At 32.1% G+C, this 228647-nt stretch overlaps 8 protein-coding genes and 2 long non-coding RNA genes across 10 annotated transcripts; 5 read left to right on the top strand and 5 right to left on the bottom strand.

Annotated features, from left to right (window-relative positions):
* The first annotated feature begins 3917 nt into the window (after positions 1-3917).
* On the top strand, positions 3918-53997 carry LOC130899094 (elongation of very long chain fatty acids protein 7-like). Its single transcript, XM_057808843.1, has 8 exons — positions 3918-4113; positions 41708-41776; positions 43383-43573; positions 46589-46669; positions 50502-50558; positions 50625-50867; positions 51326-51490; positions 53346-53997. Exons 2-8 carry the CDS (start codon positions 41716-41718, stop codon positions 53553-53555), a joined length of 1008 nt encoding a protein of 335 aa, XP_057664826.1. The 5' UTR covers positions 3918-4113; positions 41708-41715; the 3' UTR covers positions 53556-53997.
* LOC130899097 (uncharacterized) lies at positions 16129-17288 on the bottom strand. The gene is made up of 2 exons (XR_009059970.1): positions 17127-17288; positions 16129-16729 (listed from the first exon to the last, which is right to left on the bottom strand). It is a non-coding gene; the product is annotated as an uncharacterized LOC130899097 (long non-coding RNA).
* Positions 53998-58899: 4902 nt separating the features above from the next.
* On the top strand, positions 58900-91131 carry LOC130898476 (elongation of very long chain fatty acids protein AAEL008004-like). Its single transcript, XM_057807812.1, has 8 exons — positions 58900-59474; positions 72586-72654; positions 82294-82484; positions 82572-82652; positions 85011-85173; positions 85260-85396; positions 85453-85641; positions 87851-91131. Exons 2-8 carry the CDS (start codon positions 72594-72596, stop codon positions 88028-88030), a joined length of 1002 nt encoding a protein of 333 aa, XP_057663795.1. The 5' UTR covers positions 58900-59474; positions 72586-72593; the 3' UTR covers positions 88031-91131.
* On the bottom strand, positions 87850-92480 carry LOC130898477 (uncharacterized). The gene is made up of 2 exons (XR_009059904.1): positions 92201-92480; positions 87850-91954 (listed from the first exon to the last, which is right to left on the bottom strand). It is a non-coding gene; the product is annotated as an uncharacterized LOC130898477 (long non-coding RNA).
* A 4430-nt stretch (positions 92481-96910) lies between these two features.
* LOC130898453 (translation initiation factor eIF-2B subunit gamma) lies at positions 96911-99364 on the bottom strand. Its single transcript, XM_057807778.1, has 6 exons — positions 99090-99364; positions 98718-99035; positions 98447-98662; positions 98105-98394; positions 97269-97498; positions 96911-97213 (listed from the first exon to the last, which is right to left on the bottom strand). The coding sequence occupies exons 1-6, from the start codon at positions 99247-99249 to the stop codon at positions 97057-97059; spliced, it is 1371 nt and encodes a 456-aa protein (XP_057663761.1). The 5' UTR covers positions 99250-99364; the 3' UTR covers positions 96911-97056.
* A 270-nt stretch (positions 99365-99634) lies between these two features.
* LOC130898777 (transcription elongation factor 1 homolog) lies at positions 99635-100429 on the top strand. The gene is made up of 2 exons (XM_057808284.1): positions 99635-99827; positions 100106-100429. The coding sequence occupies exons 1-2, from the start codon at positions 99712-99714 to the stop codon at positions 100236-100238; spliced, it is 249 nt and encodes an 82-aa protein (XP_057664267.1). The 5' UTR covers positions 99635-99711; the 3' UTR covers positions 100239-100429.
* Positions 100430-119009: 18580 nt separating this feature from the next.
* On the bottom strand, positions 119010-124744 carry LOC130898775 (uncharacterized). The gene is made up of 2 exons (XM_057808283.1): positions 124466-124744; positions 119010-120002 (listed from the first exon to the last, which is right to left on the bottom strand). The coding sequence occupies exons 1-2, from the start codon at positions 124542-124544 to the stop codon at positions 119491-119493; spliced, it is 591 nt and encodes a 196-aa protein (XP_057664266.1). The 5' UTR covers positions 124545-124744; the 3' UTR covers positions 119010-119490.
* Positions 124745-142106: 17362 nt separating this feature from the next.
* Positions 142107-155509, top strand: LOC130898772 (leucine-rich repeats and immunoglobulin-like domains protein 1). The gene is made up of 4 exons (XM_057808280.1): positions 142107-142706; positions 146068-146295; positions 147476-147769; positions 151005-155509. The coding sequence occupies exons 1-4, from the start codon at positions 142259-142261 to the stop codon at positions 151370-151372; spliced, it is 1338 nt and encodes a 445-aa protein (XP_057664263.1). The 5' UTR covers positions 142107-142258; the 3' UTR covers positions 151373-155509.
* Positions 155510-159073: 3564 nt separating this feature from the next.
* On the bottom strand, positions 159074-160396 carry LOC130898773 (protein disulfide-isomerase A6 homolog). Its single transcript, XM_057808281.1, has one exon. The coding sequence runs from the start codon at positions 160359-160361 to the stop codon at positions 159102-159104; it is 1260 nt and encodes a 419-aa protein (XP_057664264.1). The 5' UTR covers positions 160362-160396; the 3' UTR covers positions 159074-159101.
* A 6846-nt stretch (positions 160397-167242) lies between these two features.
* Positions 167243-169902, top strand: LOC130898774 (uncharacterized). The gene is made up of 3 exons (XM_057808282.1): positions 167243-167467; positions 167615-167960; positions 169630-169902. Exons 1-3 carry the CDS (start codon positions 167395-167397, stop codon positions 169805-169807), a joined length of 597 nt encoding a protein of 198 aa, XP_057664265.1. The 5' UTR covers positions 167243-167394; the 3' UTR covers positions 169808-169902.
* The last annotated feature ends 58745 nt before the right edge of the window (positions 169903-228647 follow it).

Below are 228647 nucleotides of genomic sequence, written 5' to 3'. Positions count from 1 at the left end.
GTGCGAAGTAGAATATAAAATACCTTTTTTATTTTGTCTTAAGAAACTTTCAAGTTATTTTTGTTTGAGAAAAAAAAATCATACAAACACATTAAGCACGTTTTTTTCAATTTATTGATATTCTAATATACATCGATAATCATTAGATAAAAGTTATAATTATTCCCATACATTATAAATTATTATTGAATTTTTAAAAATATTATAGAAATAAATATATCGATAGCACCTTGTATAATAGTGATAAATCTTTAATTTTAGAGGTAGTGGAATCATCTTAGTGTGTTTTTTACGTGTATTTAGTAAAAAAAGGTCATGGAAATACCGTTTCTAATGTTATTAAAATCATTTAGAAACATTATTAATGACTATAGTTATTTTTCTTCAAATCTCCATGTCATTAATATTTAGATTTTCCGGTATAATATGAACACGCACAACAAATCAAAATAGTTATTAACATCAGCAACAACTAATTAAATCATATTGATAATGTACAGGATACATACGAAAGTTTCAAACTTATCTATTTTTTCAAAATTTAGTTCTTATTTCGATAACATATTACGAGGGACATAAGTAAACTTCTACTTAAAGAGTTTAAAGAATTATTAAAGTTCCGTATAGAACTTTTAGTATCAAACTAGAAGAGTCTTATTAAGACATGAAATAAATAATGTAGAAGTACCACAAGGTAATGTATTGTGGATAATCCTTTTTCTATTTCATTTTCCAATGATACTCCATTATTGAAGCCATCTTTGATTATGATATTGCTTTAATAACAGTAAACAAAGATCACGAAGAAACAATATCATTCTATCTCAGACCATAAAGTTGATGGACCACTGTCTTGACCGAAAAAGTGGTAAAACATTTAATAGGGATTAACGTAAAAACGATCTTGTACAACTATGAACGAGTTTATACTCTATTGTCTGCTTTTAATGACTGAACTAGTAAGTAGTGCTTCTATTTTGATAGTTAATTGTACAAATAATCAAAAAAATGAAAAGAAAACCCCCCAATTACTATTTCTTTTATTTACTTTAATGTTTTGAGATGAGAAATGACAAATTTGAAGTGGTTCCGTTTTGCCTACTTCTAAAATCGATTTAGAAAGATCGCAATTGCAAAAAGTGCCATAATTAAGAACAAAGAACGGTTGGGTCACGTTTTTTAAACTCAGGTATCAAAGTATTTTATCATATAATTTACTTGAGTGCTTCAATTAGTAAGGAATTGAAAGATCTTCATTAAGAGATCTGAAAAATCAACCAACGACTTTTCTGAAAGTTTCTGAGTATTTTTAAAATTATTCTGAGTCATTGTTTGACCCTTGCAGGTATTATTGAGGGTCGGATCACATATATATGATTAAAGATGATGTATATTTCACTTTCTCAATTTAGTAGTTTCAACTATCGCATTCCCCTCGTTTTTTAGCACAGAAAAATCATCCGATTGCACTATATATTTTTTAAATCTTTGTTTTACTTAAGTACTACAATTTGTAAGCACTTGAATGATTGACTTCTTTATTGAGAGACTTGAAAAATCAACCCACAGATTTTCGAAACTTTAGAGTAACAGTGATGATAAAGAGTAGTTTAAAGAAAGATTATTACAAAGTAAATTCAATTGATACCTCGTAAAATACTAACAAAAAAATCTGGTATAACAAAATAATTTAACTCAATTAAAAAAAAAATAACGTGATTAGATAAAAAAACAAACATTTTTATAGTAATGTATTTGAAAGAAACTAATTTTATAGTACGTCATGATCAATTTTTACCGAGGGAACCAAAAAATACTGACGGTATTCCAGATAACCATCTTAATTACCAAGTATTTCAGCAATTTTATCATTACAATTGTCTTGTATCTAACTTAAACAACACCAGCACAGAGCTTTGTAATGGATATCAATTTTTGAATTATTTTTTATAGATAGTTCCACGTTCCAAATACTGGCGCTGACTGTTGTGTATTCAGTTCGTTTTAGAGATTATGACCACTATAAATAATAATTTTAGAACTGTAAATAAAGATGTGAGACTTTTACTTATTACTAACCTTTATCTTAACCCTCTAAATGACCATAGATAAAGCAATGTATGTATAGATTTGGGGTCTTGTATACAGTGCGATCCAAAGGATCTTTCCTTTCCCTTTCTCGCTGCGATACTAGAAAACTCAGTGTTTATAGGTGTTCCATCAATTCAACCCCTTTTAAAGAGTCTAGAACGTGGAATGGCTTTAATTGCCATTTGGTTATAATTTCCCAGAAGAGTCTTTGTCTGGCTCAGCACCTGTAGGTAGTTCCAATAATTGGTTTTGCTCCTATTTACGCATTATTTGCTAGATCTAACGTCTTCAAGTGTTTGTTGTTGCATTCTGCAGATCTACTCTGATTATAATTTCCCAGGAGAGTCTTTGTCTGGTTCAGCACCTGTAGGTAGTTCCAATAATTGGTTTTGCTCCAATTTACTTTCTTTTCTAGTGCATTTTCAGTTGTTTTGAGCTGATAACGCAGCTGATAACTAGACTGCGTATTCGATAAAATTCGTTTTCCAAACGAGAAACAAAGAAAGTTACATGTATCGTACCTCTTCCATCGTTCTTTATCTCCATTTTCTCAAATTACTTCATCAATTACCTGACAGTGGAACAAAAATATCTTCTACATTAGACCAGATGTTGTTAGCACGAGTTTTCAATAACGGAAAGTATATAAATCGCGCAGTCCAGTATTATTATGTCAATGATCGAATTATAATGTCATTTTCACGGAATGATATCAATCAATTAAGAAATTTGTCTGCTACTAGCAATTCTCAATCACGATGGAATATTACGTGGTGAAAAATCTATGAATCGCCTGCTCAGAAATCTAGTCGTTTAAGACGAATTGCTCAATGTAGAAGCCTCAAAACTATCAAGTAGTATTTTTTAGTGTCTGATCGACCCTCTGCAACAAATTCATGGTAAAACACACCGCGATTAACGAAAAAAACGATGAGCTTCGACGTCATATTTATAAATCCACGTTTCGTCACCAGTAATAATTCGTTCATTGAATGTACGGTTCCCAATTACGTTTTTAAGCATCTTTTTTTTGTTAAGCTCTAAGATATCAACACCACGACTTTAGAGCACCATTTTTTCGACTTTTTGATGAGGCTAGTTTTCTAAAACTCTACGATTTTCACTGAATGCTTTGTGTCTTTCAAATACTTCGTTCGTGATAAAGTAAACTCTCCCAAAAGACTTTTGCCACATTTAAAAGATTCCGTAGCTGTATAAATATAAAATATTTGTCTATTGGGCTCTATTATTATTTTCTCTTGTATAATTATTCGTTTTATTGTTGAGTTTGACGAGAGTTGTGCGGGGAAATTCAACTGATTTTTTTGACTATGTCCCGATACTTTGCATTTGACGACATAGGTATCGATTATTTTTATGAAGAAGCTATAATTAATCAAATAGTCATTGCTGCGGAGCAGCACGGGTCCTCTGGTCAGATTTAAAAGAGATTTCTTGCACGGATATATCAAAATTGGCGGTTATGGCTTTAGAAAATTTATCAGTAACGAATTTTCCATTTTTCAATGAATTCATGGATAGTTGTGGATAAATATAAATAAGTATATAATGATTATTACTCACTCTAAATTACCATGTAACTTTTTGGTTTGTTTATTTCATATTTTGTTTGTATTTATTAAAAAATTGGTTTTCAATTGATTTTTTTTATAATCGATTAAAATGAATATGCAATTATTCATAATTTTAATAAAACAAAAAATCCATTCACAAACCACGTGTGGCTTAGGTTAAGTCAAACAATCATCGAAAAAAAAAGAAACGAAGGTGGGGACTTAATAAATGCAACTTTGCTTTTATAATTTAAAGCTGGTGGTTCTTCGCGGTACGCTATTTGGTCGTTGCATTCGCTTGATTTTACGTTTGGAAGGATAAATAGAAAACTAGTCAAAGCAGTCGCGGATTTACTTTCATTTTCGCGATATACAAGGTAAACATTCGACAAGTGGATGAAGTTTTGTGGTTTGTAGTGTCAGTGGTTAGTTTCTCGCAACATATAAGGTAAATTATTCATTTTATTACATTATTTCATAATAAATCATCAATTATAATATACAATTAACTACCTAGGTAGGGTTAGAAAACTAATAAATAAATTATCACTTGAACATAAATATTGAAACTAAATCATTTCCCAATGCCCTTATTTCAGTTAAGTATTTTGATTTCTGACTAACTTAAGTTAGTTTTAAATAATTAAAAACTGTGATTATTTGTCAATATATACTTCCTCTATTTTCACGCACTTTTCAAAACATCTACATGAAGTTACTTTGCCACCAGAAAAATATGAAGCATCTTTAAAGTCGAAATTTCCTACAATACCCGTTGATGTTAAATATTTTACCCCTTAACTAGGCATTCAGCTTTGAGAACAAAAAAATAGTCGGAAAGGGTCAAATCAGGACTATATGGTGGGTGATCAATGCCTTGAAACCACATACAGTAGCCTTAGAAAGCGATGTAGTGTTGATTGTAACACCCCGGCTGATTTTACTGCGTCTTTTTTCGATAATTATTGTTTGAAGCAACTGTCTTAGTAAGTCATAGTAATATGCCGCGTTCGTCATCAATTTTTTGATGCCCTTCGTGACCCTTGCCTTGTTTAACGCGGGCTCTTCTTTCTGATGCTACGTCATGGAATCCTTTTTGGATAGAAATCAACTCTTGCACTTTTGCACTTTACAGAATTCCTTGCACTAATTTTTGTCCTTAGAACACTCTTTTTGGAAATGCTGGTGCTACAATTTCCGCCACTAATTCAAAGTTTTCTGAAGTAGTCCCTGCCAGTGAAACAGCTCAATCCCATTTCTAATTGTTCCTTCTTCTGTTTTGACTTGTGTTGGTGTTGATCCTTCTCTAGTTAAAGATTTTATAACTTCACGAAACTCAATTTGAGACATTTTTCAAAATATTTTGACTCGTTCGAGCTCTAGTATAATACAATAGATTGAAACGGCAAGTTGAATCTTTGTTTAAAGCTTGTTGAAACTTGTCTGACACTTTATTGACTCGCACGCTGGCGGAAAAATCTATAGCAAAAAATCTATAGCCTCCATTATTTTTTTTGATGAAGAAGAATGGAAAAGAAATCTTAAACAATCAACAGTAAAGAAAATACAAGCTCAAATACGTCAAAATAAGAGCTTCTATTCCAATCGTTTTTTCAAATCTCATAAGTTTTTTACTTGTTCGATGCTATCTTATTTTTTAGTAAGCGCCATTTTGAGATCCGATTCCGTGGCTATATCAGGATTTCTAACTCAAACTTTCCTCTTAAGTTCATTCCATACATTCTCGATAGTATTTAAGTTCGGGATTTTAAGCGAATCTTTCTCCAGGTCTTCTGTAGACTCAACCTCTTCGATTTCTAGCATCCAGCTACACTCTGCATTGTTCATCAGTCCAATTAACGTGTTCTCTGGCACTTCGTAGACGGGCTGGAGTTAATTTTGGACCAGCAGCTGGGCTTTTTGTCTCTATGTTAGCTGCCTTAAGTCTTGTTTTGACTGTCCATCCACACCTCGGGTTTCTTGAGCTTTTGTATGACTTGAACAGCGATGTGCTGGAGCCTCGTTTTCCATGAAAGTTTCCATGAAAATCTGGAAACAGCAGATGACTCGTATTCAGCGCACTTTATCACTTGTTGTATTCATTTGGTTTTGAATACGTCAAAATTCGAATTCAACAACCAAGTAATGTGAAAAAAATACCGTTGGGTTGACCCAACAGTCACGAGACGATTGTGTATAGTATAAACTTTCACCGATGTTGCCAATTCTCAATGTGATTCTTATATTTCCAATATTTAATTTTATAAAGAAAGAAAACAAAATATTTTATAATAAAATTGAGATAAAGACCTTGGAATTAGATGGAGCGTAAAAATCTTTTGTGTACAACAAAGATTTTTCTCTCAATGTTTGTATTTGGAAATTTCCACGCATCTATTAAAAAATAATTAACCTTTGATCATATATAGCTATTGCCTTGTTTTTTTTATTATAAATACTTTATATTTTATTCATTTACTTATTTCTTAGTGTAGATATATTATATATTAATAAAATTCACTTAAATATATGTTTACTTATTATATTTGGTATTTCGTAAAATGTCATAGGGATTTCTACGTAAAATTGTGTTTGCAAAACCAATTTACATACCAATCTATGTTCCGATTAAAATAAAAAAATTCGCAAGGACAAACTAGTTATTTCCAAAAGGATTTATATGATCGCTGTTAGATTTTTAAAGATCTTCATAAAACCAGACGATTAACAACGCTCAACATGCAACAAAATTTTTATATTTTATTTAAAATACATAAAATGGAATGTTACAAGTTTCAAGAAACTTCAACAACAATCTGTCACAAACATCTGTTTAACCGATGTGGTTGATCTCATTTTAATCGAAAAGTTGTTTACGATGATTTTGCGCGGAGTTTGAATTTAGATTTGAAAGTTTTTTTTTTCGAAGTCCTTCGTTTTACAGCGGCCTAGGTAAATTATTTTCCAAAATATATGCTAAATACAGTAGTCCAGCCTCTGCTTCTTTTATCAGGGAAGCCCTCACATCTGGAGGATACATTAAACCCTGATTGGGATTCCAGTTTAAACACGGGCTATAAACCATACCTAACCTAACCTAACTTCTGTAGTTTCAACTATTATTGGGCAGAATTTCCATGTAAATAAGCTCGTATCAGTACATTAATAAAACCCATCCTTTCTAGGGAAGCTGTAAAGTATGATTAAACAAAACCTATAAATCACATAGGTTCGAAAAACTAAGCAGTTTTTGAAATTATTTCAAGTTTATTGCACTGTAGCAAAGCTCTGTGGTCACAATAGCGGAAATACGTTGTTTGTGGTTCAGCAGCCATATTGGTGTTGCGCAGATCATGGTTCTCGATTGTTCTGTGGCGTCTTGGTTGATTAAGCTAGGTTAGGATTGTGTTCTATAATGGCGTGCACAATTATTTAATTTTGTTTTTTAATAAACGTTGTTTTTGTACATGTCCATCGTTGTTTACGATTTAAAATTATTTGAAACCTAATTTAAAACCATTTACAATATACTTTTCCTTTTTCACTTAATATTTCGGACACAACTTTTCAAAGGTAAATCGAATACTAGCATGTCGGGAATGTAATTTGCAAAAATATTTTTGGTGATGTAATATCAAAAAACCATAGTAGTTATATCAAATTGATAGGGGATGTTATGATTAATAAGTTGGTAATATGTAATTTACGTAAGCTCCGGGTAAGGATATGGTTAAACTGAAATCAATATCGATTATCCTGGGAACCCTGGGGACTTAGTACCTTATTTCTCGGAAGGTCTTCGGGGCGCAATTACCCTTACAGTAACCCGGATAAAAATTTTACTAAGGGATGTCGTTTGTAACCATATAGACAGCGAGGTATTTTTATGACGTCCTGGTCGAAGATGTAGAGATAGAACTGTAAGGAACTGTACCGAATGTACCGGGTGGACAATTAAGAACAGCCCTCGGCCATAACTCAGGATCTCAGGGCATATTTAAAAAAAAACATAAAAACGTAAAATTTTTGAAAATTTACTTAATTACGTAGCACTTTGTATAAGATAATTGAATTCTGCGCATTTTCCATTCTACAAGTTTTAGTCAATCTCTTCAAATAAGAGATGGGGGAGAGCGGGAAATTTTGATATGAAAAACGGTTCAAGTACGGTTCTGCTTATTCGATTTTTATAAACTTGATGTATATGTTTTGTATATTTTAAAAATTGTGATTTCTCTTGTAAATTTTAAATGGAAGCATAAAAATTTAAGCGAATATTTTAAAAGTGAACTAAATTAACATTATAATAGCGAAAACCGCATTTCGATCAAGTTCGGCTAAACAGAACCGGACTTACAAGGATTTTTTTTTTCAGAACAAGGTCCCACTCTTCCTCACCTTATTTGAAGAGATAGAATAAAGCTTGTGCAATGAAAAATGCGTAGAATTTGTTAAAGAATTCAATTATAGTATATAAAATGCCACTTAATTGGGTAAATTTTCAAAAATTTCACCTTTTTAATTTCTTATTTTCAAATACGCCCTCTAATTTTAGACTGAAAATTTTGAAAATGAATTTTACGTGTTCTCAAAGTTATTTTACGCACCCGGTACTTAATATCGGAAAAATATATGGACCAATAAAATACTGAGATATTTGAGGAATTAATTGAGCTGCAGAAAAACCAAAACAGTGGCTGGGATATCTGGATGAATGACGAAACAGCAACAAATATCTATAGGAAAGGAGTAGAAGGATTGGACGCTTCAAAAATAGATTACAAGAGATAGAACCAGACCCAAACACAATGATAAAGGAGGACAACGTCTTCATGGATTGCAAAGATTGTAAATTCGGAATTTATATGTCTATTACGACCTTGATTGATTCACTTTTCGTGCGAAAACTTTTTGTGTTATCCACTTCACCAACACGCTCAATTACCCCGGTTCAAATCCGGTTCGAGACCTGAGGACCCACTGTAGATGTGGTGTATATCCAGTATAACTTGATACCTGTTTAGTTTAAATATACATATACGTATATTTATAAATAAATAATCAACAACATTAAAATCACTGATTTATCCGGTTTTTGGCTAGAATTAATATATTTTTGATCTCCAAACGAATGTACAGTCTTTCTTTTTTCTTTATTTCTTTTTTATGATAGGACGTTTAGACACTATACTTTTTTTTCAAAAACAAACTTGCCTGTTTTAAAGACAACAACCTTGAAAAAATATTCAATGTCTCAAAATGAAGGCGTTCGTTGACCGCGCCAAATTAAGTTTTAAAAGGTTATAAATTACGGACGATGGTCAAGGTAAGCTGCAAAGTTGACGTTATCGAAGTTTCTAAATTTATCATTGAAGATAAATCTGTAAAACTCAATTTTAAACTTTGAGAAAGTGTCTTTAACGAATATACAAAAGTTTATTTGAAAATAAAGAATGTTGGCCCTTTCCATGTTGATGAACACGTTTCAAAATATTCACGTGTATTTAAAAATAAATGTATAGCTGAACAAATTTGTAGAAAGCAACTGGAAGATTGCAAACCTTTAAATTATCTGCAGTTGAATAAAATTTTAATGAATAATATTTATTTTTATTCAACACGATAATCGCTACTTTGAAACTTTATTTTTATTATACAGTTCAATTTATTTTTGATCTGCGGGAATAAAAAGAAATCATTGGGTGCCAAACAAGGACTATACGGCGGATGACTCATCAATACGTTGTTTGGATTGTTCAAAAACGTTTTTGATTGAACTGATGTCTTCTGCGTATGGTTTCCCTAATTTTTTCGAACATTTTTGGTAAACAAATGCTGGCGTATCATCTAGAATTGACCTTTCTACGTAACTTTAATGGAAAGGTAGCCATATGTCCAGTTATTTCCAAAAAGCAGCCGACCATTTGCTTCGAGGTTCTTCAATTGGATTTGGCTCGCCTTGAAAGACCCAAACAGTCGATTGTTTCAAAAGAATAGATCCTTGATTCGTTGCCAGTCACGATCTTATAGACATTTTTTGTTCAAAAACGTTTTTGATTGAACTGATGTCTTCTGCGTATGGTTTCCCTAATTTTTTCGAACATTTTTGGTAAACAAATGCTGGCGTATCATCTAGAATTGACCTTTCTACGTAACTTTAATGGAAAGGTAGCCATATGTCCAGTTATTTCCAAAAAGCAGCCGACCATTTGCTTCGAGGTTCTTCAATTGGATTTGGCTCGCCTTGAAAGACCCAAACAGTCGATTGTTTCAAAAGAATAGATCCTTGATTCGTTGCCAGTCACGATTTTATAGACATTCTTTGAAGTACCGTGATTGAATTTATTCAGAATTTCTTTGCACCAATCGATACAAATTTTTTTTGAGCGATTGTCAAATTATGCCGTATCTAACACGAACAAATCTTTTTGAAAGCCTAATTTTAACGCAATATTGAATGTATGCGAGTTGATCTAACGCTCAAGTATGCCTCAATCTCACGGTATGTCACGTGACGATCCTGATCATCACCAAAAATCAAAGCAAATTGATTAGCACACTGCTCTTAGTTTAATCCGCCGATTTTAGTTGTCCACCCGGTACATTAAACATGGATACACTATTATACCCTTGAGGGTATAATATCTTGAGGAAAATTCACCTAAGAAAGTAAAAACTAGGTTTGATGGGTACAGAATTTTGGGGATCCAAAAGTGTAGACAACTTACTGCTTTTCTGTTCCAAAATTTGAAAATATGACTTAGTTGAAAGCTATTTTATACAAATAGAGAAATGAAAGCTTATGTCGCCTTGTTAATTTACGTAAAAAGATTTATCATTCTCAAGGAACTTCCTAGAACTGACCCTCACGCATTCAAACTAAGCCTGTACGAATTTAATTCGTCTAAATCCTTTATGAACCTTGATTCACTTTTTTTTTTAAACAGGCCCCAAAACTATTTTTGTAGGTCAATGAAATATTCGAAATTGCAATTCATAAATTTTTATCTGATTGACTATGTCTAATCGCTTTAAGTATTTAACATAAATATTAGAGAAACCCGCATCGTGTTAATCACGTTTCATGTTTCAATAACGTATATATGTAGCAGTAGCCACAACCAGATGCGATTAAATCCATAGCCTATAATTATATCTATAAAAAGTCATTGAAAGACTTATGAAAATACGTGTTTTGTCATTGTTCTGATGATGGAATCTTCCATTCTGTAAATTCTCAAATACTTCAGCAACATGGATTCTCAAATTTTTTTATTTAAACTCAATTATTTTACATTATAATACGTTATTATTTGAAAATACGCTTTAATTCATTCTGATAATACAAATAATAGGAACAAATCATTTAATAAGCCATGTAAAAATCTAATAATTAATAACGTGTCCATAAGACAGCAGTTTCAATTTCTGCCTGTCGTATTCTTTGAATATCAACCAGCTGGTACTATGCCGTTTGAATTTACCGCGCAAATAATATCTTAACTCGCGTACATGGTTGCCAAGCTGTTTCTGTTCGATTCCGTAGATATAAAGTTAGAGTTACGAACTTTTATACGTTATTCGTAAATAATTAGAATTAGGATAATTGTATTACAAATACATTTGAAGATGATCAGTTTTTGGAATTTTCTGATGGTTATTTTTCCTTATAACTAAAAAACGATCAGAACTACAGAGAGCGTATGAAATTGAAGTTAAATATCTAATTTTTAATTGAGTTATCTCGGTGAATCTAATTCAAATTTTATGTCCTTAATAAATATACGAAAAATTAGAATTTTTTAACGGTAACGATCTTAATTAGAAAATAATTTGTTTTGTAAAAATCGATGAAAAAATTCGAGAATATAAACTAAGAAATAAGAGTGATAATTCTTAATTTGGGTATCAATAATGAGACATTTTATATTGAAAACAATTGCATGTAACAAATATTGTGTCGGCAGTCACGAAATGTTATTAATTTCAATCTTCGATGCCAATAATATTATTTAACATACTCGCAAAAGTACATTACCGGTTGAAAAAATATTTATTGAACGTGTTTTTTTAAAACTTTATTGAAATACCGAAATTTGTATATAAATATGTGAGGTGATTAATTGTACCTTGGGAACAAAAAATTATTTCGTATAGGTCATTCACAAGAAGACCTTCGATTGCAGACAGCATTATATTAAGAACAATAATTAGACTTTGATTCCAAGTAGGACGATTGTTTTTGAACCTAAAATTTTTTTACTGTTATCAAAGATGTTTATACAAAAAGATCGATTGATTTTTCCGAAGAATATTTATTATGCATTCTACAAAAATAAAATTGTTTGTTAATCTCCTGCTCCTTATAATACTTGTTTTGGAAATGCCGGTCTGTGCTGCAGTTTTTTTTGTTTTAGGACCCATTCTAATTGATGAAAATTATTGACACAAGTCATTGTAAATAACCTCCACACCGTCTTTCAGTGTGATAATAAAATTTCAATAAAATTGCTCCATGTCGTTAATTTTTTATTAAATCTCGTATAAAAATTAATTTCTATTAACAAATATTCTGACACAAAAACATTTGATTATATTAAGATTTGTTTTTTAAATAATTTTCTTTGGTACATTGTAAGTTTAGCCACCATTTTATGACATTTGAAGCATGAAGTTAGTAACGAATTGAATAACATTCTTTGTTTAAACAGATAACCACTGATTACACATTTTTAACTAAAAACTTGACGTAAATGTGCGAATCCATGAAGATACAGCTTTAAATAAAACTAAAGAAGTCCTTTAATTATTTTATTAAATCTCGTATAAAAATTAATTTCTATTAACAAATATTCTGACACAAAAACATTTAATTATATTAAGATTTGCTTTTTAAATAATTTTCTTTGGTACATTGTAAGTTTAGCCACCATTTTATGACATTTGAAGCATGAAGTTAGTAACGAATTGAATAACATTCTTTGTTTAAACAGATAACCACTGATTACACATTTTTAACTAAAAACTTGACGTAAATGTGCGAATCCATGAAGACACAGCTTTGAATAAGACTAAAGAAGTCCTTTAATTTTTTATTAAATCTCGTATAAAAATTAATTTCTATTAACAAATATTCTGACACAAGAACATATAATTATATTAAGATTTGCTTTTTAAACAATTTTCTTTGGTACATTGTAAGTTTAGCCACCATTTTATAACATTTGAAGCATGACGTTAGTAACGAATTGAATACCATTCCTTGTTTGAACAGATAACAACTGATTACACATTTTTAATTAAAAACTTGACGTAAATATGCGAATCCATGAAGACACAGCTTTAAATAAAACTAAAGAAGTCCTTTAATTATTTTATTAAATCTCGTATAAAAATTAATTTCTATTAACAAATATTCTGACACAAAAACATTTAATTATATTAAGATTTGCTTTTTAAACAATTTTCTTTGGTACATTGTAAGTTTAGCCACCATTTTATGACATTTGAAGCATGAAGTTAGTAACGAATTGAATAACATTCTTTGTTTAAACAGATAACCACTGATTACACATTTTTAACTAAAAACTTGACGTAAATGTGCGAATCCATGAAGACACAGCTTTGAATAAGACTAAAGAAGTCCTTTAATTTTTTATTAAATCTCGTATAAAAATTAATTTCTATTAACAAATATTCTGACACAAAAACATTTGATTATATTAAGATTTGTTTTTTAAATAATTTTCTTTGGTACATTGTAAGTTTAGCCACCATTTTATGACATTTGAAGCATGAAGTTAGTAACGAATTGAATAACATTCCTTGTTTGAACAGATAACTGTCAATGTTGTTACCAAATAATTTATCAATACTGTTATAAATTCATATATTTTTTTTCGTTAATTTACACAAAAAAAATGAACATTGGAGCAAAATAGTACTGGAATCGGATCTAAATGGTGTATGAAAAGTGTGACTTGGCCTTTATTCGATTCCTATCAAATAAAAATTTAAAAAAAAAACAACGACAATAAAATATATTAAACGGTCGTTAATTTTTTCTTTTTCCCCAACCCCAGTCCTGTAAAGGAGTAACTCCTATATCAGGTAAAAAATTTCCTACCAAAAATATACCCAACGAATCTTTCTCTTTCGAATACTGTCATAATAATGTTGATTTTTGATCAAAGTTAACCTAAAGAACAAAAAAATTATTTGAACAATATTTCTAAACGTATGTTTAAGAAAATTTAATCGATTTCATATTAAATATTATTTGTACTATTTAACTATTCAACCGTAACATAATTAAGAGTTGCATTATTATATTTGGCTTACTCGATAATTGATTATATTTAATGAAATTATAAAATATATTTAGTGAGATTTTAGAATTGAATATTATTAACTCGGTAAATGAATGTATTCCATCCAGTTGAGGTTATAATTGTTAATATTTAAAAATTTATATGAAACAACTTAAATGGTGAAATAAATACGGCAACGCCGCAACTGTCAAGTGTTCGAGATTGTACGATCCGCGAGGAGAGAAGAGATGATGAGTTAGTCGAAACCAAAATAACGAGATGGGATTCTAGCGTCAATATTCAGTATTAAAAAGTTATATTATCAATAGTATAACCACTAGTGGTTTAATTTTCGCGATAAATTTGACGATATATAATGTTACTGAATCGTTTAACAACGTATTAGACATTGAAAAAAAATTAGCCCAGACATGGCTTAAAAACTATTGTGGTAACTTATATACGTATCATAAACGATTATTTTTAGCAATTTCTTCAGTTTAATTTAATATACATATAATAATATACTTTCCAATAGTATATATATGAACCACACGAAAAGATATCGATTATGATAAAAAGTAACCGTTAGCAAACACCTCTAGATACTAGTAGCAATTTCGTCTAAAAAAATCTGTTGGGGATTAAGTTGCATAAATCTTCTGGTGATACCCTTGAAATACTTCCTTTATATCAATCCCATTTCTCATTTAAAATTAATAATTCAAGGTCGTTTACCAACATCTCGTCTTTGTACTTTTTAGGCAAATTGAATATCCGGTTTATCAATGAGACAGTAATCTATTAACTTAAAATCATTAGATTTTCGTTACCAACGGAATGAGATATATATTTTCGACTAATTTCTTAAATAATGATTCATGACACGACGTATGAACCAGATACCCGGGCACCAGTACCTCACAGCGAATCGACGTCGTGTTAACCGTGTTGAGCGACCTCTAAAACCCTATATATTTGGCAAATTTCATTATTAATTTCCACGGAACTCTAGTATACGACGTAGATGTCGCCTACCACCGAGTAATAAAATTAAACTAACCTCTTATTCATAATTTTTGTTTACAAGGTAAAGCGAGGGTCTTACTGAGTATTTCTGCTCAGAAATACATAAAGTTTTCCTTGACTATTAGATAAAACAAAGCTTTTAAAACAATTTTAACAAAGAATAATTGTGATATAGTCAATGCTTCTTATCGAGATGCTAGTTTTTACTCAAAAGCTGCCTGTATAGCCACATAGAAATGGACCTCTAAAAACGAAGAGAAATAACTTCAAATTAGACATAAACAAAAATGGTGGAAGTGGAACTATTTATTTACAGTTTTATTGGACTTTTGTGGAACTATTCGCTTTTACTCTAGTCTGAAAATTGATTATAAGTTAGTGAAATTAATTTGAACAATTATAATAAAGAACGAAAAAAAGTTATTGTGTGTATATTATTTGTGAAATGTCTTTGGTGTAGAAAATATGAAAATTTTTTCTTTAATTAAAGTAATAACTTGATTTTACGCAAGAAAAGATGGTATTATGATAGTAAGCAAAATAAATAAAATATTTCGTACGTAATTACATCATAAATGCAATAACCTGTTCGATACGCAGCTGTAAATAAAATTTTAATGCAATCTAATCATTATCGAAAGCCAGTGTCGTACTAGCTCTCACTTTGTACTACATTTTTATTATAATTATAAATTGAAATGTTTTAATGAATTCTGATGTTCAAAAACTATCATTTCAAGATGTGTGTCAATTATAACGGTTAATGATGTTAAACCAACCATTGAATTTAATTTTATCATTGAAATTTTGTAATTGATTCAATTCCTAAAATCAATTTGTGGGAAGTAATTAATTAAATTTTTTGACACAATATTACCTAATCCTGTACAGGCTAATCATTTTTTTGAAACTATAAAGAAACGAATAATACAAATATCGTTTTTACTATGTGGTTAATACATGAAAATTGATTTAAAGTATTTTTATTGTATCTATTTAACAACAATATAAAGAGGTAGATGTCGCTGCTCTGTTGCCATGTGTTATTTATATCCGTATTGTTTCTGTCGATCATTTCATTAATCATTTTCATCGTTATAAGGAAGTATTTGTGTGAATGAAAATTTAATATTCACATATTTTAGCTTTATTTTTCTTATAATTTGTTTAGAATATTACAATTGAAAAGGTATGAATAATAATTACGCTCCTTTGAACTTTTACCAAAAATAAAAAATATAATTCAAATTTCAAAGATCAAAAAGGTGATTGACAATAGGATGATTTTTATCTGCAATTGAATTATGTGAATAAAATTAATAAGGTGGAAATCAAACACATTTATAGTCTAGTTTAAGTAAATTCTTCTGACAGTAGACAAAGTTCTTGTCACGAACGCACACGAAGCACCGTTCCATTAGAGCAACGTAGAAAGGTCAATTTCTAAATGAAACAGCGGTTGATTCGATCAAATCACATGTACCTTAATCAGAATGGAAAAAATGCTTACAATTGGTTCAAACACATGAAAAATGTTTTGATTTTAATGGGGAATATTTTGAAAAACATTAAAGCCATATCCAATTATAAATTTTTGTCTATCTTAAAACCATGGCCCCCATATTTGATTGCGGGGACTGTAACCAGGATCAGGCTCGGTCCCACCCGGTAGAGGGCGTGTGTAGGGCCAGAGCAGGTGTTGTATGCAAACATTGTAAAGAGTAACTAGAATTAAATAGTATATAGTACATCTAAATGTTCTTGATCTTAGGTCTCTTATTTTTTAAAATAAGTTTTTTTAATTTTGGTAAAGACTTAAGAAAAGTCGAAACGTCAAATTTCTTCCAAAAATTATTAAAAAAACGAATTTTAAAACATAAGAGATCTAAAATCAAGAACATTTAGATGTATTAATACATCAAAAGGTCTAAGTAATATTAAATTAAAAAAATAGCATCTAACCTAGAATCTAGAATTTTCATTAATTTACGAAATTTTGACATTGTCATAATTATATATTAAATAAATTAAAACTGCCATGCTTAAAACTACAAGCAACCCTTGTACTATTGTCAAATAGAAGCTAAGTCTCAAAAATGGATGAAATTCTGGTAAAACTCACTTGAAGCATGCGCAAATATATTTCCCACAACTTCAAAGATAAATGCCGATTTCTTCAGGTTTAAATCACAAAATTTTCGTTTTATCCTCATTAGGACAACTTGTACCTATGTAATAATTCACTAATTATTTTCGTGTTGACATTTAGAATGTGTCAATTACAATAAACCTTGTAAAGCATCAACGATTGCAATGAAACATAACCTCATAATGGCCACCTTTACTTTAATGTCGGGTCACTAAGTTCGTAGTATGAAGAAATTCATCACCTTCATAAAAGCAATTTCGTTTTTTTCAAATAACCCAACAAAATGCAAAATGACACACGTTTGCTATTAAGCAGTAATAATACAAGGAACTTGACAATTGTTCGAAAAAATTTCGAAATCAATAGGCTGAGGTATTTTTCAGTCAGTATAACAACTAAATCTTGACCGTTTTGAAATATTGAATTGACAAAATCGAAATAAATCAATATGGCAACGTGGAAACAGCCCATTAGATCTGGTTTCAGTATTTGTTTGAAACATAAAAGGGGGGACAATTTATGTTGATAACCTGGTACATTTTCTATTTAGTTAAACGGCTGCATATAATATAAAGTAATTCATTAACATAAGAGGCAAATTTAAGTTTTTATTATTTGCGATTATTATAAAAAATTATAATTTATTGCTTATAATTAGACTTTATTAACTTTTCGACATTTATTTTTAAAATAAATTATCACAACAGGTTATCAAACAATTCTACCTATCAATTTAACTGAAATAAATCAGAGATTTAGTAATATTTGTTAATAACTACCAAACTACTCTAAAGGTGACGATTTGAGAGACAAAATCCAAGACATTTCGAAAGAGAAAGTGATTTGGTATGAAAATTGATGACAGACTATCTAAATCAGATGTAGAACAGCAGAAACATGAAAATTTCTCAAATAACCTCCAATTACGGGATGACTCTAATTACCAGATTTTCTTCTTCGAAATACTATAATTGTTTTAGAAGTATTCTGTTCACTTGAAAAGATTAAATGTTCTTACATGGTTTTATTCTTTAAATATCAATTAATCAGGTTTTCCCATCACCATTTGATGTATGTATTTTTGTAATAAAACTCTACAGTACGAAAATAGCAGTAACTATATTGATAACTTCCTCTGATGTAAATTTTTATAATAAAAATACGTATTTAAGTGCAGAGAAGAATAAAGAGACAAAGAAATAGAAAAAAAAAACGAGAATGCTACCAGAAAGGGACTAAATCTGGCAAATAGGGTGTATGTTATACCAATTCAAACTCTAATTCATTAATTGTGTCCGTTGTAATAATATATGCGTGAGCTGGTGCATTGTATTGATGAAACATTTTCTTTTTAGTTAAATGCCGTCGTATTTACTTGATTTCTTCGCTCAAACGTTGAAATAAGTTCCCATAATGCTCGCCGTTGATAGATTTTCTTTTTTCAATATAGCCAATGAAAATTATCCCAAAAAAAACCGACGCCACGACCTATCCTACAGATGGAACGGTCTTTACCTTATTTGGAACCAGGTCCTCCCTTTTCAGTCCATTGTTTTGATTGTTGTTTTGTTTGGGGTGTGAAGTGATGGATCTACGTTTCATCCATGGTTATGAAAAGGCGCAAAACATTTTTTGAAATGCTACTATGTCTATACTTTCAGTCGACGATCACTTAGTGCCGCTTTGTGAATTTTCTTCAATATTTCTGGAGCCATCACCTCATTTGGTCGACCACAGTGATGCTTCGACCTCGTTCAAACTCTTCTATCCAATATTTTACTATTGATAACGAAGGTCTTACTAACAGTCTCACCCAGAGTAGAATCAAGTTCAGGTTTTTTACTGGTTGAGCTAAGGCTTTTCAAATTAAAATATTATGTGAAAACTTGAAACATATGCTGTATAAATTGTGTACCTTCTAATACAGGTATTTTTTAAGTAACGACCGCCATTTCTAGGTCAAGTATAATAGAAAGATGTTCAAACAAAACAAAACAAAACTGAAGAAGAGAATATATACATAACAATTACGAAAAGAAAATGGGGTCTTAGACTAAGGAAACCAGTAACAAAAATAAGCAGAAAAGTATTTGATAATAATATAAAAGATGAAGAAAAAGATGCTGTACAAAAATGGATAAGAACCGATGTAATTAACATGGAAAGGGGTAATAGAAATAGTTAAAAACAGAAGGAAATAGAGATTTAGTTAACAAAATTTGACGAATATCGGTCTGTTTGTTTTAATACAGTTGCTGAAACAATGACAGCTCTACTGGGAGTTACATGATGATGATGATGGACGATGTTTTGAAATATCTGACAATTTCTTTGTATTATTACGATAACTGATGAAATGAAATAGTCAAAGAAATATCAATATACACGAATCTTCTGAAATATCTATCGAGAATTCGTGGAAAATATTAATATTAATAACAAATAAATGAGTGTATTGAAAAAACCAGTTCTATCATGATTTAATTGACTATTAGTGTATATTGCGTAGATATTTGATGAAGTAAAAAAATTTGAAACGGATTTTGATTGTTTTTTGTATTAAGATCCTGTCGTAATACGTAATATCAACAAATATGGGTGTTTGTTTATTGATTTCTTAATAAACTTAAAAATTGCATTCGTCAACCTTCGTTTTTATTAATAAAAAAATTTGATACTCCTCAAAAGTCGTTTGTGTGTCAAGGTTAAGTTTTATCGCAATTTAGGATATTTTTTAATTGCATCTTATTAACATTCATGATTGATTTGCTAATTTATATTATTTCTCAATTAGATATATCCTATAACTTCCATTTTCTTACCTCCCTACTTAATATTGCCGCTAACGTTTTGTCCTATATTTTCTTCCTACCTCTACGGTGAGAAAAATAACACTTTTTTGCCACATGAAAGCTTAATCAAAGGTTAAAAAGTTCGAAACTAAGATGCAATACCAAATCCTACGAAAAGTACGACTGTCGCAGTCCCTTCTGAGCTTTCCTCTGAGATGGTAGGTCAAGTACCCATGTACGCAGAAGAAAAACGAGAAAAACAAGTATACACAAAAAAAATGGCAAGTTTCCTCAATGGAATTTTCCAGCAACGCAATTTCAAGAAAATATTGAGATAGCTTTAGAAAGCACAAACTTAAATAATGAAGAAGATATGTATATATTAAAAAATTCTTAGCCTACTATAGAACCAAACAAAATTTCGATGTCAAAATATTTTAATACTCAACATGTTCCCATCTTAATTGGATACATTTATTACAGCGAACCTGCAACGTCTCTTTTCAAAAGAAATGTTTCTTCTTGCTCAGCAAACTAGACCTCCACAGCTTTTATTACCTCCTCGTTGAAAGAAAATTTACGACCTTTTAACCTTTTTTTCAGTTGAGGAAAGAGATGATAGTCGGATGGAGTCAAATCTGGTGAATAAGGGGGGTGTTCTAGTAATTCAAACCCTAAATCACGAATTTTTTGCATAGCAACATAAGATTTGTGTGCAGGGGTGTTGTCCTGCAAAAACAAAACACCTTTGGATAGCTTTCCGCGTCTTTTCTCTTCAATTTTTTCCCGTAGAGTGGTCAGTAATGTTGAATAGTAATCTCCAGATATTGTTCTACCCTTATCCCAAAAATCAATTATGATTACTCCATGGAAATCCCAAAAAACTGAAGCAAGAACTTTTCCACTAGATTTTTGGACACGAAACTTCTTAGGTCTTGGTGAACCAGAGAGTCGTCATTCCATCGATTGTTGCTTTGTTTTTGTATGGTAGAAATCGGTTTCAATTGAACGCGATTCTTCTACCCTTGCACGCTTTTGGTCAACATTCAAACATTTGGGCAGCAATTTTTCTCATGTCCAAATTGACGTGAACTATATGATGAACGCGTTCGTATGAAATATTCAGTGCTTCAGATATTCGTTTTAACCCAATAGTCTGATCTTGTCATGAACTGCATCGATATTTTCGTGGACTGACACAGAAACTGGCCTTCCCGATCGGTCATCATGTTCAATGGAAAATTTACCTCCTTTCAAGCTTGCAGTCCAATTTTTCACGGTCGCATCTTTTTTCTTTCAATTTATTGCGTAACTCTGGTTTACTTTTTTGACGTCAAACTTTACACTGACACTGAGTTATTGTTCGTTGCTATGGTAACGCAATATTTTGTTTATGCATGGAACTGGTCTAGGCTAACTAGATATCAATACATCTTCGTATTTGCTTCGAAATAATAGTATAGAAGGTTCTGATGAAAATATTTGGCTACTGGATAAGATATTTTTCAAATCCCCTACAATAATCTGTTAGCACTACTAGACTCCATTTCGTTTAATAGAGCTTTTCTATTAAGAAAATGGCCTGATGGAACGTTTCGTCCAATTCGATACTTAAAGCAGCCGAAGCAAGAAGAAACCCATACGAGAATCAAGCATATGTATTTGAAAAAACGTATGAGCGCTAGTCTTAGAGACGAGAATGGCGAAGAGGTTATTTAGCTAGTTGAAACTTGCGGTTAAAATGTGAAAAATGAAAGATTTTTAAATGCGAGGGTACATGACGCTTAGAGTTTCGCAAAAAATCCGATATCTCGTGAACGGATTAACCCTTAAACTAGCAAAATATTAACCAATGACTTTTTTTTCTTGTTTTCATGATTTCCCATCATTTAAACCTCAAGTAAGATGCCAGAAAAAAACTTTTTTTTCCAATTATGAACCATATGCCGGTTTAGGGGGTACTGAGATTCATAGTTGTTCAGATAAAAATTTCTAGAATTTAGCTGAATTAATTTTTTTACATTTAGATAATCTTTTTAATTTTTTTTTCTTCAAAATACGATACAAAGTTGACATATGCCATTAAATTTAAATAGTAATTAGTTTTGATTGCTTTTGTTATATGTTTTTTCTTAAATAATGGTAAAACAAGGCCCATGGCCATTCAATCATATCAATTAGATGAAAGCAATAAATTAAGACAACAACGCATCTTAGCTCAAAATAATTTTATTAAAAATAATATAATAATACACAAAATAATATAATAAATATCAATATAGTTCTCAAAAGCGTATTAATTTTGTTTAAAAAAAGGAATTTCAACTTTTAAGTAAACGGGTAAAGTATCAAATATCATACGTTAACAAAATGCATTTTCTAAAATAGAAAATCAGTTATCACGATTTTTCCTTTCCATAATTGCATTCAATACAATATTATGAAGCTAAGGCAATTTACCGCGATCCAAAAACAATATATTGTTTGTACAATAACAACAAATTAAATTTTTAGGATGAGACGCCATTTCACTGATGAGATTTTTGAAGGTTTTTGTTGATAAATGTTGTTATAACTTTCGTTTGACGTAAAACAGTATTACCAACACATTCACAATTAAATTCCCTTGCCCTGAGAGAAAAAACCAGATCCAAAGGTTTACCGCCGATTTTTTAAAAAAATATTGAACAGATGGTATCATATGTGATTCAATGCCCGTTTAAGGTTTAACATAAAAACCTGGAGTTTATCTCATTCGACTAAGAGCAAAAAAAAAACTGTTTTTATTGTAATTTCGAGAAAAATTAAACAACTAATGAGGAATTCAAAGATATCTGATTAAATGATGCTTACAATTGAATTGCAGCTTAAAATATGGACAATTTTGTCGAAAATAAAACTGGGGATTCAAAGTCAAAAGTTATTTATATTGAAAAAAAAATTACGATTCAATGAGCCCTTCGTTATGTTTAATAAAAGGATCTGAAGGTTCCAGAGGTTTCTATCCATTGGTAGAAATTCTGATCCTGAAAGTCTTTTTTAGCACCATGCAACAAAATTTTCTGCACCGTCTATGACATGTACCATGGATACTTCTCAATAGCCTCTAGTTTGTTCTTTTGAAATGAATTGGAACTTTTCTGAGTCGATTTCATTGTTATTTATGATGATATGGCAGAAATGTATTAGTTAAGCCAACAAACAAACTGTTCTAAATGCTTTGAAATTCATAACCAATAACGCTGTAAAATTTTTTTATTGTCCAGACTGATTTGTGACTTGATCGACCATCATGGGTTAGAGAAAAATATACACTCGTGTAGAGTAGTGTGTAATCTTGTCAAACTTCCATTTGGGGGGCCTAAATTGTTGAGAATACATTTGAAATAGCCTTTTGGCGTTAGCAGAACGAAATATTGTAGTTGGAAACTGTTTTTTTCGGATTCGTAGGAAATTTTGAGTTGAGAGACCTGCGCACTTTCTTTTAATAAATTATATAATGTTAATCTTTCAAAATCTGTCCTTATTTTCGTTAACTACTCTTAGAACTTTATCCACTGTATATAACTCATTGTGCACAACTCTGATGGCGCTTCTGTCGAAATGATCAATTGAATTTTTTTTCTAGATGGATACTTTTTTGGGTCAACTACTGAATGATTAGTTCTGTACTCACGAACGATTGAAGAATATTTGCCGTTTTCGCAATAAAGTCATCAACAGTTTTGTCATATTTTTCTTTCATTTCATATTTATAAATATTCACAATCATTTATTTTTTGCTAGGATATCCGTGACATTATACAACATAACGAAGCCGCGCCGCGTTTCGTCTGGAATGTTCACGTGATGATCATGCACTGATCATTGTTTTGGATCACGGTAGTGGGCAGGTTATTTTTTCTATTTAGAGGACTCGAACTAGTTTCAGTCGGTTTTAAATCGAATTTCGAGTTTGTTTTCGAAAAGTTTTTTTTGTTCCTGTGTTTGAAAACAAAAATAGTCGCAATTGAGTCCGTCCGCTGGAAAAGACTAACACCGATAAACATTTTATGCATTATTTTATCTGCGTATGTTATAAACTATAATATGTGAAATAATTTCATTATCACCTTGTATATTCTACGATGTAGGTAACCTATAAGAACAAAGAATGATAAAACATCGATAGTAATAATGGATGTGCCCAGCATTAATGTAATTACGATCTTACTAAACTATTTGTTAGACATTTACCAATTTAAATAAATAGACAATAATTTCCAATATCCAATACATTTCGAGGTAATCAGTGGTGTACATTAAACGGTATTTTTAAAAATCGAATTAGAATGAAAATTTCTTTCATATTCTGGATATACTCATATCTAAACCTAGACTTTTTTTGTGTGTTGGTAACCGACTTTAAACTTTACATACTCGTGAATAATTTTCGTCAACTGAGATTTCAACCGAGACTAGGACTCGGATCTTTGGTTCAAAATTCAAAGTTAAACATTATCATCCATCAAATATTCAATAAAAGTTTGTTGTATATTCTTTCCATGGCCGGATTAAGCTAGGGGCTTGGGGGGGCTATAGCCCCGGGCCCCAGGTCCAAGAAGGCCCCATTATTTGGAAATAATTCTGTATTTTTTGATGTGTTGATACCGCAAATCTAACGTATTGATATTATTTTGTGAATTTTTCCGGGTTTTCGAATTCATTAAGGGGGCCCCGTCATTATTTTAGCCCCGGGCCTTATAAATCTTAATCCGGCCCTGATTCTTCCATTCTTCAATAGCCACCTCTATGAGTTGGTTGTGATTAGAAACAGTATGACTTCGAATCCTCTTGTTGATATAGTACAATATATGTTCTATGGGATTCATATCCGGACTATTAGGTGGCCACTCTAATAAAGGGATCATGTAAGTAGCCACGTGGGGACGAGCGTTGTCTTGCATTACTGAAAAATTAGACCCAACAAACGAAGTAAAAGTTAATATTGGGCATTCATAGACCTCGTACGTATAAGAATCAATTCCGTATGAGTATCGAAGCAAATTACTCCCCAAAACATATTAAAACCACCACTAAAAGGCACTTTAGAAGATGTATTACAGCTGGCAAACCCTGCTTCATGCGAACGTCTTCTAACCGTTCGAGACACGTTGTATCAAAACGTTTTCTCCCTTGACCTGGAATTATGTCTTTCTTCCTTCCTTCTTTGGCAGTCATTTTTTTAATTGATACATTCCAAATGAACTTCCAAACTTGCAAGTAATTACAATCAACACCTTATTTTGTTTCAATCCTCTCTTTTTAAGAAAGTTTTAGTCTAAAACGAGGTTTAATACTGTCAAAATAAGATTGCGTCATATTATAGTAAACTTGAATAACAACTGTCACTGTCAAACTAGTTCCATGGCCTACTTTCAAAGAGTAGTGCGTTAATTTTGTGCAGCACTATATATTATCTGATTAATAAGTTAGTCCGGTGATTACAGCACAATTAGAGCCAAAACCCACGAAAATATGTCGCTGATTTTCTGGATTTAGGTAGTTCTCAGGATGCTCTATCGATACAGTGAAAATTAACATCAAATTTTTTGCCGCTTAGCGATATATTTTTGTTTAAATTTTCAAAATTTCGAATTTTTGCAAATAACGCGGAATCTATGCAGAATATCGAAAAAAGTGAGGGAATTAAAAATGTAGTTCAAAAAATTTCCTACAAAAAAGGTTCCCTGCGATTTTTTCCTAATCTCAAAATTACTCTTACAAAAAGCGAATTTTTTCAACAGTGCGTTTTTTACGAATAACTCAAAAAACACTTGAAATTTAGAAGTAAATTTCTGAAAAAAAAATACCGAGCAGGAAATGACCTTCGAAGAAGCTCAAATATGATTTTTCCTAACCTAAAATGCCAGAAATTGTCTTTTAAAATCTTTTTTGTTGTAAGTACTCTAAACTTAAGTGTGGGACAGACAAAGACAAATTGAATATAAAGAATCAATTGCAATCTAGTCGATTTCATCATCACTCTCGAGCATTTTTCCAAGAGGAATACCGTACCCATCAGGGTGTCTTCACTGTCTTCTCCTGCAGGACTGGTCTCTCGGTCAAAAAATTCTTCTTCCTCCAAGTTAACAGGAATCAGATTTGTGCATGAATTTTGTAAACACGACCTGCACAGGCTTTTACATAGCAGTCCAGCCTTCTTGTAGGTACACAAATTACTACCACATTTTTGGCAGTTCCAAAAAATTATTTTTAAGATATCTGAGGGCGCTGGTGGTTGCTTCATTGCTTTTGGTGACAAAATGTCTCCCATCCCAACTTTACTGGATCTAAGTTAGTATTGGAGAGCCATACTTGAACCTGGAAATACAATCTTAAGCAATGCAATTTGGCTGCACCTTAGGTTGGAGGAAGAGACCCTAGAAGAGTTATTTTCGCTAAGAATTGGTGATAGTTATCACCTCTCTTCTTATTGGCTCCTATCAAGGTACCCAATCCTTTGGAACCGATATTAACTGATTCTAACAATTGTTATCTGAAGGTGTAGATCTGCGAAAGAAAGTTGTTCGGTAGTATAAACACTGATGAGAGTCGATTTGTTGGAAGGCTTTAAAACTTCTCAATGCTTATAAAGGTCACAGTAAAACATTAGAGAAATAGAGAGATTATAAGCGTTCATACATTGAGAACCCCACAAACCAGATTCAAATATGCTAAAAATTGGAAATAAAAGACTCTTCAGTGTCAAAATTGGTCTTATTATCAAGAGGAAGCTTTCCAATTTTATGGTTCGTCATTTAAAAGTTTGAAAATCGAAATAATACATTGAAAAGTTGGTACAATGAAAATACTTGAAACTAAACTTTTTTAGTAATGGAAACCCTCGAAAATCGCAAAAAGTTTTAAGAAAAAAATGTCGTTGTGGAGCTCTTGGCGAGTTTTCAAATTTTTGATGGGAAACCGAAGGTTTTACGAACTTATTTGGGGAGGAAATTGAAGCTCGACAACTCAGCTACAAAATTTATGCTTTAGTTTCCTCGTTATTCTGCGAAAATGGAGCTGGTATAATCAAACTTGTCAACTATGAAAAAACCCAACATGCATTTTCTTTCGTCCCGAAATGTTGAGTTTTCGAAGAGATACAGCAGATTCTTCTTCAACCGAAGACATAATTTCCCTCAGACTCTACGTGGCTTACTTTTTAGTAAGATGTGACCCCGAAATTTGAGCGCATTTTACAAAGAAATGACAGCTCTTTGGGAAAAATTACAAGGAACTTTTTTTGTAGAAAATTTCTTAAATTACATTTTTGATTCCTTCACCTTTTTCGAAATTTGGCATAGATTTCGAGTTATTTGCAAAATTCGGAATTTTGAAAATTTAAACCAAAATATATCGCTTAGCGGCCAAAATTTTGATATTAACTTTCACTGTATCAATAAAGCACCCTGAGAACTACCTAAATCCACAAAATCAGCGACATAGCTAAATTTCGTGAGTCGGGAGCTGTGATCACTGGACTATTAAGGTTTTCTATCCCAACGTTTTCGTAGTGAATGTTTTTCAAAATAAATGATTCTATGAAACTTTATTGATGTTTAAACGTATTTTCCAAAATCACATTTATTCTATATAAATATTCCGAAACAATAAGTTTAATTAGGAAAAAAAAATAAAAGTTTCACTTATTTTATTATCGCAACTGGATTATGATGATCACTAAATTAATATTTTGCTGACGTACTCAGAAATAATTAATAGAATACGAAAAAACAGATATATTAATAAGGAATTTTTGAATTATTAATTAAAAAAATAGAGGGGGGCTCCGTATATTTATTCTAATAATTAAGGTGATCAGTTTGAGTGTAGTTTTTTTTAATAAACAGAGTGAGTACTTTATCACTTCAACTACATAGAAATGTTTATTACACTTCAAACTTTAAAGAGAAAAATAAAAATTTTAAATAACTCGTACGAGATGTAAAAAATTTTGAAAATAATCATTATACACATGACGACTGTTTCCTCTAAAAATTATGTAATTAGTCCATAGAAAAATCATAAATTTAAAAAAAAAACTGTGATTATTTCTCAGTATATTTCCGTATAACTATAAATTATTGTATCAAAACTATTACAATGATCGCATCTCTAGAGCTAAAAATTTCTCGAAAGAAACTTGGTGTGTCATCACCATTTTCTATTGACCTTGACCTAGACGCACTTAACAACTATTTCGTGAACGATAATGAGAATATTAGCTCTAAAATATCTCCAAGTCGTGATGCGCAATGTCTTCCTCTAGAGCTAACCATACTCAGCATTTAAAACAAATCTTCCTGCGACATCGATGGATTTTTAACTGAATTAGTTATTTTTAAATTTTTCAGAAGTGATTATTAACGTTTTATGCTTTCAAATGAACGGATCATTTGATAAAAGGCTTTTCCCTAGCTGTCTAAAAACAGTTATAATTGTTATATTGCATTGTTACCAATTTTATCGAAGATAATTGAATGACTAATGAAAAACTGTCCATTCTCTTTTCTTTTTAAACATATATTCTTGAAAGCTGAACAATTTGGTTACTTACTCAATAAATGCACTAATGAGGTTTGTTCTTGGTAGCTGCACCGGCAGAACTACTTCAGGATGTGTACACTAGAGCGTTATTTGTAACAGAACTAGCGCTAGTGTCGCTGTTCTTAGTAGCAGTGCAATAGAACTAGTGAATCCAGTTCACTGTACTGTTTGCATTAGGTCTAGAGTCACTTCAGCCAGTGTAGTGCAAGACAACAATCAACAAATGCTCCATTGCACCATATCGTTCTTTGTATCCGATATAACTAATTCTATACACTCATGAACTGACCTGCACTGGTCCAGTTCCAGTGCAGGTGCCAAGAACAAACCTAAGCTTCCTGTACTTAATGGAAAATATACCACATTTAATAATAAATTTGGTAAGGCTTCGGTTTTTTGTGACTTCGCTAATGCCTTCGATTGTATTCATCATGAAATTATGGTTAACAAATTAGAGTATAACGGCATCCGAGGTATTCGTTTAAAATCGTTTGTATCTTACCTTGAATGTAGAAAACACTTGTACGAACTAATGATAAAGTTTCCAGTATTTTACCAGCGTACCTCAGGGTTCAGTTTCAGGTCCAATTCTTTTTTTGATCACATTAACGATGTCACAGACTTACAAATTGATGGTAAATTCACTTTATTCACACGAGTGTAACTGGGTGTGGTCCAGATATACAACTTTTACATTATACCATTGCGATACTCAATCGACTCCACAGGAGCACAGTAATCTCAATGTGCTCTAACAGTAGAGCTGCCATACAAGCTATAAAAATGGATAGCGTTGGAGTGCGAGAGAGTCTGGTAAGCGATTGCTGGAAGATCCAGCTCGTTTGGGAGCCCGTTCACTTGGGAAATAACCGATGGGTCCAAAACCCATCCTTGGTGTGGCCAAAAGCGATGCCGTCGCGTCTCTGACCTGTCCACTCGCAAGGTGAGCTCGGTAGAGAAAGATAGAGACACCTGGAAAGAGACAAGCACATATAGATGGACCCTGTGTGTCTCACTTCAATTAAACAGGCGTGACTAGTGACCCGCAACTGCTATCCAAGATGCCATCTCCACACCACAGGCATCACGGACGATCCGAAGTGTCGTTGGTGTGTGGAGGAGGACGAACCGCAGACCACGTTATCTACGAGTGCCGTGGAATCACTCGAGCGCGGTTTAAACATCTGGACAAATCTCACAACTTGGTTAATAACATATAAGGGTTCAAGCCGCAGCGCCTGATTGGAGTGAAGCGCGACGGGTCTATCTGAAGGCTTATGTGCTCACCAGCTTCCTAACAGCCCACAACTATGAACTATAACATTCTACTATAAGCAAAGATCTTATTATTAGGTCTGAGGCTCTGTTTAAAATTCGATCAAATTTCTTGGTCTACATATTGACGTGACCTTCAATGGTCTGTATATGTAAAGATTTTGGGGAAAAAGTATCATCTGCTTGTTTTGCCATTAAATCTGTGTCTAAACAGCTCGGATTCTCGTACTGCTTTAACAACTTAGTAATCGTTGTTCGAGCCGCATCTTCGCCATGGTTGGCCTTTCTGGTAGTTTGCACCCCTTCGAAAATCTATCTTCAAATTACAAAGAAGAGCTTTTCGTTATATTTATGGCTTAAGTAGTAAAACGCATTGCGAATTCTATTTTAAAAACAACTCAACTGAGAGACATCTTCAACATCTTCAATGACAGAAAATTATTCAATATAACCGCGATTCCATGTCCCCCGTACAACACGTGTTTCCCCCCTAAAACGCGGGGATTTACAAAACCTAAATATAAATAATGAATCAGCAATACGGCATCACAATTAATGTACTTTTAAGTTACTTTTGGATCAAGAGCTATCAATTAATTCATGTATATCTTTTCTTGGTTCCTCATATAACTTTTTTAGTGCAATCTTGAATCTTTTTAGTGTATTTTCTTTTTCAATATCATCTGGTATTGTCTTAAATTGACGTATGAATAATAGAATTATTTGACTTTGACGTTTGACGTTTTCTAGTTACATTTGTAGGGAATTATATCTTTACAAAGTTTTCAAATTTCCAGTTTCGTTTCTTTTTCACTTAGTTATAGTTTTTTGTGATTAGCCGAACCCATTGTGACAGGAGTCATATAATAATTAGACCTTTGGTTCCCAAGCTTTTTTGATTCATACACCATCGAAATGTTACTGTATCCGGTGGATCCCAATTTCCAAATCTCGAAAAAAAAAATTAGATTTATCTATGGAAAATTGCGTTGCGTTTCAACGACTAATTAACAGTTTTCGAAGAAAAAAAAGGTTAAAATTGGTTGCTCGATACGACTAAACAAATTTTTGATTAGATTTCAATTTATTGTGCTGTGATTGGATATCAGAAAAGCAAAGTTGGCCTTTTTTGAAATATACAGTGACTCACAGGACAAGAACCAATCAACATTCACAAATTTTATTTAGAAAACTTCCCATTCGGAGTGTTAAATTGAATTATACTATATTTTCTTGTGTTGTAGATATTTATACAAATATATAAATTATTACACTATTTTTTATTATTGTTATAACAGTTGTAAAGTAATCAAAAGTAAACACATAACGTAATGTAACTTCTACAATGGTAATTACAAAAAAAATATTATTTTTTATACGACGCCATCTGAAAGTTGTTCGTTTTCAGTCGTATTCATTTACATACCGAAAGTTGCATTTTGAGTGTTCCATGTAGTGAAAGTGATAGTTCTGAACTGCAAAACACTTTCGGAACGTTCTGGAATGATTCTGGAGTGACTCTAGCCACTTCGATGTTGACAGTTGACAGTTTCACTTCGATGATTTTGCATAACCTTAAATTTTATGAAATTATTTGTTTTATCCGAAGTTTTGTCTAAATTAATGAATAAAAATGAATGATGATGGAAAAGAAAACATCAGCGATGAAGAGCAACGCGGCCGTTTTTAATTTGTTGCCGGATAAATCTCGTGCAAGGTACGAAAAACAGTACGAACTCTTTATGAAGTGGTGTCACCAGAAAAAGGCGGAAAACCTCAGTGTACGCCACGGCTGAAATACTACTTTGTTGGACTACAAATAACTATAAATGAGGGGGATTGACAGCAAATTATTAATTTGGCTTGAGTGTTGTAAGGAATTATCGCAAATCTCCTCGTTCTGTGATATTCAATCTGCCATTTTTTTGTTAATAATTTTGTAACCAAAAACATATTTCTGAAGCTACCATTATACTAGTATGCCAGCATCTCACTTTGAGTCGAATTTGTGCTGGGATGCTAGCCTCCCGGACTGCTATTTTATTTTCATTTTTTGCTAGTCGTCAATATGGCCCCAACGAATGAGATACGTTGTTGCTGTTGTTACTAATTAAGAAAAGAAGGCGTCGTGCAAGAAGGAAGTTTAGTGTGGACCCCTTTTTAGCTGTCCGTATGCCTGTATTTTACAATTGTTTGATGAACTGTGCAATAGTGAAACATGATTTTTTAATTACTTTAGAATGTCACTTCCTTCTTTCAAAGAGCTTCTGGGCTACATCCAAAGCGACATCTCTAAACAAGACACAAGATTCCTCAGACCAATTCCACCCGAAGAGAAACTAGTCATAACTCTGATCAAACTGCGTGCGCTCGCATATGTCAAATAGAGCGCCTGCTCGGATGCTAGCAGCCTAGTATAATGCGCCGCATTTGAACCATTGCCCCACAACCGATTTTGTGCATTCGGGGTTGAAAAAAGCGACCGGCTGCTCGCATTTCAGCATCCCAGCCGGGATGCACAAAATCCAGCCTCTGGGTGGCTGTTTTAGCATCCGATGCTGGCATCTGTAGTCTAATCGCTCCCATTTGATTTAATGCCCCGCTAACCTCCCAGATGCCAACATCTCGGATGCCAGCATCCTAGTATGTGGGAAACTCGATGCTGCCAAAAATTTTAATAGCCTCTTTCAATTATCACTTTCAGCTACTTATTAGTGCTAAGCTCGAGTAACCGACATTCTCCACACCGTTCAACAAATGTATTTGTGACCCATGGTGGTATTTCCATCGACAGACTATCTTGAAATCATCATGCAGTCCAATCAAATGTTGAACGTATGTCTGAATATCTTCTTCGAGGCATTCCACCTGCGACAAGTTTGAAAACTGAAAATTCGTGCTGTACAATATTCTCCTTCATAAATTCCAATTTACCAAGATAATCTGCAATTACACTCTTTGGTTTTATCAAATTGAGGCTGCCCCCCTTGTAATTGTAAGTTGATGTCATCAAATTTTTTGAACAAATCTGTCAAATACGTCTGATTTAATATTTATCAGGTTTTCTTTTAAATCAAGATCGATTCACTTTTCATTATGAAACCAGAACCAATAAGTAACGTTCATGCAAGATTGCAAGCACATACACCACAAGTCGTATTAATTTACACGTCTTAACAAGCGTTGTGAACGGGACGGCGTCCAACGCGTCTATATTGATAGGACAAGTCAAGCCAACATATTTTTTGTCATGCCCAACGTAGACCCCCGTCGAGTCTCCCGTGGTGGTCCACCTGAAGCACATTGGAAATCACGCTCATATTTCCATTGTAATTTCTTTTATTTCAAACTTTATATCGTTTTTGTTGACATAAGATCTACTGATGGTTTAATTCCCAAGTCAACGTAAACTATCTCCATTTTGTTTTTGATTCGTATTTGTCACGTCGGCGTCGGGTGAAGCGTTAGCTCACTATGGCACATTCAAATAAACATTCCACGGGCATTATTGATGCGGTTTGATCAAAATGAATCATGAGATGACAGTAAATGAGATCTGGATCCACCACTACTCCAGAAGCGAAAAAACGGTCAAGACAGTGGATTACAAAGGGCGAACCCACTCATGTGAATGTGTTTGTCTCTTGTTGAAAACTTATGAGGCAACCATTGTACGTTTAATAAAAAAAAAACAAATTTTAAACAATTGTTAATTTCTTGAATATGTTAACCGGTTATGAAAGATTACGTCAAAAAACACCAAAATCCGTGACTAATGATGAAAAATTATCATGCAGTTATATAAAAAACCCTTATTAAGTTACATAAACGTTTGAAAAAAAATTTAAACCCAACATAAATTGAAATATTCAGTTTTTGAGTTTTCGCAACATTTTATCTGTATGGAAATTGAAAAAAAAATAATTTTATATCGTTAAATACGTTTACTGATAGGTACCCCTTTTTTAAATTCAACTGATACGCCGCTGTATGCATTAGATGTGACTTTGATTGCAACGTCGAATACTATTTGTAAACTGAATCACACAGTTTACTTTGCGACATAAAAACTAATTAAAAACAAAGGTCAAGCATAGAGTTAACGCTGACAATGAAATTGACACTATTAAGAATGTTGAAAAATTTGGCAACAATGCAATAGAACATTAAATGTGAAAAGAAATTGGTTGTCACCAAATAATTAAAGCCGATTCATAAATTTGACTTTTCGTTTCGCCGTTTGACGTTCATACAATATTAATAAAAATTGAGGTTACTGCCGTTAACCTAAAAATTCTGTGTTTTTGTTTGTAATCCCGTATTTATGGGCGACAATGTAGCAAGCCGAGCTAAAAGACCATCATAAATAAACAAACAGAAAGAGAAATAACTAACGTCAAAATCACTAATAACAATATTAAACTCCTTTTAATTAGACACAAAACGGATTTTCTTGAACGAATATCAAGAAGTTTATCGGAGAAACGAGTTGACAAAAAAAATATTTCATATACGGGTTTGATAGCCCCAGGGTACATTATAATGGTCTTCTGCAGCTTTATATTCCATATTTGGAGTCTCCACCCCAACCCCATTGTATATACCAAACTACATTATCATTCGTCGCCGGAATTATCCGGAAATTAGCCCCGAAAACTTGTATTAGCTCAGGTGCATTCATGAAAATTTTAGGAAATATTTAGATAAGGTAATTTTATACTATCGCGGTCCCCTCGTTTTTTTGCTGTAGAAAATCGAAAAATCATCCGATTTCGATGAATTTTTCTTGAAAATCTCCGTTTTTAGGGCGAATTTATGTTACAAAATAATAGAAATATCTAACTTGAAGATTTTATATGATTTTCTTATTTAAATGTGATCATAAATCAAATAAAGATATTGTTAATATTTTTAATTGTAAAAACATGATAAATTAACATTTTTGCATAAATGTTTTTAATTTGTTGTTTTTTGTGTAGATTATGAAAAAAAAAATATAATAACTTCATTTGATTATTTGGAAAAAAGTTATTAACAGTTATACGTGAATGAGTGCATTTTCACGAATATTTTTTCGTAAAAACGAGGATTTAAAAAAAATTCATCGAAATCGGATGATTTTTCGATTTTCTATAGCCAAAAAATGAGGGGACCGCGATAATATAAAATTACCTTAGATAAATCCGTTTATAATATTTAAAATGACTGTACTAAGTTTCGGATTAAATATTGGGTTTTATTACCCTTACTTAAGTTATAGTTGAACCATTTTTTCACCCTTTAAACGTTACCACCAATAGCTATGACCTTCAATTTTCACACAAGTTCCCTCGAAAATCGTATTTCTTAAGCCAATTTGACTGGACTAATATATACACTATCTTGGTAATCTTGGTGTATGTTACTGATTTATTTATTTCCATTTTTCTGTCTATTTACTTGATTTACGTAAAACATGATGTGACATTGCTTTTAGCAATATTTCATCTTGATTATAGAGATATTTCTAATACCTGTTTAATCACTTTAAAATATTCAGATTATGACCTCCAAAATTCTCCTCGATTTACGTAGATCCTAATTTTCAGAATATATTATACGTAAATTATTCAATTTCCTCTGCAAATATCAAAAATAATAATTATAAATACATCAAGTCTTGAGAGAGAAAAAAATTATTTACATATACTTTCCAAAAATAAATAAATAATCGAGACTTCATTTGTTTATCAAATTACCAAAATTCAAATGTTAAATTAGATACACCTTCTATGGAAACATTTCTCCATTTATCTTTATACTTAGTAAGCATCGTCTTTTGTCTGTGATAAACTGTTAAACTGTTAATTTTTAACGATTCCACCTCTATACGTATCTAGAAACAAATAAAATAAGAGTTTATAGACCGGGAGCTAGATGGAGTTGAGTACAAAAATGTGAAGATCGCTCGCATTCGGTATGTGGTTTTGAGCTTTGAAAAGCATGCAGCATGTTTCAGAATGTTGCCAGGATTCGAATTGGTCCATTTCTGTTTTACACCCCAATTTTAGGCTATGGTTTGATATAAACGCCGTCGGCTGCGTACAGCGTCACGATGCTTATTATAAAAATGTTGACGTGTCAACACCTCGCAAGCGCCGCTGTTCTTTTTTTTCTGTTTCGCAGTTCGTTTTCCTGGTTGCCTTCGATAATACATCGCCTCGTACAATAACTCTATGTTCTATTCCTCATTTTTCAAATAAATGTTAACAAAATATTCGTTTCATTAAGTTTCACATAACCTAACTTTTTTTATTTTAGATCTCCTAATTTTCGGGCCTATGCAAATAAATTAATGTTGAAAATCTCCCAGTTTTTCCCTAGAATTATCTACTTCTGGCATTACCGATACCAATTGGGCGCTTCTGATTTCCTAGATTCTCAAAGGTTTTCGGTTACTGAGGACGGCTGATAGCTCTTGACAAAATTATGAGCACGGGTTTTCGAAATTTTGGAACTTGTTAATCAAAAAAATTTTGAAACGCGAATAACTCAAAAACTAAAAGAAATTTGGAAAAAATTGTCTTAACAAAAAATGTAGAGCACAAAATTTTCTACAAGAAAAGTTTTCAGTAATTTTTTCGTTGGAGCAACTATTTGTGAGTAAACCTCCTTCAAAGCCGAAGATCGGAGATGTAGAAAATTTTGTGCTGTACATTTTTTGTTCCAGCATTTTTTTTCGAATTCCTCGTAGTTTTCAACTTATTTGCAATTCAAAATATTTTTGAGGGTATTAACCAATTTTAAGGTAAAAATTTTGAGGTTAGGAACAAAAAATGGGGATACTTTTTGGTAGAGAATTTTGTACTCTACATATTCTGTTACAAATTTTTTTTTGATTCCTTATAATTTTCGAGTTATCCGCAACTCAAAATGTTTTAGAGTACTTGAACCCATTTTACGGTGAAAATTTTGGGGTTAGAAAAATCTGCTTGGAGACCAATCTTTAGAAAATTTTACGCTGTACATTTTTGAGCTAGTACTTTTTTTCGAATTCCTCGTAGTTTTCAAGTTATTCGCGATTCAAAATATTTTTTAGTATACAAACTAATTTTAACGTGAAAATTTTGAGGTTAGGAACAAATACTTGGAATACTTTTTTGTAGAGAATTTTGTATTCTACATTTTTTGATACGGCAGTTTTTTTCGAACTCCCCATAGTTTTCGAGTTATTCGCGATTCAAAATACTTTTTAGTGTATAAACCAATTTTAAGGTGAAAATTTTGAGGTTAGGAACAAATACTTGGAATACTTTTTTGTAGAGAATTTTGTATTCTACATTTTTTGATACGGCAGTTTTTTTCGAATTCCCCATAGTTTTCGAGTTATTCGCGATTCAAAATATATTTTAGTGTATAAACCAATTTTAACGTGAAAATTTTGAGGTTAGGAACAAATACTTGGAATACTTTTTTGTAGAGAATTTTGTATTCTACATTTTTTGATACGGCAGTTTTTTTCGAACTCCCCATAGTTTTCGAGTTATTCGCGATTCAAAATACTTTTTAGTGTATAAACCAATTTTAAGGTGAAAATTTTGAGGTTAGGAACAAATACTTGGAATACTTTTTTGTAGAGAATTTTGTATTCTACATTTTTTGATACGGCAGTTTTTTTCGAATTCCCCATAGTTTTCGAGTTATTCGCGATTCAAAATATTTTTTAGTGTACAAACTAATTTTAAGGTGAAAATTTTTGAGGTTAGGAACAAATACTTGGAATACTTTTTTGTAGAGAATTTTGTACTCTACATTTTTTGATACGGCAGTTTTTTTCGAATTTCCCATAGTTTTCGAGTTATTCGCGATTCAAAATACTTTTTAGTGTATAAACCAATTTTAAGGTGAAAATTTTGAGGTTAGGAACAAATACTTGGAATACTTTTTTGTAGAGAATTTTGTATTCTACATTTTTTGATACGGCAGTTTTTTTCGAACTCCCCATAGTTTTCGAGTTATTCGCGATTCAAAATACTTTTTAGTGTATAAACCAATTTTAAGGTGAAAATTTTGAGGTTAGGAACAAATACTTGGAATACTTTTTTGTAGAGAATTTTGTACTCTACATTTTTTGATACGGCAGTTTTTTTCGAATTTCCCATAGTTTTCGAGTTATTCGCGATTCAAAATACTTTTTAGTGTATAAACCAATTTTAAGGTGAAAATTTTGAGGTTAGGAACAAATACTTGGAATACTTTTTTGTAGAGAATTTTGTATTCTACATTTTTTGATACGGCAGTTTTTTTCGAATTCCCCATAGTTTTCGAGTTATTCGCGATTCAAAATATTTTTTAGTGTACAAACTAATTTTAAGGTGAAAATTTTTGAGGTTAGGAACAAATTTCGAAAATCGGAGTTGTTACACTTATTCAGTATCCCAAAACCTCCGAGAATCTAGGAAATCAAAACCGCCGAATTTAATTTAAGGTTTTAGCTTCAAAATCGCCTAATTTGCCTGTACTACTAAGAGTAATTCCGATCACTAAATTCGGAGCCGAACAGAGTCAATTCCCCCTACATTTTTTATCAATTTTTATAACCAGCGTTACTGAGGGTTAGGATTTTAATGGTTTTTTGCATTTTTCGACAATTCATTTACTTGTATACGTATTGAAAATAATAGAAATTAATCATAGTTGAATACAACTTATATTTCGGAAATTTATTTACGGTATTACTATACACCAACTACGTGGTATTGAACTTTAATAAAATTGTCTATCAAACAAAATTTCATGCAAAACACGTAAACTTGGCAATTTAAATCTTAGTAAGTAAATATTTACCGCGAAACTGAATACCATTTGATTTGATTTCGACATCCTGACAAGATTAGAAAGTGATTTTTTATTTGAGTACTTGTTTCCTAATTAATAATACATTTATTCCATGATTTTCTTTGTTTATATTTCCATCCAATACAGAAAACATAAGAAATTACGAAACAAACGGTTCGAAATATTCTTCTTTTTTTAGTCATTGATACCAAATGTAAAGGAAGCTGCACGTTATAACTATAACCTCAAATTTTCAATACCTTATACAAAAAACGGCCGTTAGGGCCATTTTTTGGATAGGAAACTGTTATGAAATTAAAAAATCCATTAAAACGACGCTTTATAATTAGTATTAAGTGCTAAAATACGCCAAAAGTACATTGTTTATAAATCTAAGAGTCGGAAATAGACCAAAAAGAATTACAGTTTTCTACACTACGATAGAATCAGATTAGTTTTACAGGAAAATAGAGGTGGCGAGGTTTCAAGTTATGTTATAGTTTTGCATATAATACAGTGAATATTGCGTGGTATTTGTGTCATTTCTAGACAGTACAGTAATAAATAGGACAATAAACAAATTATTTATAATACTATGAGGCTTTTAGGAAAATATAATATTCAAAATAACTTGGATAGTTTTATTATAGTAGCAACGTTATTAAATAGTTTTTCTCAAACAAGTCGGAAAAATATACACTCTAGAAGGGGGGTCTTGAAGGACGCAATACAATATTTTTCTTAATATTTTTGAAACAGAATACAATCGGCAACTGCGCCTCTAACTATGTGCTTTAAATTAAAAAAACTTATCGTGTTTTAGTGTGTTTTGAGCATTCGTTGGGGTTCTACTGGGACCCCGGATTAAGCGATGCTAAATTTGATACTAGAAGGTGTTTTATGCAGATTTGGGTTATAATGGGTCGTTTCGTATTTGAAACCACGAATGCAGGTAGTTCGCAATCAGAAATTTACTAGGAATCGGATGAAGAATATGAGGACGATATCAATGAACTTGTCCTTCACACCAACTAAGAAGCTCTTAGATATCACAATAATTGGAAAGAGAAAATCTTAACAAACGAAAACAGTGGTTACAGGTCGAGAAAATCGATTTAGATAGTTTCATAGGCATTCAGATCAAAGCTGAACCATTGGAGCTGGGGAGATGTAGAAACGAATCAACCCGAGGAATGTGGTCCACAAATAGGTCCATACGTCAATCGTTAATGGTTAATGAAGCGATTTTATTGATTTAACGATGCCAATAAACAAAATTTTTATAAATTCAAATTAGTGTTATTGAGTAAATGAAAATTTCCGACTATTATCTTTGGGTGTGTTGTTGAATGAAACTGTTTTCGTATTTACATTGACGTAAGGTCAATAATAATTTCAACAAAACAAAAAAAAAGAATCAGAGAAAACAAATTAGGAAAAAATTCCTTTTGGATACAAAGATTAAAACGAGATATTTGTTTACAGAAAGAAATAATAAAAAATAAGGAACACAAACAAACCCATTAAAAATTATAATGAATATTATAACATGTAAAAATATTTTAAAAAAATTCAACTAACTTCCTAGAACTGATCTCAATGTAAGTAAGTTTATACTTATTTCCTTATAAATAATACTATAAGTAGGTTTGAATTAACGATGTTATAAATGTAGAAAAATACAAAAATTTCACTATAAGAAGGACATTTGTTCAATATTTTTAAATTTATTCGAGAAATGACGATCTAATGCATAATGTATGAAATGATCCACGACGTTGCAACACAATCTTATTTACTTAATACTAATACCTTGTCGGGTGTTCAGATCGGAAGCATTATGTCCTGGAATAGTCACGTGACCGATTTAGCACCGCAGCTTCACAAAAACATGAAGCTTTCTTCAAAATCAAAAAGCTTTTACCCCGTTACAGCTTCTTATCTTCTACAAGGCCCAGATTCGTCCATATTTAGAATATTGCTCGCACATTTGAAGCTCGACTCCCAAGCATACTCTGAAGATGCTCGACTCAATACAGGAGGGAGCATTTAGACTTGTAGGCGATCCAAAGTTGACCAGAAATTTGGACGGCTTAGAACTTAGACCTGTTTTAATGATACTACCACTGTAAATGTTCTTCCGAGACCTACTCGTCAGGCAAACCCCCAAAAAACAATGCAAGTGGAATTAGCTACCAAGGCACGTCTTTCCCGAGCACTACAGCCTATAGAATTTCAAGACCTATATCCACAGGTATCATCACACGTCAGGCACCTCTCGAATTAGTCGAGTGTAATGGGGTTTACCCTCTGAAGTTTTTTTAAATAAGAAAAACCTCGTTTCGAAAGTCATTTACAAACCAAGATACCACTCGTAGGGTAGCCATTTTTAACCCAAACGCGGTTTATTTGTGTTCTTTTCATAATAACGCTTATAATACTTGATCAAAAACTTTCTAAGGGCTAGTATTTTTAGTTGAAAAAGTAGGAAAATGATTTATTTTATGTCGTATTTTGAGTTAAACACGGCGGCCACTCTCCTGAGGCCACACTGTCTCTATCGAGGTAATGTACCTCATGAACAAACAAATCTAATCAATCGAAATCCCTGCCATCCAAGTCACTGGCAAAAAAACTTTTTTTTCTTTGTAAAATCTTGTAATGTTCCTTGCTCTCATGGTCTAACAATATGTTATGATCAGCAACTACCCTTTTCATGTTTATTTACAATAATGCTAATTGGGGGTGACAGATCCTCATAAAAGGTTATCAACTTGATCCTCTACTATCAGTTTAGTGGAAAATTGTCGATTTTTTTAGCGAAAATCACCTATAGAAAGTGAGAGTTTTCGGCTGGGATTCTTTGAAATAGTATGATGGGACTTTTATTAATGTGTGTGTTAAATGTTTTTCTATCATTGGTATTATATAGAAATACAGAGGAAATATTTCTCAAAAAGTAGATGTTTTCAAATTTCTGATATTAAAAATGGCGGTGGCGTAAATTGAATTTTTTTAATAGACAATATCCATAAAAAATGTCATTTACACATTTTGTTAACGCTTTTTTTATTGTTTCAGTTATAATAATGGCACAAACAATTAGCAATATAATTAACAGTTATCATGACTTGATGGACAATAAAAGCGGTAAGTATATTTTATTTAAGAAGAGCCAAAGCGTCGCCACCTTTCTTTATTCCTCCCAAATAATTATTTTATAAAAAAAGTCTTTACCTATGTTTTTACTCACTCAAAAAAATATACGTTCTATAATTTTCAAATTAAAAAACATATCCCAGGTTTATTCAAATAAATCTGCAATTTTTAAGTTGGATTCGGAAACTTTTCATATAGTCCTCGTATACCACGAAGCGATCTGGTCTCAAAATACTGAAAACTTAATTACCATCCTTTTACATGAAGATTTTATTTGATTAAGATAAATAATCTTTATTGAAAGATCATTATTAAATCCCAAAATGGGATCTCCACAAATTATACAGGGTGTCCCACGAGTAGAACTATCTGTATATGGCAAAATACTTGTAGTAAAATCATGAAAATTTCTACGTTCCTGTATATTAATACATTTTTGAAATTTACATAAAATTTTATTATACTTTTGTCTAGGAACTTTTTTAGAAAAATGCATAATTTTTGAGTTTTCAATTTTTTTTGTAAAAAATTTGACTGTTGCGAACCCTTATAAATTATTTTTTTACGAGGATACCCTTAAAGATATGAAAATGGTTTCTGTTCGGTTGCTTTTAGCAAGATCAGACATATTTGAATCTATATTGAAAAATTTTTCATTTTATACAGGGTGTGTATAAGAAGTGTTCAAAGTTTAACTTCATAAATATGAAATTGCTTTATTTTTTTAAATAGAACCAACCGGTTTTTTCTATTTTAATGCATTCAGGGGTAAAAAATAAGGCGAATTCATGTATACTTTACTACCTAAATGCATTAAAATATCGGGTAGATCTATTTAAAAAAATAAAGCAATTTGATATTTATGAAGTTAAACTTTGAACACTTTTTATACGCACCCTGTATAAAATGAGAAATCTTTCAACATAGATTCAAATACGTCTGACCTTGCTAAAAGCAACAAAACATAAACCATTTCATACCTTCAAGGGTATTCTCGTAAAAAAATAGTTTATAAGGGTCTGCAACGGTCAAATTTTTTACAAAAAATTTAATAACTCAAAAAGTATGCATTTTTCGAAAAAAGTTTTCAGAAAAAAATATACTAAAATTTTACGTAGATTGATTAATATACAGAGTGTTCCATTTGTAATAACAGAGTAACAGTTACTATAAGTATTTTGCCGCATACGTATAGTTTTAACTCGTCGTGGGACACTCTGTATACATAAAACAAATTTATTTTTATAAATCATTTTTATAAAAATATTGCTAAAAGTCCCAAATGTACGAGACAAGTGGCAACATTGCTGAGTCAGCTTCAGTTTTTGACGTTCAGTTTTTGACGTTTTTGACGTAGATATAAAACAGAAAAAAACATGCGAGAAAAACAATACAACGCGCAATATTTCTTGATCTAAAGCATGCGCAGATGAAGTTTCATGAAAAATCTCGCACTTGCAACATGTGTTGCCAGATCTAGCTCCTCTAGTTTCGTGGTTCTCGTACACCTACACGCCATTATTAGGTACCTAAACAATTAGTAGATACTGTAATAATTCAATTAACAAATATTCGAACAACAATTTTTTTCTTTTAGATCCCAGAGTTAACGATTGGTTGTTAATGAGTTCACCTTTTTACACGTTGGGAATCTGCTTAGGATACGTTTATATAGTAAAAATATTAGGACCAAAATTGATGGAAAATAGGAAACCGTACGAGCTGAAGAAAGTTTTGATTGTTTATAATTTATTTCAGGTTATATTTAGTACGTGGCTGTTTTACGAAGTAAGTATATTAACTTTTTCAACGTAACTAATGATATTTCTTAAATTTCTTAACACCAACCAATCAACATTCATTTGGCTTCCCTAATAATTGATGAATCTCATTAATTTCCTATTTCTTGGAATTTTCATCCGCCATTTCATCTAGAGGATTATTGGGTTATTTTTTTAAACATAATAAGGGATAGCAATAGACAAAAACCGCCCGTGAAGATGCTGTGCTATGCTGTTTAGTCCTATCTTCATTGGCATCCGGCTCTCTTATCTGGAGAGGTATATTCGAGGAAGGTTTATTGGAATTGGCCCTAATATAGGATTTTCTCCTCTGCAGGGCTGGTGTTGTGGTGATAGGTTCGAAGAAGAAGAAAAAAAGCTCTAGCCTAAAAACCTGGTTCGTCTAGGTTCAAGGATATATTATTTGTTTTGCGGGTGGGTATAACTGCGGCTGCATTATTCCCTATCCTGGATGTTGTACCGAAGAAAACCTGCAACACATCGATGAAAAGATTTACGGTATTTCTTGAGGAGGTCTTCGTATACTGTTGCTAGTAGCCGAATGGGCGTATAAGGTAGTTTTTTCTTGGGCTTTGTGGAGAGCCAGGATGTGAGAAGAGTTTCTTTGGCAGTGGAGTTGTTTGATTCGATAGTAGCGGTCATTTAGACGACTTGTAATGAAGGTTAGGTGTTTGCAGTTCAAGAGTTTTTTGAGAAGAATATCGGGTAAGGAATTGTAGACGTTTCTCTGCCTAATCGACGGCTTGCCGAGTACAGGTGGTTGTTCTCTTTCCCCCTTCAATTAATGATGAACTGCAAGCGATTTTTACCAGCTCGATCTAGTTCGTCTTTTTCCTTATTATTGGTTGTGGTATTCTTTATCATCATTTGCACTAACTCCCAATTTGCTCTCACCCATTGTCTCTATAAGATTATTTTCTTCCTAATATATGCGCCACCATAAAAAAACCATATAGACTTCAGAAAACTGAAACCAGCGGTACTGAATTCCTTGCAACTTAAAAACTGTGCACTTTCCGATTTCCAGAGATTTTAAGACAACATTGGCCACTATTTAGATAAGAATTTTGACGTCAGCGACGATAATCCTTTGAAAAAAATATCTTGTCTATCCATGACGGAGGATTTTTCTTTGAAACGCCTTTTAGAAGCTACCACTGCACTGGCATTGAGAAAAAAATCTATTCGATAATCATTATATTGTAAAATTAGTTTTTCTGAACTCCCAGTTCAAATGGACGAAATCCAGAAACCACTGCACTATAGAACCAAATAAAATTTTAATGTCAAAATATTTAAATAATCAACATATTCTCCTCTTAATTGGATACATTTATTACAGCGATCTTGCAACGTCTCTAGACCTTTTAAAAAAAATTTTCTTCCTACTCTGCAAACCAGACCTCCACAGCTTTTATTAACTCCTTGTTGGAAGAAAATTTACGACATTCTAAACTTTTTTTTAATTGAGGAAAGAGATGATAGTCGGACGGAGCCAAATCTGGTGAATTAGGGGGGTATTCTAGTAATTTAAACTCTAAATCACGAATTTTTTGACATGACAACATGAGATTTGAGTGCAAGGGTGTTGTCCTGTAAAAACAAAACACCTTTGGATAGCTTTCCGCGTCTTTTCTCTTCAATTCTTTCCCGTAGAGTGGTCAGTAATGTCGAATAGTAATCTTCAGTTATTGTTCTACCCTTATCCAAAAAATCAATCATGATTACTCCATGGTAATCCCAAAAAACTGAAGCAAGAACTTTTCCAGCAGATATTTGGGCACGAAACTTCTTAGGTCTTGGAGAACCAGAGTGTCGCCGTTCCATCGATTGTTGCTTTGTTTCTGGATAGTAGAAATGTACCCAAGTCTCGTTCGTTTTCAAATCGAACACAAATCGACCGAGATGCTTCTACTCTTGCACGTTTTTGGTCAACATTCGAACATTTGGGCAGCAATTTTGTGGCAATTTTTCTCATGTCCAAATTGTCGAGAACTATATGATGAACGCGTTCATATGAAATTCGACGCCTAATTCGACGGTCGATATTTCGGGGACTGACACAGAAACTGGCCTTCCCGATCGGTCATCATCTTCAATGGAAAATGTACCTCTTTTGAAGCTTGTAGTCCAATTTTTCACGGTCGCATAAGAAGTACATTGATCACCAAGGGTATTAAGCACATCTTCGTAAATCTACTTACCTCTTAACCCTTTTAAATACAGGTACTTGGTGATGGCTCGATTTCGTAACTCTGGTTCACTTTTTTGTCGTCAAACGTTACACTGACACTTCTACTAAGTTATTGTTCGTTGCTACGGTAACGCAATATTTTGTTTATGCAGGTCTAGGCTAACTAGATATCAATACATCCTCGTATTTGATGAGAATCGAACTTCTCATATCTCTAAATTTAGAGATGAGTTGCACTGATTTTTTGTCTAATTCTCAACAAGATAAGGGCTTGATATATGCCAAAAAAAAAAATAGTAACCGATGAAGAACGAAGAAAATAGTGCAATTCATTCAGTTTTTTTAAGTTAATTTATTAATTGTTGTTTGTGAAATCTTATTTATTGATTTAGTGTTGGCAACCCTATTATGCACTGTGTTTTGATTGTCTCGTTGTCCCATCTGTCTTACCACGTTCTTAGAGTTCTTTCTAAGACTCTGTTTTGTAGCTTCCCGAGGCTGCTCTAAATTTTGAGTTTTAAGTTTGTGCGTTTCTTTGGGACCACCTCAGTATTTTTTGGTTTTTTCGACGACGACAGCCTGTTTCCACTCTGTTAATCTATACAAAATCATGTTGTGAATGGCTCTTTTGCAGCTGTTTGATCCACGCATCTTCGGGAGAATTCTTATTAGTTTTGACACCTCCTCTCGGATGGTACGCAGGGCTGTTCATGTTCAGTCCAGCTCTAGTTAAAGAGGAACTCAACAACTTTTCAACGAAATAGATTTTTTTTACTGTGATTAATTATTTATCTTATTGTCTTATAGAGTTGTGTAACTGGTTGGATGACCACTTACAGCTTCAGGTGTCAACCTGTGGACTATTCTCTATCACCTTCAGCATTACGGGTAAGTTTTAAGAATGTACAAATCATTTAAAAATCTTTTGTTGAAAATTTACTAATGCATATAATTAATAACAATCTGAGATTCCAATCTCAATTCAAATTATTTGATGCACCCTTACAACTTACGATGATCCACCATAAAGATGTTTGACATATATGATGGATGACAGATTCGATCATCGAGGACATTAAACACAAGATGGTTGATCCTTATGACAGATGGATGATATTTCAACATGGGATTAGAGAATATACGACACACAAGTCTATTGACACTTGACATTCGAAGCAACCACCTCTCTGCATCTCATGACGTCAATTCCGATCCAGATTTGTTTAAAAAAGTAAAATATATACTGCTCGTATAAACTATAAATCGAATATTTTGGCAATTTGAATCCTGATTTTATTGAACTACTATATATAATTTTTTGGATATTTCGATTACTATAATTTTCTATTGCCTCCTGTACAATAAACACTAATAACTTCCTTTAATAATTATATATCAGCGGTTTTAGTTTCACGACAAAAAAATAGCAAGATCTGTAATTTTTCTAACCTTGAAAAGGGTCATTGACCATTTAATACTCTTAGTCTTAGTCAAATTTCACACAAACACATTCGTTCTTTCGAAAAAAAAAATGCTAAATCTAACAAGCAATAACAGGATTCGAAAATTCGAGAGATTTAGAAAATTCAAATAATTAGCACATTTCCCATTACTCCCACAACTAACACCGTTTGTATGGTTGTTTGATTGTTTAATTAATAGTATCTATGCCTTTCATTATATCTTTATTGGGTGTTAATGCACCTCCGCCTACCTTTAAATTAGTACACGCTACACTTTGTATTCCTCATGGAATAGGGAAGACAAACAATGTAGTTGATTTTATGTAAACTAGCTCGTTTCTAAACATTTTCCTTTGTTTTGGAAAAAAGTAATTTGGAATTTGCAATGTCAATCACTAGGTCTACGACCTTTCATAGTTCATAGGTGTAGGCGGCGGTTGAAGCCGTTGAGCCTTCAGATAAGCCCGTCGTACCCTACTTGACGTTACTAAAGCCGCTCAGACACTTTGGCTTAAACCCTTTGATGTCGTTTGGCAAGTTGTAGGGTTTGCCCGGGTGTTTAAGCCGCGCCCGTGTGAGTTGAGGGCACTCACAGATCACGTGGTCTACACTTTCGTCGTCCTCCGTGCGCCACCATGGGCGTGTTGCTCATGGTGTGAAGGTAACATCTTAGATGGTAGTGTCCGGTCACTAGTCTGATTTCGCGCCTATTGTCTATAAGACCCTTAAAAAAAAGGAACCAATACTGAAACAATATTTTTGATTAAATATCTTCCATACTTCAAATCATAAACGAAGACTAAACCCCATTAATGTTGAGTGTAGAACTAAAAAAACTCGTGAAATAATGAAGTTGAGAAGGTCATTCCCCTAAAAATATATGCCCTGAACTTTTCCCTGACATTATTTGTTCAATAATATACAAAGAAGTTTTTTTTCAATGTTATTTATTGAAAATAAGACGTTATCTTTCAGTTTGAACTGTATACTACATTTTCAATATAATTTTGTCCATCATTACCACACAAAAGTCCAGGTATTTTGTTTTTATTCTCTTTTCAAAGCGGTTGGAACCAAATTAATTAAATATAAATCAAATTGCGAAACAATTCTTAACGATATTTTAATTTATAGGTTTCTTAGCACTTTTTTATTGTTGCACAAGCTATTTCGCATCGTTAATCATAGACTAATCTTTCTAAAAAACTGTTAATTATTACCGTCAATTAAGCGAAAACATAAAGAAATATTAGGTACTGAGTAACTGTGTTTAAAACACGGTCTTACATACCCGGTACACATTCAAACTTGTTTTTTAGTACTCGACTATGTATTCGAGTATATTCAGAACGAGTTTTTAAGCATTTGTCTTGTTGGTACACGTCCAAAACAAGTTTGACAACGAAAATATCAATATTAAATTATTTTGGGACATGCTGTATAATGGAAATGTCGATTTAAATGACTGGAATTATACTACGACACAAACATTTCATATTCAACCAAAAAATTAATAATAATTCGAATTTTCAAATAGGTTTTATAGTATTTCTCTTGTTAGTACACATCTAGAATATAATTTTAAACATTTCACAAACTCAGAACGAATTTTTTATATTTGACTTGTGTGTAGATATCCCAAACATATTTAGAGAAGTTTAACTTGTTGGTACACATCCAGAAACGTGTTTTTTTTTACTTGTACACATCCAAAGCTTATTTATTAAGAAATTGACTTATTTGTATACATCCAGAAACGTATTTGGCTTTTTACTACTCATGAAGAGCAAGTTTTCAAGAATTTTATATTTTGACACTCATTTGTTAAGAATTTTGACAGATCCAAAATAAAACTTTGACATCTCAAGCATACTTTGATAAATTTGACTTGTCGATGTACTTTCAGAAACGTGGGGTTTTGAGTATTTGGTTTTTTGGTACACATCCAGAACAAGTTTTGAAACATTTTACTTTTTGGCATACATCCAAAGCTCATCTATTAAGAATTTGACTTATTGGTACACATCCAGAATAAAGTTTTGAGCATTTTACTTGTCAGGACATACCCAACACGTGTTTTTTAATACTTAACTTGTTTGTAGACATCCCAAGCATATTTTGAGAAATTTGACTTGCCGATACACATCCAGGAACGTGGTTTTGACTGATTGCCTTGTTGGTACACATCCAGAAACGCTGTTTTCAGTGTATGACTTATCGGTACACATCCAAAACAAGTTTTCAAACATTTTACTTTTTGCAACACATCCTTAAGAATTTATTTGCTTTATTATATGTAAGAGTCTAGTTTAGGGTTTTACTGAATACTTACACCATAGATAAATCAATCGTCGCTGTTTATGCTACAGAGTACGAGTCTACCGTTACCAAATAAGAAGAGAATTTCACTTATTTGATTGAGCAATACGTTAATAGAAGTTCTAGACTTGGATTGTTATTTGTATAGATTCAATCTGTTATTACCTATATAAAATTTTCTTCGAATAAATGATAATTTATGGGATGATGTATATCTGACAATGAGTAACCATACACTCGTTAATAAATACAATCGTTAATTGCGTTACAGAAATATTTTTTATTCTAATGTAACCAAAATTACATTAGTATCGACAATTTTTGTTCAAAATAATGTTTTTTTACATGTATAAAAAAGTAATTCAAGGTGAAATTAAAGATAATGATATATGTTAAGATTTTAGGTACTGCTAAGATGGTAACGAGTTTTTTTGTATCATACATTATTCTTATAAAAAAATTTGTTGATATTATTCTTGATTATTCATAATAAGTGAAAAATCCAGAGCCGAACCACAAAAAATTGTTGATTCCCACTCTTGACAGCTTGTATTTTGACATTGAAAGATTGAAGGTCAGGGCCTAATAATGTTTGCGAGATCTTGAAAACGTCGTAATTTAATATGTTGTTTTTCTACTGAGACTGTAGTTAACTAAACTTTATAGTTCATTGCTGCTGTTTACTTGTTAACTAGGCTGATAATTCCAGGGAAAGTTACAATGGGGTGAAGATGTATGAATGGTTGCGAAGATGGCAGATGAGTAGCGGTAGACGTATATACATATATATATATATATATATATATATATATATATATATATATATATATATATATATTTGATAAGATTCAATTGCGCAACTATTAACTATTATTATGCATGAATTTGATGAAAAAATCAATAAACTATTATAATGATGACAATATTTTTATTTTTAGACAGCCAGAGGTTGTTGGTGGTACTACATATCGAAATTCACAGAGTTTTTTGATACGGTAAGTTATAAAAAAAAATTACTAAAATTCAGATTTCTATATCTAATATGGGAATTTTGTTTTCAGTTTTTCTTCGTCCTACGTAAGAAATACGACCACGTTTCGACTCTTCATGTAATTCATCACGGAATCATGCCAATGTCAGTATGGTTCGGTGTAAAATTCACTCCAGGCGGTCATTCTACTTTCTTCGGGTTTTTGAATACTTTCGTCCACATTATAATGTATAGTTATTATCTTCTCGCCGCCCTCGGACCCAAATACCAAAAATTCTTATGGTGGAAGAAATATTTAACGGCTATTCAAATGGTATTAATTATTTATTTGAATCTAATCTTTTTTTAGACTTTCTATTTATCTAATTTACAGTTTTTATTAAAGGGACGCCCTGTATATAACAAGTGATGATACTATACTTTCGTCCTCTAATTTTTAAAAATTTCATTGTGACTTTTGATTAATAGAAACTATGCGGAAATAAAAACAATGGTTGCTATTGTTTTTAAATTCAAAAACAGAATTTTTTTCAATTTTACAACGTGGTATTTTATTTCTGCAATTCACGTCTTCTTGGAATTATTTACGTATTTACGTATGAAATGTTTTTGTTGCTAATAAATTCGATATTAATTGAAAATAAAATTAACTAAAGTAGTAATTCGCTACATCTAGCGTTAACCTTACTTAGTAAATTTTTCTTGCTTATCGCGCTATCTAACGGTAGATAGCTTAAAACTAATTGTAGAGAACTTTATTTTTTTTTTCAGGTTCAATTTGTTTTGGTGATGCTTCACGCCTTCCAATTATTATTTATTGATTGCAATTATCCAAAAGCGTTCGTCTGGTGGATTGGAATGCATGCCGTTATGTTTTATTTCTTGTTCTCCAACTTTTATAAAGAAACTTACAACAAAAAGAAGGCCAAAGCCGAGGTAATGAACTACACTGTGTTATATGTGGTACATTAGAGATAATAAATACAATTTTAGAATATTTTCATTAAACTAGCAACGTTTTTAACAATGCTTCTGTATCATGTCATAAAATATGACTTAAAGTAACTAACTGACGGTAAATTTCAACTTACTGTCATTATTTTACTAATTATTTATGATAATTGAAGTATATTCATTTTGATATGTAGCTTTCATATTAGAGGATATAGATATAAATGAAGTAAAAAACAATTTTTATTAATGTTATCTCAAGCTCATTAATTTTATTTATATTTTCTTCTAAATAGCTCCTATATAATTTATTTTTTTCATTATATCTTCAATTAGTTCGACTTCATTTCCAATGGATTCTTTTCCTTCTTCTTAGCTTAAGTTTATTCCTTCTAGATCACTATTATGATAATCATTTTTGATTTTGCCATTGTTAGTTCTCAAGATTGATGTTTTACTTAGTGGAGCTAGGAGATTTTTCAGATTCCTCATTTCTATACCCCACTTCTTTCGAAAATGTAGTGGAACTGCCATGTAGTGGAATTCTTTTGAGTTGAAAAGCAGGAAGTACGTAGTATTGAATCTAAATGATTTCAAATTAGCCCTAACCTTCAAAGGACACCTGTAGAAATTTGTCGTTCTTCTACTACTACTTCTGGCAAGGTTATTACATCAGTATTTTGGTATGCATCTTGTATAATATTAATCGAATATATTTAAAAATCAAAAAGTATAAACATCGAGTGTTACGTAGCATTATTGGAGCGTATGAAAGACAAAATAAAAAAAAATTGCCTCATTTGAAGAAGAAAGTGCTATTTCATGCAACCATGTCACAAATTAATGTAAACGATGATAGAGTTTGGCTTCAAATCGCTTCCGCATCCACTATATTCTTCAGATTCGGCCCTCAACGATGTTATTCTGTTTCAGACCTCATTGGACAGAAAGTTGCGCTTATTAAGACATTATTACTGAAACCTATTATGAGGCTAAAGACAAATCGTACTATAAAGATGGTATCGAAAAATTGTCTGACCTCTATAACATTGTATTGCCCCCGAAAGCAACTATATCGGATGAAATTATTCTATTTACGCCACCTGTTATATTTGTTTTAATTTTTTCTAATGAAATCACCTCTCTTAATTTTATTGCATTTGCAAATTATTTTTTTCGTTCACATGCATTTAAAAATGAAACAGAAAAAACTTTTAAATGAAATGGTATAGCATAAAATAACCTCGTAGTATACTTCAAACCACTTTCAACTGGTAAGACTAATAGTAATATAAAATACGTACTTGAATAAACAGCACAACTATCACAAAAAAATTATTATTTAAGAAAATCACTGCAAAACAACAAATATGTCAAAAAAATCACTACACAACAAAAACACGTTTTACATTTTCATTGACACACAAAACAGCCATGATGCAAAATGGCGGAATATTTGAGATTTGCCGCTCGTACGTAACCAAGGTATTAAACGTAAAGGAAGGAGTAACAAACAAGTTTGGTATCTAGGATGGTTGTTGCATATGGCCGACGGTAATATCTGCTTTACCATAATTAAACATTATTCTATAGCAAATAATATAAAAAATGAACAAAATTTAGGAAAAATTATGATTATAATAAAATTTGAACCAAATAATTCAATTCTTATCCTTCGGAATATCTACGTCACTTTTTCTTAAAAAATGACAATTGAGAAGCAGTGTTGCCAAATCTATTTTTTTGTATATCGATATTTACATTTACATGAGACATAATTGTTAATTTTTTGTTCTTATTTACCTGCATGTGATATAAAAAATAATAGTATTTATTTCAGGCGTTGGCGAAAGAAATAAACGGTGAAACACAAAACGACGATACGAAAACTAGTAAATCGAACGTGGGTATATGTTTTACCACCCAAGAAGCTCTCTACGATCATACCAATGCAATAAACGGTATGAAACCCATGACGAACGGTTATACGACGAATAAAGATGGCGATTTAAGAAATAGAGCGTTCTTACAAAAGAACGACAAAATGTAATATCATTTTAGTTGTTACAAAAATGGTTATCATCGTTATTATCATCACAAGGTGTTCAGGGTGTTTGTGTACGAGGCATTTATTGTATTAATATTTATAACGATTACAAACTTGCCTCTGTTTGTTTATATATTTAATTAATTTTAGATTTTTTATATATGGTTCATTGTGATGGATTAATACCAACTGTTTTATGAAATACGAGTCTAAAAAAAAATAAAATTTATCAAAAGTAGCTTTGAAAATATACATCGGTATATAATACTGATACCGCACGTGCTACATCGTGTAAAATAAATTATATAAGGTGATTTGTAAATATTTGTAATTTTTATTTGTATATTTATATATTTTTTGTTAAACGTCTCAAATCAACTTACGTTTGACAAAAATTATTTGTAGAATTACTTTTTTTAGTAAACTTTATTTTATAAACATGTAATCTGTTTAATTTATTAATTCCCTATCTAATAATTACCGATTAATTATCATTAGAAATATAGTGCAGACATTTTAGTATAAAAAAGTTGATCGCAATGCGAGTGGTAAGCACGCGCCATCTAGTAATCGACCAGTGGCGTGGACTAAATAAAGAATTTGATAATTATTCATATATATAATTATATTCAGTTTCATATCAATCGTATATTATTATTTAAAGATTTCCTTTTGGCGTTCTAAAAGTCTCGAAAAATCTCCAGTTTGCTTCATAAGTCATTAAAAAGTGAATATGAAGGGTTGAGAGAAGGAGAAGTATCACATTGTCCAGCTGAATACGACAAATGACAGTTCAAAAAGCTTCTACAATGGCGCTGGTATAGACAAACGATATGGCATGAATGTAGAGATTGTAGATGAATCGAAGTATACCGTAGTACATATAAACTAAAATCATTATTATTAAATTTAACCTGATACTAATGTAGCGCCACTACATTTCGACGAACACTATTCATATACACCAGTCATGTCATAGGGCCCGCTATCGCAATGTATCACAGAAAGAAGAATCATGTTTTTTAGAGCTTTTAGACTTCATTCGATTCTTCTACCGCTGTTTACAATACATGTACTCTCAATTCTAAGAAGGTTTATAAGTAATTTCAAGGGCGTACCTAGACAAGCGAGAACGAAAGACAGTATCGCCATCTCTTAGCAGCAAGCAAGTTATAATAATTCAATTCATTTTTTTTTATTTTTAATCTGCCACACCTACGAATTCAAAATTTAATATATGGCCCTCTGCAAAATTGAGTTCGATATCTCTGATATACACAGTTCTTCTTCTTTATGGACAACCTCATGGATTGATAAAATAGGAATTTGTAAAAATAGACTCTTTCCTTGTCGTAATTAAATAGGTATTACCATTTGTGTATAGATGGTAGAGTGATCACATTTATAGCGCATTAGTTTTTCTTTTGATATATAGATGGCAGGAATATTTCTAAATGAGTTACAGATTTCTACTCTTTTTTTATGAAATATTTGAGAGGATAGATTTCTTCTAATAAAAATAATCAGTTAACATTATAGTACATAGATGACGGGACAAATAAAATTTCATTATATTTCAGATAATGAGAAGTTGTTTTAAAATAAAGATAATAGATTCTTCACATATGATTAAATTGAAAAGCAACCAACTAGGAATGGTTTAATGAATGTCTGAAAAATGAAAGAAGTAGACAAATTTATTGTTTCTACGCTCTGAAAACAGTTCGTTAAGTAAAAAGTATCTACGATGATGAAAGAATTAAGAATAAGCTCGAAATTTTATACTATGTAAATTGAATTACAGATTTGAGACAAATGAGATAGAAAAGATCACTAATTGTAAAACTCTGTGGAAATTCTAGAAGAATTTCTCTACGCTATTGTAGTTTATCTATGTTTATGGCTAAGTATGGGGGCATTATAGGAAAGATACTATTTATTTATTAATTCGTTTTTATTCCGTTTTCATTACCTTAATGCGAGCTCAAACAATACCTCTTTTTTTCAAATAAATCTTCAATTACAACTCTGGAGGGTATCCTACTAATATCAAAACGATCTCGCACGACTATGCACGATTATATATTCCTGTGGCTGTTTTTAATGACTTTTCATTGCTTTTGTTGTTCCAAAATATTTTTTGATCCAGAAGAATGTAAAATCAGAAAGAAATCGAGATCTAGTGTAACAAGTAACAATTAGTATCAGAGAAAAAATTGACATTAAATTCAAAGTGTCGCAGCATGTGATACGGGCGTGATTGTTACTAGATTTTCAAATAGCAGGCCATGATTATCGAATTTAAAAAAACAAACATTATTATTACAATGGTCATTGTTCAAAAATGGAATTTTAATTTTTTCGTGGCGTATTTTTTTTAATTTTACACACGTGGAATGTCTAATAACTTATAACAAACTCAAATCCTGTGGAATATTACATAATGCTAGTCAGAAGTCGTTGGCTTATACAAATTTATGCTAGTAAGATGGGGAACATTATGAGTTTGGATAATTTTGGATAAGACATTATGGTAACTTGTTTTAAAAATTTTCCACGCACTTAACAATGGCCACCGTTAGTTATACGTGACTCATAATTCGGCGTGAATTCGAAAATTAGTAACTTGAATTTTGCTTATGATGAACAAGTGTTAATCCCATTGGAACGATGATTTATTGTTTTGATTTACTACCGTTACAACTAGTGATCTATTCGTGAAAGTATTATTTAACAACTATTGATAGTGAAAGTTTAATTTAGAACCAAAAGCAATTAGTTTTCGTAATATAGCACAATTGATAATGATTTTTATACAGATATTATAATAAATAGAAGATGAAAGGTGATAGGAGTAAATCCCTAATCGAAACATGTTATAATCTGTTTCGAATCGTGCTGTATACGAGGGAATTTCTAGTTTTCTCTATTTGTAGTACTTTATTCTGTTATACAATAAATTTTAAGTTAACCTGATTATAGTTTCCGAAAAGCCCCTCTTCATTCATTCATTATACATTATAATCAAGTTGTTGATACAAATATTTAACTGAATAAAACTTAAAGCAGCTGATTAATTTCATGTTTACCTTGTTATACTGGAATAAAGATAATTATTTCTTTATGAATATATCTGACGAAATACAAAGTAGTTTTGTAAAGTATAGTTTGATTTGATCATTAATGATAATAATAAAAGACCTAATACTGGGTGGACCATAAATTTTTTCACTTTTGTAACAAGTCTAGTGCAGGATGTGGGGTTATTGAAATTACATCATTTGGAAGGTTACAACATTAGAAAATGGATGCAGTAAGATGGCGTAACGAGAGTTCACTCGTTATTCACTAGTTAGTTTCGCGATTAGGAGATAATCCATAGTCCCCTCGTAGCCCAGACTTATCTCCAGCTGATTTAGTTTCAAGGGAAAAATTTCGAAAATATGTCTCGGGTTTCGGGAGTCCCAGCGGCGAGATGAACAGTATTATTTTGTATAAATCGTTTTATTTTTCTCATTTTGAAAATTTGTTTAAATAAAATATATTTTTTTCATATGTTTTTGCTTCACCCTATAATATTTATGCCTCTATTAAATTATGAGTTTATCGTTTATAATTTCGTTTAATTTGTTTTTTTACACATATTTTACGTAACATTTTTTTTTCGTTAACGTAATCATAGAAATCAGTTTTATACAATAATAGCCCGGGTTTATTGTAACAAAAAATATCATAAAGTCCCAGTAATTAATATTTTTTTGATAAAACAACTTTTTTTACCCTCCTTGTAAGTATAATAAAAGTAGAATAATTACTGATGGGTTTTTAATAAGATTAAGTGATTATTTTGTTAATATCTTTGTAATGAAACAACTTCTTGAACCCTCCTTGTACGTATAATGAAAGTAGAACGATGACTGTTTGGTTTTTCTTACGTTATTAATTTTGAATAATACGCTGTGTGAAGTATCAAACACTCCCACTGGTTATTCTTTGTGATGCAACAACTTTTTTAACCCTCCCTGTACGTATAATAAAAGTAGAATGATGACTGATGGGTTTTCTAGTTGAAATAATGTTTAAAAAAAAACCAATCGAGTGCAGATAATATACTTAATTAGATAATGTCGAAAATTTTGGAAAAAATATTAATTTTCTCATAACTTGAGATTTGTGACATTATTTTGAGATGTATATTAGGAAAAGTTGTGATTGAAGGAATTAACATGAATTTTTTCTCAATTAATATATACTTTAGAACCTATTAATATAATGAAAGACAATTGTACATTAAAAACCTCAAAATATTTTGAATAAACCCCTCATGATCGAATTCTTTGATTTTTATTTAATAAATTTTCTATGAAATGTTTAACCCTGTATAAGGAATATCTTTGGGCTTCGATATATTAATATATAATTATAGATTATTAAAAAAAATTGGCATTATCGACATTTGATCATCAAAAACAGATTATTAAAAGGTTTGTTAACCTTATTTATAGTCTAGCAAAGTAAAAATGAAATTAATCAGCTGCATTATCAAAACATTCGAATTTAAGAAAGGAGTAAAGTGAGAAAACCATGAAGAATAAAAATTTTTGATGAGAGAACGTCACATTTAACAATTTTTAAAATTTTCCCAACTTCAAACTTTATCAATTATCGCAAATTTAAACTCCTAGAAAAAAAGTTTTAACGACTGAATTGGTCGTAAGTGAAACATTTTTTCCTAAATCTTAGGGAGGATATACTTTTTTTAATTAAGCGATTATAGCTTCGAACCTATTACCTTGAAATTCCTTATAAACTTCATTGTTACATTAGCCTACTGACTATGATAGAATCAAGCTGTTTTCAAAATAAATTATCCTCCAGCACAGACATTTGAGGCTTCATAAAGTGCTTGACTAATATACTGCGTTTAACCTTAAGAATCACCTTTGTTAATACATATTTCTAATTTTTATTTGTCATGAAACTTACATATCGGTCTAAACCAATTAGTATAAATAAAAAAAAACTTAATTTACGTTTTATTCCATCTAATTTATCTAAAGGTATTAAATAAAATTTAAAATAGAATTCCACGTTACTTGACAAAAAATTCATAAGTTATATTTAATTGAAATGTAATTAGGAAACAAAATATTCAACATTATTTCGAGTTAATTTTATTATTTTTATCTTTTCTGGTGAATCCAAATGATTATCATGAAATTCTGATTATAGGTGGACAATGTACAAATCTCTACTCACACTCTTTCTATTCCCCTCGTATTAACAAAATATAAATAAAAATTCACATGATTTCTAAGTTTTTATGTAGTTAATAAAAAATTACTTCACAGTAGTTTCTTTAATATTTATTTATTTCTAATATTTCATTCGTTATTTGGATATTTTTTTGGAATAATTTAAAAAAAAATACCATTTCCCCAAGTGATGAAATCTGAACGAAACTGAACACTGACCACGGAGTCTGAAGTACAAGTCGAGCTTTACTAGTTAGCGTTCGGGAATGATCGTCGTAATACGACAGCTTATATATAACTGCTCTTCCCGATTCGCTCAAAAGAACGCAACGAAACCCTAGATATTGAATTCGAGTGAGCTGTCACATTCAAAGGCGTCTTGACCGATTTCCTATATATAAAGTGAGGCACGCCTATATTAATTTAAAATTAAAACAATGTGTTCAATTCAGTGATAAACATTAGAAAATTGCACATACGTATTGTCGGATTACAGCTTAATTTAGTCAATTTATTTCAAGTGGGCTCTCACTCTAAACGTTTTCGTTAAGAACCGCCGGGTGATTTATTTTCAGTGGTGATAATTTTTTGTGAGTGGGCAAAACATAAACTCGCTGTGATTATTTGGATTTTTTTCCATCTATCTAACTGGTTCGATTTATAAAAGGTTTGTAGTTGTTATTTCATTCATATCCTCATGTGACAGTTATATATACCAAATTTTTTTAATGATTCATTTATTATGATAACAGTATTTGCTACTATTTTTGTAGTAGTTCTGGCTAGTCGTACAATCCACGGTTACTTAATATCTATTCACAAATGCCCTATTAGATATAATTCATTTGTTTTATTCAAAGTTTGGAATTTAAATTTGTTAATTTTTACTATTTCTATCTCTTATTAAACGTTACCCTTATTAAAATAATACATACCTATGTAAGCCAATTCTATTATAATAAAAACTTTCTAGTTTTTAATTATTAGTGAATGGTATGATGAACGAAAAAATAACCACAATTGTATTATAATTCAACTCTTGTCACAATTATGTTTATAAACAGTTATTATTTCATTTATTTTCAAAATTAGTTTTCATATTTAAAACTTGTAATTTGATATCGATGAAGATACAATCGTTTGTTGGCTACTGAATATAATTCGATGTTACCTAACCCTACTTTTACTCAATCAATGAATGCAAAATACGAAATTCTACTTTCTATTGTCAAGTTTGGGAGCGATAGGGGCTAAATTTTTTATTACTTTTTTTCTTAAGAGTATACCTTGTTTTACACCTAAAATGTTGATTTGAATTACATATACCATAAAGTTATGCGTATAAATTATTAAATTATAAATTAAATTAATTTCTAAAGTACGAGGTGAGAATAATAAATAATCAATTTATAGCGCTCACACCTATTTGTAAATCATTTTTCGTCTATTTATGGTACCATAGGAAATGAATTTTTTAAAGTTTAATTCTTATTTGTTATGTTACGAGGAATGATTCAAAAATTGTAAATGCTTGATGTTAAACTTTTTTGTTTGATCCTATTTTTATTTCATTTAAAAACTCAACTGGACATCTAATATCTTGATAATTTGATTTGAATCGATATATTTTGGTCTTTATTTCTGATTAACGTACATAACTTTGATGGTGTACTATATAAAAAACTGGGAATTCCATGTAACTAAACAATAATTAGAAATATTATTACTGGCTTTATTTAATTACTAAAAAAGAAATAAATTTGTTTCCAACGATAGATTTACAGTGGAAATTAATAGTTATTAGTAAAATACGAGTTAGGGTAGATTAAACATCGAATATTTTTATTTATGAACAACTTACCTTTTGCGAATTGCCCAACAGTTAAATATCGAAACATTTTTGAGGTTAGGTTGAATAATTAATGCAATCCTTGAATAAATTTGAAAAGTATCAAAATTAACACTCAATAATAAACTTTAAATACAATAAAAACTTAAAATGATTCTCTTGTTTAATTATAATTCTGCTGGAATGTACTTAGTAATGATACATGTACATTAATTGGATTAATCTGTTAAAGAATCTTGTTAATATGAGGTTTTGTACTTATCTAATTTTAACATTTGAATTTTTCAGATAATGACGTAAATATACTCTTTGAAACCTATAATGTTAACAAGAAAAATATTTCAACACGTAGATTTTTATTGTTAAACTTAATCACTAATTGAAAATAAAAATAATTTTTTTTACAATAATTTAAGATTATAAGTTATTCATTGCCTTTATTTATACAATTAAACACTCGTTTATTACGTATAATATTCAGGGTGTTGCATTTAACATAAAAACATTATGAAGCTAATTGTTGATATATTCCTTTTTATGTAGGAGAAAAAAATATTCAAAATATTATTTAAACATCATATACTGATAACTCATAACGTTTTTTCGAATATTTTGATCTATACTTGAAAGTTATAGTATCCAATGCAAGTTTTTTGTGTCATCTCTATCAGATAAAATCGAAATTGAAATAAATACTAGTAGAAAGGGATAAATTACTATCGAGTCTAACTAAATACCATCAGCCCTATTGAGACGTGGATGAATTCTTATTTTAATAAAACTTCATTAAATATTCGATTTATTATCTTAATATTGTCAAGTATAAATTTTATGTTTATTAACAGGGTTGTATTGTCTTAAAATTGTTGATTTATCAATATGCAGTGCTTCAGTTATAGTTCTACTTATGTAGTCAAAATATGACACCACAAAAATATATAAATATGTCTGTGAACAAATTACACAGTTTTGTGAACATCACAATCGAAACTTTGTGATGAAATTTCCATTGAAAATAGTTCAGAAAAAAACTTTACTTAATATTAGCAATTGGATTGGGGTGGGAATATTTTTTTTCATTCTTCGGTGGAAAGTACCTACTTTCGTTACTGGTCATATTGACCTAACTTTAGACCAAATCAAAGACATAATTGAAGAGGATCGTCTTATAAATGTTCCAGATGTTGTGAAGAGTGTACATTTATCACAGACAACAATTGGAAAACACTTTAGATATCTTGGGCTAGTTAAGATAGTTAAGAAGCTTGATATTTGGGTACCTCAAGAATTGAAAGAATCAACGTTTGCGATATACAACTTAAACGAAATGAAACAGACTCTTTCTTGTAAAGGATCATCACCGGTGATGAAAAATGGGTCCTGTACAGTAACATAGTTCGAAAACGATTGAGAAGAAAACACGATGAACCAGCACTAACCACATCGAAAGCTGAAAACCAACAAAAAAGCTCATTCTGTCAGTTTGGTGGCTTCCTGGGGACCAAATGATCAATTCTGATGTTTATTGTCACATTTAATGGAACTGGATGAAGCAATAAAAGAAAAACGGCCAGAATTGTCAAATCTGAAAGGTTTAGTGTTCCACCATGATAATGCGAGGCCTCACACATCATTGACAACTCGTGGGAAACTATTGGAGCTTGGCTGGAAGTGATGCTACATCCCTCATACAGCCCTGATCATCATCTGAGTGAACTGCAGCCGGTGAACCACGTCCGAAGCATCCAAAGACATAATAGTCAGATGGGAAGGTTATGGCATCGACTATTATATCAAAATCAACAGAATACTACATAGAATTGTTGTATCGTTTAGAGGCAAAAATCAAGGGAAAACTGTCGAAGAAAAACCTACTGTTTCTGACTAAATTGAACGAACTATACTTCGAATTGTTTCCTCATTCACCTTATAGTCCAGATCTGACCCCCAGTAACTACTGGCTATTCGCTGATCTCAGAAAAATGCTCGCTGGTAAGATATTCAGTTCAAGTGAAGAAACTGAAACTGAAGCCTATTTTGAAGCAAACGACAAAACCTTCGAGAAGTTAGAGAAGCATTGGAATTGGAGATTACATTGATGAATAAAATCATTTTTGACAAAAAAATTTTATTCACACGACTAGCACTTTATTTAATATTCAATATTCTAAGATAATAAAATGTTATAATTCGTTATTGGCAATTTAATTAATTTTGCTTTTTATTTTGAAAGATAATCTCAGTCAAAATATAAAATTTTCTAATGGTCAAATTCATTTATTTTCATTATTTGTTTACAAAATATTTTCAATAATATATAAACAATAATAAAAATTTTGTTGATAAATATTTGTTGTTTTGTTGTATATATATGTATATAAATATATGTTTTGATTTAAAAATGTTTTTAACAAACAGATTTTTTTCTAAATTAATAATTTAGTAATTTCAAAAAATATTATGATTTGTTTATTTTGACGAAATTCCACTATGCATCAGACGGGCAAATAACCTTGACAGACGATTTTCCATACAACTATATATGTAACAACAAATATTTCGAACGAATGAATATCTTCGAAGAAAGTGAAAGTGACAATTTACGTCATACGTTACTGTAATCGTTGATTCAATGTACTAATTTCACTTGACAAGAGTCATCTCATTTTTGGTTTATTTTAAACAAATCGATGACCTACATTTTTAAATTATCAATAAACAATCACCAATCCCCATTGTGTAACTATTTATAAATATAAATAACATATTTTTTGAATCCACACATTCGTCCAAATGGAAACTAAAGCAAGATTCACACACATGCATCAAAATGTCAACTAAAGTAAGGTTCACACTGTCATTCGTCAATATGTTTACTAAATCAAGGTTCACACACATTCGTCAAAATGTTAACTAAAGCAAGGTTCACACACATTCGTCAAAATGTTAACGAAAGCAAGGTTCACACTGTCCTTCGTCAAAATGTTAACTAAAGCAAGGTTCACACTGTCCTTCGTCAAAATGTTAAGTAAAGCAAGGTTCACACTGTCATTCGTCAAAATGTTAACTAAAGCAAGGATCACACACATTCGTCAAAATGTTAACTAAAACAATGTTTACACACATTCATCAAAATGTTAACTAAAGCAAGGTTCACACTGTCATTCGTCAAAATTTTAACTAAAGCAAGGTTTATACTATGTAGTAGAGCTATTTAGCAGATCTACTTGCAGCACAGCCATAAAGCTCTGCTACAAGTTCAAAATAAGACACTGGTGATCTGCTATATAGCTCAGCTGTATAGTAAATTCAATCCTATTATCTCTGTTGATAATATCATAGTTGAAGCGGCGAAAACAGCGGCTGCTACAAGATCCACCTTTTTCTTCAGCACCTGGCTGGGAACTGAACACTCCGGTTCCTCCCAAGCTATATGTAGCTCTGCTACACGGAATGGCATCAAATTTACGAAGCTCATTTTTTGCATAGCTCTCCATCTATATAGTGTGACCCAGCTTAAGATTGATCTAGTTCAGTGATTCCCAAAGTGTTCCAGATATAAACGTTGGACTCGACAGAGATCTACGTAAACACCATTCTTCAGAACTCATCTTCATATTGTTTGACGAGTTTTGGAAATATGGCAGCAAGGGGTCTCCTGAAACCAGGAATATGTTAAAGGAACTATTGATCTAAATCTTTACATTTTAGAAGAAAATGAAAGTTGAAAGAGAATCCTTTATCAAAACGCGAAAAAATATTTTTGACAGGCTCAATTTTGCAACATCAGTTTGCTTACTGAGGCAGTCGCGTCAAAAAATTTTCGAAAAAAGACGCGGTAAAATCAGCCGAGCTGCACACGAATGTGGCTTTAAAAAGATCGACACCCACCAAATAACCCTGATCTGACCCGGTCCTATTATTTTTTGTTTGCAAAGTTGAAAGCCAAGCTAAGACATAAAAGATTTAACAGCGAAAATGGAATTAACTTTAAAGGTGCATTATATTTGACATAAGTGTCATAAAAGCTTTGGTCGGACTTTCTAGAAAGCTTGTGGAAATAAAAGAAGAATATATTGAACAATAATCAAGTTTTTTTTTTTAATTATAACCTTAATATGTTAGGAAATGATAGACCGCTCTACGTACATCGCATCTCCCCTATTGAGAAGATTTAGGTCGTTGTGAATTACGTTTTATTACACAGAATCAGGTGGAACTTGTTTTTTTTTTCGGTTTCGGTAGTGCGTTCAACCAACTCGTTAAAAACTACACAATCCTATTGATGTTATTGCAGGAAAAAAATATGCATTTACACAACCATAACTTTCACTTTTATAAGATCTAATGTATCTTTTAATTATACGGGGTGTTTGAAAATAACGTATTGTTTACAATGATGTAATGCTGAAGTTTTATTTGTTAGAATAAATTGCAATGCTACGGGAACCACAAATCGAACCACGTAAGAAAAATTCAGTCAGTTTTTGATGGATAAACGATCTTTGGATCGAATTTCACCTTGAAGTAGTTAGTTTTCAAACCGCTACATAGCCTATAATGCGCTAGAAGGGAGGCGAATCACGCTTGGGTTTGATAGAAAAATGTATCATGTTGGCAGCGCTGATATCCACGTTGTACTGTTGCTGTGAGGTTTCATAGTGTGTCCACTTTGTTGTTTACTCATTTCTCATCATTAATATAACGGCTAGTGATTTGGAAATAGTGAATAACCGTAAACGTGCTATTCAGTTCGCCGAATGGAGTGACAAGAAGCGTAAAATTATGAAAAACAGTGGAAAATCATACAAAGCCAATCGCGGAAAGGGTGATGTCGTTCCTGAAAAGGTTCCATCTTCAAATCTTCGAGGATGTTCAATGGCTTGTGATAATTTCTTTTAGTCTTGTGTAAGTGCATAGTTTTAACGTACAATGAACAGTCTCTTTTACTTCTTAAATTCATCGCTTTACGTGAACCACGGAAAAGGGGTACTGGTAAATCAGATTCCACATCAACACGACAAGGTTCTTTTGATTATTCTTTGAATGGGAAACCCGTGTGTCGTAAAACGTTTGCCAACGCCAACCAACCGTTTATTCAAGCAGAAATACCATGATAATCGAGAAAACTCTACTTTGCTTAGTAAGATTTTGAAAAGAGAGTTTAATTTGAGGTTTGGGACTCCTCGCACTGACGAAGAAATGAAGTCGATCGAAGTTGATAGTCGTCTACATCATTGCAAAGCTGACTCTTTCAGATGATTCACCAAACAGAAATGCTATAACAATATGTGTAAACCTACAGGAAGTCTTTAAACCTTTGTTAACTCACGAGGACGTGTACTACCAACGTTAGTACTCTACATACAACTTGGCAATGCACAATATGACTGACAACGTTGTAAACATGTTCGTTTGATCAGATCGACCATTTATTTGTTCCGTGTGACAGAGATTTCATTCTTATCAAACGTGCCAAGAAAAGAGTGAAAGTCTTTGTTTCAGGTGATTGGAAACACGTTATAGTTGGTGCAAAACTAAACAAACCATTCTTAGTATTGGATCAAAGTGGTTTTAAAGGTATTGAAGCGCTTTCTCCAGAAAAATCTAGAAAAAAATCAATACCTCTGGATGTACAGGTGTTTCCGACCCGGTTTAATCCATGTGACGTCAAGGATCTTCCCAACCTCTACTCAGCACTCCTGCCCAAAAGAGAAGAATAAAGACCTTATGGATATGGCTCGGTATCTCACAGATCCTGAACATAGGGCGTTTTATAAAACTCTTCCATCAGTTTAGTAGTATTTTGGAGCTGAGGTAGCAACCACTTATATTTTCTTCAGTAACTTTAACTTGTGTTCATTGTAAATGTTTGTGTCATTGTTTATGTAAGTATTTGTTTATTTTCTGTCAATAAAATCGGCTTAACCGCTCCAATTTTCTTCTTATCCCTCCTCCAATGTCCCAAGTCTTTCACCAAAATGTGATTGAACATATCAATGAATAGGTAGATTTTGTAAACCCGTTAAGTATGTTTTTGAGACTGAGTGAGTTTTATTTAGTGGAAAAACTCTTTAGTTTGCCAGTTGCCGTTTTAATTGTATTTTGGACATCATTCACTCTCCTACATGCAACGTTTTTCCGGCCAAGTATTCATATGACACCTCCATTGACATTTTTCACAAAACTTCAGTTTTGGAAAAGTGAAATCTCTTTAAATCATTGTCAGTGTCTGCTTTGACCACAATTTTGTATATTGCAGTTGTTCACGTTTAATAACTTACCTCCTGACGCATCTATTTATCTGGGTCAGGCATTTATCCATTTAATTATTTGTTTATGTAATTTTAACACACTAAATTTCGTTAATTTCGATAAATTTTTAAATGATCTGACAAGTGAATGTGTATGACGAAATAAAAAATCTAATAATACTAGTGTTATGCGTGAAAGTGTGTTGAAAAATCTGAAAATTATCTCGACACTCCTGATGGGAACATTCAGTCAATCATGAATAACTTCTATTTACTATTTTATTCGGTAAGATTTATTGTAAACTGACCGTTCCCTACGGGAACCAACGTCGTAGTTAAGCGATTCCATATGTACCTTAGACACTTGAAGTTTCATTAACTTATCAAATTCCTAACCTTTATTTTTGTATTGATATGGCTCTAACGACATAAATATAATTAATTATAGCTTTTGTATACAACACGCATACTGTGTTCTTAATAATCTAGACAAGATATACCAGGGCGGTTAAATTTTTAATAAAAAAGTTAAGTTTTACATTATGGTTCGACAAAATTAAATTATATCGTAATCATCTAGCTTTACTCCATTATAACTAAAGTTTCTCTTCTTGAATGTACTGATATAGTGTCAAATCCTATAGTAATATACAAGGGTGGTTCAAATTTTCTATAAAAAATTTTATTATTAAGTTACAGACATAAAATGTTTGACAGTTTTCGTCATAATCTACATACTTTTGCCACCTCTCCGGAAACTTTCGTATTCCTTTACAACCGAATTGCTTTCGATGGATTAATTAAATAATAGTCGCATGACGACAAATCGGGACTATTAGGAGGATGATCCAGAGTTTCCAAATCCAATTCGTTCAACGTTTCCAAAGTCTGGAATATCGAGTGTTTTTTAGGAGGTTACTATAATATTGCGTGTTTACAGTTCGTTATTCAGTGAGAAAATCAACCGCAAGTGAAGTTGCTTCGATCTGCTGGAACCATTGAAAAGAAATCGGCCAATATTTGCACAGAACATACATTGTAACTGCTCCCCATTTCATTTTCAAAAGAGTGAGAGTCAGACTTCTGATGTTTGTAGATATTGGTAAACGTTGAAAAGCAGTCAATCATCTAGTCAAGCCTCTGACCAGCACCACGAGGTTTCAATTTTTGCACCAACGAATTTTGTTTTCGACCTTTCTAGAAGACCTTGGACGTCCGGATTTTGGTTTAACCAATGTTGATCCGGTCTCTTCAAAGTTCTCGATCTATTTTCCAATCAGTCGAGCACTTGGCGCATCATTTAAATGACAAATATTATAGAATTTTTTACGTGCTACATTTTTGTAAAGAAACGCTGCGTAGATACTAAATTCCCAAGATCCAGACGTACCGAATAGCTGCGTTTACACTATAGAGACTATAGAAATAGCGAAAAACAGAAGGAAATGGAAAGCCTTCCTTTTCAATGTTAAAACCAAGCAGAAGAGTGTAAACAATCAAGTACTTCGAGTGGTACTTGCTGTATGAACTTGAACTTTTGTAGGTTGTAGTGCTCGAGAAAGAAGTGCCTTCCATTCCACCGGCTTGCATTTCTCCAAAGAAACGATATTCACGATCCACGTCTGCAAATACATGGGTGGTATAATGCTGGTCAGTTCGGAAGAGTATTTGTCGTTGTAGTATCGCTAAAACAATGTCCGTTCGACGAAATTTCTTCTATGCTCTAAACTGTCCAAGTTTCTGGTCAACTCTGGATCCCCTATAAATCTCCCAGCTGTTTTCTGTATTTAGTCGAGCATCTTCGGGGTTTGCTTGGGAGCCGAGCTCCTATGGTCGAGCAATATTCTAAAGATGGACGAATCTAGGCCTTGTAGAGGGATATATAGCTTTTTGGTCTTGAAGACGGCTCCAAGTTTTTGTGAAGCTGCTTCGGTTGAATCGGTCACGTGATTACACCAAGACATAACTACTACAGATGCTGGTTCCATTGGGGGCTACATCACGAGTCGCATCATCTATATACCAATTGTATTTTGTTAATTGCACAACCTCAAGGCTGCCATAGCGATGACATTTGTTTTTACAAAAATTAATTGTCCCATGTATTATTTTGTAATAATCTTATCGAGTATTATAAAACGATAATATTTATAATAATGAATCAACAAATGTGATTCAAGGGATAGAAATGAAAACACTTTCTTAATATTGTAAAGAGTCTACTTGTTTTAACGAATATGGTATTTTTCTAATTGTATACCTTGACCCAGTTTTAATTGCAGTAATGCTGTTTGTAGAATACGTGAAACATACCAAAACTTTCAATGTATTTATGTTAGATAGATTATGTTTTATTTAATTAGTTGAAACAATAAACGCCGTTTTCGTATTTCAAGTTCGCCTTCGCGAAATGTGTCAACAATTAAAAACAAAAAAGGGCGTTACCTGCGAATTTCTGAGAAGTAAGACGGATCAAGATGCAACAAAGTGCATTAGATTCGGGGGAATTTCAGGAAATTCCCTGCAATATTTCCTGATCAAAAGCATGAAGAGATCAAGTTCAGTTGATTGGTTCATGCAAGAACTCTCGCTGCATTTCTAGAGAAAAATCAGTTTCTTATCTATCATATCACGTTTTATCTTCCTTAGTGGTTTTTCATACGTTTCTTTATCAATTCTCAACTAATTTTTGTATGTTTTCTCGTATTATTCTATAGTTAAACTCATGCTCCCCTTTGATCTATCCAGACATCGCCTGGATGTTGTTTTCTACCATTCAGGCTCCAAAAGCAAGATAGTAACCGTATACATTATTTCCACTGATGCATTGACTTCTTTCTTATTTACTACTATTTGTTATTTTCGTTTTCAAACTGCTCACAAAATATTAAATACATTTTAAGATCAGGAAATTGTTTACTTTTCGAATACTTATAGAATTTAGATTAGTGGCAACCATGATGCGTCGTGCAACATTCGCCTATGCAATATTTTGATCTTGCAAAAAACTGTATGCAATTTCTTGCTTCTTGTCTTGCCTTAAGAAATGAAAATTGTATTTGTACAAGGGCCAAATTTGGAAGTCGTCATATTGAAAACAATCTATACATCAACACTCTGACGCGCGTTTCGATAACCAAGTTATCGTCTTCAGAGACTGAAGGTAAACTTCTTTCCCACTGAACCCCTGTGAAAATTCGTTATTAATTCGGTTAAATGTTTACATCCTGGTGTTTCTTGAGGTCATTGAACACGAATATCATGACAAAAAAAGTCTACGAGGTACCTGGCACCAAGGATAGCTGAAATCACGTCGTCTACTAAAGCCCCGTGGAAATTCGTTATGAATTTAGTCAAATATATACATCCTGATGGTTCTTGACGTCGCTGAACACGAATATCATGACAGAAAAAGTCTACTAGGTACCTGGCACCCAGGTAGTTGACATCTACGTCGTCTACTGAAGCCCCGTGGAAATTAATTTTGAATTTTGTGAAATATATACATCCTGGTGATTCTTAAGGTCGCTGAACACGAATATCATGACAGAAAAAGTCTACTAGGTACCTGGCACCCAGGATGCCTGACATCTATGTCGTCTACTGTAGCCCTGTGGAAATTCATTATGAATTTAGTCAAATATATACATCCTGGTGGTTCTTGAAGTGACTGAACACAAATATCATGACATAAAAAGTCCAGGAGGTACCTGGCACCCAAGATGGCTGACATTTACGTTGTCTTTGAAGCCCCTTGAAAATTCGTTATTAATTCGGTTAAATGTTTACATCCTGGTGTTTCTTGAGGTCATTGAACACGAATATCACGACAAAAAAAGTCTATGAGGTACCTGGCACCAAGGATAGCAGAAATCACGTCGTCTACTAAAGCCCCGTGGAAATTCGTTATGAATTTAGTCAAATATATACATCCTGGTGGTTCTTGACGTCGCTGAACACGAATATCATGACAGAAAAAGTCTACTAGGTACCTGGCACCCAGGTAGTTGACATCTACGTCGTCTACTGAAGCCCCGTGGAAATTAATTTTGAATTTTGTGAAATATATACATCCTGGTGATTCTTAAGGTCGCTGAACACGAATATCATGACAGAAAAAGTCTACTAGGTACCTGGCACCCAGGATGCCTGACATCTATGTCGTCTACTGTAGCCCTGTGGAAATTCATTATGAATTTAGTCAAATATATACATCCTGGTGGTTCTTGAAGTGACTGAACACAAATATCATGACATAAAAAGTCCAGGAGGTACCTGGCACCCAAGATGGCTGACATTTACGTTGTCTTTGAAGCCCCTTGAAAATTCGTTATTAATTCGGTTAAATGTTTACATCCTGGTGTTTCTTGAGGTCATTGAACACGAATATCACGACAAAAAAAGTCTATGAGGTACCTGGCACCAAGGATAGCAGAAATCACGTCGTCTACTAAAGCCCCGTGGAAATTCGTTATGAATTTAGTCAAATATATACATCCTGGTGGTTCTTGACGTCGCTGAACACGAATATCATGACAGAAAAAGTCTACTAGGTACCTGGCACCCAGGTAGTTGACATCTACGTCATCTACTGAAGCCCCGTGGAAATTAATTTTGAATTTTGTGAAATATATACATCCTGGTGATTCTTAAGGTCGCTGAACACGAATATCATGACAGAAAAAGTCTACTAGGTACCTGGCACCCAGGATGCCTGACATCTATGTCGTCTACTGTAGCCCTGTGGAAATTCATTATGAATTTAGTCAAATATATACATCCTGGTGGTTCTTGAAGTGACTGAACACAAATATCATGACATAAAAAGTCCAGGAGGTACCTGGCACCCAAGATGGCTGACATTTACGTTGTCTTTGAAGCCCCTTGAAAATTCGTTATTAATTCGGTTAAATGTTTACATCCTGGTGTTTCTTGAGGTCATTGAACACGAATATCACGACAAAAAAAGTCTATGAGGTACCTGGCACCAAGGATAGCTGAAATCACGTCGTCTACTAAAGCCCCGTGGAAATTCGTTATGAATTTAGTCAAATATATACATCCTGGTGGTTCTTGACGTCGCTGAACACGAATATCATGACAGAAAAAGTCTACTAGGTACCTGGCACCCAGGATGCCTGACATCTACGTCGTCTACTGTAGCCCTGTGAAAATTCATTATGAAATTAGGCAAATTTATACGTCTTGGCGATTTTCGAGGTCGCTGAAAACAAATATCACGACGGGGAAAGTCTAAAAGGTACCTGGCACTCATGATGATGAAAACTCCTTATGAATTTGGTCAAATATATACATCCTGGGGGTTCTCGAAATTTCTGACCGTCAATATCACGACGGCGATAACTTGCGAGGTACCTGGGGCTTGGGGTGGCTGGTTTACTCAAATTGTTGAGGTCTTTGTAATGTTTAAGAACCATTAATTTATTTTGATTTTCATAATCTATATATTTTTTATATTTCCTGGTTTCTTGATGCATTTTTATTTTTTTATATCGTATTGATGGCCTCTTAATCTATTTACTAAAAGCTGAGATGTTTGTCCTATGTTAAGAGATCTAAAATCAAGACAATTTAGCAACAAAAACATATAAAAGAGTCTTAAGAATGAAGAAACTAAAGAAATTTATTTGTTTATATTTTAATTTTTGTTTTAGATACCAAAATGTCACATCTAGTTACCAGTGTTATAGATAAATACCATGATATATTAGAAAATAAAAGTGGTAAGTTCATTTTTAATAATTATATATTGGAATAGGTCATTATATAAGTTATACCATTTAAATAAGGGCCCAAACTTTTTGGGTACTTAAATAGTTAAAAAAAACACCCTAATGTGCATATTTTGTTTGAAGAATAAAATGGTAGAATGTTAAATTTTTCATCAGTTATGTCGATTTCGCGATAGTTTATTTTTTTGACTATGAGCTATTTCTTAAAATACCGATTCAGTTTCTGTTATTTATCTATTTGAGATTAATATGTTATTCGTAAAAAAAATGAAAATCCTCGATTACAAAAACCAAAATACCCAATTAAAAATTGATATAAAGAAACGGCGATGCTAATTATCCATTTAATACGTACGAAAAAAAAATAATTTTTCAAAATTATAGTTGAAATTGAATCAAAAACCTACGCTTGTTAAATTTTACTTGGATGGGCAATAAATTTATTTTCAAGGCCGGCGCATTAACTAGTTATAATAAAACATGAACCAGCACATTTTTAATTATTTAATTTAAGATATCATATTATGGAATTTGAAAGAAGTAAATGCTCTGCTTGAGAAGTGTGACGAAATCGAGATCACTTTGAGGACCAAAATAGAATGATTAGACCAGGGTAAAAGCCTTTAAAAACAATAAAAAGCAGAAAAAAAAAATAATTTACGCTTAATCTGAGGTCGAGAAGTGAAAGGACAAAACTGTGTCCTATGGAAAAAAGTTGAATAGCGAAGTTGTAGATAATAAAAAGATCTACAACTTTTGTATTGACACTTTTTCCGCATAACCTCAAAATTTATGTGAAAAATTGAAATAAATCGAATTTTTTATTTATTACAAACAAAATATTTGTCACAAAACTTGATGAAAACTTACTTTTTTATATTCCAAACACATTGTAATTTATTTGATTCGAAATATTTATGTTTTCATCATATTTTGACTCACTATCGAAAAAGCATCATAATTTAGAATTAAAACGTCAAAATATCAGCGTTTTATAAAAAGATGGTGAGTTTCTTGTTCGTTCTATTTTCTAATAGTGTAAAAATATTAAAATCACCATGATAATTTTTTTCAGAAGAAGTAAAAAAACTCGCATTCGAAAATTTCCAGATATAACATCACTCAATAAATCTTGTGACTGAAACACAGATGGCGCTAACATTGTAAATCTATATGACGTCCCGTCAAATGGATTCATCAGGGTTCATCACGATGCTCCTTTTTTTTGAAATTCTTGATTTATTTGGGTGTTGTTTTCGCTGGCACATCTCCATATTTGAAAAATTTGAAATTAACATATTATAACTGTTAATCGTCTATTTTTAATTGTTTTTTTGATTTTTTCCTGCTCAAGCTTATCCTCCATTTTATTGGTCCAATAATTAATTTTATTAATTGATGCTTCTTCGTGAGAATAAACTACGGTCAAAATGGCTGTGTCGTCCATTAATGTGGATGTTACTAGTGTATAACAGGTGGAGAACCGGCTCAAGAATACTACCTTGTAGTACACCCGCGTTAATTTCCTTTAAGTCTGAGTAAACATCTTCTTGTTTTATTCTGAAGGCTCGTTCTAATATATAGTTTTGGATATAGGTTGGGCAAGAGTTTGTTCAATTTATATTTAAGCCCTTCATGCTAAACTTTGTCCAATGTCTAAGCAACGTCTAAAAAAACAGAGGAGCAGACTTCCTTCTTTTCTGGTGATTTTTCTATGAAATCGGTTATCCTATGTTCTTGATCTATGGTGAAGTGTTTTGCTCTGAAACCAAACTGATGTGAAGTTGCGTTACTTTCATTATAATTTTCTTTGGTGAATGTTTCAGTATTTCCCCAATGCCAGAAGTTTCTTCGGGCAGATATTTCCTTTGTAGTAGTTATTTTCAAGCTGTCTTCATTTTTTTTTGACTATTCAACTCTTGATACTGCTGTGAAAATGTGTGCTAAATGTCCTGCAAATCTATTTGCTTTTTGATGGTTGTTTCCAGCCCAGCTACCATCTTGGTTTTTTGATTGGAGGTTTTTGGGTGATTGACCTCTTTAATATTTTGGTCTCGTTTGTCAATTCGTTCAAATACTTACTTATAGTCTTATTCTCGATATTTTGGATTTCTAAGTTGTTGGGTAGCATTCAGTCTGGTTTTATCTTCTGGAGCTCTAGTTTGATGTTAAAATAAAGAATAAAGACTACTGTTAATATTTAATTGAAGATACTCTGGAAACTAGATAAATTTGACTTGATTGAATTGGAAAATTTGTCGTATTCGAAACGAATAATCGATCTAACTTATTTAGAACCTCATATCGTTTCCCGTTATATCGAAAAACTACTATTTTTCTATAAGAATGAGTAATAGCTTATTTATTATTGAAGTAGGTACTTAAGCACGCTTATCTACAATAAAACTGATCAATTACGCGCAATTTCCGCAGAAATCGATTACCGAAATATTTTATATTGCTTTTCCACTTCTATAGACTATTGACCTTATGTTTCTAATATTATTTATCGAATCATATCCAATCTTTTAGGTATATCTACGAAAAAATTAATTACGTTTAATCGAAAATAATCCGTGTTCTTTTAAATTATAAATAAATTTGCAAAAATATTTAAATTTCTTACACAATAAACACAATCAAATCCATTGAATATTCAGTTGAAAACATTGAACTTTCACATTTTGTTTTTACGTATTGGTAAAATTTAAAATTCAGACATTAACGCAAATCTTCAAGTCATAAACAAAATAATATACCAATTTACAACCAAATGGAGTAAATTATAACAGATTTTTTAATTTAATGTCTCTGGTGGGCTTTCATCGTGACCATAACAACAAAAAAATTTGCTACTTACATCCTGAAAATAAGCGGTCTCTCTATAGTTAGGCTAGGTTCCAAAAATAGAAAGTAATACCATGGTTGACCCCATCGAAGCAACTCGCAAATCCCCATAAAACAATAAATGATAGTAACGATTGTTGCTGCTCCACCTGCGTGTTTATCTACTACAATAAACTCCTTTTTTTTCAATCACCAAACGGTGCTCGATACAATCCATTTTGATACTAATATGTGCCTCTTTTTACTGTTTGTAAGTACATTATAGTGAGTCCTAGGTAAATTTTTATGGTGTTAATCATGAATCAATGTTTAATTGGTAACAGAACTAAAATCTATTTTAAAGTAGAATCAGTAATGAAGTCTGCTAAATACGGAAAAGCTCCTTGTTCTGATGACCTATCTGTAGATGAGAAACGATGAGGTGAATTTTTTTCCACACAGTGTATCTTACTTAATCACTTAATTTCTTTATACGTTAACTGGATACACTAAATTATTCACTATTCACTATACTATGCACTTATTACTAAACACTTATCTAATTATTAACGACATCGGATTATTTAGGTACTGAATGTGGCTACTAAACTGCGCATATTTATATAAAACGGATTTCTCGATCATTCGGATTCTATAAAAAAAGTCAAAACACGATATAAACATCCTATAAAAACTATACGAAGTATGCCGCTTTATAATCAGCGCATTCTAGGAATTTGTACCCGGCGCGTCCACCAAACTCTAGATTCTATTTACATAATAGGTAGGGTTCTGCCGCTACCCAAAAATATCGATGTATCGTGATATATCGATACTTTTATGGTTGTTTACAAACAAGGTTTTTAGAATAGCTACGAACTTTCTAATGGCGGGAAAACGTCCACATAAGGCACTTTTAAAATTTTCTCTATTGTTTAAGTGCCAACATTTTTTAACTAAGTAATAAACATTGTAAAAAAAATCTCAGTTATGATAATACAGATAACTAAACTATTAAAGCATTGTTTGCTTTTTTACGGAATAAACGGGTGGATTTAGTTTTTACGGTATTGAATGAATATTCCCATAACCGAAGGTTGCTCCTAGTCGCTCGATGTATCATATTACTTGCTGTTGGTGAGAAATGGAACCAAAGAAAATTAATAATATCAATATAAAATAAAAATAAATCTACAAATTAATATTAAGTTTTACAAACATTACCAAACGGGAAAAAGTTACACTTTAATTTTTAGCAAGATAAGCCAGAAATATTAATTTTTCCAAGTATTTTGGACTTAACCTGTTTCGGGTCTTAGTTAACGTTGAACCAGCCTTTGAAAAAAGCCGTTCACAGGAAACTGAAGTGGTCAAATTAACAAAATATTCCCTTGACAACTTGTACAGGCCTGGGAAAACAGTTTTCATTTCCTCCCAGTTGCTCTTAAGCTCCGAAACCGAAGTAGTCAAGTACGAAGAAAGTTCATGACTAATTCTTTGCCTCTTGGGGCCCTGACCATGCCCATGGGCCAGTTTTTGGTGATGCTGCCACAAATCATATATTCATCAGATTCACTCGATGTAGAAAGATCGTTCTTTAATGCTGAACGAACTCGTGCCTGGGCTTTTGCATTTGCTTTCGCATCGTTGAAATGTATATTCAACTCGGATCCAGCAAAGTTTTTAACGACTCAAGAGTGAAGTTTTCACATCATTAATTTGTTCATTATTGGTCATGAACGCCTCCGTACTTTGCTTTAGGCAGGACACCATTGGAATTATTTTTGACACCGTTATATATCGCTCCCCACTCGTCTCTTTGGTGGCGTACTCAAGTGGTTTGAGTATTTTCTCCAACTGCCTCAGAATTTCAAGTTTCTTGAGCTGTTGGCATTTCGGGACTTGTAACTTCTTCCATATAATGTAATATATGTTCAATCATATAAAAACAAGAGTTTCATCGAGTCTTTACATCCAAAATGATTTTGTATGTATTTTGTTCCGGAACACCATTGCTAACTTGTAGAGTTCTTAACTTATCAGACATCTTAACACTATTTTTTATAAATTTAACGATGGCTCTCACTTTGGTAATTACACAACTGATTGACGGTAAATCTATAGCAGGTGTACAACAAGGTTCAGGGTATGGGCGAAACAGTGGTTATGGCGATGCTCCCCAAGAAGTTTTTTGACCCCTACAACTATGTTTGCACCACTATCTGAAACCACACTAGCAACCTTTTCAAATGGATTTTCCCATTCATTTAATATTAATTCTAATCTCTTTTTTATATAATCACTACTCGGTAACTGTACGGTAAGCGGTTCGGTTAGTAAAGATCAAACATGTAAATTGTAAACTCTTACTATTAGCCCGGGGCTCCGCCTACTTGAGTTTGGCACAATATCAAAACTTTTATTTTGATTCCATGTACTTTTGGAAAATTCCTAATTCGTATATAAATAAAATAATCTGTAAAAAAGATGGTAGTTAGATGAGGTCCTGATTTGATTTATTCGAAATTCACAAGTCTCTACTGATATCGATAATATATCGAAAGAAAAAATATCGATACCATACCCATATCGGTAATATCGGAAGAACCCTAGTAATAGGACAGAACCGTTTTCATGGTCTATGTCAATGGACGAGTTCGTAAAAAAAAAAAGATACATGGTTCAGCTTTAGAAATGACACGAGGGAGGCTTTGTTTGTTAATAAAATCTTAATTTCGACCGCGGTCACTTTTCTGTACCCGCGTCCTTATGTAGGAGTTGAGAACATGGATGCTCGAGTGCTTTGAAGAAACCTATACCCTCAAAGCATATTGTCAGAGTAAGACTAGAAGCATTCGAGAGATGTGAGGTTATCTTAGGATGCTATGAATATCTTAGACAGATAATGGTAGATGAGAATAAAAATTTGCCATCAGATTTTTTGCAAGTTTGTAAAAAAATTGTTGATATACGTAGGTTTGGAGTACGGATCCTACTTTCTTGATTTTGGAGGGTGTAAATCTTGGAGATGGGCGATCTATTGAAGGACCTATTAAACTCTCAGGATGACCCAACATTAAAAATAACAAATTTGGACAGCTGCGATTAAAAGAATTGATGTTATTGGGATTTGAATGTTCTAAATTTGTTTAAAAAATTTTCCCGTGTATTTATAGCAACTCCATTTATTTTTTTGTACTTTAGTGAAGAAACAACCCGACTAAAATGAATGTCTTGTAAATTAGTTTGCGACATGAAATTAGTGGCTGATTTTTTACTTCATACGGCGCATGTCTTGATATCTATTATTTTACTCTTTTGCATAATCTTATTTCCCTTACCAAAGCTAGTATATACCAAAAAGTTTATGTTGAAGATGTCCTTTCTATTAATAAAAATCTAATACATTCCTTTTTGACCCTTTATTTATTAATGACCCAGTAAAAAACGCAAAAACGATCAGTTAATGAATACACAAGTCGTGTTAGTTCCTGATTGGAGTGCCGTCACGTACTGAAATATTTCGCTGGTATAATTTTACAATAATTGAAATTCTATGCAAGTATCCTAATGTAGTGGGTTTATACTTTGATATAAAGAGAAATGAATAGACAATCATTCGAAAGGAATCATAGGAAATGATGCAGAATTCGGTTTCCACAACAAACATAAATAGGCACCTTATCAAAATTACATCTTCATTAATACGTAGATTGTTTAAGAAATACCTGGTTATCGAAATAAAAATCTTTCAAGGAATACTGCACTAAATAAGAACTTGAATCTTGAATGTGAAAAAAACTTATTTTTATTTAAACAGGGATCGCCAAGTTTCAAAAACCCCGCGGACCTTTCCTATTTGTTTGGGTTTATCAAAAACTATAAATTACAATAAGTATTTAGACCAATTTTTTGACTTGACTGTCAATTCTATGGGGGTGAATAACATTTTTTCCATACAATTGTTGATAACGAATTTATATAGTTTTTTTGTACCACACTGTATATTTTAATATCTACACCAATGGGGATATGAAGAATATAAAAAAAATTACTATTTACGTCAAATGGAAATTTTTAACAAACATCAATATTAATAATTAAAACAGTTAAGCCTTGAATTAACCAAAACAAAATCCAATTGTTCAAAATCGTAACTTATTGAAAATTCATTTACGTTATCAAATTCTTCTTCCTAATATCATGAAATACTGGTTTAGGAGAGATAATATCGCAAAATATATATAATAGACTATAATTTAGTTGTAGAAAACAGCAATTTATTTTTTTTTTTAATTATTGACGGCATTTCCTAACCGTTATGGTAAAAAAACTAATTTGTTCCATAAAATTCCAAAACCGTCGCAATTTGCAAACTTAAATATATTATCGATTCCAATAACTTTTAAAAATTTCGAAAATATACCTTAAAGAAATAAATTTCTTCAACTTTTTACTTCTTATACCTTTTTATATGTTTCTATTGACATTGATGCTTCGATCTATATCAAAATCGACTCGATGTAGCAGCCAACAATTAAATTATTCGTAATTTTTTTTACATGTATTTGATTCAGTTTCAACAATTCTTCAATTTTTATAATTGAACGTATTGATGATCTTTTAATCTATTTTCTAAATACTGATATGTCTGTCCTACGTAAACGCGTCACAATTATTATAAGGTACGAGAGTTGCTACTCAAGTTTAAGAGACAAATAATAATTTGATATGGCTTTGTTATTTTGTATGTGTTTGAAGCAACATTTTTTCCATTCCGATAGAGGTACCTCCAAAATATGTGATTTGACGGATCAACCGCTTCTTCATCTCGCAATTTCTTTTTGATCTACAGGAATATGAAGAAATCAATGGATGCCAAATACGGCGGATGACCCATCAATTCGATGCTTTTACTATTCAAAAACATTTAGAGAAAACGTGGTAGAGAATGATGCGTCTTCTACAATTGGTTCCCCTGATTTTTTCGAATACTTTTAGCAAACAAATGCTGGTGTACTATCATAATTAACCGTTTTACGTTGCTCTAATGGAACGGCGGCGACAAGTCCAGTTATTTTGACCATTTGCGTGAACAACTTTAGTTGGATTTGGATACAGTCGATTGTTGTTAGCATTTCTTTGCACCAATCGACACATCAAATTATGCAGAATCCAACGCGAACTAATCTTTTTGACAGCCAAATATTCATGCAATATTTAATGTATGCGAGTCGAACTAAAGCCCAAATATGCTTCAATCTTACGAGATCGGTTTGTGCACAGAATCGATGTTTTCTGGCGCAACAGTCGATTTTGGACGACCTTCACGAAATCCATCTTGTAGCGAAGGGCGACCACGATTGAAATCGGAAAACCAGCGAAACACGATGGCTAGAGATGGTGCTTAATCACCAAAAGTCGAAACGAGTTTAGGTAATCACGCATTTGTCGTCAACAGATGGAGCTTTCGCAACGGACGAATCGGATTTATTTCAACGGCTGCGCACACAGCTCCACAAATTACCGATTCCGAGGTCTCCCGCCAGTCGTGAATTTGAGTGGCATCCTGGTTTTTGACTTCGTTAATTATAAAAATTTTGATTTTATGGAATGTACAGTATGGATATTGAAGACATTATAATAGTTTCTTGCTTGCTGGCTGAAGAAGAAGAGAAAGAGCATCAGCTGGCCATCAATTTGAGTTAATTAAATCAATCAGAAGAGCTAGGAGTATGGAGAATATCACACATTATTCCCTGATGATGAACGCGCATATTCCAGGAATTCCAGACACTGTTGGAACTCCGTACGGATGATTCGAAAAATCCGATCCGTCTGATGCGTGCGCGTGCTCCGTCCGATGACGGCAAGTTGAAGAGAAAATGTATACTTCAAGTATCGTAAACAATTCAAATAACACTCGTATAACAATACGTTCTCAGTACGTTCATCTTTAAAAATGTCAAACTATATGATGACAATGTCAGATTTGACATATTCACATCAATGTTGCCACATTTCATAACTAGTAGCAAAAACCTCGTAGCAATATTTATATATGAAGAAACTACAGAAACAAGAAATTTTGATATTTTTAATTTTTCTTCTAAATCCTACGTGTTATTGATATCCAATTGGTCGAAGAAAATAATAATTTGATGTTTACTATACCATATATGGCAATGACATTTCGGAAATTTAGTCATAACTCCAAAATATCCCGTCACTTCTTCCACATCTGTCTACCACTCTGTAGGTATATATACGATCCGAAACAGGCTTGAACCGCTCCACTAAGTTGATGTTTTCACTGCTCAAAGGAAGAGGTCAAAGAAACTAATCATCGGGTTAACTTCAGACGGATTCGTTGCGTTGTTGATAAAATTTCAAGTGAAACTTATATTTTTATTTCGAAACTTTTTATGAGGTTCGTTCTAACCCATCAAAAAACCGTCCTTGGTACCGTGACGATTCTGCGCAATAGAGCTTACGTGTTCCAACCGGGCGGTTACCGTTTTGCGTTCCAATCGACTTAAGTATCGTTTCTGAACCGTTTCCGGAAGGGTTTTCCCGATACTTGGTTGATAGCAAGTACTGTTACCATAGCCGGAGATTGCGCAGAAAATATCTATGGCTCCCAATAGCCGTTCCAAGAACGGTCCAGACTAGCAGGTTATCCGACTAATAATTTTTGTACGCGAACTCACAACGACGAAGCGGTGTTGTCTACTTTAATTTTTTTATATATATAAAAATACTTGAATAGTTTTTATAACATTTTTTTTTTAATTTCAATTACAGATCCTAGGGTGAAGGGATGGTGGATGATGTCTAGTCCTATACCAACGTTATTAATATGCATATTTTACGCGTATTTTTCCAAAGTCTTAGGACCGAAGATAATGGAAAATAGAAAACCGTTGAATCTTAGAAATGTTCTAATTTTTTACAATTTAGTACAAACTATTTTTAGTACGTGGTTGTTTTATGAAGTAAGTCGTTTTTAACGGATATATTCACTTTTTTAATTGATAAATTTCGTCTTACGAGGGTGGATTCATAAATATTTTTCATTTCAGTATCTTATGAGTGGTTGGTGGGGTGATTATAGCTTTAGATGTCAACCGGTAGATTACTCGAATAGTCCTTTAGCGTTAAGGGTAAGTTTTATAATTCCCAAACCCTTTAATATCTATATAATTTGCTATTTATTTTCGAATCTCATATCAATTTTATTCCAAAATCTTTTCAAATATATCATGCATATACAAATTTATATAACGTTCTAAAAAAACGGTAATACGAAAGGAAAAAAAAATTACGTTAACGACAGTTAAAATCGATGATTATGGCGTGATACATTTCCAGTGAATAAAAAGGGCTGTGGTCATTGACATCGGAATACTCGTAATCACTAACTAGGGCTACTATAATTAGAGGGTTGTTCCATTATAAACAAGCAGTCATAGAAACGTTAAGTTATGTTTTAATATTAAATATCCATGTAGAATGTACGAAAAAAATAATTGTAGGTTAGAATTACGAGACCCACACTTTTTTTTACAAAATTTTGTTTCTCCATTATATCATATAAAGCTCGTCCTACGAATTTTCACAATGGAAAACATGTTTATTGGTATTGAGAAATATATCTTTGGAAAGCTGAGACTTCCCGTGATTTTCCGACATAATCGTCGTCGTTTGTGAAATGTGTCACTCCCAAGGGAAGAGGTGGAAGGGGCCAAGTCTGGGTTGTAATGAAGCTGTGAGACAGTATTCCATCCAAATCTGTTGATGGGTTCGGTTGTAACACGGACGAGCGTTTTCTTGATTGAGAGGCATTCCATTTGTGAGCATGCCTCTCCTCTTGATTTGAATCGCGAGTTAGACAGTAGCGATCCCCATTAATTGTCGTAGCGGTAGGTAGAAATTCGAAAAACAACAACTCTTTCCCGTTCCAAAAGACACTCGCCATCACTTGATCGGCAGACAGAATTTGCTTAAAACTTCTTCCAGCTATTCTTCAATTGTGAAATGCCTCTCTCCCAAGGGAATGGGGAACCGTAATCGCTAGAGGCTAAGTCTGGGTTGTAAAAGGGCTGTGATTCCATCCAAATCTGTTGTTGAAATCAGTTGTAACACGGGCGGTATGCGGACGAGAGTTTTCTTGGTGGAGTGCACCCCACATATATTAAAACTTACTCCATAGATGTCTCTGTGGGCCTGTAATTCCCAGCGGAAACCGCCGTCGATCATTACTTCGCGAGGAAGTAATTTACTCTTTCTTCTTTATTACTTCCCTGCAGCCTCCAATCAGATTGGTTGGTTGAAGGTTCAAGATGACATGGATGACATGTTGAACTCTTCTTGTTCTTCGTTGTCGTTGATTGGACACGAACCAACCCCCTACGTTCAGTGTACGGAGCTTGCTTTTACATAACCTAGCGCCTCGCACTGTGTGTCAATTATGAGACATCTCACGTTCCGGAGGACTTTTATGACGAAGGTTGTTGTTGCGTTTCATTTGTCTTCAGAGTTAAGTATTGCCTCGAACAATTGTTGCGCCGCTAAGCAGAAATTCGCACAACGACAACCCTTTCCTGCCCCAAAACACTCGTCATCACTTTGCCGTCAGACAGAATTTGCTTAAACTTCTTCGGCTTCGACGAGCTTGGACTTTTCCAATGACGGGATTGTTCTTTTTTTTTCAAATGTCTCGTCTCGGGTGGTTTACACACGTTCCCGTTTGTTGTCATCCGTCAGCGTATTTAACACAAATCTTGGCATGGCCTAAGCGATGTCTCAAAATGTTGTAAGGGATCATCTCGCCAAGGTGTCGAATCATCACCCTTTCAGCTTTACTTTTCTCCATATACCTCACACAGTTTTTGCACACAAATCACAGAGCGTAAAGGTCGAAGCCTTCTAGGAATACGTCACGCCACCCCACGCCATGCAACGTACAAAGGTAAGAGAGGAGCGTTCACACGTTTTAACACGCGTCGGTTACATCTGAGTTTTTTTTAATCGTTTCACGTGAAATATGTACGCAGACAATAGAATGAAATGGAAAAACATATGCAGATATTCGATACGTGGGGTGGCGTAGCGTGTTGGGCATCTTTATGGCTACCAAGACAAGAATGAACGTTGTAGAAAACCGGGGGCGGGAATTGGGAGAAAGGAAACCAAGTTACATCCAATAGATGTCTAATAGCGTTCCTAGAATCTGCACATCCTTCAGAACTTTATTTTATGGACAATCCTTGTAGAGAAATACGATATTACTCAATTTTTTAGCCTGTCATTTGCTTTTTTAATATTTTTTTTTTGTATTTTTGTCAATTTAATGAAAGTTTTGATCTTTTATAAAAGCTTACGCACGCCACTGAAAAACCTTATCGTTTACGTTGTACATCTATTGTCCAGTATAAAAAGGATACTCATATTTCCTTTGAACCAAATAAAATGTGTGTAGCAAAAATTGCCACTTCAATTTGTAAGTTTATTTCTTTTAGATGGCAAGTACCTGCTGGTGGTACTACTTTTCAAAGTTTACGGAGTTCTTCGATACACTTTTCTTCATTTTACGGAAGAAAAATAGTCACGTATCAACTCTACATGTTATCCATCATGGTTGCATGCCTTTCTCTGTATGGATGGGTCTAAAATTTGCACCAGGTAGATCCATTAATACTTCAAATGATTTTCGACGTTAAAACATTTCAAAATATAATATAAACTGAATTCTTGAAATTCAATTTTAGGTGGTCACAGTACCTTCTTTGCCCTTCTTAACGCTTTCGTTCACATCATCATGTACTTTTATTATATGGTCGCAGCTATGGGCCCCGAATACCAAAAGTACATATGGTGGAAGAAGTACCTGACCACTTTCCAAATGGTAAAATGACTTTTCCTTAAGGTTTTTCCGAAAAATTATTTTATAATTTGTTATAGGTACAATTCGTCGCCATTTTCGTCCATCAGTTCCAATTATTATTCACAGAATGTAATTACCCCAAGGGATTTATGGTATGGATAGCCCTACACGGGGTCATGTTTCTATTTTTGTTCTCCGACTTTTATAAAGTCAAATATACCGGTGACAAAAAGACTGTGAAAAGCACTGACAATGGAGCATGTATGGTAAGTATTTATTAGCACACACTGTATATATATATGAATGTAAAAGTGAGATTAGGTAATAGTATTACAAGAAATGCCCCCAAAGTGTTTGATGAGGTTAAAATAAGAAATTCTCACTTCCTGGTGATAATTTTGTACTACATAAGGTTCCGGAATCACAATTGTTTTCGAAACTCTAATACTTTCACAAATTATAACATTTCCTCCATATTAGCTTACTTTTTTGAGTAAACCAAAAAGGTAAAATTCGACCCAATTGAAGATTCTCTTGGATAAACTGAAGATACTGCCTTCGACGATATATTGTCAAATGTTAACCAATTGCAGATTGATATGGATAACATTGAATTTTGTCTAAGGGTGTTATTCTATCCAACAGGAAAATTCTTTTTGAAGTACGATGGTGATACTAGAGCAAAAAAAGTATTAAAATTGACCTAGGGACAAAAATAAATGTTATTCAATTACTACTATACCCTTGAAGGAACTGAACCTTTCCAGTAAAATGAAGAAGTCCTCCTGGAACAAATACTCACTTAAAATAATAAGGTAGACAAAGCCACTGTGGCTATTAGGACTCATCGTCAACCTTATAAAATAGCTATGGGGATTTTAGCCTCTAAGATGGTATAACGGTTCATTAAAACCACAAGAATTACTTGTTTGTTGATATAAAACAACTCAAAATAGATTGGACAATATTAATATATTTGGTAAACATGGAAAAATATCTCACCTCAACCTTGGAAGTGGTACTAAACTAGCTTCCATTGTACTTTATGGTGAAATTTAAGGAACTTGAAAGGTCATATAAAGATTCTAGAATCAATAAAACTGAAAAGCGGTGAGAAACCAAATACATACAGACGTCCCATTCGAAATGGTAATCAATGACCACTATGTAAGGGTCTTCTGTAAGTTCAAAATGCATTTTTATGGTATACAGATGGTTTGAAGCTATTAGAAAGAGATGGATTGGAAATTTTTGGATCAAAATACAGCTCTCCATATCACTGAATAACCCTTAACTAGTTTTCAGGCAGGGTTAGTATGTGCCTCAATAAAAAGCACACTTACATCCTCTTTGATACTTAAGAACACCTCCAAGCTTTCGTGGGAATGTAAACCAACTTTAATAATAGAAAAAAATAACCCTAACGTAGCTTCTAGATCACTAGGGGATACTAGGCAAAAAAGAAGCACTCGCAGTTGCCAAAAAAGGGGAAGACTCCATTTTTGAGTCAGTCTTACTATTGCCTCATGAGATGTCATATCAACAACAAATTGAACTGATAACTGAAGTATTAAATGGAGAAACACTGTAGGACTAAGAAAATTCGATAGATTCATAACTATAACAGTTAAAACGTTGGAGGAACTTCTTGGGATGTCTCAAAACGACATTAAACTGATTATTGGTATCTCTTGTTTAAAACCATCAGATTCTACGAGAAAACCATAATGACAGCACAGGATCTATGTCCATTTCATCTTAAGGCATCTATGAATAGAAAGTGACCCTACCAGGCGATGAAGAAGCAAACAACTTGCCAAAGGGGCAACAACTCCATTTTTGGAATCTGAGTTGCCTCATTAGATGACACATCAACAATTAAACTCAACGGATAGCTGAAAGATTAGATGGGGCTAACAAAATCCAAAAGATTCATAACCATCATTTAAAAAGTATGAGAAACTTCTTGGGGTGTCTCGAAACGACATTAAATTGGTGCTTAATCTCCTGATGTATCAAAAACCACTTTAAGACGATAATATTCAATGAGCAAGTCAAACTGACACGAAAGCAACTAAAGGTTTAGGGGTCTCCCCCAGAAAAATAGTTTCCTTAAGGAGGAGTCTACATATTTTGGAGGTACATAATATATTTTCGGGTATATGTACCAAGCCAAAACAATCTAAATCCAATCTAATCTAAAATTAACAGAAAGAAGTTAATATAATATAATTAATACTATGATTAAAATGTCAGGATATTAGTTTTCAAGAACTATTTTCTTTCATTTACAATTTTTTGTTCATTTTTATTAAAGATTTTCATAGTTATAATAATGAAGTGTAAAATAACTGCAAAAAATATCAATTTATCATTATTTTAAATTAAAAAAAACGTGTTTGATTAATTTTTCTAATATTAATTAAGAATTTCACCATTAATTGATTTCTATATGTATATTTTTCTTTTTCTCAGCCTATTTTGGACGACGAAAATTCCAACGGTATCAAAAAATCCAACAGCAACGGCACTCTTAACAATACTTACATCAAAGGGGAGTTTACGGATTCTTATGAAGCTTGCTATTCGAATGGTAGCACGAAAGGTTTCGTAACACAATCTATAGCAAAACATAATAGCAAAAAAATCGAGTAGATTAGATCGAATTTTATTTTTTAAATAATTTTTGTTTCTATTTATAAAAAATGCGATTTAGGAAAATAAAATGGTTTGGACGTGGTAGTATAAGGGAATTTATATTTTTGGAGGTATTTTAAATATTAATTTAGTTAAATTAATCAACTATGAGGTGTAGTGTATGTATATATATATATATATTAATGATTTTTATTTTTATCGACACAAAGTTACGTCTTTTGCCATTATCCAGTAATTAAATTTCTTCTACCACTTCTGACTGTTTATATTTTTAAAACAATCCAAAAATGCAGTTTCTACTTTTTTTTTAGTGTATGTATGTTTCCGAATACTGGTTTTAAGTCGTTTTATTTATTAAACTTTTTAATTTTATTTATAAAATAAACTATGGTTTTCTTATATTACAAAATATCGGGATTTTTTTCCACAATTTAAAAATTCCCACTTTTTAATACATATATTGAATATTTTATCTAGGACAGTTATATTTTTCGAAAACAGAATTTTTTGTTATCCAAACTTTCTATTGGGTCAAATGAATCATTTAAATGCTTCAAAAAGTCCTGGAAATATAGTGTGAATTAAAATTGTGGGATTTTAATCGTTAGAAACTAATTTTTTAACTTTATAATCTTCCATTTCGATTATTATTTAAAAATTCCTACTTTTTAATACACACTATATATTGAATTTTTTATCTAGGACAGTTGTAATGTCAAAAACAAAAGTTTTTGTTATTAAAACTTTCTATTGGGTCAAAACGATCATTAAAATGCTTTTAAAAGTCCTGTAAATACAGTGTGAATCAAAATCTGTATTTTAAAATCTCAAATACCAAAGTTTTTAATGATTTTCACCATTTTAATAATAAAACATGATTTTGCAGCATTTTTTTCTGAATAAAAAACAAATGTAATAATTTTTTGAGATCAGAATTAATAAAGGTACATTTTAGTTGTGGAACAACCATTAGTGCCTCAATTCCAAACTTTAATTTTCAGCAATAATCATTTTTAGCCTGTACTAAATTCCACATAGCATTCAATATTCCTTGCACATATTTTTCCGTTATTATTTTCTGTCAATTTTTTTTTTATTGAAATAGGGTAACTCCAAATCAGGATACATTGTAAGAAAATCCACTTGATGCATATAAATATTCACAATAATTTTAAATCTGGAAAAATTATTTGAAAATAAAGATTTTTTATTAGGATATGAAAAAAATACCTGTTTTATGTACTTATTCGAACAATCTTGGGCGAGTTGGACATGGCTTTGTGTGGCAAAACAGTATAATGACAGTGATATTTTTTTTCAATAAAAAACCCATATTTTTAAGGAATAATATTGAGTTTTGTGTTTTTATTCTACACAAAAATTCAAAATAATTGGTCTTTCATCAAAAATCAACTAATTTTATGAATATTCATATATTTTGTTCATATCCATACATATAACTCTTCTTTAGCCCTCAACAAACTAATTTTATATCAACCTAGAATTTCCTCGTCTCAAATTGAATCCCTAGTTTCTCATCTTGAATTCTAACCCTAACATTTGGTTTTCTGGGTACTGTACACACAGTTTGTTACAACTACACTCACATATACACTTTCAAGTTTTTCAAACTTCCATTAATTGCTAATTTATATCCAGTTTGAGCCTCATTCTAGTCCTTCTTGAATTCTAACCATAACATTTGATTTCTTGAGTACTGAACACACTTTTTGCTACAACTACACTCACATATTCACTTAGTAGTTCTTCAAACTTCCATTAATTGCTAGTTTATATTCAGTTTGAGCATCATTCTAGTCCTTCTTGAATTTTAATCGTAACTTTTGATTTTTGGGTACTGAACACACGTTTTCTACAACTACCCTCACATATGCATTTTCTAGTTCTTCAAAGTCTTAATAGTTGTTAGTTTGTATCCAGTTAGAGCCTAATTCTAGTCCTTCTTGAATTCTAACTGAAATGTTTGATTTTTTGAGTAGTGAACACACTGTTTGCTACAATTACACTATCTGGTTCTTTGACCCTCCATTAGTTGCTGGTTTATTTGGTTTGAGCCTCAAATAATCAGATATTATAATTGTTAGTGTTGGTGTGATGATATTACGGTGTCAAACTCAATTCCATTATTCATGCTTTGTTTTAAAACTTTTTTGATTAATAGAAACACAAAATTTCGTTGTTTAAATATTTTCAGCCCTGTTATATCGTCATATTTTTTTATTATAAGAACAAAATAATTAAATTTCTAGCATAGTCACACAATCCAGTACTGAATAATTTTACAACAACGTATACTGTAATGATGTATTCAAATATTCACATAATCAATTTTTTATTTTATATGAATCTTTTACTATTGTTAAAATTATTTCAAATATATAGTGTGTTCAAAAACCCTTAAGCTAAAAGCAAACTACATATGATTTTAAATCTTTTTAAGCTCATTTACTTTTATACAAAAATTTCTCTTAAGATAGCGGTTCTTTAAGGATATCAAAATCACTACATGCAAATTTTGTACATTGTATGAGCCTGCAATGACAAATTGTTAACTATAGTCCGTTTTATTCTGTTGTAAGAAATTTATTCATAATTTCAAAATTTACAGGAAATATGCTCAAAAAATTGAATCGAACATCAAATTTTCTTTAAATTAAAAAGCTATAAAAAGTATTTTCCTAAAAAAGTTGTCCTTTCCTTATAGTTTTCAAATTTATTCTGAAATTTGTCAACAAATAGAATCCGATGTATGTTCTTTTCAATACATCAACGGAAAAAACTTTTGAATAAAAGTAAATTAATTTAGAGGAACATAAAATAACATCTAGGATATATAATTTACATTTGAAACTAGAGTTTTTGCACTCTCTATATACAAAAAAATAGAGTCTACCAAATTTTGTAAGTTGTAAAATTTTTCTCGAAAAGTCTCCAATCTTTTTACTTATTAAGTATTTTACCACATATGTGTCTATTTAGTGTAATACCACTGTAAATATATATTTGTTGAGTCAGTTTATTTAGAATTTAAAATTGTATTTTTGTATATAAAATAAAAAGCCGCATTTATTAAACAATTTGTAATTTTTTCACTCTTAACAATTTAATCCTGCTGTAGCATTAAGTACACTACAGCTTTGAATACACTGTTTACACTACCACTACACCAACACACAATTATACTATTACGAAGTTATCTTCTTCAGAGACTGAAGGTGAAGTTTAGAAACGTGCATCAGACAGTGTAATTGTGAATGTTTGTGTAGTGTAAACAGTGTGTTTAGTATGAATATCAATGGTTCCAAAACTCACCTCAATAAGGTGTAAAACTGGTTAAAGAAATGACAAATTAAAGCAAAAGAGATGAAGGTAACTTTCACCAACTGTTAAGGCAAATGTCCAGAAGTCTCTCTAAACAAATTCTAATCAAATTATATGACAATGAAAGATGTCAAATATCTAGATAAGCATTGGACCTGGAGAAAACATAATTGGGTTTGAAAGAGATTTATATCAGCTGATAAGATAGAAAATCCCGATTATCTATAAAAAATTAGGTAATGATCTACAAAGCAGCAGCTACATGGAAATTTACCAGTTATTAACAATGAAAGAGAGAGTTCTTCAAGATACATACACTTTTTACTCCAAAACACGTTGCTTTAATACATTCTGCACAAATTTCTTCATTCACAGTAGAAGAAGCAAAGGCAATGATTAGACATCCTAATAAAGCCCCAAGTTATAACACAGAAAAACTATCAAAGAACTTCTTAGGAAAGTTATAGTCTTGTTAGAATGGAAAATAATTCCTAAATTACCCTTATCCCTAAACCTAGAATATTTTCTAATAACATTACTTACAGACTTATCTAATTTCTTCCTACCCTGAGCAAATTGCTGAAAAAATTAAATTATGTTAACAAAACACCAATTAGGATCTAGACAACAACATACTATCAAACAAGTACAAAGTGTAGCAGCTTTCTTAGATGTTAACTAAGTCTTCGATATGGTTGATATCAAGTTTACTTTATTAACTTCAGAAACAGTTCCCACACACAATATACCTCATATTAGAATTATATTTCCAAGATATTTTGTGGTGAAGTATAAAAGAGAAACAAGTGCTTAAACCTTACTCACTGTTTACTTCTGGTCTCCCGACAAGTAGAAATATAACGACATCATTTAAGAAGCAATATTAGCAAACCATACAAACTCTTATGTAGAGCAACATATCTACAACAACATCTAAACAAAATAAACGACTATCTGGGAAATAAAAATTACTCCAAGCCACATTCGCATGTTCTGCTTCCAAATGCGTTACTCTCAGTGAGAATTTATTGGAGTAACTCAGCTTGTTCAATATTCGTCATACCTTTTTATCGAGTATATAATCTTGGTTTTCATCTAATCAAAAACATTTGAAAATGACAATTGACAAGGAACAGACAACTACTTTTTTACCAACGTGGTGGCCTGTATCAAACAGACATAGCAGTTAGAATATATTATCATCTATGAAGTAAAGGGTGATTCATAAACTTGACTTTCCATTTGCTGTTACAAAATTAAAAATATTGAAATGCACAAGACCATTTATAGTTGCTGGGTCACGTGGTCTTGACGTATGAAGTTAGAGTTATTTCTCTCGTATATGTAATACAGTAAGTACTACCTATATACATTTGAACTTGTGAAATTTTTACCTCATTGACAGAATAATTTCCAAATTTAAACACGCAGACACACTACCTTATTATTATGTGCTTAGTTCATAAACATAAAAAAAATACTATTTCAATTTTTGTGAAATATTAAAGTTCAGTCCTTTGTATTCCATTAGTTGTGTTTATGTATAAGTTTGAAATATTTTCAAAAATGTTTTATTCTATTCTGTTTATCTTTACTATAGAGGTGGCTTCTAAGTTTAAATTTAGGTATGATTCAAGTACTTTTGATAAGTTTATAAGATTAAATGGATTTGGAATCTGTAGTAAATCATTGTAATCCTTTAATATGCAATGTGACCATAATACAAATAAACTCATTATCAAAAAAAACTATTGGACGAATTACCTTTTATTTGACGATAATTAAATACCTACTTATGATTAGTATTGACCATTTGTAAACAGTCATTCATTCACATTCACTATTTTTTATCCCTTTATGAAAAATAATTGTCTTAAGAATAACTCACCCGAGTGTATGAGCCATTTTTGACATCTGGTAGGGTCATTCACAGGAAATTGGTATATTTTAATTGTAGGATCTGATCTCTTACTTAGTCCACACTTGAAATAAACACACTTATTTCCAGCCATTTCTAAAAAATTGAAAAGAAAAAGTGATTATTTGTAATATAAATACATTTTAGTAAGTAGTTCGCTAAATATACAGTTTTATTTCGAAATTTTAAGCTGTAGCATTTATAGATCTAGCGCATCTTATAATTTGAATATATTAACTAAGAGAGTAATGATGTATATTAATTGTAATAATATCCACTTACCTTAAAAATGAAATATATATCCAAGTTCAAAGATTGTCAAATAAAAAAATAATCCAAATGCACTACCAACGAAACTCAACAATAACATAACGAACACAATACAATAATGAACTCAAATTGCAACTTTGCTATAGGCACCCAAAATAAGAAACTTTACAACACAGCTTAAGGGTTGAATATATTTTAAATAATTTTGGCGCCATCTGTTATTGGAGTAATTCGGCAACCAAAACTAAGAAAACTCGTAATTCAAGATACGACGTACAGTAAGAAAAGACGTGCTGTGGACGCCAACTCACTACTGCCATCTATTGGTGGCGTCCACCCCGTCAAATGATATCCTAATAAGGTTAACCTATTCTTTATACAATGCTATAATAGTATTACATATGGAGTGTATTACGTATTCCATAGTATTACATATATGTGTATCACTCTATATCTCTCTCACCATCCTATTCTGATTGGATCATGATGACGTTGCGATTGGTGGAAACGGCAAAGCAAGAAAATAAAGTTTTGATTTCAATAACGAGTAGAGAGAGATATAGAATGGTAAACCAAATGCTCATTCTCTATCCTCCGATAATACAATCCCACTTACATGTCGCTCTCTATATCTTTAATATTATATCTATGCACCAAACACAGACTGTAAATTTCGACGTCAGGGTAGTATCCAGCGAAATTTGGATCTCGCATTAGTAGTCTATGGGCCCGTTGAAAACGTCATTATAATTAAAGAGTGCCAATGTCAAATGTTTTATCCTTTTATAACAGTGAGAAATTTAAGTGAAGAGCGTAGATAAACACACAAATGTATTTGTTGAAAAAATTGGACGACGTTTTCTCAGATCCAGAAAACCAAGTTATAATTATCGGATTTCTCTGTTTCCTAGCTGCTTGGATAGTAATAACGAATATTGTACAGTTTGTATATTTAGTATATTAGTTTATATATTTATAAAAATTTTATTTGATGCTATGGTGGCCAATTACGTGTTTTGTTCCTATTTATTTATATAACACTATTAACAATAATCTTCGAGATCTTGTTGATAAATTATTTCAATAATAATGAACTTCAATACGCCACTGATTTTATTTGGCAGAGACGTCAAAGATTTCAAATTATTAGTAACAATTTTGAAAATACACATGGAGAATGTAGTAAAAAGTCTCTCGCGTGTTTTGACCACTCAAGATACGCAAATAGCCATAATAGCCTTCCTCTGTTTCATTGGGGGATGGGTAGTGATAACGAAAACTATACAATTCATATTTTCCATACTTTGGCCTTTGGTTATATTAGCCGGAACCTTAATGATGTTTCCCATTTTTCCTACAGGATGGTTCACTGAAAACTTGACGAAATACATTGATGTAGCTGCAGAGACGATGAGACGTATACAAGAGGAGTTTCAATTAAATGGAAGATGAAATTAATTGATTTGCTTTGGACTACACATAAGATTTAAATGTGTAGCTATTTCAGATAATAATAATAATGCTTGAAAATACCTTTATTGTTTTTCTTTATTACAAGAAATACATTATCGAAAAATCGTTTGTTTATTTTTTTTCAATCATTTTCCAATACATTTTGTTGGTTAAATAACAGTGTATATAAAGATTGATTGAAAAAACAGTTATAAATGAGACTCGACCCTCTATTTATTTTAGTATTAATGATTATTCATTATAATAAAAATATAAATGTAAAAATTACATTTTTAAAACTATAAAAAATTCACAGTATATGAAAAAATCTAAAGTATATCTTGTTGTTTTATAAGATTTGAGATTAGTTTTCCAAAAATAACTTTTTAATATACAATTACAGCTGATTTCCAGCAACCATGGTTTGTTTTGTAAAAGGCAACATCGCGCTGTCACTTAGTCAGTTTTTAGAGAGCAGAATCATATTTTGTATGGTTATAAGGAAACAAATTAATACAAATAATAATTTCCACTCCAACCTATAGTATCATTCTTTTTCGAAAATAAATAGTTTCAATATAATTAAATTAACATTCTAGATAGCACTGTTGCAAAGTATTTTTACTTATAGATAAAACTTCGTATACCCTTAAGGTATGTTCTATTATAACCCTTGTGAGGTTAGGTCATACTACGTACTAAATTTAACTTCAATATTCAATTAGAAATACAATTTAAACAAAATATACGAACTTTGAGTCATAAAAAAGATAAATTTGAAAATTTTCTACTTGTTTCAACGTAGTGGTATGGCCTATTGTAAAATAACATAAATAATTATGAATTAGGTACCGCCAATTTCGTCAGAACAAAAAATATTATCGTGAAACTTTTAAAAATACATGGTCTGTGATAACGATATTATGTCAAAAATTCAGTTTTCGAAAGAATGAAAATGGAATCAACGATATTTAGAATATTGCGATTTGTGTAATACATGAAGATAAAGTTTATAATATGAGCCTCAGCGTTATTAGAGTGAATAATGCGAGTAGAATATTCAAGAATCAAAGTTGAATTTGTTATAGTGTAAATTATCTGTATTAATTCTAGTTTTGTTCTTTCCTCAATACAATTTAAATTGATTTTACCAGCTTTGCCACTATTGATTTAAAAACTCACCGGTATCTGTGAACTTCAAACTTTTCTATTGCACAAATTTTCTTGGCGATTTGAGTGGATGGCTTGTAATTTTGGTCATTTGGCCTACTATCGAAACTGTTCCCTCAACTAATCATTAGTTGTTAGTTGTAGTGCATTTGAACTACTCAAAATTGTGGTGTTTACCAATTTTAGTATCAATAATTATTTAAAATTACAATATCAATTATCTGAGTCTTTAGATACTTTCTCGACGTCATTTCAATGTTATTATTGATATATAATGGTACAACCTTTGTGGAGCTCTTTTCAAGGGAGGCACAGTCCTCAGCTTCTTACACCTACAGCTTGTTTACCATCCCTTTCCATGTCTGCCTATTCATAGCCATTTTTTCAAATTCCTTCATCACCTTGGACTCTTCTTCAATCTTGCGTCCACCATCATTCTTATCCCATTCTTCTCTCTTTAGCTTTTTTTTGTTATCTCTACCATAATTTGTACCTCCAGCACTTCTTGTTCTGAATAAGTCATGTCCTTTCGTCCCTGTTCTATATTTCATTTTCTTTTTCAGGTCAATAATTTTTATTTCTATTTTAAGCATCATTTCAACTTCTTTTTTTGTTATGTTCATTGTCTCTGTAGAATAAGTCGTGATTGATATAATTGTAGAAATGGGAGGCATTAAACAGTTTTTTGGTCTATTTCAAAATGGGATTGGGAAAATGCTTTAAAATTATGTTCAATATACTTCTTTAATTGTTTATGAGAAAAAATTTCATTAGAGGCACAAAAATTTAATAGAATGTGTACATTATCACCCTCAAAGTAATAGGAATAAAAATAAAAAGGGAAATCGTTTTTTCAAAAGTTATAATTTTTTTAAAATTCCATCAATCTATCGGATTCGGTTAAAACTTCGTTAATGTGTTCAGAGCCTGTTGCAACAACGTGATTACTGCCAATAAGGCATCCTTTCAGATTACAACCACTTTCAATTGTAGCACCATCGCAAACTATACAATTTTCGATAGCAACTCTGTAAATAAACATATTATCAAAAAACTCAATTCCAGATTTAATATTTGACTTACTTTTCATGTATAGTAACGTTGTTCATCACAATGCTGTTGAACACTCTGCTAAAACTTTTTATTGCACTGGTAGCTCCGATAATGGAGTCTTTGAAAGAAGTTTTTTCAGTGAGATTGGCGTTTTCCCAAATAATACACCTATCATCTACTTGATTAGACACAATTGTTGATTTTGGTGATTTTAATATTAATTCTTTACAATGTGTCAAGGAACTCCAAAGATCTATTATCTAAAAATTTATATAAAAGAAACAAATTGTTCAATTGATCAACGATATTTGTTTTGATCAAATTGATTTTATCTATGGGTAGTAAATGTTAACTATAAGGTAATATCAGTTACTAAAACACAAGCATCATTTTTCTAACTAATTTAGCTTCTAAATTTGCTTATTTAAAGTTATACTATCACAAAAATAATGAAATTTTTGGTACTAAATACAAAATTTCGAAATGTTTTGTGGAAACACTTGAGTTTCTAACTAAAGTGATATTTAATTGGTTTTTACAACGACAGGATAATTCTTTAATTGATCAGAATAATCTCAATGATTTCTCTAATAAGACTACAATGTAAACATCCCTTAGAACATCAGGATGCAGTAGATCTACCAAAAGCTGAACCAGAAGAAGATTAAAGAGATTGTGGATGACATAGCTAAAATTGAGTATCCTCACTAATATTGGAAAACTAAAATAAGCTTCTAAGGCTGAGAAAACAATTGGAACAGGAGCAAAAGTGAAAACAAGAAAAAAAACTCTATTAGAGAAAAAACCCACAAAATATTGGTTAACATCTATATAAAATCATTTTTTCTATAAGATATTATAAATACCTTAGCATTTGTAGACCAATAAGCAGGTAAAGTATTCACTCTCACCCCAAAATTACCCTTCGGTTCTATATGGGCGAAACACCTTATTGAATCCCCATGATAAGTTGGTTTTAAATCTCCTATATGATCGTTAAAAGCCGATAGTTCTCTTATAGTCAATTCCAATTTGTCTTCTTTAGCAAAAGAAAATATATCATCAGGATATTTAGTGTTTAAAATGGATTCTTTTGTATCTGATAAATCTGTAGGTTTCCATAGTTGTTTTTTGATTATGTGTGGCAGAAATTCACCTAAAGGAAAATTTATAGTATCCCAACAATCTAATGAATATTCAACATTTACCTTTCAATGATGTAAAATTATCAACGCTCTTTAAATATTTTATAACCCAGTTTTTAAGTACGTATACATGTGAGTCTATCAAATTAGTATAAATTTTAATTTTTGTATGTTTATTGAGAAGGGATACTGGTAGAGATAATTCACTTTCAAAATCACTAGCAGACGCTAGAAATATCAATCTACCTGTTTGCGCATCCACTCCAATAATATCCCTTTCTGAAATATGTTTATCAAGTTTAAGAAGTTAATTTATTTAAATTTTTATTAATACCTGGTTTGTGTTTAGATTTTGGGCCTGGTACAATAATGTTTTCAGTATTCTGAGGATGTATTAGCAGAGAAGCAATCGATGCGTTATTTGCTCTGAACACATCCAAAAGTCCATTTAAATTAACGTTACTAACAAAATCACAAGAGAATATTAACACATCAGATTTCAATTTATCTTGAATCAGTCTCAAAGTATCAGCAGTACCTAAATCTTCATCTTCACTTATTGAAAAGTAATCTATTTTTATATCTAAATCACTTTTTTCTAAAGTACTTTGGATTTCTCCTTTTTGATGTTCAAGCACCACCAAGATTACCTCTAAAATTTGTTAATTTCGCACAAACTATACATATTATAATTACATTTATATACCGTGAAATCCTGATGTTTGTAATTTATGCAAAGGGTACCAAACAAGTGGTTTAGGTCCTATAGGTAGAAGGCATTTGGGTTTTCCCGTTGTTATTTCCGATATTCTGGAACCTTTACCAGCTGCTAAAACGACTACTTGAAATTCTTGTGAAAAACTCATTTTCAATCATTTATACAAATTATCACCTATCTATGTTGATTCTTATATATATATAAAAACCATATGCCTCAAAGATAAACTAAAATGCATTTTATATAGTAAGGTTAGAATGTTTTTGGAGTTTGAAGTTTTCAAATGACAGATACAGAAAAAATATGTTCTGTGATCATCTCAAAAAAATTGCAAATGATTTAAATTTTATACAAAAACTGTGTGATATTATTATTTACAATATTGATTCCTTAATTGTTAGGAATTTAGTATCACGATTATATATAAATAAATAATTTATTAAAAGAGCGTATGTTTCAGAGCACACAATACATGACAGAGTGTGCTATTTTTGTCCGTTTTAGTGCACAGTTGAACGTACTTCTGTAATTAATGTTGTAAACAGTTTGATGTATTTACTTTTTGACAGCCAAATAAAGAGAATATTAGTTTTGTTCATTTAATATTGAAATGGGTCGTAGGAAGTCAAAAAGGAAACCTCCAGCGAAAAGAAAAGCCATTGAACCTTTGGATATACTTTTTAATTGCCCATTCTGTAACCACGAAAAATCCTGTGATGTGAAAATGTAAGTTTCAACCTATGCATGTATGGTAATGTTTGTAAATAATGTGTTATATATACCGCTGCTTCTGGTTTTATAGCTACAATTTCGTAGATACGCTATTTGGAAAGTGATTTCTTACGCTGTTCGCCCTAATTTATTCTATTATTTTTCTTCATTTATTTGAGTGAAGTTTGAAGTTGATGAATATGATAGAAAAACGAATGCTAGTAGATTGGTTCATTGTTCGTAATTCCTAGGCCACCGAAAGGTGGTATAGATTCAAGTTTTGTTTTTTACAGGGATAAAGGGCGAAGTACGGCGAGAATAACATGTAGAGTATGTTTGGAAGATTTCCAGACAACTATAAATTTCTTATCAGAACCTGTTGATGTGTATAATGATTGGATAGATGCTTGTGAAAATGCAAATTAAATTTTGTATTGACACTCGATAATCTGAATTAAAATATAATGCATGCAATGATGGAAATATCAACATTAATTCTTGCTAAAAAAAATAACATTGTATAATAATTCTTTGAAAAGTTTAAAACAATGTATAGGAAATTAAATATTAAGATGTTTGTTTCATTTTATAAACACTTTATTATTTAAAATTAGGTTAGTTGAAATATAAGTTTTAATAACAATTATTTATATTCATATACTACAAATTTTAAAAATAAAAAATTATAAAAATAACATCCTCATTATTATTTTTTACCTTATCCTCCTCATTTTTGGATAATTCATACGACAAAATTCAGGAGGTGATTGCTTGTTTGAAATTAAGATGGCTCTTTCCTGCAATTTGCGTCAATTTAGTAAAACCTTGTATATCAATGTATTGAATATAAATCTAAAAAATCTTATTCCTTTCAACCATTATGTATGAAGGTTTTTATATTAAATACTTTAATGTAAATCATCGTTACTGGTAATTATTTTTCTCGCTGAAAATAAAGTATACGGCCCAAAAATGACATTTTGAGTTTGTTTTTGACCTCACTTTGTGCTCTTAACTATTTTTTTCACTTCCACTTCAGTTGGGCTTTTTATGGAGTTTCTTTGTGATTACAGAGATTTCTAAGGTTGTCAAAACAATTTTTTACGCCAAAAATAATTGAATCTTACTTCACACTTTAGATATATCACAAAAAATAGATTACAAAAGCGTTTTTTTTTTCAATCAAAAACTATTTAAAAACAAAATGTAATAAAACAATAGTGTCATTGACAGTTTCAATATAACCTTAAAAATTCGAGATGCTTGACAATGAGTACCAGTGATGCCAATCGGTCGAAATTTTTTTCCCTAAGCATATTTTAAAATCCTCTAGATTAACACTAAGATAAAGTAAGTTTTTCTTTGTGATGAAATTTAGTTATGAATATAAAAAGCATGAATGCATCGATTAGAACAAAAAATACATATAAAATTTCCTTAATAAAAAATTACTTTTGCTCTGATATTTAAACATAATACCACTAAGTTGATGAAACGGATAGAGGGCGACATACTACTTTTCATAGAATTCCAAAACTTAGACATTTTAAATTTTATTTAGTTTGCTTAAGCGAAAAAATTCCGATTAAAGAAGTTATTCATTTTCTCCCTAAAACTTTTTATCCCCGAAAAAATCCCCCGTGTCTTTCAATTAGATATTTAATTTGTTAGTTTAATAGTAATCTTTAATTTTGGTTGCATAACATTTCATAGGAATTTATTGTTTCAATATCAATATCAACACATATTTTAGGTGTGTAAATTTTTTTATAAATATTTTCGAAGGTTTATTATGAAATATTTTTAAAGGATATTACGAAAAGAAATATTGAGCCATAAACTAGTGAAAACAACTTTTTTCTTTAGAACTGCCTGTATTTTATTATTATATTATACTGCTTTTTTCCGACTTTACGGATTTTCATATCATCCGTCTTATTTGCAATCGTAAAATTCACGAAAAAAACGGAAATCGTTTGTAAAAAATACCTTAAAGGAATAATAAGGCATTATTTTTTTCGTTTTTATGATTACATCCGATCCGATAAGTTTTCTACAAAAACATTCGTAAAATTACGAATTCTAATTCAGTATTATTAAATAAAATATGGTCGATAAAAACAAAATATACAATTTGACGTATTGAACTATAATTCAGTTTATAACATACGAGGTGAGATGAAAAAATACCGTGAACTAATTTCAATAGCAGCACTTACTTCAACTATTATGTCTTATAATCCCATTCACGCTTTTCATTTTTCTACTACAATCATTTTACGTATTTACGTTGTATTGAATCAGTGCCGAAGAATCTCACGAATTGTTGAAATTTTCGAATTTTATAACCTCATTTTCCGATAGGAGACTTCCTTAGGGAGTGGTATTCGGTCTCAATTAATTAATATTAAATTGGACGCCACCAGTTTTTTAACGAATGATGTTAATAATTAATAAAAAAAGGCTGAAAAGTTGGAAAAACCTAATGAATTGAATTCAGAATATCGATTATCCAAATTAATATTCGTATTAGCCATTATTTAAAAATGATCTGGAAATTTTTGTTCCTCTTATTAATCTTAAGTACCTTTAAACGTAATTTATTGTCTCTCTATATACGACGCAACTCTCCAAACTCCGAAGTTGTTGCCGTTACAGGAGTTCAGTTCAATTTTGGACCGCGCTTTGAAAACATCTCCTAGACAGGACCGGTTCATCCATAGTAAAATATCGAAAAATTAAAAAACTTTTTTAAAGTAGAAAAAATGGGATTTAAAATTTTTTTATTCGGCGGGGTTTTTGTCTGTTTTGTGGCCACTGTTTTGGGTTTGCAGTGTTTTCAATGCGGGATGTATAACGAAGGAGTTGGTTCTATAACTCCTTGTTTGAACGAAACTCTTATGAAGCTGATAGAGTGTCCTAAAAAGGAGCACAAGTTTTGTATTGTAAGTTTTTGTTATTATTTAAATAAATTTTCCATCGAAATAAAATAAAATGGAGTACTACACATTTATTAACTTGTACCAATATCACAAATATTTACTTGCAAACTTTTCGCAGTATACCATAGATTCCTGGAAAAAAGATCCTTGGATTTTAAAATTGGGATAAAAATAATTTATTTATACGTAGGATTCAAGTTATTATTCACATAATTTTCAACGTCTCATTCATTTTACCCCACGAACGACCAAAAACGGTCCCCTAACCTTTTTAACCTTTCCAAGTTATAGTTACCGCCTTTCTCTCCGAAATAGGCGTTTACATGTCCTTGTCTAATGAAAATATTTCTCCTATATGTGAAAATTTAAGGTGAGGGAACAGGAATAAATCGCTGGACACAAGATTTGGTGAATAGAATGGGTGGTGAATCAATTCGAAGTGCAATTTCTGAATTCTTTGTAGTTGCAAATGTCCTACACATTTTTTTTTACTTGATACAGTGCAAATAAGGAACTTGAGCTTTCCCCTTGTCTTAATCCCACATTTGTAGAGAAGCCTTTTGATTTTTGGTTATTTCTTATGATTGCATTTATTGTTTTTATAAATATATTGTATTATCTTTTATTTCTAAATATTTTAAAATTGGTTTTTGTAGTCGATTTTGAGATATGGCAGCGCTGACGTGAATATGTCAAATCTGACATCTTAAAGTTTGACATTTTTAATGGTGAACGTACCCAGAACGTTCACAGATATTTGAACCATACATTTTGGTCAAAAAATGTAATTAAATCATGAACATTCCCAATACCAGTGCGCCAATCAACTCGCTTCGACTTTTAGTGATGAAACACCATCCCGAGTCACCGTTTTTCGCTGGTTTTCCCAATTCAGTGGTGGTCGCACTTCGCTACAAGATGAATTTCGTAACAGTCGACAAAAATGGACCAAAAAACATCGATGCTGTGGGTGAACTGTTATTGCAAGATCGTCATGTAACATACCGTGAGATTGAGGCATACTTGGGCATTAGTTCCACTTGCATACATTCAATATTTTATGAAAATTTGGCTGTCAAAAATATTAGTTCGAGTTGGATACCGCATAATTTGTTAATCGCTCAAAAAAAGCTCTTATCGATTCAAAAGATGTCTATAAGATCATGACTGGCGACGAATCATGGATTTATGCACATGAATCCGAACCTTAATAACAAGACGAACCGAATCCAATAAAAATTGTTAGCGCACGAAGCACTACGAAGCAAATTGTCGTCTCAGTTCCATTAGAGCAACTTAGAACGGTCAAATCTGATTGCGACACCAGGATTTGTTTGAGAGAAGTGCTCAATAAATAAGGGTAACCAATCGTAGAAGAAGAATCATTTTTTATCCTGACAATGCGAGCTCTCACACATCAGTAAACAGTCAAACATCGTATTGTTGGGTCATCCGCTGTATAGTCCTTGTTTGGCACTCAAAAATTCCTTCTTATTCCCGCAGATCAAAAATAAATTGCGAGGTTAACGTTTTTGTACACTTGAAGAAGGGCTTGATGCATTCAAATCACATGTAATTGGAAAAATGCTTCGACAATAAATAGGTTCCAACGCACGCAGCAGCGTATTGATATTAATGAAGAATATTTTGAAAAATAATGTAAACTTGATTAGCGACCCTCGTATAACCAAGAAAATTCCTCGTAATGATTATTCCAATTATTCCAATCGTGCTAATTATGCTCAGTTAAAAGAGAATCAGAATCAGAACGTTCACATCTTTAGTTTCATTCAGAATTCTCTCTTTTCGTTAAAATAATTCTATTTAAAAATTGTTAACATTCCCCACTACGCTCGCTTTTTTAATCAAAGTAAAGCTGCACTTTGATTTATTGTATATAGTGATGCCAATGTTGTGAAAAGTTTTATTAGATATTATCCGCGCCTATTGTGGGAAATTCTTGGAAAATTGGTTGCGTTTGAAAAGAAATCCGTTTTGGTTTTAGCATTTTAATTTAGATTTTTTCTCCTTTACAGGATTACATTAATAAACGTACAAAATTCTTGTGGAAATGTGGTGAAACATTTTACCTAGCAATGGTTGTTGATTCTTCTATATCCATTTAGCTGTTATATAAAGTTGACAAAGGAATTTTCGTTGTTGCTGAATACATTATATGATATGTTATATTAAAAGACATATTTATATCCTAAATAACCTTACGGCGATTTCCTTGACGCGTATGTCCTGATGCATACGTTCTCCCTGCTCCACGCTCAAATCTCCTAAATTTTCCGGAAACCTCTTCAGTTGCCTATGAAAGAAGTGGAGTTTTATGCTCATATTCCTCCTGTAGAACTTAAGGTAGCTAATAAAAGATTAGTATAAGGAGTTTATCAACATAATAAGTTCTAAAAAACATCACTCTTCAATAAGCCGCGTGACTAACTGAAACAGTTTTTTTTTTGTCAAAAATCGATTCAAATCATCAATGTAATCTTCTTCAAGATCAATACAATCATTCCAATGCTTCACTAGCTCCTTGATGCCGTGCTTGCTGAAAAATTTGTCGTTTGTCTCAAAATAGGCTTCAGTTTCAGCAATTGCTTCTTCATTTGAACTGAATTTCTTACCAGCGAGCATTTTTTTAAGAACAGCGAATAACCAGTAGTCACTGGGGACCTATTCTGGACTATACGGTGGATCAGGAAGTAATTCTAAGTGTAATTAGTTCAATTTATTCATCGTCGCAATCGATTTGTGAATCGGTGCATTGTCTTGGGTTTTTTCTTCGATATACGAGGCCGTTTTTCCTTTATTTTTGATTGATTTGATTGTTGGTTTTGGAGATAGACAATGTTCCATGCGCATCGAAAATACTGAAGCCATTATCTTTATAGCTGAGTGTTGTGCATTTCGACGCTTCGGACGTGGTTCACCGGCTGTAGTCCATTCATTTGATTATCGTTTTTATTCCGGAGTGAAGTTATGGATCCATATTTCATCCATTGTCAAATATCGATCAAAAAATCTGACTTATTACGTATAAATATGTCCAAACATTGCTCTGAATCATCAATATTTTGTTGTTTTTAATCGACTCTGAGTAAACGGGTCACCCACTTTGAAAAAAGCTTTCTCAAGATCAAATTTCATGCACAATTCTAAACACACTGTCTTCTGATATCATTATGGCCTTAGCTATCTCATGCAATTTACATTTTCGATTAATTTAAACCAATTTGAGGACTTTTTTGATTTTTCCTGGAGTTCCTTGGACGACCAGAACGTTCACCATCATCGGTGTCTATACGATCGCGTTTTAATTCAGCAAACTAATAACAAATAGTTCTTTTCGATAAAGCAGATTCCGATAACACTTTTGAGTCATTGCTGAGCTGGAACATTATTTTTTTTCATCGAGAAGCAATGATAAATTAAAAATCCTTTGTTTTTGAAAATACGAAAAGAAGCTGCACTTGAATGACAGTCACTTTTTTCTGACTAATCGAAATGTCATGAAATTTTACACATAGTTTTTTGAAAGTTGGTACTTCGCAAACGTCATATGGATTTGACAATGGCAGCGCCATCTGTTTGTCAATCACACGACTTATTCAGTGATGATTTCATTTGCAACTTCAATTTTTCTTTCGAACATAACATTTCAAAAAATGGGGCGAACTAATTGACTTAGTGTATAAAAAGTGTACAAATTATTATTTTTAGTGGCGCTACTGGTAAGGATACCCTTACGTGGATGGGCGGAATAATAAATAGGCTGACAAACTGCCACAATTTGTGAAATTTTAGACGTATGACATTTTACCAACATTTCGTACCCCTTGCTTTGGTTGTTGGCGGAATTTTAACGTTTCCCCAAAGGGCCCTATAGCATTTCCAAACTAAATCTGATTTAATTTTAATGGAACATTTATGTTGAAAAGGTTTATCTCGACAGAAATATCGGGGAAGGTTTTATATATATATAAAAAAAACATTCTAAAAAGTGAATATTTTTGTTAAGAATGAATTAATAATCAGTTTCGATTGTTTGGAATACGTTAATAAAAAAATTGTTGAATAATTATTCGGATATTAGATACATCCATCATCTTTTGCAAATAATACACGTCGTATTCTTGTCGTGTACTTAAAATTCAAACTCACGACATCTCCGTTTAAAATTAAGTGCCCTTCTAACCGAAACGAAAATAGCATGCTGTCCAAATCATTTTATTTCCACATCAACAATTTCCTCCCAACATTTCGGACTGCCACAGGCGTTCGGGAAAATTTTCATGTTAAAAATAATCGTAGCAAGAATTTTTCACAGAAATTCACATAAACTAGTATCCAACACTTATAATTACACTCTTCGACGCGCATTTCGTTAACCAAATTATCATCTTCAGTGACTGAATCTAAACTCGCGTCATGAAGTGTCTGTTCACTGGAAACACTAGTTTACAAAATTTAACCCCAAAATAAATGTATATAAATATGTTAATCCACTTTCCTTAAACCTACAAGTGTTGGCAGAAATATTTTATCACCGGACAACTTCCTAGACTCCTGTGGTTCTATCGCTATCAATTTAACTCCCTCTTGCGTCGTGAATTGAAACTTCGACGGATAGATGAGCGAAAAAGCTGAAAGGTACCTTCTTAATCGAAGGCCCTGATCAGAAACACATCCAACTAATACTTCTTCCCGACATCCAGACACACCACGAGCAACTCTAAAACCTGGTGTACCGTTGAAAGACATCAAGTTGGATTAATTCCCAGACATCCTACTGACTGCGCCAATTAACTTATGAGAACTTTAACATCCGTTTTTTAGATAAAAATTTATTAATTTCAAATTTCAAACGGAGGAAATAATAATAAATACTTAATTAATGTCACAATCTTTGGAACAAAAGTTTTTTTATATACTGCAAGGCTCACGATTTCGCTTATCTTTTCCTGGGACGTCCAGAAGGTTGAGATAACTCACGTCACAGTTTTTTCCTGTAGTCAAATGTTTTTTTAACTACCTAACGTGGTGATGACGGTTTATTGTTTATTCGTTCGCTTCAAACGACAACTATCTTGGTTCAGATTGATTTAAATCTCTAGTAGAAAGTGTAAACAAAGTTCTGATTGTTTTTGTTACGTTTATGGATAGTTTATATTTTCAAAAAAGAGAAGACACACTGTCGACTCGTTAAAAAGTGTATATCTTCTTTATTTTTGATTTCCTGTTGCAAATTAAAATAAAAAGTGGATGACTCATTGTATTTTGGGAAATAGAATCGTCTTTCTCTAGTGGTCATCGTTCCCTTCCATTTGGTTCACCAGTATGTCCTGGTATGTATGTATAGCTTTGGGGTGTCGTATACACAGCGACACAAAGGATTTATGGTATCCCCCTTTCTTGCAGCGATACTGGAGAATCCAGTGTTTACAGCTGATTCATCAATCACACTCCTTATAAAGAATTTAGAACGTGGGATGGTCTACTATTTAATACGCACCCAAATTTAGTGCTCTGGAACTCCTTAGTGTTTCAAACTTCGAGAGAATGTGTCTTCAACGTCTTCAGGTGCTTGTTGAGGAGTTTCCAGGGAGAGTCTTCGCCTGTCTTAGCCTCTGTAGGTCGTCCCAATAATTGATTTCGCTCCTATCAACTTCCTCTCTAATGATTCTTCCATTGTCTGTAGCTGATGCCACAGAGGGGTCCATGATTTTATGATATTGGAGCTTAGAGTTCTAATGGCTGCTTGACTGTCGGACAGGATGATGATCTCCTGTTGGCGATAGTTCCTCTCTAGATTATGTTTTGATCCCACTTGGTGTTATAGTTTATTATTGGTTTGGTGCCGGTAATTCTAGTACTAGGTGACAATGGAGTTGAATTCAAATTGATTTTTAGTGATTCTGATAAGTTCTCACTCCGCATTTAATTAACAAAGCCGATTCGAATAATTTTATAAGGGATTTACAATTATCAAGATCTAAAACAGGACTTCTTACAAAAGTAACGTTTTCCAGAAACAAAAGCAAAGTTCACTCAGAATTTTTTAAAACAGAAGGTGACTATTGATAATATACTGATATCCCGGGACTTTTTGAGCAATGAATTAAAACTATGACGGCGCTTAATCATATATTTTTCGAAATATGATCTAACAGCCTTTTTTATTATACAAGAGTCATAAAAAACTGTCCTTGCCAATAGAACACGCAACGATTTGTGAAACGATGTGTAAAGTATAAAGAACTGCTATGGAAAATGTGCGGCGACCTCAAGGTCATCAATATATTATTGGGGTTGTAGGGTGGTTACACAAAGTACTGTTGTTTCGTTTGTTTGTGGAAAAGTGAAGCGAAACGATATCAAAGTGTAAAAAAAGAATGGTCTATTCGAAAAAAGTATTCATGGCACAATGAACATTAAGCGCGAGCTGTTGGTAGATCCCAATAACATCATTCTATCCCCTTTACACGAAAAATCTTCCCAAATATTGCGGAGGGAGAACTGGAAGAGAGTTTTTGGCCCTCACATACATAAAATTATAAAAGCCTTTTATCTGTTAATGAACAATCTGCTTGGTAGTCATTCAAAATGATTGTGGAAACTTTTTTGGCAAATAAAAAGTGAAAATTACAAAATTATAACCGATTTATAAGAAAATTTTTGAAGATACATTTTTTTGCACTCACGAAATTAAGGATTTTGGGATGAAAACATGTTAGAAGATTACTGATGGTCTATTATAAGAGAAACCAATTTAAATATCTATAAAATTTCAGTTATATTTGTAAATATTTCTTGAACCAGACATGATAGATTTTTTTCTTTGGACAAATTCACCTTAATGGATAAAAAAAATGACTGTTATCTAGTGTAACCTATTCTTTTTCTTCAAAAACGGAAACTGTTAGTTTGACCAAGAAACTGACTAAACATTTAAAAGGACTAACATTAAAGTTTGACTCATTACTCCATAAAACTCTATCCTACTCTTCATACCTCCAATTTTTATGTTATTTATCTCAACGTAACCTCATTTTTGACGTTTTAAAAAGGTTTCTAAAAAGCCCAGCGTCTCTCAATCTCCTTTTCATTGATCTGAGCTGCTATCTCCAGACCCGAGAATCTTTAATCACGTTTACTGATCAATACCACGTTGAACGTTTTCCATCGCCAAAACTCCTGGTGGATGCATATTTTTTCACGTCTCTGTTCCTTGCAACATGAAACAATTCTCCAACGCTGCGTCTTAGTACTTCGTCGTTGGTGATTCTGGCAGTCCAGGGTATCTTCAGGATGCGTCTATAGAGAGAGTCTCGGTCCAAACGAGATTTTATAGATACAGTATGTCCCATCTTTTGATTCTGGTTCAAAATCTTTTTGAATTGAATGCAACTTTCATTTTTTCGGTAAAATTCCAGCAAAAATTGAATGTATTTTCCAAGCTCCAGCGACATTCCTATTTTTTTTAGCTTCTACAGATACAGTATGTCTAATATTTTGTTACTGCTTCAATATTCATATCATTATAATAAATTTCCGCCAAACAATCTGAAAAACGTAATTGTCATTGTTTAAAATGAAATTCCATCAAAAAATGAAATGATTTCCATGATTTCCGCTTCATTTTTCTATATTTTTATCTTTTATAGATACAGTATGTCCCATCTTTTGATTCTGGTTCAAAATCCATTTGATTTGAATGCAATTCCTATTCTTTCAATAAACTTCCACCAAGAATTGATTATTTTCAAGTTTCGGTGACATTCCTATTGTTTTCTAGCTTTTACAGATACAGTTTGTCCCATTTATTGATTCTGGTTCAAAATTCATATGATTTTAGAAAACTTCAACCAAAAAATGGGGAAAAACGTAATTTTCATTGTTTTAAATAAAATTCTATCAAAAATAATCTCATTTCCGTATCATTCTTCTATATTTTTATCTTTTATAGATACAGTATGTCCCATCTTTTGATTCTGGTTCAAAATCCATTTGATTTGAATGAAATTCCTATTCTTTCAGTAATATTTCACCTAAAATGAGCTTATTTCCATTAGTTCCACGTCATTTTTCTATATTATTAGCTTTTATAGATACAGTATGTCCCATCTTTTGATTCTGGTTCAAAATCCATTTGATTTGAATGCAATTCCTATTCTTTCAATAAAATTCCACCAAAAATTGATTATTTTCAAGTTTCGGTGACATTCCTATTGTTTTCTAGCTTTTACAGATACAGTTTGTCCCATTTATTGATTCTGGTTCAAAATTCATATGATTTTAGAAAACTTCAACCAAAAAATGGGGAAAAACGTAATTTTCATTGTTTTAAATAAAATTCTATCAAAAATAATCTCATTTCAGTAAAGTAATATCATTCTAGTAAAGTTCCATAAAAAAATCTGAAAAATATAATTTTTATTGTTTGAAATGAAATTCCACCAAAAAATGAACTTATTTCCATTTTGCTATATTTTGAATTTTTATAGATACAGTATGTCCCATCTTTCATTCTTTCGGTAAAATTCCATTAAAAATTGAATGCATTTTCCAAGCTCCAGGGACATTCCTATTTCTTTTTAGCTTCTACAGATAAAGTGTGTCCCATATTTTGATTCTGGTTCAAAATTCATATCATTCTGGTAAAATTCCACCAAACAATCTGAAATAACGTAATTTTCATTGTTTAAAATGAAATTCCACCAAAAATGAAATTATTTTTATCGGTTCCGCGTCATTTTTCTATATTTTGAGATTTTATAGATACAGTATGTCCCATCTTTTGATTCTGGTTCAAAATCTTTTTGAATTGAATGTAATTCCTATTCTTTCATATAAAATTACACCAAAAATTGATTATTTTCAAGTTTCGGTGACATTCCTATTGTTTTCTAGCTTTTACAGATACAGTTTGTCCCATTTATTGATTCTGGTTCAAAATTCATATGATTTTAGAAAACTTCAACCAAAAAATGGGGAAAAACGTAATTTTCATTGTTTTAAATAAAATTCTATCAAAAATAATCTCATTTCAGTAAAGTAATATCATTCTAGTAAAGTTCCATAAAAAAATCTGAAAAATATAATTTTTATTGTTTGAAATGAAATTCCACCAAAAAATGAACTTATTTCCATTTTGCTATATTTTGAATTTTTATAGATACAGTATGTCCCATCTTTCATTCTTTCGGTAAAATTCCATTAAAAATTGAATGCATTTTCCAAGCTCCAGGGACATTCCTATTTCTTTTTAGCTTCTACAGATAAAGTGTGTCCCATATTTTGATTCTGGTTCAAAATTCATATCATTCTGGTAAAATTCCACCAAACAATCTGAAATAACGTAATTTTCATTGTTTAAAATGAAATTCCACCAAAAATGAAATTATTTTTATCGGTTCCACGTCATTTTTCTATATTTTTATCTTTTATAGATACAGTATGTCCCATCTTTTGATTCTGGTTCAAAATCCATTTGATTTGAATGAAATCAGTATAAATCACAGCACAATCTTGCGTCTCACAGGACTAATTGGGACTAAACTACAATTATAAACATCGAAGAAATAATTCACAGTACCATTTTCGCTTGATAAAAATTTTTAAGCGGCTGGGTATTTTCTATGGAACGTTGTGTGTGTTTTTGTAGGATTTAAAGTTCGACCGCGCCATTGGATATTTTTTTATAGTAAAAATCGATAGAATTTCCGTCGGCCGGAAGATATTTGCAATGTACGACGAAAATTATAAATTAAATGCGGCAATAATTTCATAGTTTTGGAAGCTTTGCCAATTTCCAATCACGAACACATCCGATTTAGCGGCCTTCACCTCACCCAATATATTTTTCAATTTAGTATTAACAAAACCGTTAAATTAGTTCGAGTTTTGTTGTTTTTTAAAAGAAAAAAGAATATAGAATTTACAATATCACCTATTTTTTGTTTGATTAGGAAAGAAAAAAGAATAGAAAGAGGAAGGGAAAATGGGTTAGATACGATTTGAGGACAGTGGAAGTGAAGGACTAGCAAAATGAGACAAAATATAAAAAGAAAGAATGAAAAAACTCGAAGCCGAGAGCCAGATAAGCCTGTAGGACTAATATACGTACACAAGTTATTAAAATACAATAGCTTTTGTTAAAAAAGGAGATCTAGACAGTGATGGATAAAATTTTAAAAATAATAAAATAAATATACTAATTTACAAGCACCAAAGTGTTTTTTCTAAAACCATTTGATTATAACCTCATTTTGAGCTTGACGCTAATCAGAAGATGTAGCATGTTGGGCTACCACAACCTCTCAAGACTGCGATAGTCGGTGATGACTCCTCCTCTTTCCATTATCCTCCAAACGATGAAGTGACACCATTTATATTTGATTCGACACTTGTTTCCATGCTTGCGTATCTGGTACAATCTTTTTGGCACGATGCAGTCTCATATTTATTAAGGGTTTTGTTTGGTCTATCCATCTAGTTGGAGATCTGCATCTTGAGCGTTTGCCTTCTACTTTCCCTTCTATGATTAATCGTTTCATTGTTCCTGATCTTCTAGCTACATGATCCAGGTACTGAAACAGTAAAAGGAACCAAGATAGTTGAAATTGTTTACATCTCAGCCTGCAGTTTCTGCCTGGAGCATTGTTTTGAGTTGTCTATCAACTATCATTTCTGTTATTGCTAGTATGGTTGACGCTATGATCAGTGTCTTGCCACTCATATAGAGCCTTTGACATGACCAGGTGTTTTGGCGTTTCCATTTCCTCTATTATGGTCCAAAGATAGCTCCAGTTAACTTTATCAAAAGCTTTTTGGAACAAAATAGATACATTGGAATATTCTATAGCCTTTTCAATAAGTTGTTTGATATTTAATATTTGTTCCCTGGTTCCCTTTTCTGACACAAACCGTTCTGTAATTGCTGCACTCCAAGGCCGAACCAATTTTGAATTTTGGAATAAACAGCGACGACTACAAAAGATTTATTGTGAAAACAGCCTTATAGAACGTATTTAACCATTCATTAGACGTCGAAGAATGATTGCTGGATATGTATATTTAGACTATTAATACTCAACATTACACTGTTTACCAAATGTGACAAACATCTAACCTCAAAATTTGATTTATCACACCATAGAACTCTTCATGCGTCTAATTTTTATATTCTTCAGCCCACCGTAACCTATTAATTTGATTTTGACGTCTTAAAAGAGGTTCATTGATCCGAGCTACTATCTCTATTACCAAAGTAATAATTTATACAGTTTTATCAATATTTTACAAAAGTTTTCACTTGACCATTTGAATATAAGGTCAAGTTCAACTTGACGTTAATCTGGAGATGTTGAGAGCTGGGCTACGACAGCCTCTTAAGACAGCGGCAGTCGGTGATGGCAAATGCAAAGTGAAAGCGCGTGCGCAGGACATACGACCAATAAAAGAGACTTATTGTGAAATCAGCCAAAATTCGCTCATCAAAACAACCTATTAAAGATTTTTTTTTCTAAACTTCAATACCAAATTGCTCACAGCAATCAGATTACTTTCAATACCCCCTGTACATTCCTGAATTGGAAACCACTTCTATACTATATCTTCTCCGTTTCTTTTAAGTCGCTGTACTGTAAGTGATAAAATTTTGCAGTTGTTCAGGTCTGATTTTGCTGATGAATACTCTGGAAAAAATATCCAGTACAACAGAAGATTTGATTTTACATAACAGAATGAAAAGGCGTAATCTATTATAAACATATTGTCAGGTCGTATATCATAATTAAAATATTCCCGTGAAGCAATTTGTTCCTAAATTAAATATTCATTGCTCATGTTTGTTGATTGAATCATTATTTATATCAATTGAAAGTTAACTAATACAATTTCCATTTAGAAGATGAAAAATATATATATTTGGTTGTCACTAACAATTTTGTTTAATATTAATCCAGCGATCCGTACGACAACGTCATCTGCAATTTCAATTCTGAACCTTAAGATCAACTATTTTATTGTTTCACAGGCAACTGTAAACATAATAGACCCTTGATTGAAAAAATGTTATTTTGAAGCAGATATGTGTTTAATATAAACATTTCTTTACTACTTTTTTCTTGCCACATTTTTTTGGTCTCCTTCATCTTTATCGGAAGGCACGAGGTTTGGTATTTATCATCTTGTATTGTTTCAAATATTTCCCACCAATATAACCTTTTAAAGTCAATTTTTTAATAATTCTACCATAAAAAGAGAAAAATATAACTTCCATAGTATTGAGTGAATTTTTTTGCTTTACAAATACAGTGCGTCCTATAGTTACGGTATTTCATTTCTGGTTTATAGTGAAATTCCACTGAAAATTGAATTTATTTTCAAGGTAGAATCCTATTGTTTTCTAGCTTTTGCAGATACAGTATGTCCCATATTTTGATTATGGCTCAAAATTCATATCATTCTAGTAAAGTTCCATAAAAAAATCTGAAAAATATAATTTTTATTGTTTGAAATGAAATTCCACCAAAAAATGAACTTATTTCCATTTTGCTATATTTTGAATTTTTATAGATACAGTATGTCCCATCTTTCATTCTTTCGGTAAAATTCCATTAAAAATTGAATGCATTTTCCAAGCTCCAGGGACATTCCTATTTCTTTTTAGCTTCTACAGATAAAGTGTGTCCCATATTTTGATTCTGGTTCAAAATTCATATCATTCTGGTAAAATTCCACCAAACAATCTGAAATAACGTAATTTTCATTGTTTAAAATGAAATTCCACCAAAAATGAAATTATTTTTATCGGTTCCACGTCATTTTTCTATATTTTGAGATTTTATAGATACAGTATGTCCCATCTTTTGATTCTGGTTCAAAATCCATTTGATTTGAATGCAATTCCTATTCTTTCAATAAAATTCCACCAAAAATTGATTATTTTCAAGTTTCGGTGACATTCCTATTGTTTTCTAGCTTTTACAGATACAGTTCGTCCCATATATTGATTCTGGTTCAAAATTCATATGATTTTAGAAAAATTCCACCAAAAAATAAGAAGAATCGTAATTTTCATTATTTCAAATAAAATTCCATCAAAAATGAGCTCATTTCCATCATTTCCGCGTCATTCTTCTATATTTTTATCTTTTATAGATACAGTATGTCCCATCTTTTGATTCTGGTTCAAAATCCATTTGATTTGAATGCAATTCCTATTCTTTCAGTAAAATTCCACCAAAAATGAGCTTATTTCCATCAGTTCCACGTCATTCTTCTATATTTTTAGCTTTTATAGATACAGTTTGTCCCATCTTTTGATTCCTGTTCAAAATCCATTTGATATGAATGTAATTCCTATTCTTTCATATAAAATTCCACCAAAAATTAAATTTATTTTCAAGTTTCAGTGACATTTCTATTGTTTTCTAGCTTTTACAGATACAGTTCGTCCCATATATTGATTCTGGTTCAAAATTCATATGATTTTAGAAAAATTCCACCAAAAAATAAGGAAAAACGTAATTTTCTTTGTTTCAAATAAAATTCCATCAAAAATGATCTCATTTCCGCATCATTCTTCTATATTTTTATCTTTTATAGATACAGTATGTCCCATCTTTTGATTCCTGTTCAAAATCCATTTGATATGAATGCAATTCCTATTCTTTCAATAAAATTCCACCAAAAATTGATTATTTTCAAGTTTCGGTGACATTCCTATTGTTTTCTAGCTTTTACAGATACAGTTCGTCCCATATATTGATTCTGGTTCAAAATTCATATGATTTTAGAAAAATTCCACCAAAAAATAAGAAGAATCGTAATTTTCATTATTTCAAATAAAATTCCATCAAAAATGAGCTCATTTCCATCATTTCCGCGTCATTCTTCTATATTTTTATCTTTTATAGATACAGTATGTCCCATCTTTTGATTCTGGTTCAAAATCCATTTGATTTGAATGCAATTCCTATTCTTTCAGTAAAATTCCACCAAAAATGAGCTTATTTCCATCAGTTCCACGTCATTCTTCTATATTTTTAGCTTTTATAGATACAGTTTGTCCCATCTTTTGATTCCTGTTCAAAATCCATTTGATATGAATGTAATTCCTATTCTTTCATATAAAATTCCACCAAAAATTAAATTTATTTTCAAGTTTCAGTGACATTTCTATTGTTTTCTAGCTTTTACAGATACAGTTCGTCCCATATATTGATTCTGGTTCAAAATTCATATGATTTTAGAAAAATTCCACCAAAAAATAAGGAAAAACGTAATTTTCTTTGTTTCAAATAAAATTCTATCAAAAATAATCTCATTTCCGCATCATTTTTCTATATTTTTATCTTTTATAGATACAGTATGTCCCATCTTTTGATTCTGGTTCAAAATCCATTTGATTTGAATGCAATTCCTATTCTTTCAATAAAATTCCACCAAAAATTGATTATTTTCAAGTTTCGGTGACATTCCTATTGTTTTCTAGCTTTTACAGATACAGTTCGTCCCATATATTGATTCTGGTTCAAAATTCATATGATTTTAGAAAAATTCCACCAAAAAATAAGAAGAATCGTAATTTTCATTATTTCAAATAAAATTCCATCAAAAATGAGCTCATTTCCATCATTTCCGCGTCATTCTTCTATATTTTTATCTTTTATAGATACAGTATGTCCCATCTTTTGATTCTGGTTCAAAATCCATTTGATTTGAATGCAATTCCTATTCTTTCAGTAAAATTCCACCAAAAATGAGCTTATTTCCATCAGTTCCACGTCATTCTTCTATATTTTTAGCTTTTATAGATACAGTTTGTCCCATCTATTGATTCCTGTTCAAAATCCATTTGATATGAATGTAATTCCTATTCTTTCATATAAAATTCCACCAAAAATTAAATTTATTTTCAAGTTTCAGTGACATTTCTATTGTTTTCTAGCTTTTACAGATACAGTTCGTCCCATATATTGATTCTGGTTCAAAATTCATATGATTTTAGAAAAATTCCACCAAAAAATAAGGAAAAACGTAATTTTCTTTGTTTCAAATAAAATTCTATCAAAAATAATCTCATTTCCGCATCATTTTTCTATATTTTTATCTTTTATAGATACAGTATGTCCCATCTTTTGATTCTGGTTCAAAATCCATTTGATTTGAATGCAATTCCTATTCTTTCAATAAAATTCCACCAAAAATGAGCTTATTTCCATCAGTTCCACGTCATTCTTCTATATTTTTAGCTTTTATAGATACAGTTTGTCCCATCTATTGATTCCTGTTCAAAATCCATTTGATATGAATGTAATTCCTATTCTTTCATATAAAATTCCACCAAAAATTAAATTTATTTTCAAGTTTCAGTGACATTTCTATTGTTTTCTAGCTTTTACAGATACAGTTCGTCCCATATATTGATTCTGGTTCAAAATTCATATGATTTTAGAAAAATTCAACCAAAAAATGAGGAAAAACGTAATTTTCATTGTTTCAAATAAAATTCTATCAAAAATGATCTCATTTCCGCATCATTCTTCTATATTTTTATCTTTTATAGATACAGTATGTCCCATCTTTTGATTCTGGTTCAAAATCCATTGGATTTGAATGTAATTCCTATTCTTTCAGTAATATTTCACCTAAAATGAGCTTATTTCCATCAGTTCCACCTCATTTTTCTATATTTTTAGCTTTTATAGATACAGTTTGTCCCATCTTTTGATTTCGGTTTAAAATCAAATTGATTTTAATGTTTATTCAGTGAAATTACTTCATTCTCGTCAATTCATTGACATTTCTCATGTTTTTTTTCTTTTATACTTTCGTAGAGACAGTTTGTCCCATAGATATAATTTTATAAGTATGATTTTAGTGAAATTTCACCAATAAATAAATTCAATTTCATGAGTTCCATGACATTGTAGTTTTGCTTTATGTTTTCTGTCATTTTAGTGAAATTTCAGCAAAAATTGGACTTTTTTTTTAGTCACTTTAATGACATTTCTCAAAAATATTTCATTTGTCTAATAGAAGATATAGATTACGAATGCTTCATCATTTTATTATTCTCTCATTCAAAAAAACAGACTATAAGAAAATTGTTTCAACAAAAAATCCCGTACAAATCCGAGACTGATTTAAAATTACTAAATCAATCTATAGATTGATAAATCGTGAATAAATTCGTAAATGATCTACGATTTGTCTATTTCTAAGGAAAAAAAATATACACGAATTAGAATAATTATATTATATTTAACTATGGAGGGTAGATAGAAGAACAATCTGTATATATGAAAAGTGTCCGTCGAAATGCGTTAAATAAGGGTGGCGCCACATTAACATGAGGGTAAATTTTCAAAGAAAGTGCCAAAAACGAATTAAAAATAAATACTATTGGTACACATTCTCATAATAACTTCTTTAGGTTATATTTTTAGCTCGGTTTACTTGAATTCATCTACAATTACTTTTTGTCTACACTAGCGCCATTCTGAGAGGTTTTTGAACTGCACCATAAACAAATTACTTTTCTGACGATTAAAAAACCGTTCGAAATTGATTCAGAACTTGTTGGAATGGTCCACAGACATTACATCCATTTCATTGCTTGTTGGAACGCACATATTACTCCGAACGATCACGAACTATTTCGAACTTACATAGATATGAATGAAGTTTATTATTTTTACTTTTAACTACAGTAGATTTTAGTTTTGTTCTTTTTGGAACATCTTCATTAAATTACTTAAAAAATTATTAGATTTTTTCAATTTGAGTTTTTGTTCTATAGTAGGGCGGTTATAGCAGAATCTCGCGTGCGGTTCTCCATTTGGTACACCGTTCGAAAATAACACGCATCGAAAGATCACGTTCAAATTTTGATAACCAATACCCAAATAAGTTTTCGTGTCAGTTTTATTACACATTATTTGATCTATCTCGTCGAGAGATTTAAAAGTGCTGTTCATTTTATATTCGATACAATTTTCAGATAGCAATTTCAAGCATGTTAACGTGTGGTTACTAGATCTTTGGATTTCGAAACATTCCGAAGTTTCACCATATCCTCTATAAATTAACGTATCATTTCTGTCCGTGGTGAGTCCTAAAGAAGTGGTATTGTTGATTTGTTCAAAGCAGTAGATTTTATAGAAACTGTCTTCGGAATAGTAGACTTTGACGCATGTGCCTTCACGAGTGGCAGTAAAATGAAATGTCGCTGCAACAGATAAAAGAAATATAAGTTACATGAGAAAGAGAGAAATCTTTTATTGTAAAAATTTTCTAGACAAAAGCTTGTAAAAACTAAATAAAGAAAATTATCAAATTATCAAAGATGATATCGATTTGATTTCAATTGGCAAGTGATAATGCATTTTTTTGCATTGTAAAATATTGAGCCCTTAGTCAGAAGTAGAGTCAGAATTTTTAATCTTTTAAAGAAGTCCCTGCTGTTTAGTCCGACTAAATAGAAACTAGTGTCGTCGTTGTCGTTTATAAACAAAGGAAACAAAATAGGGCCTAGTACTGAGCCATGGGGCACTCCACATTCTAGTGGTTTGCAAGAAGACATCGTTGTATCAAAACTTACAAACTTCTGTTTGTAAAGTATAATTTGAACCATGCAAGAGGCAATCATCAAGATTTGGTATTTGAAGCTTCGTTGATTCCGGTTTCACCACTGTCCTTGCTGTAGGATCTTGATGATTTTATTTCCGCGTTGTTTTTCCGTTAGTTACTTCCTGGATTCGGTTCAAAGTTTTCATAACAGTTTTTCCAAAACAGACACTGTGAAATGTTTTATTAACTGACCAAGTAAACAGCTCCGGAGGTGGCGTTGTCTGCAATCATCAAAATTTGGTATTTGAAGCTTCGTTGATTCCGGTTTCACCACTGTCCTTGCTGTAGGATTTTGATGATTTTTATTTCCGCGTTGTCTTTCCGTTAATTACTTCCTGGATTCGGTTCAAAGTTTTCATAACAGTTTTTCCAAATCAGACACGATCGAATGTTTTATTAACTGACCAAGTAAACAGCTCCAGAGGTGGCGTTGTCTGCAATCATCAAAATTTGGTATTTGAAGCTTCGTTGATTCCGGTTTCACCACTGTCCTTGCTGTAGGATTTTGATGATTTTTATTTCCGCGTTGTCTTTCCGTTAATTACTTCCTGGATTCGGTTCAAAGTTTTCATAACAGTTTTTCCAAATCAGACACGATCGAATGTTTTATTAACTGACCAAGTAAACAGCTCCAGAGGTGGCGTTGTCTGCAATCATCAAAATTTGGTATTTGAAGCTTCGTTGATTCCGGTTTCACCACTGTCCTTGCTGTAGGATTTTGATGATTTTTATTTCCGCGTAGTCTTTCCGTTAGTTACTTCCTGGATTCGGTTCAAAGTTTTCATAACAGCTTTTCAAAAACAGACACGATCGAATGTTTTATTAACTGACCAAGTAAACAGCTCCAGAGGTGGCGTTGTCTGCAATCATCAAAATTTGGTATTTGAAGCTTCGTTGATTCCGGTTTCACCACTGTCCTTGCTGTAGGATCTTGATGATTTTTATTTCCGCGTTGTCTTTCCGTTAGTTACTTCCTGGATTCGGTTCAAAGTTTTCATAACAGTTTTTCCAAATCAGACACGATCGAATGTTTTATTAACTGACCAAGTAAACAGCTCCAGAGGTGGCGTTGTCTGCAATCATCAAAATTTGGTATTTGAAGCTTCGTTGATTCCGGTTTCACCACTGTCCTTGCTGTAGGATTTTGATGATTTTTATTTCCGCGTTGTCTTTCCGTTAATTACTTCCTGGATTCGGTTCAAAGTTTTCATAACAGTTTTACCAAAACAGACACGATCGAATGTTTTATTAACTGACCAAGTAAACGGCTCCGGAGGTGGCGTTGTCTGCAATCATCAAAATTTGGTATTTGAAGCTTCGTTGATTCCGGTTTCACCACTGTCCTTGCTGTAGGATCTTGATGATTTTTATTTCCGCGTTGTCTTTCCGTTAATTACTTCCTGGATTCGGTTCAAAGTTTTCATAACAGTTTTACCAAAACAGACACGATCGAATGTTTTATTAACTGACCAAGTAAACGGCTCCGGAGGTGGCGTTGTCTGCAATCATCAAAATTTGGTATTTGAAGCTTCGTTGATTCCGGTTTCACCACTGTCCTTGCTGTAGGATCTTGATGATTTTTATTTCCGCGTTGTCTTTCCGTTAATTACTTCCTGGATTCGGTTCAAAGTTTTCATAACAGTTTTTCCAAAACAGACACTGTGAAATGTTTTATTAACTGACCAAGTAAACAGCTCCAGAGGTGGCGTTGTCTGCAATCATCAAAATTTGGTATTTGAAGCTTCGTTGATTCCGGTTTCACCACTGTCCTTGCTGTAGGATCTTGATGATTTTTATTTCCGCGTTGTCTTTCCGTTAGTTACTTCCTGGATTCGGTTCAAAGTTTTCATAACAGCTTTTCAAAAACAGACACGATCGAATGTTTTATTAACTGACCAAGTAAACAGCTCCGGAGGTGGCGTTGTCTTTAATCATCAAAATTTGGTATTTGAAGCTTCGTTGATTCCTGTTTCATCACTGTCCTTGCGGTAGGATCTTGATGAGTTCTTCTTCATTTTTCATCATAATTTTAATAATAGTTCTTTCTCAATATTCCTTAAACATCCTGTATCACGAATTTTTTTGTTTATCACATACGTTCAAGTGAATAATTATCCTTATAAGATAACGTTAGATAACGAGATTTAAGAATAAATTCTCGTAGGTGTACAGGTAAATGATTTTCTGGTTTGGTTTTTTATTTTTTTTTGTAGTAATCAATCGAAAGCCTTAGAAAAATCACAAAAAGTTGTTGCAGTAGATTGATGACTGTTTAGGCTAGAGTTCACATTATTAATGATTGAGAATAATCATCATTTGCGCATTTGTTATTTAAAAACACAAATTGATGGGTTGCAAGTATTTTATATTTAAACAGAAATGATTTTGATGGAATTGATATTTCTGTATAACTTTTCACAAGCAGTTTCTAATCTATGATTTTTAATAAAAGTCAGTTTGAAAATATTCCCACAATATTAGTTCCTTTTAATACAGAGATTGGCTTATGAGTGTTGTCAGGTTCCATGCCTTTTCCAGGACAACAGAAAAGATGGTTGATTCGAGCGAAAAATCTTGTTTTGTGCCTGGTGAACTTAAGGCTCCAGGTTCCAGGTGGTCGAGCTATCAAAGAATGTATGGATTTGGGATTTAATATTGTGGGATGGCTTTAATTTAATTCTATTTCACACGCCACAAGTGTAGTGCTTTGGAGTTCCTTCGAGACAATGTGGATAGAGGTTTCGTCCTCCGTGCAACAAAATCTGCATGCCGCATTACCTGCTAGGTCTAGCGTCTTCAGGTATTTGTTGCCCCTATAGAATTCCTGTTAGTATTCGTAGATTGTTCTTACTTAGGTTGAGACCTATCCTATCCACCTTCTTTTCCAGTGCTTTTTCCTAGTTGATATTACAGAAGGGTTCGGGTTCCGTGAATATTCCGTGAATTCTCAAATATTGTTAAAAGCTTCTTCGACATGGAGGTGTGCAGCTTCGTTTCCAGTGTGAAATGGTACCCAAATGAAAGATCAAACGTAAAGTTGTTGTTCGGTGGTTTGTGAAAATCGTAAATGAAAAGATTAGGAGTTATTGGAGGAAGGCTGTTCGTTTTAAGACATGAATTAAGTCGTCTCCCACCATAGGTTCCGAAGGAAAGATGCTGACGCCACACATCCCACAGTTGACTCTTCCGAACTGGCCTTCTTAGAAACTCAAAGATGTTCCCAAGAGGAGACGAATAACTAATTGTAATCGTCTTTAAATTTTTTATAATTGCAATTATAAATATTTTTGGTAAGCTACTGCAAACAACCTGCAAATTATTATTTATATGTGTTTTCGTTAGTTTTAACATCAATATCAGATTTGTTGTTTTGGAAAATGAATGGATGTAGTGAGGTTTTTTACGTTTTGAAGGTTTTTGCCTGTGAAGGATGTGCATTCCTAGGACGCCATTCTAGTATTCTTTTCGTCCATCTTTTGTCTAACAATATGGCAACATAGCAAACTCAGTTCCATTTTAAATGCAATTGCATCCTTAACTTTTCTTCATGCACTCAGTTTAGGATTTTATCTCGTAATGTCAGTCCCTAACATGGACCTATTAATGGCCAGTTGGGTTTTCTTATCTTATTTACCATTTTTTGTGTGAATATCATTGTTTTTGAGCCATAAGTTAATACTGGTAGGACGCATTGGTCAAAAAACTTCCGTTTAAAACATGTCAAACTAGATTTTTGAAGGATATTATAACTTCAATTCAATTCAATCGAGTCAAAAGCACTTTCAATATCAAATATAGTTGTTTTATCTTGATGATTATTTTTTCTGAAGAATATTTTAGGCATGTAGATACATAAAATTGGAATGGGCATGGAATTTTCTCATACTTTTGTTGCTTAAATAGAATATCGATTACTCGAGTTTGAATACTTAAAATGAAGTAAGTTTTGGAAATTTTTGAAAAATTGCGTCATATAACATTCGTAATATCTCAATATAAAATTTATTGATATAAATCCTGAAGTTATTTTATTCATGTTTAATAAAAAAATATTTTACTTACAATTTTTGGGTTTTTCATCACATAAAACTCCATTCAAAATAAAGAACAAAGTACAAAAACAAAAATATAAGCGACTCATTTTAGTGAAATTTAGTTCAAGAATGTTTTGAACTTGTAGATATAATTAGATATTTGACCTAGGATATGAAGTAACTATTTTTGAAAACACTACGAATCCCGTTATTATTTTTAAATTGCTTCTTATATCAGATGGAAACGGCTTATTTTCAAACGGGCTTTCTGATGTACGAGGTTCTTCTTAAATTTATACACTTCCCAGCGATCTCTTTCAAAGTAAGCTTTTAAGCCATAAACTTTGAGGTTAGGAAACACGAAAAACTCGTCGCGGAAACTAGTTACGGAAACATGAATTATTTTGTTAGAGATATTTTAATCTATTAATTAATTTTTTAAAATTTTCTCGATTGAAATATTTCGACAAAATCGATTTACGAATCGAGAAATAGATGTCAACTGTCAACAACATATGGCTTGATTTCGATTGAGTTTACCTTTGAAAAATGTGATTTGAAAGCATAAATCACTTCTTCAGGTGTAAAAAAACGTTGACCTTGTAATTTATTTTTGATCTCCGGGAATAAGAAGAAATCATTCGATGTTTTGACTGTTTGAAAACGTTTTTGTTTGAACTATGTATTGTCGTGGTAGAGAATAATTCGTCTTCTGCGATTGGTTTCCCTGACCATTCTGGTAAACAAATGCTGGTATACGAATCAAATTTAACCCATCTACGTTGGTAACAATTCAATTATCATTCGTATGACAACACGTTCTAAATACGTTCACCATTAAAAATGTCAAATGTCATGATGACAATGTCAGATTTGACATATTCACATCAGTGCTGCCACATCTCAGAACTAAATACAAAATTGTTGCTATTATTTCTTAATTGTGTGTGAGGAATTGAATAAAAACAAAATTGGTGGAATTTGTTGACTTTCGGCGGAATGGATTATAGAAATAGAGAAATGAAATTGATGGTGGAGTACGAATATTTTATTGCCGCGTTTACAGTTCTTGGAACCGTAAAAATGTAATATAACCACAATTAAACTGCAAATAAACATAAGGTTTTTCGTTAAGAGAAAAACGAATGTCAATAATACCAACTCAACGAATTTAATTGCATTAAACAACTTTATAACCCTGGTTTGCAAAGTAAGTTGCGATATATACTAGAAATTCACCATTTTCAAGGAAAAATAAATGGTTTCCATTGGTCAGTAGTTTTAAAAACACAAATAAAATTACATTTATTTGATAATTTTCAACTTCTACTCTATCTCTCATATATGTTAATACATTAAGAATGTATTTTCTCTAATAACATCTAATGCAATGAAAGAAAACTCAGTGCCGTGCCAATTGTTGCAATATTAACTAAAAAAGGATAAAAAAGATTAAATGCTTCACTAGAAAGTTCTTTGGAACGTTTGGATTACTTTTATCAAGTTTAAACTGATTCTGACTGCTTTTAGTCAGTTTGAATCGCTCATAGATACTATGTAATGACGTTTCTTGTATTTATACGTCATTAGATAATTATAATATAATTTAGACAATGTATTTAAAGTATAGTGTGTATATTATCACTTGAAAGGTAAGGCTATGATAAGTATCATAAGTTTAGGTCGAGCTGTGTTGTGCTGGAAGTCTTCTTAGGTGAGTGCCTTTAAAACCTCTGCAGTTTTTGGCTTTACCGCTTCCTTCGACTCAATTCGGGTCCCTTTCAAAGCAGATCTTTTTCTAACCTTTCAAGGTTATCTCAGCAAACGCAAGAGTTTTTGGTCCGGAGTCAGATTTTTGGGTACCAGCTTTTGTCATGTGTAATTCCTGGTCTAAACTTTTTGTAACAGTTTCTTTATTGGCGTTTACAGCCTCGGCAATCATCCGGATGTACATTCGACAATCTGCACGCCAATTTGGTTGATTTTGATCACTAGTTCTGGAGTTAAAACAGTCACAGGGCGACCTAGGGGTTGGTCATCTTCAGTGCTCTCTCGGCCTTCACTAAAGCGCTTACATCAATCAAAAACACGCGCACGAGATAGAGAATTGTCCCCATAGGTCTCTTGCAACAATTTATAGCACTCAGTCGGATTCTTTTACATTTTAACGACAAATTTCATATTGATACGTTGGTCCTGATTTCGTGGCACGTTCATTTCAAACACATATACTATAATAGTGACGGGAAGACGTTTTGGGACGTGCATAGACAAGATATCCAGATACCTAATCCACTACTCGCTTTGTACCAACTACTTAAATGTATTGAGGCTTTTTGGAAACAATACAGTGTCGAATAATGAAAAAAGCGACTGCTTAGGTATGTCCAGAATCAAAGGTTTATTTCAAGTTTTATTGCCTAAGACAATGAACACGTTTTTCATGATTTTCAGAGGAAAAAGTCTTCTTCTTCTCTTTCTAACATGGTTGAATATATTAGTAGGCTACTGCCTGATGTTACCAGTAAGCTCAGCATCCGAGCAATCATTTAGGAGGTATTTTGTCTTCTGGATTGCGTTCTTAACAAGTCCACTGTTTTCCATTCTTTTCACATGTTCCAGAACTCAGAACTCCATTTTTGTTAACTATTGGGTGGATTAAGTAGCTCGGAGAAAAAGTCATATTTAGAAAAAATCTATACAATGTCCTAAAATCCAGTATTTCTTATTTAGTGAATTTTGTTCCACAGAAACCCAACAGGATATCTATTAACTGTTTCGAGGTATGCGGATCATATTTTTCGGGATTAATTTTATATTTGTAGCTTTAAAACATAATTGATACGCCACTGAACTTAAAATATAATATTTTGGTTCATAACTTTGAGACTAAACCGCAACAGAACATGTTGATAATAGAAGTTACCCAGATTTAATCTGAGTCAGAGTTTCCATAATTGTTTTCCAGGCAAACTTGTATATTTTGTATTTATGTCCATTGCGTGTACCAAAAACACAAATTGATAAAATCCTAATTGAAATTACATGTGCGAGATAGTATAGATAGAAAAAAAAGCAAATGATTAGCTTCAGTTTAGTAGAAAAATGCCAATTTGTGCGCTGGAGCATGGAAACAATGTAGAAACTCTTATGAAAAACTGTCAGAGAAGTTTATACAGTATTAAAAATAATCCACCAGAATGAATATTTATATTATAGAGCTACTTAGAAGGTTTAATGTAGAGAATACGAAAATCTGATTTGAGGTTAATCCTACAATCAAAATAAATCTTGCAATAACTTGGCAAAACCTTCGCAATACTTGGAAATAAATGTAATTTAATGTTGGAGATAAACAAATGTAGAAATCTTCTATTCTGTGGATTTTCGAGTAAAATTTTTCATAAAACTACGGTAGATTTTTAGTAGCTTGAAAACTTCAAAATCCTGCCACCGAGGCCTGACAATTCAAGTTTCCAACCACAAACAACAATGATCTTTACTTGATCAGTTTCTTCCTAATTCTTTTTGACTCTTCTACACGGTCGCTTATAAACCAGTCGTTACTAGTAATCTTCTAATCTTGTAGGGGTCACTTCAACAACGGTTTCCAAGTCGAAATCTTCATCAAAACAACGATATTGAACCGCGAAATATCCTAATAGTTGCTCGAGATTGAAAAACCTCCTCATTTCTGCAACAACTACAATTTCCATCTAAAACAACAAAAATTCTTTTTAATTCTTTGACTCAAAGGGTTGTCTATAACTAGCGTTCAAAATGGACATTTGTTTAGAGTTGTTTTGACCATCGCAGTGTCCTTGGTAAATTAATGAATTTGAAACAACTTGCATTTGAACGATAAAAAGTTTCTGTGGATGATGGACTTGGTTCAAAGCCATTTTATTTGTCATACACACCCACACACACGATGAAAAGTAATTCAAATTTCTCTGTAATAAAAAATATATCTATCAGAGTATTTGATGGGACTATCAATTTACGGATGAATTCCTGCTTGCCATGTATTCGCCAATTTACTTCTGGTGAAGGATGCATAAGCTCATGATCGTTCTAAGAGTATCTAGGGTCCAAAACCAAAACGAAAATGCTCCTATGAAAATCTCGGAACATGTGGATGTGTCTTCCTGGACTAGAAAACCCCCAAAGTTAACAAAACTTGTTTCCAAACAAAAGAAGAAAGAAAGAAAACAGCATCGTGAAGATGTTTCCGTCGAGTGTTTGGCAATGGCAGAAATAAAGCCGAGTTTTTTCATAGTTTCATAACCCTGGATGGAACCTGGGTCCATCAAAACAAGAGAACAATCAAAACCATAAACTGAAAAGAGAGAAGCGGCTCCAAAGAAGACAAAGACCGTTCCATCTGCAAGAATGGTATAGCGTCGGTTTTTCGGGATGTACGTGGAATAATTTTCATTGACTTTCTTGATGAAGGAAAAATTATCAACGGCGAGTATTATTTTTGCAACGCTTGAGCGAAGAAACCAAGCAAAAACGTCTGCATCTGGCTAAGAAGAAAGTGTTTTTCATCAAGACAATTCACCAGCTCCCACATTCGTTATAGCAGTGGCCAAAATCACTGAATTAAAGTTTGAATTGGTACCTCATGCACCCTATTTGTCAGATTTAACCCCCTAGGATCATCAAAATTGAATAAATGACTTAATGGTCAAAAATTTTCCAACAATGAAGATGTGATGTCAGCAGTTAATGGAACTTGACGATTTTTATTATAAAAAGTGTATCGAATATCGCTGGGAAAAGTGTATGGAGATAAAATTTTGTAAAAAACGTTGTAAAATTTTACCAATTCTCACGAATTTGGAAATAATACGTCGGATTCTTTTTTGTAAAACAGAATTCCAAGCTATCCAAGTTTTATCAGGTTTTCTTTTCTTTCCATAAAAACTGCATTATCATTGAAATTTTCTATGAGACTGACAATGCATAAACATTTAATTTTCCAAAATTATACGCTCTGGTTGAAGCTACACGATGTTATTCAAATGAGTACACATACGTCGACCTACATGGCAGTTAACGTGTTAAATTTCGCTCAAACTAGAGTATATATAAGCATTATTAATGGTAATTTCCGACACAGCTATCTTGTTCGTCCTGGTTAGTTCGAAAATTTAAAATAACAGAAAATTATACAATAAGAATTTAATTATATTTAAATAGTTAATAAAAATTTTTTCTGTCATCAAAATTACGTAGCAAGTAAATTACTTTTACACCTCTTTTGAAGTTTAAAGTGTTGTATATAAAATTCTCTTTCTATTTTAACTTATAAAGCTACTAGAGCATTTCTTTTGTTTCAGAAATATATAAGCGAAGGATCAACTGTTAAGGACTGCGTTCCTAAATGCTCAGATCGAGGTAAGAACCATGATAATTCATTTTATATCGAAATTTCAATAGAAAAAAAGGTAACGCAATAAACAGTAAGGTAGCGCAAACTCTTCAACTTATCCTTAAATATGGAAAAAAATTTTAAATGAGATTTCTATATTTAAAAATTTCCACCTGAAAATTGGTCCCCACAACAATTTTTCTGGACTCTATAAATAACTTTCAATAATAATAACTTTGTGTATAAATTTGTATTTTCAATGATCTTCTTTTCTTCTTCTCCTGTTATCCATTAATGGATATTTGAAACCACTTCTGACCATCCTATCCTGTCTCTGGTTGTATGAATTAATTCTCATGCAGCTCTTATCCCTGTCGAATTTTTTATATTGTGGGGCCACGACATGCATTTCCCGCCCAATCCCCAGCAATTCCCTCTAAGTACCTAGTTTCCTCAGAATTTTTTCGTTAGTTTTTCTTGTCGACCTTGGAACTCTTCGGTAGATCCACATCTCAAATGCCTCCAATCTGTTCATGTTATTAACTTTCAGTTTACAACCATGGAACCAGAAATATTTCTTTCTCTGGATTTAATTCGGACAAAGCCGATTAAAGAAAGGTTCAGAAATATCACTCTAACTATCACCAAGGCAGTAATTTTTGACCATTAAAGGTGGTATCAGACGATCGACTTTTCGGTTCATTCGGATGAATGATCACTCAAGAGAATGAACGTTTTATTATTCGTTCATTCGGAGTGCGAGTGATTGATGCCGAATGCCGAAATCCAACATCGCTGGATTGGTTCATTAATAAATTCATTTATCACTTTTGATTCATTTAATGCCTAGACGTTTCATTCTTAATGAAAGATGCTAAATGAAAGACAGAAATGAACCGTCTGATATCACCTTAATAATGTTCAGAAAAACTTTTAAGACAATAGGAAGATAGAGAATTGAGGGATCAGGAAGAAAGGAAGAAAAAAATGGAGAAGTAGAAGCCGCTATTGAAGAGGACGAAAAAGCTCGAAGAAAAGTGGAAGCGACTGCTGAAGATGTACAAGCTGCACAAAAAGCTGTAGTATCTTTGGGAGGAAAAATTGAGGGAATGACGCTATATAAGATGGATCACATTGTTGTACCGATGATAGTTAGGAAATATGGGAGATATTGCTGCTGCTGATCCCTCTCAATCTTCCTCAGGTGCTTAACAACAACTTCAAAGATCTTGAAGAAGAATATCGATTGCACGAAAATCAAGCTCCAAATATGAAAGCAATTGGAAAACTACCATACGTAGCTTTTAGTGAATCTTATTCTGAGGTTGAGGTCAAAATCACAGTTTGTAAGCACGTTTTTGATTTCATGAACGAGCTTCTTGCTTTTTCTATCCTGCACTTGATCTCTAAGTCTTATGACTAGTCTTCACGTAACAAAGTTCTCATTTAGTTAAACTTTGTTTAATCGTTCATAATTTCCTTATTGTATGATTATTTTACATTCTGGAACTCATCTAATTTGCGTGTGATTATTGAGAATTTTGTCATATAATGCGATCGAATAACATTGTGAAAATTGTCTTGGCAGTGAACGTGTTAATGTATTGGAAACTTGAGTCATTCTCGTTGGTATCTATTTCAAAATTTATTTTTTTTGAAGGTCTATTATAATGTTAACTGGAAATTTTTTTGGTATTGTTTATTGAACTACAATTTCTTTGCCATCGCCTTTTTGAATTTTCGAAATTTGATAACACCAACTCATTTATAAACATTTCCTCCATATTTCCATCAAAATATCATGTTGATTCGGTTATTTTTACTATGCTTATGAATAAATTTCCAAATTTTGATAATATTTCGAAATATATATGGTCGTGAATTTTTTTTGGAAATATGGTTTCGCCGAGTTATAGTGCCTATAATATGCTACAATTTTTTTGTACGAAAAAAAATTAAAGAGTTATAAACACTAAAATCGAGTGTCCTAAGCGTAAACTTATTGGAGACTTCAGGGAAATTATTTGGAATGGATATATTTTCAATTAGGGATTTTTTCGCCCTCCTTTACTTGGACTACTTGCAAGCTTTCAGTTTTTCGAAAAAACAAAACCATGATCCAGACTATACTATACAGGTTGTACTGCATGAGAACCGAGCGGAGGCCCTAATTATGACGATCTGCATCCCTGATGAATTGTAGGACCAAAATTTGAAAGAAAAATCAATTTATTTGTCACCAATACCTAATTTGGACTGTGACTGTGAAGGGTATTAAGTAATGATAAGTGAAAGGAATTAATTAGGGGCGACGTAACCTCAAAATTTCACTGACATGTTTTGGCTATTAAATAACGAGGGTTTTATTATAAAAATTATTCTCCATTCGAATGCTTCCCTTCGATATACTACCCTTCCCTCGTCACACACCTTTCCATACGTTTTTTCCATTGATCGAAGCAGTGCTGGAAGTCTTCTTTGGTGAGAGCCTTTAGGAGCTCTAGTTTACCGCTTCCATCGAATCAAATCGAGTCTTTGGACTCTAGACGTTATTTAATAGCCAGACCTCGTACATCGTACTTGAAATTCAGTTTTCAAGTACTTAAATTGTTATTTTTTCCTTTAATAAATGAACAATTATCATTGCCGGTAGTGCATTTGTCTGTTAGTTGATTCAACAATTCTTCTTGGGAATTTACTGGAAAGAATGACTCCTTCAATACCCCCCAAAGAAAATAATCACATTTATTAAGGTCCGGTGAGCGGCGAGGCCAATATTGAGTTATAATGACACTAAAATCAGTTGATGCTTCATTATACATGTCAATTTCAATGTTGATTGCAATAATTATTTTTTTCTATGTACAAAAGGTTTGTTCACTAGGATTACTTTGAGGAAACTATTTTTAGTTAATTCCCGAACGGTTTTTATTTTCCGTGATTTTTATTGAACTCATTTGCTAATACGTTCGGTATTCGTTTTAGTCGCAACCGAATATATTTTATGTCAAACACGTTCGCTTGAATATTAATGGCTCAGCATATATCCTGGTCGTTTATTTGGGTTTTGCCGTCCCATGTTACATTTGTTAGCATTTAAAACACGACCTCTAACTAGAAATGGCTTTTAGTCGCACAACAAATCATGAATAGTTCAAAAAAAGAAATATAAATATAGGTTAAATAAAAATATTATCATAAGTAGACATAAGCAGACTAGGTATTTAGACTTTTTAATAAAGGAATTACCACTTCTTGACATACCCTTAAGGCCTCTTGACAAGGTGTAAGACAACGTGCAAGAAATTCCATGCAATATTAGGTCAAAATACTGCATAGATGAATTAACTTGCCATTGCATCACGACTGCCACTAACAAATATTCCATTAGTAAATTTTAATGAATTCCTAACCTCAAATTAAGTGAATTAAAAAAAAAGAAATGGTTAATAGATCCCTGTCAATAATTATATCTGCTGCTGTCTTGCTTGTGGAGCCTGATAGACAGGTTGGTTGTTAAACCAAAAGTAACTAGATTTCTCACTAGATTGCACGCAAAAACAACGCAGCAAATCGATAATATTGTTAGTGCGAGATCTTGAATGAAACAATTAGTTGAAATTCCATATATATTCGGCATTTTTTTAGATCAAATTTACCGTTATAGGTGGATAGAACGTGGAAGTTTATTTACTTGGCCACCCGGACCTGTCAGCGAGTGATTTCATAAGATGGACGACATTTTGAACTCCTAGGGAATCACTAATTACGTAGTTAGTTATCTAAGTAATTAATTCTTAGATCTGTTTACATCAAAAATAAATTTTTTGCTTCCGCTTGGGCGAATCAGCCTAATAGAAGTTTGAAAACACATTCTTACCGTTTACATGCGGTTTTTTGCTATTTTAATATTAATTTCGTTTATTTTTAAAGTGTTAGTAAAAGTTAAAGAGTTACTTGAACTTTTTGTGCTTATTTTTAAACAAAATTAAGTTTATAAAATTAGGTTAAACAGAACCGGACTTACAGAGTTCATAAAAAGGTTACCACTCTCCCCCATCATAAAGAAATAGACTAATTTGTTGAAGAATTCGATAAAGTGTCACTTAATTGGGTAAATTTTCAAAAAATCTGCTTATTTTATATTTCAAAATACTCTCTTTAGTAGAGGAGCTAAAATTTTGAAATTAATTTTCACGTGTTTCTTGTACACACCCGGTATATAGTGTATATTTATTCCCTGCTGTAACATATCCCTTCGTGTTTATGAATTAAGTGTGAAAACATCTATATCGATATCGTTTCCTTATAAAAAAGAAAAACAGGTGCTACTGTCTGAAGCATCCTCTTTGTGAAAGATTGCAAACTCCATATTCGGAGACTGTTAGCTTAAATTCTATCCGACATTGTTGCCAAACACGCAAAAAACTTGAGGAAAGACAGGATTGTAATAGAAAAGTTTATTTATTTCAAAGTACGTTTGTGTATATAGCTGTTAACGAATAGCACATGACGTATGCTGTTAGTGATTGCGATTAGAAATGACAAATGAACAATGGCATGTTATCGACGTATTCGAATGTGTGTAAACTAACTCGACTGAAATCCTGACTACGTGCTACAACGATACCACAAGCACGTTGACAGAAGAGTGTCGAATTTTGGAGAATACCGATAATCAGAATCGGATTTGTATTAGTTCTTGAATACAATTTGAGCTCGAAATCTTTCTTGATTCGTGATTGATACACATCTTCAATCATACACAACTGAATCAAATCGAATAGATCGTGAAAATAAACGTTATGGCTAATATTCCTAAAGCCGGTATTTTTACAAAATTATGGAATTATTTTGTATTTTCCAAAAGTACAACAGATTAAAATCGTCAAAAATCGTTTATTTATTTAGATATTATGAAATTCGGCGAAAAACCATACGAAATAGAAAAGGAAATTGAGAAAAATAGATACCATATAGTCCAGTGAACAACGGTAAAAATATGGTATCACCTCAGAATTCCATCCATGGATTTGCGTGAAATTATGGAATTTTTATTTACTCTTCACTTTGAAATCTACCCTATGCCAATATGTGGAAATTATTGTAAGGGGTAAAAATCATCCCTTGTTGTCAAAATTCAATAAAATAGAAGTTAAAGCATTTAGAAAGTTAAAACAACATTTGTAGGATTAAAATAAAAATCGCATGATGTTTTAGAATACTATTTATGTCTTTCAACCCTTAATCTTTGTATTTTAACCCATATAAACGTATTCTGCTCCGAAATAAAAAAACTTATTTTTGAGCTAGATAGTCGATTAGAAAACCATTTTGTAGAAATATTTATAATCTAATAGATTTGGAATAAATTGAAATCTTTATTTTTAAAAGGGAAGCGTTCAAAGGGTTCCAAAAAGTACCAGTCACACGCTACTTTGAACTTTGAAGGGTTATAATTGAAAAAAAATTAAATAAAGCCTAGAAACTTTTTGTTTTATAGCCGTTTTAACGTTTTTTTATCATATTTTTTAAGTTATTTTGAAGAAAAGACAATTATTTTTGAAAAAATTAAATAATACTTTGTCCATTAAAACCATAATTTTTTTAGAATCAAGCACTTTCTAAACCAATCAAACTTCCTGATCCTATTATTTGTATTCAATTAAAGGGATTTGAAACTTTATTAACATTTTATTTCAATTAGGGTGGCAATACCAAGGGTAGAAATGACGTTTTTTCCATGGAATGAAGCTATTCTTCCTTATTTCCGTCGTAGCTCCCTTATTTTATGTATTACAAAATCTTATATAGTCTCATTTAAATGGTTTTTCAAAATTCTTTTAAAAAGATTCAATACTTTTTTTCGTCAGAATGACCGTTTTCCTCTTATTCAATTTTCAATTTTCCATAATCTTCGGTTGACTAAATAAGTTCCATCTTTAATAAATCATAACTCTGTTTGTATTAGGTCTATAACCAAAAAAAAAACTATTCTTTTTATTTTTTTAGAAGCTATAATAAACCTTCTTAAAGTTTTTTTCGAAAAAATTCAAGTTATTTGTCAAAAATCGATTAAAAATTTCAATTACGAATAAGTCAAAAAGTATTCATTTTTCGAAAAAACACCATAGAGTAATTTATACTTATAATGCTCCTTTCTATCGATTTCTACGGTTAGTTTTAACAAAAAAATTACCACTTTCTAATTGGGGTGGTATATACACCCTGTCATTGCTTTTCAAGACATTCATTATCTACTGTTAAAATTTCAAGCAAATACGTCTTCAAATAAAAATCTGAGGTAAAAACCGTTGTTCACTGGACTAATAGATATTTAACAACAAATAATTCGATAAAAGAAGGACAAAGAAACACAAGTAATAGTGAGAAAAAGAAGAAAAATGTCAGAAGCTGAATACCTACTTGGGAGAGGTCACCCAAGACAAAAGTGATTTTCAAAAGTCTATTAACTGAAAAAATGACCAGAATTCAACATGAGAAAACCGGGAAAATTATAGTTTCATCTTGTTTAAGGGGAAATTAAGGTCCCTGCAAAACTGAAAATCCCCTGGATCCGACCCTGTTTTCCTACTTTCTAAATTGTACGTGTAGTAAATGGCAGATGGAGTATAAAGTAGAATAGACTGTGTGCCTATCGTGTTACAAATTGCGCCAGATTTTCTTGGATGACGGGTGTATCGATTGCGCTTTTTTTTTTGTAAATTCTGGATGTTGTCGTTTCGTTTCATCCATTATTCTCTTTAAATGTAACTGCCTGGTTTACCCAAAAAAACAAACATCTGCTTAATCTCGCAAAATTATGAAATTACTAATAAAGAATAATAGTCCGTTTTCCGTCCTGCGCTCTCCACTTGGAAACGGCTTATTCCGACGTATTTATCCACGCGTGTTAGCAGATGTATATGTTTCAAACGATTAAGGACCACTGGTGGGTATAAGCTTATGATGACGATCGTGGCGGACATATTATGAACTTCCGGTGTTATACACAATAGAAACGGTTCCGTTTGAGAGGATTTAGAGGGGTATTTGGACATTTGTTACTGGAGTAGCTGGATACTTTGATAAAACGGTATATTCGTGAATAATTTTGCGACTAATATGTAGGTCAAATACAGCTCTGAGTCACAGAAGTATCTACAAATGCGTATGAATAGAAAAATATTCCAATAAACTTTCCATGGAGAGTAAAAGATCAAAAAGATATCCATCGTCATTGAGATAGTGAGAAATAAACTGTTGGTAACTTTTCTTTTTGAAGATTTTTGTTTCCTCTAGCTTTTGATGCTTCCTGGTAAGTTTAGATATCAGAAGAAGAGAAAAGAATTGTTGCTCTACTTATGTTTGGAAAAAATTGATTTTTCAATGTTTTTATAAGAGAATGGTTCCAAAAGTACATGATCCAACAAAAAAAAATGATAATTTTATAATAAGAATTGTCAAGCTCTTCAAAATAGCAATTAACTGTCGACATTACTTCTTCATTGTTGGAAAATCTTCAACCATACAGATGTTTTTTCAAGTATGGGACCAGGAAATTATCCGAGGAGTCTAAATCTGGCGAATAGGGTGCATGAGGTAGCAATTCAAACTTTTATTTATTAATTTTGGCCATTTTAATAATAGATGTGTGATTTGGTGCATTGTCTTGAGAAAACGACATTTTCTTCTTAGTTAAAGCAGCCGTTTTTGCATTGACTTATTCGGAGCCGGTTCTCCCTTTCATGTTTCATCCATGGTTATGAAACGCCGCAAAAATTTGGCATTAGTCTTGTGAAACATTGCCAAATAATCGATGGAAACATCTTCACGACTCCTTTTTTGTTCCATTGTCAGCAAACGAGGCATCCATCTTGCCCACAGCTTTCTCATGTGCAAATATGCATTTTTTAAAATGCCTACTTCATTTGCTAGCTCACGCACTTTCAGTCGACGATCATCCAGTACAGCTTCATGGATTTTCTTCAGCATTTCAGGAGTTATCACCTCATTTGGTCGACCACTACGATGGTGGTCTTCGCAAGTCGTACGACCTCGTTCAAACTCCGCTACCCAATATTTTACTGTTGATAACGAAGGAGCAGTCTCCCCAGAATACAATCTAGTTCAGCTCTTATATGATGACCAATTTTTTTCATGTTTACAAATTCACTGAAAATGTTCACTAGTGATGGCTGCTCTCCAACGATTTTCAACAAGATATAGATGCAAAACTAGGAAGATCAAGATGACTACGAGCGAAACAAGGGTCAGCATACTAATACCTAAAGGAGAATCTGATGAGTTTGTGATTAATGAAGGAGTAATGACGAAAATACATAGAAAGAATTTAGATCAAGTAGTGGACAGATAATCGTTATGTTGATGATATAGTAAAACCAAAAGAAGACAATATTAAAAGATATAGTTACAGAGAAAAATCGAATGGGTTCAAAAATTCAATGAAAACAAAACAAAAATAATGAGATTTGAAAGCAATATCAAGGGGGAAAAGTGAAACTTGGAGAGTATGAAATTATGGAAGCAGAAAAGTTTTATTATGAACAAAAAATTCACTGAATGAACCGCGTTAGTATTTTAAAAAATTCTCGACGTTTCGGCTCCCGTTTTGGAGTCATTATCAAGAAAAGGGTATGGATGGGGTGGTTATTTGATCATTTGTAAGAAGTAATCTGATTCCGTGGTCTCAATCTACCAACTCAACGCAACGAATCACCCCTTTGTCCTGGTTGATTCCAAAGCCTCAATCTGCCTACTCCTTTGGTATTTCACCGTGGAAATTAAAAGCTGAAACAAAAAAAATATGAAATGATTAAAATACGAAATAAAAATAAAAAATAGAAATAAAAATGATATAATTACCATCGAAAACACTGTTGAAACTATAAAAAACGATGATTAGACCAGAAATGATGTATTCAATAGCTGAAACAAGAAATGATGAAGAGAAACTAGTAAAAGTTAATGGAGGAGGAGATAAGAATGAACCAAGAATTAATCGACGAACTCAGATATTGTAAAAAAAATCAAAGCTAAGCGACTTAAGTGGTTGGAGCAATATAGAGAGAAGGAACAAAATCTAAAGCATTCAAAATGATTCAATGGGATCCCGGAGGTAGAAAAAGACGCGATAGTCTACGAACAAAGTGGTTAAAAGAGTTGGAAGATGATTTAAGCAGAATAGAAGTTATAAATTAACAGGAAAAGATGAGTTGTAGCGAGAAATAACCGACAAAGTGTGGACATGAACTATGGGAACGGATCCAGAGGATCTAGAGATGATGTCTGCGGCGCAACCCCCATTAAGGGTGTTAAATTATTATTATTTAGTTTATGAGTACATAGAGAAATTTCACAATTAGTCTTGAAGTTAATATACCACTTTAATGTGGTTTTGTCTTATTATATTTAATATGGATCAGAACTAGTGCTGATTCAATTTCCCGTTGTCTCGAATCTTCCCTGATTTTGTCGCAACGTCAGCGACATAAACAAATCCGGAAATAACAACTGCAACATATGCAGAAATCCGCTTTACTATCTACTTTATCTATTGCGAGTAATTACTAATTCCATATTGTTGTACAGAACAAATTCTATTACGCCCGTTATATTATTTTAACTATTCAACTTTTAATTGGTTTGTAAATGAAAAATGGACGAAAGCACATTGATATTACTTTGATTTTACGGAAAAAATAATGATACTAAATAACGAATTATGCCAATTAATGATTGTAGAATTGTGCTACAGAATATTAAGGTCTTTCAAGCAGAAATACCTTTGGATGGTCTTTTTAACTGTGGATATTGTTAAATAAATTTTTTCTTCTATTAGTGTAACTATGAATGGGTCTCTCGGTTGATTTGTGAGAGTAATTGAGAACCAAATAAACCGATTCTAAAATAAATAGAGCGGGAAGAGTCAAAATTTTGTATTTTTCATAATAGAATTCGCAATTCAAACCACAAATGTAGCGAATGAATATTTTCTGAAACCTGAAGATAGATTCGAAGAAATGCAAACTACAAGACCCACAGGAAGGTTAACCATAGCGAAGATGCGATTCGAACAACGAGATAGAGCGGGAAGAGTCAAAATTCTGTATTTTTCAAAATAGAATTCGCAATTCAAACCACAAATGTATCGAATAGCTATTTTTTGAAACCTGAAGATAGATTCGAAGAAATGCAAACTACAAGACCCACAGGAAGGTTAACCATAGCGAAGATGCGATTCGAACAACGAGATAGAGCGGGAAGAGTCAAAATTTTGTATTTTTCAAAATAGAATTCGCAATTCAAACCACAAATGTATCGAATAGCTATTTTTTGAAACCTGAAGATAGATTCGAAGAAATGCAAACTACAAGACCCACAGGAAGGTTAACCATAGCGAAGATGCGATTCGAACAACGAGATAGAGCGGGAAGAGTCAAAATTTTGTATTTTTCAAAATAGAATTCGCAATTCAAACCACAAATGAAGCGAATAGCTATTTTTTGAAACCTGAAGACAGATTCGAAGAAATGCAAACTACAAGACACCCAGAAAGGTTAACCATAGCGAAGATGCGATTCGAACAACGAGATAGAGCAGGAAGAGTCAAAATTCTGTATTTTTCAAAATATAATTCGCAATTCAAACCACAAATGTAGCGAATAGCTATTTTTTGAAACCTGAAGATAGATTCGAAGAAATGCAAACTACAAGACCCCCAGGAAGGGTTAACCATAGCGAAGATACTATTCGAACAACGAGTTGTCGTTAAAAAGTACAAGAACTGACCTGGTAGACACAGAATTAAGCAGGAGATATTTGTTTTTCACCAAAATGTCCATATGTACAGACCATTGAAGGTCATCGTTAATATGCAGACCAAGCAACGAATTTGAAGATCGTATTAAGTCATTGTAGAGTTTTAGATGTTGTGAACTCTTTTGTAGTATTAAATCGAAGTTTTATCAGTGTTTTCACAGAGCCCAGGATTTAGTAGTTATGAGATCTTTGCCATGGTAGAAAATCAGGCGTTTATATCTGAACATGATACATCATTAATGAATACCAAAAAAAGAATACCTAAAACTGAACCCTGAGGTACACCACGGCTAACTGATACTTACTTAAGAGTGATCTGATGTTCTTAGATGAAGTACTTGTTCCTTTCGTGGATATGAGATGATTAGTTTTGCTGTATTGAAGCACCTGATAATTTTATCGAACATTTAGAATAAATATCTTCAGAAAGATCCATCCAATCATTTGCTAAACATGTGATATCATCTCTCTTTTCTTTCCATTATCCACCAAACGATTCAGTGACACCAATTATATTTGATTCAGCAGTTTTTTCCATGCTTGCCTATCTGATGAAGTCTCATATGTATCAAGGTTGTTTGGTCCATCCTTCTAGTTGGAGATCTGTCTTTTGAGCGGTCGCCTTCTACTTTCTCTTCTATGATTAATCGTTGCTTTGTTCCTGATCTTCTAGCTACATGCACCAGGTACCGCAACAGTTTATTCTGGTTAGCAGCCTTAGACGTGGACCAATTTCTAGTAATACGGATACGTTGAATCGGTGTTCCATCCATGATGTGATATTGGGGTTAACTAATTCAATCAAATGCAAATCACGCAAAACAAATTTTTGAAAATTTTGTTAAATCTCAAAAAACTAATAATTTAGGTTAGGTTAGGTTAGGTTAGGTTAGGTTAGGTTAGGTTAGGTTAGGTTAGGTTAGGTTAGGTTAGGTTAGGTTAGGTTAGGTTAGGTTAGTGGTGACTGGGTGAACTAAAAATTTAGGAGTAGTGGGAAGTCATTTAGGGGTAGCGAGCTGCTAGGCCTTCTCCTAAGTCTCGAGGGTAGAACTTTAAAGCACTGATTTGAGATTAAAACAATTTTTAATACTTTTTTTAAGTATTTACCTGATAAATAAAGTTGTTTCAAAAAAAAATGTGAAGTTTACACACCTTTTCACATCTTACGATAATAATTATTGTCATATATCTAAATCCACTGATGTTGGTGGTTATTAAGTAATAGACACGATTTTTTTAGGAAAATGATGTGAAAAAAATTCTTTGTCGTTTATCATGACAAATATCAATTGGAGCAAAGTTTACTTAACATTTTGATACTAGAAGTCACCGATGACGGTTTAGTTTTGTGTCTTAAACTATACGTGAACCAAATATTTATACTTTTATTTTACAAACACTTCTCCAGACTAGAATTTCAAAATAAAAACAAAAGATATCCGTAATCATTAGTTTGTTTTTTCAACTTTTGAAGCATACATTTCGTTATAAGCTGCTTAGTAGCTGATATTAACTGATCCCTGAGGTCATTATCAAATAGATATGTACTCGATTTGACGTAAAACAACAGTTTGTATTCAGTTTAATTCATATTTATTGAAAATGGTGTCGACAGAAGTAAGAAACTCATTATTAATATTCATTCTTTTTATACAAACCGTTCTGTCACAAACTAATACTTTCGTTGATGTTAAAGTTTCTTTAATTTCGAAAAAACAACCAACTAAAAAAGAACAAATTACAATAACGTCCAACAACTTACCGCACAGTCTCATCAATTATGATCCCGATGTTTACGATTCTATTAAAATTGAAGGACAATTTATACCAAAGATATACGAAGGGGCGTTCAAAGGTTTAAATGTAACACAATTAATGATCATCAAAACTGATTTGAGAGAATTAGAAGTTGGTGCTTTCAAGGACATTAAGAAACTTGATTCGTTGGTGGTCGCGGAAAATTCGCTCAAATTTGTCAAGAAAGGAATATTCACAAACTTATCGATTACTAAATTGTATCTTGATGATAATAAAATAAAATCAGTCGAAGGTAGGTATTGAAAATTTTTTATTAATAGATAGATTGTTATTTACATTTGATTGAAAAGAAACTTTGTATGTTTGTATGTAAGTATATAGATATCAAAAATTAAGTTCCTCCTGCTTTGCGCTGAGATCAGTTTCCAAAAGAACTGAACTTACCTACCTCCTTAACAGTTTCTTATGCCCTTATTGAGTCTCATCTCCGATATTCCCTCACCTTCTGGGGTACGTGCGACTCAATTTGAGCGAATCTTCAAACTACAAAAGAGAGCTGTTAGATATTTACTCGGACTAAACAGTAGGGACTTCCTTCCTTATTCATCTTTGAATCCGTTTGCCTAATTCGTTATCTCCAATTTCAGAGAACTCTTTGCAAGGCTATCCACTTGGATGGAACGTGGAGCACGACCCTTATCTACCTACTCCACGTTCAGAATTAGTTAAGGGCTCAATATTTTACAATGCAAAATATGCACAATCACTTGCCAATTGAAATCAAATCGATATTATCTTTTCCCGCATCCCGATTTTTTAGTTTTTACAAGTTTTTGTTTATAAATTGTAACAATTTTTTGACAATAAAGGATTTCTCTCTCTCATTTCTCTCTCCTAGGTGTAGTGCTCTAGAGTTCTGTAGGGTTTCATATGAAAATGTGACTAGAGGTCCTCTATGCAACAAAACTGCTAAATCTAGCATCTTTAGTTCTTGTTCTTGTTCTTATAGATTCCCAGGAAAATATTTGCCTGTCTCATCCCTTATAGGTTGTCTTAATAAACGGTCCATTGTTCTGGGAAGAGTTTAGGTACTATGAAGGGCTTGCCTGGCACCGTTTTAGCTATTTCATTTCCCTTCACTCCGATGTGTCCCGGAATCCATTGTAGGGTAATTTCATTTTTCTTGTCTAGTTCGTTTAATTTTTCCAGGCAATCCCAAACAAGTTTGGATTTTATGATATTGCCCATCGGACATCATAACGATCTCTTTGAACTGGATACATTCTTCAATTGCATACATTTTTGCTTGAATCTCATTTATTTTTACTTAAGATTGAGATAAATTTTTTCGATTAATCATCTTGAGACATGTCCCAGGTTTGTTCATTTTTTAAAGACTGTTTTTCCTAGGCGATAAAAAGTACTATGTGCAGAGGTGGGAGATTTAGGATCACTTTTAGTGATGGTGACGGGCAACCTGTCTTTGTACCTTCGAGAGATTGATTCTCGTTTTATTCAGACTATATCCAATACCCCAAACTACTGCTCCAAGTGGTTTCTTGTTATTTTAATTTTTGTAACCCTCTCAATTGCTTCAGTTTGTTGTATAAAAATAATCTCTATGGTATCGCTTTTTATTTTAGTTTCTCATTTATTTAACTTTAAAATAGTGAAAGGCATTTAGCATATACAATTTGGTGTACATTGATCAATGAGGAATTTAATTCTAACTTAATCTAATCGAAATGGATACTGGCCATCTTATGTTGGATACAATGAAAAGAATCAATCAATGTACCTGCACGTAGCGGTATTTTTCCTAAATAGAAAATATCATCCACATATTTGTACCATACCCTGGGAAAATACTGAAACTCTTGACTGATTTGCTTTTCAAAATGATTCATGAACAGTTCAGCCATGATCGGTGATAGGCATTTTCCCATTGTTATTCCTTCATCTTGCTTTTAGAATTTGTTGTTGTACTGGAACTAGTTTCATTCCATACATATTTTTGTTAACTGTAAATACTTTTCTATCACATCAGCTCCCAAATTATTAGATCTCAGTAAGTCCTCAAGGTCCACGAAGGTCTGCGGGATTGCCACGCTTACATCGAAGGAATTCTTCACTAAAAAAATCTCAGGTTTGATCTGTAGGTTTTTAAACTCCTTCGTTAACATAAGGTTCTTACAATTTTAAGTGTTTCTTTCACATTTATGATCATTGGTCCTATTAAGTTGTTATTTCCTTTATCAGCTTTCAACTAGAAACAATCTTTCCTCTTCAAACTCCTGACAGTATTCAGATCTCTTTTACTGACTGATGGTTTTTTATTCTTAGTAGACATATTTTTCAAGATTTGACTTCTACACGCTTCCCGGACGAAGTCCCTAGCGTCTTGAGGAAGATACTGAATGGAACTTTCAATTTATCCAATCAATTCGCAGAGATCGCCATCGTCCGCAACATCAATACCCAAAAATTCCAGAAATTCCTCCAATTTAGTTGTGATAATCTAATAGAGTTAGGAACTTAAAACTAAGGTATACCCAGCGTTTCTTAGATTCTGTAGAATAGATTGCACTAAAATTTTGTTTCTAACCCAGTATTGTCAAGGAGCTAGATACTCTCTGGTCTGGTCTGGTCAATAATTTTCATTTCCAGGTACAATGGAGGTTACTATTGCGAATGTACCAAAGAGCCTCTACCATATTCCCCAAAACAAATCTTTGGATGACTTCTAGGGTATTCCCATAATTGGAAACCATAGAAGCTTAAGTATTTTATGTAGTGGAGTGGAGTTTCTTTCAATTAGCCAGTAAATTTTTCTATATTTCACTTCAAGTTCTTCTTTTTTACATTTAACATGCACTTTCCATCGAAGTTAGGCATCAACGTAATGATTTTGCTGTGTTTGAGTGTGGAATCACATTCCTATTCATTCTTATTGAAATATGATCTATCCCTTTGTGAACTGTACTGATTTAGTTTCATTACGTTTTGTTTCCATCTCTTCATCCATTCATGGAAAGGTGGATAGCTGTTGTAGCCTGTTGATTGTTTCTTCATTGCTCTTTCCTCCGGCTAGAATGGATGCCGTCGGCGATGGTGACTAGAACATTTCCTTGTGGTACTCCAGCTTTAACTTCTTAAATATCTGAATAGGCTTTTTCTTTTTGCTTGATTCTAAAATAGCTAATCTATTAAACGCTTGTACTACATCAGGAAAATTAGTGGAGTGTTTATTCCTAAATCCAAATTGGTGATAAGCGATTTTTGTCTTTTGAATAAGAGTAGTCATGCCGTGATAACCAATTTTCCAAAAGCTGGGTATATACTTCAATTTAAAGGCATTATTAATCAGGTTAGTTAGTTTATTTAACCTTTTTCTTGAATAAGGAGTTTTTTCGGATCGATATTTTCTTTTATTTCGATAATAACTTCTCTGGTAGTGGTAACCTCTATTTCTTGATCAACCAATTCTTCCATATTTGGTTTTTCACCTTAAACTTCATGTATTAGAATAATTTTTTGAATGGGATTTGCGAATCTTGTCGCTTTTCAAAATACCTCATAAAAACAAACGAGAATGATCAAAATGTGATACGTAATATTTTAATAGCTGTATGATTAAAATATTTATTTGCTAGGTGGTTCCTTCGAGGGTATGAAAAAGATAACGTCCATAGTATTGAGTGTAAATTTTATCAAAGTAATCGAAAAAGGATCTTTTAAAGATTTAGAAGAATTAACGTCAATCAGAATCGATTTTAATAGGATAGAAAGAATCGAAGAAGGTGCTTTCGAAAATTTACCAAAGCTATCTAAGTTAGATCTGGATAATAATAATATAAAACAAATAGAAGCCAGCTCATTTGGTGAGTAATTATAACTAAAACCCAGTTATTTTCATTAAATAGAAGTTGCGCAAATGTTGTTTCTCGAGCTGTTGTTGTTTCAAACAAAAAATTTGAATCAAATAGAAAAGTGCCATGTTTATGGCACGGTTCAAGCCAAACTACAATCTATTTGGCTTCGGTTTCTGTTGTTATTTTCAGTGGTTTTGGGTTGATAAATGATGAAGAAATGATACTTGTTTTGATTAACAAAACTCTTGCTGAACAATCGTCGGATTGTTGCTCAATACTTGAAAATTCCAAAATTACCAATTGGAACACGTTTGTCTGTCACAATTTTTTTTCTTTCACATTCACTGTCACTTGAACATGCTTATCGCCTGCCAACTTAACTAAATTAAAAATTAATATAAACATGGTTACCAACTTTGACTCTATATAAAACAAAATAGTGTGAGATAGGGATAGGTCGGGTCAGCTGTCAATTTGATCAATTCTCAACAGTTTCCGATTATTTCGAGATTTTAGATCGAAAAAATCTGTTAAATCTAGCGGATACTTCCAGGAGTAAATCACACCAAAAAGTTTTAGTTTAAAAAGTAGTAATTGACTAGTACATATTCTTTTGGACAAAAAGAAAAAAACAATCCTGGTTTTTCTAGTTACTGGAAATGCTTTGAACGAGAAAGTTGTAGGAGCAAGCAACTAATAACGAACCTGGAACCGTAGGAAGAGCTCTAAATAGTCTTCGACAAAAGTAACTTTGATATAAGAGACTTTGAGCTTAGAGCGTTACTCACATCACGTCATATAGTAGTTTTGGACGTTTGTAAAGATTTTTCTTGTACTCCGAAGAGGTTATTCTACTAGTTCACTTATCCATGGAAATTAACCGAAGCTTCTGGTGATTTTCGCTTGACAGTCCGAGCTTAGCATTTGGTGTAGTGTCTGCATACTCTAAGGGAACGTATTCAGATTATATTTTCTTTGAAGATCGTCGATTGAATCCCAATTATGTAGCACGTTGTTGGGTCAATACATATTCAGCCACATCTTCTCCAAAACGGCTTCTCCGGGCTCTCACGATATAATAGTGTTTCTTCTAGACAAGCAGCTAAACGCTGTAGTGCAAAAAAACGTGTCTTCGACCATATCGAAAATGTATTATCTTTATTGTAAACTTGATCAAAGATATTTTCAGTGAATTTACCAGCACTTACTGTCCTTTTATTGCAAGTCAACGAATTGGAAAGAGTTTCACTGAAAAATCTGAATAGTTTGATAGTTTTGTGGTTGTTCGACAACAAACTGAAATCTTTGGATATAGGAATGTTGAATGGATTGAAAAGTTTATCGAAAGTGAACGTTACCGAAAACAGAATCACGTATCTCGAAGGAACGGCTGTACGTTCTTTCGAAATGCATTATCTGGATCTATCATATAATAATATCACTAGTATCGGTGATGGATGTTTTAACGGATCTAATATACAAGGTAATTATAAGAAATATGTATTAAATATACTGCGATTAGATATAGACTTTAATACAAATACCTTTACACGTTACGAATATCGTTAAAACCTTGCAGTGTTTTCTGATCGATAAATTAGTAGAAAAATGTGATTTTAAAATTTTGAATATTGATTAAAAATAGAACTGGTATGTTCCTTGTGTGTTTCAATTAAACAAAAAATTTAAATTCCTCCAAAATTAGCACTGAAACTTTCTGGAAACAGTTCCATTTCAATAAGATTTTGCTCAATTAATATCTATAATGAAATGACTTCCCTTTTGTAGAACTAGAGCGCGCTTTCGAGTTATTTAGAGCACTTTTTAGAGGTGGTTTAGTTGTTTACCAACCATCTCAATTTCTACTTATTAATTGTCATTTTTTTCCGATTCCTTCTCCATCTCTCTTCAGCTTCCACTCCAGTTCTTTACATATGTCTCGACCATCTTGTTTTTTCTTTTTTTATTATTACAACATTCTCTTTTTCACGCACTTCGTCTATATTAAATTCCATTCTCATTTCGGCTTTTGTTTTTGTAATAGGTTGGAAGTAAATTGTAAGTATGCGAAAACTTCCAAGAATACTTTCACCATGAGCTTTATCGTGGTTCAAATTCACCGGAAAAAATCACAATATTGTAGCTATTAGCTTAACCTTGTACATTACTATGGTTATACGAGGGTGATTCAAATATAAACCGGAAATTCACAGTAGATAGTTTCCGTCGCGCTCTGCAAACTTTCGCCACCTCTTTGAAAGCTTTCGGATGCCTTCTTCGTAAAAATCTTTCGGCTTGTCACCTCCTCGTCCGCCCTCGGGGATAGGCTTTGTACAAAAAACTAGAAGCCAGAAGTTAGTTGGTCGCTAGTGAAGGCTAGATTGATCACTGGAAAGCCCGTCATGGCGTCCGGTTTGTTCCAATTTCTGAAAAACTATCCACAGATGCTGAGACGGTCGAGAAGTTTTCTGTGAAGTTTCAAGAATTTGTCCAAAACTCATAAAAGATTAAGGCCAACTATTGCTTCCTGTAGCAACGCTGATGGAACACCCAAATTTCCATTCCAAAGCATAAATTTATCTTGATTTATCGACGAGTTCGTTCGATCTGTTGAAAAGGACTTGAATCGAAAAAAGCTTCCTGTTACTGGTGTCGCTGTTAAATAACGCACCATCACATCCATTCGAGGAGAAATTAGTGAAAAGGGACATAAAAACCACTAAATGTCACATCACTTAATCATCTAATGGATCAGGAACTTAATGGCTAAAGAGGCGGTATCGCAGAAAGTACATCAGTTCAGTTTTAGAAAAGTCCAAAGGATGTTTCAACATATTTGAATCATTGGAATCCTCTAACATCAAAGATGCTATCTATGCAATTGCTGATTCATAGGAGGAACTGAAACCTTACACTTTGCGAAAATCTTGGCGTAAGTTTGACTGAAATCGGCCTGATCGTAGATGAACAAAGCAACGACACACAAGAAATAATTAAAGATCTACAAAGCGTACAACCGAATGTCCCTACCAGTGAAGTTGAGGAGTGGATTGTCCAATGTGACAAAGACTGTGAAACTAATGGTGAAGAAACTTTGAAGGAGGATTCTATTGGTGATATTGACGAACCGGATTTCACGCACTGATACCAAGAACGCGTTTGATATTGCCCTGAACATAGAGCAAAATTCAACTTCAACACATGGATATTGTGTATGTATAACTGACTTTTTTTCTAGGTAATTTAAAATATATTTTACATATTTCTGATATAATCTGAGTATGTAATATGTGTATAAATAAAGATGTCTACAAGGTGACAGATTATAGAATTACTACGGTAACTATTTGCGCCCGAAGGGTTATATCTCTCCGAAACCAATATTACATCACTCAATAAGTCGTGTGACTGGCACAAAGATGGCGCTGCAATTGTCGAATCTGTATGACGTTTATGACGTACCAACTGTCAAAAGACTATGTGTAAAATGTCATGACATTTCGATTAGTCAGAAAAAAGTGACAGCCATTTAAGTGAAGCTACTTATTTTCAAAACGATGGATTCAAAAAAATTTCGGTGTTTATTTATCATTGCTTTTTGATGAGAAAAAATACCGTACAAGCTCAGCAATGGTTTCAATTTGTTATTGGTTTGCTGAATTAAAACGTGGTCGTTCAGATATCGATGATACTCCAGGAAAAATCAAAAAAGTCCTCAAATTGGTTATGATAAATCGTAAATTGAAATTGCTTGAGATATATGAGGCCGTAAAGATATCAGCAGGCAGTGTATGACCATGAGAAAGCTTTTTTCAAAGCAGTTGCCGCGTTAACTCACAGTCGATCAAAAACAACGCGTTGATGATTTAGAGCAGTTTTTGGCCATGTTTATCAGTTGATATGTGACATGGATCCATCACTTCACTCAGTAATCAAAATGATCATCATCTGATCGGACTGCAGCCGGTGAACCACGTCCAAAGCGTCCAAAAGCACAACAGTCAGCTGGGAAGGTTACGGCTTCAGTATTTTGGGATGCGCATGGAATATTATTCATCCAAAAAGAAGAGATAATCAATAGCGAATACTACATAGAGTTTGAAGGCAAAAATCAACTAAAAACGGCCTCATATGTTGTTTGTTTCACAAGTCATTGGCAACGATGATTATATTAAACGTATTAGCTCCTCATCCACCGTATAGTCTAGATCTGGCTCCTAGTGACTATTGGCTATTCGCTGATTTAAAACAAATGCTCGTTAGTAAGAAATTCAGCTCAAATGAAGAAGAAACTACTGAAACTGAAGCTTATTTTGAGGCAAAAGACAAATCCGATTAGTTAGAGAAATGGAATGATTGATTGTATTGCTCTTGGAGGAGATTAAAAAATATTTTTTAGTTAGTCATATGACTTGAGTTGAGTGAACTCACAACTACACTAAAAAGTGAGGTTATGTTCCGGCTTTGACGCATTTTGACGCGATAACGTGTAGTGGTATTTGTATTAAAAAATTTGTATTTGTTAATGGGAAAACTCACTGTCTAATTAATAAATTGTGATAAATCGGGGAACTAACGATTCTATTTACCGAAAAACAACACAACATCATGTTGACTTGACACTTAATAAAATAGCCGCCTACTTGATCAATAATTCGTTGAAACTGGTACTAAAATCTTCGGTTCTTAACAGTTAATATTGGTTAATATTATTTTAGATTTACTTTTGAACAACAACCAAATATTAAATATATCGCCGTCAGCTTTCAAGTCATCCAAGATAAAGAAGCTTCTACTACATAATAATCGCATATCCAAAATAAACAACGATACGTTTGCTAATTTAGAAATGGACGAACTCACATTGAACAATAACTTAATATCAGATATAGACGAAGGCGCTTTCCAGAATGCAGCCATCAGATCTATAAATCTCGATGGAAATAAACTGACCAGTATCAAACATGGTGTTTTTGATACGGTTAGATTGAGATATATTTCAATTTTGAAAAATGACGCTATAAACGACAGAGCTTTTAATAACGTTTCCAATCTTTGGGATAACAGTTCGACAAAATTATCTTAGAACTTTTAAGGAGTACCAAAAAGTATTTTTTTTTTAAATATAACTCATGCAACAAAGTAATTTTTTCTTTTCCATTGTGAAACTACGATTGGAACTATTGGAAACTTTGAAATAAATCACACATCAAGATGAGTAGTGCAACGCATTTATTTATTTCAATTGAAATTTTATAAATTTTTATATTCTTTATAAACAAGTAATTTTTTTGGAACAATTAACTTTTTTGTTATAGACCCTGCAAGCATGTCTGGCTGCTATCTTGATTACGCTTCTCATACTATTTTGTGATAAAATTTTTCACCGCGTTAATTTTTTTACTGAAATCGTGTTATACAGAAAAAAAATTAAAGAAGTATCTACGAAATTGCTTAAAAGTTTGTGATCTGCATCCAGGAATTTTTTTTACTTCGATAAAAGCCAAGCATTTTTTTACTAGGTCTGAAACTACATAAAAAAAATTTTTTTGCTAATTTTTTTATGTCAAGATGGTTGAAAATGCCTTTTTTAATTTCCATCACAGTCAATCTAGGAAATTTGGTTTCAAGAAACGAAAATTCGGGTCCGTCTTTGGGGAGGAGTTTGGTCTTAGAAGTACCAGGCCCAACAAAGAAAAGACAGAAATTCTGGACAAATATATTTATTTTTCAACTCATACTAGCTCCATACATTTTTCCCAACGATGTTCAATGAGTTCGATTTGATAATTCTAAGACTTTTATTTATTAATTTTGGCCATTACAATAATGTATGTGTGAGCTGGTGCATTTTCTTTATGAAACAATAAATTTTTCTTAGCCAAATGCGACTGGTTCTAGTGCAGGCATTCAAACCCAAAATGGTGTCCGATTTTCCTGAAAATTTAGAATTAAGCTCATATTCACCTCCATATCAAGATCTACATGGTCGCAAGGTGTGCAAATTGTTTTTAAGGGGTGAAAACCACCCCTTATCGAAAAATATCAATATTATAGTTGTTCCTACTTTTTTTCAGTTCAAATTTTTTTCGTGTATGCAGCATAAATATCTTAACATATTGTATAATAGAAAATTTATATATTTTGAAGTATCAACCCTTAAAAATCTTTAGAATCTACCATTCTGATGAAAATAATATAGGAAAAAATCTTTTAACCATTTAAAACATTGCAATTTTATTTTTACTGTGAAAAATTCAAAGCGTTTCAATAAAATTGGTTATTAATTATCATTACTCAACCCTTAAAAACTACCCCTTTGCAGAGAATGATATAAAAATAAATCTAATGACTACTAACTTTTGGATTTTTCATTCTTTTTGGTATTAAAGTTTCTACTTTTTTATTGTCTATACCCTGTCAATCCTTAAGAAAAAAATTTTAATGACTGTCAATATTTTAATTCTGAATTCTTTCGGTATCCAAGTGTATTGACTGTTTATTTGTTTTTGTATCTCTTATAGTTATGGAGAGAAAAAAAAGTATTATTTAATGCTCATTTTTTTCAAAAATATGTATTTCTAATCAGTGAAACTCTCAAATGTCGTAAATAACATCCAAATAAAGTATTAATTTTGATTTTCAATGAAATAGCATTAGTTTTAGTGTAATTTTTTTAGCTTTAACTATTTTACATCATATCTCACTGAAATTTCAATCGAAACGACTTTTATCAGTAATCATTTGAAAGGTCTTTTTAAGCTCTTTAAAAAGTATTCTGTGACATTTTGTTGAAAAATATACCCTTTTCCCGTTATTTTAGGTTAAATGTTCAATTACGTAAAACAAAAGCTATTCAAGTATCTATAACTTGCTTAGGTAGAACCTTATGATCTTAAAATAAAGCTCAATTCTTTCGTTTTCTTATAAGCTTCATTTTTGTTCCTCACACTTTTTTCGATAAAATACATCATTACAGAGTTATACGTAAAAAACTATTGAAAATGCGGTTTTTTTGACGAAAAATCGTACTTTTCAATTGCGAATAACTCAAAAACTATTGATCTGGCGAAAAAACTTTATATGACATTTTTTACTTTAATTTTGCTGATCTTCCGAATTCTGGGGTTGCACATTTCGGCACTATGTAGATCTCGCTTTTTAGATACACACCAATCATTTATCAAATGAATTTCAAATAAATCGGTGCTGCATTAAATAATTCGGAAAGGAAATGCTTGAATACCTGGCCTATTTGCTTGATTTCTTCGCTCAAATGCTGCAATAAATTCGTATAATATTCGCCAGTGATAGTTTTTCCTTTTACAAGGTAAGCAAAGAAAATTATTCCACGTCCATCCCGAAAAACCGAGGCTATGACCATTCTTGCAGACGGAACGGTCTTTGTCTTCTTTGGAGCCGCTTCTCCCTTTTCAATTTATCGTTTTGATTGTTCTTTTGTTTTAATGGACCCACGTTCCATCCAGGGTTATGAAACATTGTAAAATACTCGAAGGAAACATCTTCACGACGTTATTTTTGTTCCATTGTGAGCAAACGCGGCACCCATTTTGCGCACAGCTTTCTCGTGCCTAAATTTTCAGTTAATATGCGATGTACCGCACTTTTTGAAATGCCTAATATGACTGCTAGCTTGCGTACTTCCAATCGATGACCATCCAGCATCGCTTTGTGGATTTTCTTCAACATTTCTGGAGTCATTTCCTCATTTGGTCGACCATTGCGATGCTGGTCTTCGCCTCATTTAAACTCTGCTACCCAATATTTTACCGCTGTCTCACTCAGAGAGATCTAGTTCAGCTTTTATATTGTCTTTCAAACAAATACCAAATAACGTAGCGTCTTCAAACTTGAAACATAAGTTGTATAGATTGTGTACTTTCTAATATAAACGTAAATCTTCGAGTATAATATCTTCCTGATAACTTTGGCCCGTCACGTGACCCCTTATAAAAGTACGGACCCACGAGATCTACCCCATGGATACCTACCCACACACGAGCACCTCAGACAGGTTTGATTATTTCTTGATTCTTTTTTCGAGCGCATTGCCTACTTTATGCCGACTCATGTATAAAACTTCATATTTCTAGCCGAATTATATTTGTAAACTGACAAATCTAGATATTAATGTCATTTGGTTGGCTAGTCCAAGTAACGAATGATCGGAATTATTAGATAAACAACCTATTTTAGAGCTTTAGAACTCAAAAGCATTCGATCGCTAATATTTTCCGTATAATCGAAATACGTCCTTTGAAGATATCATTGATGTCGATTTCTTTCATTTCTAGTTGCTATCGACCAAGTTAACGGTTTTAAAATAGTCGAAAAACATTTTAATCCGGTCAATTCAGACAATCGAAGTTACATAAATTCTTATCAAGCTGCAAATCAGTAAAATTGTTTAAAATACAATTAAACATGGAATTTGATCATTTCCATGTATGAAAAATGAGTTTTTCGCTATTTTCAGCGAAACGGTGAGTTTTATCATAAAAATACATCGGATAAAAATTGTAGATCATAAAATTATCTACAAAAAACGTAGCGATACTTTTTTTCCTACGAGCCACCGTTACTGAGAAATAATGATTCAAAAAGCTGTAAAAATTGTCGTATTCAACGGTTTCATCATTTTCAGCAGTAAATTTTACAATATTGAAATGAAATGAGACTTGTTGTGAGTATTTGTAAGAAATTTCTATTGACTTGTGGGATTTATCATAAGTTTTGGTATTTCTCGTGCAATCATCATAGCCATTAAATACGACAGTAAATCTGAACCATTACAACTTTCACAATTATTTGAATCGTTATATCTCAGAAACGGTGGCTCGTAGAAAAAAAAGTATCGCTACGTTTTTTGTACATAATTTTATGATCTACAATTTTTGTTTGAGGTATTTTCATGATAAAACTTACCGTTGTGCTGATAATCGCGAAAAACTCATTTTTTTAACCTTTGACCTCGAATAAAATTTTTTCCATACACGGAAATAATAAGGAACATTCAAATTTTATTTTCAATTGTATTTTATACAATTTTACTGATTTTCAGCTTGATGGGGATTTATGTAGCTTCACTACTATTTTTTGGTCTAATTTGACCGGACTATTTTAATTTCGTACTAACTTCAATAAGTGGGAATTTTCGATTCGACATGCATCATGTATTCCAACTACCAAAAAAGAATTAAAACCCTCCTTTCTGATCATTTTTTTTTTGGTTTCAATTCTTATAAATCATTTTGGAACCATTGAAAACCTTTCTGCGATTCTGGAGTCATTAACAGCAGTAATGGGAATATGCCATTGACTTGCTTGCATATAACTATTCAGGTTCTACTTTATGGGCTTCTGAATCCATTTGAAAGGCTTTGATGGTAATTCTTCTAGATGTTTTGTTGCTTTCCCACCAAAAGTAGCAGCCTTTGTAAATAAAATAATTCCGCAGAAAATCTGTAGCAAATCAACGGTAATTATACACTTTCGCGGTCACCTGGTTTTTTGGCTCTAGAAAATCGAAAAATGGATGGATTTTAATGATCTTGGTCTCAAAATATTCCATTTTACGGCGGATTTATAAAAAAAATACGAAAATTAAAAAAAATAAATATTTTTTACAGTTTCATGTCTTTAAATGCAAAAAAAATGACTTTCTACATATAATCCTTCGTAACTGTTTCTGACGTCGTGGAATCAAGTTCGTATATTTTTTTTCGCAATTTACATAAAAAAATGAATATTTTGAAAAAAAAAAGTTTTTCTACTATTTAAGGTTTAAAACTATTAAAAACCGCAAATTCAGCCACTACCCCCGTGTTTTTCATAAATTTGTCGTAAAATGGAACATTTTGAGACCAAAATTATAAAATTTATCTATTTTTCGATTTTCAATAGTCCAAAAACTATTGACATTGAGAATATAGTACGAAACTATTCACGAAAATTGATTGTTTTTCATCGATTTCATTTTAAGCTATAAAAACTGAAAAAATCATTCTTTTTGGATTTGTTTTTTATTAAATTGTTTATTAATTTATGTAGAATACAAAAAAAATATAAGAACTTCATCTGATAATGAGATAATTTTTTGTAAAGGATTATTTTGCAAAACCGTTTTTTTTACGATTTAAAACAGTAAAACTATGAGAAATTTTCATTCCAGCTATTTCTACTCATTTTTTTTATAAATCCGCCGTAAAATGGAACATTTTGAGACCAAGATCATTAAAATCCATCCATTTTTCAATTTTCTAGAGCCAAAAAACCAGATGACCGTGAAAGTGTATAATTACCAAATCAACTTCAGCTATCGATACATTTATACTTGCATTTTGGACCTTAACAAAATAGTCCTGGAAATCAATAACTGTTTTTGAATTCCACCAGAACTTTCTGAATCGGCTCTACGTTGAGATAACAGTATAAAAAATAAATAATTAGATACAGAGGGCTAAAATAGAAATTTCCTTATCAAATTGGAGTACAATTAATTATCCAGTAGATTATAATAACTTTTGTTCACTGTACTATTAAAGATGGAACTTCATAGCCAGATATTTTGTTCAATGTTTTAAACTTCTAACCAAGTTAACGCACATTAAATCATTTTCAATTCACTCGAATATAATTGGTATTTATAAACGTACAATAAAAATTATGTTTTATATAAAGAGAAAGTTATTTTTTTTGTCTTTCCCTTCACATTAAATCCTCATTTATATCACTTTAGAACTATCTCATTATGTAGTAACCATATTCTGCGTCTTTATAGATATCTCATTATTTCAAGCAACAGCAGACTGTTAATAAGACACCTGATACCGAGAAGTGTGTGTTACCCCAACTAGAAAGCGTCTTTAATCAACGTCAACTTCAAGACAAACAAAAAGAGAGTAAATCACCCGTCACATATCCATATGACTTAATGAGTTTCACTGGGGTTATCTGAGAAAGGTTCCGAACCATTTCAGTTTTAAATTAACAGGAAGCTGTATCCAGATTAAATTCGATCAGATTAATAAGAAGTTGGATAACATTCCGGGTAACTCATAAATATGTGGCTAGTTTTTGGTATATTATTATAGGGAAGTGCTGTTCTTTCAGAAAAAGGACTACCACCAACCAGTGGAGGTATTAACAATTCTTTCTGATTGTGAATTACCAATCGATTATTTGAACTTGTTTCGATTTTTATTGAAAGAATTCTCTCTTTGATAGCGGATGTCCTCTCTACAACAAACATCGATTTATTTCAGGTATTGCCTTCAGTCCATTGTTATGATTGCTCTTTGCACTAGATGGAAACATCTTCACGACGCTGATTTTGTTCCATTGTGAACAAACTCGGCATCCATCTTGTGCACATCTATCTCATGTCCAAATTTTCAGTAAATATGCGATGTGCTGAATGTGTTCTGTCTGTCACTTTGTGGATTTTATCCAACATTTCTGGAGTCGTCACCTCATTTGGTCGACCACTGCGATGCTGGTCTTCGCAGGTTGTTTGGCCTCGTTTGAACTCTGTTATCCAATATTTTACTGTTGACAACGAAGGAACAGTCTCACCTAGAGTAATGGCTGCCATACAATTACTAAACAACATGGCGTCTTTAAACTTTCAACATAAGCTGTATAGAGTGTGTACTTTCTAATACAAGTAACTACCGCCATCTCTAGGTCAGGCGAGGTACTCCTGGAACCATCCTCGTACATTTGTCAAGTTTCGTGACTGAATATCGGAAATATAAGTCAATTTATCAATTTTTTGAATGCATACCAAAAGATTTCAAATTATATAAAAGCATCGGTTAGAAAAGTGCATCGTAATTACTTTGAAGATAAATAAAATCATTCTCCTAAGAAGGTTTGTAGTTTCCTTGAAGTAGATAAAGTTATATTACGTAACAAGACATTTTCTACGCAAGTAATTGTTGTAAAATTGACTTTTATTTCACCACAAAATGAGATATACTTCAATTTTACTAGTATGGGACTTTCGAGGTCGATGAACTTGACAGAAAAAATCTACGAGGTACCTGGTGCTCAAGGTGGCTGACATCTACGTTATCTACTGGTGTTCCGTGCAAATTCGTTATGGAATTTTCATTTCTTATTCATAATTTTTGTTCACAAAGTTTCCTGAGGTTCTCTTGAACCGAATGCATCTTGTAAACTTTTTAATACAGTGGTATTTTGTCAAGCAACTACTGCCATCTCTAGGTCAGGTGAGGTACTCCTGGAACCATCCTCGTTCATGCTTACTGCTCAGAAATTAAGTTTGGTGCTTTATTTTCTCAACTATTAGTATTTTCTAAAGATTCAAATGATTCAAAATCCATTATTTTAGTATATAATTGTGGAAAAATAATTTACATACATGTACTAATACTGTATTTTAAATCCTCTATTGATTTAATACGAGAATACATCCCTTTACCATAACTAACACTTTTCTCATCGTGGTTCAATTTTCAACTAAATTAACATAATAAAACCTGGAATTGGGGTTGTTTTTCGAAGTTAATCTACTTAAATTTTGGTTAGTATGACCTGCTGAAGGTTGCATTATGATCTCCATGACTTTTGCTGACTTTTGCTTATTGTCAGTGCTCCGCCAAGGTATCTACCAAATCTATGAATTATCTTAAGCTTATAAATTAATAAAGCGAAAAATCTACCCCTTGTAATAAGACTATAAACCCAAATAGCAAGATCTACGGGAGAAGATGGTGATTTTGATCATACATACAACAAATAATTATTCAAAGTACTGTATTTAAAAATGTTTACAATTCATCTTTTTCCTCAGTTGAAGATTCAAATTTATCTTCACCGTCCCATGGTTCAATGTTAATTATTTCGGGAAAAGTATCGGTTTCTATCGGGTGTTTGATAGTTACGTCGGCGTTCAAATTAACCAAAAATTTATAAATTTGTTCTTCATTGAATACACCCGTATGTTTGCTGTAAGTTTTAGTTTCAGTATTAACAGCGATAATAACTGGATAATCAGATCTTCTAACATGCAATATCTCTTGTACTTCCGGTTGAGCATCAGCTTCAGACCACAACCAACACCAGTTGTTTTTCTTAAATTTTTCAGCTAACATTTTCAATGTTTTCAAATACGATTTGCGACAATTTGATTTACAAATCGAAATATCTGGTAGAAACGTCACTAAAGCCCAATATTTACCTTCGCAACGTTTGAGTATTAATTGCTCATCCACAATTTCTGTTATTTCCGGTGTTGGGATAGTATCATCATATTTTTTTTCTGCCCATGATACGATTTCTTTCGAAGTTCTTTCGCCGTCGTAATCAATCGGAGGTGAACCAGGAATAAATAATTTTATAGAAGGATAACCTTTGATGTCATATTCTGCTACTTTAGCTTTGTGAATAGTGCCATCTATCGCTCCAAATTTAATTTTATCGCGTAGTTTTTCAGCTGCTTTTTTCCAATGAGGTTCTAAATTTCGACAATATCCACACCATGGCGCGTAAAATTCCACCATCCATATATCTCTCGATAGTAATATCAAATCATTGAAATTACTATCTGTCAATTGGACTACGTAACCATCTTTTATGTTTTTTATAAAATCTTGTTGCTCTTTTACGTCAAATCTGCTCACTATCTTAGCTGTAGCTGCGTTTAAAGCCGCTTTCATAATCTCTTTAGCATTCTTAACATCAGTATAATCCTCGGGTTTCTGTTTATCTACAGCGAATATTTTTATCGTCGGCATACCTCTAACATTATAAATTCCTGCTAGTTCTCGATATTCGTCGACGTTAACCGCCCCCACTTTTATAATTCCTCTTAGAACGTTAGCTAATTTCGTAAATTCTGGAACGAAATTTTGGCAAAAGCTACACCACGGTGCGTAAAATTGAACCACCCAGACTTCGTCACTTTTTACTACTAGATTTTCGAAATTATTGGGGTTTAGATCCGCCACGTGATTCACATTTGAGTATAAAGCAAAGCAGCTTTGTATGAAGAAGATTAAACTTCCAACATATATAAATTTGAGTTTCATAATGACACCAACGTCAATATTGATTCAAGTTTGACATAAACAATCATTGGGTGTCAAACAACGGCAGATTATCCACCAATTCGATGTTTTGACAGTTCAAAAACGTGTGACAGCTTGGCATTGTCGTTATGGAAAATGGACACTTCTGGCAAACAAATTGACAGTTCTGAAAAAACCAGCTGTTAAATGTATAGTGTGTATTTACCTTAACACTTTTCATGTAAACACACCTTTAGTTATATTTACATTTTACAGTTTACTTGTGAACTTACGTTTGTAGTAGTCTAAAAAAATTGAGATTTAACAATGTGGTTGTGTTGTAATCTTGTCAATTGTGCAATTACATAATTTCGAAAACGAAATGTGTTTAATTGTGCATTTTGTTGGATTTGGCGCGTCTTGAAAGACCAAAACATTCGATTGGTTCACGATCTTATAGAGGTTTTTTGAAGCGTTTCTTTGCACAAATCGACACGAGTTTTTTTTGACCAACAAATCGTTTTGACAGCTAAATATTGATATTGCAATATAAGAACTACTAGATTTTTACGAAATTCATCCAGTAGCGAAGTGCGGCCACGATTAAATTAATAAAATCAACGAAAAACGAAAATTTATCTTTATAATACGATTCTGTCTTTTGAAAGGAATAGTGGCTATTATTAGCGATACTTTTGATAGAACTAATGTTTATAAATTGTCTTTTTGAGAAAGATAAGTCGAGTACGAAGATTATACGGGTCTATTCACGAATGGAATTTTTTATTGCATTTGAGTATACTGAATTGGGGTGGATGTCTATTACGTAACTAAATTTTAAGCTATAAACTCAAGAGGGTCGAAGAAGAGAGTTGAGAAGGTCCATAATTTAAGTAAAGTGGATGATGTAGAAGATCGGGTGTCATTATGTCCCAAACAACTCTGTAATATATAATAATTATGGTATAAGAGTGATATAATACTCTAATAAACACAAAAATTATATAAGATAACTCCACTTTATTTAAAATCAATGAAAATATAAAATTCTTGACTTTACTTTTGGTACAGTGGTACTTTTGGTGTAAAGATCTAAAGTACCTCCATCTTGAGATTGTTTCATATTCTATGCGTTGCCTATTGACATGACAGCAAAAATTGCGTTGACATTTGACAAGGTAGGATCGTTGAAGCAGCTGAATATGACAGTTGAAGATAACCTAACCTAACACTAACGCCGAATTTTTGCGCCCTTTCATAACCATAGATGAATCGTGGTTCCAATACTTCACACCCGATACAAAAAAAAATAAAAACAATGAACTGAAAAGGGGGAGTCGGCTCGAAAGAAGGGCAAAGACCGTTCCATCTATAGGCAAGATCTGTAAGCAAAAACGGCCGTATTTGGCTAAGAAGAAAGTGTTGTTTCGTCGAGACAATGCAACAGCCCACACATCCGTTGTTGCAACGGCTAAAATTATTTAATTAAAGTTTGAATTGCAACCTATTCGCCAGATTTAGCCTCCTCGGATAATTTTCTTTAAAAAATGGATTGGTGTTCTTTGTTGGGCCAGATACTTCTGCGACCATTCTCGTAACATCTATATACTAAGAGTTGCTTCCACGGGCGTATTTGAATATAAATCGTAGCGTCTAGGGCCATCTTTCGAGGAGAGGTAGACGCAGTTGCAGCCGAACTAGTGGACGTTATGCGCAGTAACGCCATCTCTAGTCGAATTGCCGAACTACTTCGTATTGTATGGAAACTTATTTTCGTCATAACCCGCTTAATTTTCATGCTGGACGGGTTTCTAAAAACTCATTTTAAAGGTATGAAAAAGTACTTTGAAAATGTTTATCACAATTTTTTATGAAAAATTGATAGTTTTTCCGTTATTTGAGCTGAAACCTCTGCATAAATTTACGAAAAAGAATAAATTGGCTTTCAGTGTCTCATAAGTTGCCGAATATTATTTAATAAATTTAAATTAAACTAATTTCTTTGTTTTTTTATAAGCTTTAATTTTGATGAGAGTAGTTTTTTTCAGGAAATGCGTAATTTTCGAGGTTTTCCTGAAAAAATCTTGAAAAACGTGGTTTGTTTTTTTAATTTTCAATCGCGAATAACTCAGAAATTATTGAGTTAAATAAAAAACTTCATTCTACATTTTCTTCATAAAATTCAATTTTCTATCTATTCCCGGTGTTATTTTGAAATGTTAAATTTCCACCTCTGAGTAGGGGTGGCATTCACCCCTGGGGTAGAAGCACACATTGGCACCAAATCAGGTTTGTTATTTGCATCATTTTCGAACTTCTGTCAAAATTTCAAACTAATCCATGTAGTTTTTTGAAATTGCGAGTTGATTTGCTTGGTTCACTGTACTATTTGTGATATTTCTCGATTATTTGCCACGCACCTCGGTCGGAATGATTTTTTCCAATGAATATATAGGTATTAAATTTGATTTAATTATATTTTTGTTGTTTTATTTTCTTCAGACCAAACATCTTCAATATTTTCATATCAAAATATAGAAAGTATCTCTCGTACTAGACAAGCATCCAGATCAATGTTTCTAGTCTTATCAAAAAATGAAAATTTATGGTAATTTTCTCTCTTACTACTATAAGTAAGAGTTATGTTATAATTAATCATCTATTGAAAATAATCACATGAAAAAAACAACAACATTTTCCAATATTTCCCACAATTATCATGAAATTTCATTATGAACACCTTCACTTAATGGAGTATAATAGGGTTCTATTGTATATAGTTGAAAACTGGCAGTGAATGATTGGTTCGTAGACATCATTAATAACATCTTTTGTTTTAAATTATAAATGCATGGATTTGACTCATTGTAAAATATAAAATTCTAAAATGAACATTATTCACCTTCTTGGAGAATAATTAATAAAAAAAAAAGTGAATCTCTTGTTTATTTTGGTTCGGCAAAGATCAATATCAAATGAAAAAATGTTTTCTTTTACTACGTATTACCGTGTGATTTCGAGGAATTATTATAAACGATGTCTCTAATTTTGAAAATTCCTTTTTATCAAAGTAAAAATTCGAAATTGAAACGAGGTTTTTATTTTCATTGTGATCCATTCAGCGTCGAGGAAAGCATTCAGTCAAAAACTTCTAATATAGAAATAAATCAATGTGGTGGAGCTCCATCTGTAATAAAAACTATTCCAGTTTCAGTTTTTTCCTAACTAAGAAACGTCTATGAACTTTCGCAGATTTAAAAAGCGTTTAACTTCGGCGACTATCTTTCATGTTGTTATATTGAATTCGTAAACTTTATATTTGTCGATTTTTCCAATAGGATGGACATTGATGCGTCAATTATTGATAATATCCAAAATGTATTTGCATGAAAATGAAAACAGAATGAGAATATTCAAATTATTTATTAGGGTAACGGCCGCAATGTCTATCAACGAGATATATTTAGAATATTATAAATTCATCATCGTCCTATTTCTATGTCCTTTAGACCATGCTTTATCCTACTGACTCGTTAATTAAATTTGAATAAAGGTCCATTGGGATTTTACATCACAAATAATCCTTCAAAACTTTCTATTATCAATTAGTATTCGGTTTCGTTTCAAATATTCGTAATTTATGATTTTCACATCTATGTTATAAATCTTGTGGTGTCTGTCCTATATTAATAATAGTATATTTATTATATTATATCATAATAGAAATCTTATAGTATAATAAATGTTTTTATAGATTCAAAATCTCATATTTAACAAATCAAAAATATTTAATTGTAACAAATATTGCAGTCTTATGGCATATTACAAATTTGGGTATTTTTTGGTAGAAACTTATTAAGCAAAAATTGAAATTATCAAAATTATTGACCTCTCTGTAAATTATCTTGCCTTTTTTGACAATTCCCTCGAGACCATTACGTGAAACCCTTTTCTAAATCCCACATCGTCGATCGTAAAACTAATTCCAGCACTGCAGAGGAAAGTATTTTCTATATCAGGGCCAAGTTCATGATATTTCTTGAGCTGCACATTTTGCTATGAAAAATTTGTTGTTGGTTCACAACAGTAGACAGTTCGGAGAAGAAAGTCCTTTAAGTTTGATGTGTCATGTCCTTATTTATGTATATAATCCTGATATTTTACCATATTTTCATACCAAGCTCGCATTTAGATCTAAATATGCGTTTTTAAATTAATTGGAACTTGAATTATATGCATTGAACTAAATTAAATGATTCCAAATTTATTTCCAAAGTAAACGCGCTTTAAAACGTATGTTTTGGGGAATCTCTGGTATAAGCTATACATCCTTGCTCATCAACTATTCTCGTATAAATAAAAACTATATTCTATCTATAATCTATCAATAAAAAATTTTTTTTCCATTACGAACTCATGTAGAATCACGAATATCTGAAACTGTCAGAATTCCAATTAATATTCAAACCAGATACATTTGCATCTCGTATTCTAATCAATTTCGACACTGGTCCAGAAATTCGAATTCAACTACAAGACCATTCAATCAATACGAGATAATAATAGTCTATTACCTCAAACAATCAATAATTAGGTTCAAGTAAAATTGTAACCAATAGAAAAAGAAATATCTAACTGGTATACGAGTGTTGCTACTCAAATTTCGAAATATGGCAACACTGATGAGTTTATGTCATCATAAAGTTTGACATTTTATCTTTTAAGTTAAGTAACAAAAGTTGTTTGGGCACGAAACATTTCATTAGAGCATCGTGGAACGGTTAATTCTGAATGGTACACACCAACATTTCTTTACCAGAAATGTTCGAAAGAATCAGGGAAACCAATCGTAGAAGACGAACATCGAATTGATGAGTCATCCGTTGTACAGTTCCTGTTTGGAACCCAATGATTTCTTCTTATTCCCGCAGATCAAAAATAAATTGCGAGGCCAACGTTTTTTTGCTTCTGAAGAAGCAGTTGATGCCTTCAGATCATATGTTTTGGAGGACAATTGGTTCAAACGCATGCAAAACTGTAGTAATCTTAATGAAGATTATTTTGAATAATAAATATTTGCCGAACATAAAGTAGCAACCCTTGTACAAAACGAATATAATCATCAAGATATTTGATCTTCAAATTGTTTATAGTCCAGTCAAAATAGACATTTGACTTGAACAAAATCGCATAGAGCTGAAAATTGACAGAGACGTTAAATACATCATTAAAAATGAAATGTCAAAAATCCCCTACGATCCTACTTCTGCAAAAAATTTTATTCAAGGTCAAAAGTAGAAAATTAAGGTTTTTTCCATTTTTCTCGAAAACAGTAAGTATTATCGTGAAAGTAGGTCAGACAAAAGTTGTAGATCATACAATTCTCTACAAAAATGGTCCAGTCATTTTTTCTCTTACGACTCATCATTCGTGAGATATCGCGGTTTTAATCTTTAAAAAATTCATATTTTACATAATATACACACATTTCCGCACCACCTATGAAGTAATGTACTTGGCGCATTTTTTTTAGCGTGGTTTCCCCAGTAGGTATACTATTAATTGAAACAATAGTAATGTCATTATATAAGATGATTGTCTAATTCTACTTCGACAATTATTCCTTCGTCTTCATTCTCTTCTTCTTGCAGAAATTCTGTTGTATTTGTTTCAATATTGGAGCAAGTCTGACCCTGACAATTGATGCATACTGGCGAACAAAATAATACCACTTTTCGACAGCCACAATTTTTATTACAATCCGTCTTGCATTTACAAAAAATAGTATCGAGTAGTTTTTCTGGAGCAGGCGGGAGTAAAGTTTGAATTGGCTTCAAATAATTATCTGTTAACTTCCAACCCCATTCTTCTGGGTCCTGCAGCTGTAAATTCTTCACATAGCATTAAAATGAAGCGAGACTTATTGTGAGTATTTGCAAGAAATTGATATCAACAGATGAACGATTAAAACCGCGATATCTCACGAATGGTGAGTCGTAAGAGAAAAAGTGACTGGACCGTTTTTGTAGAAAATTATATGATCTACAACTTTTGTCTGACCTACTTTCACGATAATACTTACTGTTTTGGAGAAAAATGGAAAAAAACTTAATTTTGTACTTTTGACCTTGAATAAAATTTTTTGCAGAAGTAGGATCGTAGGGGACTTTTGACATTTCATTTATAATGATGTATTTAACGTCTCTGTCAATTTTCAGCTATGGGCGATTTTGTTTAAGTCAAATGTCTATTTTGACTGGACTATAAACAATTTGAAGATCAAATATCTTGATGATTATATTCGTTTTGTACGAGGGTTGCTACTTTAGGTTCGGCAAATATTCATTATTCAAAATAATCTTCATTAAGATCAATACCCTTTTGCATGCGTTTGAACCAATTGTCCTCCAAAACATATGATCTGAAGGCATCAACTGCTTCTTCAGGAGCAAAAAAACGTTGACCTGGCAATTTATTTTTGATCTGTGAGGGTAAGAACAAATCATTGGGTTCCAAACAAGAACTGTACAACGAATGACTCATCAATTCGATGTTTTGACTATTCAAAAACGTTTCTATTTGAACTGATGTGTTATAGCTCTGTGAGGAATGATTCGTCTTCCCTGATTCTTTCGAACACTTCTGGTAAACAAATGTTGGTGTGTTATGACTTATTTTTGTCTATTTTGACTGGATTATTAATGCATTTGAAGGCATAGAAATTGCTAGACAAAGGGCCAGTTCATTACAGTCCACTCGAAGAATGAATGTGAAGATTCCCGCCAAGGTTTATTGGGGAGAGAATTTAGTATAAAACAGGTAAGTGAACTCATTAGTTTTTAGTTTACCTCGAGTCTCTGAAGACGATAACTTGGTTACCGAAACCGTGTATTCCGTATCATATTTCTCGATGATGATGAGTGAATATTACTTTAGTTAATAGAGCTATCCAATTATGTTATTTTTGGTCGATAACACTCAGCCTTGAGTATTGTTTTAGTTACTATCTCACTTCACGATAAACTAAATTGACCTAATCATTATTCCCATTAAGATGAAGCTACTTGAAATTTCTATTTCTATAACATTTTTATTATTTACTAGTTTTCCAAGCTATGGTACTACAGGTAAGTAATATTACTAGATAATTACATAAAATTTAATTACCAATTGATATGTTTGTGTTAAGTCTGCTTATCAATTGAAACGAAACATTCATATACTTGTAGAATTGATATTATCTGCCGAAATAAAATATTTTTTTGAAATTTCAGATGAAATTAACACAAATACAAACTGCGTAAAAGTTTATTATAACGGAGAAGGTTTTTATAAAATCTACTGTTTTACTAAATCATCAATTTATAAACATTCTTATGGAATCATAACAGATAAAAATGATACAGTCATTTTTACTGGAAATCGACGCCATAGTCAATGTTTCGATGTATTCCAATTTCAATCTGGTAAAACAACCTCGTCCTGTATAACCGTAGTTGCAGAAAACTGTATAGAAACCGAAAAAAATATTAACGATGTAGATGGTGTACCTTGTAAGATTGAATCCACCATAGACCTTCAATTAGGACTAAAAGTCGATAATCTCAACGTAGTTTTCAAGTAAGTCATTAAATTTATGTTTGTACTCAGTAAAAAACATTTAATTCTGATATGGAACGGTTCGTAATTTCTAAAATTTCACTATCGTCGAGAAAATTCATACTCACAGACTTCAGTACTACATCTAAACGTACAGATCATCAATGGAAGTATTTCATTCTGAAAAATAGCTTTTTAAACCTCTTCTAAGAGCTTGAGGAAAATACTACTAACCTTCTACTCATCAAGTCCTACTTGGGTTAAAATATGACTTTAAGTCTAGTCGAAATAGTCTAAAGTTTATCGATTCAATTGTTGTCAGGCGTTATTTTCATGAGAAATTATATTTTGCGGTAATCTGATCAGAATTAATTCCTTGAATGTATCGATTTATATAAATATTTCTCCTGATGAAGACTAAACGTGGTTGGTACTTTAGTACAAGCATCATGCATGACTAGGAGATGTTTCACAACCAAGTATGAAACTTGGGTCCATCATTTCACACCCGAAGCAAAATAACAATCATAACAATGGACTGAAACGGGAGAATCGGCTCCAAGGAAGGGCAAAGACTGTTCCATCTGCAGGCAAGGTAATGGCGTCCGTTTTTTTGGGATAATTTTAATTAGCTACCTTGAAAAAGGAAAACTCTCAACTTCGAGTATTATGCGAGCTTATAGCAATGTTTGAGCGTAGAAATCAAGCAAAAACGGCCGCATTTGGCTAAGAAGAAAGTGTTGTTTCTTCAAGTGAATGCACCAGCTGATATTCATTATTACAACGTCCAAAATTAATAAATTAACGTTTGAATTGCTACCTTATTCGCCAGATTTAGCCTCCTCGGATTATGTTCTGTTTCCAGACTTGAAAATTTGGCTCGGTGGTCGATGATTTCCCTACAAAGAAGTGATGTCGGCAGGAAATTGTTATTTTGAGGATTTTTATAATAAAAAAGATATTAAACATCTCTGGGGAAAGTGTTTGGAGCTATTTATATAATATTCCATAATTTTTGTCTTTTCTTTGTTGGACCAAGTACTTCTGGGATCATTCTCGTATATAGGGTCTTTCAAAATGTTCGAATGCGAGTTATATCACTGCATTAAGCGAAAAAAATCGATTCAAAATCATCAAACAATCATATGTCTATAGATTAATCGAAAATTAACAATAAGGCTTAGCCAATCAAAGCTTGTTGAACGTTTAGGTTCCTCCCTATCGAGCGGTCGAAAGAGCCATAAAAGTATTTAGCTGCTGCCGCATTTTTGAGACATGTAATTGTTTGGTGATTTTTAATCGATTTTTTTCGCTTAATGCAGTGATATAACTCGCATTCTAACGTTTTGAAAGACCCCGTATAGATTGGTTAGAAATTATGAATCATTTCAAACCATAATTATTCACATAAAATGGTTAAATTTTCAGAAAATATCTATAACTTCATCAGATTTCAAAGAATTCGTTCTAATTTAGCATAAACGATTCAGAAATACGATTATATCGAACTTTGTAGAAATTGTTTAAATTTTTCTGAAGGATTCAAAACATTTTTTGTGTTCTATAAAAATTCAGGAAAGTTTTCAAATATCATATACATTTACCATGATTGAGATATATAACAAGTCTTGACTCTAGATTTAGAAAATTCAACTTCTTAATTATTCATAAATAAACGTTTTGGTTATAGATGTAAAATTGTGGAGGAAGTTCGAGATTCTGCACATACAATTCCCACAAAATTATGTCATAATATCCCATGGGATTTTGAAGAAGAAGGTAGAGAAGAGACATATGATAACGATGTATCCCAAGATCTAGAGGGTATAATTGTAGATATTCCTCCAAGATTTCCTAAACGGGAATAATTTGAAATATTTAATACTTGTTATAGTAGAGTTTTATGGGAAAATATCTACTTTTTCAAATAAATTTTACAAAAATAAATTTTATTCTGCTTGTTTCTTGTCTATTTCTTTGACTTGCCTTTTTGCTTAGCTTTTCAAGGTTACTATACGATGCTGGTTACTCTTCCCAGCGATGTTCGATACACTTTTTGTAATAAAAATCGTCAAGCACCTCAAAATAACCATCAACTGTTGACATCACCTCTTCTTTGTTGGAAAATCTTCGACTATCAAGCCATGTTTTCAAATCTAGAAACAGAAAATAAACCAAGGGGGCTGAATCTGGAGCATAAGGTAGCAATTCAAACGTTAATTCATTAATTTTGGCCATCGCAATAATGAATGTCAGCTGGTGCATTCACTTGAAGAAACAACACTTTCCTCTTAGCCAAATGCGGCCGTTTTTGCTTGATTTCTACGCTCAAACATTGCTATAAGCTCGCATAATACTCGAAGTTGAGAGTTTTCCTTTTTCAAGGTAGCTAATTAAAATTATCCCAAAAAAAACGAACGCCATGACTTTACCTGCAGATGGAACAGTCTTTGCCCTTCTTTGAAGCCGATTCTCCCGTTTCAGTCCATCGTTATGATTGTTATTTTGCTTCGGGTGTGAAATGATGGACCCACGTTTCATACTTGGTTGTGAAACATCTCCTAGTCATGCATGATGCTTGTACTAAAGTACCAACCACGTTTAGTCTTCATCAGGAGAAATATTTATATAAATCGATACATTTAAGGAATTAATTCTGATCAGATTACCGCAAAATATAATTTCTCATGAAGATAACGCCTGACAACAATTGAATCGATAAACTTTAGACTATTTCGACTAGACTTAAAGTCATATTCTAACCCAAGTAGGACTTGATAAGTAGAAGGTTAGTAGTATTTTCCTCAAGCTCTTACAAGAGGTTTAAAAAGCTATTTCTCAGAATGAAATACTTCCATTGATGATCTGTACGTTTAGATGTAGTACTGAAGTCTGTGAGTATGAATTTTCTCGACGATAGTGAAATTTTAGAAATTACGAACCGTTCCACATCAGAATTAAATGTTTTTTACTGAGTAGAATCATAAATTTAATGACTTACTTGAAAACTACGTTGAGATTATCGACTTTTAGTCCTAATTGAAGGTCTATGGTGGATTCAATCTTACAAGGTACACCATATACATCGTTAATATTTTTTTCGGTTTCTATACAGTTTTCAGCAACTACGGTTACACAGGACGAGGTTGTTTTACCAAATTGAAAAATTTCGACTTTATTATTTGTAAATATTGCCGAAAACTCGAAGGAAACAACTTCACGCTGCTGTTTTTGTCCCATTATAAGCAAATGCCATTTTGCGCACAGCTTTATCATTTCCAAATTCTCAGTAAAAATTTCAGTCGACGTTCATCCAGTAATGCTTGTGTATCTTCTTCAACATTTCGGTCTTCACCTTTGGTCGACCAGTCTTCGCAGGTCGTACTTTCTGATACAGTGGTATTTTTCAAGCAACTACCGCCATCTCTATGTTAGGCAATGTACTTCTGGAACCATCTTCATACACTAATGTGGCTTCACATAGAATAATCACAGTTTTTTGTTTATTTAAGGATGAGAACTCATAGACCGCATTAGGTATTTCATTCAAAGTACCATAGATAAATATTAGGACCGTCTCACGATTTGCAATAAATATTCTACAGATGTCTCTACCCGTTTTCTCCTTAAAGAGGCATAAATAACTTACACGCGTGCTTCTAATCTAATGGAGTCATACTGTATAAGTTACAAGAAGTTATCTGCATTAACGACTCGAAAAGGAATAATTATTATTGAATTTATTTTGTTTTACAACAATAAATCACGCACTAAAGGCGTAGCAAGTGAAAGGGGAACAATTTGATGATGAAGATGGTGGATGCTATCAAGAGTCTCGTCGATAAATTAAGTCCCTCACTCTAATAAATATTTCTATTCAAAATTTATTGGTATTATCGTAAAAATGATTGTTTATTTGAACGTTTCTGACTTTGTTTACGTCGTCGGTACGGCAAGATTCAAAGTTGTGAAAATTTTTGCTACAAATACGAAAAATTTGACTGACGTTAAAAGTGTTAATTCAAGCTGACATGGTTTAAAATTGGATTTCATAACAAAGCGTCCGTTTAAATACTTTTAACACTAGTTAAACAAAGTCTTTTATCTACGAATATTGTATAATGTACTCATTAGGTATACATCTGCTTTCTCGACCTTAATAATACCTATTAATCACGGCAGTGTCAAATGCTTTCTTGATTTAATTATATTATGTTGTTTTGTTACAAAAAATCGGTTTTTATATGTTTGAACATGTGAAACACTACTAAATATTTTCAATTTAGTTCTGTACACATAAAAAAAGTAAATATTTCTAAAAGAGACTCGAACCCGCGACCTTCAGTTTCAATGCACGGAGCTTTAACATTAAATTCCATTAGAAATTCGAAAGTGATATATAAAAAAACTGCCAATCACTTGAGGATTACAACTGTAGGCTTACAAATAATTTTCAAATATTTTTGCGTAGTAATCTAAACGTTAATTGTTTATCAAATTACGAAGTGTGATTTTTAAATACTAAAGGGTTCATAGATGCAGCTTTATTTCGATCTTCTAGCACTGTAAATAGAGTTTGGAGCGTAGAAATAAATTAAAAAGTAAATATTCCTAAACGAGACTCGAACCCGCGACCTTCAGTTTCAATGCCCGGAGCATTAACATTAAATTGCATTAGAAATTCGAAATTGAGATATAAAAAAGCTGCCAATCACTTGAGGATTACAACTGTAGGCTTACAAATAATTTTCAAATCTTTTTGCGTAGTAATCTAAAGGTTAATTGTTAATCAGATTACGAAGTGTGGTTTTTATACACTAAAGAGTTCATAAATGCCGCTTTACTTCGAACCTCTAGCACTATAAAAAGAGTTTGGAGCGTTGAAAAAAATTGAAAAGTAAATATTCCTAAACGAGAATCGAACCCGCGACCTTCATTTTCAATGCCCGGAGCATTAACATTAAATTGCATTAGAAATTCGAAATTGATATATAAAAAAGCTGCCAATCACTTGAGGATTACAACTGTAGGCTTACAAATAATTTTCAAATCTTTTTGCGTAGTAATCTAAAGGTTAATTGTTAATCAGATTACGAAGTGTGGTTTTTATACACTAAAGAGTTCATAAATGCCGCTTTACTTCGAACCTCTAGCACTATAAAAAGAGTTTGGAGCGTTGAAAAAAATTGAAAAGTAAATATTCCTAAACGAGACTCGAACCCGCGACCTTCAGTTTCAATGCCCGGAGCATTAACATTAAATTGCATTAGAAATTCGAAATTGATATATAAAAAAGCTGCCAATCACTTGAGGATTACAACTGTAGGCTTACAAATAATTTTCAAATCTTTTTGCGTAGTAATCTAAAGGTTAATTGTTAATCAGATTACGAAGTATGGTTTTTATACACTAAAGAGTTCATAAATGCCGCTTTACTTCGAACCTCTAGCACTATAAAAAGAGTTTGGAGCGTTGAAAAAAATTGAAAAGTAAATATTCCTAAACGAGACTCGAACCCGCGACCTTCAGTTTCAATGCCCGGAGCATTAACATTAAATTGCATTAGAAATTCGAAATTGATATATAAAAAAGCTGCCAATCACTTGAGGATTACAACTGTAGACTTACAAATAATTTTCAAATCTTTTTGCGTAGTAGTCTAAAGGATAATTGTTTATCAGGTTACGTGTGATGTAAAAAGAGTTTGGAGCTTTGAAAACTTTCTATAGAACCCTCCAAAATAAAATATTAATTCATTTATTCCGAAGCAAATTAAAGTTTTATTAGGATTGTAGAAATGTTGCTCAAAACCGAGATAATATTTTTCAGCATTGCGAAATTAATTTCAGAAATTAATCTGAGAATGACGAAAACGAGCTAAAAAAAAAACTTATTTTCTCACACTGAAAGACTCTCAGAAAATCTGGAGAGTTCATTTATTTTAAGGTTAACGTCTTTTGAGGATATCACATCTTGTTTATTTTGTCTTTACAAGTCGTTTCGCGAAGAAATATAAATTTTTTCACACAAAAAACCGAAAAAACAATTGACCAGACGTTTTTTATGTTGAATTTTCACTGGCTTTGTTATTTATTATCGCACTCATTTTACAGTTTGTTGTTTTGTGGGCTTATATGGAGTTTTTCTAATCAAACTTTCACTAAATTTGAATTTTTGATTTAAAATTACGCATACGGTGAGAAAAGTACTTTCCCAACATGTTGCACACTATAATTTGTCTACAACTGCACAAATTGAAATAATAAAAGTAATGTAACTTAATGTTTATTTTTATGATTAGTAAAACCAAAATAAAACTGAAGTATCCTCTTAACTAATAAATGATATTAATTTAAAATTGTAGTTGATTGTGAGATTTTTACAATTTTGTATAGTTAAACCCGGAACGTCAATTCTTTTTATTACATTTTCTGTTATGTTAATTTTAGATGTTGAGTGTTGATTGTTCATACACCATTTCTGTAAAGGATTCGAGAGGTTTTTCAATGGAGTTAACACGATTTAATTAACAACGTTAATTTTATTTTTAATACACACGATACTAGATTACCATCCTCCATGGCGCTTTAAGTTTAATCACATCTAAGAATATCTGAAGCAGTGACCTGTGTATAGATGGGGGCTAATTTAAAAAAAAATCTGTCCAGTACATTTTCTGTGTTGGTAAATTAAAAAGAAACGTTTTTCTGGCAAATCAATCGATCAATCAATCAATATGCTTCATAAAATTCTCTAATTTCACAAGTTCAGCTGAATATAAATCTTCTAAATCTAAATCTAAATCTTTTTTGCAGACAGCCGTAGTTACTTCTGTAGCTACAGCTGTCTGCAAGTAAAAAAACCAAAATATGTTTGATTTTTTGGCGCCGTAATTGTCGAACTTTTCAAAAATGAACGTAATTTCTGATAAGTGGATATATCAATGCTATTTTTAATACTGATAGTACTTGGCAACATTGAATATTGTGACCAAAGTGTAGACGCCTTTAAAATTTTCGACAACTCTTTCAAAGTTTACCAAACGTACAATTTCCGAAGATTTTATTTTTGTATTTCGTATTTAATGCTAATTCATATTTTTTTCTTGAAATTTACGGCAACAAATCTAAAGTTACTTTTGATGGTTTTTTCGATATCTCTGGCGGAGTATTATCAAAACCGCGAATGAAAACCTTAAGAATTTAAAAAACTTCTTTAATCTGACAGTTGTCACAATCTAAGTTGCCGTCATTTGTTAATTATCCATATAAATGTATGTGGTGTAGGTGAAAATAATATTTTTAGACGACGCCATCTGAAAGTTATTCGTTCTGTATTCATTTACATACCGAAAGTAGCGTTTTGAGTGTTCCATGTCATGAAAGTGACAGTTCCGTACTGCAAAACACTTTTGGGACGCTCTGGAGTGACTCTAGCCACTTCAATGTTGACAGTTGACAGTTTCACTTCGATGATTTTGCATAACCTTAAATTTTATTAAATTATTTGTTTTATTCAAAGTTTTGTCTAAATTAATGAATAAAAATGAATGATGATGGAAAAGAAAACATCAGCGATGAAGAGAAATGCGGCTGTTTTTAATTAGTTGCCGGATAAATCTCGTGCAAGGTACGAAAAGCAGTACGAGCTCTTTACGAAGTACTGTCAACAGAAAAAGGCGAAAAACCCAACGGAAAACGCAGAGCTCGTTTTATGGTCTACATTCTCGATGATTAAAAGTATTCTCGCAATAAAACAAGATGTTCACATCAACAAATAACATCTACAGAGATTCCATCAATATCTAGTATCTGCATCCATCTGCAGATCCCAATCCCATAAATATTAATAATTATCCTGGAGGTACAATCAACATTACTTTTTGCAAATAATTAATAAATAAATATTGACATTGCAAATATCATTAAGTACATTATATTGTTCGATAAATAAAATGTTTATAATTCTCTATTATTTATTTTCTTTCTTCAGTGTAACTGAAAAAGTTTTGGATCTTATAAGTCGTCTAAAAAATGTTGTGTATGCCTCGGCTGAAATACTACTTTGTGGTAGCACTTTCAATCCTTGACATACAAATAACTATTCTCACAGTGTGAGCAATATGTGGTTTTGAAATTGATTTAGCTACGTCACTTTCCATAGCAGTTGTAGAAAAAGATACTTTCCTATTTTGATACCAGTCACCATTTTCTAATAATGTCAACTGTAACTTTACAAAGTGCTGTTGATTTTGAAATTACTAATCCATTCTTTGACACACTTTGATTATCTTTCCGTATCTGAAAAACGATGAAAAACTGCTTTGAAATTCTTTCGTTTCTTATAAGGACGCGAATCAATCATTTTCTCTATCCTTCTCTTATCTAAAAACTTTTGTCGATTTCTTATTGTTGCGGTATTAGAGTAGAATTACTTTTCCCAATCGACATAAACGACGATACGCCCTCAACATCAATAAAATAATTTTTTGTTTTTCGTAAAAAATTAATATAAAGAACCGAATTAATAGTTTCTGAGATATTTAAACAACGTACTAGTTTATCTACTTCTTTATATTTTTTGTTGATCCATTATTTTGATTTTAGGTCTAGACCCATTTTGATTCTAAAATCAAAACGATTAATTTAATACATGGAAATGTTTCAGAGCATTCGGAATAAAGATTATGGAAAAAATTTGTAGATAAACCTCGTATAATCGAGTTAAGATTTTCGTGCATCTATTTTTAAAGTTTTCTAAAGTTACCAATACATCAATAATAATTTTGTGGAACCTTTGCGTTCAATTTAATCTCGTGAAACGAACTAAAACACAATTTGGTAATTTCTAGTTTGTTTTATTGTCTACTTTGAACCGAACCGAAGATTGATTGCATCTAAAGTAAATACGTAAACAAATTACTTTGTTTTAATCCGCTAAAAACGTTAAATTTTCGAATCATTATTATTTTCATACAAAAATTTTCGTTTTACTAGATTTGATTCAAAATAAAACATATATACTTTACAGGGTGTCCCACGGACAAGTTAAAACTATCTGTATGTGGTAAAATACTTATAGTAAAATCATAAAAATTTCTACGTTTGGGTTTTCGGATACGATCTTTTTAACTAAAATATTTTCAAAGATGGCCGACTTCCGGTTCTACCGGAAATCGACTGTAACTTTGTTAATTTAAATAGAACACCCTATATATTGATACATTTTGGAAATCTACGTGAAATTTTAGTATACTTTTGTCTAAAAACTTTTTTTGAGAAATACATACTTTTTGAGTTAGTAATTTTTTTGTAAAAAATTTTACCGTTGCAGACCCTTATAAATTATTTTTTTACGAAGATACCCTTAAAGACATTGAAATGGTTTCTATTTGGTTGCTTTTAGCAAGGTCAGATGTATTTGAATCTATGCTGAAAATTTTTTTATTTTATACAGAGTGTGTATATAAAGTGTTCAAAGTTTAACTTAATAAATATCAAATTTATTTATTTTTTTTTTAATAGAACCACCCGGTTTTTTCTATTTTAATGCATTTAGGGGTAAAAAATAAGACAAATTCATTAATACTTTCCTATACGTAAACCTTACTGTTATCCAGATATTAAATGTTTTCTGCAGGTGTGGTGTAAATTTTAATTTATAGGTAATTAAATTGAGAACGAGCTGTTTAAACGATTATCAAAAGTATGAAAAATTGACTAATGACATTTAAATAAGTGTCATTTATTACAAAGTCTACTAAAAGTATTCAGAAAAAATTAAAACTTGTTAAAAAATACAATTACAATTTAAAACACCTAAAATAAAATTTAGACTACACCTGCATCTCTAAAAATTTACAGAAAACATTTAATACCTGGATAACGGTAAGGTTCACGTATAGGAGAGTATTAATGAATTTGTCTTATTTTTTACCCCTAAATGCATTAAAATAGAAAAAACCGGGTGGTTCTATTAAAAAAAATAAAGAAATTTGGTATTTATGAAGTTAAACTTTGAACACTTTTTATACACCTCCTGTATAAAATGAAAAATTTTTCAAGATAGATTCAAATGTCTCTGACCTTGCTAATAGCAACCGAATAGAAACCATTTTCATATCTTCAAGGGTATCTTCGTAAAAAAATAATTTATAAGGGTCTGCAACGGTCCAATTTTTTACAAAAAAATTGATAACTCAAAAAGTATGTATTTTTCTAGAAAAGTTTTCATACAAAAGTATACTAAAAGTTCACGTAGATTTCCAAAATGTATCAATATATAGGGTGTTCCATTTAAATTAACAAAGTTACAGTCGATTTCCGGTAGAACCGGAAGTTGGCCATCTTTGAAAATATTTTAGTTAAAAAGATCGTATCCGAAAACCCAAACGTAGAAATTTTCATGATTTTACTATAAGTATTTCGCGATATACAGATGGTTTTAACTCGTCGTGGGACACCCTGTATACGAATGTTTTAGTTGTGGGACTTTGGCAACCCTAAAAATATATTAACGTGGACTTCAGCCTCGTCCGGTAGAGTAGAGGTGGAATGAGATGCATATACTTTAGGCAACTTCCCGTTTGACACCCGTAGATTTTTAATAGGGAAAAAGAAATAATTTACCACGTTTATTATTTCGAAAATTCTCTAAGGAAAATTAATTTATATTCTTGTAAACTCATTTTAACTACGTTTTTTGTATTTATTTCAATATTTCCATGATCATTTTTTTCCTACAGTACATTCATCGATTTCTACGCTCTCAAATTCTTAAAATCTTTTTCAATTCCATTTTATCTTTACTATCTTTTAGTTCTTCTTTCTTTAAATTTTTTTTCTTTTTATTATTTTCATTGTATCGTTTATTTCTCTCATTAAACGTTGCACACATTCATTGTCGTCATTGTTTTTTCTTTAATTATTATTAATTACTTCTTCTATCTTTTTGCTATATCATTATCTCTGCTCTATCCATCTTTATCTGTCTCATTATTGTATTATAAAATGTAAAATTAAGTGGAAAAAATTATTATACCTGAATAATATCTTTGAATTAGGATACAGGGTTGAAATATAAATAAAATTAAGTTTTTATTGATTGTCACCTGCTTCTTCTAAAATTAAATACTGAGTAGTTGTTTTTGGAATTATTTGCATTATTAATATATTTGTTGTCTCATCAACTTTTTTTTGTGAGAATTTCATATTAGTTTGCTAATTATATCATCTGAATAATTAAATAAATCTGCAGTGTTAGATCTCAAACAAATTGCATCTCAAGTTGGTGGAATCCCTCTTTAAATTATGCATCATTCATTTGTGAAAGACTAGATTGAATTTTGAATATTTTATACACATCGATATATTTAAGTCAACACTACCAAAATTACTTTCTTTGATCAGAATAGATGTTGATAAACAAATATTTCTAATAACTTTTCATAATTACTGATGGACATAATTGAATATATTGTAATATTAGTTTGTGGTACTCTTTCCAGGACCTCTTTTTCCAAATATTTTGCATTGCAAGATGGTTTGGATTAATGGAATTAGTTTCGTTTTTATAGTTATCATTACCTTCTCTATTCCTCTAAGTATTTCTTCTTTGTTTCTAATATTTTGTTCATATCTCCGTTCTAGGTCCAGGAATCAACTCTATAAAACAGGACAGAAAACGTAGTTTCTCAGCATCCATTGTAACTTTTGAAGTTGTTTAAAGATACTGTTCGATTCTTTCTATTGGGATCATAATCATGAGTTTTGTCTTCTTGGATTAGGATTTGTGTGAATCTTCTATATTGTCAGCAAATACGGTGGAATCATCTTCATATCTGAATAAGAGTTGAACATGATTGGAGATAATATGCAAACTTGACGGATCCTTCTCATTTTTCTCACTTTTTATTTGTATTCTTCTTCGAATCTAAGGTTCGCTGATTGGTTCCAGTAGAAATTTCCAATTATTCTCATAGCCTTGTCAAGTATTGAGCCTTCAACTAATTCTGAACGTGGAGTAGATAGATAAAGGCCCACTAATGCCTAGATAGTCGTTTATAGACAAAAGAAACAACATATGATCAAGTACTGAGACTTGTGCTATTAAACTATAATTCGACGCTTGATTTGTTTTGTTTGTTTCTTTAGAAACATTACGAGAATTGGTGAGTCTCCTATTGTAATAAATATCCTTGGCAGCAGACACTATCCGAGAATCTCCATAAGTGATTTCAATTGGCAAGTGATTGTGCATTTTTTGCATTGTAAAATATTGAGCCCTTAACTAATTCTGAACGTGGAGTGGGTAGGTGAAGGGTCGTGCTCCGCTTTCCTAAGTAGAGCCATGCTGTTTAATCCGTTGGATCTGGTGCCACAGAAATCGAAATAACAGTATGATATTGCATACAGTAGATTTCCGTAATGGTCTAAATGGGAGAAACTTGAAGGAAAATGGCGGTAATTGTTGTTGTATTTGGTACATGACGTCGTGAAGAGCTATGTAGATTCAAGTTAGATGACATAGACGAATTTGAAAATTACATATTCCGAATACGAAAACCAACGTCCAGCTTAGTCTTCATATCCACGTCAGTAATTAAATATGCTGCATTGCGATTTTCTAGCAGTTCTCGTTCACACGATTTCTTCAAAAGTACGTTAAGACACTAAGTGTTCTTTAAGTATTTTTTCGAATTTCGAAGCATAAAATTATATTTAGGAATATTACAATACAGTAATCACATTAAATTATATTTTTATTTTGATCTCTATGGGTTAGTGAAGGTTAGGTTTCATATTAAATTACATGGTAGTATTGTCTGTAGTTGGTAAGCATGTGCTTGACGAAAATTGTAACATACTATCTGAAGACATCGAATAACCATAAGTAAGTTTCGTGAGGTGTTCTCTTGTACTCTAAAAATTCAGGAGGTTAAGTTAGGTTAGGTGAGGTTAGGTTAGGTTAGGTTAGGTTAGGTTAGGTTAAGTTAAGTTAGGTTAGTTTAGATTAACTAGATATATAGTTATTGTGTAATATAATAGTTTGAGATAATTTTCATCATTCAATTACATTTCTTTCAACTATAATAAATACTTATATAAACAGAATATGTAATAACTTTTTTTATATGATTTGATGCATATTAAGCTCGAAATAAAAGCTTCAGCTTGTGAATTATTAATATCTAATTTGCTTCACAAGTCGAAAGCCCAAAAAGGAGAAACGTAAAAAGTTAATGTCGTAAATTAGAATTTTAAAAAATAAAATTAACAACCTTTTTTCTTTTCAGAAAACTGGCATTCCATGACTTACTGTTGCAACGAAGACGCCTGCAATTCTGCACCAATCACACCATTTCAATCGTTGCTTCAGTGCTTTTTAGCTGGTGCTATTCTTCTTATTAACATGGTACACTGAAATTAACGACGTGAAAGGTGGTAGGGAAACAACTGGGATACATTATTTCATCGAGAAGGTAGCAAATTCTCAAAGGATTGCCCAAAAGCTCATTTTGCACCAAGCAGAAGCTTATTTGCTTTCGATTTTTGATAAATGCCAATAAATAGTTGAAGATTTTGATAGATTTCAAAAATCTATTTAATAATTTGTGAATCGTTTTTTACATTATCGATGTGTAGATTAGAATTTGTAGTAAGTCTGGATTAGAATAAGTATTTAATTGGTTGTTCGAAGAATAAAAAATGATTAACGCTAATAAATTTGAAATAACTTTGAAAATTATTAATGACGCGAATTTGAAATGAGATATAATAGATTTAAATCAATCCTTTGATGTATGTTATCTTCGGGAACATAATAGGGAACGAGGAGGTGCAATTTTGCATATTCCTGAAAGATATTCTAAATCGTTTTCTATATATAGTCATTTTTTTAGACTTTTCACCAATAAATGCATACGAAATTCAATCAACCCTAGTGCTAGCACCATTTTTAGAACTTCCTATTGATATTTCTATTATTATTTAACGGTGGATACACACAAATAATGTCAATTTAAAAAATTCAGTTCGATTAATAGGCTATCCAGAATTGACCAGAACCTTGGACAGTTTAGAGCATAGGAGAGAAAGATCTACTATGGGAGATGCTCTTCCGAGCTGTTCAAAATAATCTCGCCAGACAGACGCGGCTCTTGAGCACCGAGCACCAAGACACGTCTTTCTCGAGCGCTACGACCTACAGTTCCACCACAAGTCTCTCCAAAAAAATTATACAAAAATAATTCTGTGGTTTTATCAAGCTTTCAGATTCAATTTTTTCCGCACGCAAAAACTCCGTCTTGGATCTGAATAAATAATAATCTAACGGTACAAGATCTGGACTAAATAGTGGATATGGTAGAAGTTCATAAGCACTAAGTTCTTCGATCTTATTCCGGAGTATGTGGTTTAGTTTCGTCTTGTTGGTTAACTAAACCTGGTACTAATTTCGACAACTTTTATAGATCTTGAAACGCCTTAATCAACACTGTACCGTTCGCTCATTAACTGTGTGTTTCCAACATATTTTCCTTGTTTCCAAGGCTGCTTTAAACTTTTTGTCCCATAATATTTCAAAAATAGACAGATTAGATAGTAATTAGCAGAGAAATTAGACAAGGCTGCATCCGATCTCCACTTTTATTTAACTTCTAATGAAGCACTTGAAAATGAAGATAGAGAAGTGAAAGTTCTGATAGCAGACACTATTGAAGATCTACAGCACATAATCTACCGACTAAACTTTGTTAGTAAATACGGATTAGAGATAAATAGCCACAAGACAAACTTTACGATAACGTGCACAATTCTTGATAGATGGAGCTGGGAATACGCCACAAATACCTCGGAAGCTGATTGGACAAAGACTGGGAGGATGAGAGAGAGATAGACCAAGATATTAGCTAGTCGAATGCTAGGAGTACCACTTATCGAGAATGTGACGAATGAAAATATCCGAAGAAGTATAAAAAGAAAATTTTTCCAACTCATAATTGATGGTGATGGTTTACTTTCGAGACACCCTCTGTATTTACATATGTTTTATGCTAACTAAATAATCAATGTAACAAAATACCATCATATTTTTGATTGATTTTGATTAATGTTTTTGAAATTAGTAACTAACCCTGTTTCGCACAAAAAACAATCAATCTTCAGTAACAGAAGTTTCAGAATTCCGTATATGTGTAATCAGTTCTGAGGGTTCGAGTTATTTGCAACTTGTATAATAGACGATAATCCTCAAATTAAAGTTCCTCAAATAAACGCAGAGTTGTAGCGTGAACCAAAAACTTCTCATAAATGTATTTGAGACTTAATATCACTTGGATTAGAGCTTAGACCTATCAAAGAAAATAGAGTATCTCCAGACGAAGACATTGTTGAATGGAAAGGCATTTCAATAAATATTCCAATTGATTAAAATTATCGACCAAATTTGGAAACACTATTTCAAGAGAACTTTGACTCGAAAATAATGACATAACGTAGTAAGTGGTTTGTTTTTATACATTTGTTAGAATAAAAACAGATTTCAAAGATAATTGCAATTATATTTTCATTTTTACTGCAATATAAGCAAAAATATTATTTATCTACCGTAGTACATCATTTTTATCAACCCAAAACTTATCCGAGTATTCTCCAAAGATATAAATAAGCTTGCGCTTTTTCATTGTATAATTTGGCGAATGCGAAAGTACGTCCGCCAAAATTTGAGCTCCTAATCAGCGCTCTCGCCAAAATTTAAATTAAATATCGAAATCTTCACGTAAATTTCTTTAATTTATGATTTCTTAGACCTTTTGAAATATTAATGCATCTAAATGTTATCGATTTTAGGTCTCTTCTGTTTAAAAATTAGTTGTTTTAATTATTTTTGGAAAATGCCAAATTTTAACTTCCAAAAATCTTAGAGACTCCGCCGTTTTTTGCTTTACCGCTTCCATCGATTCAAATCGGGTCCCTTTCAAAGCAGATCTTTTTCTAACCTTTCAAGGAAATGTTGACGGAAGAGATTTTAGTCAGGAGTCAGATTTTCTAGCACCAACTTCACGCAGATTATTGTTATGTAATTCCTCGTGTGAAATTTTTTAAACGTTTCTTTATCGGCGCTTACAACCTCGGCAATCATCCGGATGCTCATTCGACGATCTGCACGCACGATTTGGTCAATTTTGGTCACTATTTTCGTAGTTGAAACGGTCAAAGGGCGCTGGTCATCTTCATTGCTCCCTCAGCCCTTACTAAAGCGCTTACACCACTCAAAAACACGTGCATGAGATAGAGAATTGTCCACATGGGCCTCTTGCAACAATTTCTAACATTCAGTCGGAGTTCTTTTCAATTTAACGAGAAATTTGAGATTGATGCTAGATATATAGACACCCAACGCACTACTTGTTTGTTACCCCAACCGTCTAGTGCGCCCTCTAGGCGCGTAGTCTTGTTATTTAATATCCAATACTATCAATCTATTTAGACATATATCAGAACGCAGAATCCATTTATTCAACTGGTCGCGATAAGTTTTTCATCCCTATCCGTCTTGTCTCGATTGAAGAAGACCTTAACTGGCTATGGATATGTTTTAGAAGTTAATTCAGTCGTTACCCCGTGGGTATTTTCCCGTTATCTGACACAATAAAGATTTGTGTTGAATCTTAAATTAAATATGTTTCCGTTGCTTTTTTAACCACATAAACGAAAAGATAAGGGAAAGTATGTTTCCTGTAACGATGTTTGTGAGCTTGTTTGATTGTTATAGCCCTCTTTCGTAGTTTATCATTGTTAGTATATCCCACCACTTTAAGTACGTGCGATAGCCGGCTAAAGCGTCAACCTCTGGGTTCGCAGGTCGAGGGTACAAATCCCGTTCAAGCTGTAGTAAAAATTTTACAACCGTTTGCCCTCTGTTGACTAGAACTTGAAGAAAAACTTCATTTAAATAACCTTAAAACAATAATAAATTGAAATATTGATATTATTGTGAAAAAAGTGTCGGGAGCTCGATGTACGAGAAATTTGCAACAAAGCCCTTATTGAAAACAAATTATTAAAGTTATTTAGAGTAAATCCATTTTCTGGATGAATATTCTCTTCAACTTTTTGTCTAATGTCCGCTCCTGTTCGCTAGGAGAGACGCCGACGAGTGTTAGGTAGACCTAGGTACTGAACAATCCTTGCTGGTAAGTTTCCAATGGTATTCTCGATGATATCAACAATATTTCTAGCAGTGACCACAAATTCACGAATAACGTGTGTTTTGCTTACTGGAATAGTGATTTTAAGAAAGATGCGTTCATCAAATACGTCTCCTTCTTGTAGGAACGTCAGTTCAGCCTTCCTGCAGGCTCCCGCAATCTCTATTATCACTACGACCTAAGAAACAGATTTATTTAATAATAAATTATAAACATATAGTAAATTAATTTGTACTTTTGCAAATAAAAACATTTCGTTTTCATTCTCTTTTATATATCTTTCTACGTCAAAACCTCCGATTTTTTTGCACGTTATTCGTCTCATCAGCATAGTGTACTTCTTGATATCGACATTTTTGCTCCTAGTGAGCTCAGATTTCAACATTGAATGTTTAGTCCACATAGTCTACGCCTATAATGTTTTTATATTTTCAAAATAAGCAAGTAGTACCTTTCCGTTGATGTTCTTTATATTTTTGAAATCGCATAATTTTTTTCAAATTTTTGGTAGGCTATGGCGTACAAAATGCAACATTTGCAGAACTCTTACTTCAAATGGAATGTCTGATTCGCTTTCTGAAGACATTTCAAGCACTAACTTTCAACTTTTTTTGACTTATTTCGAAAAATCGTTGTTTGTTTCAATAGTTAGATTACTTTAAAACCTGCTTTCTTAATCACTATAAACATTTCAATTAAACTTTAATTACCAAATTTATGATAATTTATTATTATTTATGTTCTGATCTAAATTAGATATTTTTTCATATTCAATTCAATCAATTTTTCTTTATATAATTAATTCAATCTATGTTTATGTCGTGAATCTCTTCGAAACCGATAAGAGACAATTCTTGAATGCATAACACAATTAATTTTCGCATAATAGGACCCAACGTCAGGGCACAATGAGCCTTTATTGTTAATATTTATTATTAATTAAAGGCTTTGTCACTGACTTTTATAAGCAAGAATGGAAGCGAGAATAAACAGCGTTGTCCTATATTTAATCCAGTTAAAAGGGCGGTATGCCACTGAACAAGAAGAAAAATATACGAAATGCCATTTAACTGTTACCATTTACTTCCATTTTGAGTCTAATATCCTTAACGAATCACTGCCTGTCGAAAATTTACAATCAAATAAGATCTATGGAATGTATCGATATAAATAAGAAAAATCAGGAGGCTTGTCGAGGTGAATGCCGCCTCCAGACGATAGATTTAGCATACGATGCAGATTCTTCTACATAGAAAAACTCCAGGAAGAAGATCTTTGACAGCCATGCCACTACCAGCCATTTGTCTTCTTCTTCTTCTTATTCTTATTCATTTTCAAGATCTTATGATGTGTCAGTTTTGCAGGTACCTATGTATCAGTTCCTAGGAGGTGGACTGCCAGCTGTCCCTCTTTCCCAATTTGGTAGGGAGTGTGGACCGTATTTTATATTGTGAATAGATATTTTTAAATCGATTGAAACGTACATAGCCTCCTATTCACTTGTATGTGGGTTTGTGAGCTTGTTTGAAACTTTCCTTTGTTGGTTATTACTGTTAGTATATCCCACCACTTTAATTGCGTTTTTTAGCCGGTTAAAGCGTTCGCCGGTCGAAGGTACAAATCCCGTTCAAGCTGTATTCTCCTATTATATAGAAGCTTCTATAATTATTTTTATATTTTTGAGAAAATTCAGTTGCTAATATTTATGCGTCTTTTTGGTCCACATTGTCATCAGTATTTTTGTATTCTTTGATGAACTGATGACCAAATATCATGAGAAAGATGAAGTAATCGCTCAATAGTTGTGTAGAACCGCTAAAGATAAAAAAGAAAAAGATATTAATAAATTCATCCTCATACGTTTTTTGAAAATACGAAAAAACTCGTGCTGACTCATTTTTATAGAAATCATCTAAATTATAATGATTTTGAATCACTCTGTATGAATTATAGAATTAGCTTCAAATTTCAATTTCCTCATTTGATGCCTGGATTTTTGGATTGGGTCAATATTTGATTTTCCTTCATTTTTATCACGTTTTTCGGTTGAAATTTTCTTTTTTATCGCAGATAATCATGTATTGTAGATAATATGAATAAAATAGTCCCAATTTAAAAATATACAGATGGAATTACATCTCAATGCATTTAGAAATTAATATTTTTAAATATGAAAATATTACATTTTCTGATAAACATTCCGAGTTCAAACTAAGTGGAACGATTGAAATATTTAACTTGTTGAATAAAAAACTGTCAAATAGAAATAAAAAATAAGAAAAACGTCGAAACATAAAGTGAATTGACGTATAGGTTGTTAAAATTGTCATAAATAGTTATGTTTGTACTAAATTTTATCAATCATAAAATGAAAACTGAATGGTTTCAATTTGCTCAACTAGTAATTGGGTTTGTAAGTACTTGCGGTATTGATAAATCGAAATGAATGTATAACAATTCCATTTATATATCCTCCAACATTTCTGGATAATTTTTATATCAGCCACTCCAATAAATACTTTCGGGTGGTAAATTAAAGTAATGCCTTTCTTGGTAATTACTTCAGCATCTCTTCAATGATAAAACCGTGTCTCGGCTTCTTTTTCGGTTAAATCTTTCCCATTTTTCACTTCTAAACGGTGAATTTTTATACTCATAGTACTGATTCTTTTCATTTCCAAAAAAAAAGTTTGAAACACGTTGAAATGTGAATAGAATCCATTTTATATAAATATGCTTTGCTAATAATATATAAAATATTTTGCAAATGGTGTCAAATAAACAAAACGTTGACACTGTTTATTATTTGCATACATGCGGGACTTGATGACGTGAAAATTTAGCTGTGACATAAAAAAATTCTCATAAGACCCCTCGTTTCTGAGTTATAGGCGTTTAAAGTTGCGAAATAAGAAGTTATATTTAAATATATTTTCTAAATTATACATTCGAACATTATGAATTTTTAATGGATGATTTTAGTGTGTGTGATGGAATAAATAATTCCACACCACTATCTGAAGGCCAGGGGCGGCTCATGCCCAATGGTTTAGGAGATATGTAGATTTTTAGAGACATTCATAATTATTTATTGAAAATACTTACAGGAGATATTAAAACACAAACTTTTCTAACTAAATTGCATACTGTCGAACATCGTGTTACTCATAAAAGGAAAAAATTTTATACTTATCAAATAAAAACAAAAAAAAACTATGGTAAATGTTCGTAGTGGGCACCTTGCACTTTTGCACACTTCCAGAGTCTATGCAGGATATTTCTTTTAACTTGGAGGAGCATTCCAAGATTCTGCTTCATAACGACGCAATGGAAGTTTATTCTATCGATGATTTCGTTCCTTTTGTCTACTGGTGTTTAATTCAGGGGAAAGTATGTAGTACAAATGTTTATTTATGTATTCGTCAGTTCTCCAAGAAATGTTAACTTATGTTTCAATACGTATTTTCAATAAATAATTCCAATTTATGATCATTTTTTTCAGAATGTATCTTTAAGGCGAACGGTTTTTTTGGTATGTACAACGATCTGAAAACCTACATATCTCTTAAACCATATTTTATCGTGTTATACAAAAAGTACCTTTTCGTTAAAAATTTGAATCAAAAATTCATCTTTAGATTGTACAAGTTGTCCCTGTAAAAGTAACGATTCGTTGAGCCGCCCCTGGCCTTCAGTTAGTAATTTAGAATTATTTTTTCCTTCAAACACACTTTATGAATACACGTAATCATCCATATAAAATTAATAATGTTCGAATGTAATTTAGAAAATAAACTTAAATAGAAGTTTTGAATTTTTTGCGTCAAGTCTCGGATCACCCTGTATAACTTTTTTCAGATATAAATATGAATATTTTAGTGATAATAGACACGTTTATTTATATTTAAAATTTAATATTTAAGATCCATTGAATGAATTCATAAATATCCGCATTTGTAAAAAAACTTTATGTAATTTTTGCAATGGGAACGGAATTTATTATTAGTATTAGCACTTTTTCTGGATAACGATATATTCAGGTAATAAATATCTAATTTAGATAATTCATTAATACAAAATATGTTCTTGAAATTAGAATTTACTCCATAATGATTTGCATAACATCGTTTCCTTTGGAATTCAAAAATTTTGTCTCCCACTTTGGTACCACTAGTTAGTTGCGGACCAATTTTTATATGTAACCAAAAATGTATAATAATAAATATGCAGACTAAAACATAATATAATTTATCAGGATCACTTATAACTAAACTTCAAAAAGCTTGGCAACGCTGCTCATCTTGAGACGTGTGCCAAAAAAATTGTAGCAATAAAAACCCACCAAAAATCAATTTATCTCAGTAACACTTACAATGAACAACAACTGAGTATTGAAGAATGAAATAAGCTGATGAGTCGATGTATGATGTCTTGATCACGACTACAGCAGCTTGGAAATGAAATCTGGCGCATATGGTGCTCAGATCTCCAACGAGAATCGGTCCAAAGACGCACAAGTCATAAAAATCCTTTTAGTCGGTTGCATTTTTTTTATTTGCTTCTACAATAAATTATAATGAGACGATATCAAAAGGGTAAAACTGAAATCAGTTGGAAACATTTTCATATTCGATTCAAAACTGTCGGATGAGGGAAATTGATGATGTTAAAGCGTTCCCAATAGACTTAACTAAAAACAAAGCGATAATAATGATGAAACAAATAATAGAAAAATACAAATTGCTCAAATCGTATCTTCCCAGACAGTCCATCAGCGCTGGAAGCACTGGATGATGTAATTCTAAACTTGTATAACATTTTGTGTGTCCTCTAAACACCCTGGATGACCTTAATAAAGTCATATAGCCGGAGAAGACGATAATAAGCAGACGAAATGGCTAACACACTGCGTTAATGTCATATATTGTTGATCCGTTAAGTTATTTTGGTTTATTCACATTAGGATTCCATATTATTACAAGATAGAGGACGATGTAGCTGTAGGGTATCCGTGGATCTAGGTGTTAGTACTATTTCATCAAAGTTATCAAGCATTTTAGCGAAATGGGCAGGACATTCGCACAGTACATGCTCTTGCTTGCTCGCAGAATCTGCAGTTGTCGTCCTCTGCCATGCCTATCGTCTTAAGATGATATTTGACGAGGCAGTGATCTGTCAGAAGAAGACCACCAGTTACATGTCGTTACTGGTCATCACGAGAAGTTTTTCAGTCTTCTGAGCTGATATGGTTATTATTTTAGTTCGTTATTGATGTGGCATCTCGCGAGGTCGCAGTACAGCTTTGATCCAAGGTATGGAATCGTTGCCTCATTTTCGGCAAGGCTGTCTATACTTCCTCATTTCCTGGTATACTCTGGTAGCCCGGAAACTACATTAGAGCTACTTTGTTTTTGTTAATTAGTGCTTTTAGAGTTTGTTTTCACTCCCACACTAGTTTGGATTCAATAGCTTTCGGGAATTTCAAGGTCGTTTGGCTATCTGAATATTAGAGGGGTTTCTATGCAAACGTTTCTGAGCAAATTTATTTGTTTTACTTTAAATATGGTGTAATGTTCCTAGAGGAGTAGATAGCTTGCATTTTGGTCCAGAAGTACCCAGTCCAGCTCCTTGCGCTAACCTCGAACCATTAGGAATTATTTTTTTTTTCGAAGTTTATCCAAAAATTTTGTTACGAACTCAGAATTTTCGAAGTTTTGTGCTTTATACGTAAAATGTTATAGTTAAGGCTACAGGCTAAAAGATTGTGAGGTTAAGATTAATCTGCCAAAGTATTTGTTGTGATTTTTTCATACAAAACGTTTTGGCATGGAAAAAAAATTTTTACGGCATCTAGTTTCTGTTTTCAAGTACATTTTAATCATAATTTACCTTCTGAGAACATATTTTTGTTAATGATTTACCAATTATACATATAAATCGAAATTAGAAATGAAAAGCACGTTTTATCTAATCTTAAATCGTATAATTATTTGTACAAAACTTTTATATAATACCTTTTTGATTTGCTGGTAAAATTGTATCTCATTGGGTCTACCGTGTACAAAAATTCGCATTTAGTTCCAGAATTATAAAAGTTTCCCTCGCAATAACCGTTATTTTTTCCATTTCATCCAATTTACTATGAACGTTGTAAAGAAATAAGATTAAATCTGTATAAAATAACTCTAAAACATTCCACAAATTGTAAAAAACAAAGATAAAAACGTGCTCTTCTCATTATCCTTGTAAATAAACTGAGGATCATTAGATTTAATCGTTTAATTAAAAGATTAAGAGCTTTTCGTACCAATTTAATCACATTTATCTATGTCACACACACAATCTCCCATGCTGTAAACAAAGTATGCTGTAAAATAAATTATGTAATAAAAAAAATTTCGACGTTTTATTTACAAAAACAGAATTAGTACATTATAATGAAAACTGTTTCTGGTCCTTCGAGCCGGATTCGAAACAAAAAGTCAGAAAAATCAGATAAATAAGAGTATCGGAATAGTAGTGATAGTAAAAAAAGTGTGTTAAGTATGAATATCATTAACTACTTCAGGAATTCTACCTTGGTAAATATTTTCTTAATTGAAATACAGCAGTAGAAAAAGGAGCAGACCCCGTATCAGATGAACTGATGAAGTTCACGAGAACTTGATGTGATACACTAGTAAAAAACAGACCAAATGATAAAGTCTAAAATACAATAAATAAATTCACAAACGACACAGAAACTTACCCCACGATGGCCATTTTCAAATGGGAATCAACTGATTTTGACAATTCATTAAATTTGAAAAGTTTGTCTGTACGAATTGACGGACCGGGTGTCAAACTTTGTAGTGAGTTAAAAGCGGAAGCGGAAAATTCAATACCCTCCATGAAAGTTTAACTTCTGTTACAATGTGCCAACTAGTGATCGTGGTTGTTTTGAAGATTTGACAACTCTTGACGGAAAGTTACGCAGCTCGGGATTTTAATTATTAAAACAAAAATATAATTAATAGTGTATCTAAGATAACCTAACCTGTTTCACAAACCTAATCTTAAGCTATTATTATGTGGAATTTTACAAATTACGGCTTCCGAAAAGTTTAAAAATTAAAAAATTTAAAGGATTAAAGTTTTAATTTTTAAAATTTCTAACTTGACAATGTGGGTTAGGTAATACATTCTAGATATACTCTTAATGAATCCGTCACGAGTTTGAGTTAGTACTACCTTTTCGTTTACCTGAAATATCTCTTTAAGTTGTTTAGGTTAGGTTAGGCTTGGTTAGGTTAGTTGTAGCGTTTGTTCGGCTGTACCAATTGTCATTGTCATTTGTCAAAATTCGCAATAAGGTGAAAGCGAAGATTGAACGTCTCTTAACTTTTTTTACAAACCCCATATTTGAAGATCTAGTGTCTTCTGTCTACAACAAACAACCACTTCGTAACCTGTTGTAAAATTCAGATGAATATTTCTGAGAGTTTCATGGAAAATGGCGACATAAGACACCCTGTTTCATTATGAAGTTATATCCAAGAATACCAGTGCCGCCAGTTTTATGTTTGTAACTTTTATTACTTACCTTATACAAAAATGTCCGCAATTATTCAAGATGAGAAATCTCTCGGGTATGATAACTCCGAGTATTTTTATAGCCTTGTGTGTCTGCGAAGGAAAATTTATTTTGTAAGTTGGAATAGTTTGTATTATATTACAAAACTTGTCGCTGTAAAGATTTACAAATCAAACTTTGTGACGAAAAACCATAAGAATCGTGATAAAAGATATAAAACCGCCCTCTGGGATCAAAGACTAAACTCAAATTGTTTTTAATAGTAAATAAAAAAACAATGTACGGAAAATGTTTTACGAAAATAATGATCGAACAAGATGAAAGTTTGACATCGTCGGTTTTAGAATCTGTACGCTTTGTTGTTAATTCAAAACCACGGAGCATATGGATTCTCAGACTGAAGTTGTTAAGAACAACGAAAGAGAAACAGCAAGTGCTTTTTGAAATTATAAAGAAAGATCTAATTATATTCTAATACCACTACAGTAATCCTCACAATTATAATATCTGCCAGATGTTTCTATAATCAAGTTATCGTCTTCAGTTACAAAGGCGTATCCAGAATCAAAACTTGATCGTTCAGGTTATAAAATTTTCATCGCGGAATGAAATAAACTGTAATTTTATGAAAATAATGTATAATTATAACAATTATTTATCAATTATTTCATTGATTTTGTTTTCTAGTTACATATGTTATACTACTAACATTTTTCTTGGATCCAGCACCGATTTTCCTTAAAAAATTTCCGATGGACGCTGGTACGATAATGGTCCCAGAAGTACATGGCCTGACCTAGAGATGACGGTGGTTGCTTCTATTAGAAAGAACGCACTCAATACTTTTATTTGAAATGCCTCAGCTAAACCAATATGAAAGCTGAACTTGATTCGAAGACCAGCATCGCGGTGGTTGACCAAATGAGGTCAGAAAAATCCACAAAACGGTACTGGATGGACATGGGAGAGCTGTGCTCAAGATGGGTGTTGCGCTTGCTCACAATGGAACAAAAATAATGGGAGAACCGTCTCCAAAGGAGACAAAGACCATTCCATCTGAAAGCAAGATCACGGCGTCGGTTTTTTGGAATGCCGATGGGATAATTTTCATTAATGATCTCGAGAAAGGAGAAACTATCAACGGCGACTATTATGCGAACTTATTGATCGAAGAAATCAAGCAAAAACGGCTGGATCTGGCTAAGACGAAAGTGTTTTTCATCAAGACAATCCACCAGATCACCAATCCGTTTTTGCAATGGTCAAAATTGATGAATTAGAGTTTGAATTGCTACCTCATGCATCCTATTCGCCAGATCTAGCTCCCTCGAATTATTTTCTATTCTCAGACTTGAAAAAATTACTCAATGCTAAAAGATTTTTCAACAATAAAGAGGTGATGTCAACAGTTATTGGCTATCTTAACGATTCTAATTATAGTAAAGTAAAAGGAGGTTACGTTGAAAAATCAACATAATTTTTTCCAAAATTTTCGTGTTTTCTTTGTTGGGTCACTTTTCAATCGGGTCTTTACAGTTACTGAAAGATCGTAGTCGTAGTGGATGCACTTGAAATGAGAAATGCCAGCCTTGTTGTAAAGAAACAAATTTTAACCTCCTCCATAATCAATATCCTCCAATTCGTCTCCTGCTAAATCCTTTTTTTTTTCTACCACAATTCTGATTCTGAAGAGGTATCACTCAACTCATGAAACTCCATGAAAAAAATGACATTTTTTTCGTAGTATTTTATAGTAATTTTTAACATGCATGAAGAAGGGACCGTCTCCAATATCCAATCGCACTCTAAGATGGCGGATTACTCCTGTAATCATCAAATTCAAGTAAAACTGATCTAATGGCGGGCGACTCAATCCATATTGTGACGTGGAGGTCATTAGATCAAATGGGAGAGCGGTGACTCTTCTAGTCCCTCGTTTGGTACACCAACGTTTCATTATTCGAAGTTAAACAGATCATCTGATGAACCAGAGTTTATTGAATCCAAAGGATTAGTTTTAATGATTTAATGTCCTACCTGCCATAGCAAGGATTCAGATCAGGAAGATCCTGAGTAGATGCAGTATTTATTATACTGATAAGAAATCCATTAAATATGACAACCCAGCATTTTTATACTTTATTAATCTCACAAAAGCGTTTGACCTTATTAAACACTTTGATAGTTTTCCACAAACCATCCATTACGTTTCCCGTCCTCGCTGGAGTTGATAATTTGTTAAACTACTTCGTTTGTTACCAAATTATTGAGTAATCCACCGACTGCCATTTCGGTTTTTAAATGCGAAAAAATTCATCTTCGTAACATTCCCTCGGCAGCTTTTGAAATTTATTTTTGAAGCTGGAAAATGTACGCTTCATAATGAAGGAACAACAACCAACTGTGATGACTTCTATTGATTAGCTTCATCAGAAATCGTGAAACTAATGACAAACTTTACCGGTAATGTTAAAGAAAAAACAGAGCAAAACGCATAACGCAGTTTTTAACCTTTTAAGGGCGTTATATGAAAATACTCCGAATAGTTAATAATCCCGAGGATTCAAACGCGAAATTTCAACAGAAAAAATTATGGTTTTTGAAACTAGAAAGGTTGGACAGAAATGACAATAAATGCTGAGAAGTACCATGAAACATTATTCAAGCTAAGTCGTGCTGTGCAAAATCACGCTATAAATGTAAATATTTACCTAATAGCATTTTTATTTAGAATAACTTTTCGATTATTATAAATCGAATAAATATTTGGAACGCTGATATTTATGCCAAAAACGTGTTACCTTTTATTTATTGGAAACAAAAGATAAAATCGATGAAGACCCGTGTCTTTTTTTACAGTTCCACGGTAACAATAAAAACAAACGAAACTTCTGACGCCAATTTCCGATCTTTTTCGAATTTTGGCACAAAGCTTGGCTATTTACGTCACAACTTTAACACCTAGATCTTATAAAGAGAAGTAAATGTGAACTGAATGTTCCTATCTAACTTTTTTATTCTCATTCATATAAATTTTACCCACTATTCGATTTTCAATACGAGGAAAGATCTTGGGCGGAATAGATAGTGTTTAATAATAGGTTAATGAAATTATTTCGTTTGATTCTTAGCTTTTCGTAGATGTTGCCAGATTTTTAAAGTAGTAAATATAGAGAAAAGTAATTGATTCGTTATCAAATGTACGTATATTTTGAATATGTACGTTGATAAGATTGAGTGCAGTGCGTAACAAAAATCAGAGTAAGACATACAACAACAAAAGATATAAATATAAGCACGGGAATCAAACGAAGACACTCAATCAATTTCTTCATATTTAAAGGATAAAACACCCCGAAACAACGGAATTCAAAATCAAAATTCTTCCACGTCGTCTGCTATGCTAACGTTGTTGACGATACTGAAGATAATAACACTAAAGCAAAGAACCGATGCAATGAAATCGAATCACACATTGTGTTTGAAATATATACTTTGAAAAAGCAAACGCCCAAATACTGAGAGTAAAACCAAACTATATAAAACGACTGTAAGACCTATCTGACTATCAGACACGAGTAGGAAACTGCAAACAATGAGAACGGTCAAAATAAGAACAGTAAAAGAGAAGAAGAGGTAAAACTCTACATGACAGAATACGGAATGAAAATATTGAACAGCAAAGTGGAATAGAGGACATGGGAAGCTGGATGAAACAGAAAAGAAAATTCCGAAACGTATAAAAAGAATGGAAGACGATAGACTTGTTAAGAAAGCTAAAATAAATAACCCAGAAGGAAGAAGACCACCTAAACGGTGGTAAAAATACAGGATTTCGTTTTTCCGGGGAAGACTTACTGGCAATGAACAAGCAGTAGCCTACTAATTGGTCATCCATGCTAGAAAGAAGAAGAAGGAAAAAAATTCAGTCGCTTGTTTCAAAATTGATCCCCTTGGTATTTGAGATCATTTTGATTTTGTCCTTTGATTATAAAGAGATAAAATTAATAGCGACTTCGGTTTTATATGTTAATTATCTTCCAAAATGATTGTTTATATTGAGGTGTAGGAATCTTCACATATGAAAACCGACTTTACAACCTCTGTACATAACCTTCAATTTTATTTATTCTAATTTTTATTATGTCATTTCTTAAGTATTCTTATTAAATCTTATTTCTTCACCTTAATTCTTGTATTGTTCCATCTTTTCGTGTTCTAATTGTAGGAAGAATATTCAATAAACAAACAAGAAAAAAAGAATTTGGTAGTTATGTTGGCATGAGATGTTATTAATATTTGACAGCGTGGAGGACACGTGATTGGTTAGGTTAGGTTAGGTTTGTGATGAAACTGAGATTTGAGCTGCAGAATTTAATTCCTAGATTTAAAAAGCTTCAATTACTGGCCTATTTTCATTAAAATTCCATAAATATCTAAAAAAATTTATATAATATATATATTACATTCTTTTATTATACAATATGTCCCATGAAACTGGTAACACATTCTTTATTCTTTTTAAATATTTTATAGACATATTTTCAAATAAATTAAATATCATATAATCGTATATGACCGCAGCATTCTAATATTCCAAAATTTTTGGAAAAATAACTTTTTTCCAAAATATGTATTAATAATAAAAATTTACTTCGTGGCGTAGATGTTCATGACACTTTTTGCGGTATCTTCGTCAGTTATCACGAACTCCAATCGAACTAAGATTCTATAAATTTGATTTTCATGAGAAGGTACCGGATAATACACAAGAGATGGCACGAAAATAAAATTTGTATGACCGAACGTGACACCCGCAACCAAGCAAAAATTCTTACCCACATTAAATACAAATGAATATTTGAATAATTCAAGTGGGGTGAAAATGAACGCCAAAAAATAAATGGACTTTGAAGTTAGTTAACTTTTTTAGCACATAAGAGATCGTTGGGGCTTATTTTTAGTAGTAAGCCCAAAGTTTCTATACAAATTCAACCCTATGAGACTTTTGGTTACTAGACTAAAATTTCTTGGTCTAATTTGACCGATATCCGCGTAAATCTTTTGTATCAAACAACATGTGATTGTGAAGCTCGTCTTTAAATCTTGTAGGTGACCTTTCTGATTCAAAATGTAAATAAACTATTTGAAATCATTCGAAAACTTAACTAACTTAAAATAAAGTAGACAGACAAGATAACTTATAATATGTCTTGTTCTTGAGCATAATACGTATATTTTAAACCCCCTGTATGTAATAATGAGTTAGGAATAATGTTTAGATACAAGTATTGTACCAAACTTGAGAATGATCTACGAATAACGTTAAGCTACAATTTAGTTTCGTGAAAGTGGATGAACTGGATGATACTGGATATGAGAAAGCTGTGCGCAAGATGGATGCCGCGTTTGGTCACAATTTAACAAAAACGGTGAATGAAGTGAAGTAAAAGAAGAATATTAATGAATTAAAGTTTGAATTGGTACCTCATGCATCCTATTCGCTGTTCCCAGTCACCACTGGGTTAAAGTTAAAAACTAAAATTTTCCGGTTTTTCTATTTGAGCCGTCCTCGTATATCAAAAGTCGAACAAAAAGTTAATTAATCGACATATGTACAAAAAAAGTGAGATTTCTAAAGTTAATTACAACCATTAAGACACACAATCGTAAATCAAAGGTTAATCTGCGTTTAATAGGGGAAATCCCAAAAGTCATATTTTTTTCTGTCAGCTCCGAAGTGATTTATAAGGTTCTATTGCTTGTTCTCGGTCATACACGTCTTATTTTTATATTCTACCGAGGGCTATTCCGTCTGTCAACCTAATCTTGAAATACCAATTCCGACTGGGACACGAAAGTCACAGTGGAAGATTTAGAAAATCCATTTTCAATGAATAAATTTCGTCTATTTATGTTTAATAAACAATATAGAATTGGTAGTCACAATTTTTGGAATTTACTAATATATTTGATAATAATAAACGTCGAAAATTGTTCCACGTAAAAAATATTGTTTATCCATCATTTGGCTAATAGAATTAAATTGTTTTGGTACTTATTTTAACTTGGAAACATTCATGCTTTATCACGGACGATCTTAATAACGCGACTATACTAGCACACCTGAAACGAGCTAGTAACTAATCATTTTCTTCACTGAGGTAAGCCTGAAGCTATCGGAAGGGCTTGATAAAATCTATTTCCAATATTTCAAAAAATTAAACTGCTTAAAGGCACATGCGATGTTCTTATGTTATAATTGCCACTAAATTCAGGTTTGAAGCATATTTTCCGAGTAATAAATTGTTAGAGACGCGGTTTTAAAAATTCTGGATAGAATATTAAGATGAATGAACATGTATTTTTGACATTTTTTTGATTTATAGTTATCTCCACACATATATACATAAACTTAGCGATTTTCATTAAGGTTTTAACCACGTCCAGTTTTTTGTGACAGCTACATTCTTATTTATTTTCTGACCTTATAAATGCGTTCTTTAAAAAACTAATCTACGTCTTAGGGCCCTTATACACTGGGGCAACACTATGTGGCATGCGTTTTCCTTGTTGCGGCCGACGTGGCGTGCGGCAGGCTATTTGTCGCCGAAACAACATCGTGCTTTCTGGAATTTTTTGTCTACTTAGACTTAGAATATGGCTGATCCACTTTAGCAGCAGCTTATTTAGTACCAAGCAATGCACATAGTCAACTAAAGAAGAAACGTTGATGGGAAAGAACATTATTTCAGAACGGCCCACTTTTACAACTAATTACACCATATATTCAATAAGGAGACACTAACTACCAACGTAGGTTGGTAATTCTCCACTGAAAACAGTGGAGAATTAAATGGGAATTACGAAGACGAGAAACGCTGAAGTACTAGTGATATAGATTTAGGTTGACAATTCTAAGTAAACAGTAAAAAAGCTGAAACAAAATTTGTGTTCAATACTGAGAAAATTGATGAAAAAGAAATATGAAATACTGGAAGAAACGAGCAAAATGGGACTATACAAAAAATAAACAAAAGGAAACGAGGAAATGATATTCGTAAGTAAAGACATGCGTATTAAGAAATATGAAAAATTCAATACTTGAAGTCGCTACAAATAACTTACGTAGAGTTGTGTTATATTTACCTCCGAATACGAAAGAATTATTCTCACAATTTTCTAGATATGGAGTATTTTTTTAATAAATTTCATAAAAAAATAGATTTTTTCCCAAATATTTTGCAATAATCCTGTTAGGGGTATAATATTATCTATTGTAATGAACCAAATGGCAATAAAATACTCTTTCTAATAATTAATGCAACAATTATGATAATTAAAACGAGAATAAAATATCAATTTAAATTTAATTCAATTCAGTTTAACTTTTGATTATTTTCGTCAAAATAAATTTTTAAAAACAAACTTTTTATATCTGAAAAAAATATTTTACTAAATAATATTTTGCAATTAATCGTGTTTTGAAAGTTACACTATCGACTGTAGTGAACCAACCAGTAAAAAAATACAACTTGATACAGTTAATGCCGTTTGGAACATGATTGTAAAAATAAAATATTAAATCAAATATATAGTTCAACAATTTTTTTTTAAAAATTGAGCTTATTGCTAAATAATATTTTTTGATACACAGTTTTTTGTAGAAAAATCCCAAATACATATTTCATAGATGATGATACCCCATAATAAAAGTTTAAATCAAGTCATATATCACATGTGTCACAAAGTCAAAGAGATATTAGTGAGACTTTTAAATTCAAAATTGGAGTATCTACAAGCAACTTACGAAGAGTTGTGACGCCACAAAGTCAAAGAAAAATTAGTGAAACTTGTAAATTCAAAATTAAAGTAGCTACAAGCAACTTACGAAGAGTTGTGTGGCCACAAAGTCAAAGAGAGACTAGTGAAACCTGTAAATTCAAAATTAAGGTAGATACAAGCAACTTACGAAGAGTTGTGTGGCCACAAAGTCAAAGAGAGACTAGTGAAACCTGTAAATTCAAAATTAAGGTAGATACAAGCAACTTACGAAGAGTTGTGTGGCCAGAAAGTCAAAGAAAAATTAGTGATACTTGTAAATTCAAAATTAAAGTAGCTACATGCAACTTACGAAGAGTTGTGTCGCCACAAAGTCAAAGAAAAATTAGTGAAACTTGTAAATTCAAAATTAAAGTAGCTACAAGCAACTTACGAAGAGTTGTGTCGCCACAAAGTCAAAGAGAGACTAGTGAAACCTATAAATTCAAAATTAAGGTAGATACAAGCAACTTACGAAGAGTTGTGTGGCCACAAAGTCAAAGAAAAATTAGTGATACTTGTAAATTCAAAATTAAAGTAGCTACAAGCAACTTACGAAGAGTTGTGACGCCACAAAGTCATAGAGAGACTAGTGAAACCTGTAAATTAAAAATTAAAGTAGCTACAAGCAACTTACGAAGAGTTGTGTCGCCACAAAGTCAAAGAGAGACTAGTGAAACCTGTAAATTCAAAATTAAAGTAGCTACAAGCAACTTACGAAGAGTTGTGACGCCACAAAGTCATAGAGAGACTAGTGAAACCTGTAAATTCAAAATTAAAGTAGCTACAAGCAACTTACGAAGAGTTGTGACGCCACAAAGTCATAGAGAGACTAGTGAAACCTGTAAATTCAAAATTAAAGTAGCTACAAGCAACTTACGAAGAGTTGTGACGCCACAAAGTCATAGAGAGACTAGTGAAACCTGTAAATTCAAAATTAAAGTAGCTACAAGCAACTTACGAAGAGTTGTGTCGCCACAAAGTCAAAGAGAGACTAGTGAAACCTATAAATTCAAAATTAAGGTAGATACAAGCAACTTACGAAGAGTTGTGTCGCCACAAAGTCAAAGAGAGACTAGTGAAACCTATAAATTCAAAATTAAGGTAGATACAAGCAACTTACGAAGAGTTGTGTGGCCACAAAGTCAAAGAAAAATTAGTGATACTTGTAAATTCAAAATTGAAGTAGCTACAAGCAGCTTACGAAGAGTTGTGACGCCACAAAGTCAAAGAGAGACTAGTGAAACCTGTAAATTCAAAATTGAAGTAGCTACAAGCAACTTACGAAGAATTGTGACGCCACAAAGTCAAAGAGATTAGTGTGACCTGTAAATTCAAAATTAAGGTAGATACAAGCAACTTACGAAGAGTTGTGTCGCCACAAAGTCAAAGAGGGATTGGAACTCTCAGAAATAAAAATATAATAATCTGCAAACAGTAATAATTAAAAACAATTTCAGCAATTATAAGCTTCGAAAAGATATTAGGTAGAATCACCTGTAGTTCAATTGTAGTAATATAACTGAGGTAATTTCCCTTTTCTTCTAGATTAATTTAACGATTTAGGATATTTTTTAATTACAAATTAGTCCAAATAGAATTAGGTGAAATATAATTTTATTGAACGTTTGATTATTTAATCTAAATTAGCCCTTATCCTTTAAATCCCAGGATAAAAGGACAATGGAAAATATTATCTCCGCATTGCGATACGTCATCCATTCTCATGGTTAAAAATTCAATGATTAATGACCCTCCTTGTAAAGCTGAGATTAAAAATACCTTTTCGTGAACAATCCCATCGATATTTATATACACAGGATTGTGAAAAGGTGGAAAATGAGTTGCTGAAAACTATAAGGAAAATCAAATAAATGTTGGATTGAAAATCAATGATCTGGAATCGAAAAGAAATGTTCACAAAAAACGAAAATGCTGTTGAAAGCTGCTAAAAATATTGATAAATATATTGTGAAGATTTGAGATATACAGTGAACCTAAAACATTGAAAATGTAGGACAAATAAGCTAATGGATTTTGATTGAAGTTAATTTACACCCAAATAAATGATGATGTTACTGTAAATTCTCGAGGGTATGTAAGTCTATCAATTTTTTAATTTAACGCAGACTTTTTAGTAAAAAAATTATTTTCTTCTTCCTCGTAGTCCCTCTCGACCTCTGTGGGTTATCATTTCTTCAAATTTCCTTCCGTCGAACCATTTCTTCAGATTTAAAAACAAAATTAATCACTAGGTACTAAATTTGGATAAAAGAATGGACGAGATTGTAATTTTAGCCTAATTAATGAATCATGGACGTCAATTAATTATTATATAGAACCCAGAAATTCAATCATGGAACTGGGTGTCATTTTTAAAGTCGTTAATAGACATTTACACTTAGAACGTTACTAAAGAGGGGCTCTTATAGCTATAGGTGAATAACTATAGCTATTTATCAATAAACAGTCCCCAGAAGAGGATTCCCGTGCTCTTCAGATGATGATCCACCAGACAATGTCATACCAGTAATTTCGTATTTGTGGTTCCGTAAAAGGCCCGCTCTTAAATGCCTTTAAGTAGCTCTCAAATATCAATCATCTAATCTAGATAAATTTAATTATTTCTCCGTTTCCGTTTTCCATTTTCTTTTTAAAACTAACAACGACTGTCAAACACAAACTATATGACGTAGCTTATTGAAATATGACAAGATTAAAATGACAGGTAAGAGTCAAATGACAGATGCCTGTAGCAGTGTTGCCGTCTTCTTGTTTATCGAATTTCGCGTCATACAGACTATCACTAAAGTTTTTATAAATTCCACACTTTCATTTCATACTGTATATTTGGAGGTACTTCGTCTATTTAAAGGTAGCCCGGAAAGGGTTGGAGTTAATTAGTTTATGGAAATTTTCATTAATTCAGTAGATAAATATGAAAATCCGTCGTGGCGGGTGTCGGAGCTTGCACACAACAAAAATGTCATAAACGGATTTACATTACATTTACATAGACAAACATAGACTGTTTTTTACTGATTTATGTTTTCTACATATTATTATCGAAAAAATCGTAGATATTCCTGTTAATTTGGATTTCGCCTTTCTCTATTAGGCTTAATTCAGTTGGTTGAATGATTGAGAAAGTCCTTAACTTCTTAGGAAACAAGAAACAACAACAAAAGTATAAGAATAGTAGGTTAGGTTAGGTTAAGTTAGGTTAACAATTCACAAAACACTAGATAAATTTGACAACCGTTAAGTAGATGAAAAAAACACATAGACACCGCCCTTTTTTATTGATTCTGACAGTTTTTTCAACAGCACAGTAGCCGACTGTATATAAAAAAAGAATAAGAATTAAAAGTGTTCCAGCACCTAATATTGAGCATCATTTTCCTTAGCGTCAATAGAAGGTAGGCAATTTTTTATGAAGATACAATGATGGGATTTCATGGGATAAAAAAATACATATTAAACCTTTCACATGGGTTTTGTAGCTCTGATTAGATCGTGTGTCTTGTAGAATTGCGATTTTAGTTAGTCAAACACAAAGGTTGGCATAATGCTTTATAAAGTTCGAAGATGGCATGGAACAACATATTACGGGTGTCCAATACTGTGCGCCATGTCAAAAGATGTCTCAATGACACTTGACTGAAGACATTGACTGACATTTTTACATTTCCGCATCAATTTAATTCATTAAAGTACAAATATATATTTGAGTCGTCTTGTAAATATGATATTGCTATTATTAAGAATAAAAATAACTGATTCATTTGTCAAAGCTGAATTTTTTGTTAGTCACAAAACCTCTATTTGATTTTTATCCGCTTGAATTGCGTATGCTCCGTTTATTTGTTGTTCTGTGATATCTCTAGCTCTTCTTTACTCGATTGAGGTCATCCACCAAAACATTCCATTTATTTGTCCGAATAATTGTTTCTGCATACTCGATTACAACGTCCCAAATATCTTCATTTATTATCATAATAACTGCATTCGAAGAATATGTGTTCTGAATTATTCGTGGCTTGTCCGTAAGCGAGAGAAGCAGACAGGTAAAATCGGAAGTAACCATCTCCAGACAATAGTTGCGTCAAGACATAGAGTTCACTTCCTCGTGATTTCTCTCTATCCAGCTTTTGACATATGATAATAAGCGCGCGGTCCATCTACCTCGTTGATCCGTATCATACCTTTGTTGCAAATGGTCCATGGTCATGACACTTTTTTATCTATCTTCTTCTTTACGTATTTCCTTGCGTTGTACCTTGGCTATTCTTCTGTGGTGGAGCTCTAGAAGAAGTATTGAATTGATGACTGACATCAGCAATCTCCTTTTGGTGGCAATCAAATATTTATTATTAGTGGGTTTAACCATCGTGTGAGTGTGAAGCTTTGTCTACTTATATGCTCTAATCGTAAATATTTTATGGTTTCTTTCGTCTCAATAAAGGTCTCTTCGATTTTCATCGCTGGGATATTGTCAAACTTGCGTTCTGCTTTCTGGTCAAGAAGATTATATTGGTGGCGATAGTCCTTGGTCATCAAGCCATCTTATTAGAATCTACATGGCACTGGTTACCTTATCTTGGATATGTTTCAGAGTTTCGATATTGGAATTGATCCTTGACCCTTGTAGGGCTCCTGCAAATACTATTAATGACTTACAAGGCCAACTAGTCCAAGAAACGATTACAAACTTAATATAATCTTCCTCTAGTCAATTGTTGAGGTTTTTATAAAAAAAATCTGTTTTTTCAGAGGACTTTCTCAATCTATAGTAGAGTTTCTCAGAAATCTGGAATTCCTTGACCTCTGCAATCAAGAAAACGTTGAACTTTTTGTGTTTAGCCCTATATTCAACCTCTGGTAATGATTTACGAGGCCAACTAGTCCAAGAAACGATTACAAACTTAATATAATCTTCCTCTAGTCAATTGTTAAAGTTTCTATAAAAAAAAATCTGTTTTTTCAGAGGACTTTCTCAATCTATAGTAGAGTTTCTTAGAAATCTGGAATTCCTTTACCTCTGCAATCAAGAAAACGTTGAACTTTTTGTGTTTATCCCCATATTCAACCTCTGGTAATGATTTACGAGGCCAACTAGTCCAAGAAACGATTACAAACTTAATATAATCTTCCTCTAGTCAATTGTTAAAGTTTTTATAAAAAAATCTGCTTTTTCAGAGGACTTTCCCAATCTATAGTAGAGTTTCTTAGAAATCTGGAATTCCTTGACCTCTGCAATCAAGAAAACGTTGAACTTTTTGTGTTTAGCCCCACATTCAACCTCTGGTAATGACTTACGAGGCCAACTAGTCCAAAAAACGACTACAAACTTAATATAATCTTCCTCTAGTCAATTGTTGAAGTTTTTATAAAAAAAATCTGTTTTTTCAGAGGACTTTCTCAATCTATAGTAGAGTTTCTTAGAAATCTGGAATTCCTTGACCTCTGCAATCAAGAAAACGTTGAACTTTTTGTGTTTAGCCCTATATTCAACCTCTGGTAATGACTTACGAGGCCAACTAGTCCAAGAAACGACTAAAAACTTAATATAATCTTCCTCTAGTCAATTGTTGAAGTTTTTATAAAAAAAATCTGTTTTTTCAGAGGACTTTCTCAATCTATAGTAGAGTTTCTTAGAAATCTGGAATTCCTTTACCTCTGCAATCAAGAAAACGTTGAACTTTTTGTGTTTATCCCCATATTCAACCTCTGGTAATGATTTACGAGGCCAACTAGTCCAAGAAACGATTACAAACTTAATATAATCTTCCTCTAGTCAATTGTTAAAGTTTTTATAAAAAAAAATCTGCTTTTTCAGAGGACTTTCTCAATCTATAGTAGAGTTTCTTAGAAATCTGGAATTCCTTTACCTCTGCAATCAAGAAAACGTTGAACTTTTTGTGTTTATCCTCATATTCAACCTCTGGTAATGATTTACGAGGCCAACTAGTTCAAGAAACGATTACAAACTTAATATAATCTTCCTCTAGTCAATTGTTAAAGTTTCTATAAAAAAAATCTGTTTTTTCAGAGGACTTTCTCAATCTATAGTAGAGTTTCTTAGAAATCTGGAATTCCTTTACCTCTGCAATCAAGAAAACGTTGAACTTTTTGTGTTTATCCCCATATTCAACCTCTGGTAATGATTTACGAGGCCAACTAGTCCAAGAAACGATTACAAACTTAATATAATCTTCCTCTAGTCAATTGTTGAAGTTTTTATGAAAAAAATCTGTTTTTTCAGAGGACTTTCTCAATCTATAGTAGAGTTTCTTAGAAATCTGGAATTCCTTTACCTCTGCAATCAAGAAAACGTTGAACTTTTTGTGTTTATCCCCATATTCAACCTCTGGTAATGATTTACGAGGCCAACTAGTCCAAGAAACGATTACAAACTTAATATAATCTTCCTCTAGTCAATTGTTAAAGTTTTTATGAAAAAAATCTGTTTTTTCAGAGGACTTTCTCAATCTATAGTAGAGTTTCTTAGAAATCTGGAATTCCTTTACCTCTGCAATCAAGAAAACGTTGAACTTTTTGTGTTTATCCTCATATTCAACCTCTGGTAATGATTTACGAGGCCAACTAGTCCAAGAAACGATTACAAACTTAATATAATCTTCCTCTAGTCAATTGTTGAAGTTTTTATGAAAAAAATCTGTTTTTTCAGAGGACTTTCTCAATCTATAGTAGAGTTTCTTAGAAATCTGGAATTCCTTTACCTCTGCAATCAAGAAAACGTTGAACTTTTTGTGTTTATCCCCATATTCAACCTCTGGTAATGATTTACGAGGCCAACTAGTCCAAGAAACGATTACAAACTTAATATAATCTTCCTCTAGTCAATTGTTAAAGTTTTTATAAAAAAAAATCTGTTTTTTCAGAGGACTTTCTCAATCTATAGTAGAGTTTCTTAGAAATCTGGAATTCCTTTACCTCTGCAATCAAGAAAACGTTGAACTTTTTGTGTTTATCCCCATATTCAACCTCTGGTAATGATTTACGAGGCCAACTAGTCCAAGAAACGATTACAAACTTAATATAATCTTCCTCTAGTCAATTGTTGAAGTTTTTATGAAAAAAATCTGTTTTTTCAGAGGACTTTCTCAATCTATAGTAGAGTTTCTTAGAAATCTGGAATTCCTTTACCTCTGCAATCAAGAAAACGTTGAACTTTTTGTGTTTATCCCCATATTCAACCTCTGGTAATGATTTACGAGGCCAACTAGTCCAAGAAACGATTACAAACTTAATATAATCTTCCTCTAGTCAATTGTTAAAGTTTTTATAAAAAAAATCTGTTTTTTCAGAGGACTTTCTCAATCTATAGTAGAGTTTCTTAGAAATCTGGAATTCCTTTACCTCTGCAATCAAGAAAACGTTGAACTTTTTGTGTTTATCCTCATATTCAACCTCTGGTAATGATTTACGAGGCCAACTAGTCCAAGAAACGATTACAAACTTAATATAATCTTCCTCTAGTCAATTGTTGAAGTTTTTATGAAAAAAATCTGTTTTTTCAGAGGACTTTCTCAATCTATAGTAGAGTTTCTTAGAAATCTGGAATTCCTTTACCTCTGCAATCAAGAAAACGTTGAACTTTTTGTGTTTATCCTCATATTCAACCTCTGGTAATGATTTACGAGGCCAACTAGTCCAAGAAACGATTACAAACTTAATATAATCTTCCTCTAGTCAATTGTTAAAGTTTTTATAAAAAAAAATCTGCTTTTTCAGAGGACTTTCTCAATCTATAGTAGAGTTTCTTAGAAATCTGGAATTCCTTGACCTCTGCATTCAAGAAAACGCTGAACTTTTTGTATTTAGCCCCATATTCAACCTCTGGTAATGACTTACGAGGCCAACTAGTCCAAGAAACGATTACAAACTTAATATAATCTTCCTCTAGTCAATTGTTGAAGTTTTTATAAAAAAAATCTGTTTTTTCAGAGGACTTTTTCAATCTATAGTAGAGTTTCTTAGAAATCTGGAATTCCTTTACCTCTGCAATCAAGAAAACGTTGAACTTTTTGTGTTTATCCTCATATTCAACCTCTGGTAATGATTTACGAGGCCAACAAGTCCAAGAAACGACTACAAACTTAATATAATCTTCCTCTAGTCAATTGTTGAAGTTTTTATAAAAAAATCTGCTTTTTCAGAGGACTTTCTCAATCTATAGTAGAGTTTCTTAGAAATCTGGAATTCCTTGACCTCTGCATTCAAGTAAACGCTGAACTTTTTGTATTTAGCCCCATATTCAACCTCTGGTAATGACTTACGAGGCCAACTAGTCCAAGAAACGATTACAAACTTAATATAATCTTCCTCTAGTCAATTGTTGAAGTTTTTATAAAAAAAATCTGTTTTTTCAGAGGACTTTCTCAATCTATAGTAGAGTTTCTTAGAAATCTGGAATTCCTTGACCTCTGCAATCAAGAAAACGTTGAACTTTTTGTGTTTAGCCCCACATTCAACCTCTGGTAATGACTTACGAGGCCAACTAGTCCAAAAAACGACTACAAACTTAATATAATCTTCCTCTAGTCAATTGTTGAAGTTTTTATAAAAAAAATCTGTTTTTTCAGAGGACTTTCTCAATCTATAGTAGAGTTTCTTAGAAATCTGGAATTCCTTGACCTCTGCAATCAAGAAAACGTTGAACTTTTTGTGTTTAGCCCCACATTCAACCTCTGGTAATGACTTACGAGGCCAACTAGTCCAAAAAACGACTACAAACTTAATATAATCTTCCTCTAGTCAATTGTTGAAGTTTTTATAAAAAAAATCTGTTTTTTCAGAGGACTTTCTCAATCTATAGTAGAGTTTCTTAGAAATCTGGAATTCCTTGACCTCTGCAATCAAGAAAACGTTGAACTTTTTGTGTTTAGCCCTATATTCAACCTCTGGTAATGACTTACGAGGCCAACTAGTCCAAGAAACGACTAAAAACTTAATATAATCTTCCTCTAGTCAATTGTTGAAGTTTTTATAAAAAAAATCTGTTTTTTCAGAGGACTTTCTCAATCTATAGTAGAGTTTCTTAGAAATCTGGAATTCCTTTACCTCTGCAATCAAGAAAACGTTGAACTTTTTGTGTTTATCCCCATATTCAACTTCTGGTAATGATTTACGAGGCCAACTAGTCCAAGAAACGATTACAAACTTAATATAATCTTCCTCTAGTCAATTGTTAAAGTTTTTATAAAAAAAAATCTGCTTTTTCAGAGGACTTTCTCAATCTATAGTAGAGTTTCTTAGAAATCTGGAATTCCTTGAACTCTGCAATCAAGAAAACGTTGAACTTTTTGTGTTTATCCCCATATTCAACCTCTGGTAATGATTTACGAGGCCAACTAGTCCAAGAAACGACTAAAAACTTAATATAATCTTCCTCTAGTCAATTGTTAAAGTTTTTATAAAAAAAAATCTGCTTTTTCAGAGGACTTTCTCAATCTATAGTAGAGTTTCTTAGAAATCTGGAATTCCTTTACCTCTGCAATCAAGAAAACGTTGAACTTTTTGTGTTTATCCCCATATTCAACTTCTGGTAATGATTTACGAGGCCAACTAGTCCAAGAAACGATTACAAACTTAATATAATCTTCCTCTAGTCAATTGTTAAAGTTTTTATAAAAAAAAATCTGCTTTTTCAGAGGACTTTCTCAATCTATAGTAGAGTTTCTTAGAAATCTGGAATTCCTTTACCTCTGCAATCAAGAAAACGTTGAACTTTTTGTGTTTATCCCCATATTCAACCTCTGGTAATGATTTACGAGGCCAACTAGTCCAAGAAACGATTACAAACTTAATATAATCTTCCTCTAGTCAATTGTTGAAGTTTTTATGAAAAAAATCTGTTTTTTCAGAGGACTTTCTCAATCTATAGTAGAGTTTCTTAGAAATCTGGAATTCCTTTACCTCTGCAATCAAGAAAACGTTGAACTTTTTGTGTTTATCCCCATATTCAACTTCTGGTAATGATTTACGAGGCCAACTAGTCCAAGAAACGATTACAAACTTAATATAATCTTCCTCTAGTCAATTGTTAAAGTTTTTATAAAAAAAAATCTGCTTTTTCAGAGGACTTTCTCAATCTATAGTAGAGTTTCTTAGAAATCTGGAATTCCTTTACCTCTGCAATCAAGAAAACGTTGAACTTTTTGTGTTTATCCCCATATTCAACCTCTGGTAATGATTTACGAGGCCAACTAGTCCAAGAAACGATTACAAACTTAATATAATCTTCCTCTAGTCAATTGTTGAAGTTTTTATGAAAAAAATCTGTTTTTTCAGAGGACTTTCTCAATCTATAGTAGAGTTTCTTAGAAATCTGGAATTCCTTTACCTCTGCAATCAAGAAAACGTTGAACTTTTTGTGTTTATCCCCATATTCAACCTCTGGTAATGATTTACGAGGCCAACTAGTCCAAGAAACGATTACAAACTTAATATAATCTTCCTCTAGTCAATTGTTGAAGTTTTTATGAGAAAAATCTGTTTTTTCAGAGGACTTTCTCAATCTATAGTAGAGTTTCTTAGAAATCTGGAATTCCTTTACCTCTGCAATCAAGAAAACGTTGAACTTTTTGTGTTTATCCCCATATTCAACCTCTGGTAATGATTTACGAGGCCAACTAGTCCAAGAAACGATTACAAACTTAATATAATCTTCCTCTAGTCAATTGTTGAAGTTTTTATGAAAAAAATCTGTTTTTTCAGAGGACTTTCTCAATCTATAGTAGAGTTTCTTAGAAATCTGGAATTCCTTTACCTCTGCAATCAAGAAAACGTTGAACTTTTTGTGTTTATCCTCATAATCAACCTCTGGTAATGATTTACGAGGCCAACTAGTCCAAGAAACGATTACAAACTTAATATAATCTTCCTCTAGTCAATTGTTAAAGTTTTTATAAAAAAAAATCTGCTTTTTCAGAGGACTTTCTCAATCTATAGTAGAGTTTCTTAGAAATCTGGAATTCCTTGACCTCTGCAATCAAGAAAACGTTGAACTTTTTGTGTTTAGCCCTATATTCAACCTCTGGTAATGACTTACGAGGCCAACTAGTCCAAGAAACGACTAAAAACTTAATATAATCTTCCTCTAGTCAATTGTTAAAGTTTTTATAAAAAAAAATCTGCTTTTTCAGAGGACTTTCTCAATCTATAGTAGAGTTTCTTAGAAATCTGGAATTCCTTTACCTCTGCAATCAAGAAAACGTTGAACTTTTTGTGTTTATCCCCATATTCAACCTCTGGTAATGATTTACGAGGCCAACTAGTCCAAGAAACGATTACAAACTTAATATAATCTTCCTCTAGTCAATTGTTGAAGTTTTTATGAAAAAAATCTGTTTTTTCAGAGGACTTTCTCAATCTATAGTAGAGTTTCTTAGAAATCTGGAATTCCTTTACCTCTGCAATCAAGAAAACGTTGAACTTTTTGTGTTTATCCCCATATTCAACCTCTGGTAATGATTTACGAGGCCAACTAGTCCAAGAAACGATTACAAACTTAATATAATCTTCCTCTAGTCAATTGTTGAAGTTTTTATAAAAAAAATCTGTTTTTTCAGAGGACTTTCTCAATCTATAGTAGAGTTTCTTAGAAATCTGGAATTCCTTTACCTCTGCAATCAAGAAAACGTTGAACTTTTTGTGTTTATCCCCATATTCAACCTCTGGTAATGATTTACGAGGCCAACTAGTCCAAGAAACGATTACAAACTTAATATAATCTTCCTCTAGTCAATTGTTAAAGTTTTTATAAAAAAAATCTGTTTTTTCAGAGGACTTTCTCAATCTATAGTAGAGTTTCTTAGAAATCTGGAATTCCTTTACCTCTGCAATCAAGAAAACGTTGAACTTTTTGTGTTTATCCTCATATTCAACCTCTGGTAATGATTTACGAGGCCAACTAGTCCAAGAAACGATTACAAACTTAATATAATCTTCCTCTAGTCAATTGTTGAAGTTTTTATGAAAAAAATCTGTTTTTTCAGAGGACTTTCTCAATCTATAGTAGAGTTTCTTAGAAATCTGGAATTCCTTTACCTCTGCAATCAAGAAAACGTTGAACTTTTTGTGTTTATCCTCATATTCAACCTCTGGTAATGACTTACGAGGCCAACTAGTCCAAGAAACGATTACAAACTTAATATAATCTTCCTCTAGTCAATTGTTAAAGTTTTTATAAAAAAAAATCTGCTTTTTCAGAGGACTTTCTCAATCTATAGTAGAGTTTCTTAGAAATCTGGAATTCCTTGACCTCTGCATTCAAGAAAACGCTGAACTTTTTGTATTTAGCCCCATATTCAACCTCTGGTAATGACTTACGAGGCCAACTAGTCCAAGAAACGATTACAAACTTAATATAATCTTCCTCTAGTCAATTGTTGAAGTTTTTATAAAAAAAATCTGTTTTTTCAGAGGACTTTCTCAATCTATAATAGAGTTCCTTAGAAATCTGGAATTCCTTTACCTCTGCAATCAAGAAAACGTTGAACTTTTTGTGTTTATCCTCATATTCAACCTCTGGTAATGATTTACGAGGCCAACAAGTCCAAGAAACGACTACAAACTTAATATAATCTTCCTCTAGTCAATTGTTGAAGTTTTTATAAAAAAATCTGCTTTTTCAGAGGACTTTCTCAATCTATAGTAGAGTTTCTTAGAAATCTGGAATTCCTTGACCTCTGCATTCAAGTAAACGCTGAACTTTTTGTATTTAGCCCCATATTCAACCTCTGGTAATGACTTACGAGGCCAACTAGTCCAAGAAACGATTACAAACTTAATATAATCTTCCTCTAGTCAATTGTTGAAGTTTTTATAAAAAAAATCTGTTTTTTCAGAGGACTTTCTCAATCTATAGTAGAGTTTCTTAGAAATCTGGAATTCCTTTACCTCTGCAATCAAGAAAACGTTGAACTTTTTGTGTTTATCCTCATATTCAACCTCTGGTAATGATTTACGAGGCCAACAAGTCCAAGAAACGACTACAAACTTAATATAATCTTCCTCTAGTCAATTGTTGAAGTTTTTATAAAAAAATCTGCTTTTTCAGAGGACTTTCTCAATCTATAGTAGAGTTTCTTAGAAATCTGGAATTCCTTGACCTCTGCATTCAAGAAAACGTTGAACTTTTTGTGTTTATCCCCATATTCAACCTCTGGTAATGATTTACGAGGCCAACTAGTCCAAGAAACGATTACAAACTTAATATAATCTTCCTCTAGTCAATTGTTGAAGTTTTTATGAAAAAAATCTGTTTTTTCAGAGGACTTTCTCAATCTATAGTAGAGTTTCTTAGAAATCTGGAATTCCTTTACCTCTGCAATCAAGAAAACGTTGAACTTTTTGTGTTTATCCCCATATTCAACCTCTGGTAATGATTTACGAGGCCAACTAGTCCAAGAAACGATTACAAACTTAATATAATCTTCCTCTAGTCAATTGTTGAAGTTTTTATGAAAAAAATCTGTTTTTTCAGAGGACTTTCTCAATCTATAGTAGAGTTTCTTAGAAATCTGGAATTCCTTTACCTCTGCAATCAAGAAAACGTTGAACTTTTTGTGTTTATCCTCATATTCAACCTCTGGTAATGATTTACGAGGCCAACTAGTCCAAGAAACGATTACAAACTTAATATAATCTTCCTCTAGTCAATTGTTAAAGTTTTTATAAAAAAAAATCTGCTTTTTCAGAGGACTTTCTCAATCTATAGTAGAGTTTCTTAGAAATCTGGAATTCCTTGACCTCTGCAATCAAGAAAACGTTGAACTTTTTGTGTTTAGCCCTATATTCAACCTCTGGTAATGACTTACGAGGCCAACTAGTCCAAGAAACGACTAAAAACTTAATATAATCTTCCTCTAGTCAATTGTTAAAGTTTTTATAAAAAAAAATCTGCTTTTTCAGAGGACTTTCTCAATCTATAGTAGAGTTTCTTAGAAATCTGGAATTCCTTTACCTCTGCAATCAAGAAAACGTTGAACTTTTTGTGTTTATCCCCATATTCAACCTCTGGTAATGATTTACGAGGCCAACCAGTCCAAGAAACGATTACAAACTTAATATAATCTTCCTCTAGTCAATTGTTGAAGTTTTTATGAAAAAAATCTGTTTTTTCAGAGGACTTTCTCAATCTATAGTAGAGTTTCTTAGAAATCTGGAATTCCTTTACCTCTGCAATCAAGAAAACGTTGAACTTTTTGTGTTTATCCCCATATTCAACCTCTGGTAATGATTTACGAGGCCAACTAGTCCAAGAAACGATTACAAACTTAATATAATCTTCCTCTAGTCAATTGTTGAAGTTTTTATAAAAAAAATCTGTTTTTTCAGAGGACTTTCTCAATCTATAGTAGAGTTTCTTAGAAATCTGGAATTCCTTTACCTCTGCAATCAAGAAAACGTTGAACTTTTTGTGTTTATCCCCATATTCAACCTCTGGTAATGATTTACGAGGCCAACTAGTCCAAGAAACGATTACAAACTTAATATAATCTTCCTCTAGTCAATTGTTAAAGTTTTTATAAAAAAAATCTGTTTTTTCAGAGGACTTTCTCAATCTATAGTAGAGTTTCTTAGAAATCTGGAATTCCTTTACCTCTGCAATCAAGAAAACGTTGAACTTTTTGTGTTTATCCTCATATTCAACCTCTGGTAATGATTTACGAGGCCAACTAGTCCAAGAAACGATTACAAACTTAATATAATCTTCCTCTAGTCAATTGTTGAAGTTTTTATGAAAAAAATCTGTTTTTTCAGAGGACTTTCTCAATCTATAGTAGAGTTTCTTAGAAATCTGGAATTCCTTTACCTCTGCAATCAAGAAAACGTTGAACTTTTTGTGTTTATCCTCATATTCAACCTCTGGTAATGATTTACGAGGCCAACTAGTCCAAGAAACGATTACAAACTTAATATAATCTTCCTCTAGTCAATTGTTGAAGTTTTTATAAAAAAAATCTGTTTTTTCAGAGGACTTTCTCAATCTATAATAGAGTTTCTTAGAAATCTGGAATTCCTTTACCTCTGCAATCAAGAAAACGTTGAACTTTTTGTGTTTATCCTCATATTCAACCTCTGGTAATGATTTACGAGGCCAACAAGTCCAAGAAACGACTACAAACTTAATATAATCTTCCTCTAGTCAATTGTTGAAGTTTTTATAAAAAAATCTGCTTTTTCAGAGGACTTTCTCAATCTATAGTAGAGTTTCTTAGAAATCTGGAATTCCTTGACCTCTGCATTCAAGTAAACGCTGAACTTTTTGTATTTAGCCTCATATTCAACCTCTGGTAATGACTTACGAGGCCAACTAGTCCAAGAAACGATTACAAACTTAATATAATCTTCCTCTAGTCAATTGTTGAAGTTTTTATAAAAAAAATCTGTTTTTTCAGAGGACTTTCTCAATCTATAGTAGAGTTTCTTAGAAATCTGGAATTCCTTTACCTCTGCAATCAAGAAAACGTTGAACTTTTTGTGTTTATCCTCATATTCAACCTCTGGTAATGATTTACGAGGCCAACAAGTCCAAGAAACGACTACAAACTTAATATAATCTTCCTCTAGTCAATTGTTGAAGTTTTTATAAAAAAATCTGCTTTTTCAGAGGACTTTCTCAATCTATAGTAGAGTTTCTTAGAAATCTGGAATTCCTTGACCTCTGCATTCAAGAAAACGCTGAACTTTTTGTATTTAGCCCCATATTCAACCTCTGGTAATGACTTACGAGGCCAACTAGTCCAAGAAACGATTACAAACTTAATATAATCTTCCTCTAGTCAATTGTTGAAGTTTTTATAAAAAAAATCTGTTTTTTCAGAGGACTTTCTCAATCTATAGTAGAGTTTCTTAGAAATCTGGAATTCCTTTACCTCTGCAATCAAGAAAACGTTGAACTTTTTGTGTTTATCCTCATATTAAACCTCTGGTAATGATTTACGAGGCCAACTAGTTCAAGAAACGATTACAAACTTAATATAATCTTCCTCTAGTCAATTGTTGAAGTTTCTATAAAAAAAATCTGTTTTTTCAGAGGACTTTCTCAATCTATAGTAGAGTTTCTTAGAAATCTGGAATTCCTTGACCTCTGCATTCAAGAAAACGCTGAACTTTTTGTATTTAGCCCCATATTCAACCTCTGGTAATGACTTACGAGGCCAACTAGTCCAAGAAACGATTACAAACTTAATATAATCTTCCTCTAGTCAATTGTTGAAGTTTTTATAAAAAAAATCTGTTTTTTCAGAGGACTTTCTCAATCTATAGTAGAGTTTCTTAGAAATCTGGAATTCCTTTACCTCTGCAATCAAGAAAACGTTGAACTTTTTGTGTTTATCCTCATATTCAACCTCTGGTAATGATTTACGAGGCCAACTAGTCCAAGAAACGATTACAAACTTAATATAATCTTCCTCTAGTCAATTGTTGAAGTTTTTATAAAAAAAATTTGTTTTTTCAGAGGACTTTCTCAATCTATAGTAGAGTTTCTTAGAAATCTGGAATTCCTTTACCTCTGCAATCAAGAAAACGTTGAACTTTTTGTGTTTATCCTCATATTCAACCTCTGGTAATGATTTACGAGGCCAACTAGTCCAAGAAACGATTACAAACTTAATATAATCTTCCTCTAGTCAATTGTTAAAGTTTTTATAAAAAAAAATCTGCTTTTTCAGAGGACTTTCTCAATCTATAGTAGAGTTTCTTAGAAATCTGGAATTCCTTGACCTCTGCATTCAAGAAAACGCTGAACTTTTTGTATTTAGCCCCATATTCAACCTCTGGTAATGACTTACGAGGCCAACTAGTCCAAGAAACGATTACAAACTTAATATAATCTTCCTCTAGTCAATTGTTGAAGTTTTTATAAAAAAAATCTGTTTTTTCAGAGGACTTTCTCAATCTATAATAGAGTTCCTTAGAAATCTGGAATTCCTTTACCTCTGCAATCAAGAAAACGTTGAACTTTTTGTGTTTATCCTCATATTCAACCTCTGGTAATGATTTACGAGGCCAACAAGTCCAAGAAACGACTACAAACTTAATATAATCTTCCTCTAGTCAATTGTTGAAGTTTTTATAAAAAAATCTGCTTTTTCAGAGGACTTTCTCAATCTATAGTAGAGTTTCTTAGAAATCTGGAATTCCTTGACCTCTGCATTCAAGTAAACGCTGAACTTTTTGTATTTAGCCCCATATTCAACCTCTGGTAATGACTTACGAGGCCAACTAGTCCAAGAAACGATTACAAACTTAATATAATCTTCCTCTAGTCAATTGTTGAAGTTTTTATAAAAAAAATCTGTTTTTTCAGAGGACTTTCTCAATCTATAGTAGAGTTTCTTAGAAATCTGGAATTCCTTTACCTCTGCAATCAAGAAAACGTTGAACTTTTTGTGTTTATCCTCATATTCAACCTCTGGTAATGATTTACGAGGCCAACAAGTCCAAGAAACGACTACAAACTTAATATAATCTTCCTCTAGTCAATTGTTGAAGTTTTTATAAAAAAATCTGCTTTTTCAGAGGACTTTCTCAATCTATAGTAGAGTTTCTTAGAAATCTGGAATTCCTTGACCTCTGCATTCAAGAAAACGCTGAACTTTTTGTATTTAGCCCCATATTCAACCTCTGGTAATGACTTACGAGGCCAACTAGTCCAAGAAACGATTACAAACTTAATATAATCTTCCTCTAGTCAATTGTTGAAGTTTTTATAAAAAAAATCTGTTTTTTCAGAGGACTTTCTCAATCTATAGTAGAGTTTCTTAGAAATCTGGAATTCCTTTACCTCTGCAATCAAGAAAACGTTGAACTTTTTGTGTTTATCCCCATATTCAACCTCTGGTAATGATTTACGAGGCCAACTAGTCCAAGAAACGATTACAAACTTAATATAATCTTCCTCTAGTCAATTGTTGAAGTTTTTATGAAAAAAATCTGTTTTTTCAGAGGACTTTCTCAATCTATAGTAGAGTTTCTTAGAAATCTGGAATTCCTTTACCTCTGCAATCAAGAAAACGTTGAACTTTTTGTGTTTATCCTCATATTCAACCTCTGGTAATGATTTACGAGGCCAACTAGTCCAAGAAACGATTACAAACTTAATATAATCTTCCTCTAGTCAATTGTTAAAGTTTTTATAAAAAAAAATCTGCTTTTTCAGAGGACTTTCTCAATCTATAGTAGAGTTTCTTAGAAATCTGGAATTCCTTGACCTCTGCAATCAAGAAAACGTTGAACTTTTTGTGTTTAGCCCTATATTCAACCTCTGGTAATGACTTACGAGGCCAACTAGTCCAAGAAACGACTAAAAACTTAATATAATCTTCCTCTAGTCAATTGTTAAAGTTTTTATAAAAAAAAATCTGCTTTTTCAGAGGACTTTCTCAATCTATAGTAGAGTTTCTTAGAAATCTGGAATTCCTTTACCTCTGCAATCAAGAAAACGTTGAACTTTTTGTGTTTATCCCCATATTCAACCTCTGGTAATGATTTACGAGGCCAACCAGTCCAAGAAACGATTACAAACTTAATATAATCTTCCTCTAGTCAATTGTTGAAGTTTTTATGAAAAAAATCTGTTTTTTCAGAGGACTTTCTCAATCTATAGTAGAGTTTCTTAGAAATCTGGAATTCCTTTACCTCTGCAATCAAGAAAACGTTGAACTTTTTGTGTTTATCCCCATATTCAACCTCTGGTAATGATTTACGAGGCCAACTAGTCCAAGAAACGATTACAAACTTAATATAATCTTCCTCTAGTCAATTGTTGAAGTTTTTATAAAAAAAATCTGTTTTTTCAGAGGACTTTCTCAATCTATAGTAGAGTTTCTTAGAAATCTGGAATTCCTTTACCTCTGCAATCAAGAAAACGTTGAACTTTTTGTGTTTATCCCCATATTCAACCTCTGGTAATGATTTACGAGGCCAACTAGTCCAAGAAACGATTACAAACTTAATATAATCTTCCTCTAGTCAATTGTTAAAGTTTTTATAAAAAAAATCTGTTTTTTCAGAGGACTTTCTCAATCTATAGTAGAGTTTCTTAGAAATCTGGAATTCCTTTACCTCTGCAATCAAGAAAACGTTGAACTTTTTGTGTTTATCCTCATATTCAACCTCTGGTAATGATTTACGAGGCCAACTAGTCCAAGAAACGATTACAAACTTAATATAATCTTCCTCTAGTCAATTGTTGAAGTTTTTATGAAAAAAATCTGTTTTTTCAGAGGACTTTCTCAATCTATAGTAGAGTTTCTTAGAAATCTGGAATTCCTTTACCTCTGCAATCAAGAAAACGTTGAACTTTTTGTGTTTATCCTCATATTCAACCTCTGGTAATGATTTACGAGGCCAACTAGTCCAAGAAACGATTACAAACTTAATATAATCTTCCTCTAGTCAATTGTTGAAGTTTTTATAAAAAAAATCTGTTTTTTCAGAGGACTTTCTCAATCTATAATAGAGTTTCTTAGAAATCTGGAATTCCTTTACCTCTGCAATCAAGAAAACGTTGAACTTTTTGTGTTTATCCTCATATTCAACCTCTGGTAATGATTTACGAGGCCAACAAGTCCAAGAAACGACTACAAACTTAATATAATCTTCCTCTAGTCAATTGTTGAAGTTTTTATAAAAAAATCTGCTTTTTCAGAGGACTTTCTCAATCTATAGTAGAGTTTCTTAGAAATCTGGAATTCCTTGACCTCTGCATTCAAGTAAACGCTGAACTTTTTGTATTTAGCCTCATATTCAACCTCTGGTAATGACTTACGAGGCCAACTAGTCCAAGAACCGATTACAAACTTAATATAATCTTCCTCTAGTCAATTGTTGAAGTTTTTATAAAAAAAATCTGTTTTTTCAGAGGACTTTCTCAATCTATAGTAGAGTTTCTTAGAAATCTGGAATTCCTTTACCTCTGCAATCAAGAAAACGTTGAACTTTTTGTGTTTATCCTCATATTCAACCTCTGGTAATGATTTACGAGGCCAACAAGTCCAAGAAACGACTACAAACTTAATATAATCTTCCTCTAGTCAATTGTTGAAGTTTTTATAAAAAAATCTGCTTTTTCAGAGGACTTTCTCAATCTATAGTAGAGTTTCTTAGAAATCTGGAATTCCTTGACCTCTGCATTCAAGAAAACGCTGAACTTTTTGTATTTAGCCCCATATTCAACCTCTGGTAATGACTTACGAGGCCAACTAGTCCAAGAAACGATTACAAACTTAATATAATCTTCCTCTAGTCAATTGTTGAAGTTTTTATAAAAAAAATCTGTTTTTTCAGAGGACTTTCTCAATCTATAGTAGAGTTTCTTAGAAATCTGGAATTCCTTTACCTCTGCAATCAAGAAAACGTTGAACTTTTTGTGTTTATCCTCATATTAAACCTCTGGTAATGATTTACGAGGCCAACTAGTTCAAGAAACGATTACAAACTTAATATAATCTTCCTCTAGTCAATTGTTGAAGTTTCTATAAAAAAAATCTGTTTTTTCAGAGGACTTTCTCAATCTATAGTAGAGTTTCTTAGAAATCTGGAATTCCTTGACCTCTGCATTCAAGAAAACGCTGAACTTTTTGTATTTAGCCCCATATTCAACCTCTGGTAATGACTTACGAGGCCAACTAGTCCAAGAAACGATTACAAACTTAATATAATCTTCCTCTAGTCAATTGTTGAAGTTTTTATAAAAAAAATCTGTTTTTTCAGAGGACTTTCTCAATCTATAGTAGAGTTTCTTAGAAATCTGGAATTCCTTTACCTCTGCAATCAAGAAAACGTTGAACTTTTTGTGTTTATCCTCATATTCAACCTCTGGTAATGATTTACGAGGCCAACTAGTCCAAGAAACGATTACAAACTTAATATAATCTTCCTCTAGTCAATTGTTGAAGTTTTTATAAAAAAAATTTGTTTTTTCAGAGGACTTTCTCAATCTATAGTAGAGTTTCTTAGAAATCTGGAATTCCTTTACCTCTGCAATCAAGAAAACGTTGAACTTTTTGTGTTTATCCTCATATTCAACCTCTGGTAATGATTTACGAGGCCAACTAGTCCAAGAAACGATTACAAACTTAATATAATCTTCCTCTAGTCAATTGTTGAAGTTTTTATAAAAAAAATCTGTTTTTTCAGAGGACTTTCTCAATCTATAGTAGAGTTTCTTAGAAATCTGGAATTCCTTGATCTCTGCATTCAAGAAAACGCTGAACTTTTTGTATTTAGCCCCATATTCAACCTCTGGTAATGACTTACGAGGCCAACAAGTCCAAGAAACGACTACAAACTTAATATAATCTTCCTCTAGTCAATTGTTAAAGTTTTTATAAAAAAAAATCTGCTTTTTCAGAGGACTTTCTCAATCTATAGTAGAGTTTCTTAGAAATCTGGAATTCCTTGATCTCTGCATTCAAGAAAACGCTGAACTTTTTGTATTTAGCCCCATATTCAACCTCTGGTAATGACTTACGAGGCCAACAAGTCCAAGAAACGACTACAAACTTAATATAATCTTCCTCTAGTCAATTGTTGAAGTTTTTATAAAAAAATCTGCTTTTTCAGAGGACTTTCCCAATCTATAGTAGAGTTTCTTAGAAATCTGGAATTCCTTTACCTCTGCAATCAAGAAAACGTTGAACTTTTTGTGTTTATCCTCATATTCAACCTCTGGTAATGATTTACGAGGCCAACTAGTCCAAGAAACGATTACAAACTTAATATAATCTTCCTCTAGTCAATTGTTGAAGTTTTTATAAAAAAAATCTGTTTTTTCAGAGGACTTTCTCAATCTATAGTAGAGTTTCTTAGAAATCTGGAATTCCTTGATCTCTGCATTCAAGAAAACGCTGAACTTTTTGTATTTAGCCCCATATTCAACCTCTGGTAATGACTTACGAGGCCAACAAGTCCAAGAAACGACTACAAACTTAATATAATCTTCCTCTAGTCAATTGTTAAAGTTTTTATAAAAAAAAATCTGCTTTTTCAGAGGACTTTCTCAATCTATAGTAGAGTTTCTTAGAAATCTGGAATTCCTTGATCTCTGCATTCAAGAAAACGCTGAACTTTTTGTATTTAGCCCCATATTCAACCTCTGGTAATGACTTACGAGGCCAACAAGTCCAAGAAACGACTACAAACTTAATATAATCTTCCTCTAGTCAATTGTTGAAGTTTTTATAAAAAAATCTGCTTTTTCAGAGGACTTTCCCAATCTATAGTAGAGTTTCTTAGAAATCTGGAATTCCTTTACCTCTGCAATCAAGAAAACGTTGAACTTTTTGTGTTTATCCCCATATTCAACCTCTGGTAATGATTTACGAGGCCAACTAGTCCAAGAAACGATTACAAACTTAATATAATCTTCCTCTAGTCAATTGTTAAAGTTTTTATAAAAAAAAATCTGCTTTTTCAGAGGACTTTCTCAATCTATAGTAGAGTTTCTTAGAAATCTGGAATTCCTTGATCTCTGCATTCAAGAAAACGCTGAACTTTTTGTATTTAGCCCCATATTCAACCTCTGGTAATGACTTACGAGGCCAACAAGTCCAAGAAACGACTACAAACTTAATATAATCTTCCTCTAGTCAATTGTTGAAGTTTTTATAAAAAAAATCTGTTTTTTCAGAGGACTTTCTCAATCTATAGTAGAGTTTCTTAGAAATCTGGAATTCCTTTACCTCTGCAATCAAGAAAACGTTGAACTTTTTGTGTTTATCCCCATATTCAACCTCTGGTAATGATTTACGAGGCCAACTAGTCCAAGAAACGATTACAAACTTAATATAATCTTCCTCTAGTCAATTGTTAAAGTTTTTATAAAAAAAAATCTGCTTTTTCAGAGGACTTTCTCAATCTATAGTAGAGTTTCTTAGAAATCTGGAATTCCTTGATCTCTGCATTCAAGAAAACGCTGAACTTTTTGTATTTAGCCCCATATTCAACCTCTGGTAATGACTTACGAGGCCAACAAGTCCAAGAAACGACTACAAACTTAATATAATCTTCCTCTAGTCAATTGTTGAAGTTTTTATAAAAAAATCTGCTTTTTCAGAGGACTTTCCCAATCTATAGTAGAGTTTCTTAGAAATCTGGAATTCCTTTACCTCTGCAATCAAGAAAACGTTGAACTTTTTGTGTTTATCCTCATATTCAACCTCTGGTAATGATTTACGAGGCCAACTAGTCCAAGAAACGACTACAAACTTAATATAATCTTCCTCTAGTCAATTGTTGAAGTTTTTATAAAAAAAATCTGTTTTTTCAGAGGACTTTCTCAATCTATAGTAGAGTTTCTTAGAAATCTGGAATTCCTTGACCTCTGCATTCAAGAAAACGCTGAACTTTTTGTATTTAGCCCCATATTCAACCTCTGGTAATGATTTACGAGGCCAACTAGTCCAAGAAACGACTAAAAACTTAATATAATCTTCCTCTAGTCAATTGTTAAAGTTTTTATAAAAAAATCTGCTTTTTCAGAGGACTTTCTCAATCTATAGTAGAGTTTCTTAGAAATCTGGAATTCCTTGACCTCTGCAATCAAGAAAACGTTGAACTTTTTGTGTTTATCCTCATATTCAACCTCTGGTAATGATTTACGAGGCCAACTAGTCCAAGAAACGATTACAAACTTAATATAATCTTCCTCTAGTCAATTGTTGAAGTTTTTATAAAAAAAATCTGTTTTTTCAGAGGACTTTCTCAATCTATAGTAGAGTTTCTTAGAAATCTGGAATTCCTTTACCTCTGCAATCAAGAAAACGTTGAACTTTTTGTGTTTATCCCCATATTCAACCTCTGGTAATGATTTACGAGGCCAACTAGTCCAAGAAACGATTACAAACTTAATATAATCTTCCTCTAGTCAATTGTTAAAGTTTTTATAAAAAAAATCTGCTTTTTCAGAGGACTTTTTCAATCTATAGTAGAGTTTCTTAGAAATCTGGAATTCCTTGACCTCTGCAATCAAGAAAACGTTGAACTTTTTGTGTTTATCCTCATATTCAACCTCTGGTAATGATTTACGAGGCCAACTAGTCCAAGAAACGATTACAAATTTAATATAATCTTCCTCTAGTCAATTGTTGAAGTTTTTATAAAAAAAATCTGTTTTTTCAGAGGACTTTCTCAATCTATAGTAGAGTTTCTTAGAAATCTGGAATTCCTTGACCTCTGCATTCAAGAAAACGTTGAACTTTTTGTGTTTATCCTCATATTCAACCTCTGGTAATGATTTACGAGGCCAACTAGTCCAAGAAACGACTACAAACTTAATATAATCTTCCTCTAGTCAATTGTTGAAGTTTTTATAAAAAAAATCTGTTTTTTCAGAGGACTTTCTCAATCTATAGTAGAGTTTCTTAGAAATCTGGAATTCCTTGACCTCTGCATTCAAGAAAACGCTGAACTTTTTGTATTTAGCCCCATATTCAACCTCTGGTAATGATTTACGAGGCCAACTAGTCCAAGAAACGACTAAAAACTTAATATAATCTTCCTCTAGTCAATTGTTAAAGTTTTTATAAAAAAATCTGCTTTTTCAGAGGACTTTCTCAATCTATAGTAGAGTTTCTTAGAAATCTGGAATTCCTTGACCTCTGCAATCAAGAAAACGTTGAACTTTTTGTGTTTATCCTCATATTCAACCTCTGGTAATGATTTACGAGGCCAACTAGTCCAAGAAACGATTACAAACTTAATATAATCTTCCTCTAGTCAATTGTTGAAGTTTTTATAAAAAAAATCTGTTTTTTCAGAGGACTTTCTCAATCTATAGTAGAGTTTCTTAGAAATCTGGAATTCCTTTACCTCTGCAATCAAGAAAACGTTGAACTTTTTGTGTTTATCCCCATATTCAACCTCTGGTAATGATTTACGAGGCCAACTAGTCCAAGAAACGATTACAAACTTAATATAATCTTCCTCTAGTCAATTGTTAAAGTTTTTATAAAAAAAATCTGCTTTTTCAGAGGACTTTTTCAATCTATAGTAGAGTTTCTTAGAAATCTGGAATTCCTTGACCTCTGCAATCAAGAAAACGTTGAACTTTTTGTGTTTATCCTCATATTCAACCTCTGGTAATGATTTACGAGGCCAACTAGTCCAAGAAACGATTACAAATTTAATATAATCTTCCTCTAGTCAATTGTTGAAGTTTTTATAAAAAAAATCTGTTTTTTCAGAGGACTTTCTCAATCTATAGTAGAGTTTCTTAGAAATCTGGAATTCCTTGACCTCTGCATTCAAGAAAACGTTGAACTTTTTGTGTTTATCCTCATATTCAACCTCTGGTAATGATTTACGAGGCCAACTAGTCCAAGAAACGACTACAAACTTAATATAATCTTCCTCTAGTCAATTGTTGAAGTTTTTATAAAAAAAATCTGCTTTTTCAGAAGACTTTCTCAACTTACCTGTTAGTTCTTAACTTTTGCAACCAAAAGAACGTGTCTAGCCCCTATATATAACCTTTTTGAATAGCTTACGAGGTCAACATCTTCTTTGTCAAATCGATTTTATATAAATATCTGCTTTTCTATAGAAAAATGTAATACATTTATAATTAATGTTTTTACTATTTCCACTGCGTTTTTTAGGAAAACTGACAAATACTTTTGTCATTCTATTTGTTTTAAACAATCAGAAACTTTTTTATGATCGTGGATAATCTTGTTTGTTACTCGTGTGAGAACAAACGTCCTGTTTGTGACGTAGGTCGTGGCTTACTTCTTGAAGTAATATTTTCACCAGTTATATGTGAAATACGCAGTTTCAACTGTCATTTATTTCAGCAGATAAGAAAGGAACAACTTTCCGGAAATCTAATTTATTTTCTATTTATTGTGTTCAAAAAAAGATTAATGATGTGAAAAACGTTCAGGTTAAACCTTTTGTATCTGCAAGATATTAAGAAAAATGAATAAAATGTTTATACGTGGATTATGCCGGGAGAAAAAAAATAGACACATTAATACAATAAATTGTATTATTTACTAGATTTCAATCTACGCAGTTATAGTATTTTTTAAAGTTAATTGAAGAGGTGCTATTACCAAAAATATCCTTCTTTCTATCAAAAATTAATAATGTAAATACTTTGCTTTAATTTGAAATATCGAGACACAATTTTCGTACTATTATTGGTCAATATTCGGATTTTCTTTCTATTGCTGCAGGGATACATTTTAAAAGATAGGTTCGGAGGCTATTTGAGAGAAAAAACTTTTATAATGGACCGGAAAATGTTGTACTTTGTATTGTCGACTATTCAAAGCTTCCAATTCAACGCTAAATAAGTTTTATTTGGTACCAAACTTTAGATTAAAAAAGCATCAAAAGATTTTATCGGCAAACTCCTAAATTGGGACGCTTTGGAAGAGAAAATGATCAATATACTACCCTATAATCACGATTTTGAAGAAAATAACTTCTACAAATTGACCGCACAAAAAAATCTGCTTAATCGCAAAATGAGTGCAAAGAAATATTTTATAAGATAATCCGTCATACATCTGGAGTGGTTTCAATCCATGACAATGCACGATTATATGATGCCATTTAGACAAAATAGTGTCTCCATAAGTTCAAGCGAGAAATTCTTGACCACCCACCAAACACTCCTGATCTAGCACCATATCTTTCGAAAAATGAAAACGCGGATGGAAAACAACGTATTGATACCAACTAAGAACTTCTAGATGCTATGAGGACTTACCTGAGTCAACTTTCATGTTCAATTACCAAGTTTGAATTTAAAGTTTTAACAAAAAAAACTAAGATATATTTCTCAGAAATTTATACAAATTAAAATCGTCTCAATTCAATTGAATTATATAACTTTGGAATTTCATTAATTGAATCTTTCAATAATCGCCATCAAACTTTTTGATTGATACGATTTATAAAATTATACCCTTTCGTAATGTTACGATTTCAATTAGATATCATCAGCGACCTCCATTTTGTAAGATGTCGAACAGATCGATGTTTTTAATGCTTTATTGCATCAATTTTTGGTTAAATTCAAATTATATTTCTTCTAACATTGTCTGGATTTTAAGGTTAGTATTGGTATTGCTGTGAACCTGCAGTTGTGGCAATTAGATTCATCAATAGATAATTTTGTACACGTTTATAAGATGTTGCCATATCGTTCTTATTTGTTACTACAAGAAAAAACTGATTACGAATATTCAGTTATAATATTGCAGCAGCTTCGAAAACAATCGATTATTTCTTTATGAATGAATAGAGATCGATTGTTTCCGATTGCTTCAACGGCTAACAAACGTATTTGTGCCTATCCAAGTGTTCAGAGCCGTTAAATATCTAATTTTTTTTATTTCTAAGTTTAAACTATTCCGAAGGAATTTTTGACAATTTTGAAGCGTTTTCTAACTAATTGAAGAATTTCTCAATTGTTTAAAGCACGTTTTTATGATATCAATTATCAACATAACCTCATTATTTCATATTTAAGTTTCTATAGTACTATTTTGAAATTCTGGCAACGTTGTGTTGATTAATACAAAAAAAATGTTGCATTAATCAGGATTTTTTGAACTCATCAACAATATATAAAGTGAAATAATTCAAGATTTTATGCAAATGGATTCCCAATCAAACTGAATGATGCCCTAAGCTCCCGAGCGATTATTTTCGGCCCTAAATCGATATGGAAACTGAATAATTGATAGTTGCTATACTCAGGGTCATTGAAGATCTTTGTTACTTGAATATTTTAAATTTTATCTTTGAATAGATCCAGTGGATATCATTAGATATTACAAGTATTTTAAAAGATTTTGATTAATTTATCACTTCTATCTATGAATGAATAGTAATGTAGGAAATATTTTAGAAAATACATTGTCAGGTTCTCGAGACATAGGCAAAAGCTTGATTAAATAACCGTTTTTTTCTAACAGCTCAAAATTCCCATCTCTATATTATTAGTACCTCGAAGTTTACAGTTTCCTGCCTTTTGGGGAATAATTGATCTTTGAAGTTTAAAATTAAAAATGGGGATGGAGCAACGATCGGCATTACAAGAATTTACGTT

The sequence above is a fragment of the Diorhabda carinulata genome, chromosome 10, assembly GCF_026250575.1.
Source record: "Diorhabda carinulata isolate Delta chromosome 10, icDioCari1.1, whole genome shotgun sequence".
Lineage (NCBI taxonomy): Eukaryota > Metazoa > Arthropoda > Insecta > Coleoptera > Chrysomelidae > Diorhabda > Diorhabda carinulata.
The sequence above is the reverse complement of the archived record's forward strand: the minus strand, read 5'-3'. Positions and strand labels throughout refer to the sequence as shown.

Excerpts from the sequence above, each read along its gene's own strand:
- LOC130899094 (XM_057808843.1), top strand. The coding sequence starts at position 41,716 with ATGGCACAAACAATTAGCAATATAATTAACAGTTATCATGACTTGATG. Across the intron at positions 50,559-50,624 it reads TCACAGAGTTTTTTGATACG|TTTTTCTTCGTCCTACGTAA; the intron begins GTAAGTTATAAA and ends TTTTGTTTTCAG. Across the intron at positions 50,868-51,325 it reads ATTTAACGGCTATTCAAATG|GTTCAATTTGTTTTGGTGAT; the intron begins GTATTAATTATT and ends TTTTTTTTTCAG.
- LOC130898476 (XM_057807812.1), top strand. The coding sequence starts at position 72,594 with ATGTCACATCTAGTTACCAGTGTTATAGATAAATACCATGATATATTA. Across the intron at positions 72,655-82,293 it reads TATATTAGAAAATAAAAGTG|ATCCTAGGGTGAAGGGATGG; the intron begins GTAAGTTCATTT and ends TTTCAATTACAG. Across the intron at positions 82,485-82,571 it reads GTACGTGGTTGTTTTATGAA|TATCTTATGAGTGGTTGGTG; the intron begins GTAAGTCGTTTT and ends TTTTCATTTCAG.
- LOC130898453 (XM_057807778.1), bottom strand. The coding sequence starts at position 99,249 with ATGAGTTTTTCACAAGAATTTCAAGTAGTCGTTTTAGCAGCTGGTAAA. Across the intron at positions 98,395-98,446 it reads TAATTTTACATCATTGAAAG|GTGAATTTCTGCCACACATA; the intron begins GTAAATGTTGAA and ends ATTTTCCTTTAG. Across the intron at positions 97,499-98,104 it reads ATTGGTCTACAAATGCTAAG|ATAATAGATCTTTGGAGTTC; the intron begins GTATTTATAATA and ends ATAAATTTTTAG.
- LOC130898777 (XM_057808284.1), top strand. The coding sequence starts at position 99,712 with ATGGGTCGTAGGAAGTCAAAAAGGAAACCTCCAGCGAAAAGAAAAGCC. Across the intron at positions 99,828-100,105 it reads AAATCCTGTGATGTGAAAAT|GGATAAAGGGCGAAGTACGG; the intron begins GTAAGTTTCAAC and ends TGTTTTTTACAG.
- LOC130898775 (XM_057808283.1), bottom strand. The coding sequence starts at position 124,544 with ATGAGTCGCTTATATTTTTGTTTTTGTACTTTGTTCTTTATTTTGAAT. Across the intron at positions 120,003-124,465 it reads TGATGAAAAACCCAAAAATT|CGACATTTCATTTTACTGCC; the intron begins GTAAGTAAAATA and ends TATCTGTTGCAG.
- LOC130898772 (XM_057808280.1), top strand. The coding sequence starts at position 142,259 with ATGGTGTCGACAGAAGTAAGAAACTCATTATTAATATTCATTCTTTTT. Across the intron at positions 142,707-146,067 it reads TAAAATAAAATCAGTCGAAG|GTGGTTCCTTCGAGGGTATG; the intron begins GTAGGTATTGAA and ends TTTATTTGCTAG. Across the intron at positions 146,296-147,475 it reads AATAGAAGCCAGCTCATTTG|TGAATTTACCAGCACTTACT; the intron begins GTGAGTAATTAT and ends AGATATTTTCAG.
- LOC130898773 (XM_057808281.1), bottom strand. The coding sequence starts at position 160,361 with ATGAAACTCAAATTTATATATGTTGGAAGTTTAATCTTCTTCATACAA.
- LOC130898774 (XM_057808282.1), top strand. The coding sequence starts at position 167,395 with ATGAAGCTACTTGAAATTTCTATTTCTATAACATTTTTATTATTTACT. Across the intron at positions 167,468-167,614 it reads TCCAAGCTATGGTACTACAG|ATGAAATTAACACAAATACA; the intron begins GTAAGTAATATT and ends TTGAAATTTCAG. Across the intron at positions 167,961-169,629 it reads AATCTCAACGTAGTTTTCAA|ATGTAAAATTGTGGAGGAAG; the intron begins GTAAGTCATTAA and ends TTTTGGTTATAG.